The 288358-nt window shown below is 40.0% G+C and overlaps 7 protein-coding genes across 21 annotated transcripts; 2 read left to right on the top strand and 5 right to left on the bottom strand.

The window, feature by feature from the left end:
• Positions 1-38088: 38088 nt before the first annotated feature.
• PGRMC2 (progesterone receptor membrane component 2) lies at positions 38089-50480 on the top strand. Its single transcript, XM_054632508.2, has 3 exons — positions 38089-38467; positions 48062-48217; positions 49254-50480. Exons 1-3 carry the CDS (start codon positions 38137-38139, stop codon positions 49349-49351), a joined length of 585 nt encoding a protein of 194 aa, XP_054488483.1. The 5' UTR covers positions 38089-38136; the 3' UTR covers positions 49352-50480.
• A 3774-nt stretch (positions 50481-54254) lies between these two features.
• Positions 54255-81322, bottom strand: LARP1B (La ribonucleoprotein 1B). 7 transcript variants are annotated; one of them, XM_077176758.1, is made up of 19 exons: positions 81304-81322; positions 73223-73284; positions 72432-72491; positions 70475-70643; positions 68934-69077; positions 66705-66848; positions 66432-66600; positions 62512-62656; positions 62139-62313; positions 61164-61336; positions 60624-60995; positions 59657-59777; positions 58927-59132; positions 58432-58538; positions 57802-57959; positions 57350-57494; positions 56750-56859; positions 56404-56531; positions 54255-56197 (listed from the first exon to the last, which is right to left on the bottom strand). In XM_077176758.1, the coding sequence occupies exons 1-19, from the start codon at positions 81305-81307 to the stop codon at positions 56003-56005; spliced, it is 2787 nt and encodes a 928-aa protein (XP_077032873.1). In that variant the 5' UTR covers positions 81308-81322; the 3' UTR covers positions 54255-56002. The 7 variants fall into 7 exon arrangements, with proteins under 7 accessions (XP_077032873.1, XP_054488478.2, XP_054488476.2 ...); XM_054632503.2 differs by lacking the exon at positions 81304-81322 and adding an exon at positions 80427-81126; XM_054632501.2 differs by lacking the exon at positions 81304-81322 and adding an exon at positions 80427-80865 and having other exon boundaries at positions 57802-57956.
• Positions 81323-83095: 1773 nt separating this feature from the next.
• Positions 83096-162481, bottom strand: ABHD18 (abhydrolase domain containing 18). 3 transcript variants are annotated; one of them, XM_077176757.1, is made up of 14 exons: positions 102783-102940; positions 100596-100740; positions 99589-99697; positions 96955-97039; positions 96357-96457; positions 94644-94722; positions 94469-94553; positions 94009-94036; positions 92100-92238; positions 90275-90364; positions 89893-89994; positions 88617-88995; positions 86497-86659; positions 83096-85858 (listed from the first exon to the last, which is right to left on the bottom strand). In XM_077176757.1, the coding sequence occupies exons 3-14, from the start codon at positions 99678-99680 to the stop codon at positions 85807-85809; spliced, it is 1395 nt and encodes a 464-aa protein (XP_077032872.1). In that variant the 5' UTR covers positions 99681-99697; positions 100596-100740; positions 102783-102940; the 3' UTR covers positions 83096-85806. The 3 variants fall into 3 exon arrangements, with proteins under 3 accessions (XP_077032872.1, XP_077032870.1, XP_077032871.1); XM_077176755.1 differs by lacking the exons at positions 94469-94553; positions 94644-94722; positions 96357-96457; ... (2 more) ...; positions 100596-100740; positions 102783-102940 and adding an exon at positions 162474-162481; XM_077176756.1 differs by lacking the exons at positions 94009-94036; positions 94469-94553; positions 94644-94722; ... (3 more) ...; positions 100596-100740; positions 102783-102940 and adding an exon at positions 92648-93984.
• Positions 102953-113693, top strand: MFSD8 (major facilitator superfamily domain containing 8). Its single transcript, XM_054632544.2, has 12 exons — positions 102953-103119; positions 104150-104235; positions 105173-105216; positions 106518-106758; positions 107260-107373; positions 107981-108125; positions 108726-108784; positions 109375-109483; positions 110494-110628; positions 111002-111105; positions 111196-111455; positions 112249-113693. The coding sequence occupies exons 1-12, from the start codon at positions 103016-103018 to the stop codon at positions 112462-112464; spliced, it is 1617 nt and encodes a 538-aa protein (XP_054488519.2). The 5' UTR covers positions 102953-103015; the 3' UTR covers positions 112465-113693.
• On the bottom strand, positions 114245-126923 carry PLK4 (polo like kinase 4). Of its 2 annotated transcripts, none has more exons than XM_054632546.2 (16): positions 126688-126923; positions 126136-126231; positions 125607-125702; positions 125396-125510; positions 123400-124432; positions 121794-121894; positions 120177-120568; positions 119538-119642; positions 119028-119130; positions 118425-118574; positions 117972-118102; positions 117525-117616; positions 117158-117296; positions 116229-116369; positions 115239-115345; positions 114245-114861 (listed from the first exon to the last, which is right to left on the bottom strand). In XM_054632546.2, the coding sequence occupies exons 1-16, from the start codon at positions 126715-126717 to the stop codon at positions 114762-114764; spliced, it is 2931 nt and encodes a 976-aa protein (XP_054488521.2). In that variant the 5' UTR covers positions 126718-126923; the 3' UTR covers positions 114245-114761. The 2 variants fall into 2 exon arrangements, with proteins under 2 accessions (XP_054488521.2, XP_077032864.1); XM_077176749.1 differs by lacking the exon at positions 126688-126923 and adding an exon at positions 126368-126631.
• HSPA4L (heat shock protein family A (Hsp70) member 4 like) lies at positions 135732-159655 on the bottom strand. Its single transcript, XM_054632582.2, has 19 exons — positions 159350-159655; positions 156075-156132; positions 155323-155463; positions 154220-154342; positions 152822-152921; positions 151826-151959; positions 150955-151199; positions 150795-150871; positions 149489-149640; positions 148922-149028; positions 148427-148560; positions 147059-147261; positions 144928-145029; positions 144315-144452; positions 143842-143967; positions 143126-143233; positions 142142-142261; positions 141617-141778; positions 135732-140814 (listed from the first exon to the last, which is right to left on the bottom strand). The coding sequence occupies exons 1-19, from the start codon at positions 159454-159456 to the stop codon at positions 140620-140622; spliced, it is 2532 nt and encodes an 843-aa protein (XP_054488557.1). The 5' UTR covers positions 159457-159655; the 3' UTR covers positions 135732-140619.
• Positions 162482-168494: 6013 nt separating the features above from the next.
• Positions 168495-210078, bottom strand: INTU (inturned planar cell polarity protein). Of its 6 annotated transcripts, none has more exons than XR_013181917.1 (16): positions 205304-205462; positions 200682-201268; positions 191321-191406; positions 185892-186086; positions 182196-182314; positions 181808-181897; positions 181351-181428; positions 179925-180114; positions 177693-177746; positions 176544-176606; positions 175293-175514; positions 173671-174078; positions 173053-173150; positions 172252-172441; positions 170219-170384; positions 168495-169380 (listed from the first exon to the last, which is right to left on the bottom strand). XR_013181917.1 is itself a non-coding variant. In XM_077176751.1 (16 exons), the coding sequence occupies exons 1-16, from the start codon at positions 209907-209909 to the stop codon at positions 169269-169271; spliced, it is 2736 nt and encodes a 911-aa protein (XP_077032866.1). In that variant the 5' UTR covers positions 209910-210078; the 3' UTR covers positions 168495-169268. The 6 variants fall into 6 exon arrangements, 5 of the variants coding, with proteins under 5 accessions (XP_077032866.1, XP_054489158.2, XP_077032867.1 ...); XM_077176751.1 differs by lacking the exon at positions 205304-205462 and adding an exon at positions 209821-210078 and having other exon boundaries at positions 170219-170373; XM_054633183.2 differs by having other exon boundaries at positions 170219-170373.
• Between the last annotated feature and the right edge of the window lie 78280 nt (positions 210079-288358).

Raw genomic sequence — 288358 nt, 5'->3', positions numbered from 1 at the left:
GTCTCAGCCAAGAACAAGGGAATCAGCTGGGGCTGATCAGCAAACAATTTCTTCCTTTACATCACCACAATCTACTTCAGAGAGTCACTCAGATGATTAACTACCTTAGGTCTGCTGCTGATCACAAAAATATTTTCCTTGACACCTCAATAAACATGGTTTAGAGATGAAAAATTTCTGGGATTTTCCATAGTAGAGAGCCAGAAATGAAAAAGATACTGTCATACTGTCAGGTCAAAAATAATGGCTGGTGGCAACTGCCATTATTTACACTGTATTTAGGCTGCAGACACATCCCTGCAAACTGACCCTGGGGTAGGAACTTTTTGTAAAAGGAGGATGGCTGCTGCCTGAGAACACCAGTAACAGAGTTCAGAACACTTCATAATGCTGCAAATTAATTAATTAACACACACTTGTGTGACAAAACTTTTAAACATGTTAGTGCACAAGATGTTTAAAACAGGAAAAAGGATGGGAAAATGGCATTATAGTCCTCCAGGTTTAGTACAGCCATTAATGTACCTGGTTCTATTTCATCAGTGACACATTTTAAGATGCACACAAAGGTGAAAATGTTTGGTTGGGCCTGAGTCAACATGAGAACATAATAGCACCTAAAGGTTAAGATCCTGCTCTTCTTCCCTGCCTTTTATTCTGAGCCACAGAAGGATCTTCAAGCCTGGTCATTTCAGTGATGCAGTTTACTGTGCTTCCTAAATAATGCTATATTGGCAGATCTGAGGAGGCAGGCAATTTAAACACAGGACACATGGAAACAAGCCACTGAGGGAAGGAGACAGAGTTTCCTAAATTGGCTTTCTTGGGGGTAACCAATGTCTGGCAGGCCTGCACATTTAGCTCACATGTATTTTCAGAGAGCACAGAGTTTAGTTACTTCACTGGCAGCATAGCTTGGTGCTCATTAATTACCTATTTTTGCCAAATAAGCTTTACTAACGAATCTTTTTCTTTTCTGAGCCAATGTAACATCATTCTGCTATCTGGAGGAGCTGTCTTGCTTCCTTCACTCACTCTCTTCTTCCTTACACCACTTACAGCATTTGTGTGAGCCCTGTGAGAGGTGCTTCAGCCCCCTCCAAATCACAGAGAACAAGTCACTTTTTCTGCTGGATTAGTTCTCTCTGGTCTAGTGAGTGGAACTAGATTATAGTAGGATCAAACATACACAATCAGCAACAAAGAAGCAAACTGGAATATGTGGCCAGGAAAAAGGGGAAATTGAGTTGACCCTTTAAGCACTGGAAGCCACTAAACCAGTTCAACATCAGAACAAGAACAAAGCCTTCCTCTGACTGAAGAGAATACCAATGGCTCAGTTACTGTTGGCTGTAATATTTACCCAAACAGATAAATTTAACAGTTTTTCAGAGAAACTCTTGTCACTTTTTTAATTTTCTGGGTATAAAGGACGTAGGGGAAAAGAACTACAGTTCTAAGTAAGATAAGCCCATCTTCTTGGCAATGAAAGCAATAATCTGCACCATGATAGGCAGCAGCAGGAGAGAATACCACTGGTGTCCTTTGCCACCCTGATAGCCATCAAAGAGGAGATACAGCTAAGGATGTGCTTTTTGGGCTAAGATCACTACAGAGGATTTCCTCAGAAGGAGGAGTTCCTCTCCCTGCCCCACTGCCCCCTCTCTGAACTCCTAATCACCTGAACTGCCTTCATGGGACACACAAACCTCCACCCCCACCAAATGTGTGGTGGCTCAGTGCTCTTCTCCTTGGGAAAAGCAGCACCACTCCTGGCCATGGGTCAGGGACGGTGAATATTTCCATTAGAAAAAGACAACCACAAGGGGAAGGAGGACCCTGTGAGGAGGCCAAAGGGAACAGGAAAAGGACAACAGGGGCAGAGTTATGCTCAGAGCCTGGCTGTGACAGAGCACAACAAAATCAAGTGCCACAGACACAATCCTGGCACACAGGAACCAGCAACTCTATCGTGTACATTTGGAACTGAACCATTACCATGTCTCACCATATGCTGGAACCACCCACTGCTAATAGCAAGGATCCTTCAGATGTTGTTTTCAAGCAGGAGAAAGGGGTCCAGAATTGGCTGGGCTCTGTCTAAAGATGGGAGGGGGGGATAATGGCCACAGGAAGGAACCACAGCTGTTCCCATTTTCACATCTGCAGGTGTATTTCCATTATTGTGTGACTCCTCTGGGCATAAAGAACCAACCTGCTTAAATGGTGCTCTGCAGGTACTTTTTCTAAATACAAGATGGTTTTACATGAGCTGTATCCTGGGGTTTTCTTAAGCAGAAGGATCAAGCAAGTCTTAATCTTGTTAAATTTTGTAATGGATCCAGGCTGATGCCAATTAAGCCATAAGCATATATATATGTCTGACTTTTGTGGTACAGCAACATGCCACGTGAGACTACAGCAAGAACCAGCAGCCCAGAATTCTGAAGTGTCAAATGAGTATTTTTCAAACCTATTAAAATATTTAACTTCATGTGGTCTTGTGTAATTCTAGAAAATCCAAATGTAGCAGCAAAAGGATTTATTTTCTAAGGACATCATCTTATTGGGTGTGTTTGAAGCAAAGTGGCTGTTGAGCCCTTGGGAATGAACACTGAATAGCTCCGAGGGTTCCAGGCACTCAGCAGTGCAGGGTGTGCTGCCACCTCTTGGCCATTTCCTCCAAAAAATCCTTATCCTCATTTTTTAAAACCTCATTAGTGGTTTTAAACATTGTTTCTTTTTCAATAAAATCCTTCTGTTTTGGAAATTCTCCCTCCCTTCTTTAAATTTAGATTAAATTGGATATTTGATATCTTTTGTTGTATTTGATTATTAGGCCATTTTCTTTTTTAACAATGCTAAGAAGACTTTGTGCATGATTAATTAGAAATAAAAACATTATTGCAGTTTTATTCACACTTGCAACAACCCTTATATTTGTATCTGCAATCTTTAGATATTGCTATCCTGAAGAGATATTAAATATGCCCTTCTTTAAAATAGGTGTCACAAATAATAATAACAACCAATAACCCTGCTCTGAACCATAAGACTGGAAACCAATATCCTCAGGAATCAACAGCTTTCAGTATGAGACAAAAAGCCACCAGCATCCATCCAGTCCAACAGATATTTAATAGAAGGGATTAATTTTTCTCCTGAGGAAAAGACCCACATCTTGCATTTTTCTGAAGTCAACAGGAATTCTGAATGGACAGTTCTAGGTTGAAACTTTGCAGAACACATTTGCTACTTCTCTGTATGAATTTCACTTGACTTCCTATTCACATGTAAGATTTACACACAGTTCATATTCTAGTGAGAAAAGGAAAAATGCCAGTTCTAAACATTTCCAAAGGTCCTATTCTCTGCCAATAGGAATTGAAGGAGAACAGACAACAGCATGCCCTGTCAGGCAGCAGGAAAGTAAACTAGCATATTTACTTTTATATCTTTAAATCTGTATCAGTTTAAATCTTACAGCACTCAAAGTCACCACTCACTTCTCTGGGGTCACAACCTTCTCAGTAGGACCAGTTGCACCAGCTCAAGGGTTAATTCATCATTAACACTAAAAGAGGGCAGATTCAGACTAGACCTAAGGAAGAAATTTTTCCCAATGATCATGAAGAAACAACAGCTCATGTTTCCCAAGAGGTGGTGGATGCCCCATCCCTGGAGACATTTAAGGTCAGACTGGAGCTCTGGGCTCCAGTGGAAGATGTCCCTGCTGTTGGACTAGATGAACTTTGAAGGTTCCTTACAAACCAAACCATTCTAAACTAATGCTTTCATGTAAAGGTGGGGAAACTGGGGATTTTCAGACAGTTTAAGAAGCAGACTTGGGTTCCTTCAATAATTTCTTCTCTTTCTCCTCCATTTCCCTAATGATCTGAGATCCCTCCAGCCAGAAAGAGAATGTTCATGTGAGGATTCCCTAGGGTACAGGATATATTTTTAGTTTAGTGACAAAAATTTTTGCAAATTGTTCTTTTTCCTCAGAGGGTAAAAGGCCAGGGATTACTTGGACTGCTGCATTGGACCCTCACGGTTACATTTTCAAAGCTGTGCTTGTGTTGGCAACACAAATCCTGTTATTGTTACAGGATTAGTGTGCATAACTTTCCAAATGCACCTTTGAGAACGGAGCCAAGGAATAGAATTTGTGTGTACTTTTTGGAATTGATGTAGGCTCTGATTATTGGCCAGTCATTCAACAGCACTGTTGTATATGCATGTTCTGATGTCCTTTCTCTAAACACTCATTCAGGCTTGTCTGGATTTCTTTATTAGTTGGATATTATTAATAAAAGAAATTATAAGACATCAGTTACAACCTACCTCTTCCTTTGCCAATGATAAATACAATTTGTCTTGACTCTGCTAACACTATTCCTTGGCTTTTCCCTTTTTTTCCATGTCTCTTAGGAATAAAGACTGAAAATAATCAGGATCATAATCTTTTTTATTATTTAGTTCCACTAGAAACTTCAAGCCTGTGCTGCAGTGATGGAATAAATATGGCACTGACACTGCCAATTCCCCAGTTCCTTGAGTCTGATTAAACTTTTTCTGCTGTTCTGAACTAAAACAGGTTTTGTATCTTATTACATTATACAATTGCTTCAAGTGAGAACTGGTTTTCTCCTTCTGTTACTGGGCAGCATCAACTGGAATCATAGTGGTAAATTACAAACTATAAATGCTTAAAAATTTTCTATGCTTCTGTTATCAACTTTTAAATGAGAATGGGCACTTCAACCATGGTTTTAACCACTAAAATCATTAATTATGGTCTTGACATGAAAACAGAGGAAAAGAAGATTTGCCTTATAATGGAGAGAACATCTAGTTCCTGTAGGTGGATTACATTGAGGCAGGATGTGCACTGCCTCTCCCCAAGCAGCTCCAGACATGCCTGGTGATGTATCATCAGGCTCCTGGCACACTTTGAGGAAGCCTAGCAATTGGTACCACATAAGCAGACATTTTCAGGTTTCTAATTTTGGCCTCAAGTCCCCTTATTTTGCATGTGTCATACTACAGACCTACACACTTCTCCTGATGTGGTTTTTATTCCTGACTTTGCCATTCTTTTTTTTCTGTTTATACAATAAAGTAGGAAGTTGGATGCTGTTGGTATTCTGTGCATCAGCAGGGTGAGAGGGACTCATTAGGAGAGTAATTCTGCTCCCTGTGGTGACTCCTTCTTCTGAATTGCCCTCTAGGTGGTAGAAATCTCTTCCTCCCAACAATTTTGGAGTGTTCTAGGAAGGCTAATCAACCAACACAGGCACTTGCCTTGAAGTGCCTTGAATGAGAAGCACCCATTATTTATTGCTAAATAACACCACCCTTGCATGGGTCAAATAGCAATATCTGGTTTTTATAAAGGAAGGGAAATTGTGGTAGTTGTTTTATCAGTTGTCATGCTCATATCTAATACAGAGCTGACATGCAGTCAATATAAAAAAACATTTATCCCATGAACCACATTTCAACTACTTCAGGACTAAATCTTTCACTGACCTTTTCTTTCATCTTCAGATTTTGTAAAAAAAAATTTTAGGATTTAAATATAATCCAGCTAGAAAGAACAGAGCTTATTTCTTTGGTAAGTAAAGATAATTTCTCTTGCGTTGGTGTGTTATAAATACAGACAGCATTCAAAAGTCTTACAGCCACTTGTGTAATAAAGTTCTTTTCCAGTGTGATTTGACATCAAATAGTTTTAAAGAACCCATTTATAAAATTTGAATTTCAAATGCTTATTTTGCTGTCAAAAACCTTGTATTATGTTCAGACAGCTGAACTATAAATCCCCCTAATTTTTAAACTGTACTGGCCAAAGAACTATATCATTCATTAGATATGGATAGTGTCTACCTTATTTAAAATGAATTCAAGTAGATGACAGGCTGTGGAGGGAATCATTTTGAGTGTGACATGAGCCAGAAATAGTTACCCAAAGGAAACAGCATTGAGGGGTAGTAGATATTAAACAGGGAAAATGCCTGCATGATGATGACTGTAGAAGGAGGCTATTCAGAGTTTCCACACAAGCCATATTTCTTTGGTAGTCTTGACTACAATCCAAGACTTCATACACAGATATATATATATATAGGTATTAAAAAGTGCACAGGCCATCCTGAGCTATATAATTTAAAACATAAATTAAAAATCCTTACATATATTAATCCAACAGCTGTGGGCCACTTACTATGAGAGTCCACCATTATATGCTAGAGGAAGTAATATTATTTATGATATTATATTATTTATTATTTTACAATATTATTGTTTAAACACATTTGTCTTGCAATTTATAGAAAACTGATGGTGCAAATCAGGATCTTATGTCTCATTTGGCAAGAAACAAACATGTCTAAAGGTCTTAATCCCCTGAGGACAAAGTATTAATTCTGTTCCAATTTTTGCACATGCCTCTTGCATACTGTATTAAAAAAACCCAATGGGAATGTTCACATGAAGAGATTTTAGGCATATTCATGAATTGGAAGAACTATGGCCTTAGTATGTACCTGGACTGAAGCAGTTTTACAACCAAGTCAAGGAGAATGGTCTGTGATGACTACACAGGCGAACCACTTCAAAAAGCAACTTAATTCTCAACAGCAAGACAGAGGGAGTGGTATGAGATGTTCTTCCAGTGCATGGCTAAGGCAGGAATAAAAAGCTGAATTCAAACTCAGCCTGGGACACAAGGAAAATGCTTTCAGTTACATTTTTGTTTTGTCCAGGACAGTTCTGCTGACATTCAGTATGCACCCCCAAATTTTAAGGTATGGGGTACCTCCTATCAATTGTTCAGATGCATTTCGGCCCAGAATGCATCAATAAGGTCAAGAGAAGTTTAGAATTTATTACAAAGAAAAGATTGCTGCTGTGGGACATCTCTGGCATCAAGCCCTGAGAGCAGCCCCCTGGAACTGCTGCTCTACACAACCTCCATTGTTCTCTCAGGTTTCACAGCTGCAAAGGTTGCTTCCTCTTCCAGAAGGCAAGAGCTTTCCTCCCTGCAAAGCTGCACAGCAGCTCCAGGACAGGAAGGATTTTTCTGTGTCTCATTTTGGGGAGGGAGGGGTGCTGGCCTTGCTGGTATCACCCTGCCCAGAACCAAATAACTTGGCTTGAATAGCCCAGTGGGTCTCAGGTGGCTGGGGCTTGATAAGGCATTTCCTCTCCCTGTGCTGCTCTGGATAAAAGTTATTTGAAGGACACACCTTCTGAATGATATAACATTCATTTATGTATTCAAAAAACAACTTCTGCCTTATAGATAAGAGTCTGAAAATAGGCCAATAACATATTAATTGAATGTTGTAAAGTCTTGCTTAACTGACTGCATGTCTCAGAGACAGTCCTATTGGTTCTTAAGAGGAACCTTCACCTAACATGGAGGGTAAGCATGTTTCCCAAACTCCTTAATAACTTGATCCCTTTCTACACTGGAATTCCCCTGTGTCCCCTAGCAGGAATCACCTGCAATTCCCAGCTGATGACAGTCTGGAAGGCAGGATACTTGTGGCAAAAGGACACTACAGTTGGAACAATTCTCTCTGAAGTTTAAAAAGCAATCTATCCATGTTTAAGCTTGGAGCTGTAGGGCTGGTGTCCTGACACCCTGCTATGGGGTGGTGCCATCTCGTGGGCTACAGCAGCTGCTGGCAGGAAGCAGAGGAGACATGGAAGATGGAAAAGAAGATGGAGACAGAGCAGGTGTTTCAGGAAAAAAAAACAAACCCCATTTCCATCTGCTCTGCTCCTGATGTAGCACAGCAGTCAAAGCAACCTACAGGCAATCTGATTATGTAATTATCATCACATACATTTATCCTGGACTGCTTTGGTGGTACTTTCAAGCAACATGGATGTGAAATTGGGGTGTGACCATTCCAGAAAGCTCAGACATCAAATATGTGAAGAGTAGGTCCAAAACCTGAAGGTTAATCATGGGTAGCTCTAAACAACAAAGGCAGTAAAAAGAAGCCTTTCTAAAATAAAAAATATCTAAGAGGTTCATACACTCCTTCCATGTAATTACTATCCTCTCTTACTATTTGTGCACAATTGTTCATATTTAATGCAGTTAAAAATAATTAGCTTTCCCACAAAACATCTATGTAAACTACGTATTAGAAAAACTTAGAGTTTTGTTTTTTTTATTTCACAAATTTGGTGGCCTGAGAAAGACAATATATCCTTGGTTTGTTTCTGATGAAGTGATGTCCAAATGACCCTATTCCACTCCAATGGGAAGTGAAACAATTTTGATTTATAATGATTTAAATTCACAGACTTCAGTTGGAAATGTAATCTGACATGTTTCTGAATTCCCACTCTGGCTGTGCACAGACATTCTTTTGTCAGTACAGTAAGCTTTTAATTACTGTACTTCCCAATATAAATGCATCACTCATCAGCAACTAAACAGCTAAAACAATATCCACTCTGAATCCAACTTTTTATAATAAAGTAATAAAATATTATCCAGATTAAGAACTACCTTGTTTTCTTAGGGAAATCACAATTTCCTTCACTGCTTGGCTAATTTTTTTGTTTCTGACATGACTTGAAACTCTTTTGCTAAAGGAAATGTATCTGCCTTGATCAGATGAGGATCTGGGAGCAAACTCTGCTATACTGTGGTCTGTCATATCAGATGACACCAGGGCTTAAAACTTTTCACATTCCTTTAGTTACACATTGTAGCAGGGCTCTGTGCAACTTCTCACACCTGCATTTTTAAGAACCCTTGGGTTTGCTTCCTGCCCAATGAGCACAAAACTGGCATTTTGTGGAATAAACTCAGCTGGTTTTAGAGTAGAAAAAAATTACCCTGGCTTACTTCCATTACTGATGTATGTGCTACAACAAAATTCACTTTCTTGAGAGGTGCCTACAGTCTCCATAAAATGCAGGAAATTCAGGCATTCCAGCCAGCAAGCTTAACACACTGACACCTAGGCTACCAGTAAAAGATGCTCCCCCAAAAAAGAATAAAAAAATATAAAGGAGAGGATCTAATATATGCCCCACCAGTTAGGGGCCTACCCTTATTCAAGATTCTTAGCTACTGGCTCTGGCTCTCCTCTAGAACAGCTATGTTCCATCAGCCCTTCCTCATAAAAGAAAAACCCCAAACAAAAAAAATAAACAAGCCAACAAATTAAAAGCCAACCAAAAAAAACCCCAACAAGACGGAAAATTCAGTTTCCCAATTTGTAATACTTGTAACTTTGCTTTTGTAGGGGTAAGGGTTTGTTTGAATTCCTGCTCTGGGTAAATTGAAGCCTTGATTTTTGCTCTTCCACAGTTGATGTGAGTTACCTGATTCTCTGGATACACCATCAATATTTTCTCCTCTCCCTTTGGCTCCAAATACAGAGAAGAAGAGATTCAGACCCTCAGCTCCAGGTAAAAGCCCTGACTAGTGTGTTCTGGGGAGACACACATAGAAAAACTTGACACTTATTGTTCCTATTACTCTTTTGCAATGATGGATCTAGACCCAGTTGCCATGAAAAGAAACCCAAAACCACACAAACAAAACAAAATACAAAAAAAACCCCACTCATAAGCCCATAGACCTTCATGTAGCATTTCCAAGATTCCTTAATCTATGAGTATGATATCATTTCAAGCTGGTTTAGTGAACATTCATTATAAATAGATTATTTAATTTCTGACAAAAGTACAGAGTTGAGAAGGTTGTTTTCTCTTTTTTTAAGAATGGAAAGCCCTGCTTGTCAGACTCAGTAAGATTTTAAAATGCTAATCCACTCTTGGAACATATAGCTGACACTGACAGAATGTTTTATGATGTGATCTCTCACGCCTACTTCCAGCTAAGATTAATAAAGTCCTCACCTCCCCTTTGGCCTCCAGATCTTATTTCAGCAGGAAATCACACCTTAAAGTAACTGATCCTGCCAAAAACATCTTCAGCTTCAACTAAGAGGGAAAGTGGAAGGCATGTTCCATCACAGATCTTCCCAAATGTGTTGAAGTGAAAGAGGAAAAAAAATTAGATTAAAAAATTAGGTTCATCTTCTTTGTCTACCCCTGCATCTTCTGTTATAATGAATATCCTTTATCATTAGACAATACAAATGTAAGAAGTTGATTTACTTGGAAGTTTTCAGTAGTTTCCTGTTGTGTGTTTATTCCTGTATTACTGCAGCCAAATTTCATTAAGACCTATATTTTAAAATATCATCCCAATGTATATGATGAAATACTTTACACAGATACATTTCTGGGCATTACTGCTCAGTCCAGCACCTCATTCCAGAAATATTAACATCATTATTCTAGTGGGTTTTAAAAATAATCTGGTGGAGGAGGAAAAAGCCCAATTGGAGAAGGATTTTACAACAGAGGAGGGAAGGTTGTTGAGGGCTCTCTTCTCATCAGGACAGACTCAGTGAGGGGACTGCATTCAATGCCATGTGGGACTGCCAATTTCAAGCATGGTAGGACAACGCAGTCATGTGCTCAATCAAGGTTTTGCATTATCTGGAAAGCAATATCAAACCTGTATTTTTCAGCCTTTTTTTTCCTTTTTCAACCTGTAACATCGCCCAGATATAACTAAGTTATTGTTCTATTCTGTAAGTTATTATTCTAGATTTCCAAAGGGAAAGGAGCGGTATTTTTCTCTACAGGGTTGCTCCAAGAAAACACCTGCATTTAGAGTAAGAAATTTCACAGAGCTATGAGATATTGTCCAGGGTGCAAGAGGAAATATTAAGAGTTATATCCCATCCGTGACTGAAATTAATGTATTTTAAATTTCTGTTTCACTTTTGCACATATGGAATATGTGAAAAATAATTCTCAATGCCTGTAGAGTACCTTAAAGCCTGAGATAAATTTACTGTCAGAAGAAGGAGCTGTGTAGTCACACAGAAGTCATTACTCTTAGTCTTATGCCACATTTTTACCTGAAATCTAGTGAGCATTTTCATTACCACCACAGAGAATCTGATATGAAGAAATCATCTCAAACTGTAATCCCATAACCTCTAACTTAGTTCCATGCACACCTGAAAATCACAGCTGAGTCATGGTACCGATTTTGCCAGGGCAACATATTTTATTATCAATATTAGAAAGTATTTTCTAGTTTTATAGAACTTTACAAAGGCTAGGAAAAGATAGGGGCACAGAATAATCACATCCTCCCTGTGACAGTTGTCCTTAGCTAATTTTTCAGATTTGAGGTAAGAACACCTCATGGGATTTTGATAGATTATTGGGGCATTTCAAATAAGTATTGGCAGATAAGACACAATTTAGCTGTGCCACAAAGGCAATTCTGCCTGGGGTGGAGGTCTTCACTCTATCATAGATTCCCCCCACACTGAAATGTCAGAGCTTTTGACTTTTGATCCAAGCAGACATTTGGTTTTGGTCTAGACCTTCAACCTCTGAAACAAATGATGCTGTTCACATGCTTAAAGCTCCTTCAGACCAATTACAGGAAATATGCAACATGCTTCAATGCAATCACAACTGATTTCTTGAGATTACTATGAGGCACAATGTGAAAAATAGATATTTCTACAGAAATAAAGTTATTATTTGCTGTGAGTGAATTTAAGCCTGATGGCTTTGGCTCATACATAGGACATGCTGTTAATTTGTCCTTTTCATTCAGACCACAACTCTTCCTGCTCTGACTCAGAAGCAAATACAGTTGGGCATTGTCACACTGATTCTCCCTAAGGTTTCTGAGTAATCTGCAGTACAACTTGCAAAACATACAAATTCTTATTACTGAAGCCTATGGATAATTCTTCAAGAACAATTTTGTTTGGTTTTTTCTTTTTTTCTGATTGTCACTGACTGAGATCATTCCTCCTTGGTTACCTCTGATTTTATAAAAATGTTAAATTCTTTGTCTTTAAAATTATTTTCTGTTCCATGACATGAAAATAGATTATCATATTATTCTTTAGTATATAATATATATATTCCTTATCTTCCCAACTTGCATGCTTAAAGCTCTGATGTACTAACATTTGTTCTGATCTTATACTTCAGTTTCTATACCAACACCATTTTAAAGATTGTTTTTTATAATACTCAAGCACAACAGCCTTAGAGACAGGAACTGAAGTACTTTCTATTTAATAGGTTCAGAATTCCTGTTTGAGCTATCCATGAAACACAATTGCATGCATGTATTTGTGGCCATGACAGAACAAGATGTCCTGTAAACTTTTAGTGATCATTTTAGTGTCTAAGTTCTCTGTTAAATACCTTAGGCTCCTTTATAAAGAGCAAGAGAAAGCCTTTCTCCACAGGGTATGGAAAAAGAGCAAACCCAAGCAGGACACTAAATTCATCTCAGGGCTCTGCTGACATCAGAAACCACTCCATCTTTGCTCAAGAGACTCTTCATGTATTTATAACCCTGTCATTTACAGTTCCTTTCCATTTACTCTTTGCATGGGTGACCTAGCAAATGTATGCACAGCAGCCAATATGCATCCCTTACATGCTGACTGTGAGCTGCCTGATGTTACCCCACTCCAATCAGCCTTGAAAATATCCTGGACAAAAATATTTACCATGGAGCAAAAATGAGAAGAGCTGCCTTCTAAATACTGCCCATAGAAATAAAACTATTGGAAAGCCAGCCTGACAAGACACAAGCAAGAGTTCCAAGATGAGAAGAATATTTGGGGTTTGCATAAACACTGCCGGTTTTCTTAATCAATTTATTTCCCCCACTTAGGTAAAAACAGAATAATTTTCTAGCCTTATCCACAAAATAATCCATTATTATTCATGTTGAATAAAATCTTGTTTTCAAATGGGTTTGGCACAACAGTTTCTCTTAATACTTGTTCAGAAGTAAGCTGGGCCTTAGAGCAGGAATAATTCAAATGCCACTGAACCTTTTCTGTCCTCTGTTGGGCATAACATTTTTCTAGATTTTTTGCTATATTAAAGCACTCTTTAGTCAAGATAATCCCACTCCCATTTCATTGCAGTCAGCCCTTCTGCTTCAAAGTTGGTTTAGTTCCTTTGGTTTCTGCTTGTACCCTCTTTGACACAAGTTTGCCCACAAAAAAACTCTTAAAGGGTACCCAAAAGTCCTCCAGCTTTGTTAAGAGATTAATTGAAGAGGAGGCCAGGAGTCAGCAGCTGCAGGACCATGCAGGAGCAAGTCTCCAAAGTGAAATAATTAGGAACCAGTTTATGTCTCTTCAGTCTGTGCTTCATTCGTAACCACATGGGCTGTAAATATTCATGAAACAGAAGTTTTAAAACTAACTTCTAACCTCATAACCAAATAGTAACTGGACAAACCTCTGTGAAAATATAATTGAACCAGATCTCTGGATTCAAGTGTAAGGAATATCATAGACCCTGAATAGACTTTTTAAAAATTATTTTAGAATTCGAAAAACCCAGTTTTGCAATGACATTTAACAATCCATACTAAACTGGCCCCTACTGTGCACAGGAGAAGATTTAAAAGATCAGGACTGCTTGGTTTAGAAAAAGATGAAAGAAAATCTGGCCTCAGGATAATAAATGTCATATTTTATTTTTTATCCATAAGGCAAGAACAAATGGACAACCATAATTATGACACACTAACATAGCCTGTAAGCTTTGTGCTGACCTGTAAACTCAATTCCGTGACCATTATTTTCTCTGAAAAGCTGCTAATTTTTTTTATTCTTTCCTTCTGCATTTTTCCACTTTGAAGTAAATACACATACAATAGCAAAGTCTTTCCATTCAGCAAGAACATATTAATGCGAAGTATGCCAAAAGTGGAAATTTTAATAATTAATTTGTGCTCACTCTAGAAAAGGAGGTTTCCTACAAACCCCAGAAAACTGCTTCTCCTTATTTGTAATTGTGAAAGGGCAAAATTGAGGTAGGCACTGGATCTCATGACTTCTAGAACTGCTGGAGACCTTTGAAAGACAAACTAGAACAACACAGATTTTTTCCACACTGATGTCCCTGTAACAACCTATTATCTGAGGTCAGGATTAAGAGTGTACTACAAAACCCACTAATATGTAAGAAAAACCCATGGGCTTAGTAAAGTTTGTGAACTCTCACAAGAAAAGTTTGGTATGCAGGTGCTTATTAAGCTTCTTTTGTTTAGCTAAAAAACTATGGCTGATTTGAAAATAATTTTCTAAATCTGTAAATTCCACAGTTTTAATTGCAGCCTCCCCACTGAAGGGGTTTATTGATCAGAATATCAGAGAACACAGTAAAATTCAGACCTGCATTAACAGAGGAACACTGCACTATTAATATTCCTCAGACAGAAAGAATAGAAGTTGTGAGAGTACAAAAGTGGGCTCTGCTATGGCCTCAAGAAAAGCTGTAATACCTTTTGAGTTCTCTTCCCATCTCCAGTGAAGAGCTGAGAACAAATCAGAAATAAATTGTGTTTATTCCTTGTCTTCTAGTTATAGTCTTCCTAGTATTCTAGGAAAATAGTTCCCTATATATTTAATGGAACAAATACAACCAAAACAATACACTGGACACCTCTGCAAAGATTTGTAGCTGTTGTAATGTGATGTGTAGAGTCTTTTTGGTTCTGGTATATGAGATAATCAAAATTTACACCTGACCAGTAAAAAACCCAACAGTAGTAAATGAAATAAAATAAAATAACCAAGTGATACTCTGGTTGTAAGAAAGGATAGGACAAAGGCAGTATATAGCAAGCTTTTGATGCCTGATCAAGCACACAGTATTAAAATAAACACCCAGCTCTAAGGAAACCTATGTTATGTTCCAACTAGAAATATGCTGAGAGTCACAGCTTATAGAGAAAGGAAAAGGAGGAGCTCATTCAGTGGTTCTGGGTCACTCAGCTCTTTCCCCGTACAGAAGAAGGTGAATCCCTGAGATATCAGCCAACTATGTAAAGTAGGAACCATGCAAAATCTGCTAGAGTGGGGTCCAGAGATGAGCTGAATGCTTTCTGCATTCATCTTCTGCAAACACCTTATTTTAACTCAAAGTCCCATGGAGCCTAAATACAGGACTCTGTTTTCAGGTTTGGGAAGTACTTAGGTTATCAAATAAATTATAAATTTATGGTGGTCCTAGATAAAAACAAACAAAAAATAAATCCAAACCTGAAAGCAGAGTTTCTGTAGCAGAAAAGATTGAGTTGCACTATATCCTCACAACATTGTCATTCTCTATTTCTGTAATAATCACTGCAGCAGGAAAGAACTGTGATATTCTAACTTGAAACTCTATTACCCCTTGTTGAAGAGAAGCTGCTAGAGTTTACAACCACAGCCAGCTCAGCAGTGGCAATTTTAGACTGAAAATAATGAAGATCTGAAATGTGCAAAACCCTGGAAAGGATTATAAAGGCAACTGTTGTACCACAGCATGCAGCAGTTATTTCACCATGCACAAAGTATCTTTTAGACACACTTCTGAAACTTTCTAAGGTAAAATTTATTTATGTAGATAGAAAAATAAAACATCCAATTTTTTTTTTTTTTAAGCTAGATTTAGGCTGGTGTTACAAAAGTCATTCTCTATTTATGCCTCCCCAGCCCATGCACTAACTGAAGCAGGGCACCCCTAGGCAAATTATAGGCTATCATGTAATTGTACACTGTATCATAATGCATTCACTCTAGAAGGCAAAATTAAAGATACATTTACTTTCATGGGAAGAAAAAAGCCAGTAATGATGGTGAACATTTTAGAAGCCTGTGTTTGCTAAGAACAGAGAATTAAAAGGCTTTTAGCAAATGGACTTTTTCTAACTGGTAAAAGTATTCCATTGATATTCTCCACAGTTAAAACCCCAGCAGTGGTAGCAATAATGGAAGGGATGTTAGAATTAGGGCTCAAGGCACTGAGGCTCAAATTGCTGTCATCATCAAGGGGAAATGCTGCAACTAATCACAGATTCTCAAACAATCAGCTGGCCTGATTTAGTCTGATGACCCATCAAGACTGGATACTGAACTTAAGCAGGATTTTCTGGAAATTGTGTATAAATTCTCAATATGACTTCTGGAACACACGGCTCACATCTTGTCCTCTTCACATTCAGATTTTTAATTAATTTTTGTAGTACCTTATGTCATTCGACAAAAAACATATTTAATAGCCAAAAGCTGTAATTTCATGGAGATTTGCTTGAGTATAAACCCAAGCATGAGATCTAAGAGGACAACTCACAAGAGCTGGTATTCACAGTGTCCTCAGCTCTCTCAGGTTCACAATGACAATAAGCTAAAACTTTTCACTCAGCATGTTTCTGTTCCTTGTTCTAGTAGGCAATTAATTTAAATAGTAATAAATAATCAAACTTTTATCTTTTTTCTGTTGTTGGAATAACAAATCAACTCCAGTATTATTCCAAGAGTACTTTACAGGTATGTATGTACTTATCAGCAAAGGCTGGGAGCATTCCAATTCTACATTTCAGTTCATGCTTATTTTCAGTAATAGCATTAACTATGCTTCTTAATAAACTAAACTCTACAAAATTGGCATTTATCCTTGAAAATATGCAATTCCCACATGCAGCCACTGGATGGACTTATGGAACCAGTGAAACCTTTTGACTGTAGACAAGATGCACACTTAAGTGAGCAACTGGCAAATTTCCCTTCTGGCCAGGAGAAGCTTTCTGCAAAAGAGGTTTTGAGCCTAAAAAAGTGAGGTACAAGCAGAAATTTTAGCTTCTCCTTTTCAGTCAAGTCCTTAGTTGTTCTTAAACTGTGTTGAAAAACAAGTTGTTGAAATGAACCAGAGTGATAAGAAAATTGGTCTGTAGAACATACAGGTCAGTTCCAAATGTGATTTGGCATTAAAGTTTTAGGGTAAAAGCACTACAATTTGTACTGAAAAGAAGTTAAAGGTTTTTGGATAGCTCAGTTTGCAAAGAGAAGCAGATCATAGTTATTTAAAATACTGCCTAATTTTTTTTAAATTTATGTTATTTTAAAATGCTCTTGTTCTTTCAGAATAAGATAGAACAGTATTTGCTTAAGCTCCCTTACCATTTCCTGGAATAGGAATCTACTATTCTGCATAGTAAGTGTAAAACAAGCTCTGCATCAAGAGTGTGGTCATCCATGAATATCAAAACTTTATTTCCTTTTTTATTGCTGGTGTTAAAATTACTCCTGAGTATTTTGTGTGTATTATACTTAACTAACATTATTACTAATGTATTATATTTATATTACAATTAATTTAATGCACTTTTCTAGACCAGTTAGCATTCCAGCATATACAACAGTGATAAAATACAAATGCAATTCTATTAACTGTGTTTTTCTGTTGTGCAGGTAAGAGCAGTATCAGGTATTTTAGGAAATTATATTAGGTATCAGTTGTAGCAGGAAAACTCAGTAAATTCACCTCCAAGGAAGCCAACAGGGCTGCTGTGGGGAGAACCAAGTGAAGCTGGGGAATGAAAGTAGAGATGTATGAGCTCAGGAGATGAAGAGCTGGTGCATAAATCTCCCCATACCTGCAGTTGTCAATCTGTGGGCAGTGACAATGACAAGCATGGCCCCTTCACCCCCCCCTGCAGACACACTCAGCTACAGGATCTAAAAGGGGATCATGTGGTTTGTCATTTTGTCTGTCCGCCCTCACCCTATTCGGCCCCAGACAATTCAGAATGGCACCAAAGCTAACTCCTTATGCCTGGATTTCTTCAGTCTTTGTGTTGTGAAGGTCATATGCAGAGTCTGTGCAGTGAGTGAATGTCCTCTGACTCTTTCTTTAATTGCATGGGATAGTCTTACTGGGTACCTATTATAGCCAGGATGAATAAGAGACAGGGAGAAAAAAGCACAGCCAAGGAAGGCTGGGTCAGGTTCAGTGCTGCTGTCTATTGCTGTCAGTCCTCTGCTGGAGCTAGGCATGAATGGAGACTGCAGGCATTGGTCAACTAACAACCCCTTCCCAGCCTAATTCACTTCTTCCCTGTGTGTAACAGCAACTCTGGATAATAAAACACCTGCAAGAAAAAAATCTTTCTGGATCTCACTGGTTTTGCTGCTTTTTACCATATTCTTCCAATTCCTGTTATTTTTTAGAAAAGCAAACAAAGTTGTTCACAGGTCCCAAAGAAACTAACTGAGCAGCCACATTTAAAAGTTATGCATGCACTTTAACACCATTCTAAGTCAGGAGCTGACATCCATGACTTAATTGCCTACAAGGATCACACAAATCATGGAACAGGATGGAATAACACCTCTTACAATAGTCATGGTGCCCATCAGTGGACACAAAATGCATGCAGTGTGTCCCTGGCATGCCAGGACTCCTGAATGCCATATGCTGTCCTGACCTCAGATGGGGGAACACCATCTGGCATAAAAGCCCCACAGTTGGCACTGCAGACTGCAGGCTCCTCTCTCTCCCACCCCATTTCTCACCCTACCCCTCCTGACAATTAGAGAAACAGTAATCTTGCAGGAATGAAGTCAGGCTACAGGAATATTGGACGCCTGAGTCAGAGACTAGGAATGGGGCTGGAAACTCCAGAGCTGCCTGACATAGATCATTGCCTAAAAGCAAAATTGTGACAAATCAGGTTCTCCTGTATCATGCACTAGGCAATGAGATCCCTTCCCTGTTCTCCCTACTGCACAGTGTCATGCCACAGGTGTGTGCTTCCCTGCTAAAATCTTCCCAGGAAACATCATCCCTCTGCCAGGAATGCTTTCCCCTGCAAAGCCCCTGAGCATAGCTTGCTATTCTTGGCTTGTTCTGACCTCCTTTAATTTCTTGACCTTGTTCTGGAACTAGGTGCTGGTCCACTTTTAACCTCACCAGACCAAGCAAGCAGGAATCCTCCCATACCAGGGCTGATTTGAAAAGCCTTGACTAAGCTGCTGCACTGGGAATCTTCCACCCTACAGAGATTAGGTCACAGACTTCCTTCCAGGGTAGGTGGCACCAGGAGCTGCCAGCTCTGAGCTAGGACAGTAAAATGGGTGGGGCAGCATTGGAATATGACACAGGGAGATGTAGACAGAGCCTGTGGAATTAGTGCTATCACTAATCTAACCACCTACATAAGCAAATCAAGTGAATCATCTGCCTTACTGGTCTATCAAGCCTCTGGCACACACATGATACTGGGTATATAATGGGGGACTGGCTCACATGAATTACATTTTTAAAGTGCCTCTAAATTACATGTTACAATTCAAGTTGCTTAGAGACATGAGCTCAGTTTGGGAGTGGTCCTCCTTCAGACAGAAAATCTCAGCAATTTCTTATTCTGCCTGAACCACTGAACACCAAACTGTTGATTCTTATGAAGAGAATATTTGTCTAAAATTCCAAAACCAAGGAATTGAAGAATTTCATTATTCTACTGCTATGACAATTATTCCATCTACTCTAGTTAGGAAATATGAAGTATCTACACCCAGGCAATTAGCTGTTAGATTCACCAATGACAAAACTGATGCAAAACTCAGAACCTTTCTACTGACAGATTGCCTGGTAAATTGGCTTATTTGCTTTGGATGCACCACTAAAATCATTCAAATCAGTAACCAATCAGTTCCTGTTACTGTGCACCTGAAAGTGTAGTAGCAAATCTGCCCTGCTACAGCCAAATGACAAATATCAGGAGAACTGGTGCCAAGGCTGCCTGGTTTTTCTGTGTTGAGGCCTGTGGATTCCCACCTGTTCTGTGCAATGCCACTGCTTATATTAAGTCACAGCACAGGCTAAGCACAGCTTGGAACACTGCAAGTGTGGAGGACATATGATATTCAATATGAATTCCCCTCAATTAATTAACATTGTGTACTTTCTTTGACACACACAAAAAAAAATTAGTAGCATATTAAAATTTAGAGATTTGATTTCTCTTTGGCCATTTGTACATGCCATTCTGAGGAAGTAACAAGATAATAGTGCTCACAGTGCTCAACCCCAACAGCTGAAATGTCTAAACCTCATGCCAAATCATTTTCTGAAAATCCAAAGTGCTTACATACACTCACACTGATAGGTGTTTCTTATCTCCTGACAGTTCAGATTTGCTTTTTAAAGGTATAAAGACTACCAGGACATGTTTCTATGCATTCTGTAACACATTTCTACACAGTTCAGACTTTTAATTTCTGATACCACACACACATACACACACAGGCTTTTCTCATTGAAAGCAAATTCCTATGCAAATGTAAAGGAAAAAGAAGAAATCTGAAAGAAAAATAATAATTTGCAACTCCAGAAAAACAGATGAAAAATTTGACAAACATTCTGTCCTGGGGAACAGCTCCTTTTATTTATGCATAATCAAATTCCAAAGCCAGAAGTTGGTTAGAACAGATTTGTCTCCCCACTGGCTAATGTGCATCCAGAGCTGCCCAATTGAATTCATAGGCACAACGAAGCAGGTCCCGATCCAGGGTAGCCCTACCCTTATTTTGCTGTTCTTCAGTGACTCCTTGTCCTATGTCCCTGCTATCCATGCCTGACTTTGATCCTCACTGCTTCACAATGAGGTATGTCTTTTTATGAATTTGTTCTGCAGCTCAACTCATGAAAATCAGATGTGGAAGTGTGTTACACAGTGTATTCCTCCTTAGAAATGCAAGTCTGATGTGTAGATTGCATGCCATAAATCCACCCTCATTAGGCAGCCAATCTAACCCTAATAAGGGAATGGATTCCTTGAAAAGAAGTGGGAAGGACAATGCAAGGTATTAATTTCATGTACCAATATACATTGGTATGTACCAATATGTATTCTAATTTCATGGATGCATTTCCTTTTCTGCCATTCAGAGCCTCTGGATGAGCTCAGAGCTGATGATGACTCTGAAAAATCAGTGGAATGGTCTTTATAAGTACCTTTGAGACAAATATTGATGGAAATGGAGGCCACAATTACATAGGGAAAATGTACATTCAAGTGTATGGTAATTAAAGAGGAATAGAGTGGTTTAGCATAAATTGCAAAACTCAGTACTAAGAGAACAGAGAAGAGTACTGTGACCTTTTTTTGTAAGATGCTGTTCTTGCATTAAGTGGCTTCTAAATATAGCAGCATTCTGTAGCCAGACTACTTAGATAAACTGGAGTGGCAATGCTATTTCATCTAAAAATAGACAAACACTTCTCTCTCAAAATACCTAGAGCCTGTACCTGTGGTCTCACAAAGCAATCTGCTTGCACAGTCATGGAAAGCAGCTGCCCTGTCCTCCATCTCTGTTTCTAAGGATCTGCTCATGGGGATAACACTCCACTTTACAAAATGGTGTTTAGCCTTGGTCAGAGGCAGGAAATTTGGCCTAATTTCTTCCTTTGGCCAAATGCAGTTAAACACAAACCTCTCTGAGGCGTGCTCTGATCATCAGGCTAACATTTGGCTCTTGGATGAGGGCTGGAGCAAAGGGAATGGGCAGGCTCTGCTAGTACTTGAAGTTCTGCTACTTGAGGGGAAACCAGAATTCCAAGCTCACTGGGCAAGACAGAAAGCACTACACTCATCCTTTTATGTAAAAAGAAAGAAGGAACTCATCCTCATGACATGATGACAAACTATAGGTAAGGGAAACATACCTCTACAGATGAACAAGGGGAAAAAAAAATTAGCTTTCTCACATGTGAGCTGCTAATTATTGTCAATTAAAATCAAAACAAAAACCCCAACTCAAACCACAGATTTGTCCTCTAAAATTTTAAAAGTCTGGGATTTTTTCATACATCCAGGTGGAACCTGCATCTTCATGATTAAATTTAATTTGCTTTATCAATTATTATATTATTAATTTACTTCACATTCATTTACTTCATCAACTCTGCAGTTCCTGCTGCAAGGTAGCACTCATAGAGAAGCCCGAATTTCCATCTCAAATTCCTTCCCAATTTCCAAAGCTATGTGAATAATGACAGGTATTTCTAAAATGTAGCTTACATTGTTGTCCACACAAATTGGATTCATTCACACACTCAAAAGAGACTTTGACTATTTAATTCAGAGTTGCACAAGCCTGGGTGTTCAGTGGTATTCCACAAACAAAGCATACCAGCTACCAAAACTTTACTATTGACACATTTTAGCAAGGAAGGGGGTTAGTGTTCATTGGCTACAAGTTACATAGCTCTCTTATTCATTAGTAGTCTATCTTCTATTGGTTAATGACTCTCTCACTTCTAATGTTAATTAGTCTGCATGCTCAGACTTCCTCTTCTTTTGGGTCAGTGTGTTTCTTGGACTGGTGATCTGTGAGTTGGTGGCCACAGATCTACCCCTGCCAGAACTACCTTTCAGCCACTTGGAGCTGATTACAGCACAATTACTCACTTGGCTTTATGAGTTTATTTCTTATCTTGGGGGTTCTGCCAAGCATCCTCACAGCCCCTGAATTCTGCATTCTCTGTGTCCTCTATGAGTGGTACCTCCTTCTTCCCAAGCTTGGTTAACCTCTCCCTAAGTCTGACATCATTGGAGCATGTCTAGCCCTAAACCTTAACAAGGCAATTCTGCAACAGGTAATTTGTCTTTCTAACACCTGGGCATCACTTAGATCTTGTTAGGTGCTACCTGCTTCACAGATTAAATCTCCTTTCTTGCTATTTAGGCCTGACAGTATACAAAGATCAAACATATAAGAACACCCTTGCTTAAAAAAAAAAATTATATATTCCACATTTGGCAACAATCAGCTGTCAGATTTTTTGAAAAGGTACAGACATCACCAGTCCTATTTTTGGGTTCCTCTTCCCTGAATTGTACAAAAGAGTGATGAGGCTACAGAGCCTCATTTCTACTTTTTTCCCTTCCTATGGGCTGCAATGATCGCCTTTCATCCTCAAGATGCTTCCAATTGTTAATACCAAGGGAAGGAGAATTGCTGTTACAAAGACTGTAAACAAGGAGACTGCTTGAAACCCTGTGTCATCTTTCCACAGACATCACACACAGAACTTTCATCCTCAGCCTCAAAAGCCACCTGAAGACTTTCAGATTGGGCTGTCCTGTTAAACCAGTATCTCTGCTGCTCTTTTCCAAAGAGCTCTCTCAAGAGTTGACATTCAGTCACCTGAATTTTCAGCTCAGAGAGCTGCCAGGTCCTCCCATATCCACAGCAACTCTCACACCAAGGCAGAACGTCTCACTCAGATGAACTCCCAAGTGCCAATCAATAGAGAAGATATACAGAAGGAAAGAGCAAGTACTGGCCACAAACCCTGCTGATCCCCAGCAAGAAAACCATTAACTGCCCATTCTAGTTGAAATCTGCAGTAGGTCACAGAGCTTGGTCTTTTTTCTGGATCACAAAGAGCAGTTGCAATATGGGTATTCCTAAGCCGCTTTCAGGACATGGAGTAGGAAGATATTTAAACTGGGAGACAAGGCTGTATCAGCTGGCTATAAAATAAAGTAACACTTGTATTCCTACCTGTAAAATGTCTGGAATTCAGTCTGGTTTGAACTCTGCAGAATGTCTGCATGTGTGGGTCAGTTCACAAGGCAGGACACCGCAAGTTGTTTGCTGTATCTGAGAAATGCATTGCAGGTCAAAGAGAAAGATAGAAAATGTTCAGGGTGGCCAGGTGGCTGCTGGGAAGTGCTGGCTGAGAGGGTATTAGTGACACTGCAGCATCTCAGAACACAAGGAACTGTTTTCTAAAATAATCTGTTTCAGCTGGGAAGGAGGAAGGAAAGGGAACTGTTTGATTTTCAGTCTGCTGTTCTTGCAAGATCTCATTCTGCTTGTTCACTTTTAACTGTGATCTACTTCAGAGTAGAGAAAGAGTAAATATAATCAGGTATAGATGGGACTCCCGCAGCTCAGAAACCTGCTATTGCCTGCAGCACAGCTAAAGGCATAGAAAATTCAGCTGAGATGTGAGATTTTATGATTGCATTAATCAAAGTGCCACTGAAGACACACACTACCTAAGTGGGCTGGAATGGAACCATTCACAGCTGATTGCAGGAGCAGCAGAGGGGAGGAGCGCAGGTACCAATTACAGCAAACACGGCTCTGCTGATGCATGGAGGGGCTGTGCTCTTGCCGGGCCAGCAGGTGACTGTTCCCCTTCCCATTTTGTACACAGGGAGAAACAGATCATAGGTACCCACAATAACATAGCTCCAGCTGGGCTTCTTTAAACTATGTCTGATAGCACAATTAGAACTTCTGATTTTTCATAGGCAAGAATAATTTTTAAATGTTCTTTCACTGAACTATAATACTCTTACAATTTTTTTAAATGAAATCAAAGAAGAATATGAAAGGGTGCCATAATGAAGCATTTAATCTAAGAACTCTAGTTGTGCTTCATTTTCCAAGATTAATTGTCAAAAAATTCTAGGATCCTGCAAGAAGAAACAGAACTTTTTGGGTTTTTTTAATACTAGATCAAGTTTTCTTTCTTAATAATTCCTTTCCTTAAAAGAAGAGTGTTTTTTCCTCTTCTTCTTCTATGTGCAGCCTTTAATTAGTCCGTTAGACAAAAGCAGTATTAGCTAGACTCTGTCACAATTACCCACATTTGGTAGCTAATTACTCCTTGAATAGTCTTAAGGCTACCAGCGATTTTAGTACAATTGGCAGCCTGGGGCCCCCAGGAGCTGTTCCAGCAGCCAGGAATAGCTGGAACGAGGGGGCGGGCCAGCCGTGACCCTTTCTCCTCAGCCACAACCTAACGTATCTACTATGCCAAAGGCAAGAGTAACACAGAAATGAAAATATTCCCGAGTGGCTAAACGTGCTCTCTTTATAGCCTTTTTAAACTAATGGAGTGGCATAAAGGGACTACGGGGAAATAGAAAATAGGACCTTTTAAATGCTAAAGCATTGGCAGGACTACTAATGATTTTTCAATTTTGCAATGTTCCATTAAAACAACAGTACTAAACACTTATATGGGATCAAATTCTGACACGAGACTTTTATTCTAGTGCAATTTTATTCACTGATGCCTCATATTGCAACAATTTACATCACTGCAATATGGGTGTCAAGACAATAAAAAATGCTGACTTGATTTAGTAACACTTCACATGCATTTTACACAGGTAGAAATTACTTCACAAGGGACACAGCTATGCCTGTGATTTCAGTAAAATTATCCCTGCTGTACACTTGTGTGACATCAGTGGAAGACTAAAATTAACATAAAAATTTAAATGAGGACCTCAGTTTTAAATACACTCCTAATTCAGATTCTATTCCACAACTGTGAAGAGCATCACTCTGCAAATTCAGCAGCACAGTGCTTGTAAAGAGCCAGGAATTCCTTTTAAAAAAACTTCACACATTTATGAGGCACCCCTTTGCACTGCATTCTTGAAATTTAACCTTTAGCTTGCCACTGTTGATGAGCAATTTGTTAGGAGTACCTGGCAGCATTGCAGAGGCTGACTGTAAGATGGACACAACAGCTCAGCTGTCAGCAGCAGCACCACAGGGCTGTAAATTTGGACAGACATTGCCTTTGGCAGCAGGACTGACTTAAGGTACTTCCAACAATTTTTTCCATCCTTGCTGCCTGTCCTCTCAAAGGCCATATGACTTTTATCAACACAACTATCTGTAAGGGCACCCTGTGAATCTCTAATCAGGTATAAGAGAAATATTTTTTTTTAAAAGCATTATTAGTCAGTTTAACCTGAGTAAGTTTCCAAACATAAACACATACAGCTGTGTTGGCACAGCTGAAAGGGTTTCAGGAACAAGCAGCTGGCAGTTGAGGTGGGTCCTGGCAATGCCTGGAAACAGGCTGCTGCTGGCAAAAGGGCGCATGGAACAATACATTCACTGCTGTCATCCTGGCATTGCTTACCTGCATGTGCACTGGCCTCTTACAGGGCTATGGTCCACAGCTCTAAGTACTGCAGTAAGTTGAGGCAGCAGTAATCCTTCAGCAGTGTTTGGGAGGGAATTTGCCTGCATTTCTGGGAGTAGAGCAGGGATTGGAGAGATGCTCCTAGCACCTGACTGCAAATCACCAGCCTAAAGGAAAACAAAAGAAAGACGTATCAAATTTGGCTTCCACCAAAGGGCAAACCTTGGCCCTCCTGACTACCCTTAGCAAAAGGTATTGCTCAGCTCAGCTGTTCAGTGGGAATCATACTAAAACCTTGTCCAAAGCACTACACAAAATCCTCCCTGGTTTTAAAATCCAGAAGGATTCCAATGATAACTCTGTGGTGTCTGACTCAAGATTTCCTGCCAGTTGTGCTCCGTGAACATCAGAGCCCAAGAGCTGAAGAACAGACAAGTGCAGCAGATTCTGAAAAGATAAAATTACTTCCTAAAATGGTCTTGGTCATAGATTAGATAGCAGGAGAGATGGATTGTAGGCCAGACAGAACACCTACTGTGGGAAAACTTAAAAAAAAAAGAGAAAAAAATAGAGAAAGATAGTCCAAAGGTGTCTCTTGACTCTCCATCCTTCAAAACTCCACAGGATAAAGCCCCAGTTAATGTCATCTCAAATGGCCCTGGTTTGGTCTGAGATTGACCAAGTGACCTCCAGGATCCCTTCAAATTAAATTAGTCTGCAATTCTGTCACCAAGGAGTACCATGGGCATGACTGATGAGGCTCTAAGGATTTCAATGAGGTAATAGCTCAGGAACAACTCCAAAAAGTGGTCAAAAAAGCAAAGCCTCAGTCTATCCCTTTTATCACTTATCCATTTCCTCAAGCTCTTAAGGTTGCCAAAAAAAAAATCCCCTTATTTTTAACTTGAATTCCCCACTAAACTACAACAGGTAAGAACTTGATAGTAACAGGTGGTTTGGAGAAGCTCAGTGTTTAGAAGGAACACAAGCAAGGTGAAGAGTTCTGTTCAATTTCAGATTGTAGCAAAGGTTTTGAGCCTCTTTCCTGACAACGGAGCGCACATTTTCCCACCTCTCATTCCAAATGCTTTGGAAATTAAGGAAACACCCATAGCTCTGACACTGCTACTAGTTGCATCAGAGCAGTGAGGGAAACAGGAGCTTGTTTATAGCACAGGAAATGCTCTCACTCTTTCTTAGCACTTCTTAGAAGAGAGCTTATGCAAAGCCTTGACATTAAGGAAGCTTAAGTGCAATTCAGGAAAAATTGAGAAGGATAAGTAAAAAGCCTTATCTTTCCAAACCAAAAAAATGTTGCAGTTGAGACGGCCACCACACAATTTCAGACAGCTTTAAGCATTCTCCAATCCACAGTAACACCTTACCTCATCAGAAGGCTTCTGATGTCTACCCACACAGAGTAACATCACTTCAGAAAGCCGCAGGCATCTGCCCTTCTTGTCCTTCAGCCCAGCCTTTGATCCCCTCCTGTTGATGCCCTGCACCTGTGTGCCCTCTGCTCCCTTTGGTGCTTGGTCAGTGCCCTTGGGCACTCAATGCTGCTCACCTGCTACTCACAGCTGCAGCCCATTGGGGATGAGGCTCTGCTGCAGTCCCACTCCCAATCACCACAAACTGTCTACAAAAAAACCAGAAGTAAAATAAATACTTCTTTATAAGAACAATATTATTATTTTCTGTAAGGCTGGAAGACCTTAAGAGACTTACTCAGGAAATCAGAATGTGGTTTTGCCTTGCATTAGAGCCTTTCCAAGCACTTTTTGTTTGGGGGAATTCCTTTCCTATCATCTGTGGACAAAGCCTAAATTAGGTGTGTGATTATCATTGCTGTGCAATGAGATCTAAGCACACTGGGAGTTAACAGCATAGCAATTATAATAATTGTATATAATTATAAATTGTGTAAAATTGTTTCTGTGCATTTTGCTTCACTAGTGCAATGTGAGAGCTATGGGGTTTTTAGAGATTTCTATCTAAAAAAAGGCTAATTAGACCTACAGAAAACCTGTACACATGACATGTTAAAAGCATACCAAAAATCCCTTGGTATATTCCTCAGTCACATCCCACTATTCTCTCCCATATTGTCCATGTCCAAAATGGAAGAGTAAACTGTCAATGTATTTTTAAAACATCCTGTATATTTTGAATTCTGATAAAGGCCCAGCATGTGTGAGTTTTCTTTTTGGGAATCTTCACATCTTCTGCTCTAATGTGATGTTGCACCAAGGCCTGTGACCAAGCTCAGTTCACAAGTGGGCTCAAAAAATTTGAATTCTAGTCCTCCCTGTACTTCTGCCTTTTCTATGCAAAGAGCAAGAACACTTAGGAGTTCAGCACAGCATTTATGGGAAGGGCCCCAAAGATGCAGAGGAAAATTCTGACTCCTAGAGTGTGATGTTACAGAAATTTGCCATTATTTTACAGGAAAATGCACCAGGAAAAATCCCATGCATGGAGGGTTTTTTGGTTTTTTTTCACAACTCTGATTCCCACCTGGTTTACCCCAAATTAGCAGGCCCTATCATTCAAAGATATTTGATCCTCTTGGAGTATCTGGGCCAGCCATACTCAATAATCTTCAGCAGTTCCTTTACTTGAGGATTTGTGGTCACTCCTGAGAGCATCCACAGCAGCCTGCCTAAGAGAGTGCCTCTATAAGGCCTGCTGCTCAGCAGCTGGATCCATTCCATGCCAAGTGCTCTGGAATCACAAACAGCACAGCAGGTGTTTCTCTTGCAGGTAGAAGTCAAATATATAAATCACTTTTTGGGTTAAGTATCCTCATATGCAGCACACTGCTATGTATCATGAGCCCTTAACTTGGTATATTTCAGCAACTATCGATTGCAAGTGTTTTCTGTTGATGAGCTTTTTGCAAAATTCAACCCCAAAGGATGTTTAAAGTTCTTGTACATCTTTAGTACTTGCATGTAATGTAAAGTGATTGCAGCTAAAATGGCACTGCTGGTGCAGATTACATGAGAATGGTCTGGGGTCCAAGCCTGTGTCTGTCAGGAGTGAGAGATGGGAGTGCTTTGTCGGAGTTGAATTGTGGTGTGCTGCCAGATTATTCCTGCACAGGAAACTGGGTTAGAAATACCAATCTCTCAGTACAGTCTGGTCCCATTTGGAGAACAAACACAAGCTCTAAAGAGGTAATAGTGGTAGAAGTAGTAGTAATGGAAGAACGCTAAAGATGCTTCAGTTGTGCCAAGACTGATTTTGGAAAGTTCACCAAAATGTATGCAGGGAGGTAAAATGGCTCTTCGGCTTCTAAAAGGCAACTTCTGCATTCTCCCACAGTGCTGGCTTAGTACAATAACAGCTCTACATACTCAGACCTGCATAATGGGAATTCCTGTTTAATTGGGGTGTGCAATGTTTACAGTAGATGGGTATTTTATTTATTGATTACTGATTCCAATTTTTAGGGGTGTTGTACCTGTAAAAGTTTTATTAGCATCACTCTCTCAATTAGGAGGGAATTTTAATTAACAATTATACCAGCACCACTGGTATAGATGTGGTCATACAAGAACAAATCTAACATACAGCCCCCAGTGCATGCTGTACTTTTCAAGGGTTCTTCTATCCATAGGAGTGCATCTACTTCAGGATATCTTTTCCTACTGGAAAAGAGGTACAAGTATGCTCTTACCTCAAGTTTGTCAGGAATAATACTCCTGTCAGTTTATTCCACACTGCCATCATACCCTTTTGCTAGGACTGCTGTTTTCATAGACTGGGTAGTTTGAAGGAAAAAAAAAAAAAACAACAAAAAAACCAACCAGTGATAGTGCCAGCTGTCATAATTCCTGCTATTCTTCAGTTAAATCAGTTCCATAGGCTGGTCTAGCAAGCACCCAAAAAACTGCTGTTCCAGCCCAGTAAAGGCTGCAGTACAGAAAAAGGTAGCCAGGGTGGTTTGAACAATGCTAAGCAGTGCTGGCATTGAATGTTGCACTGCAGTCAGTCACAGCTCCTGGCCAAAGACTGACAATGGTGCAGTGACAAAAATAAGCTAATAAGTTCTAATGAAATTTAAATGAAAATTAAGAAAATCCCAACCAAAGTCTTACAGACCTCAGCCAATTTTATATCCAAATTGGTAAAACCTGCATATGCTTTCTGATGGATTCAGCCCTCCAGCTTAGGAGATCTCAAAAATCATTGGGTTCATTCTATAATGTTCTGGTTTGCTATTTTTACTTCCCACAACTATTGTCATGACAATTCAGCTTCAGAATGAAATGCCAAGTATTCATAATATGGCATGGAAGCTACTTGTTTAAAAGATGAAACATGGTGGGACACACAAAATCAAATCCTTTTTCTTTCACAACATGGGCCCAAACCTAACCAAATAATTTCAAGAATTATGTTTCTAACTATCACTATGACTCATTTTTTCCCCACCTCATTATTTACATTTACACATGAGTACACTCAAAATTTCTATACAAATCATATTCTGGAACATTTCTGTACTTGCCTAAGGTGTAAAATATAATGTGAATTTGTGACTTTCCCCTCCTTTCCCTCTGAGGAAAAAATTGTCAGTCTATTTACAGCTAATCAGCTATAGACATGCTTTGACTTTAAACAGATTTTTCTAAGGTCTGTGCAGGGTTTATAGCATATTAGGGTGGTAGGCCATCACTCTGTGTGATTGTAAATAGCTTGAAGAAATAATTTTGTCCCAGGAGAGGTCCTATCAGATGAGATACTGTCTGTTTGGACCACTCTAACTTTGTGCTGGATCAAGCATAATTTATCCAGCTCAACTGACAGAAAGCTGGCATAAACCCTGAATAAACAATGTAACATATGCTCTGGCTCATTTGGTAAAAATGCAGTCGTGTGCTCACACCAATAGAGATCAAATTTCAACTGCCAGGAAATCCCACATTCACAAATTTGATATGACTTACTGCAGAACCACAGACTTACATTGCTTTATTTTCTTTACATATTAACTGAGTTTTAATTACTTTGTGATGGTCACAAATAAAGAATACAGATATTTGAAAAAATATTTGAAAATCTCCCTGCCAACTACCTTGTGGAATGAGTCTACTATGGCATAATGGTTCCTCAAGTAGGGAAAAACATGATCTCCAGAGAGTCCCAATGTCCCTTTCATAACACTGGTGTACATGATTGTGTACCTTTGTGGTGTGTACAGAAACTAACTCACAGCAAAGCAGGCTGTAACATCCCTCTGCAATAAAGATGTTGGACTGGCAGTCTATCTGCACCACTGGAGACAAACTCATGTGTTCTTTTGGGCTACTTTTCACCTCTTTGCAGCCATGAACAGCACTGGAATAGAGGAAACAGGTTACTCTGACTTCCAACAGCTCCAAGTCCTGCACAGGCTCTAAGCTGTGGCTGAGCTCTCCTGTGCACCTCTGCATACTTAAATCCCTTTTCAGCACAAATTAATACAAGTGCATGGTTGCTGTTACCATTGGAGGAAAAGTTTAGGCTCTGAGATTACTTTCTCAAGTCTGCACCAAACACAGATTTTAACAGCAAAGTTCCCAAATCCTTACCAGTGTTAAAGACAACCTCTCTGACTCTCTCCAGCCTGTTTCTGTCTAATGTCCAGCTTCCAATTCTAACAATCTGATTGTTAAATTATAATATTGCATTGCCTCTTTGGAACATGGATTTCTCACTCAGTTTCAGCCTAGTCCTGGTCATTACTCAAAATCAAAAGGAAGACACAGGGGTACAGAGATAACAGATGGATATACACACACCAAGCCTACTTTTCCAGGGTCTTGTGTTTTCATTAGTCACACACAGGCCTGCTAGGTGAGTGCAGAACATAGGACAAGGGCTCCTATTTTAATTTCTTAGTATTATTTACTTACTTGCAAAAAGGCTTTAATAACCACTGATCTGCAAGGTATCTAGTGTACCTCACTTGTGAATTGGAAATTCTGAATCTGGCCTTGGATATCTCAGACTAAAGAGTACAGTCAAGAAAACATAACAAAACACAAAAAATATGTTGTTGTTCTTCTTTCCAGTCGTCCTTCAAATCTTTAAATACTTAATGTATTCATTATATGCACATAATTACACTCCTCTCATCACAGGATCATCACAGGATCTAGATTACTCCCAAAAGGATATGGTTGTGTCTTCTCAAATAAGGTTTGTGTACATCAACTACCATAGGAAGTACTCCACCCCCAGAAGAAATATAAGTCCAGTTCTGAATGTCTTGAGGAATTTGGTGACACCAATGCCAACACCACTATTTTCCAGTGTCAAGCACTGAAAGGACAAACTGGAGCCTTGCTCAGAACCAGAAGCATTCCTTGCAGTGAATTAGCAGTTGTTAACATACTTGGGTCAACCTCATCTACCTTCTCCTGACATTATTTTAGGAGCAAGTCCCAGACAATGTCAGACCTGCAGAGAAAAATCAGCTATTGTTCTCAGCCACTGCTGAAACAGAACATGGGTTTGGCAGGCAGGACAACACGTCCTTTTATGCTATCAACAGTTTACACTCATTTGTAGCCTGCTTCATTTTGCACCTCCACTTGAGAAACTGAAACTGAGGACTCTGACAAGGTTTGGATCTTGTAAACTTTTTGTTAGGAGTTGATTTGAGCTGACTCACACTTTTGGGAAGCATCCATGCTTTTGAAAAGAAATCAGGAAGACTAAAATTAGAATGACTACGTGTATTCAGATGAGGCCATTTTAGGGAACAGTTTATGGCTGCCAGATAGGGTAGTTTGGTGCTAGAAAAATGGTTTGGAACCACCATGCCTGTATGTTATAAAGCTTTTATATGCCTGTGGTGCTTATTCTTTAACAAGCTTTAGGTTAGATGGCCATAAATTTCAGCTTTATAGTGTCAGAATTATTGCAAGGTTTCCATAGGGTTGATTGCTTTTATACATAGCATGTCAAATTAAACATAAATCTGGGCATGTGCTTTTCTGTGAGCACAGGATGCTCTTACAGGGGATCTCGCCGGTTAGTTGCTTTAATTGTCTTCAAAAATTCTGAAAATGGCATGATGGCCATTTCTTTATGATGAAGTGAACAAAAATGTCTAAACAAACAACTTAATTAACATTAAAAACATTTAAAAGGAAATGTTTAAGAGCAAGGCTATCAAACCTTCTGTCAGCTGACAATACCCTGGTTTTAACTACCTAGTGGAATTTGGCAGACCAAAGCTAAAGTGAAATCTGTGAAAATAAACTCTATAAATGCACTGTCATAACTTTTATGTGCTACACTATACAAGTTATTGCTCAGGGACCTTGTAATTAGTCTTTACAGAATTTGTATCTGCACATAAACTTTAGATGCTGGAAACTCTTTGTTGCCCTTCTAGCAAGTGCCTTATTCTCTCATTTTTCCTCATGCCATTGTCAGTTCCTTATCCTTTGTTCCTGTAGTACCTGCTGCAAGTTTGCAATTTGGTGTTCCTCTTGTGCATCTCCACAGCAATGTCACTGGGAATGAGATACAGTTCCTTGCTACCCGTAGCAGAGGCTTTGCTCAGCCTCCTAACTGGTCCCTCCATTCTCTGAGTACCTGCAAAACTGGAGAAAGAGGATTTGTTGATCTGAGATTTCAAAGAAAAATGTTGTCAGGCTTCTCCCTGATAAAGGCCCAAGTTTGCAAACTGTAACACAAAGGCTGTGCTGTCTAAGAAATGAAAAGGTGTTGTGTTCCAGTACAGGAATGTCCTCAGCCAGTGAAAAGGCTTTGTAGACTCTGTGGTGACAGGACCATGTGCCAGTGAATGTGAATCCTAGTAACAGAAACTACCCAGAAAAATTAACTTTATTAATCAAACCAAACAAAATTCTGGCCGTGCAAGAAGTTCATAGGTAGTATTTATCAGAAAGTGGGAAGGGTACTGATGAGTTGCTGATGTGAATGATCCTACCTGATACACAAAACCTGACTGTATTCCTCAGCTTCCTCCCCTTTCTTCATCAAAAATAGACAAATACAAAGGGCAAACCCTGAAACAAACATGGACTTTGCCACAGAGGACTTCAGCAATTCACTCCTTGCTAGAACTGCTCGCCAAAGAACAGGAGCTGCATGTGTGCAGTTTTCACACGCACCCCTCCCAAAAAGGAGAAGGAAAAAAAAAAAAAAAAAGACAAGGACAGACTGACTTTTGGTGACTTTGAACCCTGACAGGCTTTGTCCAATGAAGAGGTCTAATTATCATGACAACTCTATCTCAATCCATTTGCCACTATGTGTGAATGATGCAGTTCCAGATTCTGACAGCACACAAAAGCAAAGGCACCTAACAGTATGAATGGTGCCTATTTAAAATATATAGGTCACTACTGTGGCACATTTACACTTGGCTGTGTATTTACCATTCTCCCTCCTCCATAATGAGGAGGACTTTGAGATGGAAGAGAGGCCATAAACTTCTGTGTAAGCTCAAATGGCTTTTGCCCTTTACAGAAGCTGATCTCTCCAGGAAAAACCAACACTGTAACAGATACGGCTGAAAAGAATGGATGTTGGCTTGAGACATGGGTTCCTCCACTTTGATCCTATGAAACATGTCAACACAGCAGCATTTTACAAGGATAACCCCTCGAGAGAGTTAAAATGGAAAAGACTTTTGTAAAGACTAAGAAATAACACTTGATTTGTTACCAGTGAAAAACTGAGCTCCACACCAATAAGTCTGAAGAATATTAACTCTCTCCTAGCCCAAACCTGCACAGTGGGCCAACGAGAATTTTGTTATGTGACTGTTCATACTGTATTTTCAAGTTTTTTAATGAAATTCCTGAACAATTCAGCACTCCTGCATTATAAGACATGATATTAAATGATTTTTCATAGGTCTACATAGTAGAACTTGAAATAAATATGAAATAAATATGTACCAAAGGAATCCAGGCAGGTACTCTCTTGAAATAAGACCTCAAGCATTGCATTGACCTCATCAGTGTTTCCAAGCTGTATCAGCTTAAAACAAAATGGTCGGTGCATCCCACACATTAAGCTGGGTTTAAAAATACCCCAGATCAATGGAGCTGATTGATTGTTCTGTGACTCCAAATTGACTCAGAAACCCCTGCATTCCTTTCACACACAGTCCACCTCCTAATCCATCCTGTGGCCTTGTCCTTGCACAATAAGAGATGTCTCTTCAGCTTCAAAGTCAATGGAAAATAGGCCTCAGCCATGAGAGTGGTTGGCATCAGAGTTCAATTTCTGTCCTTAAAGCTGGGCTCTCCTTGTGCTCTTCCCTGAGTTGTCTTCTTTCCAGAGGCTGCAATAAGCAGTGCTTGAAAAGTAAAAGTGAACAGCATCACTCTGAGTCAAGGCATTCACCTCCTAATGGGTAAGTTATCCAGAAGATGAGGAAGCAGAACAAGGTGAGACTGCAAGTGAATGCAGTGATGAGTTATTCACTTTCTAGGTGTACTCTGAATTTTCTCAGGGAAAAAAAACCCTATAAAATTAAGCAATTACTCAAGAACAACGAAAGCTATAGCATCTGTAATTAGAAATTTCTTTCATACATTTTTTTCAGGGCTTACTAAGCACTTCATGGGAAACTGTCATATGTAAATATTATTACTATTGTGTTTGCTGTTCAGATCAAATCCATGGGAATGAACTAGCTGTGTGTGGATCTCAGAATCTGAAACATTCTGGGGTTTTTTCTCCCCCACAGGTAACCCATAAAGCCCAACTTTCACTCCTTTAATCATACTGCTGCAATAACTCCCCTGACACCTGCCATCACACACATTAGCTGTACCTGAGCTTCCCAATCACAGACCAGGATCTACAACAGCTGCCTGTCAATTAGATCAAAATAAAATATTTATCACCCTAAATAACCACTGAGAAGCACAGGTAAAGAACAGCAGGAGCAGCACAGCAATGCTGAGAGGCTTCTGGAGAGCATTTATCAGTTGTGTAACTCTTACACTGTGCAGGGACAGACTTCTTGTCTCGGCAAACCAGTCAGGCAAGGAAGAAACGCTGGGAAAAGTCACAGTGGAGAAACTTTGCTGGCATTTCCTTGGCAGGTCAAGCTAACAGCACTGTAACAACATTTGAGAGGTTTGGAAATTGTCTAATCCAGATTTATTTAGCGTTTGTCTATTTTCTACTGCTTCAGTTCTTTCAAGTACAACTCTTCTAAACGTGGTCTTTTTAAATTATTTCATGTCCTTAGGGAGGGTTCTTGAAATTCCTCTTGGTTTCCAGCTCTTATCTGGGGATCAAAAAGAGCCACCGTGGCTCACAGAACTAAGCCAAGGTGCCCCAGCCAAGCCCAGGCAGCAATATAATCTCTTAAGAAGGCATCTAGAACAGGAAAAAACGAAGCTTAAAAGGAACTATTGGAGTTGCCACACTGATTTTTTTAAAGTATTCCTGCCAGGATTTACTGCATCACCATATTCATGCAGTGGGAAACCACTGGTTTTCAAAGAAACATGTAGAATGATTTAGCCACTCTGGGTGAATTTAGAGGCAAGATCTTTCTAGGAAGATGGGTGAAAGTACTTCACATCTCTTACCACTTGCTAAAATAAAAAATACAAAGGTAGTTAAGAGAACACTTTAAGATGATGTGGAAAAATCTGTATTAAACTTAAGAGGGAAGGAAATCCAGAGATAAGACTGCGACTGTCTTTTTCTGATCTGCACCATAGCTGTGCCCAGACAATTTACACATGTTATAATTCTGTAATAAAAACTGCTGTTAACCACAATCAAGCTGTGACTTGTTCAGATAAAAGGACTTTCTTAATAGTGTTTACTTAGACATGTAATAAATAGAGCCAGCCAGGTTAAGGAGAATAGTGATAAGTAGTTTAATTGCAGGTCTTTAACTAGCAAGAACTTTATCCTGTTTCCTCACAGAGGCAGTCATTACTGAACCGGCTCAGAGGGCAGAAGATTAAACACCTAATCATTATATAGGGTGTTGAAAACTCGGGGCTTCACGAAGATGCCAAGTATCCTTAATGTTATTTCCCACTGGGTTTAGTCCCCTGCGCTGTCTTCCCAGCTTTGTGAAAACATTTCAGTTACACGATTGTGAATTACTCCAGAGCTGGTATTGGGCAGGGATGCTTCAGCACCCCGCAGTTACGTGGAGTACCAGCGTTCCTCAAGCCCGAGCTACTCCCTGCACCACATTCCAGCCGCAGGGAGAGTGGCCCGAGCCAGGCTTACATTGCCTGAGCCCTGGTGCACATCCATAGAGTGGCTCTGCTGTATTACCCGGTCCGTGCTGCTTGGGAGCACCTTCACCAAGCGAGAGGGGCACAAGGGCTCCATTCTGCTCCCAGGTCTTTGCCTCCTCTGCAGGTGTTCTCCTGAGACAAGCTACACGCACCATCTCTAACCCCTGGAAATAACAAAACCTTTAAGAAGTCTTTCTCCTCACGTAACTGAGCAAACTCACTCCCGAGCAGCACGGGTGGTACGTAACGAGGTATACGAGAGCCATCTATGTGCTGCCAGTGATACATTTCACAGCACGGGAGGCGATCCTACTGCACCAGCCCTATGCCAACAAACACCCCGTTTTCTGACAGCCAGAAAACGACGAGCACATTCACCCTAAGCACCGAGCATCCCCCCTGAGCCGCCTCCGCCCCACAGACCGGCCCTGTGCCACCGGAGCGGGCAGCGCCGCCGCCCCAGAGCCCTGCGCAGGCAGACGTGTCGCTCACTCGGCAGCTGCCAAGCGGGCCCCGCACGACGTGGCCGCACGGCGGTGGCCCAACGCCGCGTCGGCCTTCGACCCTCCCGCCGGTGGCGGGGACAGGCGCCTCCTGCGATCGCGGCGCCCTCAGCACCTGCCGGGGCTCCCGGCGCTTTTCCCGCCCTCAGCCGTGAGGCGGCGGCGCGAGCGACCCCCCCCCACCCCGCGCGCGCCGCTCCCGCCAACGCCACCTGGGCGCGCGGGGGCGAGGTTGGGGTGGGGTGGGGGGGGGGGAAAGAAGAAGCGAAGGGCGGGGGGGGAAAGGTGGGGGGCGCGCGCATGCGCGCTGGGGGTGGCCGCGGCGCCTCTCGCGCGAGCGGCGCGCGCGCGCCGTTGGGCCGGGCGCGGGGCGTGCCCGCGTCCCGATTCGCCGGCGGGGGGCGCGAGCCGGGCGGGGGCGGGGCCGGCTCGGGACGGCGGCCAATGGGAAGCGGGAGGGGCGGCGGGCAGGGGGCGTGGCCGCGGCCGGGCGTGTCCCGGGCGGGCGGGCGCGCGCTGTCCGGGCAGCGATGGCGGACGATGGGCAGGGGCGGCTCAGGACTGAGGAGGGCCCGGCGGGCGGCGCGGCCTTGGCGGGCGGCGAGATGCTGCTGCTCAGCGTGGGGCTGCTGGCCCTGGCGCTGCTGGCGGCCTACCGGCTGTACCTGCGCTGGGGAGCGCGGAACGGGCCGGGGGGCGCGGCCCGGCAGGGCGAGGCCGCCGCGCTGCCGCGCATGAAGCGCCGGGATTTCTCCCTGGAGCAGCTGCGCGAGTTCGACGGCGCTCGCAATCCTCGCATCCTCCTGGCTGTTAACGGCAAAGTCTTCGACGTGACCAAAGGCAGCAAGTTCTACGGGCCCGGTGAGACGGCGGGGGGATGGGGGGAGTCCCGGCCGGGGACCCACCGGCGCTGTTCCACTGGTGATGCTCAGCGGGAATGGGTTCTCCTCAGGCAGCCGTCGTTTGCCCAGATGCCTCGATTTGGATGTGCCGTGGTTAATTCGATTTTTTTTTCTTTTTTTCTTCCCCTTCTGTCTCTTCTAGTAGGTTTCCCAAGTGCAGCTGAGCAGTGCTTTCTTCGTTCTAGCGCTTACGGCTCAGGAGAGGAAGCGAACCAGCTGGTTATTTATTTAGGTGTAAATGCCATATTGAGTGTGGCTTTTAGTCGGGATAAAGATAGGCAAGGAGAGCTCTGGGACTAGTATGGTGCTGCTGTTGGGAAGAGTGCAGAAATCAAGCCAATGTCGTAAACAGACAGCCAGCCAGCCAGCACTCCTCTTCGGAGAGGAAATGTGTATTTCGAAGGTTCACAAAAGCAGGCTTCAGAGAAATGTTCTGGTTTTGTATTCACCTTGTACACTGTGAAACTGCAGCACACTTTCTCGTGATAAGCAGCATTCTTAATGATGAGGTGGGTAAACTTACTGGTGAGCACTGTGTTCACGACTGATGCCAAAGGAAATGAGCCTTATGACTGCTGATAATTTTCTTCTTTAAACAATGGTGGTTTGGAAAACTTGCTCTAATCAAACTATGCAGGAGTTTTCATAATAACCGTGGCAGTCTTCCTTGTGAGAGGGGTGGAGGGGAGAGAGGATATTTCCCACTCCCCCAGGAAATAGTTCAAGTTAAGTAATCATTTATTATTATTTAATAATTGAGGTTCCAAACAGAAAAATACAAAGCTGGCATGTTACAAGCCTTTAGTTCTTGGCGGGGAAGGGACAAGCAGTTCTGTGGTTGAACTGGGCTAGAATTTTGTAACTACTTTATGCTCAAAGTTGGTGATACCAGTTGCAGAAAGTGAACCTGCTGTAATTGAATTGAATAGCCTTTTTGGCTGGGTACTGTAAAAGTTCACGGTGGAATCCGAAGTACCTTGCCGTGCTTTGTGTTGTTTATTAACCAGTAAAGCTAAGAAAATGCAGCTTGGTGAGCTGCAGCTTTCCTGCCACTTAATCAGGCTAGTTGTTTTGTCTCTCTTATTTAGGGGTTTTTAAACTGAGACCTGTGTGCTGACATAAAATGCAGGTAATACACATGCTGCATGAAACTTTAAACACCAGTAAGCTGCCAGAGTGCTCTGTGAAATAATACTGAACCCTGATCTAAACATTGAGTTCCTCTCTTTTGTGTATCAAACTTCAGAGTTAATGTTGGCCTCTCCTCTCCAGATACCATCAGTGGTTCACACTGGCAACCTTTGGAGGCCTCTTATTGTGAGGAAGCTAAAACTTAATGTTCTAGGACATCAGTCTGCTTTTTGATAACTGGTAGCAGCTGGTTTTCCTTAAAAGCAGTGCTTCTAGCTTTTCATCAAGAGGGACAAAGGCTTTTTTTATTTTTTTGTCCCTGTAGTGAACGATTGCCTTTTTCTAACAGGAGTGACATCGTTTTCAGATCTGTAACTTGGGATGTTGCATGTGAAGCTCAAGCAGTGCATCATCAGCTCTGCCAAACATGATGATTTCTGAATTGTGCTGATGTGGTTTCCCTCTTTGGATACATATCAGGGAATTTTTTCTTGCAACTGTTTTGTGGCTGAAAAGAACACTAGCAGATAGTTTGCAGGCCTTAAAAACCTGAGAAGAGTTGAAATGGAAAAGTCTCCTACAGCTGGTTGAGATCTTTTCAGAAAGGCTTCAGCCAGAGTATCCAGATGTCCACAGCAGTTCTCATGGAAATTTTATGTCTCCTAGCTGGAGTGTGGCAAGGGAAGTGCAGAGCACACCAGCAAAGCATGGCCAGATTTTACCAGAAGGAAGAGCTGAGGACTTCGGCTCTGCTGATGTTTCAGGCTGTGACTGTGAGCCTGTAGTAGATTGCTGAGGTATGATGTGCAGAGAGAGTGCCTCAGCTTTGAGGGCAGTGGAGAGCAGAGGCTCAGGGCTCCCTGTCAGTCTTCAGCAAGTCTGCAGGCCTGGGTTCATGTCAAATACTGTGGCTGCCTCAGGTGGCTGCTCATGTCTTCATAGCAAGGTCTGGTTTCCTCCTTCAGTGTAGTTTGGATGCCAAGGTGTTCCTTTTTCTTCTACTTGTAGCAGAAAGTTTAAAATGCACAAAATTGTCACCTAGTCCAGATTTCTTTGTCCAACAATTGAGATTCCATTAAAGTTTCCACCAAACTTCTGATTTTATTGAGTTCTCCTGATTTTAAGTTTCCATCCAGCAAATCCTGTTATACTTTGGTCCATTTTATTGAAGAGCCCTTTACATACACACAGTAAAGTGTGATAATGATAGAGTGTTGAAGCCATCCTTTCAAAAAGCCATGACTGAATGTTCATTTTCTTGAACATTTAATCCAAATGTTTCCCGATTTTTGTTTGTTTGTTTTTGTTTGTTTGTTTTGCTGTCTTCTTTAAGCCTTCTGCAGTTTATCTCATTGGTATCCTGTTAGTCTCTGGTACCTCTTAATGTATTTTAGCTAAGAGTAAAGAAAGGCTACACTGTACATATAACAGTCTGTGCCTCCAAAACCCACTTTGCTTACATTGGATTCTGAATTTAAAACTTTTCTCACCAAGTTCTTTTCCAAAATGCTGCTCTGTCCTGCAAAGACACCATTTGTTTCAAGATTTCACTTACATGTGTTAAATTCCACCTCTGCTTGTGTCCAGATGAGTAAGTGACCTAGAATGCTTTGACTGATTATTAAATCTAATTAATTGCCTTTCCCTTTATCACCCACAAACTCCAAAAGAGATAAAGTAAACAATTAGTGGTACACTCTTAAAAATATCACATAACCACCATCTGTAATCACATCTCATGACTTAGGGTCTAGTCATTAATACCTTCTGTGTGCGCTCTGTTGGTTTTTTATCTTACAATGAGAGACAATTTTTTACTTTTCATTTATAGTAACATTGAACTTTGTGTGCTTGCATCAAGGTTTCTGGTTGTGTATCTGTCAGTAGAAGAGCATTGTAAGAGTTAGTGTACTTTATGTCAGCAAATCTTAATATTTAGCAGTTAAATTTGCATGCCAAGGTAATGCCATAAACAGGTTTTGATTAGCTTAGTAAATACTTCGTGTATTCATGAAAAATACACATCTTTGAGCATGACAAAGCAAGATTATGTGCAACCCTGAGTATGCAACTGTTCACGTCACTTCTATTTCTTAATGTTTCGTGATCTTAAAAAAATCAATTTCCTGACTTTCCTTCGCTGCAGTGTGTTGTCACTGTCAACTCATCTCTCATCCCACTTGTCTTTCACCATGTCATGAAGATCTCTGATTTTCCAAGAAGAACAGATTAGATAGTAGTAGTTCCTTCCACAAAAAATATTCCATCGTATTTCATTTTCCAGGAAGGGAAATCTGCCTTTATTTCATTGTAATAAACAGCCATCATTTTTTCTGATAATTTGTATAAAAATAATCTGATGCTGTTAGACTTTCTTTGGAATTGAGTGCCATAAATTTCCCTGTGTCTCTGTGACCACATGGCAATGGTGCTTTTCCATACATCCTTTCCAAGGGTATGGTTAGAGTGAAATGTTGCAGGAGGGACTCTCCATATGTTGTATTTGGAGAATACTGTTAAGGGTGGCCTTATCTTGAGGGCACAACAGGCTGAGGGGTTCCAGATAAGTACAGAGGATAAGACTGGGGGAAAGAAATGTTTTCTGTAAAGTGTGAGAGGTCTTCTCAGTGGTTCTGATGTTTGTCACCTCTTTGGTCGTCTATGTGGTGGAAGTGTCTCTTGCCCTGGGATTGAGCTTTTCAGAGAAACAGCATTTCTGGACAGAGAAGTGGAGTTCCAGCCAGTAGCAGTAAAACTAAAAGGTGTATGCACACATATTGGTGAGAGATTGTTTCCATACTTCTGGTTAAAGGGAGTAGTGCCTTTGCTACCAGGGTGGAGGTTGTTCTGAGCCTCCAGGCCATGCTCATGGAGAGCAGTAAAGTGGTTTTGTGTAGGAAGATCAGCACTCTATCTCCTCTGTTTCTGCCCTGTGTGTCTGTCAGCTCTCTCTTTTTTAATTTTTTTTCCCTTAAAACTTGAACAACTGTGTGTTTCATAAGAGATGTGGACAAATTCCTAGTTCCTATTCAAACCAATCATGTTCCAGTCACAGAATTGATTAGGCTGGAAAAAAACCTCTGAGATCATTGAGTCACCTGACATTTGAGGGGCCTGATCAAGCAGGTGTGCTCAAAGCAAGAGAATATGAAATGTGATTGTGACATCACATGAATTGTTAGTTAATACGAATTGTCACATGTAGATATTGAGTCCAATACACAGCAGCATCACCCTCATTGAATGAAAAAACCTGGCCAGCTTTGCTTCTTAGGAAATAACCTGGTGGTCAGAGCATTTCTCACTAAACCAAGATGTGGAATCTAGGTCCTTCTTAACAATGCAGCTATCTTCTAAAAAGCTCCTGTCTGCTGGCCTGTGGGCTCTCTTACCAGTGCTTGTGGTCTGCCCCTTCAGTAGAAATTGGGTCATTGATTCTTGCCCTTTTTTTTTCACAGAGTTAAAAAGCAAGTAAGCAAAAGAGAGAGTGAGGCTCTCTGGCCTTGTGTCTGAGGAGTCAGGTTTAGACCCCTGTTCCTGGGCAGTTCCATCTTGGCATGTGGATTTCACATCTGTAGAGTTCCCATTGAGCATGTGGATGGTCTCCTAAGGACTCAGACTTTCCATGCAGGTTGTAACTTAAAATTGACCCACATCTTCCCTTTCATGTAAATCTGGAGCAGTAAAGTTAAAATTATGTCACCTTGAATTCCCAGTGATAAATGTTATTAGAAACCTTCTGCTTTCAAGCTACATCTCCAAGTGGCTTAGTCTAACTTTCAGCTTTTTCATTCTCTCATGAAAGATGCAACACTGAGCAAACATGTGTCAGGATTCAGATACAAAATTTGAAACAGCCAGTGAATGTTTCACTTCAGTTTGGAGTGGACAAAGTAAGCAAAGTGAGAGAATAATGTAGTTGTTAATAATTTTGTAGCTTGTCTCCCTTTGCCCTTACTCACATTAAAGGGAGATTAATCCTTATTCTTGTCTACAGATTAACAAGTGTTGTCCATGAGTATCTAAACTTCAGACAAAGCTGGGGTGTATTTCCAGTAGCTGTATGGACCCACAGATGCACATTTGGTGATTGCTTCGAAGTGCTTTTTGACTAGATGAAGAAACCAAAGCTGCTGGTTTAAAACTGAACTTTGTTGTTAACCTGTGTGACTTCTTTGGAGAGATCACATGGGCCTTGTGAAAAGGAACACAATTCTTAGCTCACCTCTGCCTTCATTAGCTATAAAGTCCACATGTGGCTATCTGTGGTGTATTCCCTGTGCTGCCCCTTGGAGCCATCCAAAGTTCAGTGTACAACGTTGCTGCTGTTGGAGCAATAGTCTGGGATGTTCCACAAAGCTGCTCCCAAACTGAAATGCTCAGGGAGCCTTTTGGCAGCCAGGAATGTGCTCTGAAGTTGGATCCAGCATAGGTTTTGCAGGGGGAACTATTGGCCAAACTGGCTGAAAATTGAAATAGGTGCTGATCCAAGATCCATATACCCTGTTTTGGAGGAAGTGACTAGAAGCAGTACTTCCAAATAAAAACTTTGTGGTTCAAAATTTTTAATATGTTGCTTTAAATTGAATAGATTTTTTCCTTGTCTGCAAAGAGAAGTTAAATTTTCATTAGAGAAGCAAACCAGTGCTAGGATATGCAGAAATCTTGAATGTATTTTTATGGTCTGGAGAGACTTTGACTTCACCAGTTCTCAAGGCTTATTGTGAATAGAGACAAATGTCAGGCTGAACAGGATGTCAAATTCATCAAGGCTGCTAAATTCTTGACTGGATTCTGGAAGGAAGTGAAGCTGTGCAGGTGGTGGGTAGCAAGGTTTTGCATGTGTTGTAGCCTAGAGAAGGGTGTACTTTATACAAGGTGGAGTTGTAAGGGAGATGAGGACTTTATACAGGGGAAATGCAGAGTATGAACGTGGAGGTATAGATGTGCAGATAGGCAGGCAAATCTGTGGGCTTGATAACTGGTCTCAGGGCTAAAATAAACAAAGGCTCTGGAGCAGAGGTCTTGAAATGTGAAAGCCATGATGGGAATAAAAGCATTCTTCAAGGAGCAGCTTTCCTTTATGGAAGACTTGTTCTTCCATATACCCAAGTAACCTGTAGCAGACATGTTTTAATTGGTTTTGACACTTCCTGACTCTTGTTGTTGTACTATCCCAAATAGGAGTGGGAGGAGAATTTTTAAAAGACATATTTGATTGTGAAATGGCTAATTTGGGGATACAGCAAAAAAAAAAAACCCACTGAAATGTTGTGATATGGTCTCAGAAACTTGCTTTGGTTTCCATACCTGTGCTCCAAGCCACTGTTCCTGCCCTCTCTCCAGCCTGTCTGTCATGTCATGCTGCAATCAATTATTTACAGCAGGAGCCAGGCTAAATAGGTGGGCAGACAAAAGGAAAGGAAAGAAGGACTGTGGGTAGGGCCTGCAGAGTAAATTGCATCAGGCCATGAAAGAACTCCGTGGGAGTGTGTCTAGGATTGCACTGATGTCTCCACCTCAATCATGTTCCTGAAAGATATTTTCTCCCTGGGATTTCATGTGCTGGCACCTTCCTTCCCGGACACTTCCCCAAGTGCAGTGAAATCTGATGTGCAAAATAGCTTTTTCAGACTGTTGCATCAGTTTTTTATATAAAAGTGAGTAATAAATAGACTAGGGCTAGGAGCAGAACCCCAGACCTGTATGTTTTGTATTAATATATTAATATTTGTAGTTAAACTCTGTGGAGAAGCACCTGAATGGAAACTTTAAATCTTGAAGTAGATCTTGCTCATACTGGGATTGCTGAACTTCTGCGTTAGGAACCAAGGTGGAGCCAAGCTTGCACCATTTACTAATAATCACCATTCAATATTTACCTTTTAGTGTAGGATTAAAGAATAGAACACATTTCTGAGTTCCATTTGCAGAGCTGGAATTTAAAATGCCGTCTGCTGAGTCCAAAGGTTGGTTTTTACAAGTTAGCATTCCACTGAGTGCTTGGACGTGCCTTGATGAGTCCTCTGTGACTTCTGAATACTTCTGTAAAAATCATTCTGGAATCTTAAAAGTTCAAATTCAGTTTTAGGAAAGAAAAAAACATTGCTGTGGCATCTGAGATTACAAGATGCTTGCAGAAATTTTGCATCCATTAATTTTAATGCAAGCTGATGTATTCTAAAAGTTTTCATGCTTTCAATTAAGTGTGTTATTGAGATTTAAGAATGTTCAGTGCTTGATACAGATAAATATAATATCATTCTCTTTTTAATATAAATAATTGGAATCAAGCTGGTGCACCAAGAGGTGGCATCTCAGCAGGTTCTGTGAAACTCCATAAACCACTAAATGCAGGGTAGAATGGAGGGGCAGCAGGGTGCTACTCTCTGGTTAGCCAGAGTTTGGAAAACACCTTGTGCAAATAGTAGGATTTATGGACATATTGCTTGAAACACTTCAGAGAAATAAAAAATGTGGACAGAATACTGTTAGTGGGGTCACAATGTAACAATTTCTAATTGCTTTTAAGGATTTACTAATTGTGGTGTTTGTAAGAGCTGTTTATAGCTCCCATGTTCTTCATTCAGAACATCAAAAATCAGATCACTTGAATGAGCAATCATTGAGTTTTGCTTGAAGCAGAACTTTTTGTTTGAAGAAACTCTCTGTTGTGTTGCAGACTATGGTCATGCTGCCTCTTAGCCTGTCCTGTGGAAAAGTCACCAAGCATGCAGAGTGCATTGGTATAGGGTTGTTTTCAGTCTCTAAATCCTGCTTTTCAAATACCTAATTCAGGATGCAAATAGGAAAGGCAGCCCTCTTGGCTTTGTTTCCCTGAAGTACTGTACCTGTAGTCCCTGATCCCTGATGCAGTTCTCATGGATGCTGTTTCTGGAGCTAAATACCTGAAAGGATGAGCACAGAGATGCTGTTCATCACTATGGTCAGACTGGTACAGTGCAAACTTCCAGCTGATAGTTCATTCTCTAATACCTGCTTCTTGTGAAATGGTGCTTTGAAATCAGTTGGTTTCTTTCCAGAGAGAGGAGGGAATTGTCTTTGGCACACGGGACAACCTTCTGTTCTCAGGTTTGATTGTAAGCAGCTTACAGTGCCAAGCACTCTGGGGTGGAGAGACAGCACCAGTTCTGGTGAGGACATCATTTCTCCTGATGCAGGTGGTGCTCAGGTTCCCTGCTTCAGGAGCTGTCCCTGCTGCATTCAGCCCTGGAGTCAGTGCTCAGCAGGAGCAGATAGGTGTGGTGGCTGCAGGGAGCAGCCTGGGCAGAACCAGCCTTTCAGAATGATTCCACATGGCTCATCCTGCTGCAGAAGAGGTCTGAGGTTCTCCAGCAGGCAGTAGAGGGGTGAAGGACAGTGTGTTGGCACTTGCTTGTGTTCATTCTTGCCCCTTTTCTTCAGGCTGATGGCCACTGTTGAGAAGTAAGCCAGAGAAGGGTTCTGCCCTTTTACCACCACGTAGGGAGCACTCTGTAGCAAGCCTGCTGCTGCAGTTAATGTAGAAAATTTTAAAGTGTATTGTTTTGGGGTTTTTGTATTGGTTTGGGTTTTTTAATTGATCTGAATTGTAGGTATTTGGTTTTAGGTCAAGAAGATCTAAGATAACAATATGCTTAAAGTTCTTTCAGTTAATTAAAATTTGGGAAAGCAAGTTACCGATCCTACCCTGCAAATTGTTGGTTTACAAACCATCCATTTCTCTCAGTAATAATATTTATTTCACATTCATTGCTCAAAATTTTATTGGGATATTTGTGTTGCTTTGCATTGGTCAGAAAGCACAGAGGAAGAGGCAGTTGCTTTATATTCCTAATGTGACAATTTGTGCTGGCTTCAAGAGCATTACAGGCTAAGGGTATAGGGGATCTGCTGCCCAAAATAAGTGAGTACTTCCTCAGAAGTGAGAATTGTCACAAAAGATGTAGAAAGTTCTTGTGATTCTGTAAGTGGAGTGAAATCATTAATTAGCCCTCTTAAGTTCTATTTATTTATAATAATGGATTTCTAATTAAGATGTCTATGCAGTTTGCTTCTGTTCATATCTGACTTGTAAATATTCAATGTGTTGCTTAATAGAAGTGTATTTCTTTTGAATTCCAGCCTCTGGTCCCTTTGGAATTTGCATCAACTGGCTTGCATCAACTGACAGGGATTTTTCCAGATATCCCTTCAAAGCTATTTTCCTGGTTCTGCTTCTCTCAGCAGACTTTATCTCCTAGTGATATTAAAGATTGAATTGCAGTGCTGTTGAATGTTAAACAGCCATGGCATTGAAACTGCTGTTGTTCCCATCACTGCAGAAATTTAATGTATGGCTTTGGCAGACTATGTAAAGAACTGAGCTTTGGTCACCATCAGCAAAGACATGAAGGTATCAATTTTGTCTTTTTGTTTTCAGAGGGTCCATATGGAATATTTGCTGGCAGAGATGCCTCCAGGGGACTAGCAACTTTCTGTCTAGATAAAGATGCACTCAGAGATGAATATGATGACCTATCGGACTTAAATGCTGTACAGATGGAAAGTGTAAGAGAGTGGGAAATGCAATTTAAAGGTAAATTCTGAAATTATCAGCTTAAGGAAATGCTTTTAATCAAAATGATTGATTTGGGCTTGGGGAAGCTTTTAAAGAGGTGTTGACAGTAGTATTATCACAGAATATGCTGAGTTGGAAGGGACCCCCAAGGATCATCGATTTCAGCTCTTAGCTCTGCACAGGACCATCCCCAAAAATCCCACCCTGTGCCCGAGAGCATTGCCCAAACACTGCTTGAACCCTGTCAGGCTGGGGCTGTCACCCTGGAGAGCCTGTGCCAGTGCCCAGCCACCCTCTGGGTGAAGAGCCTTCCTCTAATACCCAACCTAACCCTCCCCTGACACAGCCTGGGGGTCACCACAGCAAAGTGTCTGTCCCTCCTTGTCCCCTCATAAGGGAGGTGTGGACTGCAGCAAGGTCCCCTCTCATGTGTGTGCAGTGTCACTTAACTGTTAAGACCAGACCAGGGATTTCAGACCTTTCTTCCACAGAGGCTTTCACTATATGTCACTATAGCTTTTATAAACTTTGATTTTTATACAATAAAACTGTTCTGTTAGCTCTTTGGCACAGAATTTCACTCCCAAATCTCATCTGCTTAGCTGGTGGGACTCCTGCTCGAGGTTGTTGGCTTTGGATGCCATGGAATTATCATTAGGACTAAGAGTTGTTTTAACATAAAGGGTTGAATGAGTTTGTCTTGAAATAATTTCTGACAAATAAGGAATTATGCCTCTGGAGGGAGGGGGAATCATTTTTCACACTAATTGAAATCAAAACAGGCTGAAGGATTGAATAGCATTGGTTTGTAGCCCTTGGGTGATAAATCTTGCCTGATCAGCTGGAGGAGAATGGAAACAAAGTACTCACAGTTAGAGAAAATAATGGTAGAAAGATTGCTTTAGGAGGCTGAGCTTGCTGCTAAATTACCATCAGTTTCAGTGATTGAGATTTAGAACTGTAGTGTGTAGGAGAAAATTGATTTTGAAGTAGTAGGGGCTAGCAAGCAAATGCAGCTGTATTTAATTGTAATGGAATCATAAATCTCTTTCAGAAAAATATGACTACGTAGGTAGACTCCTAAAACCAGGGGAAGAACCATCAGAATACACAGATGAGGAAGATACCAAGGATCACACTAAACAGGAATGAACTTTGTAAACAACCAAAGTCAGGGGCCTTCGGAACTGCAACCTCTTATTCCCCATCACAGAATGTCCTGCATCTTTGGGTACAGTTCATCTGCTGCGAAAAAACATTCAACAGGTTTTGTACAAGGAAAATAATATACTCACAAATGAAGATTTGAATACTAGACATTCTTTGTGCTGCCAAATTTTTTGTTGCAGTTTATTTGTAATGTCTGGTTAGGCTTCGTTAGTGAAGAGGGGCCAGGGATTTAAAGGCAAAAATGCTATTCCTTTTTATCAGTAAGCTGAAGCCTTCAACTAGTGTACCTTACAAGCTCTCTAAAAGACATGAGACTTCAAGCTCAGAGGAAGGTTTGAATCTTGTTTCGTGTGTGTCTTCTCCTTCAGCATTAAAAGAAAGTTGTACTCATCCACATCAGCAGCAGTAGGTGAGACTACTGAAGCCGGTGTTAAAAATGTGAATTTCCAGTTTTGTTTTGTATGTGGGCGTCAGAAGCCCGGCAGAATCCTTCAGTTCTCTAAGAGAAGTCCACGTAGATTAGGATGGGGATAAAATTCATCCTTTTCTCAAAAGGATTGGGTAAAAAAAGTTTCTTCTACAACAACTATTATCTGAAACCTGCCTCTCCCCCTTTTTCCCATCCTCTAAATCAAATCAAATATTAATTGTGCCTTATTTCGCTTCCATAGACTTGAATTGTTTTAAGGGACAGCCCCCAAATTGCGGTTTCATAGTCACTACAAGCAGCAGTGAGACTGAATTGGAATGTTCTGTTGACTGGAAAACCTTGATGTCATTCTGTGTATAGAATGTAAAAGAGGAGCACTCAGTGTTACTGCCATATGTTAATACTACATATACTTAAATTAGCATTGTGATGGCCAAATGCATACTCCCATGCTTCTTTTTAAGGAATTACAAACACACAAAAAAAAAAGTCTCCCTTCCTCCTCTTCCAGAAGCTGCCTAACTTTTGGGAGCATAGCCTTCACACCCCCGTAGAGTGAAGGGGCGTTGCGCGCGTGTGTCTGTGTGTGTGTCTGTCTGTCTGAATGCAAGACTTGGGAGGGATTGGTTCTGCAGATATTGTAAATACGAGTACCATTTTAATAAAGCATGTACAATACCACATGTGCTGTCAGACTCTGTGTAGAAGCTGCTAAGGAGAGCTGGAATGTGATGCAATAAAAAGGGGGAGAAGTCTTGGATAGATGAAGCAACCACTGCTCTTTGTCCTGGTGGAGTTATTTTCCCTTTCAAGTCCCAGCTGTTGAGGAATCTCAAAGACTTACCCAGGTAAGCTGTATTTAAGAGACTAAACCTGTGCCAGTGAATTTACGGTGGTGGGCGAAAAAGTGATAAAAATAAAGCATTGTAGTAACTGAGTGCAACATAGAGTGTAAAGAATATGTCCCATGGCATTAACAGGACAAGAACAGCAGCCTCGTGGCTTATGTTTGTACCTCTGGTTGCAGATTTCACCTGTGCTAAGTCTACAGTAACAGTTTATATATATACATTCTGTAAACTGTGAAATTCCAGGGATGGCTACTTTTTTATTCCTATTTGACTGAAAGAGATTCATATTGATGTAAATGAAACAAATAAACAACAACTCCTCTGTGGAATCGTGTGTAACTCACATGTCCTAGAAGGCAGGGTGAACTCTGTTTCTTTCATCTCCAGCCTTGAAATAGAATTGTTTTGGCATGGAAGAAGTAACAGAAATGGAGCTGTTTCTCCATAGAAGTGTTTGCAGGCTGGACACTCCTGAGAGGTGTGAATTCAGTAAGCACTGGCTTCTGTTTGAGTCACGTCCTTATAAGCTGAGCAGTGTCCAGGCTTGGATTGAGTGTCTGCTAATCATCTAACTCTGCTGAAATGCTGGGCATGCTGCTGTAAGTAACCCCAGAAATATGTGGTTTAGATGGAGCAGTGGGAACCAACAGGATAAATAAAAGCTTCCTTGCATAGGACAGGGGCTGGGAGTAATTAAACACCAGTTCTATATCTGGATGCTTTGCTAGGGAATTTTTTTCTTTTAGGTAAGTCTCACTATAAAAGGTTTTACAGTACATTTACAGTATGCCTTTCACTTTTAGCTATTGCACAGCTGTTGCAGCTCATCATGGCACCCAGCTTGTCTAGCTGTGGAACAAGAAAAGGCAGCTTGCCCAACCATCCCTTAGGACAATCAGATAAGTGTTTGTCCCCAGGCTTCCACATGAAAATACATGTATGTGTTACAGCTTCTGCTGTACAGAGCCACAGCTGGAAGTTCCTGACCCTTACTCTGAGTTTCTCTGCTCTTCACTCAGTGCAGCTGTAGCATTAGCTGCTCCTCGTGCTTGTATCTAATTTCCTACTGGTGCAAGAAAGGTAACTTTTGAAGGCAGAGTAGTTCTGTATCTGCTCTGGCTTACTAGCCCAAGTGCAGTCTTTTCCTTTCCCTTGCTATCAGAAAGGCAGTGAAACTTAATCACAGTGAAATTACATGTAGTTCTGCTGCTGGGGTTTTAAAATTGCTTTAGGAGGACAATGTTTAAAATTTAACTTTCAGGATTAGCTGAACAACAAGATGGGTACAGGGTGAGTTTTGCTTTGAAGCACCTTAATGGTAACTCTAAAGAATGCAAAACTTGTCCCATGAAAGCAGAACATTGCATAGACTTAATGTCCAGTGGATTTAAATTAACCTCATCCATCCTACATACAAAGTTACTTGTGATCTATAGCTGACAACCTAAAAAAAGTGCTTTTAAGCACACTGTAGCTTTCATATTTATAAAAAATTGTCACAGAGCATAATTTAGCATAACATCAGATCCATCCAAACTTCAGTGCAATTATAAAAATTTGATGGAGGCGTTCAACCTTGGAACATTTGTGTCAATCTCTTGGTCAGAATTCACTGTTGGGTAAAATGATAGGCACGTTGATACTGTGGTAAATTTTGTCTAAGCAACATGAGGGTCTTGATGGAAGAATGTCTCATCTTCAGGAATAAAATACATTTCCAATTTAATATATTACTTGTTTTCCAAGGCTAGACATGGTGTTAAATTAGTTTTAGTCATCATTTGTTTTGACACTTCTGCCTCACTTTGTACACCACTTCCCAAAAATGCTTCATTTTGGCAGTAGATATATTTTCAAACCTCCTTGTTTTAAAGAGAAAAAAAAAATACCATGTTGTTACTTGATCTGAACATTTTGAATTTCCAGTAAGGACCACAGAATTATCTCACATGCTTGTATTTGTTTGTATCTTTTTATTGAGCTAGATCTACTTTTCCTTCATTAAGGCTTAAATTTTCTATTATTCTGAGTTGGACACAGCATATAAAATCAGTTTGGCACTCTGGATGTTGTTGCACTTTAAATTTCTCAATGCTGAGCTATTTTCTAACTTTTTTTTCCTTCCTACAGAATCAGTTTGATTTTACTGTTTTTGCTGTAAAGGGCAGGGAGCAGTTAAACCTTTCATAGGCTTTGTTTGAGTCTCTTTGACAAAATTCTGTTTGACAGCACAGTAAGAGTTTGTGGGGTTTTATTTCCTCTAGGAGGAGGTACTATTCCTGTGTATGGAATAGTACAAAAGATTTGGCTATTTATTCCTTTCACCCTAAACAGCAGCAATAATGTAACTGGCCTTGCAGGCTGGCTTACAGATGGAAAGCAAATCCTTCTCCTGGCTTTTAATGGATGGTTAAAGGTGAATGTTTCTTAACAGGTGCTCACAGCTTGGGTTTAAGCTTGCTTTGACACAACCTGTGTGCCAGGTGAGGGGTGGCTTACCTGAAATCCCAAAAGCACAGAGGCTGAAGGCAGCAGAGAAGAAAGCTCTCGAGGTGACAGATCAAGCCTGGTGTAGCTGCGGGATTTGTCAGATCCTTGGCTACTCTGAAGTGTCCTCTCCCAGGGAATGTCATTTGTCACCTCAGCAGTGCCTGAAGCAAAGGCTGCAGCGTGGAGGCTGCCATGAATAAAAACTCCTTTCCATCCATTCTAATGCTTTATCTGCCACAGAAATCCAAATCCCTGTTAAAACACAGACAGGCTACTGCTGCTCAGTGTAGGAAAACATGATCTGCTCTCCAACAGGAACAAGAGCCAGCTTGAATCTTCCATTTTAAAAAGCTGTTTAGAATCCAGTGTTTTGAGCATGACAAAAATCTGGGTTTAGGCAGGGTAACAGTTTTGAAACGTTTTTGAAATGTAAACATTTTGAAGTGTTTGTATGGTTATTTGTTAACAGAAGAAATAAAGAGAAACCTAAAAATTCTTCAGCAAGCACATGGGAGAATTTTTAGACAAGGTCCAAGGCTTGCAAAGGAGTCAGTTACAGATCACTGTCTTAAGACATAATTAAGGTTGGAATAAATGGACCTAAAAGGCATTGGAAGGGATGCTGGATACACAAACTCCATCAGTTCCTGAACCAGACAGTGAAACCATCAGCAATGCAAGGATTGTTTTTTCCACTATCTGCAAGGGAAGAGAAGGAAGATTCAAGCCTGTAGGAAGTGAAAGGGGCACTCCTGAGAGGCAGCCAGAGCTGTGGATGCACTGGGGGGGTGTTTTTGTCCAGCTCACTAAAGGGACACTGAGCAGCTCTAGAGGCCAGCAGGGGAAATATTCACTCTCCTTGCCTTGCCCCATGTTTATCATTCACCTGCTGTTTCTTTGACAAATACCCAATCATATGACAAAAATAAATCAATATTCTTCTCTGGATTCTTTTGAAGACAGCTGGCTTGCATTCCAAGAAGCACTTCTGCCTTTACCAGGCAACACCTCAGTGCAGCAGCAATTCCCATGCAAATCTACAGCCTTCCACTCTTTCAAATTGTTTTTCTTCACACTTTTGGAGGGGGGGGGAAAAACGTGATATACAACACTGTTGGGTTTTTTGTTGTTTTTATAAAATTTTTTCAAGATATCACAAAATTACACACACTAAAAGCTTAATCTGCACATTTTCCAATGAAAAATTGAAATATCTTAAATTTATTACTCGTATATACAATTTCAATCCAAATTTACATTCGCATTTTCATGGGTAGCAAAAGGCATGGATCAACACAGGATTGAGATGTGTCACTTCAGCATATTTATAGGATATTTACTTCAAATCTTGGTATGTGTTCATTTAAATTCATTTAGAACAGGCCACTGACAAAAGGCTGGATTTTGTGCTGAAATGGTAGAAACTGTGGGGAAAGTCACCGCTACCATCCACTCCTTTCAATGCAAACATCCATCATTTGTTTCAGTGAGATTCACAGCACAACGATTGAAAAATTAACAGATTCATTATAACCTCTGAGAGCTGTTAGTTTAAAGCTCCATCTATGGCTGTGCAGTCAGTTTAAGGCATCTGTGCTAGACATCACTTTGTAACTTTTTTTTTAATTAACTGAAGTAATTCTGCAGTTAACTAACCAAAAGCTGGAATTCCTCTCACCTACTCCAGAAGAGAAGTTAGTCACTTGGTTCTTCTTGAGTCTTTAAAAACAAAGTAGTGAAGTCAATAAGACATGATAGGTTATAAACATCCCCCTCTTTCAGCTACAAAAATGGATTTGTATTTGAGTAACTTACATTCAGTGAAATTGTCTTTAGACCTGTTTGAAATCACTTAGGCTTAGCGAGCACAATTTAAGCAGAACTTCATTCAGATATTGCAAAACAAAGCAAATGAAAATTAAAATTTACAAGGAATACTTCCTTTCCCTCCAAACTAATTATTACTCGAAGTATGGAGAAAAAATAAAATTCAAAATTATGCCTCTCCTGCTAGACTTCATAATCATAAGAGAATTCAAGTGAAGACACCTCTCAAGCCCAGAGTATGAATAGTTGGCTATTTTAACAATCTGCACAAACTGTAGATACTGAATGTTAATTTAAGACACTACGAAATCAAAAGCTCAATTTTCCCCTGTACTTTTCTGTCGCTTGACTTATTAAAGAACCAGCACTGAAGGAAATACCTGCAAAACTATCCCAGTTATGTCCACTCAAACTCCATACTTAATAAAATACTAACTATGGAGACCCTGAAAAAAATAGAAACTCTATCTTTAAATAGAATCCAGAAATGCAGTTTCATATACAGCTGCATGTTCTCCAATGTGCTTCTGCAGAAAAACATACTTTTTATAGTTAGCCTTGAAAGCAAACCTGTCACATAGATCCTTCCTTTCCATTTAATATTCTACATATAATGTAATCTTTTTTTTGCTTTGGTAAAATACAAATAACAGGGAAATATGGGTAAGGAAAGCACAGTAAATAACATGGGTATACATCATACCTTTTTTTTAAGAAATCTGAGCTGAAATGTAAGGCATCCCTCGAAGTATTTTTTGCATATGCAAGGAATGCAGTTCTTTGTAAACAAAAGCTTGAGGAAAGCAATACTGAAGCCAAAGAATCTTCCCTAGCATCCTTCCAATGATCCCATAACCAAGAGCAACTCTCCTAGGGCAAGTGTTTTGGAACTATATCCTGTAAAAAAGAGCATCCCATCCTTTGTCTTCCCATACATTTTTAATCACGCAGTAGAGACTGCCTCGCCTTGAAGATCTCCAGATTAGGGGAGTGATGCCAAAGTTGATTCTCGAGGGCACAAGCTCATCCAAAGTCTTATTTTTCTGGTACATCACTTTCTATAGATTTTGTGGCTTGCACAGCATTCCCAGAGGAAACACTTCCCAGTGCCCTGGACTGACAGGCAGCGGGTTTGGTGGTGGGAAGGGTTTTAGAAGAGTTGGGCTGATGTCTGTGGTGTCCTGAATCCTCACCTGTTCTCCTCCTGCCAGATTCTTCACCAAGAGGAGGCTGAAAACAAACATGGGCAGCCTGTTAGGTGTTTTGCCATAAAGCCAGGTATTTTTTGCCTCCCCACAGACTTGTAGGGCTGAAAGGATCAGGCTCTTCAAATTTATCAGGCTGCCATTTCATGAAATCAAGCACTGCTCTCAGATTACCTTGCAGTGAAAATATTAGTATACCAAATATTATGTAAAATAGGCATTGAAACTTACATCCACCCTGAAGTCCTCCAATCTCTTAAATTTACTCAGGTATTCTTGCAGTTTAGGGTCAACAGCTGGAGTCTTGTGCTGAGAGTATTTTAGGTAAGCCCAAAATTTTTCCAGTCCATACAGCTGACCTAGTAACAGAAAAAGATAATTTTACTGCTTTACAAAGGTCAAATTTAATTATAAACTTAATTATTCACTGGTAACTATATTTTTAAGAGAACTGAAGATAAAAAGAATATGAATAAAAGCTGTTCTTGGTTAGTTAACAGGTCAGTGCCCAAGGAACTGGGATTATCTACAACTAATGTTGCCAGGGTGTGAGCAGTGACAGGCCTGTGATAATTACCAGCTTCATAGTCCCTCTTTGTTTCTTGTTGGAAATCCTCGAATATTTCTTTCCTGAATTTCTTTTCCAGGCCATAGCTGTAAAATCTGAACAAGCATTCCAAGCCGTACCTGGAACAGAACAGAGAGGTACAAAAATCCACCTTGTCTCTTTGGCTCAGAGAAACAGAGGTGGGGGACTGGGTGGAGGGAAGGGAATTCTGTCCAAGAACTAAAGGGGAGTGACAATTTCCTTTTTGGTTGTTTTTCTGGTATTTTTGTAAGGCAAGAACCAGTTTGAACAAGTAAAATGAGGTTTAAGAACGTCTTCACCTACAGAAGGAAGAATCTGAGGAGTGTTAGTACAAAACTGACTCGTCATGGTCAACAAGTTACAGGATTTTGTAGAATTCAGAACTGATTACAGGTCAGGAAATGCTGCACAGTCAGCTATTCATCTGCACAGCACAATTATATACTGATTTTTGCTATTAAAATAACTTATACACACTGCTATGTTAAAGATTTACAAAAAGTCAGATGCAGTACTGAAATGTTCACTGCAGATGTATGTAAACCTCACAGTCATTGAAAGGAATGGTAAGGCCTCAGGAAAGAATACCTGTAGTGTTCTTTTGCATCTTCTAGAGCAAGCTGTTTGAATTCTTCATACATTTTCTTGTTGAAGTGATCTCTCAAAAAAAAGGACCAGAAACGAAAAAGTGTGTTCATTTCTTGGGACTGGCCAATTCCCAACCGTTTCCTCTCTGGAAGAAAAAAGGAAAGGGAAGAAGAAAACCACTATTTTAATTTTTCACCAGAATATTTTCAAGTGTCTTGTCTTTAGTAAAAAAAACACACCAGATTTTCTGGTAACTTCAGATTTGAGGGTGATTTTTTTGTCAGGGAATGTAAAGTTAAATGGAAAGCAGGGTTCCTAAAACAGAGGCACCAAATAAATTTTCCTTGCCTTTCCCAAGAAAAATTAAGGATGAGGAACAATGGGAAGAAGACTGGTTTTAGACAACACCTGGAAGCTTCTAGAAGTTTTAGGAAGTGCATGGAGCAGCTTACCTGTTAAACACCTCCGCCGGTATTTGTGGTACACCTGCTGAGTAAAGCCATTTTCCTTTAACAGTTCGTGAGATGGGTGCTGGAATTTGGGAAGAGAATTTGGAGTACAGCCATAACCTGCCAGTGGAGCTCCTTCTGAAGGTGAGGCATTGGAACTGCTGGAGAAAAAACCCAACATGTTTGTGCCCTGTAAACAGAGCTTTTCTGCAGAGTCAGTTCTCACCCACCCTGACCCACACAAGAGCTGAAGTACAGTCACCTGGGGACTGCTGCAGTGCACCTGGGTTTGGGTGCACCTCAGGAAGATCAGATTTTGGGCCAATATGTCAAAAATAAAACAGCTTTGGACAATAATTAAACATTACTGTCCTGCTTGATTTTAAATGACCGCTGAAGTGAACGTCAGTGCCTCAAGTAACATTACTGCTGCTGTGTCGTGGATCAGACAACACTGTGAACACCAATCTGCCTAGCTTGTTTCCACACAGCTCTGTATTCCATATTTTTGTCTTTCTTGATCATTCTTTTCTTGCTTCTATTGTATTGATAAATTGCCTGTTATAGCCTGCTTCTCCATTAGTAGTGAGAACTACCTGCAAATAAATTTTGAGTAACAGCAACAGCATTTACCTCACAGAGGAAGCTCTTGGCCTGTGGTCTCTGGAATCCATCACCCAACCAACATGGCATTCCAAGGGAGGATTTGTACTGTGGCGAGTTTTTCTTTTTCTTGGAGCCTAAGAAAGTAAATGAAGGATTTATTTCCCTACTTGGACTCCACTCATTGTCTCCCTTTAAAACAGAGATCTAATCGTTTTCTATTCTGTTATCTAACAAGTTACAAAGTCACAAGACCACAGTTTCATAACCTGAAGATTAGTCTTATGTAACTAATCAAAAGTCTTAAGCACTACACTTCTTTCAGTAAGGACTTTCAAGGAAGAAGACTCAAAAAGCATTTAATAGAAATAAATAAGTGAATATGATAAATATTTTGGAGTTAAGCAACAGGAGTACAAGCATTTAACTTTTTGCCTTTTAATTCTTGTTAAATGCACACATGAACATGAGTTTTATAGGCTTTTGCTGTTTTGGTTTTATTTTTAAATATGTTTTTCCATTTACCTTTACATCAAAGGATCTTGCTTCTTTAACCACAGGGTAGAACCTGGGTGTTTTGTTGGGATCCTGGAGCCTTGGGGTGCGAGGTGTTCGTGGGATGAAGCCAGGGTGGAAACGGGGGGAATCTGGGACTGCTGTTGGCAGTGATCGAGCCATTCCTGCTGTGGGAAGTGCTTCAGCACTTGGGAAATTACAGGCCAGCTCCTCTGCTAAATATGGAGGCAGCAAGGAGAAAGTGAGGTGGTTTTACTGAGCTACTTTACAGATGCTATTAGCATGTAACCCAGTAAATGTTAATAGTATCACTGGATCAGAAATACCACCAGAGAGAAGATTTAGATGTTGTGACTGCTCAGTAATTGTATGACACAAGTAGTAAATTCTTCTAATCTCATTTCCTTCCATCCCTGTATCCCATAAAAAATGCTGGTTTCTATAAAATGTTTCACAGCTTCGGTTTAACTTTACACGTTGTAAATTCCAAGTCAAACAAAGAGCACCTGGTGCTGGTGGAGAGTGACAACAAAGCAGAACAAGCACCAGCTTCTTGTCATTCAACTGAAGCCACACTACCCATGAACAGTTGGCAATTTGAAAAATTAGCAAAGAAAAAGCCCCCTCAGACTGCTGACTGAACCAAAATTAAAATACTGCACAGGCAGAAAGAGACAAAACTCCTACAGAGTTGCTCTTTATTACAGAGGTTCTGAAAAACAAATACTTTCATACTTACCTTTCTGTAACCCTGGAGGTCTTGGAGGAACTTCTTGGGTTGGATCATCAGTTTCTGGTGCAAGACTAACAAATTCATCCTTATTAATGAGGTTCAGCTTCTTAAAGTTCTCAATCTCTTGCTGAATTAGAGAAAGCAAATTGTAAATGCAAAGCAGGGCAACAGATACCATCCTGAGAGACAGATGCATTTCATGAAGAGAAAATAAGCCAGAACTGATACACAAGTACCCACACACCTGTCTCAGGTGAGGCATGTGCATGCTGGGCATGAAAAATCTCATCAAATCATTGTCAAGTCCGTACCAACAACAAAAAAGGAAATATTCTCCTAGCAGTTTGCTATTTTTCACTGCCCTCTTCATGTTTGCTGGTTTTCTTGGTCCATTCTAATCAGTACTCAAAATTCTACCTTTATTTCTTGCTCTTATTCTCAACAACCTTTTCCACCTTTCTCATCTTGCTTTTGTGCAGACATGCTCCATTTGTCCATGCAGCTGCTTGCCCCTCTTGGTGCACAGATGAAGCCCCTTTCCCTCACCACTCAGTGTTTAGGCAATTTCATTCTAACTATTGTTCTAACAAACTACAAGGCCAACAGAACCTTAACATAAAACTATTTTAAAATGACTCCTCATCATCTCATCTCTGACAGATACGCCCTTCCCCTCTGGGTAAGGGTTTGCAGTTGTTATGAAATAAACTCACAGAACAAGAAAACATTGGAAAACTTGAACCATCTCCAAAACGTTACAAAAAAATATTCATTCAGTGGTTTTGGTCAAGTCTGGTTTTTTGCAAGTCTGGCAAAACTTGGGTTTGCTTTCAACTGTAAAGACAATTCAGCAGACCTGCAAATTACTGGCACTTTGCTGTAGCATTTTACCACTACACAGCAGAAGGCTGAAGTTAATTTGGAAACTGTTTGGACAGGCATGGTTTTCTAGTCAAAAATTGAAGAGAATTACCTTCATCATGGCATCATTTTCACTCTGATCCATCCACAAATCCTGTTCATAGTAGTACAAGCCATCATTAATGACTTTAGCCAGTTCTGATGTAATTTTTGCACGGCATACACGGTTGCCAGCACGGTCTCCACAAGGATGTTTTTTCACAAATGGTGGTGTCTGTGTTACAATTAAAATCTTGTTTACATCCTGATCATCAATTTCATAATCAGAATCACTATCTGACCAATCAGTAAATTTATTTTTCCGACACTGATTTTGTTCCATCTCTTCATCAAACAAAAATTCAAGTTCTTCCTGTTCTTGTTCCTCCTGAGGTTGGGGTGGTTGGTGATGATCTGGTGTTTGATCAGGTACAGGAACAGTTTCCTAAGTTGGAAAAGGTTTTATATTTGAATTGGATAATGATTTTCCAAACTTTATTGCATCCTCAAGCATCACATATGTTAAGATGTTTAAACCTTGGTTTATAGTGTAACCTCAAAGTTGGTTTTGCATTTGTTTATTTAAACATAACATAAAGGTTTTGGATTTTACCTTTAGCTTGACAGTGGATGCACGATGCCTCTTCTTCACTTCTATCCAAGGCTCAGAGTCCAAATCAGGCAAACTTGTAGACAGTCCTTTAGACATTGTCTGAAAATTACTTGATTCAGTGTTTTCCTTTGGACTCAGAGGGCTGCCCACTCTTGGAGAACTTGGTGCAGACTCTAGCAGTAGAAAACAGTAGTTCAGTTCCTGTTGTGGATTGCTTTGGTTCTATTTTGTTCGTTTTTCAATTGTTTCACTGGTCTTTCTTTTACCCACAGCTACCATTTTTCTACCTCTCTGGATAAACACAACATTGATCAAAGAATTTTTCATTTTTAAGAGACAGCTTTTCACAGTTCACTCAGCATTTCAGAACCAAATCAATTCTAAGAATTTATTTCCATGGAAAGTTTCTTCATAGCCTGTGAGACATTACATGTTGTTGAGGAGAAAAAAAAGAGCAGCATCATTAGGATCATTAGGATCTTGTTTTCTCTGTGTCATTCTCTAACTCTGTGGATGGGTGCCTAACTCCATCTTCATTCTTCCCATTTAATTTCAGCCAACATTTTAGGAAAAGATTCCCTTGCCAAGGGTTGTCAGCAAACAAATGCATCTCCCTATTAAAAATGTGAATGGGTTTCCCATCCAAAACAAGGATGCCCCAAATAAAGAGTGAACTTCCACAAAAATGAAGCAGATTTTAGGACTAGTTTAAGATTACTATTACTAATTCCACTGTAGGACTGTGGCCCACCATTCTATATCCTGGAGAATGGTCACAGCCATAACACACAAGAGACATTTTTATCTACTTCACATCAGCCATGTGACTTGGCAAGTGCAAGGCTGGCAGGCAGAGCAGCTGAATAAACCATTACCAAAAGTACAACTTCTATTATGAAATCAGTATCATGAGGCAAATTTCCTAAGCTAGACAGACAGCCCTAAACTTATGTTTCTGTAAAATAAATCCTTTACCAGTATGAGAGCCAAAAGTTTGGCCTGGTATGAATTCTGGACAATTGATGAGCTGAGAAAAGTCAGTTGGAGGCAGGTTGCATGGAGGAGGACCTGGAATTGGCCACTTTTCTGGATCAACCCTTTTTCTTAGCTTCTGATCCACAGTTTCAACTTCTGTACTGTCCTTCAGGGCCTGTGTGACAAGCATGTTATAACATTAAAAACTATCAAAAAAGGAAAAAAACCAAACACCAACTTGGCCACTTAGAGCCTCTTTATAGAATCCTTATCATTACAAACAGAAATTTTTCTTAACTTCATAGCTCTGAAGCTATGGCAGCACAGAATTAACCAAGGAACTTTTCAAACACATCCTTCTGAATGATTTTACCTCCAAAATGAGTGCAGCATTCGTGGTCAGAGCTTGCATCCGACGGAAACTGGCGATCAGTGACACAGGCAAAAATCCTTGTTGGTCCATCTTCCTCCTCAGGAAGAAATCCCTCTCCAAATTTTCTGTGCTGAAATAATACTCACTGCAGAATGAAACACACAAACCTGAGCTTACTCTATGGTCAAAGAAAACCCTAAAGCAGCAACCTAGAGTCCTTGTTAAAGGCTTCCATTAAAAAAAAGCAGAGTATTTTGACATCAACAAAATCATTTTTCAGCAGAAGACCCAGAGAGCAGCAAGGTTAAGACAGATTTATGACTCAGTACAGCACAGAGGGATAAAAATCCAAGCCTTGTGACATTTGTACAACCAAAAACTACTCTCCAGTTTTCCTTCACCCACCCCCTCTCTCATTACTTACATGGACAGAAGGGAACAACACTGTCTTGGCCCCCAGAGAGATGAAGGACAAGCACTGCTCACAGTCAGAGCATAACTCATGTCCCACACAGCAGTACCAGTTCATCCTGAACTGAACAATCTTTTATTGTCCCAGTTTCCAGTGCATTGGAAGGCTTAAGTATCCTGAGTGCTGAGGCACAGATGGATACCCTGAACCATCAAGCATGCTTGTGGGAAGATGAGAAAACAAAACCAGTCATGTAGTATTTGGCATGAAACTGTACCAAAAAAAGGCACAAGTTCATGGAGGAAAAAAGCCTTAAAGAATGGATGATGTTGAAGGACAAGGACATTCCAGGACTCTGGTAATACCACAGAGACAAGGGACAAACACCAGAAAGACAAATTTTCAACAATGAAGCCGCTCTAGGAAATAATCCGGGTGTCAAGATGTTTTATACTTAGTGAAGACAAAAAGTAAAGAATTCAAATCATCATCTGTCACACAGAGCAAGGGAATGAGAAAAGGTCCTATGGAAAAGAATGGAAAACCTCCTCAACTGACATTACAGCTGAGATCTAGGCCTTTCATAGAGCTTACACAACATAGCATGATTTTGCACAGTACATCCAAAGAAGATTAACTCCTCATCACATTCAGAAAAACACAGGTAGGGAAAGACTTAATGGAAAGCAGTTCAAATTGTATGACAAAAATAGAGGCAGCACACAAAAGAAAATGAGAGGGTATTAAAATGCTGAGGAAAAAAGTTGCACATGCAAATGTAAATAAAGATCATTCTACTTTCAAAAAAGAATAAAACAACAAGTCTCCCCACTGAAGCTGGGATCAAGGCCAAAAAGTCTCCAAGAGCAGGGCACTCTGATGCCATCACTGACCCAAGCAGCACCTTGATATCATTTCTTTCTCTAATTTTTTTGTAGCTGAAGAAATTTGAAGGAAAAGCTGGCTCTATGAAACACACAGATCACACACAGAATATTCTGAGCTGGAAGGACCCACACGGATCCTCGAGTCCGACTCCCAAGTGAATGGCCCATGCAGGGATGGACCCTGAGACCTTGGCAGTAGCAGCACTGTGCTCTGACCAACACTCAGCTCCAAGACAGAATGAACTGAAAGTCTCAATGCTGGACAAGACAGGACAAATGGAAACACTGCTATTAAATCAAAGCAAACAGAGAAGAGAACAAGGCTTTTGGAGAATTAAGCTCTTAATCAGAGCCAAGTATGATCAGTGAAGCAACTGGGCACAAAGAGATAGCTTCTTTCAAGAATATCCTGTCTACTGTTCTGAGCTGCTACGTTATTTTTCCCCTCCCAGTCTAGAAGATAAGCAAGCACAAATGCCATAAACCAACATTTTACTAGTGTTACCTTTACAATCATACAGTAAAGGTAAAATCCTGTAACGATTCACCTAGTTAAAAATTCCACAAGCAGAAATGGACAATGACTGAACTTGACTCAAACTGCCTCACTTGATGTCCATCACTCTAGAAAAAGGAATGTGAAAGACCATTAATGATAAATGAAGACAATGTACAAGTTTGCTCCAAGTAGAGGGACAAACCTAAACACACACACCCCCTCCAGCTTTTCTCTTCTTCCCTTTCCTCAGAGTCCCTTTCCTTATTCTTGAATTGATGTTTGAACTTTGATTTGTTTATTTTCTAAAGCAAGAAGACTTTTTAAATGGAATTCTGCTGCATGTTGCAGAATGAGGAGCTGCTAAGCATTGAAACTTTTCAGGCTGACAACTTCAGCCTGTGGTTAAAAACATAGAAGATATTTTTGTATGCAATCCAAACATTACTCTCTTGTACATGGAGTTGGTTCTTGGGACAAGCACAGATTGCTTGATAGCAATGTGTTTCTTCCTGTAATCACACATCAACTCAGTTGGACAGTGTCTAATATTTTTCCTCTATTATGCAGGTAAACTTTTAAAATTTATTCATCCACTAGGATTCAATCTCACTTCTTTAATATATCCTGATTTATCTTGGACTCCAGTAGGAACTCTGAGACATAATGATTTTGTGTACCTTTATTCTGTATATATTTCCTTCTTTGGCATAGTCACTTTCATATTTTATAACTAAATTATGAAAAGCAGGCAAAGCCACCCCAATTTAGAGGCTAATAACAGGTAACTGAAGAATAAAGTCTGTTTCCCATCATTATTAATGTGATAAAAGAAGGAAATAAATAAAAAACACTTCTTTGTTTTTTGTCTAGGGAGAATAAAACTAGTGAAGTTCTGGTCTAAACCTGCTCAGGAATCTCCCTCTCATGGAAAGCAAACTCCATAACCAAAAGCCTTAGGAGTTCACACCAGGCAAGCAACCACTGGCCGTGGTTACCCAGCCATGCCAAATCTTCTGCCAACACCTGCCAACCTCTCGGTGCCAAAAGGGAATACCAATATACCCAAAGTCAGATGTGACCAGTGCTGTAACTGACATTTTTCTCAGCAGAGGGGACATCATCATGTCCTACCTTAGCAGGTCTGGATTCTACACTGCATGCCCAGAAATCTGGCCAACAGTGGAGTGGCTGTGATCCTCCCCCACTTGTCTGAGGACAGTGAAGGCCGAATATCCTGACATGGGGGTACATGTCCACTGTCAGGTCTCATAAGGGCCTGGCAGCAAGAGCAAAAAAAGACTGCAATAGAAGTTTTGAAGTTGATAGCCACATGTCAGATACTTTCTGCCCTTTAAAGAGGCTTTTTCTCTTCCTTTTTGCGTCAACTGTAACAAAAGAAGCGAGAATAAAATAAGCAAGTTGCTGTACGGAACACGAGGGCAATCAAAAACCACCACAGAGGCATTGCAGAGAAATGCAAGTACAGAGGATGAAATATCTGCCAGTGGTGGAAACTGTCTCTTTAAAATGAACTAGTGCTTTCCAGGCCCCTTTAGACTTGTCTCCTGGTGATAATCAGTCTTCCAGATGGTTTCTCATTGCCTAATGGTATACACGAGAAAGTAAACATTTCAGATTATTGAAAAATCAAGTATCATTGCAAAACTTCTCTCTCTCTCTCAGTTACATGTTTCAGGTGAAACACACTGAAAACATCAAACTAACGAGACTTCTCAAAGTGAAATTGAGAGCAAATAGGGGGAAACATCACCCAAGAAGAGCTTTACAGGCAAACAGACCAACAGTACTCAAAAGCACAAGCTCAGAGACATCCATATCTCAATTACATGACAACATAAAGAGGGCTGTGTACCATAAATCAAGCAGTTATACAAGTTAGAGCCAGACTACAGCACAAGATGTAGAAATAGCTTCCTTAAAACTCCTCCCCATTACTCAAGATTTTCCACCCACCAGTGAATAAATTCGAGCTGACACTAGTAATGGTCAAAGTTAACCCAAAGTGTCTTAATCTTCAATTTGACATGGATAGTAAGGATTCAACACTGTTTGAAATGAGTACTTTTATCAAAAATATTTATACATTAAGCAATCTACTTACATCTGGTGTTTGATATATTCCTTGAGCAGTGCTTCATCCACAGAATACATCTGCACTCCTGTTCCGTCACCATAGTAATAAATCACACCAGGGTTAAGCTCAGGCTGAAACACTTGGTCAATTCCTTCACCATACAGCTCTTGGTAACCAACTGAATAGTCAAAGTTCACTTCAACACAAAAGAGAACATAGAATAACAACATCAGAAAACGAAAACAACATTAGAACCACAGTTTTGAAAGTTTTTGCCAGCTATCTGTTGGATTAGCATACTGCTGGGGTTTCCTCTGCCTCGTCCTCTTCCTCTGCTCCTGCCCCTTCCTCTGCCTCTGGAGAAGCCTCGGACGCTGCCGCCCTCGCTCCTCACGCTGCACACCTCGTCATGGTCCTCCCTCTTGTCTCTGTCGCGGCGCCAACCTTCAGGAGAACAAGAAAACACAAAATAAATACCTGCAGTCACAATGAAACATCCTGGTGGCTCCAAGTCCACGCCAGCCATGGTCCTTCATGGCACCAGAGTTCTCAGTCTGAGCCCAGGCAACACACAGCCTCTGCCACGCTGAGGTTTCAGAAATTCTGAAACCTCAGAAGCTGCAGGAGAGGAGCAGGAAAGGTGTGCCAGCCCTGCCAGAGGGTGAGGCAGGCAGGAGGGCTCAGCAGCAGGGAGGTAATGGATGGACAGGCAAAGGCCAAATGCTTCTGAAGCAGCTGGATGCCAGGGCAGCAGTTGTTGGATTTTTGGGGTTTGGATTGAAGGCACTTGAGACAATATTTCATGTTCAGACTTATTATTTCTTATCAGTAAAACAGTCTCACAACCACGAGTTCAGCCGCTTTTCATTAGAAGGCACAAAATGGCCAACAATCTCTTGTTACAAGGGCTTTTAAGACTAAACTATCCAATTAAGAACTGACACCCAGATTATTTTCCCTTTAAACCCAATAACTGATCCCCCCAGGGTCCCCAATGCCAACTTTTCTGCCCAATTACAAAATGCCACCCAAACCCATGAAGAAGAAGGAAGAAGAAGCATGAAGAAGAAACCCAGGGTGACACCCTGTGCCCTCCATCCACAACCCACTAAAAATCCCCAAACCTAAATTTCTCACCAAGTCATACATTTACACTGCTCTCTATAATCTATTTCACACTTTTGTGGATTTTAGTCTATCTTGAAGTCTGGGAAACTTTCTCTGTGAATGAGGGTCAAAGTCAGTGCTTCCCTGGGGGTCAGGTCATCCCAGAGCAGACAGAGAAATATTCCCAGTGCCCTGGGTCTCCACAGGTGGACACCCTGGTGCCAGCTCAGAGGTCACAGTACCCATGAGCAGCTCAGGGATGGAAGGAATGATCACAACAGCCCAGTCTCCTCCGGTGGACAACTCCCACCACTACTGGAATGAGATGGGAATCTCAGAATTGCAGAATGGCTTGGGTTGGAAGGACTCTTAAAGAACAACTGGTTCCAGTCACCGCTGCCATGGGCAGGGACACCTTCCACTAGACCAGGCTGCTCAGAGCTTCATTCAGCCTGCCCTTGAACACTTCCAGGGATGGGGCATCCACAGCTTCTCTGGGTAACCCTACTGGATCAAAGTGAGAGCTGCTAAATTTAACAAAGGACTGACTAGAGATATGCAGTAAAAATTGTAATAAAAATCTTGTTTTAGCAACGACTCTTAGTGAACCCTACACATGTATGCTCATACACTCAACCCTGTCAAATAAGGCTCTGAATTTACAGAGAATATAATCTGTAATAATATTACAGAGAATATAATCTGTATGTGTGTGGCTTTCAGTCATATGACCATCCTAATAAAAAATTGCTGAAGGAAGTACTGAACACTGGTAAAAATCCTCCCCCCACCCCATCCATCCTTCAGACACCCAGATCCACGTTCCTAAAATTACTTCATAAATTCCATATCAGTAACATCCAGAACTCATTATAATGAGCAAACATTCAAACTGGGAACGTATACTGCAATTTTTAAACTTAGACCAACAAACTTCCACTCAGCCTACGATTTCTGCCACCTCACCAGCTGTGTTCCCAGCACCTGAGGACCAGAAGCAGCACCAGTTGTGGTGTTGGTACAGCTTTTTGCATAGCTGTGCTGAGAAATAGGTCAGGGAGCTGAGGGACTCGGTCCAGCTCAAAGGAAAAAACAACATCAGCAGAACTGCCAAAGCAGAGTTCAAAGTGTAGCTCCACAAGCAGCTGCTCTGGTAGCAACAAGCTGTGGGAATAGCAGCAGAGCAGGACTGAGCAGACACCTTCTGAGGCTTTTTTCCAAACTTTCTGCATTGTAAAATTGTGGGATGAGATGGTATAGGGCGCCATGAAGAGGAATATAATACAATAATTCTATTCCTGCTGGTCACTGGCAAATACAAACACCAGGTTTTACCTAAGTTTTGACACCAACTGCCAGCTCATGTGATATTACACTTTATTTGCCACCAACAGCAAGACCCAGAGAGTGAGAAGCACTTACTTCTTGCCTCATTCCTTCTGTTGTTATGAGGTATTAACTTGTTTGTTTCCAGCACAAATCTGGAGCTCGTTCGAGAGCCTGCTCTGTCTTGACTGTCTGACCTCACATCGTCCAAGTGCAGCGGCACCCATTTCTGCTTGTTACCTTGAAAAGTTAATATATTACTCTTTATTGTACTAATACTTGAGGTTTCAGCTCCTGAAAAGACTCCATAGAATTTTCCTTGTAAAGCTAGCAACAGTTAAATTTCGAATTTTAAAAAGCGGGAGAAGCTTAACATGGAAATTTTAAGATATTACAATGACTAAATAATAAATGCAGTAAACAAGAATTTCTGAAATTGAAATGAAACCTCACCTAAGCTTCAATTATAAGAAATAAAGGCAAACATTTTATTTAATGGCTTTTCAGATGCTCCATGGTCAAGAATTTACAACTATGTCAGTGTTAAATACAGACAGTCAATTCCTTGCTATATAATTTCACAACCTGTATATGAAACTTTGAGATTAAAACAAAACATATAAAATTAACCACCACAATAAAGACTTCAATTACAAATCATACAAATTTTCCTGAGAATTTTGCTGTGGTACTGTACTTTCACTTCAAGATATTCAAAGTTCATTCACATGCATCAAAGCTTTATTTTGTTCCACTAGCAAAGCTGTATTTTGTTTTATTTGCAGGCTGGCCTAAAGTATCCATTAACAATGTATTTAACTACAATACTGATTGGTATTGTGAGGTCCATTCTTTTGTGGATAAGAAATATAAGCAAGTACATAAAATGTCTTCTCTGCACTGGGTGGGGGGAAAAGAAAAACATGTTTTACCTGTGGAATGCTTTGCTTTAGATTTCCACTTAGACTGAAAAAATTTAGAGCAGTATAGATTTTTTTAATATATCTATGTATATAGAAAGATTAATAAATCTGAACAGCAAAGGTCTTTAGGATCTGGAAAAACATCAGCAGGGAAGCAAGACAAAAAAGCAGCTGATCTTGAAACTCTTTCTGCTGTTCCTCCAGCCTATTCCAATCTCCTGACCAAAGGAGATTTGCTTCCCAATCTGAGTGTAAGAGATTGGATCAAAAGGAAGCAAATAATCTGGTTTTGTTTTCAAATGATCCAGCTAATAGAGCATGAAAATGGAAGTGCTGGTGTATATGCAGTAACACACACACACACACATATATATATATTTTAAGTTAAATTAACACAGTGCTACCTATCGAGGGAAACAAAGATATCAGAGACAGAAACGGCTTGTACAGCCATGATAAAATCTTCCAGAAATCCTCAGAGCTCCAAGGACCATCAGCAGAGCGTGAGCTGCTTTTCCCCCAGAAATCTGACTGAACAGAAGGCTCCAAACCCTGAGGGAGGCAGCCTGGCTGAGGCTTCCATGCAGACCCCAATATATTCTGTATTCACCCAGCAAATGCACATGATGAGAAGTTTTATTGAGTCACTCAACTGGAATCAATGCAGCTGTATCAACAGTGCCTTATTGCATTATACACAGTGCCTAAACTCACCTTTTTTTCTTTGGTTATTAGTTTGAGCTTCATCTTCACTAGTGTTATCTGCTGGACCATCTGGCTTTGCCTCAGGATTGTCCTTGATTCCATTATTGCTTTTTTGATCAGATTTCTCCTCCTTTTCTCTTCTATTTGTTGGCTTCTTACTATGACTTCCAGTCTTACACTGTAAGAGACACAGGTAATTATTTCTGGCAGTACAGCTGCTGATAGCAGGAGCTGCACATTTCCTTCAGCTATTAAAATTCTTTTTTTATTACCTGTTCTCAGCCTCTTCAGCAGGGTGAACTTTAAGAATTGTCTTGTTTTGTAATGTCCCTTTATAAAGTTTTATTTTCTGCTAACATGGCAAGAGCATAAAATGAATTTTTAGATTAAGAAAGTTTTTGGTTTGTACAGAAGCGAGCACAACAATCATGACTTCAGACATGAAAGTTTATTTTATAGGGAAGAAAGAAAGAAATATTCTCACTAGGATCTACTGCTCAGAGTTATTATCTTTAAAAAGCTGGGCTCAGAGAATCCTGGGAGGGAGGAAGGGGATTTTGCCCCACTCTGGTGAGACCCCACCTGCAGTGCTGCCTCCAGCTCTGGGGTCCCCAACAGGAAAATATGGACCTGCTGGAGAGAGTCCAGGAGAGGCCAAGGATGGTGAGAGAGCTGAAACTCCTCTCCCATGAAGACAAGCTGAGAGCTGGGATTGCTCAGCCTGGAGAAAAGAAGGCTTCAGGGAGACCTTTAATGCTTAAATGGGGATCACAAAATGGGGACAGATTTTTTAGCAGGGCCTGCAGCAATAGGACAAGGGGGAATGGCTTTAAAATAAAAGAGTTTCAGACAAGGTATAGGAAGAAATTTGTCACAATGAGAGTGGTGAAACATTGGCACAGGTTGCCCAGAGAGGTGGCTGGATGTCCCTGGGACATCCTGGGAAACATTCAAGGCCATGCTGGATGAAGCTCACTTGATCAAGTGGAAGATGCCCCTTCCACTTGGGCTGGGGGGCTGGACTAAAGACCTTTAAAGGTCCCTTCCAACCCAAACTATTCTATGATCAGATATAAATTTTTACCTGCAACATGGGAAGTTTTGCAGACATTTCTGCTAAAGAGAAAGAATTTTACTATGTTGTGGAGACAGCTTTGAACCTGCTGGAATACATACAGTAGATACTGCAGTACTGTGCTCTAATTAAATTGAACACAAAGCCTTTCCCTGGACAAATAAACTAAGTTTAACCACAAACTGAATGTTATTTTGTTTTACAGACACTACATGAGTTTGGACCCTTTCAGCTATAAAATGCATGTGGTTGAACCCAGATGTTGTGGTTTTCCTGTCCAAGAACACAGTAAAAGCACCACAGGGATGCTGCTGCAGAGCTACAGCACCGTGAAATGGCACCTCACCATTTGCAATAATCTGTGCTCTCTTCTTGTTTTAAATAGCATCAGAGAGGTCTAAAATACATTATGCACTTATCACTTGAGATAAAGAGAAAGGAGGATAATTTGACAGAACAGATGTTAGCTTAAAAGCCAGAAGAAGAAAAATATATCAGAGGAATAAGATAACTAAGAATAACTAAATTGTGTTCAGACAATGGGCACTAAGCACTCTGAGCCACAAGGGAGGGCAGCATGTTCACAACTCCTAAGGCCTTTTCATCTGTGCATAAACAGATGAAAACAGCAGAAAAGGTAAATGAAACTTTTTTAACAGTGGAGTTAAAAAATAAGGCACTATTTAATGCACATGTCTGTGGCACACCACTAACAAATTCCAGTACAGTGCAGACAGTTAGCACACACCAGTATCCTGAATTACTGACAAAACTTCTACTGAAACCCTACAACACCCAAAGCACATCCTGGGGGGGACAGTATGAAACAGATAAGCCAATATGGTTTAAAAAAAATTAATAATAATCCTGAGGATTACAAAGGACACTTACTTCATTGCTTGCTATTTCGCTCGGGGTCGGCCAGCTTGTGATATCGCCCAAATCATCAGCCTGAAAAAGTGACAAACAGTTTCTATTCCTTCCTTGGCACAGCCCTTTTTAACACAGGAAAGATGTCAGTCATGGCTCAGAGAGCCAGACTAACCCCTGGAGCACAGCTGTCAAAAGTAGCAATTTTTAAAAAAACAAGTAATACAACAGAAAACAAACACACAACTTTTGAAAGAGTTTTGAGCTCACATCAGACAATTGTCAGATTAAATGTTGTCCTACACATGTGTGATTAAAAGGTGTCTACTGCTCAAGGCTTTCAGTTTTTGGAAAAACTTGACAGCTATTTACCAGCCTAAAAGGGGTGGCTGTACAAAATTTTAGGAATTTAATGTTTCAATAAAAGGATTGGGTGTCTCCTGTTGTAATGGTAAGTTTATGCACATAAAGGACACTCATCACATAAGATGCAAAGGGGATTTCCAAAACCAACCTAGCATCCTTTGTGCTCAAGGGATCCTGTTTCTTTGCAGCCCCTTCACATTTTTATGCAATCCCACTGATTGTTTAAACAATAATGCCTTTCTTTATCCTTCATCCATACACCAATTTAGCAACTCTCCTAATTTTAATTATTTTAATTTCCTTTTTTTTTTTTTTTATTTCTCTCTGTTTTCAAAATTTTCTATTACCAAGGCATAACATAACACTTCTGGTTGGAGCTCCAAAATACCTTCTATCTTTTTATTGGAGCAGTATCAGCTATTTATCATACAGGCAAAAATACAAACCTTGCTGCTTTTTCTTGTCCTGGGTTTTCCTGCTTTTATCACTTTAGTGGAATTTTGTAGCTCTGAAAAGGAAGAAAAACATTTTCAGGTGAAGAATTAATCTGCACTTTAAATGAGTAAGGCAGGTGTGTGTTAACAACTCTGCCATGCTCTATCATACTACACCAAAGTGTTTCTGAGGGCTTGATATCAAAGTCAATGAACCTTTTTTTTAGTGAATAAAGTCACTCATAGTACATGACACTGAAAACTCCCATTCATAATAAGGGCAAATCCTCTTGCAAACCAGGTGTACAAGATGCTGCCTTACTCTGTAGTTAAGCATTTTTTCTACAAATTTTCTACTATTTTTTTCAACTAAGAAGTTCAAGGCTATGTCAAAATGCTGGTATTTTAACCTAACAAGTGGCTAGGAAAATCCCTGATACACATTTAATAAGCCCTCCTATTAAAAGCTATATTTATAGGGCAGAACTAATGAAATATATAATTATCCAAGCAAGGGGGAAAAACCATGAAAACAATGATATATTCCCAAATTCCTAGTAATTTTCCAAGTAATTACTCAGATGCCAAATAAAGTTTAGCCATATAGCTCAAAATCAAGCCAAAGTAAAAACAAAACAAAACAAACAAACACCAAAGGAAAATATGCAAAGAGAAAAATACTACTTTGTTAAAGCCTAAACATTATAATAATGATCCCATCTGGTCTCCTGAGCAAGAGGAAACCATCTCTTAATTTCTTCAATGCTCTCCCAGTGCATGTCTTCCCACAGAGATGGGAGTCACAGGCATTCCTTGAAACCTCCCATTCGGTGTTTTATTGCAAGACAAGCTTGAAACGCTGAACGTGTGTGAAATCACAAGTGGATTATTTTATACGGGGATAACATCACCTCCTCAGCCCTTATCTCTTTCACATCCAGTGACTAATCTCCCTTATCAGGGCTCCACACTGGGAACCCCACCCTTGTGCCCCAGTGACTCTGGAAAGCCTCTCTGTCTGCTTCCTGGAATACACAGTGAACGTTACAAGCACAAACTAATGCTTACTCCACATTCCAGCCTCAATTTTAATATCATTTATTGCCATATCAATGAAGAATTTCATGGATGTGCTTCCTACAACTTGGACATCTCACCAGACACGAATCCAGTGAATCCTGACCACCATTTGCCAGCAGGTTTTTGCCTCTCCTACAGATCTGCTTTTTAAAACAAAGACAAAACACACATCTCAATTAACTTCAGACTGAGAGCTTTAAGAAACACACAGTGACCATGTAACCCTAATTTTCACTTGCCACTCAGTAGTAAACTAATTACCCTTTTACAAAACAAGACAAACAACTGCAGGGGTGGAGCAGCAAACAAATTTGTAATTCTCTCCAGGAGAGCTGCCAATTAGCCATGCAGGTAAACTGAGTGGCCACAGCGTGGCTGTAAACACACATCCCTGTCCAATTACCTGACTGAAGCCCTTTTTCCACCTGACAGCACTTTTACTTCAATTGCTGCTGAAGGACTGCTCTGCCAGAACTGCTGCTCTGTGTGTCAGCAGGGCGTAGTGAGGCACCCAGAAGTGCAAGGCTCATTGTTGCTGCACTCTCTTAGTCATGGGATATAATTTATTCCAGGTGGCAGCAAAAGCTATCTGAATGGAGCAGAATGAGACCCAACTCGTTTGAAGGAATCTCTCTTATCTGAATGGAGTAATCCAAGACTTGGAAGATGCATTTGCAAGCTAAACAAAAAGAAAATATTGGGCAATGCAGTGCCTGGTGGATAATGCCCTTTTGGAACTTGAGATCTCATCTCACTCTGTGCTTCCCCACCTCCACAAAGTTCCTTGCTCTCCCAAAAAAGCCATGCTGAAAACCAAATTTACCAACAGGTCCTTCCTGGCCAGCTTTCTGGGGCTTATCACGTGGGAGCTGGACTTCAGTGTGAAGCATGAAAGGAAAGATAAAGGGGAAGGAAAAACAAGAAGGAGGGTGGGAGAGTAAAAGAACATAACATGAGATCACTGAAAGGTTTTACCCAGCTCACACCTGTTCTGTTGTCATAAACAGCCACAAAACACCTGAAAAAGCATCTGGACACAGGCAAAACACATGTTCAGATAAAAGCCCCCTGCTTAACATCACCCTGGGGCTTGGTTTTAATATCCCATAGCAGCATTGGGTACCCCAAAATGGCATCTTTAGTCCAAATAATTCACTATTTCACTTGTTAATTCCAACACAACTGCATTAAAATGGTTTATTCTGTGATATGATACAAGGAATCTGTTAATAAGTGGTGTGCTGTGCTGATGAAAGAATTCACTGCTCTTCAATGATTTTACTCGCTGGGTTTCAGAGTTTTGAGGGTGTGAGAGAAAGAAATAAATTATGAATTTTAATTGCCAATGATCATCTTTCAATCACTGAACTCCATCCAGTAGAGATGGCATTCAGATGAAAACAGAAATCAGCCTCCAGAGCCACTTTTATTATGGTTCTTCCAAGTTTCCCAACAGACCACATCCTACCAGGAGGCAGTCCCTGCAGAAAGACAAGGCTGTACAAGCATGCCATGAGCAGCACGTCAAGATAAATGGAACAACAGGTCTGAAAAATGAAAAAGATGAATTTTGGAACCACCAAAACTGCAGCAATCCTCAGGGACAACAGCAACAGAGAAGGAAAAGCAGACTGGGTGGCTGAGGAGCAAAGTTTGTACGTAAGATCTCTCACCAAACTACCCCTGATCACAACCACAATAGGGTCACAAGACAACAGGATCACAAGTAACAGGACTTCAGAAAGGATGGTTTGAAGCTCTGCAAATAAATAGCCAGCAAGTAATTTTTTCTGATGGACAAGTAATTTTTTCTGAAGGAAAGGGAAGATGATACTGCCAATTTCTTCTAAAAGCAAAGTTGATTAATATAGGTGGAATGCATTCTAATTTTTGATAGAAACACTGTTTATGCTGTGAGGCTTTCTAGACAATGCTCAGGTTTTATTTTTACTTGGACTGCACGTGTGTTCCCTTTTGTGAAGGGACAGCACCCCATAAATACCAGAAGTGCTTCAGGGAGCAGATAAAATCACCCAGCTCTTCAAAACTTAATTGGAGCCTGTGTGTTGAACTTGAACAATATTTTTCTTTCAGTGCTCAGTTTGAAACTAGACAGTATATTCCATTTTTAAACAAGGTAAGCTATGCTTATATCTATTGTTTTAACAGATGAATTATTGCAAATGTAACAAAAATTATCCCTTGGAGAATATAATTAATTAAAATCCACAGCATGGATTAGAGCAGAGATTTTGCAAAACAATAATAATAAAAAAAATCCTAATTACTATTCTAACATTCTGCCCTACAGGAGTTCTAGCATTTTACAGCAAAAACTACATTATATTGTCAATTTCCACAATATTTGAACAATTAACCAAGGCAGTGAGTTATGACACCTGCATCCTTCAACCTATTTATGCTCAAAACCCACCAATTTTTCAATACAACAAGTAATAGGGGGGGAAATCCCCAATCCATGATTGATTCACTATGATGCTATTTATTTTCTTTAAATTTAATTTCTCAGTTCCTTTTTTTTTTCTTAGCTTCTTCATAGAAAACTACTGTGACTCGATTTCTACCAAAGTTTTCATGGTTAAATGTAGCACATGCCATAGCACAGGAGGTGGGTTTCAGTTTCATAACAGGTCTCCAGTTTAGAAACAAAAACCCCAGACAAAAACCAGCCATACAAAATTACACATGCTGTTATGTACAACTAAAATACAGGCAGCAGCTTTGCATTGATAACATTTTTAATCCCTTTAGGGTTGGAAAAATTGTCAATGCTGAAACTTCTAATAATGCTTTGAATAATTTTAGACAGCTATTAAAACTGCTATTAAAACACTCCATGAATTCATAAGAACTAATGAGAACACCTGACTTAAATACACCCAAAAGATTTGATAATCAGATAATTTATGAATTTACTCATCTAAGGTTTGCTGTTGATAGCAACACAGTGTATCTTCATTAAACTGTACCTTCATAGCCAGTTTTACTATCAGGCTAAAGCAAATTGATTTACACAACAGCACTACAGAGAAATGGTTCTGCTACCAAAATATCAAACAGATAAAATGTACTCTTTGATACCCCAAAATAAACACAATAAGAACAAAATAAAAGAATGAACTGTGCACTTATTTCAATTAACTATATCATTCAAGCACACACTAATAGGCAAACCCACTTCAACCACTTCAGCAGCACAAGTATTTTGCTTCACTGAATATTTTCATGAATTTCATTAACAACTTTTGAATAATCATCTAAAAAGTCATTAGAGACCCACATCATCTATACAAATCACGTGAAGACTTGAGAACTTGTCATTCAGATTCCCTTTTTGCAACCTCACAAAAAGGACAGTGCTGATGAAACAGAAGGTTTCATCAGATGAAGAGGTGGGAAAATTTTGAAATAAAATTATTTCAGCCACTCGATCCTGGGTGATTTTTTTTTTATGTGGAGGATGGCAAACTGACAGTTTCAACTAAAGAAGTGAGGACTTACTGCAATACATTGGCTTGGCACTACAAGGGGAGGGAGGACATCTCAGAAACACCTTTCATCACTTGGCAGCCTCTGTTGAAGCTCACTCCATCCAACCACCATCACCAGGATTGGAATCATGGAATCACCAAGGATGGAAAAGACCTCCAAGATCATCAAGTCCAGCCTTTGACCAAACACCACCTTGTCAACTAAACCCTGGCATTGAGTGATTTCTTGAACCCCTCCAGGGACTGGCACTCCACACCTCCCTGGGCTGTGTGTTTCAAAGCTTAACCACTCTCTCAGGCAAACAATTCTTCCTGGACTAGAGAGAAGCCTATTAATTTCATGAGCAATTTTATACCTGATCTTTCCTCACAAGTTAAGAGCAGATGAGAATGTAAAAGTAGCTTCTGAAGTTATTCTGCTTAAAAGCAAAGTTTAATGCAGCTCTTGGTCAGAAACACTGAACTGTGGTAACAAACACACGATGAAAAGCTCAGGTATGTTTGCATTGGGTGTTTGGTTTACTGCAATGACTAAAACCCACTAAGGTATCTGAGACAAAAATATAATCAGTTCTAGTTACAACACTTGGACCAAATTCCTCAGCCAAAATTTTACATTTTCTTGGTAGGATCAGGTGACATTAACAGCTTGTTTCATAACAAGAGGCAGGTTTGCCTCTATCATAAACCAATCCCATGCTAAATTGAAAGTCCAAAGATGACAGGCTGGAGCCAATTTTCTCAAGTCTGTAACTATCACTGAACATACCATAGGTGCACGTCTCAGGAAACTTTTAACAAATTACACCAGGATCAACAAGTCTAGCAGGATCCAGTCCCTGCTTTGATGTGAGATCCTGGTACATTTTATTATCCTCTTTACGGATACTTCTACATTCCATCCCAGGAGTATTTCTGCTCATCCACTTATTATTTCACATGACTAATTTCCATACTACAACATTCATCAGGGCCTAGTGTGACAGATTTTGCTTTGCCAACGTGCAATTAGTTTCTTCAAAATACATCCCTTGTTGCGGGTGGAGGCACATGGCAATTTCTTCCTTCAAACAGCCAGGAAGGATCAGCTGCTTTGCCTTTTACAAGGGTAGGAATGGTGGTGGCTTCCTCACTGTGCTTTTGGAGGTGGCCAAACCAAAACATACCCTCCTGGTGTGTGTTCTTCACCAGTACCACTGCCAGCAACGCTGACTCCCTTATTTGCTCAGTTACACACCTGGCCGCTGAAAATTATGTTCTAGTACAACTCCTCAGCTTAATTATTAATTCCATAAATGACAGGCACAACTTCTTGCAGGAGAAAAACAATATAAAGCTCTCCAAAATCACAAAATGAAGCAGACAATGCACACAGTGCACTGCTTGCTGCCTCCTCCTTCCTTCAACAGCTATTTGTGTGTTTTATCTTTGCTGGGAAAGCAAACTTTACCGAGGTGAAGCACTCAAGGTGCTAACACAACAAAAGCAGCTTTCCCACTGCTTCTGATGCAGCACTGTTGCTATTGCTGCCACAGCAAGGCAAACGAGTGACAAGTCCCCTTTCATGCATGAAGCAGACCACAAGCCTCTGCCCAGCCAGCTGGATTTTGGAAGCTGGGCACAAACAGGTACTTAGGAGAGCGTCAGTACACCTAAACAAAACAGTGCAGATAATGAAGATGGGTATATAAATGTTGCCAAAAGTTCTGCTCTTCAGCCAAGTAAGAGATTTTGTGGTCTCCGTTTGTATGACCTGTATACTTGAAACTGTAAATTACATATTTCTCTTTGTCAAGGAACTACGTGTTTAATTCAAGGATAAAAGTGACTGTGAGATCACAAAAAAGGTTTGTCAGGTGCCCTCGGGAGCAAGCGCTGAGATTGAAGTTCTCGGGAAGCGCTGGTTGAAGTATTTATTTTGAGGTCAGCAGTTTACTTGCAGCCAAGAACAATACTCCAAGAAGCTCCAAACTTCTAGGAACTCTTTGCTAGCCTAAGCACAAAGCCTGGCAATTTCAAGTTAGGTCCTTGACGACCAGCTTTGTAAAGCCATGTCAGCGTGGTGCCCATAAAGCAGCTTTATCTTCATGTAGTGATTTAAGGCCAGGAAATTATCCCGCGGCTCGTCTCCCTATGTAAACACACCAAATCCCACCAGCGAGCGCACTGTCTGCCCTGGCCAGTGCTTAGAGCGTCCGCAGCCCCATCCTGCAAACCAAACCCAGCTAACGGATCCTTCCCAGGGCCTTGCTGCACAAGCAGCCAAAAAGGAGCTGCGGCAAAGCGGCGTTTCTGAAGGAGCCTGAACGAGGCGAGTGGGCGAGCAGCGCTCCCTGCGAGCGCCAGGGGCCGGCCGGAGGTCACCGCCGGCCCGGGCTGGCCGCTCGCAAGCCCCGGGACCTGCGGCCAGCCCGGCGCTGCTGTCCCCGGCCGCGTCCCCCGCCCCGAGCGCTGCCTGCCGTGCCCATGTATGTCAAACCCGGCCGCGCCGCGCCGCGCACGGGCCCGGCTCGGCGGCCGCCAGCGAACACGCGCTTTTCCTTCCTAAAAACGCCAAAAAAACCCCAAAACCAAACCCGCCCCCGTGCCATGGAGGCGCCGCGCACACGCTCCCGGCCCCGCACCTGGTTCCTGCGCTGCGAGGCGCCCGTCCGGCCCCGCGGGCGGGGAAGGGCTGTCCCGCCGGGCTCTGCGCCGCGTCCACGCGTTCTCCTTGGGCGCCGGGGCTTCCCTGCTCCGGCCGCCCTCCTCCGCCGCCTCCTCCCCGCGGGGCGAGCCGGGCTCGGGCTGCCGGGGCTCCTGGGCCGCCCCCCAGCCCCGCCGCTCCGACACCTGCGCCGCGGACATGCCCGGCCGTGCGCCCGCCGGAGGGGCCGCAGCCGGGGCGGCCGAGGCGAGGAGCCCGCGGCGGGGGAAGGGGAGCCCGCCTCCTCTCCTCGCCGCCCCGCCCCGGAGCCGCTGCCAGCGGCCCCCGGCCCGGCCGAGCGCCGCCGGCTCCCTGCTGCCGCGGGGGGCGACGCGCCGAGCGAGGGACAGCGACAGCGACCGCGACCCGCCGGGGCCGCCGCCGCCGCCTGCGGAGGGACGGGCGGCGCTCCGGGCGTGCTGCCTCGGCCGCCCCGGCCCCGCCTGCGCGGGGGAGGGACCCGAGGCTCTCCCGTGCGCCGTGACCTCACGCGGCCGGGAGGCTTTTGCAGGCCCGCTCGGACATTTCGGCTCCGCAGGCCTCGGCCGCACCTGCACGGCGAGAGGAGGGTCTGGGTAATGCGGGCAGGAGGATGGGAGCGTCTCGTTGGCGAGAAGGGGGCTCCGCGGGGCTCCGCCTCGAGAACACGCTCAAAAGGCGCAGGAGAACGGACTTGAGGTCCCAGCAGCGAGGGAATCCCGTATCATTTAAGCATTTCAACAGACAGGTAGCTCTGCCATCACACCATCGCTCCTCTGCCAAAAATGCCCCAGAAAATCATCTCACGGTAGCACATACACTCGTTCCACACTCACCCATACTCTGGTCAGAGGATGAGGAAAGCCACCACAGCACATTAATCACTCCTTTCCCTCCTTGCCAGCCCCTAGTGCTCCCACAATTCTCCTTGATTACACCTCAAGACACCTGCTCCTCTCCCATTTCTTTCATTCATCTCTCAGCTGTGTTTCTTACTAAACACCTTCCAAAAAATAACACTTTTCACTTCCAACGCTTCTTAGCGAACTAAGCAAATTCTCAAATAGGCTTCTATAAAGCTAGTCAAATATTTTTGAGGTAGTGTCACAAAACACAAATTTGCTGGGTTTTGCAGCACTAAAATATGTTCTGTTCAGGGTTTTCTGCTGTTTTCTGCTCTAATGAGGTCATTTGGAGTTTTGCCCCTTCATCAGAAAAAGAAAAAAGAAAATCCACTACAAATCAACCAAAACCTCAACCAATTCCCACCACAGCTGACACTTCAGGCACTGAAACATTTTTAGGATTATTCTGGAACTGTGTGTCCAGTAGTAGCAGATCAGTCCCAGGCTAGCTGGGACTTCAGGAATTCTACAGCTCAGAACTTAGAGCAGGAAAAAAGCAGGAAACTAATTAGGGGCAAATTACTTGGTGGGCAAAAAAGCACTAAATTTGATCAGTTACATGGTACCTGAGAAGTTTTTGACCATACTTGCTTTGCTAGCTCTGTAGGATTGTGTCTCCTGCAGACTTTGTTGGATGGACTGGGGCTGCAGAGGATATAAATGCTGTTACAGTTGCTAGGACTCATCCTTCACATTTTCTCCACTTGTATCATCCTCCTTGTTACTTTCTAGCAGTGCGAGTCAGATTTCCTTGGCAAAACTCTCCTTCCTTAGGGAACACGGTACTTAAAATGCTCCTGTTTGGAAAAGGGGCTGATTTACACCAAGTGAAACCAGGAGAATTCTTATTGATGTTTTAATGCTCATGCTTAATCTTGTGTGGAAGCATCCAAGCCTAGCAAGGAACACTGCAAATTCCAGGATTGCATGGAATAGCAGCATTTTACTTGTAGGGTAAATATTCAGGAGGAATTACAGGGTTACAGACCACCCCAAAGCTCCTTTCAATGCTGTGTAACTTATCATTACTGCCAAGCTGGCAGAGAACCTGACAGTCTGAGATAAAGAAACTTCCCTGCCCAACCAACAGCAGCTCAGAACAACATTTCAAAAAAAAACCAACACGAGACAGAAACAATTAAATTAAAAAAAAAATACCTGCCTCAAAGTGTCAGCAGCTACCAAGCAGAAATAGTATTCAGAGGATCCAAGGATTTTCACTTTTCTACTGTTTAGAAAGTATCTTGATGAGATTTGACATTCCAGTAAGAAGAAAAGGCAAGACTCCATTCCTTCATATAGTGTTTCCTTTCTGGATTAATAAAACACTGATCTATCCTTGCTAAAAAAAAAAAAGGAAAAAAAAATCCTGAGTGGTTCCTTTTAAGTTGTTTGGGGGATTAATTTTCCTTGGGGGGAAAAAAATAGATAATGCTCCATCAATTATTAGATGAGTTCTGCACTGGCACATGTAAAACTGGAATCACAATGGTATCTTAATTAGCTGATACAAGCTTATTTTCTTTACTAGGTTTCTAGGCATGTAGAAAAACATCAAAGCAGCACCCGTGTTTGTTGTGAGAAGCTTTTATCGTGCCCTGTAGATTACCTGCTCTCCTCGTGCTACAGCCCTGGCAGGGATGGAAAGGATTGCAGGATGACAGTGGGATGCATTCTGAATATCTGTTAACAAGAGAGAACAAAAACCCCCCCAACACCTAAATGTTTTTAGGACTTTTATTGAAAAAAATTAAAACCAAAAAATTACCAAGGCCAGTTTTACAATAAATTGAAGACATACAGAATGGTTTACCTGCTACACAAAAGAAACCTTATTACAATATTTCTCTCATGCAACTCCTGGATTAAAACCATGTCCTCATTTAACATCAAAATGGATTATTTATACTTTCTTAGGATTTAACCTTAAAATATGATTTAAAAAGTCGATTTTCCAAGGGTTAAAAACATGTACACAGCAAGATTCCCCCTTTCCCAGACCATCTCCCTATGCCTGATAACTGGCACAAATAGACCGCTGAGCTCAATTTTCCTTTTTTGTTATTCTAACCTGAGAAATTTCTTAAATAATGCTTACTGGGCTTTCATATTTGGCAACACGACTTCAGTTACAGGGCAAAGTGCAATTCCTTATTCTTGTCAGGAGCCTGTCTTTCAGTGCTTGTCCCAAAAGACACTCTCAGAACCAGGAGTAGCATTTGTCCCAAAAGCCACTCTCACAGCAGGAGTGGCATTAGCCTGAAGCTCCTCCTGTGCCCTTTTGGTAGGTTAAACCTTGTTAGTAATACCATTGGGACACTAACCTCAGGATGCAGAGTTCCCATCAGTTGTGTAATTCCCAGTATTGTGCGCTTTGAAAATATTTACTTTGGCATGTTATACTTTGTAGCAGAGTTGATTTTTTTTTGTGCTTACTCCTGGCCTTTAGAAAATCTGTCTTTTCTCTCTTGCATTTATTCAAGCCTTTTCCCTTGCCACCAGTTATCTCCCTTTCTCATAGCTGCAACAGAAGCAGGACACAAAGCACACAATTACATTTAAAATGTCAGAGCTCCAAAAGCTGCTGAACAGCAGACAGTGCTCTGGTAAAGCACTCTCAGTGCCTGGATATGCTTGTAAACCCTGTGAATCTTTTAGTACACTAGTCAAGAGTCAATTTTAAGTTTGTAAGCTTACTAGTATTTAATTTCAAACCCTGCAAATATTTGGTGTTTAAATGTGCTAGTCACTTCACACTTGCTCCCCATATACAAAACCAAGACTGTCCAAAGAAATAATGAAAAACCACTTGAAAGAAGCAATTTAACTTCCAACAGACTAGAATCTCTTCTATATTTTCAGTAAATTTGTATGTTACATCATTTGGGTTATTCAGAATTGTTTCTCTTCAGATAAAGCTGAACACACCTGATTTTCAAATGAACAATGATTTCTTCACAGTTACTAGTCCTGTCTACATGACTAAAATCCAAGAGAATATATAAACTGAGCTTTGTTTGCTCCATACTCTGCCTACTAAAAACCTTTACAGTAACCATGGAGATGAAAAGTGCTTGATTGCAAAGGTGCAGAAGTCACATATCCTGAGAAATGACTGGATTTTTCTGTTTGTTTCAGAATAATCCTGGTTGTAATTGTACTAAATACTGAAGTGTTTCAGTTTTCAATTTCTCTGCAGATTGCTTTTAAAAGAATGTTATAGGAGATTACCACAAAAAAAAAAAAAAAAATGTGGAGAGATACCCACAGAGTTGGTACATGACAACCTTTTATTCTGGTGTAATTTGTTGGCATTTTTGATCCCAAAAGAGGAAACAACAGACTTTGGATTTTCCTAAACGTGTTCAAAATCCAAATTTCTTTATTTTCCATCCAATTAAATTAGACAAGTGTTGAAAAATAAGGAGCAAACCTAACTGTTTCAATAACCTTTAGTCTCACATTTCTTTTAAATTATAGAGTGCAAGTGTATTTTGCATATCAGCACTGAGTGCACTTTAGAAAGGACATCTGTTGAAGTATTTCCAACAGGTCTTTATAGCACCATATAATCTGCTGTCAATTTAACTGCTTACAATCAGCCAGTGCTTAGAAAGTAAAATGATATTTCTATTTCATCTATCAATCCAAAAAAAAGAAAATAAACCTGAAAGCTTATGTTATCCAACTGAATTAATGTAAACAATTAATTACCAGACACTTGATTTTCACTTATTCCAGTTTTGTGAAGCTGGTTGATGAATTGCTACATGATCCTTCTGTAATGGCACGGTTTAATTCAGTGGCAGGAAAACTTCACAGACGTATTGAATGAAAACATCTCTCTCACTTTTCCTTGGACTGTCAAAGTCTCTCTTTGCAAGATGTGGTGCTGAGCCTTCTGCTGAGGCTCATGTTCAATTCATAATTGAAGAGAAAAGCAGTGACAAACACAAGAGGCTGAGTGCTGGCAAAGCCACGGTACAACACAATAGGAACAGCAAGGCCATGAGGAAGCGAGAGGTAACCGAGGTATCTGGAACAAACCAAAACTACACCAAACACAAGGGAGCAGCTTAGCCCCACAGCACATTTTACATTCTTCCAATACTTGATTGGTTTGTTTTCTACTGGCACACGATTCAGAATTTATTCAGAATTGAAGGAACACACCATCTGATTAGACATGGAGAACATGAACCGTTCATGCACTGACAAAAGCTGCTGTTGTTTTTTCACAGGTAACACTGAAGCAGCTGTGTCAGAATGGCACTGGGTTGAAATGAAAGCAATGCTGGTACTTTACCACTTCTGGTAATTGTTACCTACAACAGTCAGTGACCATCTGCTCAACACTACAAGAGGCTTGTTTTCCAAACATGAGTTCCAGTAAGCTGAATTACAAATGAGATCGGTCTGAATGCATTAGAAAGATCACATGGTGTACTTCTGGAGGAAGCGGTCAAACGCATCGTAAATCGCTTGTCTGAAACGAAGAAAAGAGAACAGAATTTGTATAATCTGGGAAAAGGCAGATAGAAGTGGCATTTTTCCATATATTTACAAATATGTCTACTAAGCTATCATCACAATTTCCAAACAGTGTTCAGTAAAAATGTGGTATCAGGTGGTATTTTCTCCTTCCTTTCTTTCTGGGATCTCACTTCAATCTAGTAATACATTTGTGTTTCAGGAATGAGTGTGACTATTTTCCAACTTCAATGCAAGTGGAAATGTAGATGAATTAGGAGTTTTCTACTCAAACACATGAGAGACATGCATTGAAATTTTTGGGCAACTATCATAACAGTGAGGCTGAAGTTTTAAATAGCAATAAACTACTGGTTAGCATACATCAACCTGATATAGTGCTATTCTTTTTTGTTCTTGCTTAGACTTCCTAAATTATGTGTATAGTGTTCCTAATCCCTTGTATTTTAAAATTACCAGCACAAGTATTTAACTTTCTGAAAGCTCCAGAACTGCTCTCATAAAACTAATTTACATAACTGTCTTTAGACTATCAATGCCTGATATTGCTAAGGCACGAATTCATGCAAATACCACTTTTTCAAATTTTGATTAAATCTAAAATTTAATTTTAAACCTTTCTGTTCACCTTACCTGAAGAGTCCTTGTTTAAAGAGGTAGGCACTGACATGACCTCCATCCAGATACCTGATTTCACAGCCTGGCCAGATCTCCTGGAGGCTGCGCACGCCGGTGCGAGGAATGTACGCATCCTCCTTGGCTTGTACCACTATGATTAAACTTGGGTCAACTGGAACTAAAGGACAACAAAGCACAACTGAATTCATCTGTGCTAAGAAACAGAAACACAGCTGAGATTTCTGTTGGCTAAATGCTATTTTCACAGAAAATTAAATTATTCAAAGGTTTAATACAATCACATGTTCTAAAGTCTCCAGCAGAATTTATCTGGTTTTTGATGTTACAGTGGTGAGGCCATCAGTGGAAAAGCAAACTAGCCCTTACCCTTCCCATCCCTAGAGCAGAAATTCCTCAAAGACTTGTGAAGTTGACAGGAGAATTCTCTTTCCTCTTATTAACAAAACTCTAGAGCATTCATGTCTGTTCTTCGAGATCCCTTTTTATTGGCAAAAAGAACTATTAAATTCAACAGAGTAGAAGTTTCATATATTCTTTTCCCCTCAAGGAGGAAAAAAGACAACTTTTCATACAAGTGGTCAGAAAGTACAGCCTATGTTCACTTTCTTTTCTGTTTCCTACATGGTTTACTTGCAATATAAAAATTCTAACATATTGTTATACGTATTTATTACTCATAAGCAGAACTGCACCAATCAGATTGCTAGGAGGAATAACACCAATATGATGTTGAGAAAAATAACACCAGAATTATGTTGAACATAGAACATTTCTCCCTTCAAAAAGAAAATATGTGGTAAGTTAAAGGGTGACCAGCCAAGATGTCTGGCAGTGGGGTGTCACAAATAATTTAATCCTTTCCTTCTTTCATACTAAATCATATATAGAGAATATGCAAAGCTAAGATAAATTCAAGTCTTCCATTCAATTTTCCATGAAATCTGAGCATTAGGCAGATTTTCTGAAGCTCCTCTCTGCCTTCACTCCAAGGATACCGTGGCAGGGAATGCAAAGTCTCCCAGAGAATGACAAAACCTGGGAGACTGTGGACACAATGGACTCCATCTCTTTGACAAGTGCATCAGGGTCACAGATCCTTTTTAGTTCCCAGAAAGGTCAGTGCTTAGCTAAGTGATACCTGGACAAGTCTAGATAAAAAAGAAAGTCTGCACATGGAATCAAACTTTCAGGGCTTTTTCTGTCTACTGAAATAACTTTAAAAGCTTTAAGGAAAGCACTTCACTGGTACTCATCACAAAACATCTCTGGCTAGCAGTGAAAGAATCTACACTGGTGGAGATACCTTTTATTTACTTTTAACATTCATTTAAATCTTTACACTTGTACAATGGAGTACAGAATGCCAGGACTAAGTAATGAGGTGGCACAGGGGCTCAGTACCAAGAAAGATTTAACACTAAAAGACAACTGTGTCTGGAGTCAAAGCACATTGTAGGAGATGCCTTCAGCATCAGGTTCATGCACAGCCAGACCACAAAAGGAATGCCGAGCCCCCACTCCAGCAGAGCCTTTTAAGGCGGCTCTGGGAAGCAATCACTTGTTTGCATTGCTGCAAAGGGTTTGGCCAAGGAATGCTGGACTACAGCTCCCCCTATATGCTGTGCCTGGGCAGGAAAACATCCACCAGCCTGCAGAAGGACCCCCAACATGCTTTAATTATTCAAACCTGGAGCTCAGTTATGCAGGCTGCTTTCTATCCGAAGTCAGGATGAGATTTCTGCTTGAAAAACCTTATTAATTAAGATTAATTACACCTAGGTATTACTCACATCACACAGGTGTTTTCTTCCTTTAGATAATACAAATTTGCACTAATTCATATCTGAAAAAAGCCACTGCAAGGAAGAGGAGAAAAATGTGCAAAGATACTGAGAGGCAATTTTTTAATTAACTTTCTCAATAGCTGGCCATCAAGAAGGAAAAGACAAACAATTAGGAAATGGAGTAGTAAATAGACACTACAGAATGATGCTCACAATATTTCCATATGTCAGCAAAGGTGCCAGCAGGTTTACACTTGGAGAATGAAGAAAAGACCTTTCTCCCCACTATATTTTATTCAGCTTTCCACACTGAAACAAAGAGATACATACCTGGGAAGTTAGCTACGTGGGTACATTCATCCATTACTCCCTTCATGAACATTAAGGATTCTCTCTGTAAAGTGTCACTCCTTCTCCTTGTATTTATCCTGTGTCCTTGTGGGCTGGTTAAGTTTTTATTGCTACTGCTACTGGTGGAAAAGGTTTGATTTATGCACTGCATTTTAGGAGCATCCTGCATTAAGAGTCCTTCTGAAGAGGCACTTAGAGCACTTCTATTTGTGGCAAAGCTGGGAACAGATTCCTTAGATACTGTGTCATTCAAGGACTCAAAGCTGAATATTCTGGAAGTCATGTCCATGTCTGCCAGACTGTCCACACTGTCAGGGAAGTTCTTCACAAAGTCTTGTCCCATCTTGAAAGAATCCGTCTAAACAAAGACAACAGTTAAGGGTTTTTCCCTTAAACCAGTTGGTTAATTTAATTTTTAAGATTTAAAAATTTAAAAAAATTTTTAAAACTTTAAAAAGACACTACCAGCATTCCTCACTTCTATTTTCAGCTTGCAGGTCATTCAATTAAATCTTGATCATCATAACCTCTTGATAATTTAATTCTACATTTCTGTCAGTTTAAAAGAATGCAGGAGGTACTTATATACAGAAGCTCATGATATAATCAATTGTTTTTCTTTCTATATTAAACTCTGAATTTGTAATTACAGTCATTTCAGCTTAAATGACCTAATAATAATAATAATTATAGAAAAATTAACATATGCAATCAGGTCTAATCTTATGTTTAAGACTGAAAAATTGACAGCCTCTGAATACTAGGGTGACATTAGCTGAAAAATGTTTCTTCTTTTCATTTTGTCTTCTCCATCAGTGTTGGTGAAGTGTGTTTGACTTATAAATGGCAAGTGCCCAAGTAACAACTATCTGCACCCCAGCTCCTCTTCTCCTGCTGTGAGGTATTAGAAAAAGAACTATGACAAAGGAAAAAATCTTAAGGGGAAAAATCAAAAAAAAAAGGCATTTATCAGAATTTTGATAGAATAGATTTTATGTTGTAGATTACACTAAGTGTGATCAAAGGAAAAACTTGTAGCAAGGGCTACACTTTAAACTCTTTATACAACCAAAATATTAGTTTTGTTTCTCAAGATTTTCCTTCAAAGACTAAATTCATCAAGCATAAAGAAACAACATGCCAGTATGTTCTAGCTAAGAATGGTCTGGTTTTAGTGCAAGTAGAAAGAAGTTGCATTATTTGCTAGATTTGCATGTGTAAATATTAGCAGCTGGGTAAAATAAACCAGACTTACTCCACAATATTCAAGCATTTGAATGATTTCTTCTTCATACACCGTCTGTGTGAAATACTGTTTCTCCAGCTCTCTCCAGTTCACTGCCTTACTCAGCACACCCTGAGATGACAAATCAAAAGCACTCAGTACACAAGTAAAACCCAGAGGTCACTCTAAAATAATGATACATGCAGGAAATTCACCTGCTCCTCTCCTGATTTTTTCAGCAATTCTGTTCCCAGACAGCCCTCAGAATTATTGCAATCAAAGCACAAGCACATATTATAACACAGGACATGGAATCCCACCTCCCACGTGGCCAGCCCAAATACTTTAATTTACATTTCTGATCACAATCTAGCACATTAACAAAAAATGTATTTTGTCATTTGTTAATTACCGTAGTGAAGACTGCAGAGGCTGTTGACCAGGAAAGACATGGAATCAATGGCAAAGGTTTAGGCCAGTTTGTCACTGCCAGTGAAGCCATCTAGAATCAAAGGCACTTATTACACATTTTAATATTCAATTCCCAATAGAGTAAGAAGAACTCTCTCACCTTCAATTTCTTTGTTTACATAGTATTTATGAAACACGTGGTGCCAAAGAGTTAAGGACTGTGGCAGCTGGGTAAACTCTCACCTATTTAGAAGTTACTATCTAGTCTCCAATGATATTTTTAAAAATAAACATTGCTCTAGAAAGGACTCATTTCAAGGCTGAATGTGATTTGGTTATAAGAATTCCCCATGGAATATTTACTAAATATTCTATTAAGTACAATTAGAATTCAATTAATTATATTTGTAATCCATTCATTATCATTATAAATATAAAAACTAATACAAGCTATTACTTGTTTAAAACCATAAAAAACTTCTATAAAGCTTTCCACCAAGCTCTTGCAAGTTCATTTCAAGGCAAAACACAGGCAATCTATGAGAAGGACTATTTAAAATTCTATACTTTCAAAATCTGTATACAGGAAACAAAATTTGAGGGATGAGTAATTCAACACGTTAAGAGCACTCTTTTCCTGTCCTTTAAGTTTGAATTATTACTTTTGCATTAATTCTCAGAACATATTTTTGTGACTTTTTCTGTTTATCCCAGAAAAAGCCAGAGCAAGTAAGTTCAATGGACAGAACTATGTACCTATATGATAAGTTCTTGACAAATTTCGTTTTATTAATACCAAACACCTCGTGTCTGTTCTAGATGTTCCAATAAGTGGATTTCTGCAACTGAACTATAATTCTATTCTAATTATTTTTATTAATAAAAAGTTACAAGAACCCCACGTATCTATGTTCTGATTCTTTCCAGTAGAAGTTTCTCCCCTTTAGTAGAACTGAATCAATGCTTACAACCTTCCATTGTAAAACACACTCTGTAGAGGATCAACATCAAATAGCACTTATTTCACAGAAGTTTCTGATTCAGCAGGGTGATGTTGATGTAAACCAAAGGTGTTCCGTGTATTTATGACACAGTTATAAAACTGTGCTTTAGGGGAATATTTTCCTTTTGGGAAACACTACCATTACCAACATTATTTACTGAGCTCCTACCAAACAAAGAAAAGTCTGCTGTTTTAATCAGCTTTGCACCTGTGTCTCACAGAGTTGTGATAAGCTGCACAGACACAGGCAGTAGCATTTTACTGTGTATTATTCTTTCCTTAGTGATACACTGCTGGTTTAGTCTGAGCACGCACAGTGTCACACAGAAAATGTTATCCACCTCACCACAGGAATCTCTGATCAGTACCAATGATCACTGACACCAAAAATCACCTCAATTACAACATGCCTACAAAGAGGGGGTGTTTCACACAGTGCATTAAAACACAAAAGTTTAAGCAAGAAGAAAGGAGGAAAAGAGGGAGAATTAGCAATCGATCAGTGCAGACTTTCTTTCAGCAAACATCTCTGCCCCCCACCCTTGTGGAAAAAAAACAATTATGTGAGAAGTTTATATTCTTATTAAGCCTGCTGGGAGATGGCTGACAAAGGGCTCTATGATTTGTCAGTACATATTAAGGATTATACTAATTCAGCACCACAGAACAGGAGAATTGCCAACGATTTGTTTCTCATGACTCCAAGTGTTTATCTTAAAGCGCTTCTGAGATCAACACTGTAAAACAAATTATTTCCGTATGCTACATGATCAAATGAGAAGTTAAAAGAAAAAATTACTGAACAGGAGATATAAAAGCTTACATGTCCTCCCATGGATATTCCAGTCATCCCTAGGGGTCCATAGCCTTCTCTCTCTAGCCAGTGCAAAAGAGCTGCCGATTCTAGAATTAGAGCTCCTCCCATCACAAACAGGTCCGAGACATTTTTTAAACATGACCGTCTTTTCTCCCCAGAAAAGGAAAATAGAGGGTTTATTTTCTAAGATTAGACTCTGACAGTTCTTATCATTCTATACATACTTTTATACACAGCTTCAGCACAATCCCAGAGAATTTTGGAGCTGAACTCCTGTTGATTCAACAGGAGGAAAAAGCAAGCCCAGATATTCTGACTCTTGTAATTTTTTTTGTCTAAATGAGGACTAGAGATAGACACCTGCCTATGCTTTTAATGTAATATCACTGACAGCTTGGTCTTTTGGAAACAATTACCAACATTAGCATCTCACTAGTAGCAATATTCTGTCCTGTAAAGTTCTAACAGATATTTTAGAAATAGAACCAAAGTGATACAGTCCTAGGCATACACTAGCTTGTTTGCAGAAACAAGGATTTTTTTTTCTTATTTACCTGTTTTACATCATTGAAAAATTGCACACAACATTTGAAGAGCAATCAGAATGTCAGCTTTGGAAGCACTCATCAGTGTCACTGTAAGACTGAAACTGTAAAGTGGGAAGTTTGTCACGGTATTGAGAATTCAGGCAGTGCACTGCAAAGCACTAAAACACAGAAGACACAAAACAAGTAGAAATCTATTTGGCTGAGCCATCAGAGGGACTCTAAAAATAACAGACCTCTAACTTGGGGAGTGGGGCTGAGTATTTTCAGTAGCACAGCCAGGTTACAAAGGGCTCCTGGCCTCTCGTGCCAGCATGCCAGCGTCACATTTGCGACACTGTGAAGCACAAGGACAAAGCTCACTGTGAAGTCACACAGAAATGAACAGAGCTGCTGCAGAGCAGCACTTACAGCCTAATGCAATTCTCTCCTGCAGCTCAGTGAGATTCCTCAGCCCTCTGCAGCTGCTGTATTTATTGAACAGTGTCACCTGTTACACTGGGGCAGTGTGACCCTGGATTGGAGAGTGACAATCACCTATCGGGGCATTAGAGTCCCCATTACTGGAAATTAACCTACCAGTGGATGTATTCCAGCACAAGCTTTCTCCTGTCATTTTCCTATAATCTTACAAAAAACATCTTCTCTGTGTCTTCTAGTCATGTTAAATGTCTGAGTTAGGATTAAAAAGGATTAAAACACCAACTCATATTTGGACTTTCAGAAATATTGGGAGACAAAGTTTTGCCTCAGACACATAACCTGTTGAATTTTGATAATACATCTGTGGTTTGGAAAATGTAAAAACTAAAAAACCAAGACTGCCAATTTCCAATTCTAATTTAAGAAACTGACTGAAGAAATAAATCCTGTAAAATACTGAATATTGCATAGTGTCCTGACTAACAACCAATCAACACCACATTTATTCATATGCCTGTAAATCGCTAAAAGATCTTGGAAAAGCAAAAACCTAGCAATTATAATTTATTATATAAATGATAATGGAAATATGCTATCTGAGCAAAGATTATGCAGAGCTGACTGAAATATAACAGCAGCACTTGTACTGCAGTTGTGAGTCAGGAAAATAATGGCCCTGGCTTGTACTCACACAAGATGTTTGCATCTCACTCCATACTGCAAGTTCATCTTGTGCAAACTTTCCTGATGCCTGAGATCTCCTAACACAACACCCAAAGCAGTTTAGCAAAGAGCAGATAATTTCACATTGGCAAGTTACAAGTGGTTTTTGAAATGTTTTTTCTTAATAAGCTATCAAAGTTTAAACAACTATTGGCTCAAAAGAGAAGAAAAGAAAAGCAGTATTTTAAACACATGGTATCCATAAATGTAATAGGAATACTTACAATTGATCCTTAGGTTTTCTACAGCCATGTAAAAGACTCCAGTTAAAGAAAGTAAAAAATCTTTTATCAGAACTGGTCATTTAAAAAATAGCTAAATAATACGCATAAATAGCATGAATTAATTGAAATTTGGAATTTAAACTCCCAGTGTTTAATTGCCACTGCAATAAATTCAATCTATTTCAATGACGCAGTTTGCAACATTTTACTGTTGTCAGATATATATACTGCTATACAAGATGACAGAACAAAACTTTACAGTTTTGAAAAAAACCCAACCAAGTGGTAACAGCAAGTTTCTTAGAAGTTACCTGAGGCACCACAGAATTGTGCTTCACATAATGGCCATACTTTCTCTGCTTCTACCCACTGGGTATCAAAAAGTTGATATTTTATGAGTGTGGTAACTCTTCTGGCTTCCAGAGGGGACACTAGGACTGTGTTTTCCACAAAAGGATATAGTAAGGATTTTCTAGCAGCAGGGAAGCCATACAGGCTTCTTTAATCATTGGCCGTGCCATTAATGTGCGTCTCCTCCAGAAGTGCTGAAGACAAGATGTACAAACAACACAGATAAGGCAAAATTTATGATTTCATTTCTCAATAACAATCCATTTTACATTTTACACACTCACATGGTCTCCAGTGCCTGCTAAATGAATGCACACAGGTCTGTGCTTGCCATTCCATCTTCTGGGTATGATGAACTGAAATCTGTGAGAAAAAAACATCTATTTTAGCAGAGTAAGAATATCTATTAACAAGCTGCATCAAGAGAAATTAATTAAAAAGCAAAATCAAAACAACATAAGTATTTGTAACCCATGCAGGCAAACTGCCAGCTATTCAGCAACATCATTTTTCATGAACACATTCAGCAAACAAAGGAATCTGAAAGTAGGACAGAAGAAAGGCCAAACAAGAAAAGGAGCCAAGATGAAAGATCATGTTCCTAAAAAAGACTACTACCTCATCATCACAATTTAAACTTTGCAGAGTGGAGAAATGCAACTTCAGATAAAGAGCAGCCTAAACAAGCATGTCCAGCTCTCCTAGGCATCATTGCTATTTTTCTCCTGAAGGCACAACAGCTGAAATTGAAGATTAAGATGAGTAATAAATAAAAAAAAATACCAAAACCCCAGCATACAAACCATGAAATCATTCTATACACTCAACATCAATCAATTCATGTCTTCTGCTGTTACTAATTTACAGTTTAAACTACTGAAAAAAAAAAAAAATCCCTTCTGAGCCACCACTATTTTCCCCACAAGATGGAGCACTGTTACCTACAAGAGTGTAAGAGTGTTACACTTCAGGAAATACATTCATAACATCTTGAGGGAAATTTGCACAGCTTTCCAAACTGTCACAATACTGGCCAAAGTAACAATTCTCATAACTTGGCTACAAAGCACAAGAGAACAGAGATAAGGAAACAATGAGCATCTTGCATTGTCCAGTGTGGCACTAATTAGTTTGATCATGTTAACAGACAGTTTCTTTCTCTAACCAGTAGAGGTAGAACAGAACTGATTTCTTGAATCAAACTTTTTCTCACATTCCTTAATGCTCCATGCTTAAGCACACATATAAAAACCAACCAGAATTACTGACAAAATTTACAACATCAGTATCAGCTCGATGTTTATGTTTAAACTCAACTTTTATGTTTATGTTATGAAACAAACAAAGTCTGGGAAAAAGAATCCATCATGACAGTTCAGCTCCAAACTAAAAGCAAACAGAAATGATGCTCCATTTGCAAACCCACTCCTCATCTGCAAAGAAGTGTTAGTGTGAAACCAGCACTGTTAGGGAGCCTCCAGTTTTCTATAAGAATGCTTTTTTTAAAACTTTTTTTTATTTGTATGCCAAGTAAGAAAGGAACCAGATTCTCTGGCTACAATAAAATAAGCTTGTTACTTTATCACACATACAAAATTTTGTATTCAATGGAAATGGAAAGCTGGAAAGGCACCTTCAAATACAACATAATATGCTTTGATATAAACAGCTTCTCTTGCTACATATAAAACAATAACTACTGTTCCTCATTTCCAGCATTCCCTCATTTGCAAAACCCAAATAATTCAAAAAACTCAGGGTATTCCGCAGCTTTGTGCAATATCATTTCTACACCAAAAAAAAAAACCAGACCACCAAACCAAAAAAGTAATACTTTGCTAGTGAATATATTTTTTTAATACACAGATGGAAGTACCACATGAATAAGATTTTACATATTGTTTGCATTGCAATCAATTAGCTGCACAAGAAAACTGCTTACAGACCATTATTTGTCTGCAGCACTAATTTCAGAAATACCTCTTGCTTTCTCTTACCTTGCTACAAGAGATTCGACTGGCAGGATACCTGGGACACAATGAGCCAAGGGGGAAATGAAGTGCCCCTCAAGGATTTTACAGTCTGATTGCCCCTCAACCTGCAGAAAGAATGGGACAATAGCAATAAATATTCTATCAGTCTTTAACTTGCTCTGAAAGCAAATCTCTTTCTCTAGAATTTGTTATAGCATAAAAATCTTGCTTAAGAAACTCAAAAGCTGAGGTCTACTCCTAAAAATAGGGATACATGTTATCAACAGGGTGAAAACACTTGTTTTCAGCTTCGCTTTTATTAAATAACCTTTTACAGGAATCAAACAAAGGTTTAATGCTGCCCCATTTTAAATACAGTTGATAACACAGACTAAGTTTTGAACACTTTTTGAGTTTTAACATTTGACATCTCACTGCCCAACTACTGCACTACTGGGAAAAAAAAGTATCTGTACAGGCACTGCTTTAGTCTCTATTTCCTTCCATTCTCTTCTAGCAGCCTATAAAAGTAGCCTGGTGTTAAGCACCAAGTTATTTCACCTTTATTTCCCTTTAGGAAAATAAATCTAGTTAAATCACATCATGTCTTGCTTTGAAGTACCTTGTCAATGAACACTGGGTAATCTTTGGAAACCAGCTTCTGGCATTTCTCCCTGTTTCCAATAATCTTTCTGAATTCAAATATTCTGTTGAAAGGAAACAAGTAGAGAAGATTCAACTTTTAATCTAAAAAAAAGAAGAGACATATTTATATAAAATTTCAGGAGCTAAAGTAAGCCACAAACTAACAAAAGTTATGAAGCCAGCATTGCATTTACAGATTAATCAGGCCACCATAGGGTAGGTAGCTACCACAGGATGCTTTTAAGTTACAAAAAAGTCTCAGGTACCTTGCTGGGAAACAGAAAACTAAGAGGCAAATCTGGTTGCTTTCTTCTGCTAGTTAAATGAGCTGCAGAGCCACACAGAATAAATATAAGAAAACTGTTCTCAGAGGTATACAGTGAGAGGACAAGATTACTGAAGGACATGAACACTGAAGAGGCAATGGGCGTGTGTTGCAGCGCAAGAAATCCCTCCTGGAGCAAATTGAAATATTGCTCTCACAGTTAAGCACATGAAAAAACAGCCCAGGGAAACTATAAATGATCTTCATCCTCAAGGGATGAAGTGCCAAGAGACTTGAAGAAACAAAGAAGTCAGCTTTGTTTTCAACAGGGATTTTGACTTGATGCCCTCACATTGGCCCCTTCCACCTTAAATACTCCATAACTTGCTCATTCCTATGCTCATAAATACACACTTTACCTGACAAGCTAATGAGTGAAAAGTGCAGAGAAATGACCTCTTCACCTCCCCAACATCACGGAAAACCCAAAGAATGGGAACAAAATCCAGTTTATCAGCACACAAAAAATAGCTCTACTTTTTAACCTTTGCTTTTCTTATGGAAAACAGCCAGTGCATTAAGTATTTCTTTGCAAGCAAAGGTAAAGATGTGAGATGTGAGTGTGGAGGGTAAGCTAAATGAAGAGATGCTTTGTTTGACAATAAAACTTCTAAAAATACTGCATTTGTCTTTTTACTAGAGTTAGGTGCATACTGAAGGCTAAATCTTGCCACTACTGAGGAATTTCAACCCTTGTTAATGAGCTGAAGACAAAGAGTTAGGATATTACCATTCATCACATCAAGGGTGTGCACCCAAAAATTCAGATTAGGCAGAGTAGGCTGTCATTCAATCTTATCTAAGACTGAATAATGATCACTCACCATCACAGTGATGAGTTAACAAACAAAAATAAAACCCCTCCTCCCACGAGGCAGTGTGAGGAGTCAGGAGGAGGCAGCATTCTTCCTTCTCCATCCAGGTGAAGCCAGGCTGCTGGGGAACAGCTCATCATCTTCATCCCACTCAGGGGCAACACTAGAACAAAACTTCCTTCCCCTTTGCAGACCAGCAAGCTTGCCTCCTCTGCTTCCTCCTCACTTTTGATCTGCTGGGAGAGGGTTTTTCCCCTGAATGAAGGAACTGTAGCTGATATCACTGCTAGCACCAGCAACACTCCCCTGTTGCTGTTTGGTGTGGCTGTGATCACCCTCCAGAGCCCAGGCAAGCCTTAAACTGGGGAGCAGCAGCACCAGTCAGAGGCTCCCATATAGAGACACATTTGGACTGGAGGGAGATGGGGCACTGAAACTTCTGTGTCTCACCAAGAACCCAAAGGTCTTTAAAAGAGAGGGGTTTGATAACATTAAAGCATTTTGGATATATACACATGGAATAGAATACAGAAATGCTGCAATCAAAACAAACCCCACTGGTTTTGGTTATTCCAACCAAGGCCAATATTCCCATTTGGCAGGAAAGTCTGCTGTTTAAGAGAGAAAAAAAATCAACTGAAGACAGACACACAAAGCAATCCAAGTGCCATCTCCACATCAGATCTTGCACATGGACTTTAAAAAAAAAAAAACAACAAGCTCCCATAAAATTCCATGGCTATCCAGTGCACAAAATTTTCTTTCAGTAGTTCTCAAATGTTTCTTCATTGATTTTCATATACATAAGAGTGAGCTTATTAAATGCAGGTTTATAATTTCCTATTTAAATACTGCACAATGCAGAATAGATGTACTGTCACTTCATTTTTAGACTTGAGAAATACAAATGCCCAACTTCAAAGTGTAAATATCAATAGTAATTAATAAAATGCTTAAGAATTAAGAGGTATTTTCAAGATAACTAAAAAGAAAGACTTTTGGGCAACTTTTATAATACTACTTTGGGCTATGAGAGAAAATTCTGATTAAATCTTTCACTTTTAAAACTAATTAGGAGGTTACAGAAAGATAGCAAGAACCACTTTAATGTTAAACAGAAACAATTCTTTTGCAGAAATTTGTCAAGTTTTGTTTTTGGAAAACACTTGCAGAGATGCTGTTTCAAGTATGTCATCAGATAAACAGCAGTAAAAACTTAGTTGTACACACAGACACTCTCTCAAGAAGAACCTCATTAAACAGGAAAAAAACTGCAAATCCTTCCTTTAAAGGCTTCTTTTAAATCCAGTTACTCCCTTGGTATAGAAACACAAGATTTCTGGAACAGAACCAACTTAAACACTTGTGGTATTTTAAATACAGGATAGCAATTACTGTTGCTACTTGAAGGGTTGGGTTATTTTCCTGTAATGTAACATGTCATTTATGCTGTTACTTTTTAACAAGTCACCTTTTCAGATCCTCTGGCTTTCCCCATCCTCTGATGAACAGTTTAGTGAGGAGCAGCTTTCTGTACAAGACATCTAATTTACTTACACCCATTAGCAGCACACTGTCATCTAGGGAAAAAGCAGAGGTAAAAACAAGGCAGTTAAAAGTCTACATGAGAGGCAAATTCATTGATTGTAACACCAAATGGTTTCTTATTCTGGTTTCTGCATTAAGGAAAAGCCATCCAATGCATTCCAAGAAAGTTAACCCCGGTATTCAGGTCAACTCTTTGCATTTTGAACAAAATATGAAGGCAGCTGATCAAACCTGTTGGAATTTAAAATGCTGATTAAAATCAGATATTCATTACATCACTGATGACAAGCCAGCTGCATAGGCACATCTGAACTCCATCAAAACTACATCTTCAAGCAGTCCTAGCTGTGCTGTACTTGAACTGATGAAACAAAGAGTACCACTGATCTCTGTCCTCTCAGTAGAGCTACGATGGCAAAACCCTTCAGCCAACGTGGGCTGTCATAAACACATCTCAGAAGGGGAGCTTGAAACAATGGTTGGGTTTAAACCACCAGAAGACTTCATCTTCTCAATGGAGAGAAGGAGAGAGAAAGAGAAGGAGATAAAGAATGCAATTCCAGTCACTGCTGCAGAGAAAGCTCATTTTTGTAATCTTGCCTTCCTTGGTGTGGTAAACATAAATCATAATCCTTATTTTATCTGTTCCTTTCCAATTTTGATCTTTCTTATCAAACTGATGCTCCTCCCACGCCTTTCTGGGAAGAAATCACACCCTCAAAACCCTCGCCAGGATCATTTTATCTGTTCCTTTCCAATTTTGATATTTCTTATCAAACTGATGCTCCTCCCACGCCTTTCTGGGAAGAAATCACACCCTCAAAATCCTTGCCAGGACCATTTCTCTTTCAACAAATACACCAGGTCAAACAGAGCTAAATCGAAGGAGATTTTAGGCAAGCTGAGTATTATTTTCAAAGCAATACTTACTGAAGTGAACAGGGAGCCACTGCTGAGCTCTTCCAACGAGGAAGGGAAAAAAAAACCAACACAAACACGACTAAAATAATTTAAATCTGGTTTCTCAGTCAGCAGGATGCAGGTTACTCAATTAAAGTCCAGGATCTGTGTGCACCTAAGAAAACAACAGATTTAATAATCAAACACTTGGTTAGTGAGTTCACTTCAGGCATTTTCTAGTATTTCCAGATCCCTCCATACTAAATGTACTCCATAATAGTGCAACTTCATTTATGGGGTTTTTGAAATTTTATTTTCTTCCAAAAGCACTTATTCTGCCACACTCCAATATGGCCATTTTTAAAAATAAACTTGTATGACTATAACAAGTCAAAATTGTGGTCAGATGAACAAAAACATTTCTCTGCACTTCTAGAAAGCCAACACTTAAGAATCAATATACAGAATAAAGAGGAGAACTCTCTTTCTAGAGAAAACCTAGAATAAATTACTATTAAGAGAAATTAGAGGCACTTGAACTTTAGAACAAGCATGCTAGAAAGCCACAATGGCTCTAGGAAGGTTCAGTCACTACAGGATAAAAGTAAATACATGAAATGAGCAGAAAGTCACAGTGGGGCTGCTTTGTTTTAAAAACATGAAGATGTAGATTTTGCTTTGAGTCCAAAGTCTGGTCTTACAAGCTCTCTGCTGCACCAAGGGAGTGCCAAAACAACTTTCTAGGCAAGTGCATTATATTTAAATGTAATATTGATTGAGGCAAAAGCTTTGTCTCATCCTCTCTCCTGCTTCATTGATGGAATGGAGACTCTGAAGTAACTCACGATATTTCAATTAATCAGAATCAAGATAAAAGCACTACTGGAAAGAGTACAGGAAACACTAAATCAAATAAAAAAATATTCCTAGTATGTGTAGTATGCTGCATAGAACTTCTCAGAAATATCAGTGAGATAAAAAAATTTAGGAGGATGGCCCCTATTGTAACAAAAGGCCAGGACATGCTCCAGTCACTGCCCATCCATGCCTGCATGGCAAGACATTACAAACACCTTTAGTGCCAGGAAAGGCAAATTTAACTGCAGGAGGCTGAAGTTTTATAATTTCACATTAACAGGAGTATTTCAGCAGTGAGGATCTGAAATGAATGAGAGAGTCAGGAAAGGCTGTTTGAGAATTCAGCTTGATTTCCTCCACTCGACAGCACACATGCCACATCCCAATCCCACTGTGAGGCAGGTCAAGCAGTGACCTGATAACGATGCTGTGGAGCTGTGTGGCAACCGAGACAGGATCTGTGTTATGAATCTTGAATGAAGATACTGTTAACACAGAAAGCTTTACATAACTGTGATCTGTGAATAGAAACTGCAGCAGATAGAAAAGCATGCTAAGAAGAAACATAGAAACAGACACATAAACTCATCCAAAACCCAACACGTAAAAGGTATTGCTTTTTATCCGTGCAAAGAGCTTCAGTTACAAGAAAATCAGCCCTGGAAAGTACAAGGCCCACAGTGTGGTTTCTATTCTATACATGGATGTGAAAAAGCTCCCCCTCAGCAGCCAACCTGAAAAAACCACCGAGGTTGTTTTAGAAGGCGGAGTTGTCAACTTCCCTACCCTCCCTCCCTCTCTATTTAAAAAAAACTTCCCTTACAATTAACGCCAGCTCCTTTTCTGATAGAAGAAACGACTGCTTAGGAATGAAAGAAATCACACAGAAGTCACACCAAGGCAGATAAAAGCCCCACAACAACTCCACAAAACAGGACGGGCACACAGGAGCCGGAGCATAAACAACGGGGCCTAAAGCAGGGCTGCGAGCAGCTCCCTGCCAGCCTGACCCGAGCACTCCAAGGGGGCAGGTGCAATCCCAAACCTCTGCCCTTCCCCGATCCCAAACCTCCGCCATCCCCCCGATCCCAAACCTCTGTGACCCCAAACCTCCGCCATCCCCGCGACCCCAAACCTCCGCCATCCCCCCGATCCGCTGCCCCAGCACCCGCAGGAAGGGGCGGCGAGAGACAGGACACGGCCACCGCCACCCCTCCGCCTGCCTCAGCTCCCCCCAGGCCGGGCAATGCCGTGAGGGGGAGAGGCTCAGGCAGCTCCCGCCTGCCCGCCCTCCGCGGGAGCCGCTCTGGCACCGCTCCCCCGGCCCAGCCCGGCCCGCGAAGGTCACCCGCTGCTCACCCGAAACGCTGCCGGTGCTGAGGCACCTCATGGGAGGGCGGGAGCGGGAACTGGAGGAAGAAGAAGAAGAAGACGAAGAAGAGGAGGAGGAGGAGGAGGAGGAGGGGAGGGCGAAGGGCGGGACGGGGACGGGACGGACGGGACGCGGCTCACGCGCCCATCGCGCTCGCGTTCGGGCGCCCCCTGGCGGCGTGCGTGAGGCGGGCGCGGGCGGGGCCCGGCGCTGCGGGGCCATGGCGGCCGCGGGCTCCGCTCCGGAGGCGCGTCCCGACGGGCGGGAGCCCCTGCTGGGGTCCGCGGGACCCGCGGCGGATGAGGAGGAGGAAGAAGAGAGCAGGTAGGGGCTGGTTCTGCTGTGAGGGGGCGCCGCCGCTGCCGCGGGTGAGCAGAGGAGCCGCCCGTGGGTGCCGGGTCCTTCCCCGCCCCTCCCGGGCAGCCCGGGCCGGGGGGCGCTGCCCGGCCGCGCGTCCCGCCCCAGCCGCCGTCCCCAGCGCTCCGGAGCTCGGAGCCCGAGTCTCGGACCGCGCCGGGCCCGGCTGTGGGAGCGGGCCGGGGACTGCTTCCCTCTGCGGGAAAACACAAACGCACTGGCTTGGGAAATCCCTAAAAAACGCCCAATGGGAATAATGTGCGGCTGAAGTCTGGGCGTTTAATAGGACCCTTCATGTGTGGGCAGCTTGGGGTTTTCCCCCCCTTCTGACAGCAAAACAAGTGTCTTGAATTTAAAATCGCAGATATGCCTAAGTCTAGGTACGACTTGCGTTTTGTAAACTATGTTTAGGAATCTATATCCATAGCCTGAGTCTGCATCATCTGAATAAACATTACTTTGTAACTTAGTTTGTAACTTCTGTTTTAATTTTTTTCAGCCGTTCCTATCAACAGCAATATCTTTTACACACAACTTTTACGTTGTACGTTGTTGTTTTCTCATCATAAAAACAGACTGGCTGTAGCTTTTAGTCAAATCAGGAGTTTTCAGGTTTGTGATTCTTTTAAGGTTACAGCTGTGAGGGGTTTAACACCCACTTTTTAAAGGTTTTATATGATCCGTGATGCTCCAAAGTGTCTATACAAAGAGTTTGCAGAACTGAAGAAGACCTCCCTGGATCAAGATCTCTCTGTGTGACATTTGGTGTGTGATAGCATTTCTGTTCTATTGTTTGATTTGTCAATCTAGTATTTTTCCAGCAAAAAATAAGTTCTTTGTAGTCTTTGCTATGTAGCGGAAATCCACTCCTGCTTAACAAGTTACACAATTGCATTGAGAGATTGGTGAAAAAATGTTTGCAGTGCCATGTGGGAGCAACTAGAAGAGGATCTGATAATGATTTCTTTCTCCCTCTTGCTTTTTGTTTGAAAACCAGGGATGTTGTGGAATCACAGGAGCACTACAAGAGCAGGTGGCGATCCATCTGGATCATGTACCTGACAATGTTTCTCAGTAGTGTAGGTGAGTAAATACATGTGGAATTGGATGTTATTTGTTTAATTAATAGACTTTGGTTTGAAAATGACAGGGCTTGCTAAATTCCAACTAGAGAGCTTATTTAATGCTACTGTTCTAACCTCTAAAAGGGTGCATTGTTTGATTCTTCAAAAGAGAATGTCTGAATCTTAGCAAATCAAACAGAAAGTTCCATCTGATGAGAAAAGTAATAAAACTGCTTTTACACAAAGTGATGGATTACATAAGTCAGTGGCTTATGACTCCCTAATAGTTTGGTAGTGGCAAGGGAAGGGTATTGCTCAGAATCAAACAAAACAAAGGTTGCACTTTTATCATCCAGAGTAAAACTTCTAGGGAATGAAAACAGAAATAACATGGCATTCTTAAGAGGTAAAATCTTTATGGGAATGTATGCTGTCTATTTCAAAACATGTATCAAAACTTGTTTTATCCTATTGGGTTTTGCATCTCCATTGCAGGACAAATTGAAATTTTATTCCTAAATAACTCCCCCCAGAAACAAGAATTGATTTTTGACCTTTGATGATTTTCTGTGGGCCTAGAAATTATCTTGAATTTGATAGGATACTTCAGTAACTCATTTTTTTATTATTATTAATTAAAATCTCTGTGACTAATGAATACATATATGTCAGTATATCAAGAAATTCTTTTTACTTTGGGAACCTTGTTTTCTTTCTATTGGAAGGACAACATAGGAGGTTTTTTGTTTAGTGTGTATTCACCTATAAAATGAACTTTTGAAGATCGTTCCTCCTGATAGGAGGAATTAGCACTCCTTAAAAGAAGCAGGAAATGCACAGGTTTATTCTATAATACATTTAGAGGCATAAAAATAGACTTGTAATAACTGTTTCAGAAAAGAAAATTACTGATAAAAATGGCCAATAAAATAAATTCATTTTTTACTATGTTACAGGTTTCTCTATTGTAATTATGTCTGTGTGGCCGTATCTCCAAAAGGTTTGTAAATATGGGGTGTTTTTTAAAATAATTAAGAACAGAAAACTCCTGCTCAGAAAGTAGATGATAGAAAACCTGACATTTTATATAGGAAAAGAAAAAGTAGAGGGAGGTGTTTGGCTTTAAGAGACTTTTATTCTGCCATCCACTTAGACAGCTTCTATTATTTCTTGCAAAATTGATAAAGGTACAAATGCTAAAGGTACATCATAATCCAGAAATGTTTAGTTTTCCAATATCATGATTTCCTGGAGAGCAAATCAATAGAAGTCTTGTTATTAAAACCTAGTAGACAAGACTTGGCTGTGTTTTGGAAAAAATAAATAAATTACAGAGGAAACTGAAGGTAGAAGTTGCTCCGTAGATATCACATTGTTGCACAGAGATCTTGGTATTCCTAACAGGAGATAGCCATTGTTCCTGTGATTTTAGTTTATTTGGGGGTCTTAGATTTAAGATCTTAGTTCTTAAACCTCTTAGATCTTAAAAACAGCATAAAAAGTCCCTAAAACCTCGGTTTAATCTGTGCTAGGATTTTAGTGCCCCTGGAACTGTAGAAGGCAGTTTTCAAATGCAAATTTGGGAGAGTATAACCTGGGCAGGGACCTAGAGGTGTCATTGAAGGTGAGGCTGATGCTGAATTCTTGCAGAAAACAAGAAAATGCATTACCAGCTATTACTATAGGATACGAAACAACATGCACACACTGTTGTTTTTAAGGTGAAAAAAAGGGAAGTTTACTTTTTGATTTTAACACTTACAGATTTTTAAAAGTGACAGTGGATTGGTGGGTGAAAGTGCCACCTCTCCAATGACACTGGACAAGCTAACAGTTTATCAAATTTCTTTTCTTCTATAAAAGAATGCAAACAATAAGTTATTTACAAAAAGTATGTGGGAAAGTTCGTTACAAGAAAGTAAGCATCAGAAGGTTTAGAAAATCTTAAAAAATCAGAGTGACAACCAGCCCTGTAAATCAGGACAGATTCAGGCATGTGCAGAGACAGTGGAAGTGACTCCTTGTTGCTGGCATGGAAGGTGCCTGTCATGCTGCTCAAGTTCTAGCCCAGAACATCAAAATCTCCTGGAATTTGCTGCAAGTGAGCCATTCCCAGGAAGCAAAGAGGGTTTTATTGGTTGGGTGCATTGCTGGAGAGAGTGAGGCAAGGTTTATTACCTCAGAGGAAGCATGACATTGCAGGGTCCTTGGTGTGCCAGGTACTCATTCTCAAAGGGTGCTGCTGGTAATATCAAACACTGCAGTGCTTTGCCCACAGATCTGACTCATGTGTTCCTGCAGATTGATCCAACAGCAGATGCCAGTTTCCTGGGCTGGATTATAGCTTCATACAGCATTGGCCAAATGGTTGCTTCTCCCCTCTTTGGCCTGTGGTCCAACTACAGGCCCAGGAGAGAGCCTCTGGTCATTTCCACTGCTATTTCAGTAGCTGCTAATTGTCTCTATGCCTACGTCCACGTGCCCCGTGCCCACAACAAGTACTACATGCTGACTGCCCGTGCTCTCGTGGGGTTTGGAGCAGGTAAACACAGCAGGATTTACATTTCTGGAAATTGTTACATTCTGTGTCTCCTGTAAGATGGTTAACATTAAGTTTTAATACCAGATTTACCATTATGTGAATGAGAACTTAGTATTTAACAAAGCAAAGGGTTGGCCTGTAGCGGTTTGTAACAAAATTGTGTAATTGTGCTGTTGTGTAAAAATACTGGAGGGAGTGCTGGCTTGTATTACCTTGCAAAATCAGAAACCAACCCCTAAAATAAATGTCACTCAACAGTTTAGCAATATGAGCATGGTACTTACATGAACACTTGCTTGGTTTGGGGTTTTTTGAAGGCAGTGTGGCCGTAGTTCAATCATATATTGTGGGTGCCTCTTCTCTGATGGAAAGAATGACTGCCATGGCCAATACCAGTGCCTGCCAAGCAAACAAACCCCTAAAATAAATGTCACTCAACACTTTAACAATATGAACTTGATATTTACATGAACACTTGCTTGGTTTGGGTTTTTTTTGAAGGCAATGTGGCTGTAGTTCGATCGTATATTGCGGGTGCCACTTCTCTGACGGAAAGAACGAGCGCCATGGCCAATACCAGTGCCTGCCAAGCAGTTGGCTTCATATTAGGCCCAGGTAAAGCAAAATCTTCTTTTCTTACTTCTCTTACTAGGTTGAAATTGGGCATTGGAAGTAGGAATCCTCAGCAGCTGTATGCAGGGGATTTTAAGACATAGTTTGTCAGTGATATCGCGATTGAATAAATGGAGTCCACTAATCTGTACTTCTCTAAGCCAATATAAATGAAGCATTCTTGTCCGATTGCTCTGCACCAATCTAAAATTTAATTTAAAACCCCCCCACTGCATCTTTTCTCTCTAGTTTGCCCATAGCACAAGGGATAATCCAGTCCCAGGACCAATGTTTTCCACTAAGAGCAAGAGGAAAAAAAAATAAATCATCTATTTATTAGGAAAATTAACTATTGGTACAGTCAGAATTCAGTTCTATAAGTGTCATGATGCTGTTTATACTGTTTATTTTATGTAATCAAGTACTTTCCTGGCTAGCTGAGATCCCACTGGTATCCGTTTTGTTTATTTAGAGTAGAAGTCTCAAAATGTAAAAGGCTTGAAAGGTATAATACTTAAATTTTACTTGGCAGTTAGAACAACTTTTCTTATGTGTTCTAATGTTTTCTTAATGATTCTCAAGATTTTCACAGTACATTGATGTTCTTAAGTTTTTCAGACATGTTTTACACTTATTGGAGAAGAAGGAGTAACGTGGAAATTCCTTTGTCTTCAGCTGAACATGTACACAACACCTGTGTTATTTGGAGCTCTCTTAGGAGTTATTAATATTATTCTCATCTTTGCCATATTCAGGTAATCAAGTAAAATAAAAACTTATAAATACCTCACCTTGTTTTTGTGGGTGACTTGGAGCAAATAATATGCTGCTCAGCTGGAGGAGTAATAAACCTGCTAAAACTATAAGTTGTTATTCATTTTTAAAGTGTTTCTACCTTCTTGAATACCTGTATTTTTCTGATGCTCATAAAGGCATCTTGGTGATGTTATGGTTAGAATGTAAACTGATTTTTAAGAAGTTAAAGATATTGGACTATTAGGCTTGATATAGCTTAATATTGGTAGTTGCTGCCCATGTATTTTCTCTAAGGAGAAATTAGGTTGTCTGCAGGAATCTCAGTGTCTGTGTCTTTCCTTTAAGATTCTCAGGGGACATTTTTTTTCATTATCCCACTGGTGCAAATGCATATGGATATCCAATATGCTCCCACTAGACTATTTCCTTTCTTGAATAGTGTTCACTGCAGTCAGGTGCCAGCTTTGTAGATGATGTTTAATGTAGCTGCAAATAATTATCCTATAGATGATAGCATTTACATTTATTTTGATAGAAACTTGACTCAATAGTAGATCAAATAAATGTGTGTATTAATGAAAAAAGTTTTACATTTCTAGGGAGCATCGAGTGGATGACATGGGACGGCAGTACAAAAGTATCAATTCTGATGGAGAAGGTACCGGTGTTTCTTTGAAAACTCATTCTGTGATTATAATTTTGAAGTACTCTCTTATTACATAGAAGCATTTAGAAGTATTCTAAAGTTTGATGCACTGGGAAGTTGATGTGCAAAATAGGCTACATCTCTCCCTAGCTGGTCCAGAAATTGCTTCATTTATCATGTTGTGCCCATAGTGCTGTCTGGTAGCAAAGAAGGAAAAAAAAATTGTATGGATCCTTCCATATTTTCACCCTGAGAATCCTGCTATGTAATTTTGACCTTTGAAGAGAATATTTTGGTTTCTATTGTTCAGATATTTCAAGAAGTTTGCTTATTTTGCTGTCACTCAAGATTCATTGGGAAAACAGACCATGTAACCAGTTTGGAAATAATTTTCTCTAATTGACAGTGGAATTGAAATTTCAACAACTCCATTTTGATGTAAAAGCTTTATAATTTGAGTGTCAAAGTATAACTGCCTAGCTGCCCACCAACTTACATGCTAAATACTTGGAAGACCAAAGAAATCATTGCTGTTTGTAATTTGTGATGGCATAAGAAAAAGCTCAGTGTGCAGTTCAGGTAATTCTTTTGTGTTGCTGCAGGAAGTGATGTTCTGGATCAGAACACAGAAGGAAGCATTGACCACGTTGCTGTGGTAGCACTCAATGTTCTCTTCTTTGTCATCCTGTTTGTGTTTGCTGTCTTTGAAACGTAAGTTTGTCTATTTTCTCTCAAAATATTCGGACATGTAGAGTAATCAGAGTGGGGATGCATGTAAAGGCTTTTCTCTTCCACTCATCTTCCTAAGTAGAAGTCCAAAACCACAGGCAATCAAGCTGATGTGTACTGATAAGGTATCAAAGGTCAGTGATAACTAAAGTAATGAATTAAAGGTCAGCAATAACTAAAGATATGTACAGAACAGTACATATCTTTACCATAGCTACCATATTTGTGGTAGAGAAATCATTAATGTAAAAGCTTTTCAATAGAGGCAAACCCATATCCTCAACTTTTTAAGTATTGAAAAAAAAAAAAAGCTTGTGTTCAAAAAAAACGTGTTCATTTGAGTACCTTATTCTTTATATTTTGTTTTAGTTTTGTGTGATTTCTTAGTATGATTCTGATTATCTCCAAAAGCTTCAGTGCATCTTTTATTTCAGTAATGATTAAAACAGTTGTATAGTAGAGTTGATACAGTTGTATTCTGAAATACACTGTTCTATATGACTGGGATTTTTTTAGCTTTAAGAGGTATGTTATTTACTCCCAAATTTTCTGTCTGTAAGAAAAAAAGTAAAACATAGCATAATTGTCTCAGGCTCAAGTGTGTACTTCATTTTTTTAACTTAGGAGATACTTTGAGTACATATGATTTATTCTGCAAGTTTTTTGAGCTCTATTGTAGTTAACATTTATTTTACAATTTGGCTCTCTCATGAGTTGCATTATTTTTAGAAAACTGAGGTTTCAGAGACTGGTTGGTTGCTAAAATTTAAACATTATCAAAAATTTATTATTTTTGTTCTCACAGGGTCTGATTTTTTTTTTGTGTCTCTATTACCCTTGCTTGGTTTTCAACTCCAACATTGTTTCATGAACTATCAGAAATAGATTAATGATGCTTCAGAGTATATTTGGTGTATACCAGATACATGCATGGACACTAATGTATGGAAGAAGCTTTTTATGATTACTGTATTTTTCTTCTGTCATTCCAGTATAGCTACTCCACTGACAATGGATATGTATTCCTGGACCAGGAAAGAAGCTGTTTTTTATAATGGAATAATCCTTAGTGTGATTGGCATTGAATCAGTTATTGTTTTCATGGTGGTTAAAACACTGTCAAAAAAGTAAGTTTTTGGGATTTTGTTTCTTATGTTGGCTGAATGTGAAAAGCTTTATGGCAGGGCCAAATCTCTTACTCAAGTCTTTTACTGGTAATGAGTCTGGGTTTACTATGACAATGAAATACTTCCAGTTTTAGCACAGTCTTGATGTTGTGGTTGTTCTTTATTCTGTTAACATAACCCCCTATTATTTGACTGTGTTTTACCCTTGAATCACAAGAAATGCTGATTTTAAGTTACTGTGATTTTGTAACTTTTCTTGCCAGTGTTTTGGTCAGATATCATTTCCACAAACTAATGGGCTATGTCATTAGCAGCTACCTAAATTTTACATGAATTAAATGATACATTTAACTGCAATTTCATTGTTTGGCAGGACTGGTGAGCGTGCCATACTCCATGCAGGCTTACTGATTGTCTTGATTGGATTCTTTATCTTACTGCCTTGGGGGAAGAAACTACCAAATATCCAGTGGCAAGGTAAAGTTCAAGTCTTAACTATACCACCTTCTTTTGAAAGCCTTTCATTGCACTTGTGTTCTTCATGATATGAGTAACTTATTTTTACAGAAATAAAGAACAACTCCATTCCCAGAACAGCCCCCAGTGAAATGTTAGCACCTTTCTGGAGTTTGCCAGAGCTGCAGCTGCCATCCAATCACACAGCAGAACCCGTGGGCTGCCCTGTCACGCAGTCCTGGTGCCTGAACACTCCCATGATCTACCTGGCCCAGTACATCAGCTCTGATGTGCTCATAGGCTTGGGCTATCCTGTTTGCAATGTCATGTCCTACACTCTATACTCAAAAGTCCTAGGACCAAAGCCTCAGGTAAGCACCATCCCTAGAAGGTTTATTTCATTTGCTGTGCACTCTCTCTTTTAGAATGAGAGGTCTGGTTAAAATTCCTTTTGTGATCAGCCAAATAATAAGCAGGGCAGAACTTTGCAAGGCAGAATAATAAGTGTTTTAAGCAGGGCAGAACTTTGCAGGAGCTCCAATCTTTTTCAAAATCCAAGGCAAGTCTCTAGGGGAATTGGAAAGCAAGGCTTGTGCTACTTATGCAAATCTTACAACGTGAAAATTTCATGACTCTTCTGGCAGACTGGCAGAGTCCTTCTTGTAAATACCAATTACATATTTGGAATACCACATGGAATAATGTCTCTTACTAAGTTTATTATATAAAGACTACAAATAGGCTACTGTAAAGACTACTACTAGACCCCCAGTATGGGCATTTTTTACTAGTGAAACACTCTAGCAAACTTACATTATTGCTTAACAAAAAATTTTATTCCCCCTTGGCCCATTTTTTCCTGTTATATTTTGGTGCAAGAGAAAATAAGCAATATTTTCTTATCTTATGCTTTGAGCCAGAACACAGCCAGAACCTGTTTTTTTGTTAGAAAGCAGTAGAGTACCTATGAGTGGAGCCTTGGAATGAAAGCTTGGAGAGGCTGAGCAGTACTCTTGGAAACAAAGTAATCAGTGTCTTAACTCATTAAGAAAGATAAGTGGTTGTTTAAAAACTTCTACATTTTCTAGTTAGGCTAATGGGTTGGAATTAATGGCAAGCAAAATAATGCCTGTATCACTTACATAAGCTTTTGATCTGCTGTAGGGTGTCTACATGGGATGGTTGACTGCCTCTGGAAGTGGAGCAAGGATCCTTGGGCCTGTTTTTGTGAGCCAAATCTACACTCACCTGGGGCCGCGCTGGGCATTCAGCTTGATCTGTGGAGTAGTTGTAGTCTCTCTCTTACTCTTGGAGATAGTATACAAGAGACTAATTGCATTTTCTGTCAGATATGGGAGGATGCAGGAAGAGAATTGTTAAATACGTATTTTAAAAAAACCCAAACAGTAAAACCAAGCAGAAGTAATATTTAGTTTATTTCTGCTTTTGAATGAGGAGTACCTAACCACTGACCTTGTTGGATGTGGGTTAACAACTGTACACCTGTACTTACACACTGACAGAACATTTAACTTGGTCATACCCCAGTACCTGGTTAGCCCTGCTGCAGCTGGCTGCTGTGTCCTGCTTTTCTGGCAGCAGAGGAAGGAATGTGATGGGTCAGAGCAATACCATGGCACATCTGAAGTGTGTACAGTTTATGTGATGTACGTGTGCACTGAGTGCAGCTGTGAAGGTCACAGGTTATGTGCATCCTTTCCAGAAAGAAGTAAATGAAATATTATCTTGATTCTGTGAATCAGGATTGGTAACTCTTTTGTAACTACAAGATTAGTTGAGCTGCATGCACTTTGTATGGAGACACCATTACTTGAGCAAACTTTCTGATGTTGATTTTGTTGGCTTGTAAGCACTGGTTAATACAGCCCACCTGATTCTGGAACCTGTTACATCTCTTACATCTCCTCCAGGATTCCAAATGACAGGTGACAGAAACATAGAGGAAGAGAGGTGCCCTCCACACAGGTACTTGATGTGGGATTTGGGTCTTTCAGTTGACCAAGAGCCATTGAAAATCAGTTTCAGCAGCTGTTACTTGAACTACAGTGAACCAAATGTGCAATTTTTCCTCTACTACTTTGCTGAATGCCTTTTTATAGCAAGAAGGATAACCTGCAGCATTGAAATATGCACAGCTTTTCTTAACTACAAGAAAATAATCTAAGTACAATAGTTTACACTTTTGTGCTTGGTGAGAATGAATACACTGTGCTGAGCAGTGGTGGTTAATTAAGTGAAAGGAGAAAACTGGCTCCTGGGTGTTCACTATTATCTGCAGACTTCTATTTCTTCTGATATTAGGGTACAAGAAACAGGAATTTACACTGTTTTAGTCATTCAGGCTTTATTTTAAAAAGTGAGACTCTAATTTGCCTTCATAATGGGGTCTAAGCTCATCTGTATGGGTTTGTTTAGCTATTTTAATGCTACTGGGGAAAAACCTCTGGAGTAACTCCAGTATGGGAGTTGTGGCTGCTGTCTAATGTCTCTACTATGTGATTTTAATAAATGTGATTATTATTCCTATGTACTCAATTGTTCAAACACTAAGAAACTACTGAATTAAAAGATGATTTTTTCAATACTAACTGAAGGGGATACAGGAGTTTTATTCTTATGGGCTTTACTGCTACAGAATCACAAAATGTTGTGAAGAAGGACTTTTTTATAAACTAATTCAATAGTAAGTGCTACTTGTATATTGTTCTGAAATGTTCCTAGTACTAAATTCTTTATTTGCAAGCTAGTACCTTGATTTGGACATGACAAAGCAACCAAAGTTCTGTCTTTTAAACAGCACCTGAACAAGGAGAACTGGCTTGAAGCAGTTCAGCTGAGCTGTGCTTGCACACAGCCAGCATCAGCTCCTCTGAAACTCTTCATCCTCCCCCCCTCCAATATCATTTTGGATTTAAGATCTTTTCCTGCCTGATAAGGAAGTCATAGAGTAGTTAAGTATAAATACAAGCACCATCAGGAGTGTTAGCACACTTGAAGCCAAATGTTTGGGAGAAAAGCTACTGTTAATGCTACTTCAGTTGCTCTAAGTATTACTCAATGTGTAAAACAAGGTAAAACCACCTAAAGTTCTTAACTCTTCTCTCTTAACCATTACTTGACCATGAAACAAATAAATAGATCCAGGCAATTACCACTGCATTTATTTTTTTTTTCTGTATAACATGCTTGTGCAGGGAAGTTTTAAGCTGCTGCTACAAAAAATAAAAACAGACTTATAAAACATATACATATTTACATATATTACTTGTAAGACATAAAAATATAAGTTATTTACAAATACAAGTACTTGAATAGCACAGATGCATTTTCCTTGATTGTTGGCACTGAGGAAGCAGTGGAGTAAGAAAAAAAAATACAACAGATTCAGATTATTTCCCAAGACTTAACACAGTCAAGAACTAAGTTTCTCAAAGCTTGGCTTGAGTGAGTTTATCCATCACTTTAATGAAAAATATGTTTTGTATGAGACTTCACACACAATTTGCTGCACATAAAGAGAGCAACCCTCCCCTTCCTAGCTTTTCACCAGATTATGGAAGAATCTCTGCATAAGCTGAGTGAGATCAGTCACTTTACTGGGAAGTCAGTGAGTGAGTTTATTAAGCTCTTGTGCCATGACACCTGGTTTCCTTGAATCAGTGAGGACCAGCTGGATTGGTAAACATTACAAGAATAGAAGACAGACAGTGCAGCTTCTCTGTGATGTATTCTGGCAACTTATCATCTTCTCCATACCTAGAGTGGCAAAGCAGCATAGAAAAATTGAGATGCTTAAATAATTTATTTCATGACAATATAATTATTTCCAAACACTACTTTCCTCAGCTTCCCTGTTTTTAATACTACACATGAATAGTGGCTGTACTCTGGAGAGCAAGTAGATGCATTCCCAGCTTGTTTTAGTCATTTGTTATTCAGATAACAAATGAATATTTATTTGTTATCAGTAGGCTATGGGTGCTTCTCTTACATAAGCTAACCAACTGTGAAGTGATGGCAGTGCTAAGGTTTAAAATTTCCAAACCAGAGTCAGGAGCAGCTATGAAGTTACCTGATGTACAGCAGCCTTGTACTGAGTTAGCTGGATGTTTTCATGGCAGGAACAGACTCACCTGCTTGTCTGGCCCTCTGGAGAAGTGTAAGTGATGGAGGAGACACCTGCTTGGGCTACCAGCTGGGATCCATCATTGAACTGAACCCATACTGCTCCACTGGTCAGCTGATGAGAGAAGTTACATTGTGGTTCGAGGATACAAAATACAAAATTACAAACCTAGAACTCTTCTAATAGTGGAAACGGAAAGCTTTTCAAAATTGCTGAAGGGACTTAGGTATTTTGTCAGTCTTTTAAAGAAAAAGATTGCATGGATATTACTTTGGAGGAAGTAGTCTCATGCTGACTTTCTCAGGTTTCAGATGCTTGGCTTTAGATATCCTTGTCAATACCAGATAAATGAAGAATTACCTTTAGCTTAACCACTCCTAAAGAAATCTTATGAAGGGCCAAACACTAAAAAGAGGCCCATTTGTGAGAGTTCACAGCTATACACAATTTAACCTTCATATATAATCAAGAGAGCTTTTTCTGTTAGAGGAAGCTTACTTTATCTGGACAGCCAAGAATAATGTTTTAAACCTAAAGCTTATCCAACAGAAAAGCAGAGGGAAGATGGCTTTGCAAGGAAACAGCTTTTCCTGCTATAGAGGAAAATACATTTCTCTTGCACAGATCTGGTCTGTAGCTATTAAAAACTCTGTCATGACACCTTTGCATCTATATTAGTGAACAGAGAAGTTAAACAGTTTCAGTTTTTTACTAGAGTCAAATTTAAAAGAGAAAGGACACTGAAACAGGCAGTAATAGTCACAGGAAAACTGTGGTAACTGAGATACTGAACTATTATTTGGGTTTCTTCTAGTTATGTAGTTCACCATGGTTTTTATCTAAGACACTTTTTTAAAAGTATCTTTATGCATACAAATTTTAGACTTAAACTGTAGTGCACAAGTGAATGGTTCCTCACAAATCAAGTTTCAATAAAAATAGATATCTCAAACTAGTAGGAAAAAGAACAGACCTGCCTCCTTTATTAATTTCTCACCTGAGAAGCCCAACCAACATTTTTCACAAAAACAGACTTGACAAGTTGGGCTGAATTTGGGCTGCATTCCGTTGGATGACCAGAGGAGCAGGTCTTTTCAACAGTGTTAGTCAGAAATGCAGGCTTTTCACAGGGCACCACCTAAAACCCAGAGATGCACAGAATCAACAGCCTTGGCATTAATCCTCCTGATGAGCTGCAGTGGTCAGTTGCCACCTGTTCATGTATGCAGACAGATTGAGCCTCCATGCTTCATTTCACAGCATTACAGTATAAAAAGCCCACAGGGACACAGCTTTTTGTTGTCAGTTCACTTCAGTCAGGTGGAAATGTACAGGATTCTGTACTAGGAACATGAACTACACAATCAAACAGATGCAGATCCTACAAATGTAGATTGATGTTTATTCAACAAAGCTCACAATAAAACTAAGTGTGCGAAGACCCCAGTATAATTCAGTCAGCTGAGGAAGTTTTATCAGGAACCAAAGCTTGGTGGGCCTTTTAAACAAGCCAGATGAAATTGCTCACAAAGCCTTATTGGCTACACATATATTCACACTTACCTTTTTCTTATGTACACACTAACACTTGATGATTTCAGAACAACAACAAGTGCCAATGCCCTTTGTGACACCATTTGTTATACAGCACTGAGGGCACATCAGAGCTTTCAAACTGAAGACTGTGCTGTCTAACACAAGTAAGCAATTTTCAAACTCTGTTCCCAGGAGGCATTTGTGGTAAAGTTTTGGAGTGTTCTGATTTTTCAGATGCTCTTAAACCCAGCTATCAAAATCTGCTTATTCTAGTCAGTATGCTCACAACAGGCTAACAGAAGCCTGTGGCCATACAAATGTAATTCCATTAATTGAAGTAAAACAGCAACATGGGAGACTGGTCTCCATGGCACATCCTTCTGTACTTACAGGAGCACAGTTTGGAGTCTGAACTGGAGTAGAACTGGCAGCTTGATTTCTATCCACTGCCACAGCTTCTTTTGAATAGTTTGTCTTGTCCAACAGTGGAGGTGCTACAGCCAGTGGTGATTCAGTATTACCAGGTTTTCTGGAAAAATAATGAGAAAAGCAGGGAAAAGGTCTGTCCAAAAGGGATTAAAGAAACAAGTGAGGAGACATAGTTCTTCCTTCATTTTACCACGGACTGTCCAAAGCACCTGATGGCAGGAGTCTTCTGCAGAAATGTTTTTCAGTTCAAATACATAAGTATGCAATAAATATTCAATAAATACATAAATATTCAAATACATCAGTATTTTGAAGTGAAAGATATTACCTTCCAACAATTATTGGAAAAAATGGAGCACTTCCACTCCTTTTCTCTTCTTCCAAAACAGCACATTCCAGTGCAAGGCATATACGATGTCCCTGAAACGAGGAGTTTATTCAAGTTTTAAATTGAGACTTGTATAACTATTTCATACACATTTAGTGTGGCAAGTGAGGCCACCTAAGGAAACTTCAACAGCTCTGAATTTTTCAAGTTGTATAAAGCAGCTTCATTTGTTTGTTTAATCCTTTTACCAGACAGGCAAACCTGCTTTACACACTAGGAAGAATTTCCCCTCAGTCTTGCTTGTGAGGGATTGTAACCATTACCTCACCCTCCCCCTCCTCAATAGTGTAATGAAAAACATGGAGAGCAACACAGGAAGCACATTTGTGAAAGGGAAGGTGAATTTTCAGGAAGATGCTTGGAAAAGGCCTGTGTAGAACACCTTACCTCATTTGCATGATCCATGTAAGCCTGGATTTCCTTCTTCAACCCTGCTTCGCTTTCTCCTTTCAAAGTGAAGGATTTCCCTGACTTTTCAATCACACGAGTTAAACCAGCTGTCTTATGGATCTTTGCTCCTGCAAGAAAATGTGAACACTTTCAGTGTGAGCTGTATAAAACAACAGTTCAACCATGGAAAGAAGAGCTCATGAATAAAACCAAAGTATAATTCAAATAACACTTTATTAACATGTACTTCCTGAGGAAGCTATCACTAAGGAATTAAAGAATCAACTAAATCTACAAGTGCTAAAATAAAGGCAGGGTGTCCAAAACACTGCTTATAGTGCAGTATTTTCTTCAAACTGGAGTGGAGGTTGTTTAGTGTTAGGTAATATTTTAGTGCAGCCCTAAAATCATGATTTAGCTATTTGCATAACTGCCAAAATGAATACATACCATCATAAAAACAAATTTCAACATCTGCAGGGGGTGAATTTTCCATCAACATGCACTTGGCATATCTTGTATAAAACGTCACTTTGGGGGTTTTTGTTCTCACCAACTGCACAAACTTAGCTGCATACTGGTATTTTTTCCAGTACTTTTCTAAAAAAGAAAATTTTTAAAAAAATTAGAATTTAGTAGATCAAACACTGTGCATCAGCTTGAAGAGAAGTAATTTAAATTATGTATTTGATAGCTGAAAGTTGTGAGTAGTCTTTAAGTACTTGACAGGCATGTTTAGAGAAACTGACTTATTTCCACCAACAGCTCCTGGTACGAATGAGGAAAATATTAAAAGAGTTTTAATTTTAATCCACTACATTGTAAAGGGGAGACTTCTTAAAGCTTCCATATAAAAGGAATCAAAACCCATGGGTTACACTTGCTTGTGAAGTTTCAAAACATTTTACAGTTAAACTGGAAATTTGAATATAATTCTGAAAGGAGTTTTACTTTGGAGTTATCTGAAAAGTAATAGATAAAAGCTATAAAGTCACAAGATTCACTTAAAATATCACATTAAGCATCATAATTTTAAAGTAAATTTCAGGTTACCTGGCAAGTTGTCAAAATTATACGTGCAGATGCCTTCAGGAGGAGGAGGAGGTCTGTCATCAAGAAGGAAACCTCTTCCTTCATTTGGATGATAAACTGCAATCTACAAAAAGGGAACAAAAATTGTGTGTAGTTGCAACTTAGTACAGCACTGTGCACTTTTAACAGGTATGGAAATAACTCACATTTTAATTAATTACTATGATTCACCATGAAAGTGAAGATGTAGATTTAGTTGATTCTCTAAATTCACTATTCCTCTAAGTAATTATTTAACAGCAGCACTTCTTCACCAATACTTCACCTATTCCAAAAGCCAAGTCCAATTTTTTCTCTCAAATAATTGCTTGCTCCCTATATTTATATGGCTTTATTATGGAGGGGCAGAGTTTACAGCTGTGCATATATAAACAGTGGATTTCAAAAGAAATAATCACTTAAAAAGAAAAAAACAGCTCTGAATGAACTCCAAGCTTCATAAAACAGTGAAGAAATCAAAAATGTACTCACCATATTTCCATCACAAGATATTCTGAGAACTTCTTTTACAAGTTCCTGCGAGCGGTGTTCTTTCAGAAACTCCATACACACTTCCCCAGTATCTAGAATGCTCACCTAAAATATATTAAACATGAATTTACTTTCTGCAAGAGGTAAGATACCACTTTTTTTTCCCCCACAAATGCTTTAATAAATGCTTTTCTTTTTCCTTAAATGTACTTCAAACAGATAAATGCTTCTTATAGTAACTTTTGTCATTAGTGCTATTTTGTTAAAAGCAGAGCACTCCAAGATGACTGAAGGGTATCAGCCTGGTAACTGAGGGTGAGGCTTCTTAAAAGCAAACACAGACAGGTCTGCTCTATTATGCTTTAAGTATTCTCTATACAAAAGCTAAGATGCATCTTACTACTATGATTTTAAATTAAATTATCCTAGATTCAGTTTCCTAAAAACATATATAGGATATAATATATATAATATATATATAGGATAATTTAGCATTAAATTATCCTATGATTTTAAATTAAATTATCCTAGATTCAGTTTCTTAAAACCATATATTTCTCTTTTACCAAGTGATTTTTAAGAGGCAGTCACACCATATTAAGCACACCAATTGTTCCCATTTTCAGAACTGATACTTACCACTGCATTTTTGGTTTTCTGCCTGATGGGTTTCAGCCTGTGAGCAGTGAGAGGTGACACAACACTTCTCAGTGTAGGTTTCTGGTGTGCTGATGGTTCTTGGCCACAAGTTTGGTTTTGCTCTGGAGCTGACCAAAGGCCACATGTCATTCTGGAGTTCAGCCAGAGACCAGGCTGAATTTTCTCATTTTTGCAGACAACTCCAGGGATGCATTGCTTTGGGTTTCTCTGGTTTAAAGAATGTGGACAGTCCCCAGAGGCTCCATGATTCCTTATGTCTTTTAAGGTGTTCCATGCATTCCTTGGTGCATCCTGCTGCACATCCAGGTGGTACCGAAAGCCTCCCTGGGCGTTACTCTTGCCACTCAGGTCTGCAGGCAGTCCCAGAGCATCTGAAAGCACCACAAAGGGACATTGCAGATTCAAAGAGTCAGAGCCAGAAGGAAAAAACTCTAGTATAGCTTAAAAGCTTTTTAAAGGATTGTCTTAGAAGGTTTATTTAAGGGAAGAATGGGATTTCTTTAATTCTCAGTCCAAATCATCAGGCCTTTTAGTACCATCAATACCAATGCTAGCAAAATTCCAGTGCTACTTTAAGCTGTTCCTACATTGCAGTTAAGATGGTCTTCAGTTTTTATTCATCAAATAATTTTTAAGAATAATTTATAAACAAAATACTAGGACTTCAAATAGATTCTTATACAAGAATTAGTTTAATTTGTTGAAAAACAGCTTATTTACCATTCAGATAACCACTAGTAGCAAATTTCATATAAGCTGCAGTTTATCTAACTAGTGTTTTACCATTTCCCAGAGGTTTTAATACTCAAAATGTTAAATGCATACTATAAAACCCTTGTTTTATTTTCAAAATTCTTGTATTTATTTCTTTTAAACATCTGTTCTGATATTTAACCTTCCTATAATTCCTTCCCTAGTTTTGATATTTAAGTCCTTGATCAACTTTCACCTCACCCACATCATTATTGTGCTCCTTCTGTTGTGTGGCTGAACAGTTGAGAAGGGACCAAAAATTAAATAGGATTATTCAGACCATATGTTCTCTGATGCCAATTCCCTGTAGACAGGAAGGGAAGGAGTCCAGTAATATCAAACCACAAAAGGCCAGAATGGATTTATGGTTTCTTCTTATGATTAAATTACTTTATTTGCAAATGATGTAATATAATATGATGCACAACAAAGAACACCTCCTTCCCTTCTGTGTCTTTGTCCTTTCCTCCACCCATCCTTCTGCAGCTTTATTATCTTTCTCATTCATTGAGGTCCCATCGTCTCTTATTTAATTGTAATTGCACAACTAAATTAACAGGGCTTTCAAGTCACCTGCTAGTATTTTGTCATATATTTACTCTGACATATTTACACAACTGAGTAATTATGTCAGGGTCTAAAATTCTCATTTCCTCTTTGTTTTGAGTTTTGGTGGGTTTTTTTTTTTTGCTAAAATACTAGTAGAAAATAACAAGCTTGTTTTAGGAAACTATATATTCAAATTCAGTGTACAAAGAAAGAAAAGAATAATAGAAAATCCCACTGAAACTATTACAAGTCTTTAACTTGACTGCAAAAATACAGAAGTGATGAGTAACACACCATTTGTTTGCATGCTTCCAAGCCACTGCTGCATTGTCTCAGCCTGGGACTTCTGCTCTAACAAACCAACCTGGGGCTTCACTGGGCACAGATAATTTGGGCTACAAAATAAAAGTTACACACATAATCAAGTTTGCATCAAAGACACTTGCACAACAAAAAATAGAATGCTACAGCTGCAGAAACCACAACACTTGGAACATTTAGGAAATGCAAGTGGCATTTTGTAGCTCTAGGCAGCATAGAAAGTGCTTCTTATTATTTTATTTTCAAATAAAATAGTTTCCCAATGGAATGAAAAGTGATGATAATGCTGCCAGCAGTAGCTGTTCTTACATCTAGCACTTAATTCACAGCCTTGGAGAAGGCCCAGTGATGACATGACACCCTTGAGCCCCCTGTGTCTCACTCAGCATAACAAACATGCAGCTCAAAGATGCCAATCTTACCACCCAAAATCATTTGAATTTGTATAAAATACATCCAAACCCAGAAATTATAATGATTTTTTACCAGTTTTTTAGATGATCACATATATAGATCACATGATAGAATCCATGTGTTGAAGGATAAAGAACACACACAAAACCAGTTACTGCAGAGTCACTGATCTGCTGTAAATTCACATTAAGCTCCTGTGAGGTTTTGTTATCTCCATAGCCTGAACCTGTCTGCACTCTCTTGAGTGATGATGACTACTTCACCATTGGCAAGGGCTCATTTACCAGCAAAACCACCCCAAAACCACAGAATATAAACCATCTAATTCAAGTCTCAGGACTTGCATTTAATATTTTGCTGTGCGATCTAACTACAGGTGTAAGAGGCTTTCCTATAATCGATTATTATTAAAAAGTTGTAACCATTAAGTTAATCCCCACACTCACATTAACATCCTCTCATGTTTACATTCAGCATGGCTTTGTGAAGTCATGGGGAACAAAAGTAAGCATTACAGTAACATTTGTATAAACTTTTGATTTATCGAAAATTTCTCAAACTAGAAAGAATGCACATGCCCACTAAACTTTGCTTATGTCAAACACCTGCGAACAGTCAAAAGATCTTCTTACTCCATTTACTTTTCTTACAGGGAAAAGTGCTTGTTTGCCTTTTCCTTGAACTGATTTGCAAAGAGAAAACATAGGAAATTATGCCAGTTCTTAATGTGGAGAGAAATGCAGGAACTAAGATATGGAAGACCTTATATTAAAACAGAAAATTATTCTTTTGATATTCTTCTCATAAAAAGTCCATAGGAAAGGAGCCAGGATTTTCCCAAAGAAGTTACAAATAAGTACAGGACTCAATTTCAGATAATTATCTATGGTTGATACTTTCCTTCTGGCACACCATCTTTATAATCTATTGCCTAGTCTTTACAAAATGTTTGTTTTATCCTCTCTAAGCATAAGAAAAAATCACCCCAAGAGACCAACAAGTAAAAATGTTGATAACTGCACTTTGAATGCCATCTCCCTTCATCTGCCTCTTCTACAAAGAACAATCAGCAAGGCTCTCTACTACAATTACTGTGGGGAAAGAAATCATCAGCTTGCTGCCAGTGGAAAGAAGACAATAAAGGAATAAAAAATCTGATTCTTACTGTGGTTGGTCTTTTACAGGTGGAGATATCTGCTCTTCAAAAGAACCAGAAGTACTAGAAGTCTTCTCCTTAAATATTTCTCCTATATCAGTATAGCTGTTGGCAGGTGAAAAGTATTCTGTGTTCTCCCTTGTTCCTATTTTAGGCTTGGAAAGCACTTCCAAGGAGTGACATCGATCCATGATGTTGGATATGCCCTGAGTGTGGCTGTGGGATGTGCCAGACCTGTCTGAGGAGTGGGCTCTTCGGAGGTAGCGGGAATGTGGCCTCTCCTCGGCAGGCTGCGCGCTTCTTCCCCTGCCACTTCCTCCAGTTTCCTTTCCCTGAATTCCCCACTGTTGGAAAGAACCACTTCCATCTCCTGATGAATTATTACTGGAATTCTTGTTTGTAGGAAAAAAAGTAATTTTATTTGGGAGTGGCTGTCCAACTAACAGCTTCTTCTTTTCCTTCAAGCTACCGCTGGTACTGATGCTGGAAGAGCCCATGAAGGTCGTAGAGATGGTGGCATTTCCACTGTCCATGGAATCTTCTGAGCTTCCCAGATCTCTGCTCCGTGCAGAGCCCCCCCTGGCCATAAAAGGATGATCCAAGACGGAGGAAAGGCTCAAGCGATCCGCGGGGTTTTTGCGCAGTAGCCTGTGAATGAGGTCCTGGGCCTCTCTGGACAAGAAGGCCGGCATCTCATAATCTGCCAGCACCACTTTGTTCAGCGTGTTCCTCACCGTGTCCGTGTCAAACGGCGGCTTGCCAATGAGCAGGGTGTAAAACATGCAGCCCAGAGACCACACGTCCGACTCCAGCCCGTGCGGGCTCCTCGTGGCGATCTCCGGGGAGATGTAATTGGGAGTTCCACACATGGTGTAATGCTTCTCATGAGGCATCTTCAGCTGAGTGGCCAAGCCAAAATCAGCAATCTTGACGTTCATGTTGCTGGTGAGTAAGATATTGGAGAGGGTGAGGTCCCGGTGCAGTATTCCGTGGGAATGGAGGTACAGCATGCCCGTGATAATCTGGTGCAGGAAGTGTCGCGCTGTCAAAACAAAACCAGATGTTGCACTCTTAGATTTGAAATCCTAGCTCTGAAGATAACTCAGCTTTAAGCCTGCTATTCATCTTACTTATGCTTTTTCTTACGAGGCTGTGCAGGTGTCAGACTAGTGAAACTGGAATCACCTTTCTGCTTTAAGCAAAATGGCACAACGTTGTTCTTTATGTAACACAGGAAACAGGACTGGAAATACTTTCAATTGGCCCAAACTTTCTCAAATTAGATTCTCAAGAATTAAAGCCAGATACAAGTTAAACTAATGATGCCTTTATAGCAATACCCCATAAATCCAGTCCTGTGGCCTAGGTCCCAAAAAATCCCTATCTATAGCAGAATCACGGAATTAAATTAGAAACTGATAGAGAAGCAGGTAAGCAGGAAACTTCTTAAGCAGGTAAGAAGTTCTTGTCAGTAAGAAGAACTGAGCAAGAGGTGAGCAGTGAGGTGAGTCTGGAAGCAGTAAAGGCAGAAGTTGCCAATTTTCCTGTTCTTCTTCTTTCCTCTTCCAGTCTTAACCTACATTTCAACAGGATTTTAAGTACAAAGGTAAGCTGTACTTTCTCTCTAGTTCTGCCTTCTAAAATCATCATGTCTTTATACTCTAAATAGCACAAAAAGAAACAAATGTTCTGTTCTTCTTTCCTCTTCCCTGTCTTAACCCACATTTCAATGGAATTTTAAGCACAAAGGTAAGCTCTACTTTCTCTCTGTCTCTGCCTTCTAAGATCACCATGTTTTTATACTCCAAATAGCACAAACAGAAACAAATGTATATAGAAATGCAAGTGAATATATGCACAGTAATAATCAATCTCTAGATTATCACTTACCACAAGATTTTAAGGTATAGAAACTTTGATAGCAGGTTTAAACACTCTTCCTCTAGAATTTAATATTAATAATTAGTAACGCAGACGGCTCCACAGACCAAAAAAAAAATCTCACCTTCATCTTCTGAAAAGGGTTTCTTTCTGTTCTTTATGTATCTGCTCATTTCTCCATTGTGACATATCTCAAGTATCAAGTACACATAGTTGCTATCTTCAAAATAGTTATAAAGCTGGGAAAAAAAACCAAAGAAAAAATGAAATTCTGTTTTGTAGATCCTGCAGCAAGTCACATATATAGCCCTCTCTACAAACCCCAAGGTTCTTACCTCGAGTATAGATGGATGCTTTAGCTGACAATGTATTTTCACCTCATTCTGAACCCTCTGTACCATTCCAACTTTGTGCATGGCTTTTTTGTCTATCTGTAAGTGGATCACAGCATAACTTAAGAGGTTCGGTGCATGTTTGCCTGACAATTTTTAAATATAAAGTTTTCACATAGTTTAACTTAATGTACTCTTTTAATGAACAAGTCTTATAGATAATTGGAGGAACACCACAACTGAAAGCAATCAAGTGTTAACATTATCAACACTAACAGTTATTAACATATTTTCTGAAATACTTAAGCAGAGAAACCTACATCTCATTTTGCTATGCAGACAGGCTAAAGATAGTCAACACTAAAAAGCATTTCTATTGGTTACTAAGTCTATTTAGCTATGGTGCATCTCTCAGGATCGAGTCGCGATCTTACGTCCGTTATTTACAAACATTCAACCCAAACATCAGTGACCAACTGCATCACCCATTCGGTCTCTAAGGAGACGGATACTTTGTGGCCGCCTGCCTTACCATTTTGATGGCCACTTCCAGGCCGGTTTTCAGGGACACTGCTCTGTAGACCCCCGCGAAGGAGCCCTTCCCCAGGAGGTTCCCCACCTTGAAATCCTGCAAGACCAACAAACCGCGCTCGTTAACCTGGGGCTTTGTCACTCAGGCCTCGCAGCGCCCCTCCCGACGCGGACCCTCCAGGGAGTCCCCGCACCCCCGAGATCCGGACAAACCCGAGGCGGCCCGGGGCTACCTGCAGGGAGCTCTCCGGGGCGCGGCGGCGGCGGGGCCCGGCCGGCCCGCACAGCCACCCCCGCCGCATCCTCCTGCCGGCACCGCGCTGCCGCTGCCCGGGGCGGCGCGGCCTTCCCGCCGCCTCTCCCGCCGCGGCTCCCGGGACGCGGGATACACCCGCCCCCGGCTGCCATGGCAGCACCGCGGAGCCGCCGCTCCCCGCCGACACGTGGGGCCGGGGCGAAGGCGCGGGAGGAATGGCGCTCCCACCAACCCCCGCCGGCAGCGGGACGAGCCCGCGCCCGGCCCCTCCGCGCCCCGAGGGGCTGCGCGCCGCACCTCTATCCTCTCGCCGATGCAGGTCGCCATGGCGCCGGCCGTTCTCCCTCGGGTCCCGCTACCGGTCGTGCCGAGAGCCTGGGAGCGCGGTTAACCCATCAGGGCGCCCCGGGCCGCCCGCCGCGGCGCAGCCCCGCTCGCTCCCGGGCCCGGGGGCGGCCGCTCCGCGCCCCCCCCGCCGACATTTTGAAAAGTCGCGCCGTTACCCCCCCGGCCCCGCCCCGACCCGGGACGAGGCTGCGTCTGACGCAAGCGCGTCACGCAGCGGCCGGGCTGGGAGGAGGAGGAGGAGCCGCCGCGCGTGCGCGGGGAGGGGCGTGCGCGGGCAGCCGTTAGGGCGCGTGCGCTGTGAGGGGAGCGCGCGGACCCTCAGCACTGGGCGTCCCGCAATGAGGGAGTCCTGGAATATTTTGGGGTTGTCCTGAAGATCCTCTGGTCACAATCCCCGCTCACAGGGCCAGGGATACACCCGCTAGATCGAGTTATTGGAATTGGTTTGGGCCGGGGAAAAGATTTTTATTTTTGTTGGTTTCTATTTGCCCCCTGAATTATCCCACTTCATAAACATCTCGTTGTCTCCTGTAGCAGGGGAATGCTCCCGATGTTATTTTCGCCACGGCAGGCATTCAGGGTGAAAGGAGTGATTTAGCACTTCAGCTTCTCCCAGTGTTTGCCAGCTTGTGGCCGTAAACTCAAGTACTTCCTTCTCGACCAGTCAAATTTCATTGTTGAAATAAAATACAGCTAAAATCAAGCTGCACTTTCTCCTTCACGCACTCCTTAATGGTTTTAAAGTGGATTGTGGATAAGCGTTTGTGTCAATCTCTGAGAGTCCTTACAGATAAACCAGGAGCTGTGTGAATTAAAATCACTGGCTTGAGTAACTAGGGTGGAAGATTAGTGAAAAAGAGACTGAATTTAATTTCAAGACCAGATTATTTCCCTGAAGAGTGATGAAGGTGCACCTCCACTGATTGTCCAGCCTGCAACGTGCAGTGAAATGATGCTTTCCTCTGTTTCATTAAAAAGGAACTTGAATCACTCTTCTGTTGTTGGGTTGCAATTATGACTGCAGGGGTCAGCATCTGCTGTGAGCAGAGCTTGTGAGACAAACCAACCGTGTAACAAAGCCTTTGCTGACACTTTTTATCAGAGAGCACAGATACCTAATCTTGTTCTCAGGGCTTAAGCATTGAAAGAAATGCTATCATAAAGTCTTCTTTAAAGAGAGTTTTAGGAGAGTAATAGCACTCCCTTAAAATAGGGCATGCAAGCCTTCCTTCAACTTTATTGCATGAGCAAAATGTAAAGATTTAGGACATACTGCATCAAGTGGAGAAGTCTGATGGGCAACAACAGTAAAAAAGAGCTGAATAAGAAGTATGATAAAAAGCAAAAGGAGGCATGAAGTTACATTTTACCAATCTTAATACATCATCATTTGTTGCTCTGCAGCTTTGCTTGTGTCTTGGCCACAAGGTTCATATATTGCACTTACTTCCCATAGGTATATTTCTTTCTTATTGCTGCTTTTCACAGACACAGGGCAGCTTTCTCAGATGTATTTCATAGTGCCAGTCTAGACAACAGAAGCTGAATCTTGGAAACATCGCTGATGTGTCCTTATTAGATGATGAGTTGTGAGCATGTAATGATCCATCAGTCCTGGCATCTGTTTGACCACTAGGACTTAAAAAAAACAACAGTTAATACATCAAATATATTAGCTTTGATGTGTTAACCTTGTATTCTAAATATTCAAGTAAATGGTGCCTTGCCTTCCCCAGCATGTGCCCAAGAGATGGCTGTGACAGGGTGTGTGTTTCAGTGGCACTGGGGCAGCACAGCAGGATGAGCACCCAGCAGCCCTCCGAGCCTGCCAGGGTGTGTCAGCAACGTGAGACACTCAGTGCAATTGTTGCCAACTCCTCATGTCAAGAACAATTTATTTTTAAAAATTGCACTTTGTAGTTGTACAGTCACAAAACTTCAGTGGGGTATTTTCATGCCCAACACCACTTGAAATGCATGTTTTGTTTTCCTATTTATCATGACCACCCTGTGAAAGAGGAGCCCATTCCAGGTGCTGTTATAGATTGCTTTCTTCCACGTTATTCATTCTGGAGGGTAATGCTAGAAAACTTAGGGAAGGAGAGATTTACCCAAACCAAAATTGAACCAAATCCAGGTTATATTTGCGGTGGGTTTATTGAGTATTTTTTGTTAATTTACTTTATTAAAGGGAAAATATGTGATCATGGAGACTTGGCTGCTTCTGTCTCTTTTTCACTAAGTTGAATTCTGTGGTTCTACAAAGAATAGAAAATTTTATCAAATGAGAATTTGCTTTGATTTTGTGCCCACCCATACAAATGCTCTTGGAGCTCACCTTTCAGCTTTGCTTTCAGAGATGAGAAACCCTGCTCTTGTCATTTAGAATCACCTGTCTGATTAAAACTTGAGTGGTGAAAAGCAAAATTTCTGTCAGTAACAATTCATTTCCAGGCACTTGTTTCAGTCTGGTATTTCAGCAGTTTGATCAGTAATTTTGAAACATATTTGCTGGGTGTTCACTGTTTACAGTGGTCTGCAGTCTTCATACCCTGCTTCTTAGTCATAATTGCAATAAGTACGTTTTACAGATGAGCAGAAAAAGGGATTTCCACTCACATACTTGATCTTAAAATGCACTGGGCCAAAATTTGTGAGAACACAACCTCTCTGTCTTGATTATGCTGAAGCTTGAAGTAAAACTCATTAAAAGTTTTGACTCTGACTATGCTCCATTAGGAGTATATGACCAATTCCTTATGGGTATTATCCACACCTTCACTGTCTGTAAATTTATTTTGTGCTCTAAGTTACAATCTAGCCAAATAATTTAGTGTTCTTCTATGACTCAGAAGATAACATGGGAACAAAACAAACCAAACCAAAAAATGCTTATGCAAGGCACATTCCACCTCAGACTTAATCTGAGCTGAATTCAGCCTGGAAAAATGAGAAGACTGCAGCATCAATTTGTTGCCTATGCATTTATTCATGTTAAGTCTTCAGTCTACTATTTCTCTCTCTTTCCATTTGAGCATCACAATATCCAGAGGTGATGCTGGTTTCCAGTTTATCCTCAGGTGCAATGTTACCTGTGTGTCCCCTGCTCTGTAAACCTTTTCTCCTGTGTTTCTTTGCCTTTTCTCTTGGCAGCTGAGAGCCATGGTCACTGGAAATGCAGCCCTGCAGATAGGCACTGGGTGAGGGGTGCACTCAGTGCGGTTTGGTGTCTGAGGATTTGCTGCTCTGCTGTTTTTATCCTTGCCCAATGCCAGCATTGTTTCCACCTTCCTAAGAGTTTATTTAGGTGTTGGCTGGAGTTTTCCTTGGTCTCCCTTGATGAGTATTCAATTGCCAGCTGTGGGTGTAGCTGCCAGTGTTGACAGCTAGTCTTACATGCAAAGGTGGACTGCTCCCTTAGGCACAATTCCTTTGTTAATGGTGTTTCCAAGCCATATCAAACTGTGCAACAGTCATGAGAGCAATTACTGTCTTATATTTTAATCCTTTTTTTAATTAGCATTTCTTCTTATATATGTTTCCAGAACTCAGGGATTAGCACTTCCCTGTACGCTGAGCTTATTGTGAGCACATGAATTTTGTCTGTATTTCACAGAATGCAAAAAGACCTCTGAATAAAAAACAACCGGTTTTGAATGGCACTTTATTGCCTCCATGCAGGAAGATACAGTAAGAAACAGTTTTTATATTAAATAAATTGAGCATTCATATCTCAACAGTCTTTTAGAGTTAAAAAGCCCACATCTTATTGAGTACAGATCTTCTTTTAAGACATCCTGTGTAAAAAGATTGAGTTAATCTGCCTTGGTAGAACTGTTTATTCCTTCTTCTGTCAGAAGAGAATGAATGGATTTACTCATTGTGCTTCACACAAGCAGCAAAGGAGGGATCATCTGTACCTGTCACAGGCAGCACAGTATGAGGTGTATTTATTTGTGCTGTGAGTATGCAGGATTATTCACTCAGCCATCAGGCATTACCTTGTGTCACATGAAGCACAGAAGCTCTGTTGTGGCAATGAGCAAGCTCAAGTGACCATTGCTGTATTCCTGGGATCCCAGACAACCTGTGACATTTATGTAGCTGCTGGGCCATAACAACCTCAGCTTCCTCTTCCTCTAAAATAAGAGGAGCTTAGGAAAAGAGAATGAGATTTCTGTCAGTTTTAGCAATAGAACCAATCACTAACTAAATGAATGTGGTTATTTGCCATCATCTTGGCTGAAAATAAATTTGAAGTGCCTGCTTAGACCATGCAGCTCCTCTGAAGCAATCATAGGACAGCATTTTCCAAGGACAGAAACTGTAGTGGACTATTTTCAGCTGTAAACATAAGCAGCTGTAGTTCTGCTGAAATTGGAGAAGTTATACAGCTTTGTACAAAGGTGCAATTTGTTTCCTAGTTGGGATTTAAATTTTTCAAAAGCAGGGATGTTATATTTCTTCTGCGACATTTGCACCTCAATAGTGAACAGCCTTGCTCATATTGAATAGGAGGCAAAATCAGAATAAGGGGGGGTTTCCCCCCAGTGAAATTCACATTTGGTTTGTTTGGGTTTTTTTTCCTGCATGCTCCATTCTCAGAAGTACTTTGAGTTAATTGCTTCACACCTGTGTCACTTCCATGACAACCATGTGTGCCTGGTTTTACTGGAGCCAGAGGCTGGCCCTGTGTTTGAGGATTAAGTAGCCTGTGCTGAGCTTTGTGCTGCTGTGGCTGCACCAGGACTCAAACAAGGTGGTTTCAACCTGCCAGGGGTATTTTTGCAATGTGCCTCAAGTTTGGAGGTACATGAAGCAGTGTGTTCAAAGCTTAGCTTTGAAACTCCTTTCTTAGCCAAAAGCCTGTGCTCAGCTTTAATTATTGAGCTCTTAGTTCTCCTCCCTGATATTCTCTCCTGCCAGGGAGACTGGACTGGTTTCCTTGAGAACTTTCCATGACATGTTTATTGCTTAAGTCTGACTAACAGTAGCATAGCTACAGTGCAGTACAGTCTCTATTTTCACTTGCAGTAGCCCAGGTTTTGGTTGTTTGTTTTTTTTAAAACTTTCTCCACTTCAAATTCCTCATGTGTCTGCTTGTAGCCGCATCTCTCTTCACAGAGAAAAGGAAAGCACAACTTCCCAAGGATATTTTCTGAGGTTCACATTCTCTGAACTTCAGAGAAAGAAAAAACAATTCTTATCTCAATTGCTGCTCCTCTTGTTGTTCACAAGTGGAATACATTGTAGAAGATTGTTTGTCTAAAAGAAATTGGTAATTAGATTCTACTGTGAGTGTTTTGATTCGTTAACCAATTGAATCCATATGTGTGTTGTTGGGACTGTCAGCTGACAGTCACGAAATTCTGAGCAGTGGAGTGAGGTTGAGTGCTTGTACAAATTCAGTTTAAATGTAGTGTAATATAGTATAGAATAATATAATATAATAAAGTAATTCATTAACCTTCTAATATCCATGGAGTCCTCCTCGTCATTCCTCCCCTTTGTTGGGGTGCCCTAATTTACAATAGCTGCTCAAGAGAATGACATTTCTCTCTTCAGCATGCTCAGAGGAAGCGTGAATTCAGATGGCAGAATCTTTGTGTTGAGACAGGGAGCTGAACAAATATCTTGAGACCTGGATCACTTTTAATGCTTAGCCTCACACAGGAAAGGGCTGCAGCTCTCATCTGTCTGTATGATGGTGAGTTCTCCAGAGGGAACATGTTCCAGCCAGAAAAAAAGAACTGAAAACTTCTTCCTCCTGGAACTGACTGTGCCACTGCTGTGCTGATCGAGAAAAAAGATGTGGAAAAATTTGTTTCCTCACCTCCCCTACTTCTTTGGTAGTGAAATTCAGTTTATTTCAGAGAAGGAATTTTTTATTTAAATCTGTATCTTTAAGAAACAAGTCAAACTTGTTAGCCATGTGATTTAGTTTACTCATCTGTAAAAGTGACAACATGTTTCATCCTAGGCTGAAGAGAAGTCATTTGTAATATAAGTGAAGAAAAAAAAAGTTTGTTGAAAGAATGATTCTGAGAAGCTGGTTATTAAATATAATCTGTTTTGAGTAAAATGCTTGGTGTGGCAGAAGGCTTTGTTGTACTGACTAACACATTTTTATGGACATTCCAACTTTGAACCCTCCTATGAAGTTACTGGCCTTAAGCCTATGCTACAGGAATTATTGTGCTGCTTGTGTTAGTGCTGTCAAAGGCAGGTGGTGATTTTTTGATTGTGTTGGACTATACTGGCAGCATTTGGTAGCCCAGTGGGACTTTACCATTTATGCCAGCATAAGCTTTTCCCCCCTCAGATCTTCTGTCCATCTTAGTGAAGTAAGAGAATTTGTGACTGTGTGGTACAGTGGAGCTTCTCTCTGTGGATACCAGGGGTGAGCTTAGGCAGTGCCTGAGCAGCAGAGCCAGGCTGACATCATTCCCGTGTTATGGAAACAATGAGGTCGTTGGAATGATTTGCTCATTTGGCTGATGCCTCTCTTGTAGGTGTCTGTGTTTGTTGCCGTATGGAACACAAGCCCAGATTGTGTCCTGTCTCTCAGCAGGACATGAACCACTCTGCAGGTTTTTCCAGATGCCTTTTCTGTGATTCTTTTGATTGTACTGCACTTGTGAGCACTAAGTGATAGCTTCTAATAGAGAAAACTTTTGCAAGTCAAAATAAATTCCATGAAAAAGGGTGGTCTCAGTATTTGACCTGTTTATTAAGACCTAGCTTGGTCTGGAATTATCATTAAATCCATCACACAGTCTGCACACTTTCCATCTCCACTCTGTATGCTAAAATCACCATGTAAGAGTATTTTGTCCTGCCTTGATATTGTAGACAAGGCAGGGCAGGTAGATGATGGACTAGGTGGGGAATATTTATTGCAACAGGAGCATTTGAAAGATGTGAAAAGAGTACAGTGGGAAAGGTTATTTTTGGTTGAGAAAGGAAACTTCTTGGGCCACATCTTCCTGTAGTATTGTCAAGACAAATGTTTCCTGTTTTGTTTTGTCATTTTATTTTCCAGGAGTTGTTCTGCTGGTTGCTGCCATGCTTCACAGGAGGAATTCAAAGCTCTGGCTAGGATTTTTGTGCTGGTGTGTTGCCTTTCTGGTGGTGTTGGCTCCTTTTCTGAAAATGTAGCATGTTTTTCCCCTGCAGTAGATATTTTGTGACTTGAATGGATCATTTAATTTCACTGTCCTTCAGAGGCATAATTAGTAACCCACATTTACTTTTGTCTTTTCAATGCTTATAAAATGCTCAGTTTTATTCATGGAGTGCTCTCTCATGTGAGGATAAGACTATTTTCTGAAGAAATTTGCAAGCAAAATGCTCTTGACCAGTAGTTTTTAAACGTGTTTGCTGTAGAAGGTGTCATTTTCTTCTTTGTAATTGTAAATGCTTCAGCACCACTGAAAATCTAATTAACCTTATAAAAGGAAGAGCACATTGATATTTGCAGGGAGAATGAAGAATGTAGGACAGAGTGAAGCTGAGAAAGTAAAGGATAATATTTAGTTGCAACCATGGTAATGATCACGGGGACACTCTTGTTTCAGAAGCTCTGTGACAAACACTGTCCCTGTGAATAAATTATTTTTATTCTGCAAGCAGCTCTTTCCTCCCTGAAACTGCACCCAGCCAGCTCCTTGAGGCAGTGTTAGGATATTACAGTTCAGAGAAGCTGGTTTTCAGGCAAATTTGAAATTTAGGGCCTTACAACGTACTTAAGCATTTTGATGGAAATACATTTAGCCTTACATCATGGCTGTGTTTTTAATTCCTTGAGAGTTTTAGCTGGCTACCTTCCGCTGACAGGACCCGAGGGAATGGCTTGAGGCTGTGTCAGGGGATGGTTAGGTTGGGTAATAGGACAAGGTTCTTCACCCAGAGGGTGTCTGGGCACTGAACAAGCTCCCCATGGAAGTGGCCACAGCACCAAGCCTCACAGAGTTCAAGCAGCACTGGGACAATGCTCTAGGTGGGAATGCTGGCGTGTCCTGTTCAGGGCCAGGAGCTGGGACTTGGATGATCCTTGTGGGTCCCTTTCAACTCAGGATATTCTGTCATTCTTTCAACATTCACCTTGTTTTGCTGTGTAACAATGGGATACAACATCCTTGCACAGCTGGTAAATACTGGAGTGTGAAGGAGCTGATTGAGTGGTGTGAGATGCTGAGAAAGCAGAGTAGGTAAAGAGCAGTATTTTCCCCTGTACTGATAAGGGGAAGTTGATTTCTAGTGTAGATTTTTACACTTACACTATATATGTGCATATACACAGTTCTTTCAATAGGAAGGACCTTTCCCCACCCCAAAATTCCAAACCTGTCCTATGAAATTAATATAGCTGAAATACTTTATTATTTATTGAGCTATGAGGATGCAAAGCCTGGATGAAACACAGACTTTGAGGAGCTTTTAAAGTGTAGCAAGGAAGATGGATATAAAAATGTTGAATTATGTTGTTTTGGTGCTTTTGTGTTGGTTATGCAGAATTCTACAGTCATTGCATCCTGGTGGAGGACACAGGGATTCCTGTTACACTGCTAGGACATGGAAAAATTGCTGGAGGAATGCCACAGGTTGCTGCTCTGCATCTGCTCAGAGAATCAGCTGTGCTCAAAGCTATCAATTTCACTTCAAGGCACAGGAAAACTACCTGGAACTTGTATGCTGCAGTAAGTCATTCATGAATTACTGGGAACTTGGGAATTTGTGTTTATCCTAACACAGAGATGTGATGGCAGCTGTGAAAATGACTGCAGTTCCCCAGAGGCAATGCAGTGCTGTGTTTGAGCTGCAGCAGCCTGGGCCAGAGAAGGTGAGAGAAACAACACCAGGACAGGTCAGGCACCAAAAATGCCTTTATCTTACCTGTGGCCTTTTGGACAAACTCCAGTTGTATCAACCCACAACATCAGACAAAAGCTGCTTTAAGAACACTGATGCAAAAATGAGGTCTTGGGTGGCCATTTCTGGTTCAAGTAGCTGTTTATATATTTATTATAATTATACACAACCTTGACAATCTGTATTGCCATTCAAAAATAAATCCAAGTCTTGTCAATTTGCACATGATCTGTTACTACTAAGGATCCCATTTACATACATGGTAAACATTTTCCATACTTAAACACTGCTTGAAATTCTGATGCTCCCATCTCCTCCCCCCGCATCCCCTGGAGTCAGACTATGGAAAGAAACTTTTCCAAGCACTGCAACATTCAGGGACTACCACCTTTTCTGATCAATTTAATTAAACTATTTCAACACTTGGTAGAGGTGGCTGGTGGGTATAGCTCTTAATTGCATTTTTGTTAAAAATTATTCTTGATGGATTTCATTGCAATGATTCCTGGTTTTCATTGCTTGACATGTTTCCTTCTGACCAGGAAAGAAGGAAACCAAAGTTTAGCAGCTGTATCAAGTAAGTCACATCAAGCACATTCCTGGTTTAATATTCTGCAGTGCCAACAGTCATATTTAGTTGTTTTCACTGTTATTGACATGTGTAGTAAGTGGTTGAAGTCTTCAACTTTCAACTGCAGAAAATGAAGAATTCAGCTAGGAGTCAGCCACCACACACTTTTAAGAGCTTGTGTTTATACTCCAACTGCTATCTTGGGAGCTGAAATTATTATTTATGAGGCATTAACGACTTTTGTTAAGCAACATGTTTTTTACCACCTCTTTTGAGTGTTTCTGTCTCCTTGTGCCCAGAAGAAGAAAAAACCTAAGAGTAGCAGAAGTGTAAGAGGCAACAAAATATTCCTCCATCCAGTTAATAACCTAACAGCTAGTAGCAATTAATATAAGCATCCTTAGGGCAGGGAGACCTTACACCAGCCCACAACTCAAGTTTGGGCATCTGAGCTTCACTTGAGAAGGGGTCCCAGAAGTGTGGAAGTATTACAGTGTGATTACACAGCAATGACAAGTCCTATTTTGAGGAATGAGCTTCGTGATGTCTGAATCTATGGGAATTGAATTTAGCTTCTTCTCCTAGAGCAGCTGGGCAGGTGCTTTGAACCAGCAAACACAGCATGTTTGCACCATGGCTTTGTGTTTTGGATGCTAGCATTGGTTAACTGACAGGCATGGAAAACCAAGAGCTCTGACAAGTGTAGATTCCAACTTTTGTTAAGGCTGTTCATTTTTCACACTGGTGTCAAAAAATAATTGGGAAGAAAATCCTGCCAGCTCCTTGCTTGTTTCCTGAAACTACATTTACACAATCCTGACATGAAAACCCCCACTTAAATATGGAGTATTTGAGAACTGTTATTAGCCATCTGTAGGAGAGACTGGAGTTCAGCACACAGAGATGTTGCAAAACATTAAGGAATTTCAAATGTTGAAGATACAAAGAAATCCCATCAACACACAGATTGGATGCTTTACCTTAAACCACCCCAAGGGGTCCCAAACGCTGGAGCTGCACTGCAGACACTGCACTGCTTCCCTCCATGCTCTGCCCTGGGGCCTTGGCAGGGAACACAGCTTGTGGAATACAGGTTGAGTGTTTCCCAGCTGCCCCTGAGCAGCCAGGACCAGCTGCTCACTGCTCTGCAAACATGCCCCAAAGGCAATGTTTGAGCAGTGCAAGGACACTGCCAGAAGCCAGCAAGGGAGAGGAGTCTTAGTTCAAATTCAGACATACAAAAATCAAATCCTTCATTCACAATCAAGGGGTATTTTGTCATGAAGCAGCAGCTTCAAGAAAGAGCATAAAACCCGAACTTGAGTGTTTATGTTACATCTGAAGCTCAAAGGAACTCCTTGGAGTCTAAAGTACCGTAATAATAAAAGTGGAAAGGAACTCATTAATCAGTTCTAGACTAAACTCAGTTTAGTAAAGAAAATTAAAACAAATAAATTGTGAAGTCCTTTCTTGAGCAAGTCCATTAATGCTCCACACAGGAGACAATGAGTCCTCTTCAAAGGAAAGGAGGAAGCTCTTACTGGTAAAATGAACCAATATATCTATGGTTTCTGTATAGAAAATGAACCAATGTATCTGGTTTCTAACTAAATCTCTACATGACACTTCAGAACCCAATTTACAAAACTTTTGTTTTTTAAACAAACTCTACTGCCTTTACAAAGATAGTGTTGCTTCCTTTTTTTCTTTTTGTGAGACATGGAGGGAACATTTTCAAATATTAGAAATGTATCTTGCCCTCAGCAGAAAGTTTCAGGTAAGACATAATCAACAAATACCTGCTGTTATAATATACAAGATGCAGAGCAGCAGACTGCTGCTGGTTCCCTACCAAAACTTGGTGTTGCCAAGACACTCACTCTGGGGCTGTCAGGGGAGGCAGAGAGACCTTGCTCATTGAGTCTGACACACAAAACCACAAGTTGTGCCTAGTGTGTAAGTACTTAAATCTGTCCTGGTGAAATCTCCTCTTTCTAACAGGAACCAGATTACATATGAGCAAGTCATACATTAATGTGAACCTCACTGTGAAAGATCAACTCTGCCATCCCAAATGGGATTCCTAACATGGACCTCAGAGCCAGCTTCTGTGGGCTGCATTCCTCTTCAGAGGGATCTAGAGACAGACCAGATGCACAGCAGGAAAACCTCCCATTCTAAGAAAACTTGACTACAACTGTTTGTCTGAACCATATCTGCTTTTAAGTGTGCAGAATTATTCTAGCCTTTATCCTAAGCACTGCTTCAGATATCTGTGATGTGGTATTAAGCATCTGATGGCCATGAGCAGAGGACACTCAGTTCTTGCACATGAGCCTTTAGCTACTGGAGAACTGACACTGGAGATTTCTGCAGTTTTGTGCTCTTCTACCACAGGTACCAAGAAGTCTACCTAGACAAATTATTGTGTAGCTGGATTTTAGGAAGCCAGTACTTGAGAATGCTGCTCATTACACTGCTGTGGTAAAAGCCATTAGGATATAAATGGTGTTAAAGCCTACAAGACCCAAGCCAGCCCAGGCTGACTGATGCTGCAGTACCGTCACACCTCAGCACCAGAGGAGTGACAACCGTGGCAGAACTCAGGACTGAGGTCACAGAGGAGCTGAGCTGCAGAACAGCTCTCCTCAAAGTCACTCAGTTTTTGCTCAAGGACATTAAACATGTGAACTTACAGTGTCAGACCACCCACTCTGACTGCATGGAAGAGAGAAAAGTAGATGCATCTCAGTCACTTGAAGTCAGTCATGAAGATGCAATTCCAGCACTTGAACTAGTCTGGCAGATTTCTGTACAGCCATGAATGACGCTTCCATTTTCTGTGAAGGTATGAGAGAGTTGAATTCACCTCTCCCAGGGGTCATGAGTTACTTTCTGGCATGAGCAGTGGTAGAAGATGAATGGCATGGCTGAAGATAAATGGCTGTCAAACCCAGAAACAAGACTGTGGTTCTTCACTTGTTTACAACAACAACACCTCCTACGGGAGAACTGCTGTAGGAGTGCCTGGTTAACATCTGAATTTGTTTCTGGGACAGACTTCAAGTCACTGCAGCATTACACTGCAACTTATTTTAGCTTCTTATGCTAGGTAAAAAAAACACTTTTCATACTTAGACTAGCCCACTGCCATTCTGGTAACAGAAGGGTTTTGAAGTCAATAGTGACTGGCTTTAGCAAGTGCAGCAGCACCTCAGTGACTGACAGAAGCATTTGGAATATATTTGGGACATAGACTGGACCTTGACAACATTTAAGATGTATCAAAGAAAACAGTGATTTTCTACTGTGTAATACATTGTATACACTTTCATTAGAGAGCTAAATGACCAAAGCTAAGTGGTAAACTATGCAAATTCATCAGGTAGATTCCACCTTTGGGGTAATAATATCCAGTTTTTAAGCTCTTTTGTTTTGGTCCTTGACCAAAAAATTTATGTGCTGAGCATCAAGGCTTAAAGAAGCTCTCAGCACTTCTTCCAAGTTTGCACCAAACAGCATTTAAGCCACCTCAAAATCAGGGTGCTGACACCCAGTTTGCACAGCACTGCTGCTGTTGTTTCTCCTCCCCAGGATGAGATACAATCAGATGGAAATGGAATTCAAAACAAAAGAAGCGTTAATAGTTCCACGTGCAATGAGACATTTTCAAGGGAAAGCTACGCAGCAGGCCTTGAATGTTCTCCCCTCTCGTGCTGTTCTCACCAGCATCACCCTGTCCTAGGCTCAGCAGGGTATGTACAGCAACGTGCAGAGACCAGGGATTCCAGCACCCAGCAGAGCCACGGTGCTGGAGCAGTCTGCAGTGAAGACTGGTAGTGGGATGGGAACCCAAAAAACGCCAAAAAGCTCCGATTATTCAGTTCCTATGAAAAAGACCGTACAATTCTCATGGTACATCAACAAGATGGACTGGTATGCCAACTAACCTCTATTTTAATATTTAAATTATAACAATACAATAACTAGAAAAGGTCAGTGCTTCAAGTGACAGGTTTTGCCACTTCAATTCCAATATTTTTCCAAAATAAAGATGCGATTAGATCTACACTTGAGCATCAGTAGTGCAATACAGTATCCTTTCCTGAATAAAGGAGCTGAGGTTTATCCACAATAAAAGCTTTAAATAAGGTAGATTGTTGCCATTTATATATCAATTCTGTATGTTTGATATAAAATATATTGGGAAAGCTTCAACTGACTTATACAATCTACATTTGGCTAAAGCTCCACATAAGCAGCATCAGTGGAAATGAACATCAGAGGTGTACTTAATATAAAACACTTTCAAAACTACTCAGCAACAAATGACAGAAGTTTGGCTAAGAATAACTGAACATCTGAGGTGTGTACCAGACAAAAAGAATGGACCCTGTGGTTACTTGCACTATTTTAATGAAGTAAAAGAAATGCAAGGTTTAGTCCACTTCCATTTCTCCGGGGGGTTTGGTCTGCTGGGGGTTGTCCTTGGCTGGTTCGGGCTTTGTTTCAGCAGCGCTCTGTCCGTTCACGGGCCCGTTGTGCTCCCCGTTAGCTTTGGCCTGCCCCTCACTGGGAGCTTCTATCTTCGGCTTGGGCTTGGACAGAATGGGGTTACAGAAGCTATCCAATTCCTGGTTGTGACACAAGTGAGACAGCAAGGTCATTTGGGGGCACAGCAACTGCACCCAACTACACTGCCTCTCATTTGTACTGTCCCTAACTGTCACCGTGGTACTTTATGAAAAAATCCCTTCACCAGGATTTTTTCTCCTGGGAAGCTGGGAAGCTTCAGCTTCTCCGTGTTTTGCTCCTCTGGAATGTGATTTGGAGAATTATTTACCCAGCATGTGAATTGTTTTAATTATTGGCCAATCACAGCCAGCTCTGTTGGACTCTGAGTCAGTCACGGGTTTTTATTATCATTCTTGTCTAGCCTTCTGATGTCTCCTTTCTCTTTCTTTAGTATAGTTTTAGTATATCATTTTCTTTTAATATAATATAATAAGTCAGCCTTCTGAGAACTTGGAGTCAATTCTCATCTCTCACCTCACCTCATCCTGGGGATCCTCACAACACTGCAACACCTAATGGCCTGGAATGTTGTTGTCAAGGACCAGACTTCTCTAGTCTGCAAAGTCTAGAAACTTCAAAAAAAACCTTTCACTACCCAAGGAGCTTCTGATTTGCTACAAACCTGTATGTGACAGCCCATTCTGTAGAAACCTGGTGCTGTAAATCCAGGGTATTGTGCACAGGTACTACTGTAAATCAAGAGCCAGCACTGAAGAGTGCTCTGACTGCTGCCCTCTCTGTATAAGACCTTTCAACAGCTTTAAAATCTCTGCAGATGTGTAATTCTAGCTCAGATCTAGGCTAAAATCTGGTTCAGGAAAAACTGATTAGAATGCAACAAGTACAATTATTATTTTTTACCTTAGATTTTGCTAGTATTTCTGCCACTTTGACAACTGGATCCTGAGTTAGACTGAGTTTGTTCTGGGCATTCATTTTGCTGTTCAACCAATTCATAGCCTCATTAATGTATTTTTCAACTTTCTCCATCTCAGCAGGATCTAAGTGGTCGTATTTTTCATCCTAAGGGGAGAGAGAGAGAGAGAGAGAGAGGTATTTGTATCACCAATTAAAATATGCTGCCCACCCAATTAAGTTAATCTTTGAAGTTACAGAAACACTGGTAACAGCTGTTAGGTTCAGAGATCCATTTCAGGTGGTACCAGCCACCACAAAAACCACAGGAATCTCTGATTTATGTTCTCAAGATGCAGTTCTTTCTGCTGGCAATAATGAACAAGTTTAAAGTTCTCAGGGGCAGAAGTACAACAGCCCTTCTAAAGCAGTGCAAGAGGTAACTTTACAGGATTTATTTAAACACAAAAAACTCTACAGGCAAACTCAAAACACCTACAATCATTTAACAACTAAATCATTTGCCTTTACCTTATTTTTGTATGCTTCTACTGCTTTCATAAGGAGCTGAATCTTCTTCCCCAGTTCATTTAGAACTTTTGGTCTCTCTTCATGTTCCATGCATCTTTCCTGGATAGGCTGTCCAAATTTCTGGAATAATAAGCACAAAGATCTTTACAAAACATGTATTTCCTTTAGTCTGCTCTAAGAATACAATGCAGCATGGGAAGGAAGGCTGCCTTAAACTCCTTTTCTCATCCCTCCAAAGGGCCAAGTCTTTGCATACTGCTTTAGTCCAACAACAAAAAAAAGCAGAAGGTTAAACACAGGAATAGTGACTGTTCTTTCTAGGGTTGGTATTTTGCTGTTTTTTGCAAAAAGAGCTTTTGGAACAGAAACCAGTGAGGCTTTAAGGGATGCTTTAATTTTTAAGTAGTTAATCTGAAAACATCTAATTTTATCCACTGTTTGCTTTTTCCTTCTCTTGAATCCAGGCAGTTGCCTGGATCTACACTGCTGTTTCCATTAATTATTCCTCCCCTTGAGGAAATGTGACTGGAGAGTAAACAGCTGGAACCCAAGGGCTAGACACATACTTCAACTTCCAATAAAGTAGGTAGTTATTCATCAGAACTCGTATTTTCCCCATTAGATCCTTAAAATCTGAAGCATTTGTCATCAATAAACAAATGCTACAATGGAAGCTACTGTTAAAGCACCCCAGAGCCTTTATTGTTGGATATTAGACCCAAAAGTTGGTCTTGCTGTACATCTAAAGAAGATCACTAAGAACAGGGAAAACAGAATGTATATTCTGGAACATAATTCTCATTACCCAGGAGTGCAGTCAAACTACTCAGAAGTCTGACAGAAAATTCCCAGAGCAATTAAATCTATTACCAGTAGTGACAGTCTGCTTCATTTCAACCATCTTCAAATTAGGAACACAACTCACATTAAACTGTATTTCTAGTTCTAAATATGAGTTTTCTAGAGAACAACTTAAAACCTTACTTTTAATTCCTGAAGCTTATCCATGTATACTTGTTTTGGCTGGTCCTCTCCATCTTCATAAAGCCAGTTTTCTGTGTCCTCCAACATCAAGGTCAGCTTGTTTGAGTCCTACAAAGCAAATTATGGACACTCCAAGTCAGAAAGGAACACATCAAATGAGACTTCTCTCCCTGGCACGAACCCACCCTACTCAAAAAAGGACTGCTTCATCAGCTTAAAATAAATATTCCAAGTGAGAGTAAAGGAAAACAGTAATTAACAGACTTCAAAGCCAAGATTTTACAGTGATGAGAGAGGCAGGACAACCCTACTCATGTGATTTGCAGGTGAAGTTTACCAGAGTTATAAAATCAGTCCTGAGGCTATTTAAGGCAGTCCATGCACCTCTGAAAAGTGTTCCATATTATCTGTTCATTTCCTTTTTCTTCCTACCCACTCATGACATTCAGAGCCTACTTTCCTGTGCTGACCATAGGGTTTTCCTTTACTTTCTGCCTGCATCCCTGACCCTTCCTTGCCACTGAGGAGCTTCTCAGGCAGTCAAGAACTCTGCAAGTCAAATGTCAGGTCTAAACATTAACCTGAACTTCATTGAAGCCATCTCCTATTCCAAACCTAGTCCAAGAGACCCCAGCAGCCTCCACAGAACACACACACAAAATTTACCAACACAAAGAAACTTTTCCCAACAGCTGAAATGTATAAACAGGTCTTACTTCTTCAGTGATGAATTTCTCAAAGGCTCCACACAGCTTGTCTCTGAATTCATACACATATTCTTCAACAGCATTCTTAGCATCATTTCGTTCCTTCTCCAGCTTGTCTTGCATCATCATCTTCCCCTAGGGTGGAGAAAGGCACACTGAAAACTGAAAGCATTTTTAAGTGTCAAGCTTAGTGACTACACTTCAAACTGTACCAGAGAAGATGGCAAAGACCTGATAATTCACAATTACTGATAAAAATGTTCATCTCTGTGTAAGTCATCACTACAAGCACAACCAGAATGGGCTAAGTCCAGAGAAACTGAGTCATTTCAACAAAAACCCAAACCACAACCAAAACCTGTTACAATTATGGGCAACTTTCTAAAGAATTCTAAATTAGCTAAGTCAATGATTGCAACTATTTTTTAGATACTTATTTCCAGTGACATTAATTTGAGCAGTCACCTCTTTATGCTGCTTACCTCATTTTCTATATAGGAATTGATCAGATCTTGTCCCAGCTGCCTACAGAGGCTTGCCTGTATAGGGAGGTCAATACTCTTAACTTTTGTTTTAGCCTTTGGCTGGGAGGGATGATCTTGCTTTTCTCCAGAAGCAGCCTATGAAAAGAGTGACACCACTAAGAAACTTGCAGGAATTTTAAGTATTACTACATTTACGACCAAAAAAGAAAGACAGATGAAACTAGTTAAGACAGCTACAAATAATTATTATGTAAATTAAGCACCTAATTATTTCTCTATATTCAAAATCACCATTACCTTAGTTCGGATCCAAACAGGTGAAATTAATTTCTTTAAAGAACTGTTAAGTAAACTTGTTCAAAAGCTTAAAGCACTGCATATTATTCTTCACAGTGTTTCCCAATCTCCCTAAATTCTATCTTCATTATAAAACCAGGTTAAACAGCAGAAACCTGCTTCAAAGTCTTAATCATGCTATGTTGAAAATTAAAGTGCTATGGAAAGATTCCCTACTTATCCTCTAAACACAGTCCCATGTTTTCCAACTAGCAAAATCAGTTGAGTGTGAGAATACTGGGCTAAAAATGTCCTATCAATACTGAACACAAACCTTTGTTTCAGTTCCAGCATTTTCAGTTTCCTCATCTGCCTGGTTCTGTTGTTCAGCTTGACTTTTCTGCACACCTTCTTCTTGATCAACCTGCATTTTATCCTGCAGAGAGTTACATAACTGAATGCAAAGGTTTGCTGTAAGATTGAGGACTGATATCAATTGCAGTAAATCCCAGACAACACACAAACTTCACAATCAATCTTGAAAATTTATGGTTCACCATGTTTAAACAGGCATTTTGATGTAGTATTTGTAGTATTTTTATTTATAACTTGCAAATTAAATGAAAATTCTACTCTACTGCTTGATGTTGCTGTCTGTCCCCATTACATAATTACACTAAGCCTTGTGAATACTCACTTGAAATTAGAAACAAATACATATAAAATGGAACCAAAGAACATTCTAGCAACACACCACCAACACAGGAAACAACAATGGATTCTCTATGGAACAGCCAGAACTTTGACCTCCTGTCATTTCTGACTTAAACTTTAAAGGTTGCAACCCAAAGCAGAAGTCATTTAATCACTGCAGTTAATTACCTGCATCTGTCTCAAAAGGCAGTGAAATCAATAAAAATCAGCTTCTGTAGTGGTAACCTCTTGGGAGTACATGAGCAACTTATCTTCCCTCCATGCCACCCAAAATAAAGAGAGCCTCACTTCAATTTTTCAGTAAGTTTATCACTTTTGCCTTATTCTAACTTTAACAATCTGACTGGTAAATTACCAGTGCAGATCATTTGGTTTAAGTAATATAGTTCCATGTCATCACCCAAAAACACTTCTAATGACACAGTAATGGGTAAGCCTGGTGTTTTCAGGATGATTCTAATACTCAGTGATCCAGAGCATTAATAACTAACAAGCTGTAGCTGAGATCTGAAAGGCCCAAGACTGCCTCCATGACAAGGAATTAATATTTCTGGATTCACAAACTACATATGAATGGAGAATAATTTACTACTAGTTCTGCAAAACAATAAGAACAATTGTTGAAGATTTCAAACTCTATCACAGGCGCCTATGTTGCAGTTCAAAGTGGAGAACAGGAAGACTACTTCTACCAAATTTCAAATTTTGTCACCTGAGAGTAGGAAAAGAGTAATATCTAAATCCTCACTTGCTGTTCTTACTGTTCACACAGAAAAGCCAACAGCTGGAAGGAACTGCTTTGCCTACAGGAAACAGCTAGAGAGGGGATAACAGGACACACAGACAAGACAAACCTCCTCCTCAGAGTCGAGGGCATGATCCTCAATACTGAAAGGTAATTGCTGACAAGCACCATGGTGAAACAGAAGATGTGTTAGTGCTACAAATGGAAAGCCTGAGCATGGAAGCAGCTACTCTCACACTGAATTCAGCACACTCCCAGTAAGCTCCACGTGCCTCTTACACTAAAGGCCAGCTCCAGCACTTCCAACCTTTGCTCACTTCATCACCAACATCATGTATGGAGCTGCACCATGCTCAGCATTTCAAATATGCCCACATTCCTGGAAAGCAGTGTAGTCTTTAAGAAGTTGCTTATACCAATTATGTAATGCTAGTTGTGTAACCATTTGCTCTAATTCCTGTAGAATATCCAACTAAGGTGGGAGAAGCTAAGGCCAAATCCTAGGAGAAAGGCTGTCAGGGCCAGTGTTGGTGTTGCTGTTTCCAGCTCCAAAGTGGCACCCAGTCCTCAACTCTGCACTGCAAAGGGGCACCTCACTGGCAGCTACTTTCAGGAGGCAGTGCAATTTTCCATGTATAGAGAAATGCCATATACTTTTTACTCAGTGAAAATATACTTTGTGAGGAAAAACCTTTAGAATTAATTTGTCAGCAGATCTCATTAAATACTCTGCCTTTTGCTAACAACACTAGATAATGCCAAGACTAGTAGAGAGATGATAAAGAACAATGAAAAAACTACTTTATGACTTTTTTAGAATCCCATTCTTTGTTCTTATTGCCACACTCAAGCAATAAACATGAAGAAACATGTTACATAACCAAAGAAGTAATTTAAGGGTGGAGAAGCAGTAACCACCAGAAGCCAAGCAGGGCCATTCACCCTGCAATTATCGGCTCTCATTGTTGCCACAATGACAGTGAAGACGTTTACAAGCTTTACATACCAGCTCCTCATCTCTGCCTTGGTTCTTACTTGCTGACTCGGTGTCCATGGGGGTGTCGTTGTGCTCCCCCTCCACGCTCAGCTTCTCGATGATGGACGCGCTGGCCACGCTGAACAGCCCGTGGATGTTGACTCGCACTTTCACCTTCACCTTGGAGTTGTCGCCGTCGTGCTGGGGACTCACGTTCTGAATGGTGAAACGCCCTTGGGAACGACAGAAATAGCTTTAATTGTTGTCCCAAAACGCAGAGGAAGGGCGGGAAAACCCCGAACACATTCCTTAAAGGGTGTTAATTTAAACAGCAAGTTCACTGTTTGGAAACTTTCTACTTAGCTGACAATCCTACAGTGTAAGCTGCAAGTAGATAAACTAAAAGCTGGTTCCCCAATTATTATCAGCTCACTGATAAATTTGCTTTATCTGTATTTATAAAAAATAGACAATACTTTACTAGGTGTTCTACTTCTCTGTTGCCTTCTGTAACCACCACACTAGAGAAACTACTCTGATTTCATCTCAAATGGTTTCTTTTGTCCACGTAACTCAAACTTCACACTGAAAAATAAAACGTTAACAGAGATAAAATATTCTGCTTCACTTTCATAACATGCCTGCACTACACTTTCTGGAAAATGAATAGTGCTTAGCAAGGTTTCTGAAAGCAGTGGGGTTGATACTTTATTTTGCAACTTGCAGAAAATTTAAGTGTAGATGATGTGCATATGTAAAGGAGAATGTTTCTTCCTCAGGACCACAGACTTCTTGCATAGACAGCCAAACAGATAGCAAATTTGTACCTGATTCATGAATCAGTGAATAAACAATGAATTAAAGAAGTGTACTAATAACTGCAAAAAAGTAGCATTAGCTAACAAGAAACTTATTAATGCCATCTAATTCTTCAGCCTTTACTACAGATGCTTATATTTTATATTCTCAGATTAACAGAAAGAGACATGACAGCATGAGACAAGTTATCTGTCCAGACAGGCAACAGCTCCTTTGATCCAATTTTTTTGAAAAATACAGGCTGGCAGGCACATAAGATCCTAATCAATTTTATAGAATCTAAAAGAACCAGGCAATAGAGCACTAAACTCTTTGTGCCTACTTCTTTTGAAGCATTCAGTAACTGTAAAGATAGAGAGAAGGATGAATGCAGAATTTTTTTAGGCATGTCAAATAGAGATGTCAACATGGTTTGCTCACTACACTTAAATCAAGAAGCCTGTGCTGAGCCTTCCTAAAGGAACTAAGCTTTTCAGTAAGCTAGAAAATATGGAAGTAACATATCTCACAGGAGAGAAGAACCACTTTTTCCTGTATCAAAAGGAGCTAGGGATGGGGGTTTTATTCCCATGTCCTTACCTATTCTGGAATCAGGATAAGGCACTTCGTGTGGATGGGTATAATAAGCTTCCAAGTCAAAAGGCTCTTTCTTGTGGAAGGTAATTACTTTTGAGAATGGAGCAGCATGGTTCTTACTGAAGACTTCACACTCCCTACAGCAATAAACATTAGATAACATTAAACCTCTGAGCATAACTTGATGGATAATCAAAGTCAAGGTAATGTTAACAATCAGCAGCCCTGCTGACCAAGCAACTGAGTAATTTGGTTTAAGTCAGTTTTTAACAAGAGTTGGAGGTTGAAGGCCTCTAGGTCTCAAAGCTGGACTCTGCATTTTATGTCACACTTATTAAAAATTAGGCAACTTCAACCCAACATTCTAATTAACTGTATTTCCAATTGTTGAGCAGTAACTGGAACCCAAAAGGTAAAATGCTAAAAAAGAAAATTAGACTTTCAACATTTTTCTTTATATCTAAACACACACTGTTTTGTTGGCACTGTACAACTTACCCTGTTCCTTCTTCATAAGATGATTTCCATCTCAGTGTTATGGAGTAAGGAACAACATCTGTGATGGAAAACTCACGCACTTTAAAAGCTGGAGAAAGAATTGCACACTAGGGGAAAAAAGAGACCACAAATTTATTATATCCATGTGGTCAAATAAATAGCAAGTACAAGAATTAATACTTATCATATAGGTCATATGGAGGTCCTGCTTATCACAGACTTTTTTTTTTTTTAAAACAGAAACTTCCTAGAGTTAACTGAACTGAAAGACTTAACTAAATTAATAGGTATTATTTCTTCAGTGATTTTCAGCGAAGGTTCCAAATGACAAAACAGAAGTGGAACAGCAGAATTTAGGTTCTCAAATTTAACAGGTCTTTTCAACAAGCCCGTCCCTCTAACATGACACAGCAAATTAATGAATGTAACAGAATTCCAATTAGTGCAAGAACAAGTAAGACTCTACATCTTGTCTCAGCTGCAGTACCTTTTGCTTGTGATTAGCTGGATTTCATTAGTACATTTTGTTAAAGAAGCAATATTGAAGTTTTATTTCAGGAACTATACCTGCAAGGCACAGCCTCTTGCAACAGCTTCATCAGCATTTAGGGTGGTGCTTATCTCTTTACAGAAAAAGTTAGAGATCTGTTCCTTCACTGCTGGAATTCTAGTAGCCCCACCTACTATTTCTATACTGTAGATATCTTCACGCTGAAGTTCTAGAAAAGAGAGTGCATGCCCTTAAGTTATCATCAAGGTATCAGAAAGCTATCTTTGGACAAAAAAAAAGAAGAGAAAAAAATAAAAGCTCTCTTATTATCTAGACACTGTGACAAGTGCTGAATGTATTTCATGGCTGAAAAGATCTTTAAAACTCTTTGTCCCTCCTGTAGGCTACAAGGTTTTGTAGTTGCACAAACCTGGGAAATGCAGAAGCCAAGCATCAATGAGAACAGCTGTTCTTTAAAGAGTGCTGTCCATGTGCATCCCCTTTCTGCTCTGCATGAACTCAGAAAGGTGAAACTGGGTCTTCTGCACTACTGGACAGTATCTCACCTCTCCCAAAAAAACCAACAAAATGAAACCCAAATAGATCTCATTTTAATATTTGGCTGAATTTTGCTTGCCAAAAGAGAAAAGAAAACCTTTAAAGCCAATATATGTAAAAAATAGCACATTGTGCTTGAAGGTTAACTTTTTGATTCTGGAATCAGGATATGTGTATGAAGTAATCTCAAACAACTGTCAGTCCTTGAACAGCTCTGCTCAGCAGTTACTCAGGTTTTTAATTCCTGGATTTGCTATCGAGCCAAGTCACAAGATCAGCAGAATTCTTCCCTTTCAGTTGAAGGTGATGGAATTGGGGGTAAAACCTTCCCTGTTAAAGTCTACTTCTCTCCTTTACACTACATTAGCCAAAAAAAAAAAGAAAAAAAGAATTACTTTGTTATTGGCACATGCTTTAGGTAATTCAATTTAAGAGTATACTGCCAAATTACCAGGTCAGTGAGGACATGTAAGTACCACATGGAACAGGCTGGCCAGAAGGTTGCAGTAAAGAATAGTATCTTTTACTATCATCATTTTGGTTTGGTTATTTGGTGGTTTTTTTAAATAAATTCAGAGTGCCAACCTTTTCCATGACAAAGGGTGAATGAGGGTCAATAACCAAGGTTGCAGAGCAGCATGTGCACTAAATGAGGCGGGAATGGGATCATGCATTCATGGCAAGCATATGAATGGAACTTACATTTAACTTTTCAGTATTTAGCTTTGCAATTCTAATAAATACAAAAATACATTGAAAAGATAATCATTAAAGAGATCAGGAACGACTGGATTACTAGCAGCACCTCAAGTAACTTCTACTTACTGGCTTGATCCATGGCTGCTCTTAGGGGAGGCTCCACTCTGGCCAGAAGGGCAGCACACAGCTGCTCGAACTGAGCTCTGCAGGGCAGGGAGAGTGTTGGTGTTACCAGGCTGCTCAGAGACCACAAGCCCTGGCCCAGAGTGGGAACAACACCCAGTACCTGTTCATCTTACTGGAGACATCCAGGTCGTTCATGAAGCACTCGATGTTGAGGGGAAGGTCGGAGGCGTTGGCGCTCATCAGCTTCTTGAGCTTCTCACATTCCTGATACAATCGCAGCAGGGCTCGGGGGTTCTCTTTTACATTCAGCTTGTATTTTGTCCTAAATTCTTCAGAGAAGTAATCTACCAAAGCCTCATCAAAATTCCTGCCACCTACGAAAGGGTCAAAGGTAGTGGCCAAGACCTGGCAGAAGTCAAAGAATGAGATCAGAAGTTATCAGACAAGGTTTGTGCTGTGTCATTTACTCAGCAAAGCAAGAAGTGCCATCATTGCCTTCCACACAGCTTCAGAGGGCATTTGGCTACCAGAGACAGGCCCACAAGAGCATTCAGCCTTTAGTAGGTCACAGACAAAAAAGTCTCTGAACCAGGAGGCAAAGATTGTGCAGCTTTGCTTCACATCCCGCTGGATTTAGACGTTGAACTGTCGTGGATGGCACAAAAAAAAACCCCCAACATCTCACAGTGACTCAAGACAGTTCAAGAGTCGCCCATAAGTGAGTCAGTTGCACAAGTGCAACACTTAAGAAGCTCCCTGAATATGCAAATATTTCAGGGATATGACACAAAAACTGTGCAGTGTCCTTAATGATCGAGCACTTTGCAAAACACACTTCAGGATGCTACACTTCTGCATTTTACAAAAACTGACTTGATGAAATAGCCAAAATGTAACACAAAGGTTCTGTATACCCCATTTAAAAAATATTTTCTACAGACATTTATTTTAAAAAAAAACTAATCTTTCCACAGAGCAGTATTTTGAGTTTTAAATACTTCAGGCTTTTAATGTACAACTTCAAAGATTACCTTCAGTTTTCCCTTGTTAAAAGCACAGATGGAAACCTGATATGCAGAATGCCCCATATCTACAAAGACCACATTTCTTGGCTTCTCTTCCAAGGCTGGCAGATCTTGCTTGTATATTCCATAGGCTAATGCAACTGGAAAACACCAACCCATGGAAGGTAAGGGGAAGGCACACACAGCTGCAGACCATACATTAAAAGCACTACCAAGAGACAGACACTGCCCATGTTCACCCTTTCTAAAGACCTTCATAATCCTTATTAAAAAGTCAAAATTGTGTTGAAAACACATTTTTCACTGACAAGAGAAAAAGATGTCAAGTGAAAGTTGAGCACTAACAAAGAATCCCCCTGTATTTCCATTCTGCTTGTAGCCAAATGAACACTGCAATCTATGAAACTGCACAGATTAGGACTCATGCCTACAGCTCTCCCTTGAAATGCCTTAGCTTTGAAAAATTCAAGCATGCCCAAGAGATAAAGGAAATGCTTTGGAAAATTCATTTACACAAATCTATGCTTTCACAACCAGCACTCATTTGGAAAGCTTTTTCAACTTTCTAAAAGCAAAGAGAATCAAGAAAAATAAAAATTACAGATTTAATCAGATCCAACTTTGGTCCCCATGAAGTGTTAGGCATTTCAATGCTCTACCTCAGAATTCACCAGAACCAGAAGAAGGGAGTAAACTACTTTATAGAAACAGTTGTGCCATTGCTACAGCTGACAGGACTGCCACAACTTAAAGCACAGATGCCAGGTTTATTTCCAAAGCTATTCCCAAGTGTGAGTGTGCTCAGGTTAGCAAACCCCAGCTCTCATGGTGCCTCCCAAGTGCTGCACGCCACGCCACTGCTGTGTTTCCAGTTCCCAAACTGGAATGGGCAGTACTAGCCTGGACAGCTCTCTCCCAAGCTCCCAATTGTGTAAGAGCAGGGTGTCATCACCCTGACATTCAACAGCCTCAAAGGACAAAAAAAAAGTCCTGGCCCTTTACCTGCTGTAGTTTCATTCATCAGCTTCAGACAATTTAATCCTGCAATCTGTGCAGCTGCCATTACAGACCTTCTTTCAGCATCAGTGAAGAAACTGGGGACCTGTTTCCAAAAATAATGACATTGGATATTATAGGATATGGATTTTTTAATTTAGAGTAGTCAGACTTGCACATCAAGCTATCCTATAAATGTCATTACCACAAGAAACTGTTATAAGCTAACCTCAAATTATTAAAGCTGTCTGAATAAATCAGCGAGCTAATTCGTTTCAGTGCATATTTTAATTAAAAATTCAAAATATGCCAAAAATGAAGTTGCATCCAGGGTTGTTTTAAATAAAGCAGATTTTAACATGCAAAACAAAAAAATCCTGAAAATGTTTTCTTAGATTGAGTTTGAATGAGTCTTTCACCTCAAAATTATCACCAGTTTCTGGAAACACTTGTGCAGGACAAAAAAAAAAAAACCAAAACCCAACAAATATTCACACAGAGCCCCACAGTAAGTCACTGGCAGAAGCACTGGAATCCAGCTTGAACCTGCATCCCTTTTCCAGCTATCACTGCCAGCTTACAGTGTGCTGCAAGGTTCAGTGCCACCAAAAATAGCCACAGCACCATCAGAGCCCATTTAGGATCTGGCTGCAATCAGCTGGCACCTCTTCAGCAGCCTCTCGAGCAGAACTCCATTTTGTTTGTGTGTTTTGTTGGCCACCACTGTGGGGCATTGCCAAGGATGCCTGGGTGTGTGGGAGGTATTCTCCCAGCTTAAGGAAGCAAGGAAAAAGATCAAAGCAGGTTTTGAAGAGCTCAAGTACACAGCTTTCCAGTTCCCATGGCTGTGCCTGACAGAGAAGGGATAACTGCAAACCTTCGTGCCCAAACTTCCCACCAGGGCCAGTAAACAAACACCATGCCAAAAGCAGGCACAGGACTGTGGATCCAACAAAATAAAAAGACTTTTTCAAACAAAGCCAAGTGGTCCCTCAGAGCCCTAAATTCAGGCAACTCTCAAGTGCATTACAACAGTGTTCACCCATGCAACAAGAAAGAAACTTAACAAGAATTTAGGAAGGTTCTTTGGAAGCAAGGAGGATGTGCTTACACCTAGGACAGCTCCCATCTGTAACAAGAACTACAGTAATCAGAAATCCTGTCTGTAGCCCTTGGAGACAGACAGACTGCATCAGCTGAAGCACTGTGTCCTTTCTGAAAATACACTCTGGATTCAACAACCTTTTCATCTCCTCAAACATGCTTCAAGAAGGATTCTCATCTGGAAAACCTGCCACAAAGGCCCATTTTTGGGGATATGATTTCCATCTGCTACTTGAACCTCTTACCATGGTATAAATGGCCCTGGCTGGCATAATTCTGCAATAAATATACACAACTTACTGAAATCACACAGTCAGCCACTGGTTTCTTCAGAGCACTTTCTGAAGTCTCTTTCAGCTTGGCCAGCAGCATTCCTGTGATCTGTTCCACTGCAAACAGTCTCTCTTCATCCAGGTACCTCACCTGGAACAGAGAATTGGGATTCTGTGATCAATCATCCCAACCTTGCTCTCAAGATGTGCAACTTCATAACAATTATTATGAATTATTAATTCATAATCATGGATTATTATTCATAATGCTGAGCATTGAGACCCACTGAACACCAGGCTCTAGACACAAGTAACTCCATTTCTATTGATCTGTGCTCCCTACAACAAATCTTCAACAGTTCAGTTTGGGGTTTTTCTTTTTCATTTTTTTTTTTTGGGAAGCTTCACACCTCAGTTATCTTAAGGGACTATTCACAATGATACAGTATTTCTGCTGCTTGTGTATTTTGAAAAAGCAGCAAAAAAAAAAAGAGCATAATATAAGTAGGATCACATTGTGCTATAACACAGGCTAAAAATAAAAGTTTTGGAGCAATCCCAAGGAACATTTGCTTCCTGCAACAGTCACCCAAGCACAGGAGGCAGGGAAGGTGTAAACCAGGCAATTCCAGCACTCCTGCCTGCTCAGGAAACATGGTTGAATCCTCAGCCTCCATGGGAGGTTCTGTGTCCTGAATTCCTAACCAGCTATCATCTCTCCAGCAATCCCAAGCACATTTAGTTTGGAAGCCAATTAAAGCTAACTTGTCCAAATTTCATATTCAGAGCATTATGTTGTTTTCCTGACACTTGGCCTCTGCATGTCTGATGGGAACTAATAATCTCACACTGTAATTACAAAGATTTGAAGATAAATCTAGTAAGGCCAAGTGAAAAGCTAATGTGACTAAGGAAAATTATTATGATTGATAAGAAGCCTCAATGGACATTTTGGAGAAAGTACAGACTTATTAAGAGACACAGCAATTTTCTAAATTTCTAAATTTTCACATTTCTAAATTTCAGATTTTCTAAAGGAAAATGCAAGTGACCACAGAGGAAGTGAAGTGACAAGGGCCCAAAGTGCTCATCTCTAGCATCAGAGAGATTCCACCCAAAGCTCTCGCTCACCTTTACTCCTACAGAGCCATTTGGCATCTTCTGAAGCTCATAGGGAAGTTTGGCCCTCTCAGCTTGGATGTAAGGATCTTCAAATGCTCTTCCATGCAGTTTTTTGAAGCCATGGACTGCATTTTTTACATTGGTGATGATCTGTGGCAAAGATACTTCCATTACCCATAACATCCTGATAAAGAGGACTGTGCAGAAAGGAATTTTTCATGTTGGGCTTAATGCACACACTGACCTGTGTCAAGCCCCACACATTCACTGAAAAGCAAAGTGTGAGGAGAGTGAAAGAATCATCTACTTTTTAATCTATGGCCCCTATTAGAAAAATTCCTATGTACTTCTCTCTGTAATATCCAATAACTTGCTGCCATCAATTTTCACTGTACTTTTTATTTTAGAGGAGCTTTCTGATACAGCATAAAATATTTAAGATCCTATATTGTTGCAGTGGCTGCCTGCAGGAACTAATGAAGTTATTACCTACATTAACCTTAAATGAACCTTCAACAAATTAACACATTTCCCTTCCTTTAAAGTTCTCCTCTAATTCAGATCCCATCTGGATGTAAAGCCTCCCCACACCTGTTCTCTCATCAGTGTTTTAACCTAGTCATTTTCAGGACAGCCTTTTAACCAAAGAAAGAACCAAAACAAACAAATCCCAGTGAACACAATACTATAAACTATTACAGGACATTCTTCTCCAAGATGAACTTGTTTACAGGTCAAAAAAAGTTTTTTGATCCATTTACCTGGCTCTTTGCTGCATTCCCGATGGCTCGGGTCTTGGATCCTAAAGATATACATGCTCTAAGCAAAAAAAAAAAAAAAGGAATAAAATAAAATAAAATTCAGCTTTAAAAGAAAACATCATAAAATATTTCTGTGGTATTTTAGAACACCTACAAAAATTCAAGCAGCAGGACATGGATGTGTTAAATAACAGCATTACTGCATGAAGCACCAGAAGCTGAAGTGGAATTCTAGTTATTTTGCTCTTTGTAAATTAGCTTAGAAACAGCAAACAACTGCAACTGTTGCCATTTTAACTGCATTTAAGGAATTCTGAGAAAGCTGAAATGTTCCACAGTTCTTATCACGAAGGAAAGGCACTGATAGCTCCTTCTGGCTCACAGGTTAAAACCTCAGAAGCCTGAGAGAGCTCATCCAAACCCCTGAACTTTACCAGCCAGGATCTCTCAGCTCTACAACCCCTGAGTCTCACAGGGCCACATTCACACTCTAAAAGCCTCAGCAGCAACCCTAAGACAACAATTAAATCCCCACAAACCAAGGGAGCTGAACGAGCTGTGAAACGCTTCCAGAGCCGAGCACTACCAGGTCCCTCCTGCGAACGGGCACCGAGGGAGGGAGAGAGGGACCTGGGGACAGCTCCCTCGCAGGCACTGCTCTAATCCACAGCTCCCCGCAGCTTCCTGGCTACCAGGAACACCCCGGGATCAGCAAGGGCTGCCTCAAACCCCAGCCACCAGCTGGCCTCTCAGCACTGCCTTTGGAAATGTTCTGTTCTATTCTGGAAGGTACCAACACTGTTATCTTCACATCACCTGAAATACAACTCTGCCCCAAAAGGCAGCTCTGGCCAGGACCATTCAGGAGGAACAGAGAAACTCGGATTTCACACAGCTCAATGTAATTGTTTAATGCAGGCATAAAGGTCAATCCAGCACCCTGCTTCCCCTCCACCACTGAGGGCACTGCAATTTGGCAGGATTTTCTAGCAACTTCTTCTCTGTGACATCCAAAACCTTCACCAGATTTAACTGCTGCAAACACACGAGGCATTTCCCTACATTTTCAAAGAGGCAGCTCAGCTTGCACAAACAACTTTTATAATTCTACAGTTCCCCAATTCCTCCTTGTGATAATTAGGGGAAATCAGATAAACGAGCAATTTCCAAGGCAAGCAAATGATTTACAAACGAATGCTATTGCATCACACCTTTCCAGTGCAGGAATCTGCCTCTGCTCACAGCCAGCACAACTCCTGCCACGAGTCATTTCAATTCATTCCAGCACAGGGGGATGGATGGCTTTACCCTCCTGCAGCTGGGAAGCAGAGATGCCAAAAAAATAAATGTGCCCTCCTTGGCTTCAAAAAATTCAGTCGTTTCCAAGATTCCTTATTACATCACCTTAATTACAGCATGTGATCACATTAATCACACCTGGTGTGAAGTAAGTTATGAGCTATCAGCAACGGCCTTGTTTTCCCACAAAACCACAGTGGGTGAGGCAGAGCACCTGAAAGGACCATTTGCCACGAGCTTAACGTGCCAGAAGCACTGGAAATGTGCTCAACAGCCCTGCTGAAGTTCCCAGGTCAGGAGAAATCAAGTGTCAGTTTTCCAAGAGATACAGGGCCAAAAGCCAGGAAATATCCAGGTTCTTGGCAGGATCTTTTCCCCTTCTTTCTAAAGTGCTTGTGCTAAAGCTTCAAGGATGATACATGGCTCTTGTGACGCTGGATTACAGAATGTAATTAACTAAAGCACCTGCATGATGTGAGCACCTCCATAGGAATAAGTTCATTTAAATAAGTCCACATTCAAATAAGTTCATTTACTGTGCTGCTGTGTGCAATAAGGGAAGTTCTGATGATTGAAGAATTAGATCTGTCTGCATCACTCGAATCCCACTTAAAGTAAAGATTTAGCTACTATGGGAAACTTACATAACAGTAATAACCTGTTACATTTCTATTTACCTTTGGTTGATTTCTTTTGAGACAGTAACACTAGAAAAAATGTTTTGCGAGGTCTCCTGTATTACCCCATTTTGAGATAGAAAAGGTCAATGAAAATCTCACTTAAAGTATGACAGGTACTGCCTTTAAGTGTATGTGCACCCCAGATGCTGTAATTGCTAAATTGAAACTCTTTCATAATCACTTTCCAAGTATCTTGAAAGTACAGTTAATCAGACATTAGTGTGAAAAACATCGAATGCAGGTAAGCCTAACTGCACAGAACACACCCCAAAAAGAGCTAAAAAACAGAAGTGCCCTTCATCACAAGGGAGAAGGAAACTGCAGCTGCCTGAGGATTCTCTGGGCAACAATTTCATGGGATACTTTGCATTTGAAAGGCCAGAGAATTTCAGTTCTCACTGCATATCTGTGCACAAGGATAATTACTTCCTGAGAGCTCACATGAGAAGCATATTATTCTAAATAGCAAAAAGAATTTTCAAGAGTATTCCCATTAAAACAGACGGCGTGCTCTTCGGCCATCAACTTCTTTGTACTTTTAAAAACCAACTTTTTAGAAAGCAAACCTACATTTCCCCGAGACCAGGGCAGCAGCGCTGAACTTACTACAGTCTCGCACAGCAGGAACAGCTTTCTCTGTTGGCTCCGAGCCCCTTTGTAAAAAGAGAAGCACCATCCAACCCCCGATTTTCCTGAGTGTTACACGAATCCCTGAATCCTCCTTCAAAATTATGCACAGATGGAGCTCTAAAAAATCCTAGACGTATCCCATAGAAACAGAGGAGCAATATCTCCACCTACTCTTGCGTCTCCCATCATCACGGACGCTGCCCGGTGCCCCCCCCGTTCCCCGCCAGACCTCGCTATTCCAGGGCCGGCAGATGCGCTGCGAGCACGAACAGGTTCAAAGAAAGGGAACTCATCGCGCCGTGAATCAACCTCCTCCTCCTCCTCCTCAGTCTCGCCACCACTCGTGTAATTGCTAATGGGAACGCTCCCAGCCCTGGCAGCCGATCCGGAGCCGGGCAAACACGCTCACTCCAGGGGTATCCCTGGCTACCCGAGAGCCCTGCGAGGAGCGCACCGCCCCGGGCTCCTCCGGCGGCGCAGCGCGGGATTTCAAGGGCACGCCGGCACCGCCGGGAAACCGGCACGCACCCCGTACACCCCGCTGTTCCCGGCACACGCGTTCCCGGCAAGGCGCTCTCCGCCACCTCCCGGCTCTGCCGGCACCGCCGCGCCGGGGATCCCGCGGGGGGACGCCGGCGGGCGGGGCCCGGGCGCGCCGCTACTCACGGCGTGCAGCGGTCGCTGTACTCGTTGGCGATGGTCTCGATGCCGCCGCTCCGCGCCACGCCGATGTAGCAGTTGAGGAAGCCGAGGTCGATGCCCACCACGGACATGGCTGCGCCCGGCGCTGGCTCTGGCGCTGGGACCGGCACTGGGGCTCCGCGCCCGCCGCTCCCCCACTGCGGAGCGCCGGCACCAACCGGCAGCGGGCCCGCCGTGCGCAGGCGCCGCCGGCGGGGAGCCCGCCCGGCCCCGGCGCCGCCTCGGCTCTTTCCGGCAGGGCTCGGGCGGCGCTGCCCTTCCAGAAGGATCTGGAACGGGAGGGATGCGGGCGAACGGGGCGGGAGCGGCGCCGCCCAGAGCGGCAGAGCGTCAGCGCTGCGCTGGGACCGCCCCGGCCGCCTTAAAGGCTCCGGGCAGCGCGGCTGGCTCGGGGCTGTCGGTGCCACACGGGCCGAGTTAATGAGATTATAACAATCCCCAGCAATTAGTGCAGAGCGGCCATGGGGCCATTGGCGCGCCCGCTCTGAGGAGGGGACAGCCCCTCACGGAGAGCCCCAGAGGGCTGAGGTGCAGGGCGAGCCCTGCGCTGTGTGAAAAACGCGTGTTTTATGACTGGCTTTTCGCAAATATTAAAAGGAATAGCATATGTGTTATGTTAGGAAGTTATGCTGTATTAATTTTTTTATTGGCGCGGCCGCTCTGAGGAGCCGCCCTGAGGAGGGGACAGCCCCTCACGGAGAGCCCCAGAGGGCTGAGGTGCAGGGCGAGCCCTGCGCTGTGTGAAGAACGCGTGTTTTATGATTGACTTTTCGCAAATATTTAAAGGAATATCATATGTGTTATGTTAGGAAGTTATGCTGTATTAATTTTTTTATTGGCGCGCCCGCTCTGAGGGGCCGCCCTGAGGAGGGGACAGCCCCTCACGGAGGAGCCCCAGAGGGCTGAGGTGCAGGGCGAGCCCTGCGCTGTGTGAAAAACGCGTGTTTTATTTTCGCAAATACTAAAAGGAATATCACGTGTATTAAGTTAGGAAGTTATGCTGTATTAATTTTTAAAAAAATCTCTTATCGGAAGAAACTAACTTCTTCCTGCCTCGCTCAGTCTTGAAGATGCCATTAGAATTAAGAGAAAGAAAGTGACACTGACCAGACAGAATCCTGTGTTTGGATGGAATTTATGTATCATGTATGAGGTGTATGAATATGCAACAGGCTATTGTTTTTAAGGGTTAGTCCTCTGGTAACGTGTGGCCTTTTTCGGGCTTATTTTGCCCAGAAAGAGGTACCCGGACCATCTGTAACTCTTTGTTTTTTATTGTCTCATATTATCCTAATCAAATTGTTCAAATTTTTATTACTCTATTACTATTTTTATAACTGTTTTATTAAACTTGTACAATTTTAAAACCAAGCGACTGGCGTTTTTCACAGGTGGAAGCTGTGTCTTACACAGAGGCGGGCATGGCTCTGGGTGCCTCCTGGGCCAGGGCCAGGCAGAGTTTGGCCCCTCTGCTCCCTCAATTCCACCCATTGCCAACACCTTTGGAAGAGACATCCCCAGCTGGGCTTGGGCTCTATTTCCAGAAACAGCCCTGTCTGTTTTCTTTCCTTGGGGAAAAAAGTCAACTCGAACCCCAAGTTCTCTGCTTACCCCGCGTTTTGGGTAAGCAAAAATTTCAAAACATAAATATCTGATAGGTATCAGATATTTATGTTTTGAAATATCTGATAGGTATCAGATATTTATGTTGTGAAACTCCACAAAATAAACCTGCAGGCTGCAAAAGTTCCCCAAGTATTTATTTGCTTCTAAAAATGACACTGTTTCACACAGCAATGTGACGTCTTTGTGACACAGGATGTGACACTGCATTGCACGGTTCTGTTCCACTGGAGAGATTAAAAATAAGCACAAAATGACTAAACTAGTTTAACATCCCTGTCAAGAGGCTTGATTATCTCTGCCATTTATCACAGTCTCAATGATCTCCTAAACAACCAGAATTTTCCTAATGAAAACATGTTCTTTTCCTCTAGAACCTCCAGAGGCAAGAGAAACCACTGGTACACAGAATTATTTGTAACACAACTACTCCACCTGCCTTGATGATCTCATTTTTACTTGCTAGGATGAGGATCAGAAAGGCAAACCAGGTCCAGTCCCATCTACAGTATCCAGGAAAGGCAGATCCCCAACTCCAATTCCAGTTCTGCTCTTTCCATCCCTGTTAGGAAAAAAGTGGTTCAAGGCATGGCAGCAGCACTTGAGGCTGACTCTGAATAGAAGCCTCGGGGGCAAAGAGATTAAATGCAAATGCTCCTGTGTGCTTGTGCAACCCCAGCCAGCTGGTTTGAAGCTGCTCTGGGGAGCAGCAGACTTGTGCAAACACTCCTGACAGCCACCAGAAAGTGCCAATGGACTTTTTTATTTGCTTTGTGCAGAGTTGGGGAGGAGAGCACAAGCAGGGTAAGCCAAACTCTTGGAGGCTTTTCCTCAAAGTCATCTGTGTGCTTCAGTGTCACGCTGATGTCCAGCCTGTGAGTGTGAACAAAACTCACTCCAGCTTTACCTGAGCACAGCCCCCCTTCTCATCATGGACTGCCACTGGAGCAATCCTGGGACTGAGATTGCCCCAGTCTTTCCAGTTCTTGGCCTGTGGATCACGTCTGGTATTTTAGCAGTTAAAAAAAAAAACCCATTTGTACAAATTCCATGAGCCAAGGGTTTCATGTCAAACTTAATGGCTGGGGTGAAATCTTAGGAACAGTGCTGGGCTTAATTTCTGTGAAACAAGACATTTAAATGCCTCCTAAATGCTTCTTTTATCCTAAGTTATCAATACTCCACAAGGTTTCGTCTTTCTTCCTTGAAAATTACTACCTCAGAAATAAGAGTTTTCTCATTAATGTACATGCTAAGATTTATCCCCAATACTGAGAAGGATCCTCAGCCATTCTAAATTTTCTCAAGAAATGCTGTACTAAGTGTTCTAGGCCTCTATATGCTTGGCTTTTTAATATTTTTGGGATGTGTTTTGGCTTTAAATGCTGCCAGCCAGGTAAAAACCTTTTCAATGTTGTTTTAGTATGAGCAAAATGGAAACACTGAGAATTTCAAACAAGAAGCAAGTAAGGATTTTCTTGGATTCCTTGGTCTTTCTGTAGTAAAGAACACTAAGGAACTTTTTTCTCCTAATGGATCACTCCAAGGGAGGATCTTTTGACCATTAAATATTTATCTGGTGTCACACTCTGTGTTAGCTGGTACCAATGGCTAAATTTAGAAAAGCTGTGATCCTTCTTCTGATGCTTTTTTTAAGCTCTACTGGGCAAGTAGAAGGCTTAGGAATTAAATGAGGTCACTCCCATCCTAAGGGTGCTCTGAATTCTTTCAGTGCTGTTAAAACTTGCACAGCTCATTTTTTTCCTTCTTTAGTAGGAGTGAAATAGTTTTTTTACCAAGTAGATTGCAGTTCATTAGTGATCAATAGAGTCCTCTAAAATATTTTAAGGGCTGTATTAGGAACTAGCACTGTTTTTTTTGTCTTCACTAGCAAAAACCATGCACACATTTTTTTGGGAGAGACAAATCCAAATCCCTAATTATACTGGAGAGAAGACACTTTTTAAAAATTAATATTGATTAAGTACATCTGAAATCAAATCCACTTGCAATGTCAAGGTGAGGTTCTAGGTCCTCCATAATGACAGAAAGACAATCTTGTCTAATTCAGGCCACTGATACACACATATTAAATGCATGTTCACAATAAATATAAATGTTTATGTTCATCAATATAAATAACTGTCATAACCTAGCTAAAAAGCATTTAGCATATTTTGTTTTGGATCCACATGAATATACACAAATGAGAGGCTATTTGATAATGGTTGTTGCTGCTTAGCTGACAGAAACCAGTTTTGCTGAAAGCAGCAATTGTAGTTCCAGAGAGTTATCCTATCTGGAAAACACAGTCTTAACTGGAGAAATAACAGGTGATAGATTTAATTCAAGGCCTCCACCTGATGAGGATAAGCAGCATGGTAAGAAGTTGTTACAATCATACCAATCAGCTTCATTTGTACCTTCAGAACAACATGAATGAAACAAGGATCACTCACAAAATACATTTGTACACCCACAACACATATAAATCTTCTCATTCTCATATTTTGTGCTACTAAACCCATTACCTTACTCTAAATTATTATAATTTGTGTTTTTAGTAATCTTGATTGTTTTCTCTGTCCTAGTGGTAAGTTAATGACCAGAAGCAGAGGCAGTTCTTTGCAAAGCCTCAAGAGGCACAGCACTTTGAAATAAAACCAGCATGAACTGCAGGCCTGCTGCTCAGATAAAGCATAAAAGAGTGAAATTACCTTTAGTCTGAAAGGAAGACATCAATAGTACTTATGGGGTAAGCTTCAAGGTTTGTGATATTTAGGACAGATTACCAGAGGTATGCAGGGCATTATGTAAGAATTTAAGAATCCCTGGTATTTTCTGAAATGACCTAAGCAATTTCTATGCCAACATTTATTCAGATTTTATTTTGACTTCCTGGAATACCAAGAGAGGAGATCCTTGAAACAAAACACTTTAGAACTAACAACTCCTGTTACCAGGTGGCAAAACATCCTCAGGGATACAGGGAATAAACTTCTGCTTTCTCAAGAGCATTTTCATGGTTTTTTTAGAATTATTTATTTGAAGATAATCTTCACAGCAAGAATTAGTATTATTAAATGTACTTCAAACGCTACTGAACAACCTGGTAAAATTATTCTATCCACAAACCTGCCCTACCCCAAATACCCAGCTCTGAGTAGGAAAAGGAAAACCAGTCCTAGTTTTCTACTAAAAGCTTTCACCAAGCTGTGAACTGAATATAATTCTACAAAACAAAGGTAGAAGCCAGTACAAGTTCTGTAAAATTCACATCAAATCCAGTAGATAAAAAAATGTAATTTTGATCGATTTCTGCTACTGTAGAATGGCTTGGCTCTTCAGCAATAGTCTGTCAGGCACAAATAACTGCAAATGGAAAAGCTGTTGCTAACAGCCTCATGAATTCTTAATAAATGTGATGATAAAGATTTAAAAGGTGTTCATTCCTGTGTGTAAAAGCCACCTTAGTGGTGTCCATAACATCCAAAACTGAAGGCCTGGTGCCCAACAATTCCCTGTACTGAACTACCCATTCCCTGCAGAGGCCAGGCAGCCCATCTGTATTTGTAATTTTAATAAGCCAGTCCCCAGTTCCTGGAACTGTTGCTCAGCAGCACCTAATAGAAAAGATATTTATGCACATTGTTATGCATGCAGACACTCTGCTTTTCAGCACAGACTGCCTGCAGAGCTGAGCCACTTGAACAGAGGAGATCACTGCTTTGTCTCATTTCTACCAAAGCATAGAGACCTGGAGGGGTGAAGACAGGGTATTCAAACAGGTAGTGACTTCCATTTGCTGAAACACTTCCCAGCTGAAACAACTGCCATTCCAATGCTGCTGTCCTCCAGCAGAATCCTTATGGATCAAATTCTCTGCCCTTTCTCTGCCAAGATCTTTTTTTTCTATGGAATACCAAGCTTTCACTTCCTCCCCACATATTCTTGCTCAGATCTGTAAGAAACATTACTTGTTTCAGCTTTTCCCTATAGTGGAGCAAAAATTTAAAAACCTGTGTGGCAAAGATAAAAAAGTTAAAATTTTATGTGTGGGATTTTTAATCTGTTTTCCAGCTCTTGGGATTCTCTACAGGTGAAAACATGGCAGGCAATAAACCAACCTTTGAAGGAAGAACTCCAAACTGTGCACCTTCTTATAAAGGCATCACAAAATTATTAATTCAGCCCAAGTAAAAGGCACAGGGAACAACAGGTGAAGCAAAGCAGCCAATTCCTGGGATAACCTTGCACAGACAAGAACCAGAGTTAAGTTGTCCACTGCAGGCAAATCAGGAAAGGCAACAGCCCCAGAGACAGCAGAGATTTCTTTCTGTACTGCAAACCCTTCCAGACATGCTTTTCAGGAAATTAATTTTACCTATTTGAATGAATGAAATATATCTAGAGACATAAACTACCCAGAAATCTCCAGTTGAGAAAATCTTCAGTTGATATTCTTGATACAAACAAGGATGGTCATTCATTCTTTAAATGACACCCCATAACACCTTAAGTCAGGAAAAACCAAACTCCTCTGGTTTCTGCACCCAAAGTTGGCCAAATTCAGTTAAAATGTTTCCCTACAGAATCTAAACAAATGCAAAACTGACAGCTGTACTCAGCACTACTTCCAGAGAAATTTATTTCACTCTGCTTCATCCTCCCCTTTAAAGATTGTGCATTTCTTATTACTTTTATGCTTCTAATTGCACATTGGTAAATTTATAGGGAACAGGAAGGATTCTAATAGTACTGTGCATTGGTCTGCCTCTAGAATGAAGTAAATATAACACCTGAGGCACATTTTTAAAAATCCATTTCTTTGGTAAGGTAAAGCTGGCACTGCCACTGCAGAGGTTTCACTGCCTTCCCCAGTAGGAGCAGCAGCCTCTGGCAACTGAGCTGATCTCAGTGGATCTGGCTCCTGCTGCTCTGCCAGCAGCCAGGTTTGCCAGAATGCCCTTCCCAAACTGAAACACAAAGATTGCTGCATACACCTATGAAAACACAGCACTACCATATTAGAACGCTGACCTTTGTACTAAATCAAACTTCAGAGCACCAAGAACAGGATCTATCCAAACCACTGTATTTACAAAATAATGAGGCAACATGGCAGTTTCAGAGCAACTCCTACAATGAGGTTTTTTTATCTTTTCACTGATATAAGCTGATCCCAGTAGGAGAAACATTTTACATAACTTTTTACAGCTCTGACATAGCTATGCTGCCTATAACTGCATCAGGGGCACATCTTGTACAGTAAATGCAGACCATGTGGATGTACCCAAAATCACTTGTTATTTACCAGTTTGAGAACAACTCTGCAGCTGTAGTACCCCATTTCCTGACCTGAACAGAACATCTAAGACAGCTTCCAAAGACCCTGAGCTTCAACAGCGGATATGGCACTTGGCTGAATATTGTACTCCTAAGGAAATTAATGTTGAGTGTTATTCATGGAATGTTTCTAAAATTTGAGTCTCGAGCTCACATACACATGTGAGCCATCTGGAAGCACTTCCAGGAGATGGGAGATTTTAAGAACTATAAACAGTATTATTTACACAATGCCCGTTTCACTTTTTTCCACTGGAAGTAAAGAAAGAAAACAACCTTAAAACTCTATATACAAAATGACTGTAATTGAAAAAGAACTGCTTAAGAGTTAGCATGTGATATCAGGAGATTAATCAAACTTCAGTGACGGACAGAATTCCTCCTGGTCAGCACTACCAGCAAAGCCTGGGGCAAGGAAATTTTCTGGCACTGTAGTAAAGAACTGTCAACAAGAGAAAACACAGAACACTGGATTTTTGTTTACATTATCAAAACCTAATCAAAGAAATCCTGAAAGAGATAACTTAAGACAGAGACAAATGAAGCAGATTTTCCATCTATTTTCACATTAAACAAACCAGATATGAATAATTTATTTTCCATTCTGCTGATATGAATGAATTTTATGCAATCTGCCAAATGCCAGTATCAACACTTCATATTCCAAGACCAAGATTCCTTGTCATTAATTCCACGGGTGTTGGCCTGTGTGCCTTTCAAGAATCCATCTGAATGGAGGGACATTTGCAGGCACCTCACAAAGTCATTAATAATTTAAGATCAAACCCAAATTTTATTGCTGTAACAATAGGCTACACAGGAAACCTGCCTCTTTCTACCACCACTCATTACCAGCCATGCTGAGGGAAAGAAGTGCACAGCTCTTGACCAGATCTATTTTATTTATTAAAATTAATATGCAAAGGATTATTTTTACCTGTTTTCCTTTATCCCCTTTGGACATAAAAATATGTTTGCATTTGTCCTTAAAAGCAACCTTTAGAGCCTGTGTTGGGAAATAGTGTGTCACATTTGCCAAACAGTGCCAGAGATGCTACAGAGAAAGAAATGGATTTTTAAAAACAACTAGAGAATTTGAAATTTCCAAAGTTTATACTTCACCAAGGATATTATACAATTATCTCTTCTATTTGGTATGAGCTGCAACAAAGGCCAACACTCTTCCTTTTCAGGTCCTTTCTTTTTCAAGCACTTCTTTTTGGAGAAATGGATTTATTTTGAAACTTACCAACAGTATATGAATTTGGTGTTAGCTCTAGAAGATCTCAAACTATGAGTGAAACATCAGTAACAGGAGAAACAGTTTAGATTTTCAACTTCCTTCCTTCACCCATTTCTGGGGCTAGGGATAGCAATGGAAAGTGCTATTTACAGGGCTGTGCAGACATTGCTCTCCCGCAGCAGCCTCCCCGTGCGTTTTGGCTGACAGAGAGGGTGCTCACACTCCATCTTAAAGCAATGCCTGACAGCTGATACAGGTATCAGACACTTGGTGGCACTTTTAGAATGACATTATTCTTCTAAATTCAAGAAAGGGTTCTCCAGGACATTAAGATAAACAGCTAAAAGCATTGCAGCAAGCTTCCTTTTCTCCACATTTCTTCCATCCACCAGGAAATGTAAGGCCCAAACCTCAGACATTTTAGACTTTTCAGAGGTGTAGCATCACTTGATTTATACATGGGGAACAGAGCTAACAGACTGCTGCTGTGATTTGCAGGCCTCAGACTGAAATACTGCTGCTCATCTGCTAGGAACCATAAATCCTGGAGAAAGCTGATTAACCAAGTCCTCAATCACAGCTTGCACTTCAGGCCCAAGACTTCTGCTGCTTGGAACTGAAGCAAACTGTTGAGTGATGAAGACAAGCTGTGAGTCACCCTGTGAGCACTGCAAGCTTGATTGACTGTTTTAGGACTACCCCAAACTGTGTCATTTACTAGTGAGAACAAGATCTAAACATTTGGCCATGAGAACCCATGGAATTCAATTTGCTTTCCTAAACAGTTAAAACTTTCTGATCCCGTGGTTTAAAATGCAATTCTAGTTATGCATTTTATGAAAAGCACTCAGGAAAAACAATTAGAATAAAATAATAAAACAAGAGAAAACACATTAAGTAAAAAAAGAATAAAAAATGCTTTACTGTTCTTGAACAACTATACATTTTTATTATGAAATTATGAATATAAAATAAGCCAAGTCCACGCACATCTTAAAACCACCCTGCCCGCCCCTGGTTTTTTTTGTGTTTTCAAAATGGCATTTGAACAAATTTAAGCATTATTTATAGTTAAAACTCACGGAGTCAAGTAAAACATCAACCACACTACAGTCCTTGAAGTGTGCAGGAGAGCAAAAATAGTAAACCATCAGTTTTGTGAGGCTTAGTGCCAGGAATTGTCTAAAAGATTTGTCTCTGTTTTGATTAACACAATGCTACTGAAAACATTTAGTGTTTCTCAGGCCTTCAGAGGTGCAAAATTTTAAGTAACTGGGGAAACATTTTTTTCCTCTACCACCAATTTCTGTGTTCATGGAGTACTTTGAAGATCAGCTTACCATTTTATGTTGCATATTGAACACTGAACAGCAGTGAACAAACAAAGGATCTGGCATTTTCATATAATAAAGTTATGACCAGCATAAAAAAAAAGTGACAGCATATAAAAATAAGAACTTTGGTTCTCTGAAAATAAGCATTCAATTGATGAGCTCATCAGAAGCACCACTGAAGTTTTAACTGTGTCATACCACAAGGTATTTGATTTTTTTAAAGCATTTCAAAGATGCCCCATGGGTGGCACCCAAATTGAGTTCGTTTCCCTTTATATGGGATATTTTAAAGAATGAATACCACCCTGCAGGATGCCTGAGTGTGCAGGAAGCTCAGCTATGCAGCTAAGCCAAAGGACAGTTTAAAGGCCAGCTCCACAGCAGCTTCTGTCACTGAGTCATGGAAACACACGTAACACTCCTGAGGTTTGGGATGGAGAATGAGTCTCCTGGGGGAAAAAAAGAAAAGAAGAAAATCATCACAGGTGTTATTTGTTTTTTCTCCCCAAATGGTAGATTCTGGTTGTACTGCAAGGTTTCAGCAGGAAGTTAAAACAAGCTGCTGTGTAAGACAGTTGGCAAATTTTGGTGTCTGTCCTGTGTTACTTGACCTCTTTCAACACACTGGATTTTAAAATCAAGTTATTCTCTACTCAGTTTTTTTAAGGCTGTGTAGGGAAAAAACTCTTCAGGTTTTCAGGATCTTCTGGGTTTGCAGCAATCCAAGTCTGTGGGGTAGAAACTGCAATCAAGGTCCTTGGGAGCAAGCCCCAGGATTCACATATTCACTAATTTTTAACTGTAGTAACATCTGGGTAGTTCCATTCCCACATATTAATCCAATGAGCTCTCCTAGGGAAAGAGCTAAAATAGAGAAGCTGTTAATACCTGTGCATTATAATTATTTTTAAAAGGTATCAACAGAAACATGAACATTTTTTCAATGTTTTCATTAAAGATTTTAATTTTTCCACACAAACAGCAGTTATGTACATTCATGTTGGAAACAATTATTTTTCTTCTTTCTCTTTAAACATTTTTCTTCCCAATGAAACAGCCTCTTTTATAATAGAACAGTAATTATAACTGTCACCTTATTTATGTCATTGACTCAGCAGCTATTAAAGGTGGAAATTCACATGAATGCAACTTCCCAGTCCCCTTAAATTAAAGCTACCTCAATCAGTCAGCTCAAGTATTTCTGTGATGTGCTAAATTTATTTTTAAAGAACACAATGGCCTAAGTCCAAATGAAAATGTGGAGGTGAAATTTGTCTTGAAACCTACCCCACAACCCAGTAGTTCATTGTTGGTGGTGGTTTCTTCTGGTCAGTCCAGTTTTCAGGAGAGCACTCAAACAGCAGTCCATGTTCTCTTACCAGCCCTGGGTCCTCAGCTGCCGTACTGAAATCTGCAATCCCACTGCCTGCCTTCTTCTTTTTCTGTAAAACAGCTGGTGAAATGTTAGTAGAGAATGAGACATTTGGACATAAACACAGGCAAATACAAGCATGTGATTTGTTCAGGACTCTCTGATGGATGACTCTGCTGTCAAAAAGCCAGGCTTAGGAGATATAACTGACTTGCTCACTTGATTCTTTTCTCCACAGTTTTGTTACTTGGGCATCAAAAGGCTTTTCTATTGTTACACAGCTTAGAATTAGACACATGCTCCCTTTTTTGACTTTTTTTCCTTCTAGCTAAACACTGTTTTTCTAATAAGACATCTGAGTTACTACAGCACTTGAAAAAGTGTGTTACAACAGCTAAAGCTCTCATCTTTTTTTCTCTGTGTGCCTCCCTAATTAAGAACCATGATAGTAAAAGTCCATTGAATAAACTTGGCCAGGCAGGAATTTCTTTTTGCAAATAAACAGCTGAAGCACTTGGCTCAGAGATTTTCTGACTCTTACTCAGTATGAGGGCATAAAAGCATAGAAAATAAAGACATTTTTGTGTCTTCTCAAGCTGTTAGAGCTGTGTTTTGAGAAAAACCTTTGAATAAACCTTGCAAAAGTTCCAGTTCGTCTCTGGATCTGCCAGTGAAACAATTGCTTCAAAGGTCAAAGAAAAGGTGTTTTTAGAAAACAACTCAAGGAACTTCTGTCTGCCATATGCAGACAGAGAAACCACACTGTTCAATCTGCCTACAACATTGAAGATGTAGGGACTGAAGATCTAGAAAATGTGCTCAAAACATCTTATTTTAGGGTTTAAGACCACTGAGCTTGTTTTTGCTAAACTTAAGATTTATTCAAGACTCCTGTACGCATTTTAAAAGTTAAATTGTGAATTTTGTGTTCTCAAAAATAGAGGAAAAATTGATTATTGATCAGTTTACAGTAACTTTGCATTACTGGTGCAGCTCTCTAGATCCCAAACTGTAACAATCCTTAGCAGATAACAAAGAACACACAGTATAATAGTACATTTCTATATTTCATTTTTTATCATGTACAAGGAACAAGGCAAATTTCTATTTATTCTTTCACATTCTCCTTGTGCCATAATACAGCCTGCCAATTTCAGCCTTAATTGCTAGAGCCAATCTGCAAAGACTACAGCAAATTTTGCTGAAAGAGACATGTTCATCAATTATTTCTGATTCCCAGTTTTTATGGCTTGAACTATAAAATGTCTATTTAATGGCTATAGCCAAAGGCAATTTGATGCTAAGAAATACTCATTTTTTTTTCTCTGCTTGCTTTTGGATTTCTATATCGCCCAACAGAAATGCCCAAAATACATGGCTCATTGCCAAAGTCCTACTCAGCCAAACCCCAGTGTCATGTGACCAATCCACCAAATTAACACTATTTTTAACACTTAAAAATTCCTAGAATTACAAGGCACATGGGTCTAGCCAGAAACAGAAAAGAGAGAGCCTCAGCGAAAACCAAAACCAATTCTTATCTCATTTGCTTCTCCTGTGTTTTGCTCCTTTGGAACGTGTTTGGAGATTGTTTCATTGGATTCTGCTGTGAGTTGTTTTCACACATTGGCCAATCAGTGCCAAGCTGTGTCAGGACTCAGAAATTACTTCTTCAGTAACATCAAAGAAACATTAAGAAAAACTATACTGCTATTTATAAACTTGCCTTAATTCAGTCTGTACTGTTATTTCCCCTTTTCTCACTTAACTCACTTGAATTGTCACTGTAGGATCTAAAAAATACAACTGACACTGTTCCACTTTGGTTTAGAGTCTGCAGACATGAAAATACAGCTGCTCGTGAACCACTGAAATAATGAAGTGAAAAGAACCTTGAAATACTGAATTGAGAATGTGATTGGACAAAGAGAAATCCAAATTTCCATACCTCTTTCTTCATGGACTGCTGGAAAATGGAGCGGATTGAAAGGCAGCACTGGTAGAAATTCTCAATTAACTGAGGGTGGATGGAGCCACCAAGCTGGGCTACTTCTTTGTGAGTTGGAGTAATAAAGATTCCTTGCATTGTCTCCAAAAACAGATAATGGAAGAGGGTGTTCTCAGGACCAGATGTCAACCTTAAAAATATTGGAGAAGTCATTTAATTCAAATAATTTGCAGCTTTTGTTTCTTAAGGCAGAATTGGTCTTCTAATCACAGTAGGGTACAAAATGGATACAGGCATTCAAAGGTTTCTATCTTCACACCAAGGAAATCCTACTGATTTTGACTGTAATCCTCAATTTAAAAAAGGAACAAATTAAAAAACTGTGCTGCTAGTTAGGCATTGCCACATAAATTTGTGTTCTCAAAAACTGTCTCCAAAAAAGCAAAGTGAAATAAAAGCTTTGTTCATTGTACACCTACCTAGAGATAACATGGAGGCAGAAGGTAACTACATGTGTGGTCCAGAAACTCCTGCTTGAAACTCCAAGGTCACACAGATGTGGGACAGGTGTGCACAATACTGACATATTATTCAGAAACAGATGGTTTTTATTGTATTATTTCAAATTTTTATGTTTAATTAAGCTGTCAGTTTAACAGATTCACTTCTGATAATCTTTGCATGGCAAAGCTTTGGTTGGGATAAAATCACAAGGGGACTTTTGTGATCTGTGTATATTTAAAAAACAATCTAAGTATGGCCTAAAAAAAATCAAATACTCAATAAAAAGTAGTTTCTTACTTCATAGCATTAGGAAGTTCTGTATCTTTCTCTGAAGAGTTTTTTTTCAGGTTTCCTGAATGAAATGGGTTTGGCAGGGTGTGTTTTTTCCTAGTGGCCTGAAGAACAAGCAGATAGATGAAATAACAGAGAACACACACCTAAAGAAAGACCAGAACCCAACCAAACCAACAGAAAGAAGAGGACAATGTAGCATTTTTAATAAGGCCCACTTATAGCAATTTATATAAATGTATTTTATAGCCTACTGTAGACTAAACTTAGAAGCAGTCATACAATTGTACAGCAATTAGTTATGATAGGTTATTTTGGGGTCATACAACTGTACAGAAATTAGTTGTGATAGGTTATTTTGGGCATAGTCTCCAATTACATCTGCTTTTTTTTAACACAGCTGTGCCCACTTCAGTCATGTGAAATCCCCAAATATTTACAAGCAAAGATAAAACAAAAAAGTGTGATGGCTCTGAGGCTGACTCAGTGCTTCCCAAGGCAACAGCATTATTTTATAGGGAATTCAGGGGACTTATTCTCTTATAATGTGCCTTTTGTAAAAGGCACCTTGAGTTGGAATGGGCTGCCCTCTCCCCAAGCCCCCAGAAGCTGTTCAGTTCTGACCTGCTCCAGCAGAGGCTGTGGATTGGTGCTCTCCTCCTCGGCGGGCCCCTCGCTGCCCTGCTCAGCCGCCCCGCTGCTCCTCGGGGTGTGCAGAGTGTCCCCAAAGAGGCTCCTCTTGCTCCCTGCAGTGCTCCCAGCTTTGCAGGAGGAGCTCTGCAGCTTGCTCAGCATTGGGGAGGTGCTCAAGCTCTCCAGTCTGTCCCGTGCTGCAGGAAGGAACCAGTCAGCACAGGCTAAAGGTGGCATGGAGGGAGAATCCAGCCTTTCCTCGATGCTGGCCTCTATTCCTTCCAGCTGGAGAATGGTTGCTTTCACCTGGTCTACATAGATACAGTCTGGCCCTGGGTTCCCAACAGCTCTGGATGCACAGCCCCCTGCCTCCAGCAGGACACACAGGACAAAGTGTCTCTGTAAATACAAACAGAACAGACTGCTTACAAACTCATCAGCTGTTTGTGGCATTCACATTTTCTGGAAAAATCCCTTCGCCCAGGATTTTACTCCTGGGAAGCTGGGAAGCCTCAGAGAAAAAGGAAAACAATAATTATCTCATTTGCTTCTCGTGTAGTGCTCATGTGGAATGTGTGATTGGGGATTGTTTACCCCAGGTGATTGTTTCATTGGATTCTGCTGTGAGTTGTTTTCACTCATTGGTCAATCAGTGCCAAGCTGTGTCAGGACTCTGGAGAGAGTCATGAATTTTCATTATCATCTTTTTAGCATTCTCTAAGTATCCTTTCTCTATTCTTTAGTTTAGTATAGTATAGTATTCTTTACTATAATATAGTATTGTAAAATAATAAATTAGCCTTCTGGGAACATGGAGTCAGATTCATCATTCCTGCCTTGGTCTGTGGGCAACACAAATACAATATCTGTTTGCTTGAAACAAAGTCCACATTAGAAAAACAAATCCAGACATGTCTGATGTGAGCTGTCTGAAAAGACAAGATTATGAAGGTAGAAACATTTTCAACTGAAGTGAAATAGCATAAAAATAATGAGAATTTATATTAAGTTTTGCAAGCTTTGTAGATGTATAAATAATGCTGCTCCCTGGGAAATTCCATCCCATGAAACAGCTACAATTTGAGTATTTTGAAAAAATTACCCAACTATCAGAACAAGATGACCCCTGTGGCAGGGAGAAATGATGAGGAGAACTCCATCTTATCAGAAAGCTAACTAATTACTTTATTATACTGGATTATTCTATATTACATCTCCACTGAACCTGCCAAGCACTCAACTCCAACTGCCCAACATCTCGTGACTGTCAGCTGACAGTCCTGAAACACACAAACCTGGTCACACAAAATTGGTCAGTGAATCAAAACACTCACACCACAATCAAATTACCAATTCTCTTCAGGTAAACAATCTTCCACAATGCATTCCACTCGTGAACAAACACAGGCACAGCAAATGAGAGAAGAATTGTTTTTGCTTTCTCTGAGGTTCAGAGAATGTGAAACCCAGGAGGAACCGTGCCTTGCTTTTCTCTGTGAGGAGAAATGTGGTGACACCCAACAAAATGCACGGAAGTGTTGATCTAGTGAACAGACAACTCCCAAGATCAAAAGAGAGGCTCACAGAATGGGCATGCTGCAGCATCAACTCACCAAGCCAACTATGAGTAAGAAGTATCTTGCTTCAGGTTCCCTGTATCCTGTGGAACTCGACTCCTCGCAGGGCTGCAGGTGATGCTGTGGGAACACTTCCCTCCAAATCACCAACTGCCCGATCCTCTGCTCTGCTGCCAGGGATAACAGGCAGTAGTGCTGGCAATAGAAACCCACATCAACAAGGTCTTCCTTGGGCAAGTGATTGCCAATCAAGTAACCCTTAATTAAACACAGAAAAGGAAGTGTGTTCAGTGAGGATACCACACCACCACACAGCACTTCAGAGTACTTTTCATACAGAGATATCCCTGCTCCACATGCACTGAGCTCTTAAGGTTTCTGGCTACAGACTCTTTTTGGTGTACAGTTGTAACAACATTGAGCTTTTGGGCCACTTCTAAATAATCAAAACACTAAATATAAGCAAATCAACCATCAGCATATATGTGTTATCAAAGGTGAGCTGGGCTTTCCCAGCTTGCAAAACAGCTACAGTGTTAAGGTGCTTGAATTCTCTCTCCAAAAATAGTGAGCTTTCACTCACTAATAAAATTATTAAATTTCATAAATTAAAAAAAAACTTGGAATTAAGAAAATTTCCAAAGAAAATCCATAGTACAGTGATTCCCACTCCAAGGGCTTTACAGCTGAAGTGCTGTTATGGCAGATACTGTGCAGTTCCACTTCTCTCATGACACTCCCAGCACAAAAAACAATTGCCTGATAAAATTCTTTAAATGCAAGTTTTCTTAAAGCAAGGCTGTTACCTTCCCCTTTGTAGTGTTGACTACACTGTCTACATTTACCAAAGAGAAATAAAGTTATGAATGAGGCCAAAGTGAAAAAAGCTGTCAACAAATTCTCTCAAGTCTTGGATTTAAAGATAGAGTCAAGATAGAGCACCTGCTATTAAAACATAGGAATGAACAAGAGCTCCAATTAAAATATCCTACAATCTCAGTTGAACTGACTCTTACTACTTTCTTATTACTCCCTCTTTCCAATCCTTGGATTGTACACCAACAAATTCCAGTTTTAAAGAAGTATTTTTGTTCTTGCTGTTCATACAGTACATAGCATTACCCAACACTGATTTTTTCTGTTATGGTGTTTGAGCTTTAGGTCTGGCACTAGAAATACATGCTTAAATCAGTCATATATTCACTTGAGATTTATGAGATTCTGAAACATTAAATCAGATTTCTAGATACATTTTCCTAATCTTTAGGTCTTAATCATTAATATTACCTTGTAAAAGAGACAAGAGCCCAGGATCACATATAATCTTCTCATGTCATAATAATCTTCAGACTGTTGGGAAGGAAAAAGCATTGTGTAATTTTTAATTCTGCATTTAGATTTTATTTAGCAAATGCAAGTGAACTAATTCTGGTCAACTGCAATCAGTACTTTAATACTTTCATATTTGACCACATCTTATTACCAGTACAGCAGTTAATACTGAGCATTTCAGACAAATACCAAATTTTTAGCCTCCATTATTGAATTTTGTGTAATTACAATTTTCTCTAAAAATTTCAGTTTAAAATAACTAGTTTCTATTGAACTGTTATGTGTTCATAAACTATTTTTGGTAGGATATGTTCATTCTCACAGTTAACAGCAAAGTAACTTCAGCATAACTACTGACACCAGGGGCCCTCCTAGAGTAAAACAAGTCAAAGCAGTTTTTCTAGTCTTGGACATTTTACTCAGAATACTCCCATTCATTCATCTTTTAACACCCAGTGCTCTCCCATTAGCAGCCCTGTTTTTAGATAGATAAACTGTATTTTAAATTAAGTAGCTGGAATCAATTTCTGTGCAATAAACTGTGACTTATAAACACTGATTTCTGTAAATAATCACCCAGCTTGTTCAGAGCAGGGATTCTTTAGAATTTTATAGTAACTGTTCTGGAGCTCAAGACAGCTCTTTCATCACAAAGTATAGCTGAAATGTCAATGTGTTTACACTTCGCACAGCTAAGAGTTACATAAGTAAATTATATTATGACTACCTTCTGTAACAGTATTAAAACTAAGCAGAATTTGTAAACTAAATTTACAGAATTTTCTGTGAACTGGAAAATTAAATTGCTTGGGAAGGAGACAGTCATTTACACAAAAAAGAAATGCAACAATAATCACCTCTGTGATTTTTGTAGACATCCCATGGATTTAAATTATATGAAGTCACGGATTTTCATTGACCAGTTCTATAGGATTCTAATAAGTGATAACATTAAGCATGGAGAGAAATTCAGGATAAACTGCTTTGACTCCCGTTTCATTAAAAGAAGTTGATGGATTTTGAAAATAGTCTTTGCTTAAACCACTGAATACGACACCGAGGCAAGGAGATACTGTGCAAAGCAAACAAAACCAAGATGTTTACCAGCTCTGCAAAGTCAGCTGCTTCCAGATCACTCAGTGCTGTGTCAATTTCCATCTGAAATAGTAAAAAAAACCCCCTTTTTAATAGAGATTTCCAACACAATAATTTCCAGTAGTAGCACATCTTGCTTGTCTCAGACTGGGATTCACAGGCACAAAGTGATTGGATAAAAATCTACTTCTATTTTTTATTAGTAACATCAAATATCAAGAATACCTGGGAATACCAGAATTAAGAAAAATCCTTTCTAATTGCTGCCTATTTCCCTGCTCTTTGAACTGTACCGTTTCTCTGCTTGTGTGCCTGCTGAGCCCAGAGTTGGTACAAAGGAGATGCCACCCTTACTTTCAGTGTGCTTTAAAACATGAGGGCTAAAGACAAACCTGGAACACTACTGCATCCAACTGAGTTTTTTCTGAAAAATCTTTTATCCAATGCATTTAAGTTTTTTGTCTCTATGAAGTCGCCAAAACTCTCTCACACATTTTTGTTCTATTGGAACTACTTGAAGCTTATTTCTGTAACTGCAGGAGCTGTTGGTTAAATCAAGTTTAACTATGTATACTTCTCTTGGTCCAAGGCACTGAAACTCATGACATAAATGTGCTACTTAATGAAAAGAACCTAAATCACATGGTTGCAAACTTCTTGAGCTGTGTTAACAGGCTGCGTCCAATTGAAATACAGCCAGTTTTTAAACAGAGGAATGTCAGCAAGCCTGTTGGCACTCAACAACTAATCATCCTCTCAGCTTTTCCCCAGTCAAAACTTAAATGGCTTTCTGCCTGGAGAACTGACATTTTCAGTTTTACATTCATTATAGAATAGAATAGCTCTTCACCAAAACTCTGACTGGAAATGTCATCTTCTGCAACAACAAAACTTTTCTGGCAAATGGGAATGATCTCAAAGAACTCTGGAAAGTGATGTCTGTATTCTAAGTATCAATGATGCTGGTTTCATAAGTCCTTTTAAAACTTATTATTTTACTAGAAAAAAGCAGCCTGCAAGCTGAAGTGGAGACCAATGCAAAACAGAGCCTCTTTACAGAAACTTGAGAAATAAGAAAAAAAGCATGGAAAAACCCCGATGAACAAATTCTAAAAAAGCAGTAAAAAACTTAACATGCAAGGTGGAAAGAACTAAATAATGATCTGTCTGTGACTAAAGATAAAGGAGGAGACAATTCTCCTTTAAAGGAGAAAAGGGAGAAAGCCACACTAGCAAAGAGAAATCTGTTTGGAAACAATGGCATGGACTAGCATATTTGAAACTGGAGTCACAGATGCTAAAGTAATGAAAGTGAGGTTTACAACTGGCAGCTAAAATGTTATTAATGTTATAATAATGATTATAATTTATATAATTATTAAATGATAAAATTATTTAATTATTTAATTATTAAAATACATTATTATAATTTATATAATTATTAAGTTAAAATTAAAGTCATTTACTGTGATCTGCCTTTTGTCTTACTACTGCTTAAAGCACAACTCAGTTTCTAACATGGAGGTAACGTGAAATTCACAGTGAAATGGTGCAGAAAGTCTGTACCTGTCTAGCACCAACAAATGACATGTAGGTATTTATTTTGATTCTGCAACAGCCATTTATAACTCTCCTAAATTATGAGAAGTACATGTGTCACCTTGATTTTTTAAGCTTTTCTAAGCCTCCTGATGTTTATATTCTTGTAACAAACTTTCTCACACACTTTATGTAAATAACTTATTGTTTTGCATTCTTTTATGGAGGAGGAGAAATTTGATAGACTGTTGGGTTGTCCAGTGTCATTGGAGAGGTGGCACTGTCACCCTCCAATCCACTGTCACTTTTGGAAATCTATAAACGTTGGAGTCAGAAATTAAAAAGTCCCTTTTACCTTACAAAGAGCAGTGTGTCTGCATCATGTTCTTTTGTGTCCTATAGTGACATAAACGGGCTTCTAGAATAGTATTTCCTGCCTGCCAAAATACTTCAATGGTGAAAATCAAACACAGAGCTGCATACCAGGGGCTGCTTTCTCTACTCTTCCTAGGTAACTCTAAAGTCACCGAACTAGGCTCACAACAGCAATCCTGTCGGAATCTTGAATATTTTAGGAAAATGGACCATTCTAGGATGGGCAGAGCACTTGGGTCAATCAGTCAGGAAGAGCAGAAGACACCTGCACTGACTTTCTGGCCGGTCATGGCCACTTGTCCTGGAGAGAAGTGAAAAGGACATGACCTTGACTTGCTGGGGCAGCGTCAGCCAGCGCAGCCCGGGGAGGCTGCCCGGGAGCAGGGCACTGCAGGGATCCTGGAGCTGGGCACTGGGGCTGCTGCCAGCCTGAAGCCTTGCAGGATGGAGGGCACGCTGGAAGAACAGGTTGAAAAAATGATCCAGGCGAGAAACATTTTCCACCTGGCAAAAAGCACTGGACAAACATGAACTTCAAGTTAGAATAACACTGAGAAATGTGCAGCTTGTTTATATAACCCTCAGTGATACACAAACTTCTTTACAGCATCATGCTACATTTGGATTTTTTTTAAACATGGAAAAAAATGGTTTTTTAATATGGAGAAAACCACTAGGCTGATATGCAGGCAGTACCTACAAAGAAACAAATTAAACCAGTATGGTATTACCACAGAGCAGTGTCACTGACATATTTTATGAAAAATCCTTTTGCTAGGATTTTTTCTCCTGAGAAGCTGAGAGGCCTCAGAAACAATATGAAAACAATGGTTATCTGCTGCTGTGGAATGCAACAGGTGCATCTGTGATTGGTCTCATGTGGCTGTTTTAAATTAATGGCCAATCACAGTCCAGCTGTCTCAGACTCTCTGGTCAGTCACAAGATTTTATTATCATTCCATTCCTTTCCTTTCAAGCCTTCTGATGAAATCCTTTCTTTTATTCTTTTAGTATAGTTTTAATATATAATTTTCTTTTAATATAATAGATATCATAAAATAATAAATCAGCCTTCTGAAACATGGAGTCAAGATTGTCATCTCTTCCCTCGTCCTGGGACCCCTGTGAACACCACCACAGAGCAGCTTAAGGTGTGTGAAACATCAGCCTCATCCTTTTGGAAACTGAGATTTGTTCTTTTTCCTTCACAATGGCATACACACATTAACCCTGAATTAAATGCAAGAACATGAGTAATCCACCTGGGCAATTTTATTTAGGTAACAGTCATACTGAAAGTCCCCTGGGTGATTTCCAAATGCAGAGAAAGACACTCACTCTGCCAGATGGAGTCTGGCACTCCAGACACTCACTCTGGAGAAGTCCAGAGTGTTTACTCTGTTAAAAATGTAACACTGATACATGTATGTTTCACAGAGGGTAACATGTGCAGAGTGCTGCTGACATCCACAGTTACTTGGATTATGGGAATGATTTAACCTGATCAAGGACAAAACTTCCTGAAGTGACAAAGCCTGCTTAAACACTACTGTACTAATGGTTAAGGCTGAAACCAACAAGGTTAAGGCTGAAACCAACAAAAGGCAAGACCAACAGAATTCTTGTTTTTATACAAGTGTAAAAGAACATGCCAAGAAATTCCCTGGAAACATTAATCCTTATATTTGTGTTTTTCAGTGAGCACCAATGAAAAATGAGTGACTGAAAAGAAAACACTTCTGAAAGACCTCACCTGTCCAAAGAACTGTACATGAATGTCAAGGTCCTGACAACATTCTGAATCATGTTCCTCAGCTGATAAAGTGGCACACTGACAAATAAAAATTAAAACATCTTTATGATGAATGAGCCTCCTAGAATGTGTAAATATCTAATATTACTATTGTTATTTCAGCAGTCTCTGCAAAGAACTTGAGTTTACCAAATCCTAGGGTATTACTGTTTTCTGACTTACAGATATTTCTGGGATCTTATTCTCTTCAGAGGAAATGAAAAAGAAATTACAACAATTGGATATATGAAAAATGTGGATTAAGTCAATCAAAATAGTGAAATCAGACATAAAAACTAATTACAGTAAAAAGAGTACATTTTAAGCCCTTTCTTGCCTTTTTTGTTAGAGGAGTACACACAGTAAATTTGAGGACACAAAATTTCAAGGAAAACAAAACCTTTCCTTTGAAACTCACTTTTCTTCAGGAAGGCCAATTACGAGCAACTTGTCAGATTCTTTCCAGTAAACAACTTGAACCAGTTTTTCACATAAGAACAGGGAGGAACTAGAAAAATGAAACCAGAAGTCTTTCTGTTAACACTATGAAGTTATAAAGGAGTTGAAAATCATTTCAGTGAACTAAAAATCCTAGTCACTGCTACCCACTACAACAAAACTCCCCCAAATCAATTTACATCCAGGCTGAGCACTCCAACTTCAGGCATGCTGCTGTAGTTAAAGAGTTACTGCCTAAACAGGTTGAGTTGCTCTGGTTTGTCCAGAACTTGATGCATGAGCCATGTTTGCTGTACATGTATGTATAAAATAATAAAAAACAGTAATTACATTTCAAACACTTTTACCTGATAATCTCGGTACCAGTAACACTTTCCAGTATGTCAGACAGTGTGAGAAATATCCCTCTCACACTTTTCAGTTTTTGGGATGCTTCAGATATGGGGTACTGATAAATAATTTCTTGCTGTGAAGAAAGTTAGCTGTTAGTTAAGTAAACCAAAACCGAAACCCCTCCAAAAAATCCCCACAGAAAACAAGATCATGATTTTTTTATTGTGGTAACAATTGGGGTTTTTTAAACATGAGATCTTCTATCATATCCTTTTATAAGACATTGGAACCAGCATTGTGCTGCATGGGCATACTGGAAAGTTCTAAAAGGCACAGAAATGTTTCTACAGTTTGAAATTCTGTATTTTATAGAAAAGCCTGACTTATTTAGATTAATTATTACATGGAGAAATGTAAAATGACAAACAGCATGGCCACTGCAACTTACAGCTTTAAGTACACTGTAACACATCTGATGCCAAGAGAGGGGAAAAAAAAAAGTATCTTTATTGGGAGGGTGCTGAGGTCCTCAAATTCTTTACTGTGAGGCTGCCCAGAGAAGCTGTGGATGCCTCATCCCTGGAAGTGTCAGTGCCAGGCTGGATGGGGGTGGAACAGTCTGGTCCAGTGGAAGGTGTCCCTGCCCATGGCTGTAGGGTTGGAACTAGATGATCTTTAACACCCCTTCCAGCCAAACAATTCTGTCATTCTCTGCTGCAAGTATTGGTACAGTTCTTTCAATGTTGAAATTCTGACTTAAACCATCATCAGACATAAAGCTCTTGAAAGCTAACATAGAATATGAAAATTAAAGTCTCTCTGTATAACCCTACCTGGCTGCTTTATGTGGATAGCATAAAAGATAACTGAGGAATATGCTCAAATTTTAAAATACACCACTAAGATTTCTCATGAAACATCTGACCAGATACACTTGCACAAGTCATTTGAAACTAAACCTCTATAGAGATAAATATTTGTGAGATATTTTTTTTCTAACCCTTAAAAAAAATCATTCTTTCATTCAAGCACTTTCAAGAATTTTATATTATTTCAGCAGCTATAAAAATATAGGAATAAGCAAACATGATTGCCCCTCATTTATTGCTTTCTGCCAAATCATGATGGGCCATTATTTTTTTTTGCATCTTCTCCACTGCAAAGATTGTAGTAAATTATCTTTCTCCACAAACAAATGAAACACTGGCATGATTTATCTCCCTGTTTATGTAACTAATCACATTTAGCCAGTGCCAACACTCATTATGAAATTTTCCTTGACTAAAAGAATGCAAAATTTCATTATATAAGGACCTAACAAACTCTTCATTTATATCCAATTTAATTAACTCTATTTATAAATACTCATTAGTGACAAGGATCTTTTTTCTGCAATCAATCCCTCAGCTGGAGAAACCCTGCTGTTTTCTAATAGCAGCACTGCAAAGGGCTAGAAAGAGACTTTTTTCTTCCCCTCCCTCCATTATGAACTGGGGCCTTGACACAAAATTTGTTGGAGAATGACCTGAACGTGTTTCCAGGGCAAGAAAAGCCAACTGTAACAAACAGGCAGAACTGTTATCATGTATGGATACAGTGATTCAGCAAAGGCCAGCACATGCCACCAGATCAGCTCTCTCCAAAGCAAGCCCAAGGACAATGGAATTAATCAATACAAGCAGCTCATTTCTTCAAGTGTAAATCCTCCCCCAACCCAACCCCCAAACCTGGACAGAGTCTTCCAGTAACAGCAGAAGGAACATGAACATTATTCCTTTTAAGACATGCTATTGCCAAAATCAGGTCATAGACAAAGATGTGAGTGTTGCAGGCTGCTAGAAATAATGTATAATTGTAATAGCCACCTCAAACTAAAATATAACAAAGGCAGAATTGACCTCACTCACTGAGAAACTGTTACCATAGGGACACCCCCCACAGGCATACACACATCCCAAATGATTGCCAGTACCACTTCCCTGTAGAGCTGAGCAGACAGAGCTTACAAGTCTTAAAGCTCATTAATTCTATTTTAGGTGCCAAAAGCTCCCAAGTGGAATACTTACTTCCAAGTCCCAGTTGCCACATTTTACACGGATGTGATCTGCATACTGTGCCTCCCCTGGATATGGGCAAGGCAGCTTCTTAAAGGATCATTACATTTCTATTGGGCACGATGGCTTTGGTGCACCATAACTTTATTTAAAGTACTGTTTAAACTAAATCTGGGACAGTACATCCACAGGATAGAAGCTGCCTGAAGTACAGAAAATGAAATTAAAGACAAATGCCTTAAAGAAGGTGGCATTCTTTAGCAAGGAAACGTTATAAAGAGCTTCATTATATCAGCAAAGCATCTCTCAGCATATTTGGGGCTTGCATAAGACTTCTCAGGAAACAATTATTCCATGTTGTGAAGGGACAACAAGGGCATTACAATCCCTCTTTTACCTCTGCTCAGTGTTCAGGATTAATCCATTTCTTGGAAGAATGTAAAGGAACAATGGGGCAAGAAACCAGCACTCAGTTTACTGTGAAGTGCAGAATTGCAATCAGGCTTTTACATGTGTAAGAGAGGAGTCAGAGGCCCTGAATTTTTTTTTTATAATAAAGTTTAAAGTCTATGTTGTCAAGAAAACACTGGTCTTGGACTAGTACATATTATGGTATCATGTAATTTTCTAGGGTTCTCCTTCCCAGCCCTGTCTCTAGAAAATAAAATTAAATCCTATTTTTATAACACTTTGTCTCTATTACCCACCACCAAGAGAATGTAGATTTGTACCAGTTAAAAAATACCATTTAAAAAAAAGTAAAGGTATCTGAATCTAAGGATAAATTCCAAGGGAGAGAAAGCAAAATGTTTTCTTTCTGCTTCCCACTCCATCACTGTCCTGCCATCTTAGTCCCTGGGCACTGGAAAAACCTGTGCTTTGTTTGATGTCTCCTCAGCACAGATAACAAAGATCACTGAGACACAATGCTAAATTTGAGAATTCACACAAAAGCAGAAGAGTTCTTTCCCAAATTCTGTTCCTAAGAAGTGCACTTTGTCCTCTTGGCATTTCCAGACTGGGCAAGAAGCCAAGCTCAGCTCTGTGTCCCTGCCTGGAGAGGAATATTTGTAGCTATGGCTACACCCTGAACAACTACACAAACCTACATGCACACTGGCAACATTTTCCCGAGGAACACAATAAGGAAAGAGTGAAAGGAAGCTTTACAGGATAAATAAAAAGTACTTCAGTGGCTCTAAAAGCTGCCCAAGGAAGAATCAGCAGCTGACTGCTACCAGCAGACATGCCAGAGCCCTCTAAGAAAAGGCACATTAGCATTTCAAAACAGGAGAGGCCAGACAGATTATGGATGTGGGCTGCCAATAGCTCCTGCAGGGGGATATTTTTTTGACCACCAGGCAGATCCTGGTGTTGAAAACCTCCAGGTGAGCATCACAGAGACAGCTTGGCACTGGGGAATGCACCTTGGCTGCAGAGTCACCACCTGGCTGCTCCTCACCGGAGTTCAAGGCCAGGCAGGAGTTTGGCAGCAGTGATGCTGCAATTTCACACCTTATTTCTACCAAAATGGCTATTTTACAGATTATTCCCAACTCCAAACCATTAGGAGTATTTTTTATTTATCCTTTTACATCAAGTGTCCTAGGAGCTGCTGTGGTCAGTGAGCTCAGGGTGATTGAGTCAAGCACATACCTCATCCTTGGATCTTTCAGAGTCCAGTTTGAGTGTGAGGAACATGACAATGTGAGGCACATCCTGCTGAGGCTCCAAAGTGTCCTCTCCCCACAGCAATCGAACCAGGTTGTTCATACCTGACTGTGTTTGTTTGTTCCTTTGCTCACAAGTCCCTTCAGGCTCAAATACCGAGGTCTCAAACGTCAGTTTAACCTATTAAGGTAATGAATGACTGTGAGAATGAGGCTGTACTTCCAATTTTACTTTTTACACTCTACTTCCAATGACTTTGCAGTAGCAGATGAAACAGATGGAGTTTGAGCACTTGAAGAGGTTAGGTTTTGTCAGCCTCAGCTTTACTGAGGAAGATGTAAGCAAACAAAATTCCTGCTGTTTCAAGAAAACCAATTATACATTCAGCATTACATAACCATCTATTACAAAGGACAAAGCCAGCTATTACATGGTCTATCAACCATGTGAGTAAGCATGTGGTTTGCTGTGTTTTCATACTTAATTCTTATGGTTTTGAGAATGGAAAACTATACTTACTGCTCTGGCTTTGACTGAGCACAAAAACCCATTACTGTGCCTTTGAAACACACACAGTATTTGACTTCTTTCAAAATGTCAGCAGTTTCCTAAGTACATATCCTGAAGGCTCTTTCTTGAGCATGTCTTGGCCATTTTGAGTGCACTGACACATTTGCACAGGGAAACCATTTACATTTACACTGGACTGCAAAAGCCTGTTAAATTGTAATGGTAGCAATTCTTTCATTTTCAATATGTTAACTTTGCTTTTTTAAACTGTAAAATCAGAAGAGTTTTGTTGCTGTATTTAACAATTTACACAACTACCAAGTAGCCTAAAAATTGCTTACATCCCTTACTGTGCTCTGTCTCCAGAAGAAATAAGATCAGAACACAAACACAACATCCTCTCTTACACAAAACCTTTAAAGCTTAGATGATCAAGCTGATTTTGCCAAAAAATTATATGATGTTTACTGTCCCTTATTTCCCAAATAAGTTTAAATCCAGGCGTTTTAGAATAAATGAGTATTTCCTGACACACAAACAACATATAATCCAAACTTGATGTGGAAACGTTTCAAAATTCACTATATAGACCTACTTTTTTAAGCCCTGACTTACAAAAATGATGTTTGTTAGTTGTCTCAGCAGTGATGAAAGTGATTTTTTTCTTTTTTTGTGAATGAACACATTATCCTACGTATGAAAGGAGATGTGAGAAACACCTATCCCCTTGACTGAGCATAAAAATGCTAGTTCCAAGGAGAAGAAATTAATTTATGTTCTTGGATGAGACCTTATTTTTCATCAAAGTGACTAAAGACATATTTGCACTAAGTTGACATGCTCTCAGTTTCCTCTTTCACATGTTTTTACTCAAGACTCTTTATCTGCCTTGAAATACTATAACATGGGAAGTTCTGAACATAATACATCACAGTAAATCCTGCTTGTTAAAATCAGTGGCAACTTAGCCTGAGGACTGATGCAACAAAATCCATTTTTCTTTTCTCAACTGCAATAAATTTTGAGAAGCCCAAGCAGATAATTTATACATTTAAAGACAGATCATTTTGTAATTGTGTATGTATGTACACAAACTTCAGGAGAGGAGTGCCAGCAAGAAATAATGATGCTTTAAAACACCTACTGCCTGTCAGACTGGCTCAGAGAGAAGTGCCATCATCAGCTCTTACAGCTCCATTTGTCACCAGTTGCCATCTTCCACTTCACTCCCTCTCCCAACACTTTCCATTAAGTTTCCCCTCTCCTATTTGGGCTGCTATCAGACTTTTTTCTCCTCCTCTTCCCCGGTACTGCAGTCAGTCCTGCACCACCTCTTCCTTTTCTGACACTAACTCATCCCTCACCCTCTCCTCACCAGTCCATTTGGATTCCTGACAAGGAATCAAACTCTGCTGAGAAGCAGCTGCTTTCGTAGACCCAGTAACTTGATAGCTGACAGTTTCAGAAGAGTGTGTTTTCTTCTCCAGCTTTCTGAGACTTGGTTCTGTTTCTCTGTCACGCCATCTACATATATTTCAGAATATTTCCTCATACCCTGTCTAACTTCTTACAGATTTCCTTAAGGCTCAAGAGTTATTTCTCTCAACTTCTGCTGCATCTTGTCTCTGGACATTTAGTCATGACACTCAGGCTACAGTCTCTACATTAATGACACACAGATGTCATTCTTGCTGCAGTCTACCTTTTAGTCTCTCAATTAAAATAAAAACAAACTTAGTCTGTCTTGTCTTAAGAGACACAACCATATGATCCTCCAGGGAAGAGCTCAAAACAAACTGGACTGAACAGAGCTTTTACTCTCTCTCCATCTGGAGTCATCCATGCTGCCTCCCACATCACTGTAATAGAAATGGACAAAGAGACTGCATTTCAACAGATCCTAAAAATATATATAATTTTTTTTTTTTTTTGTGGAGAAGAAATGAATCTTCATCCTGAGCAGTGCACAGGACCTGAATTAATATGACTGCTCAAGTCCCCTTTTGTAAGTACTGACTGGGAAACCTTCCACAGCTTGGATTCCATTTCTCCTGAGGAAAATCAGTTCAATGCACAACAGAAAACAGAAAAGAAAATGACACCAAGAACGAGAAAAGCATTAATATTCCACTCTATAGATCATGCTCACATTCTCAATACTTAGAACATTTCTCAAGAAGAATTTAATCAAATGGCAAGAAGGTGACAGGAACAGCAAACTGTGAGGGACATGGATCATCATTTTCTGCTTAGAAAAGGTGACAAAGTGAAGCATGACAGAGGTTTCCATAGGCATGGCAGGGTAAGGCATGAACAATTAACTTCTTCTCAGAACACAGGAACATGGGGTCTGACATGTACTTGGTTAGATGGCAATTTGAAAGCCAGTGATAATTAACACAATACAAAGCAGTCACATAAATCACTGCTCCAGAAAGCTGTGGAGGTCAAAGGAATTCTAAGAAACAAAGGAGAACATAGAAACCTTGAACTGATTTTACAAGTCCTTGCTGGAAGCTGGAAAGTAATGGTTGGAAGGTCACTCTCTATTTAAGATTATTTAATCTGCTTCTTAATACCATTATACATTTCTCAGTGTAGAAACAGAAAATGTAGCTGTTGTGCCACTGGTCTGCCCCAGAAAGGCATGGTTTCATCTGCAAGAAAGCTGCATGGCTTGGAAGATGGATTTCATTACACACAGAGCTGGGGGCATTGCCTGCCTTTTAAAGGCTGCCTGCTGCTTCCTGTTTCCAGTATCTGTTTGCCATGTGCTTATGGTCTGCACAACTGGAACCCAAAATTTCAGGCCGAAATTTCTGATTCTAGATGTCTGCCTCAGGCTGGATATTTTTAGAAAGCTTGGAGTAAAATGGTTCTGCAACTTCTGAGTATCAGAGTAAAGAAGAGTATATTCCTTCAACACACCTTCTGTACTCTGTCTTGTGGTGCTAGGAAACAGCAACTATTTTGATTACAGAAATGTAAAAGAAAGGACTAATGTAGCATTTGGACTTCTACTACTCAGTAAACTAGGCCTTACAAGCCTAGATGTAGTTGCCCAAACTGAGGTAAGAAAAACAAAATTCTGGAAATAAAATAACGAGGTACATTATGTCACATAGTGCAACTGAATCTAGGTAGTGAAGTTTCTGAAATTAATTCCAGTATTTTTTAACATGAAACCAGAACAACAGGGACTTCACTTACAGAAATAACATATCTAAGTAAAAAAGTTTTAAACTGGATAATTTTTTTATATTCTACAAGGTAAAATGAATGAGAACACAGTAACAATTTTGCTTGTATTAGAACATGTCAGCTACAACAACCCTCTGCTCCTTCAGCAGCATGATTGCAGTGTACTGCATTGCAAAAACCCCAGAAGTCTGTATTTAGATCTCCACTGGTCTATTCTAGCCACCACTTGTCTGGCTTGACTCAAGCTGCACAGTGGAAAAGGAATAATTGCACTTTAATGAAAGGATTTGGAAAGCCACCATGACCAACTGTTCCACATTTCAAGTAATCTCTGCCTGCTTGACAGATTTACTGACAGAGCAAACACTGACACTGCATCACCAGAACTGCTCTGTCAAGGGCTGCGCTGCCTTTGGAACGAGCAATACCCACACCCTCATCTAGAGAGGGTGCAATTACACCCACTGCATCATCCCTGCCTTTTCCACCATTCTGTATTTAATAACAGCTACAGCAACTCTCCAGTTGGTCACAGGTTTTTCTCCCATGGAGCTCTGCCAGTACCTGACCACGACTCCAGCAGCTCAGGGAAACTTCAGGCTGTCAGATATCTTGGAAAGCTTCCTGAACTGACATCCCCACTACTCAATCTCACTGCAGCTGCAGATATATTTCCACAGGAACTTGCATATAGAGCTTTGTGTTCAAGAAAACATAAAATTTCCACTTTGAAAAAATCTCTGGACTGTAAAATATGTCTATTATTATCATTACCTCGTATATTCTACCTAAAGGAAAAATTACCAAGAGACACTTTAATTTTTAACCTGCTCCTGCTCATAACTCATACACATAAAAGTTTCAACTTTTATCTTGTCTTCCTGTCCATCAGGAAGTGGTTTTCAGCAGAGTAACTCAAAATATCCCATTTTATGCTAGTAACATCCTAGTAAGTAACATTCCCCTGGCTTAGCTCTGAAATAGCTATCTAATTCTTTATGTCTTATTTAATTCTTCTTTAGAGCTCCAAAATTATTCAGCTAGAAGAAAAGATATATGCAGTAGGTTTAGGGGAAAGAAACATCATTCATCAGGTCAGATTTGTTGGAACTGTTTTTTTGGTATCAATTTTTGTTAATGACTTCTATCAGTTTCATCACTGTTGAGTTCTGAAAGCTCTTGAAAGTATTCAATCTAACATCTCTTAGAACCCCAAGAATTAATTTTTGTATTTAAATATTAAACCAGTATCAATTTCACCATTTAAATGCTCTTAAATATTTTTAATAGCACTCCTTTTGTTAATTCAGGCTTGTTTTTACTCTTGTGGTTTGTGAGTCTTGTTTATATTGATGAAGATATAATTATTCTATTTAAGTATTTTCAGAGCAATAATTACCATTTTAAACACAGTAATTGGCAAAAAAATCCACTACTGTTTTGCTGACATGTTTATTTTTCAGCTAGACATCAGCTCCTACCTATTTTCATAGGATTTTGCTGATTCTGATTTTTATCAGAATTAAAGTCTGAAATTTTGACTCTGACTGAAGTCAAGCAATGCAGTCAAAAGATAACGGAAAAAGTTTTAAGAAAAAGACCACCTGAACTTTGTTTCCTCAGGGAAAAAAAAAGGCTAGAAGCAGTACTAACTTTTAGAGAGGATTTTTGGAATAAATGTTCAACTGTAGTGTATACTGTACCTGCATAGGACCTGGAATGCAAGACAAAACTCTCTCTATGTTTTCAGAATTCACATCGACATCATTTACAGCAACAAGAACATCTCCTGGGGGTGGAACAGACAAGAAATGAGAAATTCAGTTGCTACTGCTTCACAACACAGAGCAAAACAGTGTCTTATTTCAAAAATTAACATGCCATTCAAGCTGTCATAAATGTCCATTTGTTATATTTAAAGTAGTTTGCTACGTGCAACATTTACCACTTTTAGTCCTTTACCTCAGTGCTCCTAAGGCCTTATGGCCCCACTCACATCATGTGACAAAAATCATAGAAATATAGAGTAGTTTTGGTTGGAACCTTGAAGAACATCTAGTTCCAGCCCCTTGCCACAGGCAGGGACACCTTCCACTACACCAGGTTGCTCCAAATGCCATCCAACCTGGCCTAGAACACTTCCAAGGATGGGGCACCCACAGCTTCTCTGGGCAACCCTTTCCAGTGTCCCACCAGCCTCACAGTCAAGAATTTCTTTTCTCATACCCAACCTAAATCTACTATAAGTTCAAAGACATAGCCCCTTGTCCTGCCACAACATATCCTTGTACAAAGTGTCTCCCCTTCCTTCCTGTACTCCCTCTCAGGTACTTCAAGGCCACAATTAGGTAACTGTGAAGCTTCTCCAGGTTGAACCATCCCAATTCCCTCAGCCCTTCCTTAGGAGAAGTGTTCCATCCCTCTGATCACCTTGGTGGCCCTCCTGTGTAACAACTCTCCAAGCCTCTCCCCTCCATCCAGGCTTGTTTCACTCTTGTTACCTGACCAGAAAAGAGCAAATTTCCCAATTTAGTCCTTTCTCTTCCTCTCCTTGCCCCTGCTGTGGGTTCTCCTCTCCATGTTTTTATCTGTCAGTTTTTCCTGCCTAAAGGCATCTTCTGTTTTCTACATCTTGCACCCTTACCATCACTGGAAATGGGGGGGGGGAAAAACCCCTTAGGGTCCCAAAGACAAAGTCATTAACTGCAAGAGAAAAAGGTTTGAAAAATTAAAGGCACCACCTACAAAAGCAAACAGAACCAAATTATAACTTACAAACTTAAAATCCACATTCTAGTTTAAAGTACAAAAATCAAACTGGGATTTCTGAAGTGAAGGAAAATAGTCACAAGAAATATCCCAGTGGTAATTAATTGATAACCTAGGTCTCATCCCCCTCAAAAAGATGAATGTTAAAGCAGGGAGTGTGCAACAGGGATATGAGACCTGTGGAAAAGAAAACCAACTTGTGAAACTAGAAAAGTAAAATGACATCAAGAGCTAAAACTACATAGACCTGTCAAAAGAATAGAAATTGGAAAGTAAAAATAAAAGGGTTTTTGGCCATTCATTGTTTGGCCTTTCCTTGGAATGTAGGTGAGTGATCCCATCCAGAACACTCCTGACAGTCCTATTCACCTGTGCTGAAGAAAAAAGAAATCAAATGAGATCAGATAGACAGAAGTAATACAGTAGCAACCATGGGAAATTAAGAATCTCTTGGTTAAAGAAGAGGTGAGCAGAGCCTAGGTGAGAAAGCAGCTAGAGTGGAAATCAGAAGGTTCTGCAGACCCTAACCAGAGAATTTCTACAAAACTTTCCAATAAAGGTACTTAGAGCAAACTACCTAAGATGAGGCAACATAAATTTATGACACGAACTGTAAGAAGCAACTGCCAGTGGCACCAGGATTTGATGGTTCAATAGTTCCTTCACAGGGGCAAATATTCAACTTTAGAGTAACAAAATAGGCCTTATTTTCTACTTGATTTTCTTTGGTGGCACTTTCAGTTGTCTCTTGTGAAAAACTTGTTTTCTCTTGTGAAAAACTCTATTAGTTTCTAGCTTGTCTCTTCTGTAGATAGGGAAATAAAGAAATTAGCTCCTTACTTAACACTGAAAGTGACCCAGCTCTTAAATGTGAACTAAAGAGCTCCTCTGAACAAGCAGATTGAAAACCAAGTTTCATTTTGCTTAAGATGCACAAAGACTCCCCTACAAAGTACCTCCACATCCTCTGCAGGATTAACATGGTGTTCATCACTCAGGCAGTGGAAAGGGATTAGAAAAAGGATATGGATTTGCAGCAAAAGTGCATGCTTAGCATAGTTATATTTTAAGCCTTGACTTGGCAAGAAAGATGTCATCAAGTGCAGAAATAAAGCACTGTAAGGTTCAGTGTGCATTTCAATTCTCCAGGGAGAAGACTTGCTCAGCTCCAACTGACACAGTGCTAATGACATGCACACTATGGAAAAGCACAGCCTGAGTCTCTGAGGTCACTCCACTCTCTGAGAAGCTATTCAAGGCCACAGAATGCTCAAGTTCAGAAGAAGACTGGCAGTTACCATTATTTCTATGTTCTGCCTTGGTTTTAAATACTTGCAAATTGCAACTGGGATTTTTCCCAGGTACAAGGTCAAAATCTGATTGCTCAAAATCAGCAGTGATCAAAATCAAGGCCAACAAGAGACAGAGCATTCTTCTTAACCATCAGTAAGGAAACACTGATTACCTCCAAAATTCAAGCAATATTCCTCTTTAATACACCAGGTAATCAGTTGCTTGCTCTTCTTTTACATTAAAGGGAAATGCATTCCTACTCCTGAATGCAAAACCAAGAAAAGGCTGTATTTTATTCTGCATATAAAAATGTTTCAAGTTTTTCTTTTTCAACAAATAGCTCTTTCCCTAACCTCTGTGCTTCTTGATGCACACCACAGTTAAGTTTTAGTCTGTCAAATCTTCAACACAACAGTAATTCAAAGACAGAAAAGCTGAAAGTTAAACAGCATTTAAAAGGAACTCAGTAAGTCCATGCCAGAGCCCCAGGACATGAAAATGAGTAATGAAAAGCAGAGCACTCAGGCTACTCTAATATAACAAGAATTATAAACAGGATTACTATGTTCTTTGCTAAGAACACTGTATTACAGATCATTACACACAACTACAAGAGAAAGCATAAATTGCTCTTGTACTCATCTTAAACTCATCTGCTTAAACAAAAGTTGTTTGTGTTCTGTTTGTTTGACTGGATCTTTAGGAATTCTGTTGTAGAGCCATTCAAAGGAACTGCACACACTTTGCAAAACCATCCACACCTCAGCACTTGAGGGAACGTTTTGGAACCACCGGGGTGGAATAGACAAAGACACTTGGAAAGGAGAAGAGCCATCGGTATTTACATGTTACACACTCCAAGGTTTTATTTATTCAATGCCTAATGTACACATGTAAAACTTTCATTGCAGCAGTAAATATTTATTCCATCCAATTGGTAAAAATGTAATCATGGACCATACATGGAACAGCTTTGCAGAGCACACAGCCCAAGCAGCCCTGTAAGGCTGCCTTCCTTCTGCCAGAAAATGCTGTATCAAAGAAAAGCAACTTGATATACGACAGAAAATCTTTACTGATTAGTGTGGATTTTCCAGAATTGGGGGTGGAGACAGTGAGGGTGGGTGGTTGCATTTTTTGCTACTTTTCTTTTTGCCACACGCAACAGCAGTCAAAGAATAGAGACTATGAAGTATCAGAATAAATAAAATCACTAGGCAAAGTATGAGCTGTGTAAAATTATGAACCCAGAGTAGTCTTAAAGCAGGACATGAGCACAGGATCTACTCAGTGTGATAATTTACTGCATTGAAAGAGTTAATACAAGTTGTACTTTGTAAGAGCTTGACATCTACATTTTATTTGAGAATTGTTTCTTGCCCTTCAGCAGTGTGAAAAACTTACAGAAAGACAGACTGATTCAGGTCTTCAGACATTAATTATGTCAAAAAATTAATGCAATTGTATTGTTTAATCTAATTTCACTTACCTAATGCTTAAATAATTCATGTTAAGTGAAATCAAAGTGTATATATAATATATACAAAATAAACAGCTTTTGCAATTGTTTAAGTTGGTCTAACTCAATGGCCTGCAGATTTAAGTGAAACCATCCCAATCTAAAACATCACTGAACTAAAAATATAGGGAGAAAGATCAGAACAAAGCATCACTCAATTCTACTGCAACAGAGGAAAGGAATTTTCTTCAGGCAGCTCCAGGATATCATTGCTTAAGTCAACAAATGTATCTTTAGAAAAAAGACACATCCTTCTGGAAGAAACCAGTCTAGATTACGTGTTAGGAAGAGATTGTTCCCTGGGAGGGTGCTGAGGCCCTGGCACAGGTTGCCCAGCAGAGCTGTGGCTGCCCCATCCCTGGCAGTGTCCAAGGCCAGGCTGGATGGGTGTGCTGTGGGGAAAGGACTGGATGACCTTCAGGGACCCTTCCAACCCAAACTGTTCTATGATTCTATGAGACTTTTTAAGGAATGAAGTAAGCTTTACTTAAATGTCATAATAATGAATGATCAAGCTTTTCAGGGCTGTCACTTCCTGTGGAAAGATTCTCAGTTCACAAAGAAGCTGTAAGACATCCATGCATGTTCTCTATGCAATGTTAAGCAGGGCTGAACTTTACTTGAGTGATGAAACAGAATTCTCTCTATTTTATTTGCTCTCATCAGAAGAGACTTCTCCCATCCAGTCAGCAGCAACTAAGACCAGAGTGTGTTGATCTCAACCACCCAGTCTGCACACAGCTGCTGGAATTATTCCTGCCTCTTCAAGGACAGAGTTTAGCAAAGTCTTTGGCACTGCTGACATCCCTAGAATGTTTATTTCAGAGCTGCCTATCTCTTTGCCACTTGAGGCACAAGATTATGACTTCTGTTAACCATTTCTGGCCTAGAGATAAACCTGCAAGCACCATTTCTAAAAGTAGATCCCTACTGGATTAAGCACAGGGACACCAACTGGCAAGTGAGCACCACTTCCATACCGTGATGGGAAGGGCACTTTTTTTTTTCTGATATCATGAAAACCAAATTGTCCCCACGGGAGGGGGTGGAGGACACTTTTGTCACGGAATCCTGATATTTAGTTTTGTCCATTCTTGGTAATGAGTTGGTGGGAGCATTCAGCAAAGTTCCCATGTGCCTTCCCAAAAAAGGCAAACTATGGAATGCATTCCTACTGAAGAAAGGCAGATCAATTACTTGTTTTATATGTTAGCAGGCTGCTTTCATCCAAACCAGTGCTGCTGTGCCTCAAGAGGAGAGTAAAAGAATAAAAGCCACATCCCAAATGCCACAGTGAGAACACAGCAAAGCTCACACAAACTCTGCTTCCATCCTGTGAGCCCAACATCTCTACTCTGGAGAGTCTTTTCAAGAAATACACCATGTATGGTAATGCCACATAAAAATCACAAACTGTCCCAGTATTTTGGTCCTTTTAATGGCTTTTTTTCCTGACAGGACTCTAAGCATATAGACCTTTCAAGTGAAATTTGCAATAGCAGCTGTAGCTTTTGCATACATGTTCAAAACTGGATTATTATAGCCCATCTTTACTATCAAACACAATTACTGCTTGTCAGTGGGGAGTTTGCACAATTTTTTGACAATTGTACATGCTGATAAAGTATCATACTGAGAAGATTCATGCTGAGCTATTTGGCTATGAGAGCAGTAAGATACTTTCAAAGAGGATAACAACAGTATGCTTTGTTAGTGAAAAGAGCTTTGCTGTATTTTCAGTGTCATTGAAATGAATTAATTTTACTATGATAAAGATGATGCTCATCAGCATTTAAAAGAACTTTTCCCCAGCATGAATCCAACAAGTTTCAATTTGAAGGAGGGTGGGAACCAAATTATAATGGTATTACCTATCACAACCCTTTTTTGTGAGAATCTAAATGTGAGTATTTTGAGTTTTTCCTCTTGGAAGATATCCTCAAAGTTTTCCACAGCGGACCAAACTCTGCATAATGTTGCAAATTAACTGAAGCAAGGAAAATGTTTTGCCAAAAATACAAAAGACACTTAAAAAGCACGAGATAGAAGCAACTGTATTTCTTCTTAACCAAAATGAAAGTGGCAGCAAGTTTAAAAATCAATGAGGGCTTTTCTGTTTTGAAAATTTAAGATGGATGCTGGCCTGCTAAATGTAAAAAAAAAAAAAAAAAAAGATAAAGGAACTGATAAACAACACATGGATAGAGTGCCATCTTCTTAGAGTTACAAAGCAGCAGGGTTTTTTAGCTTGCAAAACTGTTGTGTTTACTTTCATATGGTCAGTGCCTGCATTCCACTTGGTTAATAAAGCACAGCAACAAGACTTACGACTTCCATATGCAACCTTAAAACCAAAAACTCAAGTGTATTGAGCAAATAATAAACAGATGTTTGAAGTGTTCAAAGCTATAAAAGACACACATTTCAAAACAAATAGGGGGAAGCCACCTGAGGAAAGTGATTATTAAGGATGGAAAAAGAAGTTACTTCTACTAAAAATGCTGAAGCATAAACCACTTTGTGAGTCAAAATGAGTGCTGCAAATTCTCACCAGAAAGACAACCAGATGGCATTTTAAAGCATGCATTTTTAAAGGAAAATATAATTTGGATTTGCCTCACAAAAGACCACTGCCCAGCTGGTCTGGACCACTGAAATATTATAAAGCTAAACAAGAACAGGTTAATGTTTGTACACATACAGGTCAATGGATACAAACAAAGTTATAAGCAGAGCAGCCAGCAGGCATCATGCTGGGCTGATCAGGTATTCCTCCCTTTTGATTACCTAAGAAGCTGCTCACTTTGTGCTAATTCTTCAGCTTTATACTGACCACAAAAACATCCTTTACTGGCTGTTTCCACAATTCCTCACACAACTCCTAAAACCTGCTTGATCAAGAACAACTGAAAGGCAAAGTTCTGCTGTTATTGTTCTTGAACTTTCTGCCCAACTCCAGCTGCTGTGATGATCTGAGGAGCTAGCTATTGAACTCTAGTTGCTTCTAAATCAGGCTTTAGGAGTACACCACAGCTATCCCATCCTGTGATGTGCAGTACAAAAGCAGTAAACCCAACAGATTTTTGACAAGAACAGCATTTTTTTTTACTGTATATCCTTTATGCAGACAAGACTGAAATCTGAGCATCTAATTTATGCAAAGCATTCTTATTTCTAGACACCACATAAAAATTCCAGAGTACTCAGCTTCACTACAGATATATAATTTGAAAGTATTTTTATATGAAAATTATATATTTTCCACTGTTGGCACTGAACACAGCTCATTTTCCCAGTTAAGAGCTGAATAACCCCAGTATGCTTAAAACTATTTCATTTCTAAAGTGCAAAAAAAGGGTCGATGATAGCCTGGGACATCATAAAGTGCAAGACTCCTCTTAGATGAAATTAAATACTCTTCTATTTGAAACAAACAAAAAACCCCCACAGTTTTTGTCCCCACTAGCTCTGGGAAGCATTAAGTGCAGCAGATGAAACACTGTCTCTGGTTAGGTCACCTTCATCTCCTGGATCTGGTACTTGACTACACTGTTGAGACTTCACACCTGCCCTCACAAAAATGCTATATACAAATCTGTGTCCCCAAATCAACTTACAGGTTACAAACACCCACTCTTAGACTAATTAGATTAAACACCCTTAAGCAGATCAAGTGGAAATTCGCTCTCTCCTCCCCCACATCCCCTACTTCTTGACTAATCAGCTCTTGCTGGTAAAATTTGGAAGTTATGCAATTTTCCCTCTGGAGTATTCTTTAGCATCTCTACCAAAAACTCATGCTGGAGCACTCAGCCAGTTGAAACACTGATGTGCCTTTTTACCCACACAACACTGGAATTTCAAAAGAGCTCATACTGACTTTGAGGGATTTGTGCTATTTATATGTTGTCTTATATATCAAGAGTTCTATTATCATTATAGTACAAGGGTGTTGTCTTATACATCAAGGGTTTTCTTACCACTATAGTACAAGGAATCCATATCACCAGAGTTCCATACCTCCTCCATGTTTCTCACAGGCAGCTCCTCTGAGCACTGAGTGCTCCTGGCCCTTGCAGCAGCCAACTGACTCCAGCTCCCACCAATCCACTCTTTTATGCCACTGCTCTTATTGGCTACAGGTGTGGCTCCAGAGCCCACCAATCCACTCTTTTATACCACTGCTCTTATTGGCTGCAGGTGTGGCTCCAGCTCCCACCAATCCACTCTTTTACACCACTGCTCTTATTGGCTACAGGTGTGGCTCCAGAGCCCACCAATCCACTCTTTTATACCACTGCTCTTATTGGCTACAGGTGTGGCCTGTTAACATCAGGCCTGCTCCTGATCTTTAGTAATTGGTTCAGCTGCAACTCTTTAGGGGAAAAGATTACATTCTATACCACCTTTATTTACCCATACTGTATCCCCCTACACTTACAGCATTAAGATTTTTAATGATCTTCTAACCAACCTCACATCTTTGCTCTCCCACTCTGGGAGCAACCATCTTCAAGGGTAATTAAATAATCTTTCACCCTTTACAGATGTGGCCTGGTTGTCTCACATTCACTGTCTCTGAGGCTGATGTCCCGTGCGTGCCAAGGTTTGAGTGGCCTCAGTGCTGGGAGTGGGAGTATTTCTGCTCCCTCATTACCCCTGACAGCAGTTTAGTCCCCGCCATCATTCACATTTGGGTGCCTGTCAGACCTTCTGTGACCCAAGTTTAACTTACTGCACTAGCAAAATACTAGACAGCCAATTTCTCTTCTGGGTTAGTTTCCTGCCAGCTTATTTCATCAGCTCATGGAAGTGCCCGAGCTGCCAAACCACCACAAAGGCTGTACTGGCTCACTGCCTCCCCAAACTGCAGCCCTGCCATGCATTTGGAGCCTCCCAAAGTCACAACTGCTGAGGAAGCTGCTGTTGGACTTGCTAAACAGAAAAATAACCAAACAAGGCTGTGGAGAAAGTTTGTAATGTAAGAATATATCTTACTCAGTATTTCTCCCCTCATTTTTATGATACAAAATCCATTTAAAGCATATATAAGCAAAGCTTTTTATCTAAGGGGGATCCTGTGGAGGAGAAGAAGGAAATCTAAATACAGTGTCTGCCAGACTATAGGTTTGCTCCAGTCCCACTTATCTACTGAGCAAATCCTCAGCTAAAATCCTAAGTCAAAGGCGGGGTATTTGTTGCTCCAAGCTGCTCAGTCTCTGAACACTGAGGGATGCTCATGCCTTACTGCATTTACACCTTTTAGGTTATGCCAGATGTTCTAAGAATCAGTAACACAGTAAAACTGATTGGGTACCAAACCATCAGATGCAATGACACTGACTTAAAACAACCCCTCCAGAACTGATGTAATTGCTTACATCTCAAGAATATTCAAGTCAGCTGCCTCTAACAGCAAAAACCCCATAAATCTTCATATTAAAGGAAGAGTGCAGAAGTTGGCTATTCCTTCAGTTACTCACCAATCAGGATTTGACCTGTTTTCATTGCAGAACTACCTGGCACCAAGCCATGTACCACAAGCTTCTCTTCACTGATTCCTCTGGTGCCTTTATCCTTCCTGCCTTGTTTTTCCACTCTTCTGCTGCTCCATGAAGACTGATGGACAATCCCTACTAAGGCTTCCAGCAGCCTCTGCTGCTCTTCTTCCCCAGCACTGTAGAGTTTTCTGGGATTTACATAAACAGACACATCTTTGTACTTTTGCTGAACGGTGACATCCACTTTCTGAGCAGAGCGGTGCTTCAATATGGAAGTAGGACCAGAGGGGTGCTCATTGCAGCTTCCACTGCCTTTCTTACCAGAACTCTTTGGTAAAAGACTCTTCTTTTTTAACATTTTGGTCCATTTCTTCAGTTCATACTTCCTTTCCTTTCGTGATCCCTCTTGAATGATTTCAGCTTCGTTTTCCCGAAATCTGACATGATTCACTGCTGGCACTTCTGGACAGCTGTTCTGAAGCAGAACTTCTTCTTCACTTTCACTTAATTCTAAATAAAATAATTCTCCATTTTTCTGCACACTGTCCAACCACTCAGGCTCAAGGTCACTGGAAAAGAAAGAAGAATGATCAATGAGTTCTGATAAGGAAGATCACTGTGCAAGTGAGATCTGATTATTTTAAGTAGGGAGGGGACAGAGAGAGTGCAAGGGTTGAATAAAAAGTAGGAAAAAAACTAGTTGTCTCCTGAACATTGATAGCTCAACTGCTTTAAGTCTGCCACAAGGGTTAGAGCTTGTTTTAGGTAAATGATGGATATGGCAAGGAGAGACATCCCTCTCACCAGTAAAATAGTTTCTTCAAATTTCTTCTGTTTTCCTTAGAGGAAAACAGCCATTGCAAAAAGCAGTGTTCTCTTTTCAGAAAACAAACATTTCTTTGACATGCAAGTTTTAATTAGTAATTACATTCATGTGCATGATGAGATTTTCTCTTAAGGGAAAAAATTCCATTCTGTTCGTTCTCTCCTATTATTTTTTCCATTTTAAGCATTTGTAATATAATCATGGCACGATTTTTTGAGGTGGTCTTGTGCAGAGCCTGAAGATGGACTTGTTTATCCTTGTGGGCTCCTTTTAACTCAGGATATTCTGTAATGCTATGGGAACACAGATTGCACTGCCAGCCCTTTGGAAAGAGAAGATAAACCTTTTAAAAATCACTTAGATTTAACATTAAAATAAACCCCAAAACAATCTAAGATGAAATCTAGGTAACAGTTTTTAAAACTCAAGTTCCAAATAGCATCTGCAAAAATATGCACTAAATATGCAAAGAGGCAGCACTGCTACAGAAACAGATCTGGCAGCTGGTGTGGATCACCCAAAGGCAAGAGCAAGACACTTGTGCAAAGCAGCTCTAGGATATAACAGAAACATCAGCAGCACAGTGCAAAAAAATTTTTGTCCTAATTTGGCAACAGTGATGTGTCAGCCACGTCCAGTTTTGGATAGTAGGTTTTAAGAAAGATGTAATAACTGGAACAGACCCAGAACAGAGACAAATGCTATGTAGGCTATAAACACATTTAAATGGAAGAGACTGAAGGAAATCATACTCTTTTGGCTGAGGAAAAAGAAAAACCAACCAAAAACTGCCTGCAGAGGGGCAACAGACCAAATGAACCTTGAGGTAAACCATGAAGCTCCAGATAGATGAGAATCCATGATGGCCAAAGTAAGAAAAGTACTCAGAGGTTTAATTATCTGGGATGTTCTGCATGGAAGATTTTCAGGAACAGAAAAGACCAGTTAATTCTTCCTAACCAGATGAGAAAGAGGTCTCTCTCTTTCATAAAAAGCATATAAAGAAAAATGAGACTGGAGATTTACATGATAATTAATATAATAAAGTTAACACACATTCCTACATTTTACACTAGAACTACTTTTACTGAATAAAGAGTACAAATCTGGTTTAAAGCTAGCAATAAACATTCAAATAGAGCATTAATTTGAAAACACAGATAAATGACAAAAGTTTAGCTGAATGGAGAACATTATACAGACATTGCACCAGAGTACCTTTAAGGGCTCAACAAGAGGATCTGGCTGGACTAACAATACAGCAAACACTGGCATTACTCTCTCTCTGGAGCTCCAGTTATTGAGAAAAGTCTATGGATCTTGCAGACAAGAAGCAGCATCACCTATCTCTGCATTTATTAGCTTTTTTGCCCAAATAGATAGTTTAAAAGAAGAGCCACGACTTGTGATAATTTGGTTATACCACAGGGATAAATCCAAGTTTGTGATTTTCAAAATCCTGAGTTCTTATTCAAGAAAGTATCAGAATGCTGACAAAACCTAAAGGCTGTCAAGGGCACACTCTTTCTGATCCAACTTCTCTCAGAACGTGGTAGGCAAGAAGTAACATGGGTAGAGTTTTTCCTTGGTTTGTTTTTTAAGGAGTACTCCCACATTTTGGCATGTGTAAGCAAAATTAAGCAAAACAAACAAACATAAAACCTCAAACAAAACCCAACCAAAACAAACAAAAACCCAAAAATCCTCAAACCAACCAACCAAAAAAAACCAACCTAAACAAAAAAGGAAACAAAAAAGGAAACACTAGAAATTTACAAAGAAATTACAAAGAAATTACATCTGGATTAGCAAAAATTCCTGTCATGTATGACAGCATTTTTATTCCCTCTTTAAAAAAGACTGTGATCTTTGGAAAAGCTGTTTCTTTTTTGGGGTAGATTCAAAATTTCAGCCTGGACATGAGTTCATATACTCAAGTCCTCCAGCTTTGTTCTCTATTTTGATTAGAACAATATGGACCATGGGCAAAAAAAAATGCTGTGGGCATATCTGGTGTTTACTCTGTGTTCACCCAAACAGAACCACTCCAGAGAGAAGTCAAGAAGGAACTGTACTGTAAAAAAACCAACCAAAAACTCTCACTTTCCCAAGAGAGATCCACACAGACATCTGGAAAAGAAAATCTGAAACAAGTCAGCACCTAGACTGAGAGGTTTTTCCCCCTAATGCTGTAGTATCACAATAAATTGAAACCAAGCAAGGCAAGAAGAAAGGAAAAAAAAAATATAATTTTCATCTGTTTTCTCTTGTGTCAAAACAAATGCTTACACAATAAACTCAAGTTGCCTCTAGGACTGGAAGCTTCAATCAAAGGAGCTAAGAAACTTGAAGGCCTGCATTTCTCTAAGAGTAGTTCCACTGATCCCACACAGGTATGTCCTCTTTGGGATAAATGTCTGAAAAACTCTGCTGATTGAAATTGTCCATTCATGGAAGAAAGATAAATTAGAAAAAAAGGATCCAAGTTCTGCTGGATAAATTGTTATATAGATAAATTATTAGAAATATTACACATATTATTACAACTAGTAGGCGTGTGTTATGTGCTGAAATCTGTGGTACAGCTTTATCCCTTAAACATATATAAAGAATGACAGTAAAATGGCATTTTGGAATAATGACTTGAGAAAAGAAAAAACCCAAACATACAAAATATTAAAAAAATATGGCTTCAGGCTGAAATGTTACAGTTGACTTCTGGCTTACAAACATAGGAATAAAGTAAGGTAGGTGTACATACAACAGCTTTGTCTCTGAGCCAGAGGTACAGGGCAACTACAAATTAAACTAGGCTTGAACACAATTCTAACTTCTCCCACTTAAACCTTTTTTTTTTCCCTTTCCCTGCAGAGCCTGATGAAATTAACATGCTGAATGAAATGCTATTGATTAGACCCTGAAATACACATTGGAAATGTCAAGCACAGCTGTCTTAACACAGGGAACCAAATTAATGTTCTAAGTTTAACTTCACCCAAATTAAAAAATACACAAATAAACTAAACCCCGGAAATTGCATTTGTAACTTTAAAATATGTATTGTTACAGAACTATCTTCTGGCTTAGACAGAAGATGTGTGAAAGACACATTAAAAATTTAAAGCATGGCTGTCTTAACACAGGGAACCAAGTCAATGTTGTAAGTTTAACTTCATCCAAACTAAAAAAATATACAAATAACTAAAACTCTGGAGGCTACATTTATAACTTTAAAATATGTATTATTACAGAACTGTCTTCTGACTTAGAAGATCTGTGAAATACACATTCGAAGTGTAAAGCACAGCTGTCTTAACACAGGGGACCAAGCTAATGTTCTAAGGTTAACTTCATCCCGACTAAAAAATATACAAATAAACTAAAACCCCGGAGGTACTTTAAAATACGCATTATTACAGAACTCCCTTCTGACTTAGGACACCGAAATGAGAGACTGCACCTTTCTTGCGGCAGCCCGTGCCAAGTCCCTCCTTGCCCTCCGCTTCCCCGGGGGGATGCAGGACCCAGCGCAGGGACCGCCCGCGGCTGAGCGCACACCGCGATACCGCCAGGGCTCGCCAGGGAGGCCCTGTCGGACACCTCGCATTGCCCTCTGCTCCTACAGCCAGCTCAGCTCAGCTAAACCCAGCTTAGCTAAACTCAGCTTAGCTAAACCCAGCTCAGCCCAGCCCAGCAGCGCCGGGGCGCTCCCGCCGCGCACGGGTGGCGCGACCCCGGCCAAGTCCCCGCGGCTCGCCCTTCCCGTCCCCGCCCTTACTCGGAGCTGGCGGCCAGTGAGGAGCCGCCAGAGCCGGTGTCGGTGTCGGTGTCGCTGCCGGTTCCCGCGGGCTCGGCGCTTTCTCCCCGGGCCGCCTCCATCCCCTCGGCAGCGCCGCTCCCGGCGGCCGCCCGGGACGCCATGACAGCTTCGCGCCGGGCGGGGGGCACGTGACGCGCGCCGCGCCCTCCCATTGGCCGGCGGCCCCCGTCGACATGGGAACGGAGGGACGCGGGAGCGCCCGGCCGTGAGGGGCCGTGAGGGGCCGTGAGGGGCCGTGAGGGGCCGTGAGGGGCCGTGAGGGGCCGTGAGGGGCCGTGAGGGGCCGTGAGGGGCCGTCCCCCGGCGCTGAGGGCAGACCCTCCATGGCCGCGGGAATTGCCCTGTGCCCGGCATCCCCCGGTTTCTCCCGGCCCTCGGACGCCTTTCCCTGGCTCAACAGGACCGCACCAGACTTTATTTAGTTGCCCGATTGCAAGGTCCTAGCAGCCGTCGCGTAAAAGACACCGATAGTGAAACTCCGGGGTCCCGCCGTGAGGCTCAGAGCGTTGTAACCAAACACTGGTCAGGAGGGGGAAACACGAGGTAAAAATAGGTTCTGAGGGCAGCTGGTAAGCAATAGGATGCCTCTGTGCTTTATTTTATGCGCTATTGTATCAATTTAACGAGCTGTGAGGAATTAAGGTACTTTCTCCTTAGATTTGTCAGGAGAGCAGGGCGGTTCAGGGGAAGCAAGGATGTGACAGGCCCAAACAAGTGCCTTAAAACAGCCCCTGCAGTCTACACGTGTAAAATCATGCACAGCCGAGACACCCACACACACACAAAAAAGCCCCCACTCGGTTTTCAGGACTTAAATTATTCATATTCATGAAAAAACAAGACCTATGGCAGCCCTGCAGACAACTTGCAGTGTAGCTGTGTCAGTAAAGCCATCAGGACACACATGGTGAGCTGGGAAAGGGATGGAGAGTAATTGTTGGAACATGTTTCATGGGCTGGATTTAATCTCTGCTCTGTGGGATATTTGCACAGCTTCAGCAGTGAGGTTTTATAGCCCTGGAACACTACAGAGAAGTGACAGAATCCTGGTATGAAATTGCTGTGCTTGAAATTGCTTTAGGGAAGCGTACATTAGTTAGCATGATTTCAAGTGAATTAACAGACAGAAATGTTTTGGACTCACATCCATGTGATTAAGGCTTCAACTGGAGTAAAAATACCTATATTAAGTACTGAAGGGCTATTCTGAAGTCCCTGAACAAGACCTGATTTCACAGATAAATTACCGTTGCATGGTTATTAAGACTACAAACCTATCCAGAAGGGGGGACAGAAACATTTCCTAAAGAAAAACGCTTGTTTTACTATGGTTTCATTTAGAAGGTGAGATACACTGTCCCACCCTCCCTAATTATGCTTACATTTGCAAGCACTTCTAATACACAGAGCAGCACACTGAAGTGTTTCTGTAGAGAAGTGATAGTCAATGCCAGATGGTGCTGTGTTAGTTAAATTTCTCTGAGTTCAAGAGCTGATGAATTGGTTCCAGTTGTTTGCTCACTAAGTGAGAAATACAGGCTCTCTCTCAAGGAGCCAGTGGTTTTACACCACTTGCTATTTTATAGGAATAAGCATAGTGGGAATGGAAGGATGATGGAAGGCTTTGGGTCCTCTGAGAGGAGAAGCTGGGAGCCACCTAAAGACTTTGCTGAAACGAATGTGGAATTTCTGCTGCTGTGGGAACAATTAAAGATTGCAGGATATATCTCACACAGCAGGATCTTATTTTAGTGAAGACACAGATTTTCCCACACAATCCCTCTTGAGAGGAAAGCCTGTCATTTCTTGGGCATAAATATTAGGATGAAACTTGAAATAATTTGTCTTCTGGCAGACACTTTACACTTAATCCAAGGAGCTGGGGCTGATGCTCCTCCTCACTAAGGAATCCATGAGCCTTCTATGCCAAGTTGCTGTTTTTAACATGCAGATGGGAAAAATCTGCCAGGGGGTATCACTGGCATCAACAGCACTGCTCACCCTCACTGGACAACTGGGTAATGAGCACTTAGCAGTGGATAATTAAAGCCTGAAGGTTGTTCTGATTTGCTGTTCCTGCAAAGAACAGCTTTCATGTGTGGAAATTTATTTCCTGAGCAAGAGTTTCTTGTTGGTACTTTTTTTTTTTTTTTGGCTTAACCTGTTTCAGAAGCTGTTGTGCTTTAAAAAACAACAGCCTGCCTTGATCCATGCCTATGTTGAGAAGGAAACTGCAGTTAAAAGAAGACAGGGTATGGGACACACTGGTGCCCATGCTTCAAATTGCAGCTCTTCATTACTGATAATGAGGTAAGAAGGCCTAAGTGAATGTTAATGTTTCATTTTTTCCTTTCTTGATTTCACATCACTTAATATTTCCAGGAAGACTCTACCCACAACTGGGCAGACACAAATGATACACAGATAAAACATGATACGTTACAAGCAGACAAAACTAAGAGGGAAATAGTTTCATCTTTGTTTTTCAGTTGTGTTTCTTGCTAACACCTGTTTACTGAAAGAAAAACTAGCCAAAAAATATGAGTGACATTATATTTCAGCTATTGATTCCTGGGTTTTTTTATTTCTCCAGGGAACAGCATGAGCAAAATATGTCAGAAATAATTCCCCCTTTTTTAAAAATTAATGACAACAACACAACTTTCCCCTCGCCTGCCCAAGTGTTTCTTAAGGGACAAAATACATATTTCACAAGGATTCCTTAATAATTAAGATTTTTTTGGTCACCAGGTTTCCATAAAACTCTGTAAGACTGTGATTAAAAAATCTTCTGTTCACAGCTCCTCTGACAGGGCTGTGCAGAGACCATCCACAGCAAAGTGGCATGAATTGAGGAGTGACACTGGGCTGTCATTTTAATTGGGATATTTACATATAAACAGACTCCACGGAGAATGAAAGCTATCTCTGGCACCAAAGGGACAGAAGTTTTGTGAGCAAACACTCTAGTGCTCAATAAATGAAACAGAATATTCTGACTTCTTAAGCTTTCTGTATCAACTCTGATCACAGAAGGTATTTGAGAAGAACACAAAACCAACAGGGAGACAGCCATGAAAAATCTGGGAAGAGCAGTATAACTCATCCCATTCTTTTGAAAAACAGTCTCATAGAGTTAAGAGTTTTCTCCAGAAGGAAAAGCAGCTGCAATTTTCATATTTTTTCCTACTGCTTTTACTTCACCTTAAATGTTTTAAATGCCCTTTTTTTAGGATCACCTGCTATGCATAGCAGGCATGTCAGGCCTGAAAGAAAGCCATTATTTGCAGTCACTCAACATGCAAATGTTTCAAGCGTGAGTAGCCTTATTCCACTCAGAGGATATGAACCTAAGCAATACCACGGAGCAGCACGTTTTTAATCCGGCTCTGAGACAGAACATTTTCAGTTAAGTCACTGAGAAGTCCACGGGGCTGTGTTTGCACACGAGCACGTTTATTGTGCATAAAGCAGCCTCAGAGAGCCGTGCCGGAGCAGGCTGATCGCAGCGTGCCCTCCTCGCTGCGCTGTGTTTGCATCCCCAGCGCTCACAGGAATGCATTTCACACGGCTGACTCCTTGAGCCGGAGTTAACAACCACTTGTTAGATTCCATAATAAGAGCTGCTTGGAGCTGGCACTGGAATTGCCCGTGTGCTTTTTCTGTGCAGCTGGAAATAAACCAGCGTGGCTGAGAAACAGGAAACACTTCAGCAGAGCTGGAGATGAGCTTCTCTTGGATTCTGCTGAATGGGATGCGTTTTTCTTTGTCAAGTTTCTGCGGCTCTCAGCTAAGCACATGGAAAATGCCATTAAGGGTGGCTTTCAGATCTGGGCAAGATCCTATTGTCGAGATGTCTTTGTGGGGGGGTACCGCGGAAAATCGCACGTTAGGGATGGTGAAAGCAGGAGGAAAAGCAGCTGCTTCTCATAGAGCGTGCCGCCTTCTGTACATCCACTTAAGGACTTCTTTCCCATCCCTCTGGATTTGTGCGCGAGTTAGAATGCATTATCCCCTGCCCTTAGAGAAGGGTTCAAAACGCTTATGGCACGCATGCAACAGCATCAATCCATATTAAAGAGTATCAGCACGTTTCTCTGCACATGTAAGAGTCCCTCACCTGCACATCCTCCTCTCTCCAGGAAGGAGGGAGGGAAGCCCCAGGGCGCCTCGGCTCCCCGCCGGCAGCCTCCCCTTCCCTTCCCTTGCCTTGCCGTGCACAGAGGGGCAGCCCCGGCTCCTCGCCTTTCCTTCAGCCACGACAAACGGGGAGCTGGCCGGGGCTCGGGTGGCTCCGCTGTCCCTGCGCCTGGCGGGGGCTGCCCTGCGGAGGGACAGGGGTGCCGGAGCCCTGCCGAGCTGGGGAAGCCATCCCGGGCAGCGGCGATCCCGGGCAGCGGCCATCCCGGGCAGCGGCCATCCCGGGCAGCGGCGATCCCGGGCAGCCGCCCCCGCTCCCCGTGGCGGGCACTGACCTGTGCAGCAGGACGCTCTGCACCGAGTCCAGGTCCTCCAGGTTCCTGGTGACGGGCCGCGGGATGCTGTACCTGCCCGCCCCGAACATCGGCACTGCGGGCGGCCGCGGGCAGGTGGAGAGAGCCCCGGAGCCCCGCAGCCCGTCCGTCCGTCCGTCCGTGCGTCCGTCCGCGCCCGGGGCCCAGCGGCGCCGCGCCGCGGGGCGCGAGGGAAGCGCGGCCGGGAGAGCGCGCCTGCTCCGCTGCGCTGGGACACGGTGTGGTTTGTGTCAGGAACTCGCCAAGCGTGAAAAGCAGACTTTGAGATGAATAAAGAAAAGCAATTCCTAGCTGCAGCAGTAGATTTACACCTCCCCCCCACCCAGAGCTTCATCCCCAGCTCCCGCTATGTGAGAAAATAGTTTTTCCCCGTGTGTTTTCCTGCTGGTCAAAGTAGTGAATTTGAATTCTGAATTTTGAATTCCGATTGATCCTTTTTCCGTAAGTAACAATGCGAATAATTACCAATCGCACAAAATCCAATCCGGTTTTTGATTCCCTCTTTCACAAAATATTAGTTACGAGTGGTTTCAGATGATCACAGGACTCCTTACTGGGTTCCCATCTGTAAAATTCTGATGCAGTATATTGAATGAACAGGGACATGAATGTATAAAACCCATATCTTCACAGTTTTTATTCATTCCTGTGAATTGCTATAATTGATTTTCTCTGCTCCCTTTTATGGGTTCAGTTTTCTCTAATTTTTCAAGATGTGGTCATTTCCTCCAGGTTTTCTCCGACGGCTGACATAAGATCAATAGCTAATAAAGTCTTGCAATCTGTTACAAAACCCATGAATTTTAGTTTCCCTCAGACATTGTGCCTGAGGTTGTAACAGAAGCACAGCAAGGCAGTAGTTTCCCAGAAAGACCATTAAGAGGAGGACCACTGGCATGATAGGCTGTGGATAGCAAACTGGAAACCACTGAATATTTTAGCACCACACTCCGTGGGATGGTGGCCACCACATGGAGCAAAAGCTTCAGCTTTTTTGGAGACTTTGGCTTGAGTAGGCAGTGGCAACAACTCAGTTTGGAGAGGGTGAATGCAGAATTACTGTGAGTCTGTGGGTGGAATTCTCACCAAGTAGTGTGACTCAAATATTTAGGTGTTTTAACATTTTTTCCTTTTCTTAAAATTTTGTTTTGTTTTTCTCTTTGATACCAGCAGGAAATTTTAAGAGAAGGACAATCCCCTCTGAATCCCACTCCTGTCAAAGATGCAGAACCACCATCCTCCATTGAGGTGAGCAACAGCAGCAGGACTACAATAAATAAAAATCATTGGCACCAGGGTGCCAGGGAAGCTGAATGTACACCAGGGTCTTGTGTCTAAGTATCAGCATAATGCTTCCACAGTGACACTTTTTGCATTACCCACATTTGATTTCAGAAAGCTGATGGAAAATTCCTGGTGGTTGTGTCACCATTGCCTTAGAAAAACACTTAGGCACCGTCCATATTTCAGCCTTTTTATCTTTTTCGTGCCCTGAGGGAGCAGAAATGTTTCATTTGTACACAACAGGGCTGTGTTTTCCCTATTCACTTAGGACAGCACCAACTCCACATCTGGGTCAGGAATTTGATGGTAGAAAACAACAAAACACCCAAATGTTACCGTCAAAATCACCCTGTGTGTCCAGAAGGCCTTTCCAAAATCCTTGTCAGCTTTTCTTTTTCCCTGGGCTCCTTCTCACTTTCTTTTTTTTTGGTGTTTCTTAAACTACTGAGCTAATGCTGAATTTAATGGTAGTATCATCTGCTAGTAGTATTTTACTTTTACATGGGTTTAAAATTGGTTGTGAAGGTCTTTATTAGAATTGCTCACAACTCAGCAAAACTAGAACATGTAAATATAAGTATAGAGACTCCCAAAATATGCCAAAATGAGAGAAGGTAAGTTAGGTTTTGTGTTGCTTATGAAATGGAAATCACATAGCACCACACTGCTGATAAACAGGCCAAATTACTAATTTTAAAATCAAATAGAATGTGTTTCTAGGTGTGAATTACAACTTCTATCACATTTAATATGCCTAGACTCAATATTTATGGGTGACACAAGTGGGAAATGAAAGAGGAGTGGAGAGTCAAAAGTGATACAGTGGATACTTTCAGAGTCCTATGTTTTTTCCTGAATATATTTGCATTACCTTAGTTGCACATAAGTTTTTAAAGTTAAAAGACAGGGGTCTGAGCTAGCAGCTAATCCTGCAGATATCCCAGCCTTTGACATTTACAAGAATTACTTTATTGAGTTTTGTAGATTGCAGTTTCACTAAAATACAAAGTGCAATTGCATTGTATTTTCTGCAAGGTTTTAGGCAACTTAAAAGGAAGGTCACGATTCCATTTGAAGTTTGTCAGCTCTTGAATTTGTACACAAATGAGAACATGGCACTACAGCACATTTTTCTGAATCCATAAAATAAGTGCAGTTGGAGAAAGATTATAAAATCCTGCAATGCAGACAAAACTAAACCAATAGGGATTGGGGAAGGAGGAAATTCAACCAGTTTAAACACACAGAAATGACAAAAGTAGAGAATTTTAAGACATCCTGCCTACAAAGTAACAATAGCATACCTGGGCTCCCCTTCTATTGTGGTACTTTTTCTGCCAGCTGAATTGCCTTGTGAAAACCCTCCTGCTTTGTTACAGAACAATTCTGGTGTTGCTGAAATGAATGAAAAAAGGAAATAGCAAAATACCTGATGCTGTGTTCATGACATACTCCTCTTTCTGAATTTAAACTGTGTTTTTTCTCCAACTGATGTAAGGCTTTAACAGATTATGCAACTATTTCGTATGCTGACAAGGTTAGAAGTTTTTGAGTCATAATCCCTTTTTGGAAACGACTAAAAGAGGTGGTAAAGCTACTTTTGCAGTGTTCAAACACTTTTAATCTCCTTGACTTGGCTGGTGAGTTTTAGTGTGCCCAGGGATCAAAGATTAATCAGCATTCATGGGCAGCACAAGGTGGAAATCAGCTTATTACTTCATATGTATGATGTGTCATTTATGTCATGAGTCATGAGATGTTAGCACATGATGGGGAGAATTTAAATGTTTTGGGAAAGACTTCATTCTTTGAATTGAAGGAAAAAAGTCCCTTTTTTTTTTTTTTTTTTTTTTTCTGTTTGATGATACCTGTGAGTAAGGGACACTGTACTTTACTGTATTCAATTCCCAAAGTAAGGACCATGGCAAATGTTTGTTAGGGTACAAGGTTACTTTCCTGTTCTGCCATTCTGTCTAGAAACATTCCTTAAATCTACAGGAATTAGGAAAATGAGTTTGACTTGATCTTCTGCTGATTAACAGTGGATAGTGTTGGCAGTTCTGTGGCATGGGTGTTGTTGTTCTTGGACAAGGGAGGTTCTCCCTCACCAGAAGATGCATCCTCGGCTGCTGCTGCCTGTCTGTTGCCATGTTTGAAAGACCAAGGAGTGGGATTGGTAGGGTATTTTTCCAAGGGGATGTTTCCTGGCTGTGCCTCTTGCCTACAAACAACTGGAAAGGTTCTAAAAGGCAGAGGCAACACTCTAATTTTCATTTCTGACACAATCAGATCTGGACATCCACCTCTGGACTTGCTTTTATTCTTATTGAACCTAGTGGCATCTGAAAAAGTAAAACCCAAACACAGAGAGATTTTGGTGTTACTGCATCACTTAAAGAATAGCTCCTTGTTTTGTGTCTGTGTGGAGACAGCTGGGTTGCCCAAGCTCTCCTGTTACCTGCCTTGTGCTACATCAGCACTGCACTGCAGAGAGCAGAAGGAACAGCTCTGCTACACTGAGGTTAATGATCTCTTTTTGTCACACTGCAGGGGCACTAAACCTTCTGTGCATTCCAGGCTCTGCCTTCAGCCCAGCCTTGCAGCAGCAAGAGAGAAAACCCAATTTATTTGTCAAACAAATCTCCTGCAGTTCTGGGCTCTCTTCAAAAGCAGCCACAAAGGCAATGCTTTGGCAAACTGGTGAAGTCAGCAGTACAGGAACCCCTGGAAATACAAATTTATAGTCTGTGGGGAAATCATTAATCCAAGGAGTAAGTGATAAGCTGAAGAGCAGCATAGGATGATGTCACTCATTTCATATCAATCTTTCACTTCTGCCAAGAATCTTCAGCTTGCAGAACAGTGGGGATAGGTTGGCAACATGTGGCTGCTTCATGGCCTTTAAAACAACTTGCTGGATTCTTATTACTTCCTCTAAGACAGTTATTGCACCAACAAGAAACCTAAACCTCGTTGAAAAAGCCACCCTAAAAATTATTACATGACTGATATATTGCAAAGACTGATAAAACATGATTAGACTTTGTTAAACTGAAGCTGATAAAGTTCTTGTAAACTTGTCTAGAAATACAGTTTGTGGCCATGTGCTCTTGTGAGAAATAGATCAGAACCATGAAAAGAGGCAACTTATTTTTATATGAACATCTGGCCAAAGTACAGGAATATGTGGCAAACATGATAAATTAAAAAAAATCTTTGAATTTTGACCCCAGATTTAGTTTTTAGGATTGATTTTAAATCTCTCTCTCCCTCTTATCCCCAGCTTCTGGTCTTGTCTGAGTTTCTGGAGGCACAGACTTTGGTGCATTGCTTTGAAACTGCCTGTCTGTAATTTAAAAATCCTTGAGCAAATACACCTACTTTATATGTGCCACCTCACAAAACAGCACATTTGGATTAACATGAATTTTCTTTTTTTTGTGTGAGAATATGAGAGGAGCATATGTAGAATTTCTATGGATTAAACAGTTTATAAAACTAGTTTAATTGTGAGAGAAGTAGGATTATTTTAAAGACTAAAGACAATTTTAATTTTCCTATCAGGTGTGTTGGGAATCCTCTACTTCTTAAATATATAAATGCATAACACCAAAAGAAGCCACAACTAATTTAGAGTTATGAGATAATAAATACTCTTCTCACTCATTTAGTTTTCATCAGAGATTATTATTTAAAAGTGTAAATATTTTACCAAGCTACAAAATTTTAAAAAAGCAAAATAGCACCACCTGGTGCTTATCAAAGTTTTTACGATCAGTTCCAGCCTCTCGGTTTGAGATTATTGTTGTATGGATAAACCAGTGGCTTTCACAATATCAATTGGAGGTCAGAAATAACCTCATCACTATTTTTATTATTAATGCTTTGGCTCCTTTTTCTTGTAGACATTTCTTCCCTCTAAATCTTTATCCATTATTTACCAGTTTTTAGGGACTTCTAGAAAAAGTTCTAGTTTAAACATTCTGGATATGTGTAAGGAGTTATTGATTAAAATATGATTTTTAGGCTTTTCTTCAGCTGGTTTAGATTTGAAGATTATGAGAGACTCCAGATAAAAGTGAACTTCACTACTCTTTTTCTTTGTTTCTAATTATTTCTGGGCTTCCTTGTGGTGCTCAGAAATAAAAGCATAATTCAGGTTAATCCCTATATCCTGAAAGGACTTCAGCTGCCTAAAACCTGTTGAAATCAATGGGCAGGAAGGTGCCTGAGGATGAATCCCTAAGAATTCAATTTCTAGGCAATATATATTTATTTCTGAAAAAAGTTCCCTATTCATTCCTTCTCAGTGATTGATGTAATCTTATGGTCACTTTGTCCCACAAACACAACTTTGTGTGACACTGTTTTGCTTATGTTACTTTCTAAAAATGAATTGTGTATCATTTCTTGTGAAGTAAAAAAAATTATAAAGCCAACACATTCCTGGAATAAACATCATTATTAAATAAACCAACCAACAACTAGTTTAACCCTCACAAATGAGTAGGGGATAGCTTGGGAGTTTGCCACCACATTGTTTTGGAAGCTTTTTTCTGTTCTATTCTGATGTGTTTGAAGCATGAAAACCAACTAAAGATGGACTTTTCTTCAGATTAATGAAGCAGAAGTAAGAAATTGCTGACTAGGAATCTAAGAGATGCTAGGGACATATCTTCCTGAGTGCACACAGCAGGAGGGTGGGGAGATCTCAGCTACCAGAACCTTGCAGAACAAGGGTGATACTTTGTGAGAGAGTTGCTTGAACATAAAAGCATGATCAAAGCTGTTTAGCTTGGGCATAGTGCTGTAATGATCCATTGCTGCTGCTGTGCTGCATGTCAAATCAAAGCAGCCACTGCTCCAAAAATAATTGTTATTTCTTAGATAGTTGCTAGCTAGATGACAAAATCCTGATGTTTGTGTAGCTTTTATGATTTCTGCCGTTTTGGGAGAGAACTTTGTAAATACATTGTGTCATGTCTTGGCTTGACTGTGGTCTTCCAGCACCAGGACTGTTTCTCAGTGTGTACACACATAAAATTCAGGGCAGTCATGGAATGGTGGTTTAGGGTAGGGTGCTCTCCCTGTCTCTGAGATAATGCAATTCTCATTAAACTACAGTGCAACTTGAATTTCTTGTGGTCTCTGCAATCTCAGCTATTTGTTCATTTGCCATCTAATGGAGGATCTGTGTTTCATGGTGTGGCTGTATTTACAATGGGTTAGTTTTCAATATCTACCGAGGGACTTAAGAGTGCAACTGACCAAGCTTGCTAACAAAATTTCACTCTAATTTTTGATTTCCAGGCAAGAAACACTAGAGGGCATTGCAAGTTCTGTGCTCATCTATGTAGTAACTCCACAATGCTCTTCTGTAACAGCAGTCTTCTCAGTTAACTAATAAATAGCTCAGATTAACTAATAAAAGCTTGCTAACATGATGGGAAAAGCTGTGGAGACCATTTGCAGACTGCAAAAAAACTTCTGACTCTTAAATGACAAATACAGTGTTTGCTTTGGTCAGCAAGCACACGCTGTACACACCATCAAAACCAATATAATGTGAAGCTGCACATGGATTTCTCTGAAAATGGAAGCAAAACTATGTTAAGGACATCCATTTCTGCAAATAGAATTGTGTAACTTGTGGCTGGCACCTGGCAGGGTTATATATTCCAAGCCATCTCTGGGCTGAAAAGTAGAATATTTTTTCCCCATATGCATTGTACAAGTTCTGTTTGAAATTTAAAAAAAATGCTGATAATTTCATAAGGGTCAGTTTTAAGTGAGTTCAAAACTGTGCATATGTTTTTATAAAGAGAGAAGAAAAGTACAGACAGAATGTATATACACAAAGGGGGGATTTTAGGAGTAGTTTGGAAGTCAGTGATGGGAGTAGGATTTGCAAGACTGTTCTTTGATCCTGCTGCCAAAAATTCAGGCTTTTCAGAAGCTTCTGTCCCCTGTAAAATGTCACTGATTGTTCTTCCCGGAAATAACAGTGCAGTAAGAATTCCAAGGGCAGAGAGGATTCTTGAGACAGAATTGCTCATATGGGATGCACAGAGGAATGTCTTTCTTTGAGGAGACGAGTTACTTACTTATCTTATCTCTTCATCTATATTGTGTCTGCATGTGTCAGACTTCAAAGAGGTTTGTGTTTGGTTTTTTGTTTGTTTTATTTTTGTTTTGCTTTCCTTCTTGTTTTATTTTGTTTTGTGGGTTTGTTTGTTTGTGGGTTTTTTGTTTGGTTGATTTTTTGCCTTGCTTGTTTGTTTTTTTGGAAAGTGCAAATGGTGCCACAGTGTCAGAGGTGAGGGAGTGATGCAAAGTGATGCAAGGAAAGCTAGCCTCCTCCTGCTTCCCTGCTTCCTGAGAGCTTGGCAAACCTGCACAGAGCTGTCACAGGCTTTAGTGTTTAACCAAAAATTATAAAGCCTGCATGCTTTTCCTTAGTCATTTTGCATATTGGTAATTTACCCAGCCCATGGAGCTGTTTAACAGTGTCTGTCACAACTGAACTGTTCTCAGGAATATTGTAGATTTCATATCAAGAAAAAGACATTACTCATTTTTCTAACTCAGTTTTCTATTTTGGAAAAATCACAGGAAATGGAGAACTAGGATACATACAGACACAGATGTCATTATCAGGAATATCAGAAAATCAGAAAGCCAACTCAAATGAAATTTGCCTCCCATGACTTTAGACCAGTCTCAGCAAAGGCATATTCCCTTTAGAGAATGAGAATGAAATTCCTTCCTAGGGAGGAATCCTAGGAAGTTCTGCAATACAGAAAACAAGCAGACAACACTTCTATTTTAATTCAAGCTTTTGTGCAAAATCCAATGTAGAATGTAGCATATGACTTGCAGATAAAAGTAATGGTGACTAAAGTCATGCTTTCATAAATAGAAAATAGATTATTTGAGGACCTGAATTTTGTACTTCTCCTACAATATACAATATTGTATACAATTTCAAAAAAGTATGTTTTGTAGGGAAAAAGAAAGAGAAATGATTTTTTTAAATCACTGGATTAGTGTTTCAAGTTCATTTTGGAAAAATCTGGTAATTCAAGATGAACAAGGAGAGAAATGTGATCAGCTCTGAGAACACTTGTGACAAGGTTATAGGATATAGGAATAAGGAACAACTTTCAGCAAGGGAGAACATCAAGTGAGCTCTCTCTACCTGTCATAAGCCCTGGGGCTTACAAAAATAACAGACATCTTATTGCATTCTTCACAAGTTGTCAGTAAAAATCTATGAGGCTTGAGGTCACACAGAAATGTTTGGAAATTACAGAAAATCTGCAGTGGAAGCTTACAAAATGAGTACCAGAATTCCTGTAGTGTTTTTCAGTGGAGCAGCATCATATTTGTGTTTGACAGTTCAGGCTTTTGTGAATTGCTTTCTCTTTCTTGTTATGAAAAACTGCTGGAGTGGCCACTAGCTCTAGATTTTACTGGAAGAATTGCACTGTAGGATTGGAAAATGCTTCTGTTCAGTGTCAGATGCCATGGGTTCTGCTCTTTGGTATGACAAGGAATTTAGGTGCTGGCAGGTCAGCTAAAGCCCATCTCTGATGAGATGAAAGTGACTAAATGAGAGATCTTCAGCAACTCAAACACAGCATTTGCACTGGGAATACCTTATGTTTTGTCATTGTATTTATCTTTAAATCTAGTTTTCTTTACCTCTAAATATTTTTTCTGTTCATAATCAGCTGTAGCTAAGAGCTTGGGCAGTTCATCGTGCTTACTTGTTATCCATTCCAGGTAGTGGCAAATCATAGAATCATTTTTTTCTAACTATGGCTACTCAGAAAATTATTTTTGCTTCTTTAGTGGTGAACTTGCCACAGGAATCCATGCATTGATCTGCAGCTTTGCAGCTTTCAGGTTCCAAACAACATAAACTTTAATATCTACTGTCTACTCTCCCTGGCATGCACTGTGGCAGGGTTTCCAGCAGATTCCTGGCACAGACCAGGTAAAACATGGGACAAGTGTTTGTAGCCAGGTTGAAGAGTCAGATGCACAACCAAAACTTGGCCAAAATGCATTAAAGGACTTTTATTGACTCTTGCTGCTGTCTAACCTGACTACAACAACTTTGACTTCAATAGGCAAATATGTACATTGAGTTGAACATTGAAGTCATGGTGTACTTTATGCAGATGTGTTTTCATTTTTAAATTAGTAAGATAAAGCCTAATTTCCTTCTCAGGAGAATCTCAGGTGCTTTAATCTGTAAATTATTTGTACATTTTTAATGTGCATAGAACAACTGTGTGACTGCCTGTTAATATTCAGTAGTTTATTGAGAAAGAAGACTGGGATTCATCAGGAAGATTATTAAGAAGAGAAACCAGATCATCCTTTGCCAATCAGGTATTGCCAATCAGGAAAGCAATGTGAAAGCTCCAGGCCATGTTGAAGGAGACTGTCATGATATATACAGGGAAAAAGGAAATAGTCTGTTAATTTGGAACATAGACTAACTTAAAACTCTTTGAGACTAACTTAAAACTCTTTGTAATATCTGGTACCTGCTGCATAAAGCACTGCAACTTATGTTTAGTTGGAGGTCTCTTAAGCACAAATGGTTTATAGGAAAAAAAAAATTCAACTGCAGTACAGCAGAGCACATCTCTTCAATTTAAACCAGCATGCCAAAATAATACCGATGCATTCCAGAAACATCTATAAAGGCAGAACTAATGCAACTCTGCTTTTATTAATGCCCAGTTATGTCAAGATGCATAACAGACCTTCATTATTGTCATAAATCAGTGACAAGGTATGCCATAAAATCACATTGTAGCTTAGCTTTATGTTTTCTGATTGGTAACTGATGAGGTCAGGCTATGGATTTACTGGAGATCGCTGGAAGGGCAAGGTGCAATCATATTGTTTAGATTATGCACTAGTTTCCAGCTCATAGTGAAGTCTAAAATACTCCTCTTTTTTTTCCTGAAGTGTTATTTGAAACATTTAGAATATTTCTGCATGTATTACATGTAGACATTATTTCAAAAATGCTTTTAAAAAATAATTTAATACACAAACACTTCAAAGTTCGTGGATCTTAGTAGCTCTGGTGCCTTTTTTTGACAAGTACCCTGTAGTAGTTCTGTGCAAATCTTTGGATATTTACTGGTTAAAGCATCCAGTTTTCTTATTTATGTCACTGAAAATGGATGTTCAGAACAGAGAGGAAGAGTTAAAGAGCTCTAAAAACAGCAGCTGATCAAGTAACCAAAACCACATTCTTTAACTTGGAGATTTGGATTCTCAGCTTTAAGGACTTTCATAAAAACAGAAATAAAACTTTTTCATTTATATTGCATTGGTTCCATAATAAATAAAATTTTGGAGTGTATGCAGATTTTTAAAGAGTAGTTCAGCATCTGACTAGAAGATAGGGCTTTCAAGAAGAATCTCTCTGATTTCATGCTAAATTTTGAGGAATGCATTGAGAGAGTGAGTCCAGGGCATTCTTTTGCACCCCCAAACCATAAAGTTACTAACAAGTTACTTTCCAGAATTCTTTTGAGGTTGGCTGTGGCCTGATTGCTCTCATCATTCTGCAGGGCAGCAGAGGCAGCTCTTTCAGCTCTGTAAAGGGAGAACACGACAAATTGCCCTCTAGCCAGTTAAGGAATTCTGTAAAGGTTAAGGAGTTACATTTCTGGAGAGAATCCCAGTTTGATCTCCTCCCCAAAAGAGGCCAACAGTAACAGCAGGGTGTTACTGATTAAAGGCTGGAAAATGCAGACAACACAATTTCACAGAAGACTAAAGAAAAAAATTCATATTGTGCAATTTTAAAATATATTAAAGCAAAGATTTAAAACCAGTACCTATTTCATCAATTGTAAGAAATTATTTTTAAGTTAATAAGTCATTATATCTAACGACTTAGACTACAGATAACCTTTAAGTAATATTTCTGTATTTGAAACATTTTTTGTTTCTTCAGATGTAAACATAAACATTCAGCTCATACTTTGTGTTCAATAATAGAGAGTTCTCTCAAGTACAGGATTCAAAGAAGTGAGTTCTGCTTAATCTGCAGATACCACTGAAAACAGCCCCAGCTAGCTGCATCCTCAGAAATCATGAGAACTTTTCTTGAGTACTGAGCTGAGGAGAGAGGCCAGGAAACAGTTGACTGCAAATTACTTTGTATGTTGTTATTTGACCAGAATTGCCTGGAATTACTTTACACTTCATATGTCAGTAAGAAGCTCCTGATAACCTTTTTCTGCATCACAGGTTATTATCTCTTTTGTCTTATCTGATACAATTAATGAACATGAACTTTCAAAATCCTAGACATTTTCAACTCACAGTTGTGCTCATGTTTGCTGAGTCATGGAAGATTTCCTTTGGGCAGAGGTAGTTAACAACCTTGTAGGTAAAATGGAAAACAAGAAGCATTTTGAAAGATTTCCTTCCCTACTTTGCTATCTCTTTAGTTGCTGGCCAGCATTCTAACTTATAAAATGCTAAGTTTAAACTGCTAAGTTTAAAAACTCCTAAGAAGTCAAATGGGACAATATCGTTGCCTTCCTGTCCTTATATAATGTAGAATAATAAACTCATTAGTATTTTGTTGTATGTTTTGTAGTTGAGGCATCTAATCCTTTAATGGTGAATGCAGTTAAAAATCTGCACTTTATCTCCAGTTTAAATTAGTCTTCCTTCAGCTACAGCCATTGTCCACGTTGTTCTTGTTAAACAGTATTTGTCTTTTTTCTTTTTCTGGAGATGAAAACGCTTCAGTTGTTGGGTTTTGGTTCTTTTTTTAAAAATAAATAGGCTGACCAATGTACATTCTCTCACTCTAAGGTGATGCAAGGAGAGTAGCATGTGCCTTCATGTCTGTGGCATTACCTTCTCCAGCTCATCCCCCAGACTTCCAGTCTGGCACTCTTCATGGATTCCACACATTTTATCCAATGCAATTTTATATTTACTTCCAGATCATTGATCAAAATATTAAATACCAGTAAACTTAGGCCTAATAGCAGGAAAATCCTATCAGATGCAGTTTTATTGAATTAAGCTTTCTAATGGATACACACTTTGAGATATATAAACAGATTTTTTTCAAGCTAGTTAATGTGCTATTTTAAAAATTAATTTTTTCAGGTATAATTAAAAAATCTACACATCTTGCCATTCAGTTTATAATGTGGTCCAAAGCCAAATGTAAATCAAGGGAAGCTTCTTTATTTTCCTCTTCTTTACAACATGAATGAATCTGCATATTTTTTCATTTATGTTTAAAATTTCTTATTAGGAACAGCTTAACACATCTTGATTAACTGGAATGGTAAGTAGCTTTACAAAACCATGTTTGCTATTGATTTGTCTCTATAGAGTGAATCTGGAAGCAGGACATCCTGGTTTTCAAATTTCTGAAAATCCCTTTTACTTCTGAGTACTGAAAGTTTCCATTGCATTGTAGAGACAAGATGAATGATTTTCCCACAGCGGGTGATATGGTCACCACCAACAGGAGGCTGCAAAAGTCAATTTAGATGACTTATTACAGGCTAGATTTGCTTTTGTGATGTTTCACCTCTTTTACTGGCTATACTTTGGGTTGTTTCAGCATGTGCACAGGCACTGAATTTGATTTTTTAAGGAACCAATACAGCTCTCAATCTTTACAAGTTCACATATTTGTTTTCATGATGCTGTACTAAACATAATGGGTGCATTTAAAAATATGCACAGCATTTGATTACTTAAGCATTTTTATCTCCTAGTGTTCCTATCAGATGTGGAGAGCTGTCAGCATGAAATGGGATCCTGTAACTTCTCAACCTTATCTAATGAAAAAAAAATAATCAGAACACCAGAACATTTTATGGATTTTCATTGTTTGGAGATGCCTGTAATTGCTTTATATTGTAAAAATACATGCCATGTTCCAACTATGCTCTCCAGAGAGCTGGATCAAGAATCCCCCTTGCTAGCTTGTAGTTGTATTTCTCTGCCTGCTGGGGCTTTTGTTTTAAATTACCCATCCAGTCATTAACTTTTGCAGATTTTTTATATTAAACACAATAGTTACAAATGCTTTAATTTTATATTTTATTATTCACTAAAGCCCTCCAGCTGGCTGGATTCCTCCTGTGTCAACATTCCAACACTTTTGTTTAGAGGATATATCAGCATGTACAAAGCAATGGCCAATGAAATCTCCATTATCTCTGTTTGACAGGGAATGCTTTGAAAGGCTGTGTATTTTTAATGAATAGGAAAAATCAAAGACACAAGAACATCTTGGACTTGCACATAGCAAAGGGGGCATATTTATTTCCTCGTTAATACTGAGTGTCAGATGGCTGTGCTGAGAGTCGGCAGTCTCAAGTGTTCCATCACCTACAGGGAGTATTAAATATAGAATAAACAGTCCACCATAAACCAGGGGGCCATTTTTCTATCACAATAGCGGGTGGGTCTATTAACTTAAATTATTAACAGTGAAACTCAAGTCACAAAGCCTCAGATGAAATTCCAGGCAATAACTCATAATTTTATAGCTTTCTATCCTTGATTATCCCTTCCTCCCCAAACCTTGAACATATTTCTTTCTACAACAAAAATAAGCCACCTTCTTCTTCTTCTTTTTTTTTTTTTTCCTTCTCTTTAGACTTTTCTTTCAGGCTTGGTATTGATTCTATTTTTTCCCTCGCTTCCCTTGCAGAAGTTTTAACAGCTCCTCTCCCTCCATTCTATTCCCTTCTTGTCCTGTACTACTGGCACATCTTCCTTGTTGTTCCAACACTCAGTATTTCCTGCTCTAATTTGTTGTCTTATCTTTCCTAAGAGCTCAATTTTTATAATAGAACAGTCATGGAAGCAACTCGAAGAGGTATGGTTATTTTGTATGTAAAGGAAAAAGCTAGTTATAATGGTATGATTTGGGAAATGTAATGGCCATGTATTCATTTTCCCAAATGCATGTAATTTCTTTTGGCTCCACTGGGATATCAGATCTAATTCTTTATGTATCTAGAAAGGCCAACCATGCCTGAATTTAAGTTATATAAATAAGCCTAATTTCCTGATAAACAACTGAGAAAAACATTAGCTCACAAGTTTTTAGGCTCTCAGACTGTTTGGGTTGGATGGTTCTCTGGACATTCCTAAACTGACCACAGAGTGCTATTAGATTTGTATATATAGAGGAGCAAGACCTTAAATAACTTAAAGATTGAAGTTTTTCCTAACTGGAACTGGTCATACTGATTATTGAATGTTTAAAATTAGACTGGGACAAGATAGTCTTAAGAGGCAATGTAAGCATGAGATTTCCATGGTGATTCCTATGCACAGGTGTGGAGGATAAGACATTGAGACCCTGCATTGCATAAAAACTACTTAGGGTCTGGTTTGCTATCAACAGGCCAGAACTAAAATCCTTACTGTAAAGAACCACTGAATGAAAATCTTTGGCAATGGTAAATATTTTTCCAAATAAATATTTGGAAAATATTCCACTGGTAAATATTTTCTTGCTCCAGCAATTTCAGCCCATAGAATTTTCCTGGATTGTATTAATAGGACAAGAATGGGTATAAGGTCTCAGGACAAGAGCCATTAACAGCCCATTTGATACCCTCTAACAAAAGCTCCAGGAAAGTGTATCCTGCAGTTGACCCTGTGATGTCAGCAGCCACTGCATGTGCTCAGGAGGACTCAGCTCTAGCACTTATTTGATCACAGGCCAGGCCTGCTGATTGCTGAATGTCAAAGAAAACAAGAAAAACTGAGCAGATAACACCAAATTGTGTAGAAGAGGAATTGTTGCTGAGAGTTCAAACAGAACATTTTGGACTGGAGTCAAGAAAAAGCTGAGATTATTTGGAAAAGAGTGTAAGGCGAAAGGATATGCCAGTGAAAAGGTCAAAAAGGAAGTTTAAGGCAAAGCAACTTGTCTTAGATATTTGAGAACTTTGAATTACCAGACTAAAGCTCGATATTGTTGCAAAGAACCAGCAGGTTTCTCAATTAAGCCCTATCAGGCTGTTGTGTTTATGACTAATGCATCCTGAAGTCCCTGCTCAGATAGAGCAAGGCTGGAGTAAAACATGTCCCAGATTGTACAAGGTGGTTCTTACATGGAAAGAGCAAGATAGGTGTAACCAGTTACCAAATGTAGCATTTGCTACATCCTGTACCCTAAGGCACTGTTTACATTTATGTAAATAAGGCAAGCTTACAGTAGTTATGCAGTTAATTAAAAAAAATTAAAGGTCAGGATGACCATCTGAGAAGGGACAAAATTTGGGATCTAATTATGCTTTCATTTGTCCTTTTAAACCCTGTTCCTTCCAACACAAGCTTCTAACTTCTTCCTGTGTTTCATAAACATGCCTGCAGAGTTTGAGAGCAAAAGGACAGTTCACCTGCAATTTAGCTTGGCCTGATCTGACATTGTGGGGATCATTTACTGTTCTCCACAAGAATCAGCTGACCCTTGCAGAGCTGCCTATTTCAGGGGAATGATAAAGGCACCAGCACATTCATTTGTTTACTATGAGCTGGTTCCATTTCAGTGAGCAGGGGTTGAATTGAAAGGTATGAGAATAGAGAATTTTCTGAAGACCTCTCTCTTAAGTTGTCACTAAGTGTTCAAGATACAATCACATAACCTTCAACTCAAATTCCCATAAGTATTGCAGATTTGTAGTAGTCCTCTGGCTGGGGAGCTTACAAATAAAGCAAATGGAATATACAACTAAAAATGGGAGACATTTCTATATTTGACCCTGAAAAATCTGTCTCCCAGGATCATGACTGTACTGGAGCAGGGCTGTTTTGTACCTCTGTAAAGGGAATGCTGCAGAATTTTGTCTAATTTTCTGTAAGATACTGAAATGTGCCCTGACTCAGAAGGACTGAGAGGGAACAATTATGTGACTTGGTGACAAGAACTCTTAGTTTATCAGCAAACCAGTTGCTGTTCCAATGACTGTTTAAAACATATTTGGGACAGTTAACTGTTTCCATAGGAGACAAGGAAGATCTAGAACATCTCAGAAACAGCAGCTGGGATCTGTTGTGTTTTAGGGACCACCACAGCCTTCTTCATTTTGCTTGCCTAGCCCTAAAACACTTCCAGGTGAGGTGTTGAGGCAAAAATAGGCACTGGACAAATTCAGCAAGAAAAAGTTTCTTTTGATAAATAGTCAATTTCACAGGAAGTGTCACCAAGTTGTCAACATTTAATAATGAAGAGAAAGCCGTTCATTACTAATTTCAACATGACCTACAATCATTGCTGCACCTAAAAGCCCATCAAGTCTCAGCAAAAAAATTATTATATGTATTATATATGTATTAGTAATTATTATTAATTAATCCAGGATTTTAACTGTTTTTGAAAAATAAAGTAAAACTTGAGTATGGTTAGCATGCAAGAGAAAAAATGCAGGGGAAAAAAATTACCTAACATGACATGTTCCCATTTTCAAAATGACACAATTCTTGATTGGTAAGATTGTATTTGTATACACAGGATATAATCATTGGAGTCACAGCTTTGCTCTCTCAAAATTCTCCTTGCAAATGGTGTTACACCTCCCTTCATGGTCCAGAAACATCAGATTGATAAAATCTGGAAAAGAGAGTGCTAAAGTAGGACTTAAACCAGTCTCATTGTATCACTTAATGATGATTTAAATAGATAATCCAGGGAGAAAACATCAATAGAATTTCTGTGATAAACAGAGCTTTAAATTGGTTTAATAAAATAAAATGTCTCAGTCGTTGTGAAAACATTGCTGAGAGCTGTAAACAGACTCCACTGCCTTGTTTTTAACATTCAGCTGAATTCTATGTGTGTTTTAATATTTGCTTGTTCTGAAAATGTAGCAATCTGCCTCAGGAAGATCAGTAACAGGCAAGCTGGCATAGTCAATTGTATAAGGGATTCTGAACAAGCAGCTGAAAAGCAGCTATTTAAAAATCAGCAATCCTGCTTCAGAGAACAAAATAAGAGACTCTGAAGTATTCTCTCTACTCGGTTTTATTAGTATTTGAATTGCAACAACAGAGGGAAAAAAACCAGGCTTCTTTCTTTGAATGACATTGCTGAAGAAATTCCTTTCAAAAATAACAGTGAAGTAGAAGTGAATCTCTTTATACAGACAGGCCAATTTCCATCATCCTTGCACGCACACACAAAAATCTGTAACCATGCCACTTTTGTTTGAAATGCATTAAATATAAGAAAAGCTACCTTCACTTCTCTTTTTTGAAGGAAAAGCATTATGAAGTTACAGAGATAATTATTTAGAAAAACATATTCAACAAGTTTCCATTAGAATTTGCCTTCTTAGCATATGTATTTGTGTCATATATCAAGAATTCATCTTAAAACTCATCCTCAGCTGTGTGTCTGGAGTGATTCTGAAGGTGACAAAGGGCACCTGTTGTTTTTAAACCCAAATGCAGCTCTTCCAGTGTAAGAGCACAGCTGGCTCACCTCACTCTCTGCCTCCCACTCTACTGATTCCAGGGCTCCAAATCTTTTCTCTTTACCATTTCCCTAACCTTAACCTAATCCATTTGCTCTTACAACAAGCATGCTAATTTTTTCTGTCAATGGGGTGGGTCAAATGCTTTCCTTTTTAACACCAGTGACTTTTCTGAGGCTGTTTGTAATCAAGAGGGAGAGATGGTGTTTCCTCATTAAGACAGTAAGGAAAAAAATCTCAGAGCACAAATATTTCTGGGGATTTCATGCATATGTGTATGACTGTCTCTTTCATGTGTCTGCTATCATGCAGCATCTTAATTTTTTTGAACTAGTCTCCTGTAAAAAGTTTTAATTGCTCCTGTATCTAGTTTTATTGCGACAGAAGTTGAGTTAGCTACACTTGTAGTGAGAATTAAATAGAGCTCTATTTCACACATAGGAATAAGTTAAAGGAAGTGCTAAACTAAAACATGAATTCCAAAGATTTTGATAGGTGAAAAAACAATATCATAGTTTTAGTTGGCCATTTTATAGGACTATGTATGTTTTTTCCATTTGGAAAGGCTGTTTTCCTTGAATTTCAGCCTTTGAGAAAATGTGGGGTTTTTTTAGTTTTTGTTAGTGATGCCTACAGTGAAAGTATCAAAGTAATGGGGAAGATTCACTGTTTCTTATCTGGAGGTGATTTTGATGCAGAGTTTTCGTTTGGAAGGTAGAAATTAAGATCTCAGTTAAGATTCCTGTGATGTCATCAGTGACTTGGGTTTATCAAGTAAAATACATGCTATGTCAAGTGAAAATAATGAAAATACTCCCAGATTTTACATTACTGAAAGCTCTGAGGAAACATCACCCATCACCTGACAGGACAGGAATGAATTCACTTCAGCAAGGCAGTATGCCTTTGTGGCTTCAAAAATTTAGGGAATGTCTTTCCATAGAATTGCAGAGGCATAGAGTAGAAAGGTGCAGAATAATTAAATTTTCTCCATTTATTTGGGAATGGTTTAGCAGGTTATGCTTTTGCTATCCAATATCTTCAAAGCTGTGTCAGTGGAATGGATAAAAAGAATACCTGCTATTAAAAATATATTGGGGCATGATAGTCTGTACTGCCTTGGGGGACTGACTTGCTCTTGCACATACTCCTCATATATGAGAGTTTTTGTACCCTTATATAGTATGGTTAGAGAATCTTTTCTGAAAATAGAAAAGCAGCTCAAACCCTGTTCATGCGTGCCCAAACCAGCAACTGTGTGTTTTAAGAACAATAAGAACTGCACCTGATTCCTATTGGATATTATGATTTTCTTAATAATTGGTTACAATTATTTGTGTCCTTAATGAAATGTTTACTGGGGATTTTATAGTATGAGGCTAAGCCTTGTGAGGTCATTGGATAAAATGACACAAAACTGGAAAGGCAGTGGTTCTATAAAAGATTATTAGGTTTGGCAGGAGAGAAAAGGCTTGGATGGGAAAAAGCAATGTTCTGTAACTCCTGTCATTGCTTGGATGTCATTGCTTGGATTCATCGAGAGCATTTTCTGTTTGACAGAGTAAAGTGATACAGGAAATTCCATGGGCTAAAAATAGATTACCCTACTGATACAAAACTCTCAGAGAGAGTCATTGCAGTACTTGGCTAAAAATACTGGAAATGGGAAGAGATTAGCACTGTTTTCTCCTGGCATCTTGTTTAGTTTGTTTCAAAGCTGGCAGTCCAGGCATTGTGTGGTAGTTTTGTGAAGTCTTTCATTTTGTTTGTTGGCTGAAACCCAGCTTGGACTTTTTTGGATGGGTAACAGGTTCTTGAAAAATGAATGGGTTGTCTGTAATTATTAACAGAGCAGTCAGAGGAAGCAATGTGATTGTTTGCTTTGCTTTTGTTGTCATTCTCTGCCCATACTCATTCTTTGTCTAATATCTTGGCTACAACATGAGCTGGGCCTTAAATCCCATTTAAGTGTTCCTCTTCAATAACAGGACTAGTTACTTCCACATCTCTCTGTGTCAAACAAGGTGGTCTTACACAGGATATTTGGGTGACAACATCCTACTGCCCAGCTGTGATAATAAATAAGGGGCATAAGATCTGGTACTTGTAAACTCTTTTATTTTGGAATTTTATCCAACATCTGGATAAAATTATTCAAAAACCTATTCCTCCAAATGAAATATTTTTATCTAAACAGTGCCATGAGTACAGATAAACTAATATTATTCAGATACTCTGATTAACAGCAGCAACATGAAAATGAAACTATCTCCCTCCATCTGTTTGTTTGATGTGTGTGCATGGTCTTAGCCCATAAGTTATTAAGGTATGGCTATAAGTTGTACCTCATTCTGTACACATTTTGATCAGTCTGTGATTCCTTTTCTGGTACCTTAACAAGACAGACAAGAATATAAAAATGAGGATGAGTCAGATACCTGAGGTGTAGGTATCTAGTGTTATTTTAGGCGCTTTGGTGTATCCCAGCTGGTTTCCAGCTGCTGATAAGGCAGGACAGCTTTTCCAGACCAGCTCTGCCATTTGTCAGACCCAGGCAGGCAAAACTCCTGGATGCCCTAGGTTATCCAACATAACAGTGGTTGCCACTCTTCAAACACATGGATTCTTCCAGTGGCTCTGGTTGGCACTGCTGGCTAATTAGGATCTGTAAAAAAGGGCTGGAGGTGAGGATTTTTCTGTTAGCAGAGCTTCCTACTATGATATAGGGGGATAAAATATAAGAAAATAAAGGTAGTATAGAAAGTAATCTTACCCCTAAGGAGGTGCAGCTGGGCTAATTATTAAAGATTAGGAGCAGGCCTGAATTTAACAGGCCACAGCTGTAACCAAGGGGAAGAAGAGTGTTATAAAAGAGTGGGGTGGTTGAGTGAGAGGGGAACTGGAATTGGTTGGTTGCTGTGAGGAGAAGGAAGACTCAGTGCTTAGAGGAGCTGCCTATGGGAAACACCAAAGAGGTATGAAGCTCTTGCAATAAGGAGACAACAATATGGAACCTTTGCAATATAATGACAACACTATGATGGGAAGTTTAATCCCAAATATAGAGTATGGCTTTGGCAGCATGTCTGATCAATAACCTGAAGCACTTCTATGTATTTTCATACGTGCTATAAAGCTGACTTGGCCCAATTGAAATAAATGGAAAAGTTTTCAAGAATCAAATCTCAGAAACACTTTAAATTAAAGTTCCACTTATAAATAGTGTTTTAATATCTGTTACATGGTTTCCAGATGGGCTCCTGGTCTTTTGTAGCTAATGATTGAGTATGTTTTACTTCTTTCTGGTTACACTGAATTCTCAGCAAGTGATTCTAATTGCAAGAACTATAAATAGGATGTAATCCAAGTAAATCTTTTTAAACTATGCCTGGTTTATACCTTTAATAGGTTATTTGAAGTCTGAATTCTTTCTGTGGTATCAGAGTTTTGTTTGGGTTTAACAGGGCTTCACCACTGTGGCTCAAAGTGGCTCTGGGCCATGTCCTGGGCTGCATTCAAAGCCCTGTGGGCAGCAGGTCAAGGGAGGGGATTCTGCCCCTCTGCCCTGCTCTGGTGAGAGCCCACCTGCAGTGCTGCCTCCAGCTCTGGGCTCCTCAGCACAAGACAAAATGTTGGATCGAGTGCAGAGGGGTGTCAAGGTGATCGGGGGGTGGAGAACATCTCCTATGAGGAAAGGCTTAGAGAATTGGGATTGTTCAGCCTGGAAAAGAGAAGGCTTTGGGATGACCTCATTGGTGCTTTCCAGTACCTGAAGGGAGTCCACAAGCAAGATGGAGAGAGACTTTTTCCAAGAGCTTGGAGTGACAGGACAGGATTTTTAAATTGAAAGAGAGTAGGTTTAGATTAGCTATTAGTAGGAACTTTGCTGTGAGGGTGGTGAGGCACTGGAACAGGTTGCCCAGAGGAACTGTGGATGCCCTGTTGCTGAGGATGTTCAAAGCCAGGCTGAATGACGCTCTTAGGAAACTGATCTAGTGGAGAGTGTCCCTGCCCATGGCAAGGGGCTGGAATTAGGTGGTTTTTGAGGTCCCTTCCAACCTAAACCATTCTATGAAAATGAGACAAGAGTCCTAGTTCCTATACGCTATCTCTTCCCAGGATATTTACGAAAAAGTAATTTTGATCAGTTTGATTGACTCTTTTAACATGTCTTGAATGTTTTAATTTTCTTTATGGATAAGTTTTAAGATAGAATATAAATATCTGTACCTCTGGTCAATGTCTAGCTCTCAGATCCATGGTATGATGGAAATAATGTGTGTTATGAATTTCCAGATCAGTCTTGAAGTTAGAGATTTTAGTGATAAAATTCTCTTTAGGTTGGTAAATGCACTTGCCACCTTGCCCATTTATTAATTATTTCTGTCTAAAAATCCTGTATGTTTTTCATTACTGCCAGTGCATGAAAATTGACTGATTCCTATTGTAGTTACTTTGTCTTTCTAATGAAGTAATTGAGTTGCAGTTTCCTTGGTTTTAATTAGATTTTGTTTTTTTTTTCTCATAATAGGAAAATATGTTTTGGGCGTAATAGGAGACTGCTTTTGTCTTTTCCCTTTTATTGAGCTAGTAATTAAAGCTATGTCATCAACCAAGTCTAGATCTTCAAAATCTATATAATATCTCTGTATTTCTAATATCAAAGTCAGTGGCAATACCAAACATGACAATATCATTATTTAATATCAATCTATGTGATTAACCATTCTTTCAAGCCTATGTTGATCTATGCAAGCCCCACTTTATTGATGGCAATAATTTTTGTTGGAACATAATAACAATTCAAGATGTTCTCTACTGGTTTGTGATAGAAACTCTCCATGTGCTGGGGGAATCGATGAAGTTTCTGCTGAGTGGTAAAAACAGTATTTGATGCTTTCTTTGATGTTTATACTGAGGGTAAAAAATCTGTCCAACACATGAGATGCAGCTTGTCCTTGTAGCTTGTTCTTGGTTGACTTCAGCTCTAAAAGAAATAGAAAGGAAGAAAGGTGCTTAAAATACTATGCACATAGTTTAGTGGGTTTTTTTTGCTCACCTCAATCACTCATACAGTAAGTTACACTCATGTGAAATACTTCTGGTATTTCAATTTCAAGTGCTGTTGTACCAAAGGTTTTTCTTGGTCCCATATAATTCTTCACTTTCACAAACTTCAGCTGTTTGTAGGTCTTCCAATTACCACTTTGTGGTGAGACATGTTTAATGTTTAGCTCTGGGAATGTAATCTCATTGGTGAAGTGTCCTGTGATGCTTGCGGAGCTCATCTTTGAAAAGTAAGACTTTTTGAGTTTTCTCAGTTTTCAAGTTTTTTTCTATTTGTTATTGGTATTTCCAGATAGTGTAAACTGGCTTACTGTAACTTTATTAAACTGATAAAGTGATTTATTATTCCTTCTTTCAGCAACCACTTCGACCTCTTTGGCAGTATTGTCCACATATTTTCTCTTGCCTTTTGTCTCCATTTTCTGCTGCCTTCTCCTTTGTGTGGGAGCCAGCTGCAACTCTGTCACATCTGTGATATTGCCATGTGAAAAGGACTTTCACATATTCCTGATGCCTTCTTGTGATGGCCTTGGGTGGTATAATAGCTGAAATGTGCTCTTCAGTTTAGTTTGAAATTGCTGCTCTAATGGTTTGTATTTCAACTCTTTGATAGTGCTTTTTGGTGGAATGGCTTTTCCCTAGTTGTGAAACCTAAAAGCAAGTGCAGTTTTGCCAGGCTTTCCACACTCCCATTTTGAGACTGGCTACGTTTGTTTGTAGCACTCAGCTTCACTTTCCATGTCCCCACCCTTTATTCAAGAATAAGTTATAAAACACTCAGGGTTTTTCAACTAAAATGGAATTTATTTACTTTCTTGGTTGAAGTTATTGCACTGAGAGGATAGCCACACTCTTTTGTTGTGCTCCCACAAAAGGCTGTAACAGATAATCTTGTGTAGAATACTGGCAGTGCTTTTGTGGTCATGTTGTTTTTTTAGTTGAAATTGAGACAAATTCAGTTTGAGAGTTTGAGCTACAAGCCAAGGGCCAGAAAAGCCGTTTCAGTAAATTTTAGAGAAATTGTGTATGTAGTAGAAAATACATACAGAAAGGCATGGAGAACCAGGAGGCAATCTGGTGCTCACCATTGCTGTAGCAAGTGTTCTGTAGGGTAAGGATGCCTGAATTTTCTTCTGCATGGAAACCTTGCAAATGGCTACAGCCCACCAGTTTGAGCTAAACTGCTTTCATTTGGAATTTGGTTTAGAGTAAGACTCCAGGGATGTGGAGAAGTGTTCACCTGCAACATTGTTTTCCACATTTTGTTAAGAGGCTGTGTTACCTGGCTAATAGCTACAGTCTGGCTTGCAAGGGAGATGAAAAACTCTTTTTAGTTCTTTTGACTTGTCAGTCATTCTATAATACTTAAGTAAAACATTACTAGGCAGTATCATAATATACATGACACTTTGACTGTATAATACTAAGGATTAAAAACGTGCAACCTCATCTACCCTCATCATAAAAATAACTATCCTGTCTTGACAGATCTTCTGAAAGATAAAAGTGAGCATTTTAAAGGGGTTCATTAAAGTTCTAATATGCACTGTCAGAACATTTTTATGCTAAGGAATGACATGTCTTTCCTTATTCATGTAGATCTACCTTAGTTCCGTAAGCTTTCTTTCTGAAGATAAAAATGGTTTAGCAATGCAATATAAATCAAATATTAAGATATTTGAGGACTCATAAAGAAGAGGTGAGACTTGCTGGTGATAATCCTCCCTGGCTTCATAATGAAATTATTAAAAGAAAATTATATATGAATCATCCCAAGTTAAAACTGTCAGAAAAATAGGCAAAGAAATAATCAGCTGATCTATTTGCAGTTTTCCAGCAGGTAATTAAGTGACTAGAAAGAGCAAAAATGGAACTTCGAAGATAAATCATATTAAAGCAGTCTCATTTTCATCTCTGGCAGGATTCCTTGTGTAGATTAGAAACAGCATATCACATGCCCCTTAAAAAAGCTTTTGAGGTTGTCTCAGATGGCATTCAGCTAAACAAATGAGTACGATTTGGTGTAGATTAAATTACTCCCTTGTGAATCCAGATTTGGCTGCCAAGTAATATTCTCTGCATAAAATATGCCAAGCAAATGGAAAAATACACCAAGTGGAGTTCTTCAGGATTCTCTCCTGTGTTGATTGTTGTTCACTGTCTCATTAATAACTTGAGTGGTGGAATAGAATATTTTATTCATGTTCCTGTGGAGAAAATAATTTTAGATTTAATAATTTCATACTAGAATTAACAGATAATCTTAGAATTTTAAGCTGTCTTGATCAATTGCAGCAGTTTTGAAATATTTAAATGTGCAATCCACTCATGGTGTATAAACCCCAGTGCACTGAGGTAGGAATAATCAGAGACTGTGTTTTTATGAGATGAAATCTTCAATTATTGTATTCTGTAGCTAAGACAGATAAACATAGAGCAGGTCTCAGAGAGAACTTGTACATATTTAAGAACAGGTTAGAAAAACATGTATGAGAGATGCTTTATATCTGTTTAATGCTGCCTCCTGGCAATGGTGTGGATCAGAGAGCTTCCCAAATCCCCAGTCTGCTATGGAGTCTATTATCCAAAGAACCCAGTGTGCTGCCAGTAGTCAGAGCTGTGAGGGTCTGATCTGATGTCACTCAGCTGCCTTGAGTGAGTGAGTGGTTTACATGTCTGTAATTGAGCTACAAGTTAAGCCCTATTTGTGGAGCTTTCCGAAAATCTCACTGTCTTATTTGCCCTGAACACAAGGTGCAAAATTCCCACTGGAGTTAGCTGGCCTTGAGATAAAAGAAACCCTTTTGAAAGTTTCATTCTATTATATTTATCAGATTAATTTCATTGATGGATCCACATCACTGAATGTATCAATACCCTGTGGTTTTTGCATCCATGACTGGATGTTAGTGCCAGCAGGGCTGACCTGCATTATTCTGTGGGATGCTGGTTGCTATTCTTTGTTCTGGAGGGTGTTGACAGATGAATTAATTCCCCTCCATTGTGTTCTTTCTTTAATGGCATACCCAGCTAACTCTTTTTCTTCTCACTTCAAAGCTGCATGCTTTCTGACAGGCCAAAGATTTGCTGATGGCAACACTCTGCAAGTGTTGCTGGTCTTGGTGGGAAGAGAAAATAATGATACATTTTAATGTCTCAGGTTGCCTCAGAGCCAGCAGTCTTGTACAAAGGTTCTATTTCTGTATTGGCATCTCATGAAACCACAGCAAAGCAGAGGAGGAAAACTTGGGGCAGAACTCCAGTGCACCCAGAATTTAAAGGTGCCTTTGTGATCCATTTTCCCTGTTGTGAAGCTCTCCTCTTAAATATGAGAAGAGCACTGAACTACAAAATGCACTTTTTCTGTGCTGAGCAAGTTCACCTGCTCTGAGGGAGTGACACTCCTGTCTCAGCCCAGAAAACATCGCAGTACAATGGGAACAGGGAGCTTTTCTCCCAGCTGCTCAGCCTTTCCAAGTAACACAGCATACACTAACCATGGACAAAACAGATCCATCCACTCCAGCACCTTTCAAGGATCCACGTACCAATCTGTAACCCTCACTGAACATCTGCCATTTAAAGAGTATCATAGCCACTGTCCCAGATTCCCTTGAAGCTGTCACCTCTCTGAACTCATGCAGCCAGCAGGCTGGGAACGCTGTCACAGGAATTATTTTCTCAAGCAGTGAATTAAGATTTCTATGATTCTCTGGCTTCTCTCCCAAATTGTTTGACTTTGGACAAGCCTGGCTTGTATAGTATATGTGGAGAAAATCCAGCAAAATTGCTGGACTTTGCTTTTCAGGTGAAAAAGTCTTTCTGTATTACCATAACATTTCAGTCTTGCAGTCCCCTCCTGAAGCTGGAGATGAGATTCACATTGCTGTGAACCTGGAAATACCCCTAATGCATGCATATGCATTCAAGTGAAAAACTGCATATTTTTGACAACTGCAGCCTTTCCTAATAAGAATTTATAAGGTAAACACCTCTATATTTGGAAGCTAACCTCCCTTTCTCCCTCCTTGAAGAGGTCAGACCTTAGAACATGTGTGCAGTGAAATTTCTAATATTTACAGGAGTACTTACAGATGTTTGCATTAAACATAAGCTGTAATAATTCAATTCATACCAACAGATGATGTCAATAGTCATATCCTATGATGGGGAAAGGGGAGTATTGCACAGAAGTGCTAAAGGATCCTGGATTCCCTGTCCTACTAGACAAGCAGTACCTCCAGATGAACACCACCACCTTTGCACAGGTTCCTTGGCACTCAGTGGCACATCAGGGGGTACAAAAAACATTCTCACATTCTCTTTCTTCTGTGTCCCACTTGTTTCTGTGGAGAATGGGTAGATGTCTGCTGATATTTTTGTGTACTGACAGTGCATGAAAGTTCTTACTGTGCCACTTTCAGTAGTACTTACCCTATCAGTTCAAAAAGAAAAGAAAAGGTTTAACAAGGAGCAGAAAAATCGGAAGTAAAAATGAGTCAGGAATATTTTAAATTCCAAACCTCCAGTTCAATTGCCTGCACTAAATGAAACAGTTTTGTGGGTTTTTAAAACTTGAATAGGCTCCAGATTTTTTAATTTGAAAAGGTGAATGCATTTTAAAATTAAAACTCTATTGTGTGACATAGATATTGAGCTAATCTGTGGCTTTTGAATTAATCTTATGAAAACATTATCAGATCTATTCACTTTTTACATGAGTCATCCTATTAGGGCCATATGGGAAAATTCAGGAATAAGAGCAGCAAATTCTAGTCCGTGGTGGGAGGAAGAGTCATAACACCTGAGTTTAAAAGCCCAATCTGTTCTGATCTTATTTTTACAATTTTAATGGAAAGGATCAGAGGATCACACCAGGACCCTGTGCCTGAGGAAGCCACAGGGCCATGACTGTGCCACATGGTGGGGAATTGAAGGCTACACCAGTTAGCACTGACAGCAGGCTAAAACTTCCGTTGCCCTCTTCCATAGAACTGGTGATCAACTCAATCCCAGGACTGCATGGCATGTTCTCCTCTGAGGAAAAAACAAAGCAGGATTTTTTTCTTCTTGCAATAATATTTTTACCCTTTCCTGTGAGAAACTTGGGAAAAAAAAATTGACTCAAGCTCCAGTGGTAGTTGGAAGTAAACATGAGTTTATGTCCCATGGTACTTTGCAAGCAGAAGTTCTGCTTTCCATTTTCAGATGGTTGATTGCTAGTTGTGTTGTAGAGTCTAGCTGTGAACTTTGGCTTGGCTTTGGCCTAGACATGTGGCACCTAGCTTGTTCCAGCACAGAGTATGCAAAGCATTCAGCTCTATAAATCTCCAGTCTCAGAGGAGCCATCTTTGTATATCTGACATTAATGAGGCACACCTGCACAGTGTTTGACTATCTCTGTATCATTGCATGGATCATGGCTGGTTGATTCCAGCAATGCACCACTACTGAGATAAGAAAAAAGGGAACAGTTTGCTCATTAGGAACACAACAGTTTCAGTGTTTTGGCTTTCATTCTTCCTAACATCTGTTGAGCAGCACTAGGTTTGATCAATGTCTAAATATCTACAGACACATTTATGAAAACAATAATGCAATTTAAGTTTCTTTTTCAGTATTGTGGGAGGAGAGGGGAAGGTGCATAATTTCACATGTGGTCTGAAACCAGGTGAAAGGAGATGCTGTGTCAACTTTCTGCATTTTGTTTAGATTAAATGCTATATATTTATCTCTGTTTAATTAACCAAGTAAAACACTAAGGTGCTTGACTGATTATGTGTCCATGTGAGAAAGAAATGCAGAAGGGTCAAAGACAAATTTAAAAAGGACAGGATGAAGAAAGGAATGCAGGACTTACAGAGCCAGCTGGTATCTATAACATCACCTGCTTTCTGTTAGGGTGAATCTTCTCTCCTAATGCCTGGCTTTAGACTTCTATTTGGGCAGAAATGCTTCAGTACAGAGCAGAGTGATTCTGCTCTAGACCTTGCAGAGGTGGAGACAAGATAAACCTTTCCAAATTTGGGAGAATGAAAACTGGATCAAAGATCCTTGACAGTGAAGGCAAAACTGGGTTAGAGCTTCTCAACAGTGCAGGCAAAGTTCAATTTTGTGGAGATGTGGTTCTGGCAGAAGTGGTGGAAAGCAATTGGATAGGATCAATGAAAACTGGAACAGATGAGGAGGGTGCAAATGAGAAGAGTGCTGAAAAAAACAGGGAAGTTGAGAAGGAAAGTGAAAAGGGTTGGGTAGGCAGAGAGAGAGATACACAGAGGGGTAATGAGGAAGAATTTGCATGGGGAAGAAACCAGAGGTGTTTTAAGGGGCTGAGAAGTTGTGTATTTGCGTTTTTCCCCCCTCTCTTGCCTTAATGAAATTATGTTGCTTTCCCTGGCCCTTGCATCAATGCTCTTTTTATCTTTTTTAATCACCAGAACTCCCTTTTCTCCGCTATGCTTCATTCCTCCTCCTCTGCAGAGTTTTGCGTGCCTGTGAGAATGAGGGAAGGACAGACAGCCACTGTTGCTTCTGCTGATTGAAGAAGGGGGACAAGAGGGGAAATCAGCTCTTGCTAATGTCCTTCAGTGTAGTAATTGCTGTCCCATAGGAAATAGCTCCTCATGGTATGGTATCCATAGCATCAACTCTGTTTTCCTAGGGATCTGATGCAAATGAGGAATAGGGCTGCAGCCTTCACCTTCTTCAGCAGTATTTCCCAGGAGAACTGTGAAAATACTGCCACAAATGACCATTTTTTCTGGGGGGAAAAATCTTTGTCATTGGTTTTGATTCAGTCAGAAGAAGAAAAAACTTCTTTTAAAAGTAGGGCACCATGGAATGGAGAAGCACAAATATCTGTTTGCCCTAGGAGACTGTTATTGTGTGGAATGTAGTTCTTCCAGAAGTTATTCCATCAAGGAGCTCATTAAAACAATTGATTTTTCTCAAGTGTGTTGGTGAACCTGGGACATCGTTGTTTTCTATCAGTGAATTCAGTGGAGTAACAGCCTGTGCTGTGCAGGTTGATGAGATCATGAATTAGAGACCCATTTGTCCCTTAATACAGAGAAATGTCAAGGAGGGATAACCTGACTTTAGAATTATTATGGAATTTACATAGGTTGGAAGACTTTAGCTCTAGAATGTTAATGCTAATAACATTTGGGCTGCTTTTGCAGCTTGCTCTTTACCTGCAAATTATATAGTTACTTATCTTTACCTGATTGTGTTTGAATAGTTTGCATACATTTATAAGAATTAGGATATGAAAATTTTTGAGGATTTTTTTGGTCTGTGCTGAGACTCTTTCAAGATATACCTCTCAGTGTAGATGCAGTGCATATCCTAAATATAATACTGGGAACGCTTAAAGAATTTTTGATTTTATTGTTTCAGAAACATTTTAATAGAGATTTCCTTGTTTTGCACATAACAGCTCAAAGTATCTTTTGACTTTACTATTAGCTAGGATTTTTCTAGGTTTTTCTTTATCACTGTGTCTATTCATTAAAAAAATTCACCAAACAAAAGAAAGAACAGGAAACCTAAAACTACTATTGCTTGAGAGGCAAGGGTGACTATTTCTTTTACATAAAACTCTTGTAAATATTTCTAGAGGGAAGTAGAAGCCAAATTACATTTCTGTAGAAAAATAGATAACATGCCAAAGTGGAAATGTAAATGTCAGTGTAGGCTCATGCTTTTTGCTCATCAGTGTGTTCTACTTAGAGAAAGAAGAAAAGAAATCCCAGGCTGTGTGAAGCATCAGGGAATTTCTGTAGCACTGGATTGCTTTTGAAGAATAATTTAAGCTGACACTGGAAAGCAGCATGCTCTCCTTTTATTTCTGTCTAGTTATCCTTGCCTTCCCACCTCTTTTCAACATGATTTAAATGGTGGCTGTCAATTACAAAAATCCTCAGTACACTTGTGCTCCAGTTGTTTTCTTCCCAAAGTCGAACAGTCTCTGTTCCTCTTTTAGTAAGTGCTTTAACTGTTGTGAAATTAGGGCTGGGAACTCTTTCTCTTTTTAAGATTCTCATTTACCAGACAAGTCCTTTCCTGGAAGTTTCTGACTCCTTCTGCGCTTTGGACCACTTGACTTGCACAAAATGAATAGTAATACAGACACCTGACTGAATACAATAAGACATTTTCTTGAATTTTAAGAAATAGTATTTTCCCTTTTAAGGTGGTTATGCGGAAGGCAATCATCTTCAGGAAGGAATGAATTGAATCCAATGCTTTGAAGCTCAGTACTTTTGTTTACTCCTGTAGCTTTCTTGTATCAAAATGTTTCATACCAGTTTAAAGAAAAAAATGAAGAAAAATTTCTGAAAGGTTCTTGTTCCTTTTGTGTTACACAAAATTGTTTGTCAGCAGAGACAGTCACAATCTTCTGTTGGTGAACTAGAAGCCAGTGAAATGTTTACCATGAAACAGATATCCCAGAGAGCACATGAATGCATCAATAAAACAGTTTCTAATCAGGCAGCAGAGCACATGGCATGAGCTATAACTCTGCTCCAGAAACCATTTGCAACTTCTGCAGCACTCAGGAGACTGCTGCTATGTTACAGCCTCTCTTTCCTGGTAATGTGAGCCACAGAATGCAAATCAGAAGATTAAAAGTTAGATAAAATTATATTACAGCACACCTATAAAAACTCTGCTTTGGTCAAGGGTCTATGAGAGGAATTTGTTTCCAGCACTTGTGACCTGCCAGATCTTGATGAGGGATTATTTTCGGTATTCAGCTCAAAAGGCAGAGAAATGGCTTTGAAAACTGGACATTGCTACTGAACATAACTGATAAAATGAAGCTCCAGAGCAAGGGACATATTTACTGAATATGATTACATCTCTGTCAGAAAAATCTGAGAATTATTCAGCAAAATAATGAGGATTATTCAGCAAAATAATGCCTAGCTGCTGGATGCATCTGTGGATATGCTTTTAAATTCAATTTGCCCATTGGAACTAGAAGTCTAATTTATATAGTCAGATCATTTTGCTTTAGCTAACATACTGAAAATTGATATAGCATTCATATATTACACATGAACATTGTGTTATCAGATTAACATTTATCAATTAATCAGATTAACATTAATTTGTATTGTAGCTGTTTACATCTTTTAAACTTAGGAGAATTAAAGTGGGTCTGCCTGTGTAGCACTGAAGATGGTGTCTGGAATTTCAAACATGATAACCCTGGTGGGAATTACTGGATTTCTCTTTGATTTCAAATGTCCTGTTTTAAATAACAATTTTCCACAGTAACCTATGTGCAGCATTCTCTCAGCATGGTAGAAGTATTAGTAATTAAATATTTGTAGAGGGTTCTGTTTAAGAACCAACAGAAGATCAGAAGCATGACTTTAATCTCCTCTCAAGCTTTCATAAATATGACCTACAGAAATTCCTTCCCTTTTTCTTCACATATTGTGCAACAGATTTTATTTTGTATTCGTTTTCCCCCTGAAACCTAATGAGTGTTATATCACTGGGATTGAAATGGGGCTTCTAATCAAGATAAATTAATTTCAAATATGTTTTAAAAAACATTTCTCTTCAGAAATACATAATGTATAAAAGAGACGTATAAAATAGCAAGCTAAATACATTGGGGTAATTAACAAAGTAAAATTAAATTACTTTATGTTCAGATTCATATGTCAGTAAAAGGCTTTGCCAATTCATTTCCTCACTTTAACTTCGTTGTCTCAGCTCGTTTATTAAATTCAGTTTTTTCTGGCATTTGTTAGCTAAGAACATAGACCTCAACAATAGCATATTCAGGAAAACCTTTGCTCTCATGTCACTGGCTGCAAAAATGCTTATGCTGTATTTGGATATTTTTCTCAGGGTGGGATTTTTAACTCCCAAGACAATAAAAGAAACTCTCATGGATGCCATTTTTCAAAATGATTGCATTTGATTGAAGAAAATGGACTGTTACAATATCCCCATCCTTTAAGTCACATAGAAGATCATCAAAAGGATTTGACTTATGCTTTATTGCTTGGGAAGTAGATTTGGTAACATATTTCTACTGTTCAATTTATTTTGTTAACATTCCATTCATCTGCTTTTGACACAAATGATGTGATAAGTTGTACCCTGCCTGTATCCTCATACTCCCTCTTACTTTGAGTGTTTTTTGACCTCCCCAAGTGCTTTTAAAAATCTTATCTCAGTGACCTTAGTACCAACCAAATTCTTATTTTGACTGTGAGCTATCCAGTGCTGTCATGACTGTGCATTCACATGGCAATACCAGGCAAAAATAGTTTATTTTTACAAATTATTATTATTTTCACTGAGTAGGTAAGTGTATAATAAAATTTGTGTTAAATAAAAAAATATCACAAGATAGCATGGTCCTCTGCAGGAAGGGTGTTGTCACTCTTTGAAATCTCTTGCAGTTGAAGGAGACTTTTAGCTTTTTTGTTGTGAATGCAAGCTGTTAAAAATATATAAAATTTAGAAACCTCTTAGAAATAATAAGATATATAAAAGTGTTTAGTGACAGTACATGGGGGAATGGCTTCAAACGAAAGAGAGTAGGTTTAGGTTGGATATTAAGAAGAAATTCTTTACTTGGAGTGTGGTGAGGCCCTGGCACAAGCTGCCCAGAGAAGCTGTGGATGCCCCAGCCCTGGAAGTGTCCAAGGACAGGTTGAATGGGCTTTAAGCAGCCTGGTCTAGTGGAAGGTGTTCCTGCCCATGGCAGGGGAGGCATAGCTAGATGATCTTTAAGGTCCTCTCTAACCCAAACCATTCTATGATTCTATAATATATACTATAATAACGTTTACATTTACATGTATATATTATTATATAAAAATTCTTCAGTATTTTTGCATATAAATTATTATATATAAATTCTTCTGTATTGTGCAGATACAGATTGTACAGGGTCTGTGCTTTTTGATTTTGTGTGGATGTAGCAGTTGCTCAGTCAATTCTTCTAACCCTATTCAGAAAACAGACCAAAGATTCTTTAGAGTAGGAAAAGGCACACATAGCCCAAAAAGAAGATTGATGAAAACTTTGTAAACAGATTTCCAGAGTGAAGAAACACCCTGATCTGATCCTTCAGTCCTCACTCATGAATTTGCATTGAAGAAAATAGGGATGGTTGGTAAGATTAAGAGATAGTTGAATGAATAAAAGTTGTGTAATTTTACTGGAGAAATTGTAGGAGTAGGCAGTTGTAACAGTGGATTAGAGATTTTATTTAGTCATCGTTGAGGCTGGAAGTTATTGAAGAAGGTAAATTTGATTGATGAATTGAGTTACCAGAACACAGCCTGTGTGTGCCTCTTAAATTCTCATTCTGACATCAACTGAGTATCAATGAGTTTATGCTGATTTACTTAAACTGAGAATATATCCCTGTCCTTTCAGCTAAGTTCCTATACTTGCTAAAATTCTCCTTTCCCCTTTCTTCTTTTGCTCCCTGCCCAACAAAACTCTTTTTGCTGTAAACTGCAGTGCCTACACATCTTGTTTTGCACTAAGAAAAAAAAACTTTTTGCTCCTCTAGGCACTGTAAATGGTCTGATAGTATTTTTACCTGTGCCGTGCTGCAAGGAGTAATTATTCATATTTTTCCCTCAAATGTTGCCTAGAGGGTTGTTGCTTTACACAGTTTATAAACAGAAGTAAAGCCAAAACCTCAGCAAGCAAGTGGTTTCCCCTTATTTGTATGTGAAAGCTTAATGTATTCTAGTATGGAAATCTTAATTTGATACTTCAGCAGACAGAAAATTTGTTATTAAGTAGACCCAAAATAACAGCCTGATGAATATGAAGTTCTTTGGGAATGTTATTTTTGCTAACTTTTGGGGGAATGGTTATTTTAAGAAGCTGATGGAAGTTGCACTTATACAGAAGTAGAATTCAGCTCTGAAATTTAACTTGGTCCAAAATTTAGAAATTATTGGGGTGTTGTTGAGTAAAAATAAATTATTCTTCCAGTGTGATCCATGTGTGTAAACTTCTGAGACATGTCTGTCTTGTTTACCTTCTCTGTAATCAAACTTCATAATACTTTGGCCATATTTAGAAGTTGCTCTTACTGGCTGTAGAAACTTTTGCTCCAGAAAATCAGTTAAGAAGGGAAAAGACTTTTAGTACAGCTCAGACTAAGAACAGCCAATATTTTGATGATGATACTGAAGCACTATATTTCTATTTGGCACACTTCCCTATTTACTCTTCCTGTCTTTGTCCTTTTCACTCTGTGTAGCTTTCCTTGCTTTCACAGCAGCAGGGATGTGAAACACACTTTATTTTACTGTTTAGTAAATATTTAGGTTCTTTTAGATCACAAACAGATAAGGACTTCAGAACTGATGCTCCACCTGTTGGTGAAAATACAAACTTGAACTGGAACATAGAAATCAACATAAAAGAATTAGACTTCATTTTAGAAGTCAGATTATTTTAGATCCAACATTTTGGAAGGACTGAGAACATTTTAAGGCTCTTGGCTCAAGTTTCACTCACACAGGACGGATCATTCCCCTTCTCCCCACAATGTGCATATCTGGGCATCCTTGTTCTTGTTCAGTGCATTCAAAAGAGCTGATTTCTCTAAAGGTGTCATTCCATGAATTTAAAAGTCTGGAAAAAAATTTGGATCAAGTGCCTGTTCTGTGCAGCCACACCAGGATGTTCAGCTCCATAAATTTGAATGGAACAGCTCTATTGCCCAGAAATGCATCAAGTTTGAAAATTCAGTGAACCAGTCAAAACTGAACTGAAAGACCCCACAAGATGAAGTAGTTTTAGAGCAACTTCTGTAAATCATAGCTGACAAGAGCATTTTCCTAATAGTTCAGTAATTGTCAACAGAAATTGTAAACTGAAAAAGAACCTTACTGTCCTTGAAATGTGAAAATCAAGGGTTTGTATTTTATACCTCATCTCTGGCCTGCGCTAGGTGAGATTTCTCTCTGGTGAGGTTGCTTTGCCAGTTAAATTCACCTTTGTGATTAGAAGAACTGCTGCAAGGAAAGGAAACTTCACTGCTACTGAGTTTTGTGACATTGCCATGTGCTAATGAATACCTATGTGCCTAACCCCCAAACACAGGAGTTATTTGGGTTTGATTTACATGCATGTGTTGGATTTATTGGTAGATTAAGCACTAAATTATAGAGCAGATAAGTTTCTAAATTCTTCTGTGTCCCAGAGAATATCTTACTCAGTTGCTTTCACGTGTTTGTTCTAGATGGAAATTTTAAGAATGCTCAACCTTGGGAAAAAAGGAGATGTATGGGCAGGAAAAAAAAAAAAGGAGCAAACTGCAAAATTACATCCTTGTTTACTCAGGAAATGATCTTTTATTGCCAGCTAAAAGGTCTAGCTAGATCTTTTAGCTGGTAATAAAAGCTAGAGTAGCCTTAAACTCTCCTAGAGTAGACTTAAATCTTCACTTACCCAAGTAGCTCTTCTAACTGAATCAATCTCATTGATGTCCCTATTTTTACTGATAAGAAAATTAACCCAAATGCTGCTTCAGATGCCTGTGGTTTTCATGTTATGGTAATTAAAATCTTCCATTTGCTCTGCTCACCAACAGTAACCATTTAAGTGGAACCACTGAAAAATAAGATCTTTTGAGTAATGATTAGCAATTACAGAGAAAATATTTTCTGCTAATAGTTTTCCGTCATGACACAAGAGTTTTCCAGGGGTGGACCCATTTCCCTTCATTCTTCTACATTTCTCTGTATATCAGCCACACATTTGGTACAGTAAAAGTTGTAGGTGACCTCAAGGGTGTTGGTGTCACAAATAAAGGTGTTTTACACCTCTTTGTGTTACAATAAACTACCAGGATAACCTCTTGATGTTTTCTCCAGTGATTCTTCAGATTCAAAGAGAGCTTTCCCTTCCCTGGCATGTGGCATTTTTAGAGTAAAGGATGATTCCTTTAAGTTGTAATATTCCTTTGCAAATCTTGCCTAATTAGATGGAGTGTGCTCAGCTTGGCTTTGTGGTGCCATCAGAAAAGTCTTTGCTTGAGGCATCATAAGTAACAGTTGTGAATACAATACCTAATGCTACATTGACCTAACAATCCAAAATAAATATTTGGAAATTAGCAAGCACTGTTACTTTGTCTGCACCTCACCCTATTCAATATCCAGATCATAGCATCTGTTCTAGCAGTAAAGGTGTTGATGTTGGTAGCGTGAGCAGGTCCAAGTTCAGCAGCAGAAAGCAGTTTGTACTAAGCAAGAAATAATTCGTATTTATTTATTTTAGAAAACCACCTTTCAGAGAGGAACCACACATATCATTTTGTCCATTTGTGTTAGTAATGCATGTCTTTTGCTTCAGCTGACACTGGCAAATGGGGACAGGTTAATTGCCAAAGTTGTGCTAGGCAATCACCATTGAGGTGATGATTTTCAGCTGAGGAACAGGAAATTTTGGTTAATTATGATGCTGATAATCAGTAACAACAACAAAGAATGTAAAAACTACCATGAGGCTTTCAGGACACAAAATGGTATTGATGTCTCTCTATCACATATAATGGTTTGGAATATGTACTAAACAGATTTTTTTACCTGATTTTTTTTCCCCCTGTAAGCTGTGTTTATTGTTACAGCCAGAGGGAGTCAGATGTAGCTTTTTGTGAGTGTGGCCTGAAATTGTTGTCTGTGGCTTAAAACAAAGCAGTGAAAGACATTCCCTTTTGCTAATTTTCCAGTGCGTTTCTGGAAACTCAGACCATGAAGTTTGCCTCAAGAAATTGGTTTAATGTGGCTAAGACCCTTGTTTACTTGTTCTCAATTAAGCAAGCATTAATAAGCTGTTCCATTTGCACACACAGATTGCCCAGAGAGGGTATTTTTGCTCTCTTTGGCTAACTTTGGCAGTAGTATATTAAATCATTGTTTTATAGTCCAATGGTAAAACTGTGTTGGAACTGAAAGATCTGATATTTAGAAAATATCTCTTCTTAATTCCAGTTCTGCTTGGCTTTACTGTAAAGTTTCTTAGTCTCATTGAAGAATGAGTGCTAGTTTTGTTACTTTTGGACACATTAGAAAAAATGAAATGGAGTGTTTATGGGCCTCTAGTATGAAAAGTTTGAGATCCATGGCAAGTGATCTAAAGTATTCTCAGTGAGTATTTCTGCTGGGCTGTTCTTGGGAGCAGACATTGGATTAGTTACCTTTGATGTTGGTGATCTCTGTTTATCCTTGAATTAGTTCTGCAAGTTTAGATTTTCTTTTTGTACCAGCAGCATGCCAGTGGTGACCTAGCAGCATGTGTTCTGCAGCTCAGCTCATATTTGTTATCAGAATATTTCACTGCTCTGCCCACAGTGGCACCACTTCCAATGCAGATGTTGGTCCACCCATGACTGGCAGCTTGCTGGAGCCAGGCATGAAAATACCCATCTGCTTTTGATTGCTTGCAGGATGTTCTTCCTCTGAACTGGGGAATAGTCTCTCATTTTTAGTTTTGAATTTTCCATTTGCTGTTGTAGGGAAGATGCCATTCCTGAGTGAAAACTGGAGTTAGCCTGTGAAGAACCATGAAACAGCTGAGGGATGGACAAATTGAAGGACTAAATCCTATCCTTCTTCTTGCAACATAGGGCAAAAATACCCTGGAAACTGACTCATCCCAGTCTGTATTTGCTGTGGGGCAACTGAGATGACAGTGGCAGGGGCCCAAAATATGTGACTGAAGGTCTCTGCCCAACACAGTCTCAAACCTGGCCCCCAGCAGGTACCACTCCAGGAGCAGGAGCTCCTGGAAGGAATTAGTCCTTTGTCTTGGCTACAGCAGAATTAACTTTGCAAGTCTCTCTTCACTTTCTTTACTTCTTTCCTTATTTCTCCTCACTTCTGTGTCATGCCAGTGTGGTGTTTAGATTATCAAACCAAGTTAGCCACTGAGAACTTTATCTGAGCTGTGCTTTGCATTTCACTTTGTTGTGATGTCTGGAATTGGTGGAGATAAAGCATGGGCTTTATTTTCTGGACTTCATTTTACATGGCTGGCATCTGGCAGTCTGGAACTGCATACTTAATTGTCTAGCTCTCAAAATTAGCTTTGTTAAGAGAACATTTAAGAACGTTGGCTTGATGGCTGTAAGATTTCTGCGTGGAATAGTCACAACCCAGCCTTTCTATTTTTTATAATTTTTGTTTTGTTCCTAAAATGAAGTCACAGGGATGATACAGGACCACGAGAGGGCACTCTGGCTCTTTGAGTGCTCCATACTAAACTTTTACCACTGAGGACTGCAAAAAAAGAATAAAACCTTCAGAAGAAAAATGCTGATTTATTTCTTACAGAAGAAATTACAAACAGGTATATATTTTCTAGATTATCAATAATCTTGGTACTAATTATGCACAAAGATGATAGCACTGGTTTTGTAAAACGTGTAAAATAAAAAGATGCACTATGGCTCTTTCCTGACAGTTAATTTTTGGATTTGAAAACAAATGAATTTTCCAGTTTGTGTTTTTCTTGATTCTGTCAGTCTGAAAATTCTACTGGGTAAAATACACAGAAACAACCGGTTTCTGAGGTTCTTCTTGTTTTTGGTTTTTGTTTAAAGGCATCTACCAGTAAGCACACATGATTACTTCACTCAAAGCATCCTGATTTGACAAAGAATTGTGTTCAGTATTTGCCTCTGTGTGTATTTGACCATTCTGGTTTTAATATAAATAGTGTATTCATTGAGACATCTCAAATGAACACACAAAATGCTCATGCTGGGGGTTTTCTAAAAGGCTTAAATTTCAAAATGCTTGTTTCAAAATGCTCATTTTCTAGGGGTTTGCTGGTGATCTGTGTCAATAGGAGTGATTTTTGACTCAGCTAGTGAACACCTGAGCACTGATCACAGTTTCTCCTAGTGGACAGGTTATAGTGATAATGAACTTTTTGGATCCTTTCTCACTCTGCCAGATTATTTCATCTGTTTTTAGACTTGGTATGGGCCCCTCCGAAGAGCTTCTGCTCTGAGTCCTTTCCTTCTGTGAGTTACACCTTACCAGACTCCCCAATAACAAACTTCTGACTCTCTTTCACTGTTTTGCAGTCCCAGTGCTGCTTGGTCATTTCAGTGAAGGCAGCCAATTGTTTGGAGTTAACCAAATGACAGAAAAATGTCCCCACTTGGTGTGCCTTTGAGCACTGTCACTTCAGAAGCAATTGGAATAACAATCCCCACAGTCTCAACCCCAAAAGTCAGGGCTGTAGGGCATTGCACGTTTTGTTTGGCTGTTCCTGGCTTTCAGCACAGTCCTGCCTCCATGACAAAGAAGGATGGGCTCAGTGAGAACCCCTGGGTGTTGCACGCAGACTTAGGCTCTGACAGGCAGAAGGCTCTCAGGCAGTTCCTGACTCGGCCCCAGACCCCATCTTTTGCAGATTATAGGCTCTCTTCCTGGCCAGTCACCAAGAAATCCTTCCCTGGAAGCCTGATTCCTATTACTAGCACAGGGGGGGCAGAGCCCAGAGCACTGCATTAACCCATCCCTGGCCAGAGGACGGTTTGCATGTTCTAGCATCTTGCTTTATTTTCTTTCAAAGCTGATTAGAACTGTGTGCCTCTCTGTCTTCATATGTATCAAATGGACATGACCAAATTACAGAAAGTTTTCTTTAAGCTGTTTGAAAACACAGAGGATCCCAATTTTTGACAGTGGCAGAAAGTTAAAATAGCAGCCGTTGAAGAACTGGTTAAAATACATTGTCAGTGCCTCGAGTTCACAAAACACTGAGTAGGAACTGTGGGGTTGAGGGGAAGGTTTGTTTTCATGGCCTGTGGAGGGCTGGCAGTTTGAAGTTATTCCCTCTGCATAAATATGGCAACATTTTGTAAGCTACTCCAGATCAGTTGCTGGAATGTAAAGTCAGCAAAAATTCTGCACTTCAGAAAATGATTGTACAGCAGGACTCCTGTAGAGGAAGTATTTTGTCTCTCAATAAGACAATGTGTTCAGCTGTTTAGTTGCTTTAATGGTGCTCCTTTTAAGGCAGGAATTGTGGTGCATTTTCTCACTTTGTGTTTCTTCCTCATAGAAGAGTGTCTGTCCTGAGCTGCTTCTCTTTATACACACTGTGGGAAAGGTTGTTATTTCACAGGACAATTCACTGTAGTTACTATTTGAGAGAAATGGTGCCTCTATCTCAAATTTCCTCTCCTCCCTACAGCCAGGAGTCATGGTTAAGGTTTGGATTCAAAATTCAGCTGCAAATTAAACCTGAGAGCTAAGCTAGTAGCTGGTGTCCAAAGCACCGAGTAACACACGGGGATCCAAAGCAGCTCCTGGGTTGATCCCACTTATCTGTCCCCCCCCACTGGCATGGGGGACAGATAAAGACAGGGTGAATGCTACATTTAAATTGTCACATGGTCCAAGGAGGTTTCCCACCCACTTGAGACCTCCGCTCAGGACTGCTGCCTTTGGGAGTGACATTGGTACGTTTCTGGTTTGTGGCACCTGGCCAGGATGTATGGAGACTTCTGCAGTTCCTTTGTCTGCCTGTGAGGATTCAAACTTCTCACCCACATGCTTCAGTTCTTTTCCATGTGCCAGGCCTGTTCCTGTGTATTATTCAACAACTGTTTCGTGCAAAATACAGAGGACCATCTGGCAACAAAAGCACTCTCTTTTTTAGCTCTGCTAATTGTACCAGATGCCTTCCATGGATTCTCCAAACCACAGTAGTTTTAGTTCTCAAAATGTTGATGATACATAAAGATAGCAGAAAGTAATATAATGTGGTAAATTGCTTTTTGGAGTGATTTCATGGAATATAAAATACTTAAAGATATAAAATGTAACAAAAACACGTGTCAGACAAACGAGAACACAGGAAATCTGAGGTAATTTCCCTTTGGGATACTGAAAATGTTACAGGCTACATGGCTGCTGTGCTCCCCAGGAGTCTGCAGTGGCACTTGGGGAACCACTTCTTGGTGCTCTCTTAGTTCACACTGCATTCTCTTTTTTGAAGTTGGACACCTTTGCTTTTTTCCTACAAAAATAGGTGAAATAAACCTGTGAAATACTGTTTTGGAGGAGTAATGTCCTGTCAAGTATTTGAAAGGCTGGCTGTGAGGAAAGTTCCAATTGATATGTATTTGACTCACACTTGAGAACTCAGATGTTCTGGTAACTAGGTCACTTTGGCATGAGTCTTGTGAAACTGTGACAGTTTTTGTGGCTTCTCTGCTGAGTTTCACACTCAACAACTTATATCCTGCTTATACATGCCAAACATCTGTGCTTATTACTTTCCTTTGTGTTATTTTGAAAATCTCCCAGTTCTTGACATTAGAATGGGTGGCTGAGAACCTGGTGAGATCAATTAGTGTTCTAACTATTGGAGAAGGACTCTTGACCAAAAAAATAGTCCTGGCCAATGTTAGTTCAGGTTCATAGATATTGAAAGTCTGGAGTTCTGCAGAATTTTAAGAAGCATAATCAACCTCAGGGTTATAGCTGAGCTACTGAAATAAGCAGCAAATGCCGGCTGCAGCTTTGAGGCTCCTGAAGACTGAGATGTTTTTCGTTGCTTCAGTTCATGACTGATGTGAAAGACACAGAATAACCTGAGATGAAGATCACAAAGCAGCTGAACCAAATCTGTGTATTTGGAGGATTTTCCAAAATCCAAATGAAACTTTCAAAGGTACCTTTTCCATGCATCCTGAAGCTCCATCCTTTCTTTCATCATGGGGGGATAGTGCTGATTCAGTCATCTGTAGTGAGAACACAATTATGCTGACAATCCTAGGAGATAAATATGGCTGAGGACCTCTGGAAAAGGGGTCGAAGCCATGTATTATTCTTAGGAAGAGAAGTATTGTCAAAGACCATCAGTGAAATGTGTAAATACCTTTCCAAATTTCAGCAAAATTGTTATACCCTGAATAATGGTAGATTCAGCCTTTGCCAAAATGCAGTTGGGCAAATCTGTTACTTCCCATATGGAAAGCAACTGTTCAAGCAAGTTATATAATTATACATTATAACATTGCTTCTGTCCAAAACCTAGGGCTGCTGCAGACATAAGCCAAGATTTTTTTCTTTTCTTGCTATAACTAGATATTTTTTTTGGTGTATGTGTTATTCAATTAAAGCCACAAGGGACTAAACAACTCCATTCTTTTCTCTTTCCACCCTCACCATTCCCATATCTGATGATTTACCATTAACTATTCTGGAACATGAGTTGGCAGTTTTGGCCTTGCTGCTCTGTGTTGGTTTTCCTGGGTTGAGGCTAATGAAAAAATAAACATTTTGCTGCTGAAGTAAGCTTGATTTCTCCACCCTGAATTTCCAAACGTGGATTCTGAAGTTGACATCACAACTTAAAGAAGTCAATGTAAATTAAAGCAAGCAAATTGGAAAAAAAACAGATCTTCCCCTCATTTTGCATAAAAAGTTTTAACACTGTTAGAACTTAATGCTTGTCTTTTGAACCCTCTACAAATGTTTATGCAGCAGAGGTCCACATTAAAAATTAATATCCCCAAAAATGGGGGGTGAAATGCCTGTATTTAGAAGAATATTAGCCTAATTATCTTGGAGCTCTACTAGATCTGGTAACCTGAGAAGGTAGTTAGGGCTGCAAGACCTATCCACTCTTAGCAAGATACCTCTGCTGCTTTTTAGATGGTGATGGCTGAGTGACCAAAGGACATCTGGATTTCATGCCAACAGGTACCTTTCGCTTTACCACAGCAGTTTTACTCCAACTTCGATCTGGTGTAATTATGATCTGGGTTAAGCCTAACCCAGCAAAAAGCTGTGCATGTTTAACCTGGATCACAGGTAGACAATGGGATTAATCCAAATAATTGTGCTGCAGCCCAAAGGCTTGTGGTGGCCTGAGGGATGGAGTGGTGCAGGAGGTGGCAAGGTGTCCTTCCATGTCAGGTCCAATTGATGATGGTTTAAAATGCTTTGTAGGCCTTCAGATTTACTGTGTTTCTGTATTACACATTGCCATAAGAAATAAAAGACCCTGGGTACAGAGCTGAGAGGCAAAAAACTGAGCAAAATGGTTTAAGACATTATAGAGGTAATGTGCTGATTTAAGGTACCAATTTTGCTGCAGAAAATTTGGAAATTGATTGTTCACCATTGGTAACAACACTGCCTATTCAAGACATGGCATCCAATGCATTTGGAACATGATAATTTAAAAGAAAAAAGCATTTATTTACTAAAAAGGAGTAAAATAAATAGAATTGCTGTTTGTACGTGAATGAGTGAGGAGGTGCTCCTGTGAGTGAGAAGGTAAATGTTGGGCTGTGGTGTGGGTGTGTGAGCTACTTGGGGAACTGTCTGGAGGAAAAGTGAGGAGTTAGACACAGCAATTGTTTTCAGCTGGAGGTAGATGCAGTTGTTTTCTCCTGACAAAGACATCACTGGACACATTTGTTCTGAACAGTTGTAGACAGCTGGAATTCCAAAGCCAATGCTTAGAGATTTGGTGCCTGTGCTTGTCGTGGGGCTCATGGCAGGACATTACCAAAGTGCACGGATTGTTTGTGGTGTAAAATGCAGTGGTTCTCTCTGTTGAGCAGCGAGTGTTTTCCTCTGCTGCTCTTCTGTTTGGCTTTTCTTGAATTTTGACCAGCTTGGTCTGTGAGAACTCCACAGTTCCTGGCTGCAGGTACTCAAATCCTCAATCCAGATTAGAATGAGATAGAGAATTGCATTCCCTTCTCCTCACCTCCTATCTGGCTTCCTAGGACAGGAGGGAGGTACAATGAGCCTGGCTCTCTCTGAGTGGCTGGAGGAGGCATGGAGAATTGGGAATATGGACAAGCAGACCAGCCCTGCCACCTCTCTAGGGTGTCCCAATGCTACCAAGCACTGTTTGTTCTTCTTCACCCAGAAAAACCCAAATGGGTAAACCTGAGGAGGAATTAGTGAAGGGTTTGTTTACCTTCAGAAATGGAGAAATGAGTGTGTTCAGGATTTTTGTGAAAAATCCTGTCTTCTCAAATAAGCTCTTGGTTTCAATAATACTGCTGAGTTTTTGTGAGGCACAGTTTCCCTCCATTTAAGCCACTGTTTTTCATAGGAAATTTAATTAAAAAACATGTATGTCTTACTAAATGGAAGCCTGTATTAGAAAAACAGTGGAGGTTTTCTGAAGCCAGTACTTGTCTGGTTCTGGCATTAGCAAATGAATTGCTTTTAAAAGACTTGTCATCATATGAGAGCAAAACAGAACCAGGATCTAAAATCTTAAGATTTGTTTCAGAATCCCATAATTATTTTCCAAGTTGAATCTTAATAGAAAAATGATGTCCCAGATTTATAGCAATCTCTGAAAATTATTTATCTTTAAGAATATTTCAAGCTTTATTCTCACTTTTTGTTTGTTATTCTGCTACAAACTGATGCCTGATGTTGTATATGAATCTCAATCTAGTGGACACTTCCTGGGGTGCTTCCCACTTTGACTTTAATGGTAGACATCAGCTTATGGGTATTATGTGGCCTTTGAACTTTTCTTATGAAAGAAGATTAAAATAACTTCTCTATATTTGCATTTATATTTCCCCCTCAAATAACAAAACTTTTATTTTAGAAGTAAAATATATGTTTTTAAAAAGAGAGTTCTATGGTATTTGAAACAAAATTATATAAAAGTAGCTGATTTCCCAGCTGCTTAACAGTTCTGAGGGTCAGTTATAAAAAATAATTTTTCCAGTAGCCAAGTCCATGAACAGTTTTTCAGGCCTCTCAGTTATTCTCTGAGCATTAATCACTTTTAAGAAAAATAAGACCTCTTTTTAATCATTGGAACTACATTTTTTTCAATTTTAGTCACTTAAGCAAGTGGAAGGGTCCCATGGTTCTCACCCCTGCTCATACTTATTTTTCTTTAAAGCAAGTTTTGACACTGTAAATGGGCCACTGTTTAACAAATTAGGATTTTTATTAAATGACTTCACAAAATGTTAAGTTTTCATAATTTTTAAACCTGCTGTTGAAAAAGAGAGGTGCTAGTGGAAAATTAGGTTGGCTTAGCACAGACCATCAGCTGTTCATGCTAGTCTGGGTGGGACACTGACCCAACTGTCTTGCTGCCATCACAGCCTGGTTAGTGGCTCTTACACCTGAAGGAATGCCCTGAAATTCCCTCTCATCCCTCAGCTCCTGTGGGAAACTCCCATTCCCAAAACTCTGCTTAGTGAAACCTCTTGAGATGTTCTGAGATTTCTAATTCCCAGACTTCTGGTAGTGTTGTCACAGTAGAGCTTAAGAACTCACTCAACTGGTGAGTTTAACTCTTCCCATTATCCTGCAAACTGCTGGATTTCTCAACATGTGCTTTAAAAATGTCCTGATCATTATTTCCTTCTTCTCTTCTTCCCAGACTTTGCTGGAAAATTCTGCTTGATAGAGGCCCCAGTATTGCCTAGTGCTGCATTTTCCTGACAGTCTTGTCTCTGTCAATTCCTGGTGTACATTCCTTCAGGTTTCTTCAGGTTTGAAATTAGCTAAGTTTATAGTTCTAAATCATTCTGTTTCTTACCTGAATCTGCTGCAATAATTCCTTTTTGTGTTGAAAGCCTCAGGGCATAGTGGGCTATGACTGGAATTGTGTTGTTGGGAAGTCAGTGCAGAGCAGAAATGACAGCACAGTGCCTTATGGAAATGTAATATTATGTGGAATCTCTCTATGCAGCAGTTAGAAGAACAAGGAAAGAGACTTGAGAGCCAGGAAATAGGGAGGCTTGAAGAAGAGACATTCCAGAAAAAGGAGTTTGGACACTCAAAAGGAGTGGGCTATGATCATCTCCCATTTCCATGGCTATCTCTATGACAAACAGTTGTGTTTAAGTAACTGTTTCTCAGCTCCCCTGACATTATGCATCCTCTCCAACTATTGCTTCATATAGGTTTTGTTATTAGCAGGACAGAAATTGTATAACTATTGTACAACTGTAACATCATCGGAAATCTGTGCTGCTCAACATAAATTCATTCTGAGTGTCCCAGGCTGCAGTGTGTGATGAGAGATCTGAGCTGTCTGGGGAATCCAAACCATGGGAAAAAAAAAATAGGGACACTAGAATGCCTAAAAACATGAACAGCTTTTCAAAATCATAGTTTGGGTCTGATTTTTTTCACCTAACTGTTTTCTTTGTGGTTTAACTTTTTTTTAACATTCTTCTCCATGTGTGTGTTTCTCCCCTTCTCTATTGTGTTCTTGCAGCTGTAGAGCTGACACTGGTTATTATGCAATTTATCCCTTCTTTAACACTTTAAAAAAAATTAGTAGAGCTCCAGAGTAATTTCTTTTGCTAAGTAGAAACAGTAACTTTGTATGCTGAAGACGTTCTGATTTCTCAAGTTGTAATTCTTCTTTATTAACAAGTTTTTCTGAAAATGAAATGTCTGAAAACTTAATTTAAAAATCCTGGAAGATTTTGATGTAAACTCAGTTCCAGAAGCAAGGGCTATGTGCAAAACACTAAATTTTGATTACGAGTTTCACAGGAATATTTGTACAGTATTTAATAGCTAAAGTCTGAGACTCTAATGCTTTTGTCTCTCAAAAAATAAAGGGAATTTGAACTTTAGGGATTTTTAGCTACTGAAAAACTTAAAGTCTGGAAACCTCAAGTCTCTATTTGTTAAGGAAACAGAAGAGAGAGAATGGGGCACCGTGCAAAGAGTACCAAGACATTATAAAGTTAAATCTACCTAATATTTTGGATGTCTAGTTCTAAGAGGAAAATCATTATAGGTTTTACAGGTAAGGGCATAAAGTTTTTTAGGACTTTAGTACTTGTTTCTGAAAGGGAAATAAAATGTTAAATTAAAACTCTGAAATGCTTTACAAAACAGACAATGTCAAAACATCTGTGTTCTCTTTTTTCTCCTCTCTCCCTTTATATCACACAGTTTCCTTTCTTGGTAAAGGTTTCTTCTGTATCCCTGTTTTTTTCTATGGCAGTTTATTTTCATAATATGAGATCAACTGTCAAACATGGTTTGGAATGCCAAGATAAATGATCTTCCTGCCTCTTATTGATTAATTCATCGCTACAACAGAGAATGTGCACATCATTTAATTATTTACTTCTAATATTGGTGAAATAGAACTTAAAAGCTAGAGACAATGCTAAGGAGGAGAACAGTTGTGAAACAAAGCCAGGAAATTTAGAAGCAAGACACTAGCGTTCCTCTTTTTAGGTTTTATTCTAAAATACTCAACTGGATAAAAATTGCTTGTAATATAGCACCAGACTTTATTAATGTGCTGTTACTGAACCCTTGGGTAGCATTACTTCACTTGATTAATAGCTAAAACCACAATGTTAAGATTGGTAGTTAAATTGCTATTATGCATCATTAATTCACACAATCAAAATACTTTGCAGATTAATAATTCCCAAAATGACCTTGTAGAAGAGATAGCAGTATTCTGTCCATCAAGAAAATGACTGGTTTTACAGAGTAGGGAAAGTTCCTCAAAGGGATTTTTTTTTGAGCAGACATTCTGGAGTGCATCAAAGACTGTGGATGACCTCCAGGTACACAAGTTAGTACAGACCTTCTCTGGTCTGGTGGCAACATTATCTGAGATCTGAAATGAAGATCTGATTTTGAATTAATCCATGTGGAGTATATGTTTTGCCTGGTGCCTGCTTATCATATCCCACAACCATCTGGCAGATGTTCATAATGCTGTGTGAATATATGAATATATGGTTCTCCTCCTCCAAATATTTTGCAACAAGCCATAGAGAATCTATTCATTGCTGGCTTAGTGACAGAAGGTCCTGTTCAGAAGTGCAGGAAATATCAGAAATAGAAAGGACACGTGGCATGCTTGGTGAAATTCTCATATACAGGAGTGGTAAGAAAGTCAACTGATAGGGCACTTTTGCACCTTGATCAGTCAAACAGATCCATGACAGAGCTGTTTCTTTAATCAATTCCAAGTTTATTTTATGCAGAGCAACCTGTGACGGGCCTTTGGAATGACTCCAAGTATGTCTGTGAGCTTAGTTTGTGTTTCTGATGCAACCATATCAAAAGTATCTGTAAATTAGATGATCAGGAGCTGACCTGTGCAGACATGGGAACACTGACCCCCTGTTCTGCAGCCCAGGGCTGTGAGTATGGGCATTACAGGGCTTCAAAATCTGACACCACCATTTTCCAGGCATCTGATAAATTGCAGGGAATTGCAGTACACAATGAGTTACTATGGTTTAGTGAATGCATGCTGTAAGAAATCTGGGCACTTCTCCATTTCAGATCTATTTGGCTTAGAGCCTTTGGATGGAGCACAACCTCCCTCTTCCCCTTCCTTCAAAACCAACCCAGGTCAATGCTTTCTTTGTGGAGGTTAAATTGCACGGTTTATTTACCTCCCCTGAACTGAAGGCAGTTCTAGACACAAACAAAAGGAAAAGCCATAAAACACAATAAAGAGAAGATATGAAACACATTATGTTTCTTAAAAACATTTTTTAATATGTAAACAATGCAGAAGCTGTTGTGAGTAGTGGCTGCAAGTCTGACAGTTAACCTCTGAGCTCACAGACACTTGCCAGCTTTCCTGCTAAAACATGGACGGGGTAGAAAGGAGTTCTTTGAGTTCTTAGCATATAATGGTCTATTGCTTCACATTTCTATTTTTGGTGGGATGCTTTGGGGCTGAAAGCAAGTCCCACACCTGATGCTTTGGCTGTGCTGAAGTGGGGGATTTGGTGATTTTTAAGGATTCCACAAGATTGCCTCTCTTCAGTCTGACTGAACTGCTGTGTATTAGAAGGACTTTTGAAATCTGTCATTTTGAGTATGCAGTGTTTTCCTAAAATAACCAATGATACCTTAGACAGCCTTTCCTTCTTCTGTGAATTCCCAGGACTTTGCCCTTTATGAGAAATGCTTGTGATCCCTGATCTCTTCAAGCAGCACATGTGCTGGGAGGGAAGGGAGAGTGGGAAGTGAAATAACCCTGCTCTGTAGGTTATGGTTTGCAGCAGCCTGTTTCCAGAGACTGGTGGTAGTCCTAACTCTTCAGTTGCACATGAGATAGATTTTCAGTCCTTCTTCACATGTTTCTGTCTTGCCAGTTCCAGTTTTAACCATCTCCAGGGGTGGGGACTCAACCACTTCCTTGGAGAGCCTGTTCCAGTGCTTGATGACCCACTGATACAGACAAGAATTTAGGTGTCAAAAAAGAGGAATCAAATGTGGAAACAGATAAAGCCCCTCCATTTTCCAAGCCCTTTAATCAGTACTACTTCTTATTGAGCATCAGTCAAAAATTTTTTATGTGCTATCCACCTTTGCAAACATCTGCATGACTGGCAACTTTTTAGGAGAGTGACCATTACAGTGGTCTTAGGGACCGCTGAACAGACAGTGGAATCAAACAGAACTCATCATACCCTCATAAAAATCTTCCCCTCATCAAAGTCTTCCCTCACCATCCCCAGAGGAACCTGAGGGAAGACTACAACCATTCTGCTAAGCTTCTGTCATCTGGGCTTCCACCCCAATGAAGGAATTAATTTTCCTCTGGGGACATCCATCTCGTTTCTACTGAAGGAAATCGCTGGAACTCAGCCCAGAATTTGGGCCAGTGTATCTATTTAGACATAAACATTTACATAGAGATGAAAAGGCAAAACTCATTTCTCCTGTCAGACCACTGAAGCCTATGGAAATACAAAGGGATTCAACTGATCTAAGGGTTGCACTGGGGAGAGGAAAAGCTACCAAAATTGAAGATGAAAGTAAAAAGCCTCTCTGGACTTCCTTTTTAGATGTTTCCTTTACTCTTTCAAGACTTCTTAAATCATTCTCTTTTGTGGCTAGATCAATCAGAAATAACTGTGCTTGCCATTTTTGTTCCAACCAAAGTATTTGAAGGAGCTCCTGTAGCCACATTGTCTGGTGAATGGGCTATTTTGGTGATGAAAATATCCTGTTTTCCAGGTAAGAAATTTAAGAAGCTGCTAAGAAATCATCAGCAACTAAATAGGCTCCAGTTGTACTATTCTGAGGCTGGTAAATTTATTCATAGTATCAGTAGGAGTGGATGGATCTCATTTTTCAGTCACTGAGGCAGCACTGTGAATTACTTTTTGCTGGTAAAAACAGTACAGGAGAGCGTATCCTATGTTAGCTTTTTGATATAGCAACTCTGTCTTGTGTGTTTGGTCAGAAAAATATGACTGGTCTGCTTCTCTCTCTTGTCAAAAGCCTTAGAATTGGCTGGGGTTTAGTGTTGCCAAATATGAAGATGAGAGATCTTTTAAAAGCAAAAATAGTGGGCAAAGCCTGGAGCCTGTTACTACTTTGAACACTAAAGGAAAGCCAATGGCATTGTTGTAGTTAGGTTGGGAGGCTATATTATACTTGATTTAATGGCAGTGAGGTATGGATGCTCTTTTGGTATGTTCTGAAATCCCCAAGGGACTAGATCACGGACTGGCATGGATCACAGAAAGCAGAGCTGTATCTTTTGTGTTCACGGCTCACAGTTTGGAATTTCTGTTTTAACTGCTACTTTGGCATCTCCTAAGTGCAGAAAATTTTGGATGATAAGTTTGAAGAATGCTGGAAATTTGGTAGTCTTTTTCATGCGTAGCTACAGGAATAAACTTAGAAGAATTCATAAAGAAAATGGAATGTAATACCTAAGAAGCAGCAGGTTAAACATATGCTCCTTGGTTCATAGCATGGCCTGACTGTAGTGTATAAATCCTTTTAAAATCAGAGGTAATATTGCTGGATCATAAATCCTGTTCTTGACTATTATGTGTGTAACTCCAGTTGACGTCAATGGGAGGCAGAATCTGAAGCACTCTAGCCGACATGTGAGATGGAAACATGAATAATGAAATGAAAATGTCTCCTCAATTCGGCTGTAGGTCTCTGCTTAAACCATGTGTCTCTTGAAATGATCTGTATGAGCTATTATGGTGTTTTGTGGATTACAAAACCACTAAAGGAGACCAAAATAGTTAGAGGTGGTGATTCTGAGTTCATCTGCCCAAGCTGACATGTGGATTTGTTTCTCAGCTGTAGAAGAATCCACAGAAATCTATACATTGCAGGAAATCACTGCAAAAGTTCCTGTTGGACAAGTATCAGTCGAACCAGTCTAAATCAGGGATTCCCTCCAACTCTTGAGGCCTGGTTAACAAGACAGTGTCCTCTGTCAACTCAGTCCTTCTCAAGTTTCATCTCCCAAGCTGAGTATCATGTTGTACCTGTGAGCCAGGCTCTGTCTGTGCTCCAGTGAAATTGCAGTCCAAGCTCCATTGCTTTCCACTGGCACAACAAATGTCTGTTGTCAGCTATGGATATTTTTATACCTTAGCCACTGTATGCGCAGCTCACACTTGAGCCTGAGAAAAACTGGATCAAATGTTTTATTATGTGTATATATGCTGGTGTCAAGCATTGAAAAGTTTTCTAAAATTTGGATAATTAACAGTCCACTACAAGCAACAATTAAAATATTTCTAAATCTTGGTTATTTGGATTTTCATTCACTTTCTGAATCATTCAGCTTGTTTCCTGCAAAAATTAGAAGTTTAGGAGTATGTAGTTGCACAACTTGTCTTGGGCAAACACTCTTGTCTTAAAACTTTGTGCCTGATTTATCCAAACAGAGAAAATCTTTTCAGAATCATTTACTGGGACACGGATGTGCCAAACGGAGAAAAAAACCCTTTCTGTATCTCATCACCTCTGAATAATTTCTTGAGGTAATCCAGCTCTTCAAGTCAAGACTTACAAAGCTGGTGTCCACTCTTTGCTTGCCAGCAGATCAATCCATTAAATGTGAAGTACAGGAGGAATTGAAAGTGTGCAATTCAATAGTGCAAACCGGTACTGTGCAAGCTTGATGTGCTCAATTTTCTTGTCAGAAACACCATAAATTATAATAGTTAAACTATAATATTTTGTGACAGCTTTGATCCAGTTGCCTAGACAAAACCCAAAGCAAAACATGAACTGAGGGACATCCCAGTTTCTGGGAAGAGAGGCGATCTACCCTGAATAGAACAGACACACCTATAGATTTGAAAAGGTTTGAAGCTTGAGGGGTATTGGCTACTTTACGTTTCCGACCCTTGAGACAATTTCATGCTCCTCTGCCTGCAAGATTCTGGATGCACATCTGAGCACCGTGTCTGGAAGTTCTGAGGCTCTTTATAACCCTGAGAACCTGGAGAATAAAGGAAGGAAACAACATCTATTTCTTGAATGAAGTGGCTAAACAGCACTTGTGAGCCATGATATGAAAGGCAATAATTTGAATTAGGTGAGATGTGCATGGCAGTGTAACGGAAAGAGAGCCTCCTCATTTTCAGCAGCTAATAATCAAAACATTTTGACACAACTTCCAAAGGAAGCCAAAAATATGGAAACAATTTTTTAGAGAAGAATACAGCAAAATTGATGTGTATGCTTGTATTTTGCATCTTAAGGTAAACTATACTTTTTTGTTTCCAGATGGATATCCCAGGCAAATATATTGACCCAGAAAAAAGAAAGCAGGACCTCTGAGTGATGTAAACACCCTCATATGTACAAATATGTATTTTTTCATTTCCATACCTAAGTTACCATGTTAATTCCAATGTTTAACAATTGTATGTGCAATTGAAGAGCAGAAGAAATATTCTTGTCACTTACATAAAGAAGCTTTTTTAAAAGTCAAAAAGTGCATGACTTTGATGAAATATTTGGCAGCCATTTTGACCTTGTTCTTTCTGCTAGGGTTTCAATGTCAATGGCAACATTGTGCAAATAACAGATTTTGAATATGAATTAGTTTTTTATTCAAAACAGCATCACCTGCCAAGTCTGAGGTTTAAAAAATTCCAGACATAATTTTTTACCTGGGTGAAAAGAAGGCATCTTAAACTATATTGTGATCTAGTAACTTAGAAGATGTCAGAATCCTGTTTTGTCATACTTGGCAAAGATCTCTCCAGACTCAGACCAAACAAAGGGAGCTGCCCTGAAAAAAACTTTTCCAAAATTATGAATCAGAATCGGATTTTCATAAATACCTATAGTCACATGAACGATGTATTATTCCTATTTTCTTATTCATAATCTTCCATCATTTTTGCTTGCATCATTCACTTGTTTGAAAAATAATTTGCTAAATGAATATGGACTTTGAATGGAGGAGGACAGATGGATTATGTGTTACTGCTGATTCAAAATGACACACTGCAGACAAAATACCATCAGTACAAAGATACATTTCATATTCCTCCAAGGAACTGAGCACAGCCCTCAAAGTTAAAGTTCAGTTGCTTTTATTTATATTAAATGGGGATGTTACAGTCTATGTAACATACTTAGTGTTTGCTGAGTCCAGACTTTTTCTCTTCCTAAATTGCAGACCATATTGGAAATACTTTTGGATGTTAGATATCTAAAATAAAAGGCAAGCATCAAGGTACAGCAGCAGCCTTGTATTAATATTATCAATTGTGGGAATGAAGATGATGTTGTAATCAAGAGCAAGGAATCTCTTCTTCTCGCAGATTATCAGATCTAATTTCCTTATGAAGTTACCTGAATCAGCAAATGGGACACCAAAGCCCTTTATCCACAGTGCAGAAATGAGGTGTGGCAATCAAAATACTAGTATGGAAGGAGGAAGCAGAAAGAGTCTAACAGGAGATCATATGAACACATAAAACTGCAATCAGAAATTAGAAAGGATGATAAAATATAGAAAGAAGGCACTGAATTGGTAACAAGCAGGCATTCTGCAAGTACATTAGGAGGAGAACAGGGCTGGTCCACTGCTCAAAGAGGAAGAAAAGCTGAAAATAGATGCCACCAAGATGGTTGAAGAATTAATGAAGTTTTGCTTCAGTCTTCACTAAGAGGGCAAGAAAGCTAGATTGGTATCAACAGCAAAGGGAGAGGTTTTCTGGTTAGAGAAGGAAGGAAGGAAGGAAGGAAGAAAAAAAGAAGATGGCTGGCAATCAGTCAACCTGACCCACTCTGACTGATTTTCAAATAATCTGTTAGTGCCAGACTTCCTCTGTGAGCACTCAGGTAGCTCGATGAGAAATGTCAGCATAAACAGTGGTTGGCTCTGTAGAGCTTGCAGAAGGATCCAGAAGACTTCTGTAAGACCATGACAGTTCATAAACTTGTTAGTTGCTGCTGACTTCCCTGCTTTACTCCCAGCTGGAAAGGGCATTCCAACATCTCTCAGGGATCTTTTTTAGAAAGCTTTCCCCCTCTTTTGCAAATAAAGTGGGTTTTGGTTTCCAGCCAGCCCTTCTCAACTGTCTGTGGAATAACCCAGTTGCACTTGCTCAGTTGAGCTTGATGGGAGTCAACTGCACCTCATTATCTCTGCTCAGAAAAATTCACCAAATTCTAGGCCATTGTTTGTCTTGGCAGAGGGTGTTTTTTACAAGAGCAGGGCATGACAGCACCAGTCCTGAGGACACCAACTCTCATATAGTCAGCCATGTTCCACAAGGTGCCAAAGAAAATAATTATAGTTTACTTGAAATGATTGGTAAAGAGCATGCAGATTTGCTTCCCAAGAACACTGCCATTTGGCTGTTTCCCTGCAATAAACACTACATTTATCTGTGAAAACAATACATAGAATAAAAACATAATAATGATTTATTTTGCTTTGTTTGCACAAAGCAGGATCCCACTTACTTGATGTATTCCTCCTGATACTTCAGGAATGTCCTGTGCATATGTCAATTAATAGAGCGGAGTATTTTTTGCAGTTTGTCACTTCTTCAGTGTGTGCTGATAACTCAGAGTTACAGTAGATGTATAAGATATATTTCTTAGTATCTTTCTAACTTTTGGTTTCCTTGAATCTGCTGTTCACCTGCTTATGGTGAAGTTGAGCTGTATTTCTTCTCCTTTCCTGGAGTGCATGAGGAAGAGCACTGTCAGCAGGCAGAGGGAGGTAATCCTGCTCCTCTGCTCAGTCCTGGTGAGGCCACATCTGGAATGCTGTGTCCAGTTCTGGGCTTCCCAGTACAGGGAAGACATTGAGCTCCTGGAGCAGGTCCAGCGAAGGGCAAAGAAGATGATGAAGGGACGGGAATATCCCTCCTAGGAGGAAAGGCTGAGGGAGCTGGGGCTGTTCAGCCTCGGGAAGAGATGGCTGAGAGGGAGCCTCACCAATGTCTGTCAATATCTGCAGGGAGGTGCCAAGGGGATGGACCAGGCTCTGCTTGGCAGTGCTGGACAACAGGACAAGAGGCAAAGGGCAGAAACTGATGTGCAGGAAGTTCCACCTGAACACAAGGAAGAACTTTCTTATGCAAGTGACTGAGTGCTGGAACAGATTGTCCAGAGAGGACGTGGAGTGTCCCTCACTGGAGATATCCCAGAACTGTCTGTACACAATCCTGTGCCATGTGCTCTGGGATGACCCTGACTGAGCAGGGAGGTTGGATCACATGACCCATTGTGGTCCTCTCCAACCTCACCCATTCTGTGATTTTATGAAGAAGTGATGGCATTTTTGATACAATACAAAATTAATACATTTTATCAGTGAAAAAAATTACCCTTACCAGTATGGTTAAAAAGTATTTGCAGCTTCACTAAATAACTTGAAGCATGTGCGTAAACTGTAAAACTCATCACTGAATATATACAAAATTAATAATTCAGAAAAGGATTTGTAATTAATAGCAATATCACATAGGAGAAAAAAAATATGTTGTGGGGCAAAAGGCAGCCACTGGCTGGTGGCTGGCTTTTCTAGGGATGGCTTGGATGTGGCTTTATTTAATTTCTAGTAAGAGGTTTTAGGGATAAAACTGCATTTGGGATAAAACTAAGCCCTGCTCTCACTCATGAAAGCTGTTTCTGCAGCATGTCTGTGGCAGAGAATGTCTTGGAAAAGAAGATATCTCTAATGAGCTCTACACATTAGTGCAGAATGATGGAAGAAGTTTTGTCCTCTAGAGACAAGAATTTAGAAAGAGTGAAATTTTATCATGATCCTTCAGTGTGATCAATGTTCTGCTTTTTACTTTGTGCATCTGCTTAAAATGTTCTTTGGATCCTGATGTATGAGGGCATGTTTCAATCCAGACTAATGTCAACACAGTTCTTAAATGAAAAATTCTACAGGCAATTACTACACTGATGGTCAAACCACTCAGATTTTCTGTTTCTTTTGTTCTTTTCCTTCCTGACATTTTAAAGAATTATTTTCCTATTTGGAGTCACCTGCTTGTTGAAGTTTTTCTTCCCTGCTTGTTCTGGATGATGACAGTCTATTAAACCATCCTTCTATTGCCTTCCATATGAAGATGGCTGGCTGTTGAGCAACTGCTATAGCTGAAATGAAGAAGAGGTGGTGGAATAAGCATAGCCTTAGTATTTTAAGGAGAAAAAAAGGAGACAGTAAGGGAAGTGCCATTACAACAGTATTTCCTGTCTATTTTTACTGACTTTTTAACACACACGCACACTCTTTAAAAGGCTAATATATAGAATTGATTTTAGTATTTTTAAATTTGATCCTTAATAGTTCAAACTAAAGATATAGAAATCGCTGTTGGCTGCATGTCATTAACAAAATTTCTGCATCTTATATGCCAAAAAACCCAACCCCTCCAAACTACTTTAGTAATAAATAAAATAGAAATGTTTAGAATTCCTATTTATCCCATTTTGGAGATGTGCTTTGTCAATGTGACCACATTTTACTTATAATTATTAGATTATCTATTTTACTTTTTGATTATGTTGACTCTCTAGCTCAGAATAAATTAGTTCTCAGGTGGTACTACCTGATTTAGGCACTATAAAGCAGGTTTAACACGTATTTTTTTTCTCACATGCTCTGTTTGAAGATAGGTGCAGAACGAAAGCTTCAGTTCATGTGTCCTTTTACAATGTATTTAGTTTGCTGTGGCAGCATGTTCTAACTGTGGTAAGTAGCCCTGGAGCAGGAGTTCTAAGTAGCTGATGGTTTGCTCTAATGGAACATTCCAGTACTTAAAAAATGGATTTTAGTAGCTTTCTTTTTGATACTGACTGTATCATGCCTCTGAGCATTTTGAATATATGTGTTCTGTGAGTCTTTATTGCTGTAAGCCTCATGCAAATCAGGATGCTTTAAACGCCTTCATTAATGACATAAATGATAGGGACTGAGTGCATCCTGAGTAATTGGGTCTGCTGGAATGTGTCCCTGCCCCACAGCAGGGAGGGTTGAAAAGAGGAGCTCTTTAAGGTCCTGTTGAACTCAGACCACTCCATGATTCTATGATTGAGTCAGGTATTTGTGAGGTACTGTTTCTCATAATTCAGTGAGGTGAGTGTATGTGTGGGGAGGGATAGGTGAAAAAAGGCAGTCAAGTTAAATAAAGCACATGTTTAACCAGGAAAATTACTTCAGGTATTATTAGCCACCATGTACCTAAACTGCACTCCAGTAACTGAACCTGGGTTGTTTGATGGCTTCTCCTGTTGTGATGGTTAAAGATCTTGTTTAAAATGATCCATTTCTTCTTGTGGCTTGATTTAAAGGTTGTTTTTGGTTCCAGAATTAGTCCCGTGTGTTTTGAAATGTGAGCCTGAAAGCTGGTTGAAAGCTCATGTAAATTTGGTACCAGGTTGCTCACCTTTGACAAGGAGAGGCCACAGAGCGCAGTAAACAGTGCTGAAATGTGGCTGTGTGGGACAGGAGTCACTGTCCTGTAATTCTAAGTTATGAGACTCAGTGACAAACAATGTGGCCTACACTGAGTGTGCCTAATCTAACTTCGTGCCTTAAAATGGCTCTTTAAACTTACAACTTCACTGTTCATAAATAACATACACATTCCTAATCTAAGCAGAGGCAAATGCATGATATATGGCTTATGTTATGTTGCACATAGCTCTTTTATTGCTGCTGTTCATGTTGCCCAATAAGTATTTATGAGGCAGTCTAATAATGGGAAACATTTTTCATTAGTCTAAATGCTTGCTTTTTAAACAATTGGTGTTCCAGTCCTTAATGTTTTAGCCTCCCCTTTTCTGGTGGTTAGTAGGCTCTAGCCACCTAAATGGAATTGTGTCTGTTTACTTTAGGATAAGCTTATGCTACACTGGTAGGTGTTTTTATTGTCATTAGAGCATGAATACTTAGGTTTTTATCTGACTTATGTAATAGAAGTATTGGTATTAGTAGTAGTAATGGCTTTTAATTATGAGCACTTCTTGTATTATTGATATATAAGAAGGAATTTAGGTAACTGCTCAATGCAGATTAAAGAGAAAATTAAAGTAAGAAAAAAATGAAGAATGACAACAACGCTTCCCTTTGTTGTAAGGTTTGTGGCATCATTCTTCAGGAAAGAGTGAAAGGTTGTCACAGAAGTCTGAGTTCTCTCATTTAACTGAGCAATTCAATGCCAGTGACAAGATTCAGAGAGTAACATGAGGATCCCTGGAGATTACTGGAGGACGAGTGATGACTTAGATAGTAAAATTTCTCTATAAAAAAATATTATTAGCTTTTTAGAGACAAACTCAAAACCTTGTTCTTCCTGATTCCTCTTCTTCCTAGGAAATGTATAATGGTTTTGATTTGCATTCATCCAGTAGAAAAAGTAATCACAAAAACAGCAAAATAGAGGGGATTGTATGTTCTGTGAGTGACAGAATTTGTAATTTTCTCATCTATGTGAAATCTGAGCAAGAAAAAAATCTATATTGTTCCTTTTTCCAGAAAGAGCAATATTGAAACACTCATTTTTGTCTTTCGGACATGGATACAGTGAAATGGAAATCCCTCTGGTGAGACAGGGTCTAGAGAAGCAGCATGTCCTGGACCAGAACTATTAGTACTCACAGATGCTTGTAACAATTGTGATAGACAAAAAATATATGATAAATATGATCCCAAAGAACACTGCTATAAAGGTAAGCTTGCAGCTCATCTATCACAGAATCACATTCTAAGTGCCAACAAATACTCTCCTTCAGTTAATACATCTTAAATTTGTTTGGTTGGGGTTTTTTTGGTTTGATTTTTTTTTTGCATCATTTTATAGCTGAGTCCATGTCTTCTCAACCAAAGGTAATGTGGGGACACCTGTGTTTTAAAGATCACATTTGAGGAAAAAGTCCAGATATGCAACAAAGCAGACAGGCTTTTTCCAAAATGGGAACAAAAGAAACTGGTTCCCTCTTTCTAGTTCTTCAAGGGTGAAATTTACCCTGACCTGAGGTCTTGAGTGGGATTTTAGTGCTGTCTGATCCTTGAACTAATAGGGTAGAGAGGTGAAGGGAAGGTTTTTAGGTTTTTTTTCCTGTTTCCTGCACAAAAGAAAGCAAAGCAAGCATTGTGTCATAATTATTGTGAATGCCCAGAGGATACCATGTCTTTGAAAAGGCCAAAATGAAGATGCCCTCTGCTGATATCTTTTATAACCATTGTAAAGTATCTCTATTAGTAAATTTAATAGTTTAACCAGACAAAACTTCCAACAAAATTGGAGTAAAATATATAGCTAGTTGAGGATGGGATGACTGAGATACTTGCTAGGAAATGCATGCCTGTATAAGGCTATGAAATCAGGATAGAGCCTGGCTGAACTTATTCCAGAAGTAAGAAGAGTGGACAGCCCCACAGAACTATAATCTGAACACATCAACCACAGAGGTCTCTGTGTGTATTAAAACCCCAGAAGTACAGTGAACAAATGATTCCCCTAAATATCATTATCTTGAATGCTTTTTTCTTCAAGGTGAAAGCAGAACAAAGCGACTGTCATAAAATAATGAACAGAACTTCAGTTCAAAGTGGCACAGAAAAACAGAGATTATCATGGACCAAAGCAGGAGTACTAATAACATGCCAGAAGGAAATCTATTCTTAGCCCTCATCTAAAAAAAAGGACAGAAAGAGGTTCCAGTTCTGACCAGCATCGAAAATAAGATGAGAAATGTGAAATCTGTGGAAAGAAGTAATAAACCCAAATGCTGGCTTTAAATTTAGTAATGGGCTGAAGAACTCAAAACAATGAAGTGCAGTGTGCTTTGTAGCTGCTTATTTTCACTAAGTTGTGTAGGTAAAAGTCTCTGATTTCACCACACTTAATTTTCAAAGACCCCAGAGCCCCCTGTTTAATTTAGCAGACTTACAGGTTTTGAATAATATCTCATATAAAATATCTCCATGGAGCTTGGCAGGAGATGCAGAAAAATGTTCAAAACCAGACGTTATTCTTCTGAAATCAATAGTTATACTCACCAATGAATTACATTGCTCAAAATGTATGTTTCTCAATATGGAGGAAATAAGTCTCACAAGGATATTTTTTGTTGATCTATATTTAATTTAACAAGTTGGCACCCTAAGGGTCTTCATAAATAGATGCTGATAAATAAATCAGGGCCTGATCCAAAGACTACTGAGAGGAATAGAAAGACTCTTGTTTTGTTTTACTGTGTGTGGATCAGTTTCTAAACCTCTTTCAGAAGTGAGATTTTTATTGTCGCATTAAGATTCAGGAAAAAAAATCTGGTTTTATGTAACCAGCATTTCAGTAGTTGTCTATGTCTTTGATACATGTATACATGGAACTGTTACTAATCTCTTGATAGAAATATCAGAAGTTGTGAGTGATGGATCAGATGCAATGCTGTTAAAAAACAGAAGTCTGCCTTATCTGATATTTTTATTGGGTCAGGTTGGTAGTAATGTGGAAATATTTAGCATGTAAGATAAAATTTTGGTGAGCATTGTCCTGACTCATAATTTAGGTGCCAGTTATGTTCAGTTTATGTGCTGGTAGGAGTCCTAAGTGTCCAATGTACAGGCTTCAGGAAAAGCTTTGCAGTCAGCAGCACCTTGAGTTTTAAGATGGAGTTGGAGCAGCACTCCAAAGGCAGTTCTGTGCTAGGGCAGCAGGGGTATCTCCAGACCTCCTCCAGTGCCATAGCCCTCCTAGCAGAGGGGAATGGAACTCCAAAAGGACAGAACTTGCCTCACTTGGAAAGCTGACATTGGATGCATGAACAGAGCACAAGAGCAGAGAGAGAAGGAGCACAGGCAGTCAGCTGAGACAGGACCTGTGTCGTGGAAGTGACAGAAGCTCACACAGTGGACCAAAGTCTCTACTATAGGCCCTGGTGATGAATTCTTGACAGAGGAGTGCACCCAAGAGGCCCAGCTTGCAGGGATCTTGGGAGATGGAGCACGGTCCTGGCCCAGAGGCAGGAATGGTGCACAATTGAGGGTGGCCCTGCTTGAGGGCTAGAGGCTGCCACAATCTAGAGGCTTGAGAACTTTGATGTCCTCCTGGCACAGTGCAGACAGGGATTGAATCCAAGCATCCTTAGGAGGTGGAGGCAGGTGAATACTGTCCACCATCTTCTTTCCAGCTGCCCTCCATACTCTTGCAAATCCTGTGGGTACACTCAGGCCATCCATTCTGGGAAGTCTGGATCTCCTGTGCAAACCCATCAATCACTGTGTCCCCTCTCAGATGAAATATTTAGAACACAACACAGCAATGTGTAGAAAACATGAACATTATTAACTTGACTGCTCTCAAAATCTACAGCTAGAGGGTAACTAGAAGACTACGGCTTGAGAACCTTATGCCTAAAATACTTCAGCCTTTGGAACTCGAACACTAAGAGGAACTTGAACTTCTTGAGGAAAAGGTGGCAGGGAGTCCTATGACTAAGAATGGGGATGTGTCTAACGCCTAAGATGGGGATGTTGCTGTGCCCGGGCTGGGCAGTGGTCGCACATCCCCCTCAATGCTCTGCACTCAGAGTGTTGTGTTGGAGCTGCAGAGTCAGTGCTGAAGGAAGACTTGCAGTGTCCTCCTCTTCCAGATGGCCCCTTCTGCTGCTCCCCTGGCTCTGTGCCTCTGCTGAGAGCAGTGGCACAGCCACAGCATGGCACGGTTGTGCCTCAGCAGCTGGAGCAGCTTCCTGGGGCAGCCGTGTCCCGGCAGCAGCACAGCCCTGCATGGACCAAGGGGCTCTGGCACCTCTCCTGCAAGGCAAAGCACAGGGATCCCCCAGGAAGGGGCAGAGGGGATGAGTGGGGCCAAGGCCTCTGGGGCTGCCTTTGGCCTCTGTGCCAGAGCCTTGGCCAAATGGCTGCCACGGAGGCCCCATGGCAGCCTCAGGGCCTGCCCAGCCTTGCTCATCCATGGGGGCTCTCAGGCCTCACCTTACACCACAGTGTCCCAAGGCCTTGGTTAGTCTCAGCTCCCAGCTGCCTGACCCCCTCCCTCATCTCTGTCCAGCATCTCCAGAGCCTTCTGCCAAGGCAGCATCCCAGGACAATGCCCATGATCAGCAGCTCCAGCAGGAAGCATGTCCAGGACACCAGCGCCATGTCTGCCAATGGGGTTGGCTCAGGGTCCATGGCCTGCAGCTCCAGCTCCTTGGGAAGCAGACCCAAGGTGCCCATGTCCCTCTCAGGACAGCTGGAAGGTTTGAGGAGATGGATCAGGAGAATCAGCAGGTAAAACTGCAGGAGGCAGGAGAAGCCCTGGCTGGTCTAGGTGCTCTGCTGAGCATAAGGTTACAGAGAAGTGTTTTAATTTGCTGTAACTGTTTCCATTATACCTCCTTTTCACCATAAACGTCTTTTATGTAAGGAATTTCACAGATGAAATCCACAAAGGAATGGACTTCATTGTCACAGCTGATGTGCTGTATTTGAGCCTAAATTATTTTAAGCTACCTGCAAAAACTTCTGTGGATGACTGCATAACCACATAAATTGTAAAGTTAGGAGATGGTAGCAAAAATAGAGGACCAATATCATTCATGCAGTATTCCTTTTCATTAATCAGTATTTTTTGAAGGATGAATTTTGTTCCTATTTTTAAAAGATTCAAGGGAAGATTTTGATTCTTCAAATGCACTTACCTAATATACACATTAATTAAATTTGCTTTTTTCTTCATATCCTGACTCAATGAGCTTAATTGGCTACTATTTTAATTCTTCAGGCACTTAACGTAGTTACACAAGAGATGTTTTTAGGTCTTTATCTTATTTTCATGGGTTTTTTATGTTGAGTTGAAACCTTTAAAGAATAAGAGAGTTGTGAAAAAAATACATTTTTAAAAATAAAACTAGATATACTTGTTTTTAAAGACGAAGAAACCTCAGACTACAAGCCTTGTAGTTACCAATTTGCTACAATATCCATTTGTCCATCCATGAAAGAGTATTTGCACAGGTACCTCAAGCACTGTATAACAGACATCAGAGATTTCTACTCCTGAGTTAATATTTCTGGCTTTTGGAGGCATGATGCATCTATCTCTTTATTGTCTATTAATCCCAGAAAGAGATGGCAAACTTCCCTAATGTGATAATGGAAAGCTGTCGGGTATGATTGTGTTTCAAATTAGGTGATGCCTAACAATGAGGTAATCTCTGGAGCACTGGAATTCCAAACAGTCCCAGGGCTTGTGAGAAAAGTTCCTCCTAATGAGGCAAGGTTTCCAGGACTCATCTGTGCGCAGGAAGTCCATCCAGCACGTGTGCCAGCATCCAAAGGTTCCAAATACAGATGTATGTACAGATGTATCTGGTTTTAAGAACAAGTAACAATTGTGTTTTAGCTATTGTCCCAGACAATGATTATGTCATATTCATCTATACTGCTGTGACTAAAAGCACATGGAGCAGCTACCAGTGCTGAATTGTTTGCCAAATAACCATGTACCTATCCATGTGACATGGCTAGCTACACATTTGTTAAATACCAAGACAGGTGCTGCCATGCTAACTTTCCATTTCTTAAGCTCCTGTGGGCTTTGGAGGCCACAAGAACTAGTTGATGTCAGAATTCGTTGCTGCCCTTGTGAAAATTGCCCTTAATATTTTCAAATGTGATGTGGTTTCAGCTTTAAATAGGGAGGTTTTCTTGATGAATTATGGATAAATGAAATGCTTTAAAAATGTCTTCAGCAAGCTGATAAATGGGCAAAACAATATTACAGCCTTATCTTTATATGTGCTCAGGAAACAGGCTATCAAGATGAATTCCCACCACCACTGCCCTTTGAAGATTCATGTTAGAAAGCTAAAGGGTGTAGAAATACCTGCTAAACTCACACAAGGAATGTAAATTTAATTTGTTACCTATACTGTCCCTCAGGTTTACTTGTTATGCTCCATCATCTTTAATCAAAACAACTGATTTAAATATAATCCGTCATGATCCCTGGACTTATTTTTAAGAGCCCAAATAGTAGTTGACTGAGAGGCAATGCCATTTGAATTTTAGAAAATACTTAATTCCTCGATCCTTCTTTTGTAGTCAGGACAAAGAAATATGAATTCAGCTGTTTTCTTGCTTAGGCATTTTTTTTGTTTTCCTTTTTTTTTTTTCCTTTGACTGCCAAAGGGATAAAAGGCTGTACGTGCTTATTGAAAAAATAGGAATTCTAACTTCTTTTCATTAATTTCAGGCCAACCACAATGCCACCGCTGTTGCAGGTAATTTTTTTCCTTTAGAAAATGGAGTGGGTGAGTAGAATTTAGACAGAAATCCTGTTCAGTGATGAAGGGAAGGCACACTGTAATTTTGTAGAGTTCAGGTAGTTTCACTTGCTTTTGTGGGCATGAAACAATTAGGTATTTTTGCAAAGAATAAGCAAATTCTCCTAAAATAAAAGCACATCTTGGATAACAAAGGTTTTAGTAACAAATTCTTTTTGTAGCCATGCACTGAGCCCTTCACTTGGCCTATGTCAAAGCAGTCTTATCCTGTGCTAACTTGTGCAAGTTGTTAAATACTCCTTGGAGATAAGGAGTCATTGGGATTTTCTGGATTGAAGGAAACTTTGGCCACTTTTACTTTCCTTTGATTGTACACTACTCCACCCTAAAACACTGATGAGCCTCTTGTGCCTGGTTATGTTGACTGTAAGACCTTTTATGTCAAGCACTTACAAAATTGTCATAATGTAACCCCAAACTGGGACTATTCCACTGAGATAATCTGTGATAATTGACATAACACCTGTTTGCTCTCACTAGAGTCAACAGTTGCATAAGGTTCCAATTACTCCAGAATTTGGCCCTGAGTTTCTGGGAAAGTGGTGACTATGTATAAGCTGCTGTACATTTGTTCATGGCCCATGTACCTGAAATATATTGAAATGTGTTTTTCTGGAAAATCACATTGGAAAGTATTGGTGACTCCTTTTTTGACTCTTGCATGCTGGAGAGACCTGCAAGGGAGACACTGTGGAAGAGGCCAGCAGAGAGAACTACAGTGAGGTTTGCTCAGAGAATGGATGATGCATCAGCTTTGGCTCTGTACTTCTTGGGGGCTCAGGATTAAAAATTGCTTGGGGAAGCTTGTTACTATTTTAAAGTTGCCAGTTTTGCGGGTTTCCTGTGGAATTGCAGTCGTTTTTAGCAACAGCTGTGGCTAATTTTCAGGAGCCAGAGGTAGCCATTTGGGGAGCTTTTTAAAATGCTGCCAGAGAGCTTTGGCTCTCTGCTTGGTGCAGTGATTTCCACTGATAATTCTGATAATGTCTCTGAGAACTGATTTAGAGGAGGTGAGTCAGCACTGTGCATCAGCAAGCCAGTGCTTGACTCTTCTGTCATGGGCCCTGGGAGCTCCTCAAGGACAATGTTTCCAAGTGCCAGTGACAAGCACAGATGGTTGCCTGAAGTGCTGAGGGATTTTGTAAAGTCCTCTGGGCAGTTGTTAGTACAGCCCCACTGAAATGAAGGGGGATTTTAATGCTTATCTTGCAAGTGTTACTAGCCAAAGGGGGGTGGTACTTTAGAACCTCAGACTCCAAAGGTACAAAAGCATTTACCACTCCAGGTAAGAGGCCTAACCACTAATAGAAGAAGACAATTAACCCTAGAAAATATTCAGGTTCTTTGAACAATCTAGTTCAGGATTATTAGTCATCTGAGATTGACCACAAGAGCTATTGTGATGCCGCAGTGTGTGTATGGTGAATGCCTGATGCAAATCTGAGGAGGTAAAGAGAGATACTGGACTTGTTCTTTGCTGAAGTGGCAGACAGAGTAGATTCCTCCTACACCAGAGTGAAAATAATGTGGCAGGACAGGATAGAGGACGCACGTCTGGGAATTGTTCTCTTTGTGGCTGACAGTAGTAATTCCAAGTGTAGGCTCAGTGAGGAGACAAGAAAAGGTGGAGTAGCATTTAGGATTTCCTAATTTTGTGACTGTTGAATAGCAGCAACAACAGTAACCACAGCTATAAATACCTGTCTCCAAGCTTGCCCTGTACAGGTAATTAGATTCTGAGGAACACAGAAACTTTTCTGCATGCTTTCTTCTCAAGTCATAAAAAGAACACTGTGCTTTCAGTGGCATTCCTATTCCCATTGTGTTGGATTTCCCTGATTATTATTTCAATCTTGTTCTTCCAAGGGGTACTCATAGAAAATGTTTGGAAAAAAATACAAGCAAGTACTTGCAGGTAAAGAATGCTGTGATTTCATTAGTACTTGGTCTTCATGCTATTAACTGCATCTGTGATCGGGACTGTCAGAAAACTGCAAATCAAGAGATGCTGGAATGTTTTATAAGGGCTGAGACACTGGCTACATATACAAGAGATGAAATGGTTGTGGTCCCTTGATTAAAGTTAGTGTTTTAGCTGCATAAAAATAAGTCTGCCTAAAGCTTGATAGAAATAATAATGATGTGGTGCAAAACTTTCCAAAGTACAATGGAAATAAATGTAAATTGAATTAGGAAGGAAAGGAAAAGAAAATGTTTCCCCAGCAGAGATAAAGTGCTCAATTCTAGGGGTTATTTTCACATACTTTTGGCTGTTAAATTTCATTTTCTTTGGCAGCTTTATCTGGTCCCTTCTGTAAAGCTTGCTAGAAGAAGTTCCTGTGCAGTGTGTATGTTTGAATTCTAGTGAGGCATCTTGAGACAGTTTGGCTGCCATGTGACGATATTTCAGACTGATCTTTGATGAATTCCAGAGTGTTATATAAATATCTGGATCCCAAATAAAGGTGTCAAGACACTTTGGAGAGCCTGCAAAAATAAATCAGTGAGCATTTTGAGACTTTCTCATCCATGATGTCTCTGATGTCACACCTAGCAGAAGCAAAGGTCCTCCTTTCCTCTCTGTTTCCAGTTTAAGTTTGTTTGTATATTCTACAAAGTAAAGGAAAATACTTTGATCTTTCTGAGAGAAACCAGTCTCTCCTTGATTCCTTAGCTGTGACCTGGGAGATGCAAACTATGCAAATACAACTTCTTTTTGGTTCATAGTGCCTGTAGTTCTTACTGTTATAAAGAAAATAAAAGAAGTAAAGATAAGATTTGATTCTTAGCAGAGAAACTTCTCTCTTTCTGTCCCTGAGTTTCTCTGGATCTGAGATTTTTAATGAGAGCACTGGTTATGAAGGAGAGTTTTCTAGAAAAGATTTTGTAACACATTGAATTTGATGTTTAGTCCAAAATGTCACGTGGACCCTTACTGACAAGAAGCTCTCCAGCTGAGGACCTGCTGTCAAATCCCTTTTCCTTATATTCCATGGCCAAGGGCTGGGCTAGGCTGGTTACAGACCACAGTAAGTGTGTGCCTGAGGAGTGAGGTTTGTCATCCAGACATCTGGGGCAATTCTGTCATTGTGTGGCTCACTACTAGTCTAACTTTTTATTTGCCATTTCCCCCTCCCCCTGAGCTTGTTTTTATGTGAAAAGATACAGCTGTAGTGAGACTAGGATAGGGTGCTATCAACAATCACTTGGATGATTTTCATGGAACAGGAAGCTGATATGCTTGAAAAGGCTATAAAAATATGGCAGCTGACAAAGACAGTTTTGTATGCTTTAAATGCACTAACTCACCTGTACCTCTACCAGCCTTGTCACTGCACCTTCATGGCATACTTAGGGGTGGCTTGCTGCAGGTTCTGCTTAAATCCTGCCCTATTTGCAGAGATTTGCTCATGGGTGAGGCAGATCCCTTCCATATATATATATATATATACATATTTATAGGTATCCTCTCTATAGATGGAGTCAGTTTGCCAAGCCAGTTTGCTGCTCCCTTATACTTCAATTGTTCTGGTTGAGCTACTGCATTTTTCCTTCTGATCTCCAGAGGATTTACCTAAGAGAGGTATGTATGGGCCCAGCACACTGATGAGTGGGGACAGGGCAGGTGGAAAGATCTAATCCAGTGGGAAGCTGCCCAGTTTCTTTCACATACCACCAAATCACCAAAAGTTTCTTTTCTTCTGCCAAGCCCTTCCCTCTCAGCCGTCCTTTATTTCCTACACGTGTATTTTGTTTCAGTCTGTTGACATTGTCAGCAAAGAGTCAGTCAGTCTCTGCAGATTGGTCTGGATCCACATGAAATATATAAAAGGTATGTTCAGTTAAATAAAGCAGCACTGTGCCTAGTGAAAATGAATAGAGTGAATCACCCTCTGAAAGGCTTGAAGACACAGTTTGAGAATCCTTTGACATGATTATTTTAACATGTGTGTGTAAGGCAGGAAAAAGAACACCACACTAAAGCCTTAGGTGAGGAATTTCTGTTAAATCGATGACATGTTTAGATTTAAATCTCATGCCGAAGTGGCTGAATTTTCCTATGGTTTTAAGATGCTCAAAAGAATATAATTGTTAATTGGACAGTATAGTGGTGTGAGGGGGAGGGAGTTTTTTCAAAGTGGGATCACTTCCATTTTATAGCATTCTTCAATAAACATTATTCCTGAGTCTTCTGTATGGGCTGCCTAGTTTCCTCATCAAGAAAACAAAGGTCTCAGAAGTAGTTTCTTCATATATATTTGTATCTGTATATACAAATATATCTATTTATATATCTCTCTTGATCCTAATAATAATAATAATGAAAGTGATTTGTTGATCATACATCCTTATGAGTTTCAATGAGATAAACAAAGGAGGAGGAATAAGTTGATTTAACAGGAGTGGAAAAGGATTCAGAGCTCAAGAGATCTATTGTTATTGTCACTACAGGTATGAATGCACAAGGATTTATTATTGTAAAAACACATTAAAAGAGGTGACAGTTGTCTGGCTTCAAAAATGCTGGTCACAAATTCATTGGAATGAAGTAATTTCCAAGGTTCTCCAAATTCTTTTAGTGTAGGCACACAGTTTGTGGTAATTCGGGTGGGGCTGTGGCCAAGCCTCATTCTTAATTGGTTACAGCTGTGGGAGCAGGTGAATAATATTGAAGGTAACGAGTGCCCAGGGCACTGACCAATCACCAAAGGGAGCAGAGGGCACACAGGTGCAGGGCATCAACAGGAGGGGATAAAAGGCTGGGCTGAAGGACAAGAAGGGCAGATACTGGCAGCCTTCTGAAGTGGCAGGATGTTACTTTGTGTGGGTTGAAGCCTGCTGGAATTGTATGGTGATAGTTTATGTATCATGGCTGTCTCAACTGTGACTTCTAGGAATTATTCTTTTAGTTTTTTGGGATGTTCTTATTTTGAGCTTCAGTTCCTACCTGCAAGTATTTTGGATTCAGATTCCTGTTGAGACTGTGGCAGCGTTATCTTCGGCCTGTAAGTACAAAACTTTCACAAATTCGTTTTTGTGGATGCTTCAGAAGCTCTTCTGTGTTCATGGTGCAGTCTTGGAATAGTTTTGCTATTTTTATGTGAACGCACAGGTACTGTGTGCTACTGGTCATAGCTTCAGTCTCCTTGAAAGAGTGCTGAGTAGCTGTAAAATGTGAAATTGCGCTTCTTGAGCATCCCACCAAGCTCTGAGGAGAAGGCTGCAAATGAATTTTCATTAGTGAGGTCTAAATCATTAGAATGATTGTAGTATAGGTCATAATTGTGAAGGAATTTTTAAATTTCTACTGTAGAAGGTATTTGCCAATGCCTCTTTCTCCCTGAGGTCTAAATTCTCTTAAGACTCTCTTTAAATTCTCTTGTAAGAATTTAAAACAGGTTTTTAGGACAGCTACTGTAAAATTCCATGACTTTTTTTGACTGAGCAAGTACATCCCCTTTCTTGTGATTTCTGCTTGAGTTTAAGCTGCAGACTTAGCAGTTTAGAGACATACTTTATTGTCTCGGTCTCTCTGCAAGCCTCTCAAAGCCTCTGGGCCAGTCCCGAGTCGGCAGACACCGGGAGTTCAGCCCCGACACGGCCGACAGCAGGGAGACACTCTCTGTGCCCCGAGGGTACTGAGGGCACTTAGGCTGGTTGCCTTCGCTGCGGCAGAGACAGCAGAGACATCGGTAGAAGAGAAGGGGCCGACTCTTAGCAGGGGTTAATCCAAGGTTTTATTAGGAGTCCCGAAGGAGCTCCTGCACCTCAGGGGGCCTCTTGCCGAGAGCACCGGGGGCTGTCCCAAGGTTACATTTAAAGGGAGGTGGAAACCAAAAGTAGATAACATTTTACTAACCAATAGGTATCTCTGGGGGATGGGTGCTGGGGGATAGACACACAGAACAGCGTATGGGGCAGGGCTTGGCGGGCTGACTCCCAGCCTCTGGCTGATCACTGGACGACTTAGACCGAAACTTCTGGATGGGGGAGATGGGATGCTGAGTGATTGACAGAGAGCCAGGGTGGGGGTTTGGGGATGATCTCATCCTGGGAGAGGAATTACACAGGTAAAGGGAGGGGGGTACAGTCTGGGATAAACCATTTGGGAAAAATATGGGAATACAAAACAAAACTACTTCAAAGTATTACAAAATATAAAAACACACTACAACACTTTATACTTTTCTGCATAACCATAAAGCTACAGGTATATTAGTTGCTGAACTATGTCTTTAAACAGAAAATGCTTTTCCTGTATTCCAGGCTTGCCAGCTTTTTGCAGATTAAGGACCATCATATAATTGAGACTGCTGTGGTTTTTTTTCTTTTGGTTGTCTTGCTTTTTCTTGGTATCCTATACTGCATTTATAACTGCAAAACTGGGAAGGTAGCTTGGGTTCCTTATCAAGTGATTATTTTATTTTGTATTGCTGTTAGCAGTAAAAAGTTGCTATTTTTTACTGCTTTGAGGGCCCAGACAGGGGAGCTCTGAGAGCTGCAGTGTTTTAAACCAGGGCCATCTGCAGGTGTCTGCTGCAAGCAGCCCACCTGCATGGAGCAGGAACAATCAGCTGCTGCTCCTTGCAGCTGGGGAGACCTAGTGAGGCAGTCATGTGCCACCACTTCCCTTGGCACTTGGAAGCTCAAATTTTGGCTGTTAGTTACTGTAGCTGAGGAATGGTCCTTTTCTGCTCTACCTGCTGTAGGTGTGGTAATCTCTGGCAGAGGGTTGGGCTACACAGCTGGAGCTCCTCCTGTCAAGAGCAAGAAGGTTCCTAGGCTAGCTTAATTTGGGATGCTCTGTTTTTGCTTTGTACCTCATTTTATAGAATACTCAGCTGGTGATTTGGCTATTTCAGTAGGGAGCAGGCAGTTTGTGAATAGCTTTGGTAATGTGGAATTGTTGAAATACACAGAATCAAAAGGCTAAAGAAGCTGTATGATTATATTCTGATTAAATGGAATAAAAATATTTGTCAGATGCTTATATTGCATATACACTCTACTTTTCTACTTCATCAGTCAAATATTTATATAGCTGTAAATTTGGTTTTAACACTGTGAAGGAAATTATGTTTAAAAAATATTATGAGTATCATAAATCCTTTCTGGGCTCATTATTAAATTAGGCTGGTATTTACATATTATTTTTAATAACTTACCTCTTGTCATCATTTAGATCTACTCTGTCACCCATTTGGTAATAAATTCTTCAGCCTCAGGAATACTGCATGATTTCAATTCATACACTTCTATTTAGTAATTAGCTGTACTTTACTGATGTGGACCATCAGCTTTCAAAATTGCTTCAGTAAAAATGAAAAATACACAATGAATTCAATAATGTAATGACTTATTTTTTTTCCCCAGCATTTATTATGTTCCTGAACCAAATGTTTGAACTATTGCATCCTAATTTTCTTACTTCTAATGGCTACACTTCTGTACCATGATCATAAACTAAAAGTGAAAATGCTTTCCTGTATTCACAAATCTTTCCTCTTTAAGAAAGCAGCAGAACATGTAATGATTTAGAAAAGACAACAAGTTGTGTAGAGCTTGAAACCCTACACCTCCTAAGTTGGGAAAATTTTCATTCAGTGCGCAGGTTTTACCACTCAGGCCCATCTTTAGACATCATGAAACTTTTACTGTCATGCACTTTTATGACACAATTATGAATGTAAAAGCAGAGATTGAATGCTAGGTAAGGAAAATGGTTTCCCAGACTGTTATCAATGACAAAACACTCAGAGAAGGCAGTAAAAGCAGAGAGCCAGTAGGTGCAGTTGAGGTGTGATGACATTTGGGAATATGCATCTGGCCTAACAAAGGGAAAGGGAGATAGCAAGAAATGGCGCCTCTTCCTTTGTGCTGACAGAGGGAGCTGGGCTCATTGGTGTGGCTTCCTTGGAAAGATTTAAATCTATTCTGCAGTATCTGTTGTTTTTAAAGATAGACTCTCCATTGTGCAGTAAGTGATGGGCTCTCACTTTCCATCCCACCACAAGCAGCTCAGGGGTCTGCTGAGTAGCAGCTGTTCTGAAAGCACTCTGAGGAACAGCAAAACAGAGGAGACAAAGAAAATAGGAAGAAGTTGTTGAATATGTACTCAGTGTAGTATGTTATACAGAGTATTTATTATATTTATATCAGGATGTGTTTTATTACCTCATGAAATTCAGTCAGATGGATAATTTGAGCAATTAAACTGACTCAGCCCAGTGTCTTTGTTAGTATTGTAATAGCTTAAAACTTATTTCCACAGGTGTTTCAGAAGACCCACAGAGGTTGTATGACTGAAATATTAACATATTATTCTAATAATATGATGCTGCTCTGACTCAAGAGCTTTCAGCCTGAATACTTTTCAGGTTACTGAATTGCCAAAAAGGGGTTTTTTGTTCAGACTTTGACACTGGTGCTTTTTTCATTTAATATGAGGTAGTGATATAATGAATAAATTATAACCAGATGAAAGCCGGGAATTTGACACTTCATCCCAGGATGGTGATAGCACCTGGTAAAGTAAACATTTCCCAGCAATGTGCCATCTGTATGAAGGACAGGGACCTAGGGAGTAGCTGAGGTGACATTTGATACAAGCAGGAATGAAAAAACCCTGTTGGACAAGCAAATAAATTGTTACTGACATAGGAGCTGGAGACCAACTCATACCTTCAGGGTGGGGGCTGATGAGGCACTCCTCATGCATCTGTGGTTTGGATTATTTTTAGGCAAATGAGGAGTTTAAATGAAGCATTTGCACGAGGCCACCTTGCTATGTTATCAGGAGGTAATTCAACCTGACAGTCACTCCCTTGGCTGCAGTGGGCATCCTTGCTCAAGATAAACATGGGGAAGGGGTTTTGCTGCTGGGCTCTTGCTGACTCCAGGCCCAGCTCCCAGTCCCCAGAGGAGAGTTTTCAACAGGCACGGTGGGAGTTCTCCAAGCCGCGTATCCGGCAGGGCGCTGTGTTTGATTCAGATACATCTGTTACACTTATTGTAGCTGATGAAGAATTATTCCCGCTGCCAAGATCATTTCAGCCCGTGTGATGAGGGCTGATGAAGGAGGTGTGAGCTGGGAAATCTTACTTGAGTTGGAAATCTTGCAAGTTTCTAATGACCGTGAGGTTGGGGTGCCTCACTACTTTCACACCTGATGCCAGATATTTGGTTTTGCATTTGCCAGTGAGTGAGCTGCAGCCAAAAATCTCCTAATAATTTCTTTTTACTTTTGAAAAGACCACCCATAACTTCTGCTGAGGGAGAAAAAGTTTTTTGCTAGTAACAGTTTTGTCAGCATTATATTTTCCATATATTTCAAAGGCCAACTAGCTTGTCTCTTTCTTGGTATTTTGTGGTGCACTAGAGACTGACTGGGCACTACTACATCCTTTTTGAGAAGTTCATAATCGATTCTGCTATTTTTGTCCAAAAAAAACCTGGTGGATATATGTCTCTTTTGAGAACTTGTGTCTGTGAGCATAAGAAGATTTTTGATTATGCAGATGAAATAGTCTCATGTGCAGGTGCTTAAAAATGTCATAAATGCAAAACTTAGGGTTTGGAGCTCTGGAAAGTGTCAACCTCCAGTAATGTAGCTAGGATAGTATAAAGCAACATGTAAGTTTTAGTGACAGGACAGGAGAGAATGGCTTCCACCTGGAGGAGGGTAGGTTTAGGGTTAGATAAAGGAGGAACATCTTTACTGTGAGGGTGGTGAGGCCCTGGCTCAGGTTGCCCAGAGAAGCTGTGGGATGAGATGGGATGGCCCATCCCTGGCAGTGTTCAAGGCCAGGTTGGATGGAGCTTTCAGCAACCTGGTCTAGTGGAAGCTGTCTCTGCCCATGATGGGGGGGGGGGGGGGCATAACTAGATGATCTTTAAGGTATCAAGGTATCTTTAACCCAGGCCATTCCATGATTCTCAAAAATTTCCTGTTCCTACTGATAAGTTGATTCTGGCTTTTATTTATTTGTCTGAAAGGCTGAGCAACAATGGGTGTTCGATGACTGTTTCTAACTTTTTGGAGACATGTAGAGTTAGAGCGTTGCCACAAAGTCACTCTTTCCCCTGTAGTTGTTTGATCCTGGGTAGAGAATTAGATTATGAATCTTAAAAGTAGTTTAAAAAAATGCTGAGCCCATGTCAGTGAAAATACTTGATACTCCTACTAGAATGGCAGTTTAATGTCAAGCAATTGCATTGTTCGTTGATGTTTTATATGGTTAGGCTGGAACCAAACAAATTTAATCTCTGAACATGCATTAGTATTTAACCTGACTGGGTGTTCTCTTTGAGATAGCAGATTATGACTTAAGTGAAGTTTTGTTACCTGTGATGTGTCATGCAAAGAGAAGACTTTTACTCTCATGAATGGTCATAATTTCCTTTCAGAGGAAGGATCCTCAGATATTCTGTGATTAGTTACTCACTCATCTTGGAGGTTTTAAGCTTAAAACACTCTGAAATTGCAGTATTTTTTTTCTCAGAAAGTAAGAGGAAATGATTATCTTATTTTTTTTCCAAGGAGTAAAATCAATTGTGCTTAATGATAATTAATGAAAAATAGAACTTTTAGTTAGATTGGTTTGGAGATTGTTTGTGTTTAGCAGATCTGTTAATAGATGTCTGGGCTAATTCAGATTATCTTCATGGAATAAAATGCATGTCATAGCAGTGAGGGGTTAAAGGGATAGTTGTGGTCCACAGTAGAGTAGAGGTAGTTTAGATACTTGATTAAATTAACAAGAATGCTTTTGATCTAATCTAGATGCTTACATGCCAAGGGCAGGGAAGACTACTGTTGGATATTGCTGTGAAGGTTACAGTAAAAGTTAAATTTGTATTTTGCAAATCCTCTTGTGAGGGTATGACTCTTAATTTACTGATGGGAAATGGAGATGCTGAGCAGGCAGATCATGAACCTGCTTTGTGATTTCTAAATTAGCAGTGGTATTTTAATAATTGTGATTCAATAGCAGGCACCCTAAAATTGAGAAGATTTTTCTTTCTTGTCGAAGAAGTATACTGCACTAACAGAAATGTAGGGTGATTCAAACTGAATCAGAGTTTACTGTAAAGGTACCAGTCTTAGGTATAGGTGCTCCTCAGCAATCCAAATATTCTGTTGTATCCTTTCTCCTACTCCTTATTTTGTTAGAAGCAGACAGATTTAATTTTCCTATACTTTCTGTTGAAAATGATAGCTCTAAATTTACTACTCAGGAAGTGACAAGGCAAAACCCAGACCCACACAAACCTCTGCAACTGCCTGGACAATGAAATGTAGAGCTATTACTCAACATGTTGAGTAACAAACCCCAGTTCAAGCTTAACCAATTCTATCAGGAGGAGCTTAGATAATAAAGTGAAAAAGTATAAAAAGGTTTTATAGTTTGGAGACAAATATGTGTTATAAAGAGTCGTTGCTTGTTCCTTAAGGCTGTCTTGGATTTACATTGAGATGGACACAGCTGACTATGGTGTCAATTTGTTGCTGAGGTCATAGGAGGGGGTAAATTTGTCTGTAAAATTTTCTGGAATTGAACTGTATAGTGAAGAAGGGAAAGGTTTTCTTGATAGTCATGTATATCCCCTCTATCTCTGAGTCACTGTGTATCCTCTTGCCACATGACACTGGCCTTGATGCTTCTGGTCACTTTTTGCTGCCAGAGGTGTAAAAACATTCTTTATTAGTGGTGCTGATATGCACAAGAAAAGAAGCACTCACAGAGCAGCACAGTAGTAAATAAGCAAGTTGCAATATTTGCTTTTCACAAGTGCTGGATTTGTAAGAGAATATAAAACCCTCACAGTGGGGAAACATTTGCCAGTTTCAGACTTTAGACCAGCCCTGCCAACAATTAGACCCACACAAATGTGTTTGTGTTAACCTGGTGTTAATACTAATAGCTGTTACAGAGATAATATATCATTATTAATCTCTCTATTATTATTAATAATCTCTATTATTCCCCTCAGTGTCTCTCTTTTTCTTTCTTTTCCTCTTCTAAATCTCTTTGCATGTTGGCTGGACTGTGATGATTGCATGACATGAAGATGCAGTTAGTGCTACTTCCAGAGGTTGTGACCCTTGCTGAGTCCTCATGGCTGCACTTCAAAGTGCTATCAGAGCTCTCTTGGCTGGATGGCCCAAACAGTCTGATCCTCTGAGATTAGCCAGCATCAGTCATTATTTGTCATCAGTGCCTGTCCCCATAAGTGGGGCTTTCTCTGTGAGGCTGGGACTCCCCACTAAAAATTCACTGAGCTTCTTTCAGAGTCCTTGCCCCTGTTACCTCATTTCTGTAAATGAGGTAACGTTTCGCCAATTGAACTTCAGTCCTCTAAAGGTAAGGTCAGCTTTTCTGCCAAGCTAAAAAATATTTTGCTGTCCAAAGGAGTAATCTCACAGTCTCTGAGGCCCTTATCTGACCTCCTCCTTTTAAGTCTGGATCAGAAAACACACTGTCTCAAGCTAAAGCTCTTCAATTCCTATTTTGGATGCTTAAGTCTGACTTTGAAAAATGCTGAGTATGCTACAGTGGCAGTTAAAACTCGGATGCAGCAGGGCCTGGCTCTGGTGTGTAGTGAGCTACCTAGAAAGAAAAAAACCGCAGACACAGCTTTGGGTTATTTAAAACTCTTTGCTTGGCTGAGCAAGAGTATTGCTGGATATGCCAAGACCTGTGAATTTATATACTCTTCTCATCTGTTAAAGCAATAGGAATAACAGAAAAAGTTAGATTTGTGTGGTCACCAGGCATTAATTTTTCACCATGGCTAGATGTTAACCCTGGCACCAGCCACCTCACCCAGTGCAAGTGAAACCCAAGTGTCCTCAATGTCTGAGGAGATGTTGACACCCACCATATCCATGTGCAAACTGTCCTCTGCTGTGGGGTTTGTCTGTAATGTGTAATCCCAACCAGTGGATGTTTGTGTAAGTGATGATCTTTCATCTTGGACTTTCCCCTCTGTCCTCTCCTACCCCTCTACCCTTTAGGAGTTCTGTAATCTTTCAGAGACTGAAAGGGT

This window comes from Agelaius phoeniceus, chromosome 4, assembly GCF_051311805.1.
Source record: "Agelaius phoeniceus isolate bAgePho1 chromosome 4, bAgePho1.hap1, whole genome shotgun sequence".
NCBI classification, from domain to species: Eukaryota; Metazoa; Chordata; class Aves; order Passeriformes; family Icteridae; genus Agelaius; species Agelaius phoeniceus.
Note: the sequence above shows the minus strand (reverse complement) of the source record. Positions and strands in the feature narration are given on the sequence as shown.

Coding starts and splice junctions, on each gene's coding strand:
- PGRMC2 (XM_054632508.2), top strand. CDS start 38,137: ATGGCGGACGATGGGCAGGGGCGGCTCAGGACTGAGGAGGGCCCGGCG. Junction 38,468..48,061: donor CAGCAAGTTCTACGGGCCCG/GTGAGACGGCGG, acceptor TTTTGTTTTCAG/AGGGTCCATATGGAATATTT. Junction 48,218..49,253: donor GTGGGAAATGCAATTTAAAG/GTAAATTCTGAA, acceptor AATCTCTTTCAG/AAAAATATGACTACGTAGGT.
- LARP1B (XM_054632503.2), bottom strand. CDS start 80,649: ATGTCCGCGGCGCAGGTGTCGGAGCGGCGGGGCTGGGGGGCGGCCCAG. Junction 62,314..62,511: donor ATGCTGCACTCATTTTGGAG/GTAAAATCATTC, acceptor CTTGTCACACAG/GCCCTGAAGGACAGTACAGA. Junction 59,778..60,623: donor AAAATGATGCCATGATGAAG/GTAATTCTCTTC, acceptor TCTCTAATTCAG/CAAGAGATTGAGAACTTTAA.
- ABHD18 (XM_077176757.1), bottom strand. CDS start 99,680: ATGGGTGTAAGTAAATTAGATGTCTTGTACAGAAAGCTGCTCCTCACT. Junction 97,040..99,588: donor AAGCCAGAGGATCTGAAAAG/GTGACTTGTTAA, acceptor TCCTTTCAACAG/AATATTTGAATTCAGAAAGA. Junction 96,458..96,954: donor ACCCAGTGTTCATTGACAAG/GTACTTCAAAGC, acceptor TTCTTTCTGCAG/GTTGAGGGGCAATCAGACTG.
- MFSD8 (XM_054632544.2), top strand. CDS start 103,016: ATGGCGGCCGCGGGCTCCGCTCCGGAGGCGCGTCCCGACGGGCGGGAG. Junction 106,759..107,259: donor TCTCGTGGGGTTTGGAGCAG/GTAAACACAGCA, acceptor TTTTTTTTGAAG/GCAATGTGGCTGTAGTTCGA. Junction 111,456..112,248: donor TCCTAGGACCAAAGCCTCAG/GTAAGCACCATC, acceptor GATCTGCTGTAG/GGTGTCTACATGGGATGGTT.
- PLK4 (XM_077176749.1), bottom strand. CDS start 126,436: ATGCGGCGGGGGTGGCTGTGCGGGCCGGCCGGGCCCCGCCGCCGCCGC. Junction 124,433..125,395: donor ACCCTTTTCAGAAGATGAAG/GTGAGATTTTTT, acceptor TTGTTTTGACAG/CGCGACACTTCCTGCACCAG. Junction 119,131..119,537: donor TATCTTGTGATGGAAATATG/GTGAGTACATTT, acceptor CCCTTTTTGTAG/ATTGCAGTTTATCATCCAAA.
- HSPA4L (XM_054632582.2), bottom strand. CDS start 159,456: ATGTCCGTGGTGGGCATCGACCTCGGCTTCCTCAACTGCTACATCGGC. Junction 154,343..155,322: donor ATGGCTCTGTAGGAGTAAAG/GTGAGCGAGAGC, acceptor TCTCTGTTCCAG/GTGAGGTACCTGGATGAAGA. Junction 143,968..144,314: donor ATTCCTATATAGAAAATGAG/GTAAGCAGCATA, acceptor TCTCCACCCTAG/GGGAAGATGATGATGCAAGA.
- INTU (XM_054633183.2), bottom strand. CDS start 205,446: ATGGCGTCCCGGGCGGCCGCCGGGAGCGGCGCTGCCGAGGGGATGGAG. Junction 191,407..200,681: donor AACAGGTCAAATCCTGATTG/GTGAGTAACTGA, acceptor TTCCACCCCCAG/GAGATGTTCTTGTTGCTGTA. Junction 172,442..173,052: donor GAACTTCCTAATGCTATGAA/GTAAGAAACTAC, acceptor AATATTTTTAAG/GTTGACATCTGGTCCTGAGA.